This window comes from Bubalus bubalis, chromosome 2 (assembly GCF_019923935.1).
Source record: "Bubalus bubalis isolate 160015118507 breed Murrah chromosome 2, NDDB_SH_1, whole genome shotgun sequence".
Taxonomy (NCBI): domain Eukaryota; kingdom Metazoa; phylum Chordata; class Mammalia; order Artiodactyla; family Bovidae; genus Bubalus; species Bubalus bubalis.
The window spans coordinates 164,286,583-164,574,940 of record NC_059158.1 but is presented as its reverse complement, the minus strand read 5'-3'; the positions used below and the strand labels follow the sequence as shown (position 1 = coordinate 164,574,940).

The 288,358-nt window shown below is 43.1% G+C and overlaps 3 protein-coding genes and 2 pseudogenes across 3 annotated transcripts; 3 read left to right on the top strand and 2 right to left on the bottom strand.

Moving 5' to 3' along the window:
- Window positions 1–89,245: 89,245 nt before the first annotated feature.
- Window positions 89,246–89,834, top strand: LOC112578515 (annotated as a pseudogene).
- A 21,332-nt stretch (window positions 89,835–111,166) lies between these two features.
- On the top strand, window positions 111,167–181,459 carry SERPINE2 (serpin family E member 2). The gene is made up of 9 exons (XM_025278349.3): window positions 111,167–111,337; window positions 152,034–152,314; window positions 155,371–155,598; window positions 161,556–161,753; window positions 171,746–171,944; window positions 174,233–174,333; window positions 176,504–176,590; window positions 179,581–179,664; window positions 180,823–181,459. The coding sequence occupies exons 2-9, from the start codon at window positions 152,056–152,058 to the stop codon at window positions 180,858–180,860; spliced, it is 1,194 nt and encodes a 397-aa protein (XP_025134134.1). The 5' UTR covers window positions 111,167–111,337; window positions 152,034–152,055; the 3' UTR covers window positions 180,861–181,459.
- A 9,905-nt stretch (window positions 181,460–191,364) lies between these two features.
- Window positions 191,365–199,301, bottom strand: MRPL44 (mitochondrial ribosomal protein L44). The gene is made up of 4 exons (XM_006069692.4): window positions 199,084–199,301; window positions 196,823–197,291; window positions 192,754–192,932; window positions 191,365–191,915 (listed from the first exon to the last, which is right to left on the bottom strand). The coding sequence occupies exons 1-4, from the start codon at window positions 199,260–199,262 to the stop codon at window positions 191,744–191,746; spliced, it is 999 nt and encodes a 332-aa protein (XP_006069754.2). The 5' UTR covers window positions 199,263–199,301; the 3' UTR covers window positions 191,365–191,743.
- A 771-nt stretch (window positions 199,302–200,072) lies between these two features.
- On the bottom strand, window positions 200,073–200,171 carry LOC112583037 (annotated as a pseudogene).
- Window positions 200,172–204,986: 4,815 nt separating this feature from the next.
- Window positions 204,987–258,592, top strand: WDFY1 (WD repeat and FYVE domain containing 1). The gene is made up of 12 exons (XM_006069691.4): window positions 204,987–205,184; window positions 226,650–226,717; window positions 231,623–231,696; window positions 238,834–238,888; window positions 240,401–240,551; window positions 242,317–242,429; window positions 244,490–244,616; window positions 245,602–245,707; window positions 250,583–250,684; window positions 252,331–252,461; window positions 254,064–254,172; window positions 255,211–258,592. Exons 1-12 carry the CDS (start codon window positions 205,048–205,050, stop codon window positions 255,268–255,270), a joined length of 1,233 nt encoding a protein of 410 aa, XP_006069753.1. The 5' UTR covers window positions 204,987–205,047; the 3' UTR covers window positions 255,271–258,592.
- Window positions 258,593–288,358: the final 29,766 nt, after the last annotated feature.

Sequence of the window (288,358 nt, the reverse complement as noted above, 5' to 3'; positions counted from 1 at the left end):
CGAACAAAGCTAGTGGAGGTGATGGAACTCCAGTTGAGCTATTTCAAATCCTGGAAGATGATGCTGTGAAAGTGCTGCATTCAACATGTCAGCAAGTTTAGAAAACTCAGCAGTGGCCACAGGACTGGAAAAGGTCAGTTTTCATTCCAACCCCAAAGAAAGGCAGAATGCTTAAACTACCGCACAATTGCACGCATCTCACATGCTCGTAAAGAAATGCTCAAAATTCTTCAAGCCAGGCTTCAGCAACGTGAACCGTGAACTTCCAGATGTTCAAGCTGGTTTTAGAAAAGGCAGAGGAACCAGAGATCAAATTGCTAACATCTGCTGGATCATTGAAAAAGCAAGAGAGTTCCAGAAAATCATCTATTTCTGCTTTATCGACTATGCCAAAGCCTTTGATGTGTGGATCACAATAAACTGTGGAAAATGTGCAAAGATGGGAATACCAGACCACCTGACCTGCCTCTTGAGAAACCTGTATGCAGGTCAGGAAGCAACTGTTGGAACTGGACATGGAACAACAGACTGGTTCCAAATAGGAAAGGAAGTACGTCAAGGCTGTATATTGTCACCCTGGTTATTTAACTTATATGCAGAGTACATCATGAGAAACGCTGGGCTGGAGGAAGCACAAGCTGGAATCCAGATTGCCGGGAGAAATATCAATAACCTCAGATATGCAGATGACACCACCCTTATGGCAGAAAGTGAAGAGGAACTAAAAAGCCTCTTGATGAAGGTGAAAGAGGAGAGTGAAAAAGTTGGCTTAAAACTCAACATTCAGAAAACTAAGATCATGGCATCTGGTCCCATCACTTCATGGGAAATAGATGGGGAAACAGTGGAAACAGTGGTGTCAGACTTCATTTTTTTGGGCTCCAAAATCACTGCAGATGGTGACTGCAGCCATGAAATTGAAAGACGCTTACTCTTTGAAAGGAAAGTTATGACCAACCTAGATAGCATATTCAAAAGCAGAGACATTACTTTGCCAACAAAGTTTCGTCTAGTCAAGGCTATGGTTTTTCCAGTGGTCATGTATGGATGTGAGAGTTGGACTGTCAAGAAAGTTGAGCACAGAACAATTGATGCTTTTGAACTGTGGTGTTGGAGAAGACTCTTGAGAGTCCCTTGGACTGCAAGGAGATCCAACCAGTCCATTCTGAAGGAGATCAGCCCTGGGATTTCTTTGGAAGGACTGATGCTAAAGCTTAAACTCCAGTACTTTGGCCACCTCATGTGAAGAGTTGACTCATTGGAAAAGACTCTGATGCTGGGAGGGATTGGGGGCAGGAGGAGAAGGGGACGACAGAGGATGAGATGGCTGGATGGCATCACTGACTCGATGGACGTGAGTCTGGGTGAACTCCAGGAGTTGGTGATGGACAGGGAGGCCTGGCGTGCTGCAGTTCATGGGGTCGCAAAGAGTTGGACACGACTGAGCGACTGAACTGAACTGAACTGAACTAGGGTGGTCATAACTTTCCTTCCAAGGAGTAAGCATCTTTTCATTTCATGGCTGCAATCACCATCCGCAGTTACTTTGGAGCCCAAAAAAATAAAGTCAGTCGTTGTTCCCACTGTTTTCCCATCTATTTCCCATGAAGTGATGGGACCAGATGCCATGATCTTCGTTTTCTGAATGTTGAGCTTTAAGCCAACTTTTTCACTCTCCTCTTTCACTTTCATCAAGAGGCTCTTTAGCTCTTCTTCACTTTCTGCCATAAGGGTGGTGTCATCTGCATATCTGAGGTTATTGGTATTTCTCCCAGCAATCTGGATTCCAGCTTGTGCTTCCTCCAGCCCAGCGTTTCTCATGATGTACTCTGCATATAAGTTAAATAAGCAGAGTGACAATATACAGCCTTGATGTACTCCCTTTCCTATTTGGAACCAGTCTGTTGTTCCATGTCCAGTTCCAACAGTTGCTTCCTGACCTGCATACAGGTTTCTCAAGAGGCAGGTCAGGTGGTCTGGTATTCCCATCTTTCCACATTTTCCACAGTTTATTGTGATCCACACATCAAAGGCTTTGGCATAGTCAGTAAAGCAGAAATAGATGTTTTTCTGGATATATAAATGTTGCCTATTGCACCTCCATTCTGAAACCTCTCTGGTTTAAGGAAGACCCCTTTCAATTTCCCCTCATTCACCTGTTGGTGCCCTTTTCGCTCCACTCCAGCTCATTCTGACTGTGGTCAGTGCTTCTGTCTTCTACCCACTTCCATTGGCCTTCCAGAATTCCAACCGACAGTTCACTGAGACCTCGACATGCCCATTCTCCCTCACATCTCTGACACTAACCCACAGGCTCTAGGACAGCCTCTTAGAACTCTTTGAAGATCAAAATGAAAAAGCAGATTCTGATAAAGAGTAAATTAACATTCTGGCCAAACCAAGTTCTCATGGGCCTTGTGCTTTTGAAAACATCCTACCATGTTACCAAAGCAGGATGTGATTCATCCCCAAGCAGGGGACCTCTCAGTTACACACATCAGTAAAGCAAAGCTTGGGCCAAATACAACATGACTGCAGGCATCCTCACAGAGCATACTTTCCATGGAATGTGCCCTTTGCCTTCACTTGGCTTATGTCTGTGATGAAATCAGCTTCTACCTTTTGAATTCACATCAGATTGCAATGCTATGGGTGCTTAAGGGTAAGCTGGGTGGGGATGAAGATGTTGATCTGGGACATTTCTTTAAAAAAAAAAACTTTTTATCTTGTGTTGGGGTATAGCTGATGAACAGTGTTGTGAGAGTTTCAGTTGAACAGCAAAGGGACTCAGCCATACATACACATGTATCCTCTTTGGGACTTTACATTTCTTACAACATGTTAGTAACCTCTCCAAGGTGATGATTAAACAAGAAAACTGGTGATTAAAGGAGAAAATGGCCAGATTGCAAGAGGAGGGCTTTCCAAGAATTATCAACTTTGCCAAACACCCTATGCCAGTGCCTGGAACACAGCGGGTCTTAGGGAAAGTTCTCCGCCCCCTTGCAGGACGTTAGGGCAGGGGAAAGCATGGGGTGGGCTAGAAGGAACACTCAAACCTGTGCCTGGTACCTCTAGCCCTGTGTTTCCACTTGACCTTCTCAAGCCTGCCACACACTGAGCCCAGATCACCCCAGCCCCTAAATGTCTCCCCTCCTCCTAACCTGACCCTAACTCTGCCCTTCACCTAGAGTTTTTCATTTAAAATCTCCCTTCTGAAGGGCAAAATCTGCCTGCTATACACCTGTCCAAAGCTAACATAACTTGGGTGAGGGAGGGGCTATACCTATCTTTTCATATTAGGTTGCTATCTGGCATCATCTACCCCTTTCCCACTTTCTGTGTCACTTTACCTTATTCGTGTCCCTGTCAGTTTAGCAGAAATACAGCAGCCATTTATATATATATATATATAAAAGAACTGTGTTTCTTTAATATGGAAAAGAATGTAGTTTACAAATACAAAGGAAGTCTTATGGGTCTTGTGAAGCTAATGGTTAAAGACTTGGCATCTCAGGCCTGAAATGACTTCAGTGGGGGAAAAATCAGCTTTTAATGAAACTCACTGGAAAATTTGGGGCTTTCTTGGGCTTTGTACTATATTTTAGAGAAGAAATTAAATAAAAAGAGAAATCCAAGGGCTCATCTGGAGATTTATGTAACTTGTCTATTACACAATGACTTTTTAACAGCCACGTCATCATGTCTTGCAAGATCTTAAAGGCTCTGTTCTTATGTACAAGTTCTCATCTTCCCATGTGACACAAAGCTATTTTAGATGATGAGGGTTGTTTGAATGGGCCTGCTTGTCCTTCATCTCACTTTCCACTGACATTCTTCTGCCACCAAAACACACACACACCTAAGCACATCAATGCTTTAGATCAGGGCATTTTTATAGAAAATATCTGAGGGACTTCCCTGGCAGTTCAGTGGTTGCGAATTCACCTTCCAGTGCAAGGGGCGTGGGTTCAATTCCTGGTGGCAGAGCTAAGATTCCACATTCCTCATGGTCAGAAAACCAAAACATAAAACAGAAACAGTATTGTAACAAATTCAATAAAGACTTTAAAAAACAGTCTACATAAAAAAAAATTTTTTTAATTTTATTTATTTATTTTAATTGGAGGCTAATTACTTTACAATATTGTAGTGGTTTTTGCCAAACACTGACATGAATCAGCCACAGGTGTACATGTGTTTCCCATCCTGAACCCCACTCCTACTTCCCTGCCCATTCCATCCCCCTGGGTCATGTCAGTGCATCAGCCCTGAGCACCTTGTCTCATGCATTGAACCTGGACTGGCGATCTGTTTCACATATGATAATATACATGTTTCAATGCTATTCTCTCAAATCATCCCACCCTCGTTTCTCCCACAGAGTCCAAAAGACTGTTCTATACATCTGTGTCTCTTTTGCTGTCTCACATATAGGGTCATCGTTACCATCTTTCTGAATCCTATATATATATGTGTTGCTGCTGCTGCTGCTGCTAAGTCGCTTCAGTTGTGTCCGACTCTGTGCGACCCCATAGACGGAAGCCCACCAGGCTCCCCCGTCCCTGGGATTCTCCAGGAAAGAACATTGGAGTGGGTTGCCATTTCCTTCTCCAATGCATGAAAGTGAAAAGTGAAAGGGAAGTCTCTCAGTCATATCTGACTCTTAGCGACCCCATGGACTGCAGCCCACCAGGCTCCTCCGCCCATGGGATTTTCCAGGCAAGAGTACTGGTGTTTTTCTTTCTGACTTACTTCACTCTGTATAATAGGCTCCAGTTTCATCCACCTCATTAGAACTGATTCAAATGTATTCTTTTTAATGGCTGAGTAATATTCCATTGTGTATATGTACCACAGCTTTCTTATCCATTCATCTGCTGATGGACATCTAGGTTGCTTCCATTTCCTGGCTATTATAAACAGTGCTGTGATGAACATTGGGGTACACGTGTCTCTTTCAATTCTGGTTTCCTAGGTGTGTATGCCCAGCAGTGGGATTGCTGGGTCCTATGGCAGTTCTATTTTCAGATTTTTAAGGAATCTCCACACTGTTCTCCATAGTGGCTGTGCTAGTTTGCATTCCCACCAACAGTGTAAGAGGGTTCCCTTTTCTCCACACCCTCTCCAGCATTTATTGTTTGTAGATTTTTCGATAGCAGCCATTCTGACCGGCATGAGATGGTATTTCATTGTGGTTTTGATTTGCATTTCTCTGATAATGAGTGATGTTGAGCTTGTTTTCATGTGTTTGTTAAGCCATCTGCATGTCTTCTTTGGAGAAATGTCTGTTTAGTTCTTTGGCCCATTTTTTGATTGGGTCATTTATTCTTCTGGAATTGAGCTGCAGGAGATGCTTGTATATTTTTGAGATTAATTCTTTGTCAGTTGCTTTGTTTGGTATTATTTTCTCCCATTCTGAAGGCTGTCTTTTCACCTTGCTTATAGTTTCCTTCATTGTGCAAAAGCTTTTAAGTTTAATTAGGTCCCATTTGTTTATTTTTGCTTTTATTTCCCTTACTCTGGGAGGTGGGTCGTAGAGGATCCTGCTGTGATTTATGTCAGAGAGCGTGTTGCCTATGTTCTCCTCTAGGAGTTTTATAGTTTCTGGTCTTATGTTTAGATCTTTAATCCATTTTGAGTTTACTTTTGTGTGTGGTGTTAGAGAGTGTTCTAGTTTCAGTGGTTGGAACTTCATCTTCCAGTGCAAGGGCTGTGGGTTCAATTCCTGGTGGCAGAGCTAAGAGTCCACATTCCTCACGGTCAAAAAAACAAAACAGAAAACAGAAACAGTATTGTAACAAATTCAATAAAGACTTTAAAAAACAGTCCACATCAAAAAAAATCTTAAAAAAACTTTTTTTAATTAAAAATAAAAATATTTGGATTCAGCAGGGTTTTCTTCCTTTGATAACTCAGTTTTGAGAGTCTAGATACAGCCAAGCTCAAATCCACTCTCATTTGCATTTATGCCTTATTACATGATTTAGTAGGTCATGGATCGTCCACCATTGTAATCCCGGTGGGAATTGGTGACACTGTAGCATAAATAAATTGAGGGTAAAACACAACAGTCTCCAGAGAAGTTCTTTCAGTATCAAATTTGTAATTGAATTTATACTTGGGTTTTATAAATTTTTCTCTTTTATTTTTTTAAATTGATAATTATCAGAAAGATGCAGTATCCCAATAATTTTAACCATTCATTGTCAATGGACTCTTGTTGGCAAGTGATCTTTCAAAGGAAGATCTGTTCTATTTAAACTTATTCTGGTTACAAGAGCCTTAATGTAATACCTCAGTGCAAAGTATATGACTCTCAAGCATTGTTAACACCACTAGAGTCAAGAACAAGACCTGTTTTCTTTTTCTCAATCTATAGAATTGTACAGGCTCCTGATAATTTCTGATGTTTTCCACTTTTTTATTAGGAGGGTCTCCTGCAAAGCACGGAGAAGGCAATGGCACCCCACTCCAGTACTCTTGCCTGGAAAATCCCATGGACGGACGAGCCTGGAAGGCTGCAGTCCATGGGGTTGCTGAGGATTGGACATGACTGAGCAACTTCAGTTTCACTTTTCACTTCCATGCATTGGAGAAGGAAATGGCAACCCACTCCAGTGTTCTTGGCTGGAGAATCCCAGGGACGGGGGAGCCTGGTGGGCTGCCATCTATGGGGTCGCACAGAGTCGGACACGACTGAAGTGACTTGGTAGTATTAGTAGTAGCCTGAAAAGCAATTACTCAAAGCCTCATATGCTCCACCTGAATTTACTTCCATGGAGCAGCCCTCTTTCAAGGCAATAAGCAAAGCATTCAGTAATTCCTTGAACTTAACCCCTAAAATATGCATCACTGCGGCTCTTACAGTGGAGTTACTTTGCCTCTAACTACCTTCAGAATATTTTGTTAAGGTTTTAATGTTTTCCAATCAGAGCCATAAAATCTCTTTAAAAAATGTGGCAATATGTTCTAACATAAACCTTACTTAGCTGGGTATTCTTAATACTTTTCTTAAATGAAATGCACATGGTCTTCACTAAACTCCCCACCCCACCCAAGTGCTACCCTCCCGGTCTGGTCACGGGATAGGGTGTTAGCACTGCGGCTGCTGCTGCGTCGCTTCAGTCGTGTCCGACTCTGTGCCACCCCATAGACGGCAGCCCACCAGGCTCCCCCGTCCGGGGATTCTCCAGGCAAGAACACTGGAGTGGGTTGCCATTTCCTTCTCCAATGCATGAAAGTGAAAAGTGAAAGTGAAGTCGCTCAGTCATGTCCGACTCCTAGCGACCCCATGGACTGCAGCCCACCAGGCTCGTCCGTCCATGGGATTTTCCAGGCAAGAGTCCTGGAGTGGGTGCCATCGCCTTCTCCGGGGTTAGCACTAGCACACACCATTGTCTATCTGGAGTTCTCTTTAAATGTTGGGTAGTTCCAGAAATATCCATGTGAGATTATACCCAGAAGAATTGGAAATTACCTGTGGTGTGATTTCTAGGCTGTTGATTCCTAGTATGGCTTGAGGAACAGAAGCACAATGCTGTATTTCCAGGCAGTTTGGCTTCACTTATTACAAGTTTTTGGCTTTGGTTTTGGTTGTTCTTTAACATCCGTAATCTCCAAAATTAGTCTTAAAAGGAGCACGACAGGGGTCCTTGATGGGAGGCTACTACTAATATGATGCCCAATAAAGTACAAATATTTATGAAGCTATTCTGGGACTCATAATTCAATTTTCTTGATGTTTAGAAAGGAATGCATTTCATTCCCTCCTTCTACCACAGAAGAACAGGTTTACTTGTTTCTTTGAAGTGACTGTCATGATTATTATGTTTTCCCTTCATGTAGACATATAGCAGAGATGAGAGAGGAGAAAATAAAGTCAAGTTACAGTAACTTTTAATCTGATCCAGTGAAACAATTTTGTTTTAATTTTTATTTTAAAGCCTCATACATTTTTGATGGCTTTCACACATTTGTTATTCACCAGAGGTTATTTAGTCTTGAATTTTCTGTCACCAACTACTGGCCAGAAGAGGGCTCAAAAGTGTTGAGATTTCAATAGGCAACCCCTGTTATTTTCTTTTCCTCGAACTGACTTGTACATATTAAAAATTGCTTTTGTAAATTATCTCCCAGGATCTTGGGTCTCATTTTAGATAAAGTTTTTCTCTCTCTTATACACTTCCCAAGATAACAGTATTTAATTTGGTGCAGCACAGGTTTTTATGGTTCAGTAATATTTTTTCTAATTACAAATATCTTGTGTCTTTAATGCAGTGAGTCAATAACACATTTGGAGTAATTTGATTAATATGATGCATTTTAAAACAGTCAACAAAATTCCAATTATGTTCCATAGCTTCAATTCAACAGAAAAAATGTACATGCTTTAACTATCATGACAACCTTAATGTAACCCACATTTGAAGCATTTTAGTCCTTTGTCTCTACAGTTAATGCCTAGCTTTATTACTTCCTGGCCTTTGTTTACTTGTCATCCCTCCTCCACCCCACCCTCTATTACTTTCAGACTATTTATAAGAACAGTTTCTACGTCAAATTTAGTACATTGAGGTTCAAGGTTACATTACTCAAGATGACTCACATGAGGAAAAGTAGATCCAGAAATAAGCAGCCTTGTTGCCCTGAGCAAGTCACTTAATCTTTGTGAAACCCAGAAAAACAAAGCTGATGATCTCTGAGGTTGGTTTCAAAAAACAAGCTGTGTAATCCTCTAGCCAGAAATGCATATCCTCGAGGAAGGCATAGGGGTGACGCGCTCTTTTTTGAATACAATTTTCATAAGATCCTAGGTAAATACCTAGTCCCGGCTCTAAAGGGCTAGGGTTGGCAGAACTAGGGTTGCCAGATAACATACACGACTCAAGGAATCCATGAGATAAGTTTATACTAAAAATTATTTAATGCTTATCTGAAATTAACTGCTCTATATTTTTATTTGCTATCTAGCAGGACTTTTTGCTGCTGCTTACAAGTGCTTAGTCATGTCAGACTCTTTGCAACCCCATGGACTATAGTCCACCAGGCTCCTCTGTCCATGGGATTTTTCCAGATAAGAATACTGGAGTGGTTGCCATTTCCTTTTCCAGAGGATCTTTCCAACCCAGAGTTCAAAGCCAGGTTTCCTGTGTCTGCTGCATCAGCAGGGGGATTCTTTACCACTAGCACCACCTGGGAAGTCCACCTGGGCCTTTAACCAGAACTAATTCTTTGGTCATTAGATAATCTAGTACTATCACAATAGAAAGAAGTTTCATCATTAATGCCAAACGTTATGTATTCCACAATAGGCAGATTACAGTTACCTGAAACTTTGCAGGTTCTATAGTCTTAGAGCCCAGAACAAATTTACCCTAAGGTTATGTAAAATCCTTGAACAGGCACTGTTTTAATACAAGAGGCTTCTCTGAGCTATATTCACTCTGCAACCTCACTCACTCTGCAGTCTTAGCGGCTGGCATATTAGCCATGCTCAGTGGACTACCTGGCTAGGCAGGTAAGTTTCCTAGTCATTCAGCTCCACCTGAAAAGTAACAAGGAGACTTAGGGTGGTCTTTCCAATCAGCAGTGATTACAGTTCGTCGTGTAGTTTATGGTTTAAACAATGATATTTCTTTCTGTAGTCCCATTGCTTTTGAATGCCAAGAAATTGGTTCATCTTCAAAAGAAAATTTAGGTATAGAACCTCATCATTCTCATCTTACAACTCAGAGCTCCATTTTCTCTTTGTGCAGCAGGGAAGCCAACAACATGTAATATAACCAAGACATTACAAATTCTATTATCCCTTTACTCTCTAGACCATTGCTTTTCAAATTTTGATGTGCACACCTTGCAAATGGGGATCTTGTTAAGATGCAAACTATTGTTTAGTTTGGGGTGGGGGCCAGATGCTGTGTTTACAACAAGATTTGGGGAGATGCTGCTGTTACTGGACTGTGACCACTCAGAATAGCAAGGTAAACCACAGCACTCACCAAGCAACTCCTCACCTGTTCAGGGCATACAAGACCCCAGTCATTCCAGTAAGGAATGAGATAGTAAAGTCACTTAGGGCTATCCATGGAAGTCTCTGCTCCATATTATCTTTTTCAGTCATTCCAGATGAAATTGTTTGTTTAGTAACTCCAACATGTAGCTCAAAGTCCAATTTCAATTCTCCTAAATTAGCCCTGGAGTAGATTAAATCTTATAATCCCTGAGTAGCTAACACTACACTCATGGCACGTATTTACTATTTAAAAAATCATTATCAAAAAATCAGCGGTGGGTGGGGAGAAAGCACCAATAATTAAAATGACTTTACTTACTAAGGTTTTATAGTTTTCCTATTGATATTCTAATGTCCCCCCCTCACTACTAATTGCATAATCTCCTTAGTTTATCCAGAAGACAGTGAAGGTTATCATATGATGTTATTCTGAGTAGGGTCTATATGGCAAAATCACTGTAAGTCAACGATGAAGCAAAAGCAGAAAATGTTATTCTTTTCTTCAAACACAGGCAGACTTTGAATGTCTACAATGCATCAAGCTTTTTTTTTTTACATTTTATATACTTTATCTCTTTAAATTTTTTCAATAACCCTCTAGAGTGGTTATATTATAATCCTCACTTGAAAGACCAAGAACTACTTCAATCTAAAAAGCTTCGGCAGAGCAAAGGAAATCATCAAATAAACGAAAAAACAACCTATGAAATGGGAGAAAATGTGTGGAAACTACATATCTGATAATGTAGTGTGTATGTTAGTTGCTCAGTTGGGTGTGACCATGAGCTATAGCCCACCAGGGTCCTCTGTCCTTGGAATTCTCCAGAATATTGTAGTCAGATGGCTAACAAACACATGAAAAGATGCTCAACATCACTCATTATCAGAGAAATGCAAATCAAAACCACAATGAGGTACCATCTCATGCCAGTCAGAATGGCCGCTATCAAAGTCTACAGACAATAAATTCTGGAGAGGGTGTGGAGAAAAGGGAACCCTCTTAACGCTGTTGGTGGGAATGCAAACTAGCACAGCCACAATGGAGAACAGTGTGGAGATTCCTTAAATAAAATTAAAAAAAAAAAAAAAACTGGAAATAGAACTGCCATCAGTCAGTTCAGTCAGTTCATTTGCTCATTCATGTCTGACTCTTTGCAACCCCATAAATCGCAGCACGCCAGGCCTCCCTATCCATCACCAACTCCCGGAGTTCACTCAGACTCATGTCCGTTGAGTCGGTGATGCCATCCAGACATCTTATCCTCTGTTGTCCCCTTCTCCTCCTACCTCCAATCCCTCCCAGCAACAGAGTCTTTTCCAATGAGTCAACTCTTCGCATGAGGTGGCCAAAGTACTGGAGTTTCAGCTTTAGCATCATTCCTTCCAAAGAAATCCCAGGGCTGATCTCCTTCAGAATGGACTGGTTGGATCTCCTTGCAGTCCAAGGGACTCTCAAGAGTCTTTTCCAGCACCACAGTTCAAAAGCATCAACTCTTCGGTGCTCAGCTTTCTTGACAGTCCAACTCTCACATCCATACATGACCACTGGAAAAACCATAGCCTTGACTATACGAACCTTTGTTGGCAAAGTAATGTCTCTGCTTTTGAATATGCTATCTAGGTTGGTCATAACTTTCCTTCCAAGGAGTAAGGGTCTTTTAATTTCATGGCTGCAATCACCATCTGCAGTGATTTTGGAACTGCCATAGGACCCAACAATCCCACTGCTGGGCATACACACCGAGAAAACCAGAATTGAAAGAGATATGTGTACCCCAATGTTCATCGCAGCACTGTTTACAATAGCCAGGAAATGGAAGCAACCTAGATGTCCATCAGCAGACGAATGGATAAGAAAGCTGTGGTACATATACACAATGGAATATTATTCAGCTGTTAAAAAGAATGCATTTGAATCATTTCTAATGAGGTAGATGAAACTGGAGCCTATTATACAGAGTGAAGTAAGTCAGAAAGAAAAACACCAATACAGTATATTAATGCATACATATGGAATTTAGAAAGATGGTAATGATGACCCTATATGTGAGACAGCAAGAGACACAGATGTAAAGAACAGACTTTTGGACTCTCTGGGAGAAGACGAGGGTGGGATGATTTGAGAGAATAGCACTGAAACATGTATATTACCATATGTGAAATAAGATCACCAGTCCAAGTTCGATGCTTGAAACAGGGCACTCAAAGCTGCTGTACTGGGACAACCCTGAGGGATGGGATGGGGAGGGAGGTGGGAGGGGGGTTCAGTATGGGGGACACATGTACACCCATGGCTGATTCATGTCATTGTATGGCAAAAACCACTACAATATTATAAAGTAGTTAGCCTCCAATTAAATTAAATTAATTAAAAAAAAAAGAATACTGTAGTGGGTTGCCATTTCCTTCTCCAGGCGATCTTTCTGATCCACAGATTGAACCCAGGTCTCCTGCATTGCAGCAGAGTCTTTACCTCTGAGCCACCAGGGAAGACATATCTGAAAAGGAGTTAATATCTAAAGTGTGAAGAGAATTCATATAACTCAACTGCTCATATAACTATTAACTCTAATAACTAATAATTCATATAACTAAAAAAAAAAAAAAACCATGAATAACATAGTTAAAAGCTGGGCACAGAACCAGAACAGGCCACAGAAGACATACAAATAGCCAATAGGTACATGAGAAAAGTGCTTAACATCATTAATCATCAGGGAAATGCAAATCAAAACCACAATAAGTTACCACCTCACCTTCCCCAGGCCTTCAATTTCTGCCACCAAAACCCACACCCATTCTCAACTTTCATGACTTCTGTCCCCAGACCACTTCTGCACCAGTCTGGTGGCCTCACTCTCCTCCAGGAAGCCCCCCTCACTCCACCCTCACTTCTGGGACCTGGACTCCTTCCTGTCTTGAGCCTCCTTAAGGGAAGCATCTTCTTATTCCTATGCCAAAGCCTTTGTGTGGATCACAACTAACTGTGAAAAATTCTTGAAGAGATGGGAATACCAGATGACCTTACCTGCCTCCTAAGAAAGCTGTATGCAGGTCAAGAAGCAACAGTTAGAACCAGGCACAGAACAACAGACTGGTTCCAAATTGGGAAAGGAGTAAGACAAGGCTGTATATCATCCCCCTGCTTATTTAACTTAAATGCAGAGTACATCATGTGAAATGCCGGGCTGGAGGAAGCCCAAGCTGGAATCAAGATTGACGGGAGATATAACAATAACCTCAGATATGCAGATGACACCACCCTTATGGCAGAAAGTGAAGAAATAGTAAAGAACCTTTTGATGAAAGTGAAAGAGAAGAGTGAAAAAGCTGGCTTAAAACTCAACTTTCAGAAAACTAAGATCATGGCATCCGGTCCCATGACTTCGTAGCAAATAGATGGGGAAACAATGGAAACAGTGACAGACTTTATTTTCTTGGCCTCCAAAAATCACTGCAGATGGTTACTGCAGCCATGAAATTAAAGGACACTTGCTCCTTGGAAGAAAAGCTATGACCAACTTCGACAGCATATGAAAACAAAGGTCATCTAGTCAAAGCTATCGTTTTTCCAGTAGTCATGTATGAATGTGAGAGTTGGACCATAAAGAAAGCTGAGCGCCAAAGAATTGATGCTTTTGAACTGTGGTGTTGGAGAAGACTCTAGACAGTCCCTTGGACAGCAAGGAGATCAAGCCAGTCAATGCTCAAGGATATCAGTCCTGAATATTCACTGGAAGGACTGATGCTGAAGCTCCAATACTTTGGCCACCTGATGCAAAGCATTGACTCATTAGAAAATACCCTGATGCTGGGAAAGATTGAAGACAGGACAAAAAGGGGACGACAGAGGATGAGATGGTTGGATGGCATCACCGACTCAATGGACATGAGTTTGAGCAAGTTCCAGGAGCTGATGATGGACAGAGCAGCCTGATGTGCAGCAGTCCATGGGGTCCCAAAGAGTAAGACACGACTGAGTGAATGAACTGAGCTCACACTTGTTAGGATGTTTGTTATCAAAAAGACAAGAGATAACAAAATGCTGGTGAGAATGTGGAGAAAATGGAACTCTGGTACAGTGTAGGTGGGAATGTAAATGAGTGCAGCCACTATAGAAGGTAGTATGGAGGTTCCTCAAGAAGATAAAAACAGAACTACCATATGATCCAGCAATCTTCTGGGTATATATCCAAAGGAAACAAAATCACTATCATGCAAAGATAATCTGTACTCCCATGTTCATCGCCGCGTAATTCACAATAGCCAAGGTATGGAAACAAGCTCAATGTGTGTTGATGTATATGTGAATAAAGAAAATGTGAGATATATTTCAGCATTTAAAAAGACAGAAATTCTGCCATTTGCAACAACCAACATGTATGAACCTGGAGAGCATTACACTAAGTGACAGAAACAACTCAGGGAAAGGCAAATACTGCATGGTGTCACTTATTTGTGGGATCTAGAACAAAGGTCAAACTCAGTTCATTTTATTTAGCGCATACTATGTTCCACTCTCTCTGCTAGGTGCTTTTTAGCTACTACCTTATTCTGTCCTCAAATTTTAAGTGGATGTTATTCCAGAGAAAATACTAATTCAAAAAGATACATGTACCCCAATGTTCATAGCAGAGCTATTTACAATAGCTAAGACATGGAAGTAACCTAAAAGTGAACTGACAGATGAATGGATAAAAAAGAAGTGGTACGTATATGCAATAGAATATTCAGTTCAGTTCAGTCGCTCAGTCATGTCCGACTCTTTGCGACCCCATGAACTGCAGCACGCCAGGCCTCCCTGTCCATCATCAACTCCCGGATTTCATTCAAACTCACGTCCATCGAGTCGGTGATGCCATCCAGCCATCTCATCCTCTGTCGTCCCCTTCTCCTCCTGCCCCCAATCCCTCCCAGCATCAGAGTTACTCAACCATAAAAAAGAATGAAATCATGTTCTTTGCAACAACATGGATGGACCCAGAGATGATCATACTAAGTGAAATAAGCCAAACAAAGAAAAAGACCATAATATATCACTTATATATGGAATCTAAAATATGACATGCCTGTTAGTCACTCAGTCATGTCCCACTCTTTGTGATTCCATGGACTATATAGCCCGCAAGGCTCCTCTGTTTATGGAATTCTCTAGGCAAGAATACTGAAGTGCGTAGCCATTCCCTTCTCCAGAGGGTCTTCCCAACCCAGGGGTGGAAGCTGCTTCTCCTGCCCTGCAGGTGGACTCTACCATCTGAGCCACCTCTCTTTCATTATTTTCCCAGATTCCTTAACTTTTCACAATTTTATAAAATCTCTCTGTTTATCACTGAATCTTATGAAAACCGAGCTCAAGGGAAATGTCCACCATTTGTCCGAATGCCTTTTCCTGCAACTATTCTTTTCATTTCTCTTTTTTTCTTTTATATCCATCTTGCACTCCCATCCAGGAAAGTCAAAACAATGTTTTTCTTCTGTGATATCTGAACTTTGAGTTGACTATTGGCATCAATCTTCATCCATTTACAACAGTCCTTTTCCTAATCAGAATTATAGTTGATGAGAAACTTGACATCATTTTTAATACAATCAAGGTTACTTGGAAACACAGGAGAGACTATAGTTCAGAATGGGAAGTTAGGCTTTTATTCACACAATAGTAATCTGTACATTCTTCCACAATATCTCATTTTAAATAGCCTCCTGTGTTTAAAGCCAGAAGGTGGAGAGTGTATCGAGGGAGAAGATTGTGTGTCAAGAACATTCCTCAGTGGGAATCTGACTTGAGGTCCAACATGCCCACTTGCCTGGGAGTAGCCAGTCATTTTGGGTAGATCTGGACCAAGCTTCCACCTTGAATCAGGGCAGAAAGGTCCTTGTCTTCTTGAGTAATGACTCTGGTGAAGAGAATGAAAAATAAATGTGATTTTTCACAGCACCCAGGCCATTTATTGGCAAAACAGTTCTTACATGCAAAGAATTGAGTACTTGGCAATGCCCTGTCTTTCCAGATGCCTGACATGGGGCTACTTTCCACTGACCTGGACTGCCTGGACACCCTAAATTAGGGTCTCTCCTTTGGACCAGGGGAGAGTGCTATGCCTTTCACTTGTCACGACACTGACTGAAGTAAGGGGCCTGGATAGGATGGAAGATTTCCCTTCTATCCTTCCTTGTGGATTAACTAAAGAAGTATTTTCTATCATTGGAACACAGGCCCATGAGAGTCAGGACCCTGTCTGTTGTGTTCACCTTGAGTTCCCAGATCTTATCAAAGTGCCTGTTAAAAAGAAAGGATTTTCAAGGAACATTGTGGACTCGGTGAATATGGAACAAACTAATGAATGAGTGAGATTCTGCATTAAGCACCCAGTGTATATTGTCCATTGTATACCTTCTGTGACTGATGCTATGAATTGTAAGACAATATTCTATAAAGGGCACTGCTAGCCTATTTTTGCCCCCTCTGGGTGCCAGAACCTGACTGTCTGGTCCACCCTCACCAGATATCCCCTTGAGAGCATACCTGAGAGGTTCTTAAAAAAAAAAAAATTTTTTTAACTGAAGGATAATTGCTTTACAATATTGTGTTGGTTTCTGCCATACATCAACATGAATCAGCCGTAGGTACACATAAGTTCCCTCCCTCTTGAATCTCCCTCCTGGGGTGTGCTTAATGTAAGGTTTATGACAGAGATACAAGTCATTGAAAAAGATTGAGGATGATCAATCCCACACCCCTAATGAGAACAAGTTCCAGTGTCTTAAACACAGGCATACATGAGCAACCATTAAGGGAGGACAATGGGTTTTGTATTGATTTTTAGTTCCTCTTTACTAAAGGGCTGGTATCCAGTTTAACCAGGGTCACTAAGGCCTCTGTATGTATGGGTCTTCTCTGTTTCCTTTCCTGAGGGTTCCACGTTGCTTTTGTCTTCCAAGCTCCTTTTTCTTACTCAGGAGTCCTTAACATGATCACAGAGTCGTGAGACTTTCGCTAACCTGCATTCTTTGCCCTGAAATCCTGTCAGTACTTTCTGTGCCGCCCACAGCCTGATCCGGGAATGCCTGAATCATGGAAAATTTGCAAATCCCTTTGCCAGGAGGCAGAGGGAGTCATTACCTTCTCAGAGCCTATCAGAGGTTGTGCTCCTATTTGTCATCATCATGACATCCTCTGAGCATCAGCCCTGAACATCTTTCATATGAGAGCAGTGAGATGTTGCTATTTAAGCCTTTCAAGCCCGGAACCCTTGCTTACATGTCCACATATTACTTGTTTTTTTTATTGTCACATAAATTTTTATTTTTTAAAAAATCACACAAAATATACTATTTTAGCATATTTGACTGTACATTTCAGTGGCACTAAGTGCATTCACATTGTTTTGAAACTTTCACCATCATCCATCACCAGAATTTTTCACCTTCCTAAACTGAAATTCTGTTCCCATTAAATACCAACTCCCCAACTCCCTTCTCCACTTTCTACTACCTCCCCACCACCTCGCCCCTGGCATCTCAGTTCAGTCGCTCAGTCGTGTCTGACTCTTCGCAATTCCATGGACCACAGCATGCCAGGCCTTCCTACCCGTCACCAACTCCTGGAGTTTACTCAAACGCATCTCCATTGAGTCGGTGATGCCATCCAACCATCTCATCCTCTGTCGTCCCCTTCTCCTCCTGCCTTCAATCTTTCCCAGCATCTACTCATGTACTTTCTGACTCTGAATTTGACTATTTTGGGTACCTGGTATAAATGTATGTGGCTTCCCTGGTGGCTCAGCAGTAAAGAACCTGCATGAAATGCAGGAGACTCAAGTTCGATCCCTAGGTTGGGAAGGTCCCCTGGAGAAGGAATTGGTAGCCCACTCCAGTATTCTTGCCTGGGAAATCCCATGGACAGAGGAGCCTGGTGGGCTACAGTCCACGGGGTCACAAAGATTTGGACAGGACTTAGCAACTAAACAACAACAAAGTGTGTGTGTGAAGTAGACAGCTGATGAGGGGCTACTGTACATAGTAATTTTTTCAGTTCCTATGATCACTATCATTATCCCATTTTTCAAAATTTGCTAAAGGCAGACTTTCCCAAGGTGCATCCCATGAAACATTAGCTATCCAGATGCTCATTCTGAAAAAAAGTATTCCAAGTTTGAAAAAAGATGCATAAATCCCCTTCTTAAATATTCCCAGTGCACATGACTCTCACTATAAAAATAACTCATTTAGCTGCTTTTAACCCAGCGGTTCCCACACTTTGATCTCTCTGTTCCTATACAACACCTTTGGAAATTCAGGCCTAAACCACAGACCCAGTGAGAGGGAGTAAGAGAGAAGGCAGAGGTGTGAATCTGTGGTCTGATGACTCTTACCTAGCTAACTATACAGTACACTTTCTTTTACCAGTTCATTAATATGTGTGTTTTTCGTAATATATATGTGTTTGCCACAGTATACATAAGTATTGTTGTTGAGTCACTAATCCATGTCTGACTCTGCAACCCCATGGACTGCAGCATGCCAGGCTTCCCTGTCCTTCACTGTCTCTCAAGAGTTTGCTCAAACTCATGTCCATTGAGTCGATGATGCCACTCAGCCATCTCATCCTCTATCACTCCCTTCTCCTCCTGCCTTCAATCTTTCCCAGCATCACTTAGCATCTTTTCCAAAGAATCAGCTCTAGGATTGACTAGTTCTAAATGAAATCAAATACATAAGTATATGACACAGTATATCGCAGCTACCTTCTTTTTTTTTTTTTTTTTTTACTTGTTCATTGATACTCATAAATTAATCTGAATACTTATGTAGAATGCTGTAGGGAGAAAATGTGAACCTGAGGGAAAAATATATAGGACCTTTTTGGAAAAGGGACTGGAGACAAACACAGAGGACCAAGAGGGATTATGTCCAGGCTGAATAACTTACAATAAATAGAAGAAAGTTTAAGAAACAGCCCAGCAGTTTCCAGGCTTTGGGCATCACCAGTACCAATATCCTTCACATTTACATGGCACTCAACAGTTTGGAAAACCCCTGTAAATGTATCATAAAATCTGATTCTCATAGCTAACATGGCTGGTAGGTATGGGGATTCTGCTTCTGTGAATAAATGAAGCATCCAGAACTCACGCAATGTCCATACAGTTTGTACTCTTGTTGGGAGTTGAGCACAACACTTATTTTAATCCAGGGTCTTTCTAGGCTGAGGCTGTGTGGTTGATGAGAGATGAGGCTACAGTGGAAAGGAAATAAAACCTGGGACAAATTAAGAGAAAAAGCCAGAGACCACTGATTTCACAATTTACCCTGGAACTGGCCCCAGGAGGCCAGTCCATCTAGAGAGCCCCACACAAAGGGCAGGGCCCTTGTTCCAACCCTGGAGACACACTCTTCCACTCTGCCCCTGACAGGTGTTGCCTTGCCTGGTGAGATATTTGGGAATATTAAGGATTAAATAGGTTTGGAACGAAGATTTTCACAGGCTGATAGTCCCTCCCACCAAGTGGACAGAGGAACGAAGGAAAAATCAGAGAGGCTGGTGAGTCAGGACAGTGTTAGGTTTTCTGGGTTCAGAAGTTGGAGGATTTGAGGAAATCCTGAGTTAAAAGGAAAGAGGCAGTTTGGCAAGTGGTATAATTAAAAGTTGGTTTGTAAAAGGGTAAAAATTCTTCAAAAGAATGAAAACCAAGTGTTCAGACATCCCAGAAAGGAGAACTTCAAGGGAGTCCTAATTAAATCATGATCATTGAGTCATAAATGATTTCCAATGAGACAAAAATTTCCTTTTCTCGTGCATCATAATCTTAGAATTTCTTTGGTGGGCATTTTCCTAAAGTGCAAGCATTGTGGTAAGATAACAAAGTGGCTGGTCCCATTGACCATGACATGAAATGAAGCATAAACACTGACGTTTACCACAAATGAGGAAAGAGTAATGATGCCTAACTTCCTGAACTCCTGGCTGCTATGTACCATCCAAACCCCCAAAATGCTTTCTTTTTCCCCAGAAAATGAGGATGAGTTTCTAAAATCCTGGCTTTTGAAATAGGAACAAAATTTTCCTTTCATTAACATTAACCAGATTTCTTCCTTCACCTCAATGAAGCTCTAAAGCCACTGCTTCCCCCAACTTTTCTGGGACCCCCACTTCTCCTGGCAACTTGCTTTCAAGACCAACAGGCTTAGCAATTTCCTGACCATCCTCCAGTAGCCTGTGATGTACGGTGGGGTCTATGTACCCATCTGAGCAAACCTTGAGCATGTGTGTACATGCATCTATTCCATCTAAAATACTTCAATCTTTAATGAATGAAAGCTACCAGTATAATGGTACTATACCACTCTCCTTCCCCCATCTTTAGCATTTTTATTCCCGTTCCTTAGAATGTTCTCACTTTACTGCCTCTTCCTCCTCCTCCCTTTTTTAATGCACGTTTGTGTTTTAGGTGGAGAAGGCAATGGCAATCCACTCCAGTACTCTTGCCTGGAAAATCCCATGGACGGAGGAGCCTGGTAGACTGCAGTTCATGAGGTCGCTAAGAGTCAGACACGACTCAGCAACTTCACTTTCACTTTTCACTTTCATGCATTGGAGAAGGAAATGGCAACCCACTCCAGTGTTCTTGCCTGGAGAATCCCAAGGACGGTGGAGCCTGGTGGGCTGCCATCTATGGGGTCACACAGAGTCAGACACCACTGAAGTGACTTAGCAGCAGCAGCAGCGTGTTTTAGGTTGAGCCCCACCTCCTCCAAGAAGCCTTCCTTTGACCTCTTATCAGACCAGACTAGATTCTTCTCTGTATCTTGAATTTACCCTTAGTACTTGGTGACCGTAATTATTAGGTTGTATTTGCCAGTTAAATTAAAATCTTTAAAGGCAAAAAAAGAAAACACTTTGGTCCCCGCCTCATCACCTGCTGAATAAGGTCAGGACACTTTAGCATGGCGTGCAAGGTCTTCATCACATGTCCTTCATCTATGTGCCTAGTCTCAACTGGCATGTCTCCATTCTGCAACTTACCCCCTGAACCTCAGACTCTCTGAGACTTTTGCCTTTACACAAATGGGCCAGCTACATTCTGTCCCATATCCAAGGTTCAGCTCACAGAGTCACCCAACCTGAAAGTCTGTCACCACAAGTTCCCACCCCTTTGTTCTTAGGTGAGCCACATCCTCACACTCTAAGACTCAGTTCAAGTGTCATTTCCAGAAGTTTTTCCTTTATCCCATCCACCCAAAACCCCAAATGCATTAGAGGAACACCAAGGTTTATGCTGCCATCACACTAAAAGTAGTGTAATCATCTCTTGATCTATCTACGTTCATTACACAATCATTTATTCTATGTTTGCTATATATTGAATATTCTAGAGAGCAAAACAAACATTCAGCTTACAATCTAGTGGGGAAAACCAATGATCAATTGATCACATATAAAAATAAAAGCATCGACTGTGCTAAGTGCTATTAAGGAAGAAAACAAGGATTCTGTGAGTGCAGACAGTTATAGGTTGGGGATGGATTCTTTTAAGAGGTTTTAACTGGGTTGGAATCTAAAGAGTAAATAAGAATTAAATAATTGAAGAGAGGGGCTTCCCAGGTGGTGCTAGTGGTAAAGAACCAGTTTGCCAATGCAGGAGACATAAGAGACATTTAAGTTTGATCCCTGGGTGAGGAAGATCCCCTGGAGAAGGGCATAGCAACCCACTCCAATATCGCTGCCTGGAAAATGCCATGGACAGAGGAGCCTGGCACGCTACAGTCCTTGGGGTCACAAAGAGTTGGACACAACACACAAGTGAAGAGATTTGAACATGCAAGTGAAGCATTTCGAATAGGACAGGAAGTCCTGCCTTTATTTCCCTCTAAGCCCTAAGGCATAAGGTTATGAAACAGTATGTTGGGAGATTGAAGGCATGAACAAAGAAGGGATTTAATGAATGAATGATATCAGAGACCCTGGAGCCCTGAGGATAGCCTCCTGTCTCCATGTTATCAGCCAAAGAACTTAATCTAATAGTCACTGAAAGGCCTAAGACTCTGTGCTTCCACTGCAAAGAGCATGAGTTTCTTCCCTGATTGGGAAACTAAGATCCTGCATGCCACACAGCACAGCCAAAACTTTAAAAAAAGAGAAGAAAGTGACTGAAACTGCCCAATGAGTCTACTGTCACACCCCTTCTTCCCATTGCCTGAGGATAAGGAAAGTGGATTCAAGGGTCAACCCTCAAGGACCATCTGACACCAAAGGATGGTCAACAGTCAGGAAGTCAGGAAGAAAATGGCCTCTTAGAAGTGGAGGCCAAGAGTCTGGGCCAAAAAGATCTGAAAAATAAGGGCAATGTTGGGAAAGAGGAGGGGAAGTAAAGATAAAAGAAGAGAGTGAGACTCATGCAAAGACACTTCTGGCCACAGAAGAGGCAGCAGCTGAACTCTTTAGTTTGGTCAGAGGCCAGGCATAATGATTAAGAGCAAGATCCTGCTATAGAAATGGTGAGAGGAAATCTGAACCCTTGGGCTCTGCCTAAGTGAGAGTTTGTTTGTTTTCACTGACCAGACTGTGTGTTTACTCTCAGGCCTTAGAGTTGTTTGTCGCTGTTAGACCTCCCAGGGCTGTGGGAGGATTTCCATGGAGAATGGGTCTCAGTGCTGGAAGTCAAACTGGGACCAGTGTTACCTGAGGGGTCTCCTCAGAGGGAAACTTAGGGAGTGTTTGTTTATATTTTTTGTAATAAAAATGGTGTTACTGTTACCCTGATCTCATTAGGTCATTTTCTCTTTCATTCTTCTAACTCACGGTGCAGGGAGCTTTAGTAATTAATTTTTTCTCTTAAACCTCTAAAGTGATGCCAGGAACAGATATGTAACCGTTCCTATCAGGAGGGAGTGTTACTTTTCAATCTGGAAAAGCATTTAAGAGCTGCTCCTTATTGATTTTTTGGTCAAAGCCATTGTGACCACTGTATCATAGGTGGCTGCCCCATCCTGAAGGGAGCCATTTGTCCAAATACCTGCTCTTTCAAGCTACTCCAGACTCAGTACTAATCTGCAAATCTGCATTCAGTTTTCAAAACAGACACCACACCCTCCCACCCCACTCACACCCTCCAGAAACAAGGGTATACCAAACATTGGCATATGTTCTGAAATATCTCTGACTAGAACTCAGCTCCTTGAAACCTCAATTTTATAAGGAAGGTTTTTTTTTTGTTTTGTTTTGTTTTGTTTTTAAAAAAAGGAAGGAAGGAAGAAAGGAGAATCAAGATGTAAAAGTACCATGGGCAACCAGGAGCCGCAGGGAAAGTCTCATGAATGGAATTTTGAGCACATTGCTTATAGGAACACATTTCTAGATCTTCACAGAAGCAAAATGCTGGTAAGGAAAGAGTACTGACTGTGAAGCCAGGCAGACCCTTGTCAAGTCTCACCCCTTTCACTGATCAACTGTGTGAACCTGGATCCGTTTTGGTGAGAGGTCCCCATTTCCTCTATCCATAAATCAGCTGTATGAAATTTAGATTAAAAGGCTATTATGATTGGAGGTTAGAAAATAAGATCTCAAGGGTAATTCTTGTCTTCTTTCCAACATGAATACAGCGGGCTTCCTTCTCTGGTTTTATCCAAGTCCACCACTGAGTAGCCCAAGAATTTGAAGCAGTGAGACACTCCCCTGGATGGTGGTGAGAAAGACTCTCAGGTCATCTGATACCAAAGAAAAAGCTGGCACCAGAATTAAAATTGTCCATCTCCCTGCAGTCTTGTAGGGCCCAGAATAAGAGAAAATAGTTTTACTCTCCTATAAAAACTCGGCAAAGAATAGTTCAATATGACAACACCTACCTCCTGCCCCCAAAGTTTACATTCTATCCAGAATATTATAATTAAGAAGACAGGAAGTAAGAAAGATTTTGGAAGTATTTTCATCCACGATTTTTCAAGTTTCACTCAATTAACATCTTTCAAATTTTTACTGAGGTCCTGTCACATTTCAGGCACTGATCAATACTTTAGACTATATCAGTAAACAAAACAGACAGACATCTCTGTCCTTGGGCAGCTTAAATTTTTGCCAATCATTGGCATATGCCAATCACAGGCAATAAACAATGAATTATGCAAGGAAGCAAGCATACACTGTGTTCAAAGGTGCTAAGAGCGACGAAAGAAACACAGGGTTTAGGTGATACAAGTCAGGAGAGGGCGAAAGGAGAGGAGTGGGCTACAGTTCTCAGTAGACAGTCAGGGAGGCCTCAAAAGAAGTTTTGTACTTAAAGGAAAAACTCTCTGATGTTGGATAAAAAAAAAAAAAAAAAAAGAGTTCTGGGAAAGCTAATAATCACAACTCTTTTTCTGTTATTGAATTCATAAACTGGAATTCGACTTTATATCTCATTGCCCGAGTAGACTTCAAGTCTTTGAGAATGAGCTCAGGTGTGTATCTCACAGTGCCCAGGATATCAAGAGGCATTACATGTGTGAGCTATTTTGATGAATGAACAAATAAATGATGAATAAATGAAACTCTCTCCTCTGAGAAATCATGGCTTAATTTGTTCTAACAAACTGGGTGCCTACTATCTTCCAAGGATTTTGGTCATCTTGTCCCCTAGAACAAGCATACCTCTTTCTCCCTACTTCTCTCCCTGATGAATTTCCCATTCATTGCCCCCAAGAGAGAAGATGTACTTAAGTCAATATGGAAGCTTTCACTATGAAACTCGACTGTCAGTCAGAATCAGCCCAAGCTACCTCATTATTGAATTTCCTTACAGTTCCATTTGGTTATGAAGAAGACCTGAGAACCAGCGTATTGTGGTTAGGGCGACAAGGTCCTAGGGAGGGAGAAACTATAGACTGAACCTCCCAAGACACATTCTTCAGAAGGAGGATGCAAGAAAGGCAGTCACGTACTGTTTTGTCAACCAGCATGTGGGCAAGCTAAATCGCTTCAGTCATATCCAACTCTGAATGATTCTATGGACTGTAGCCCACCAGGCTCCTCTGTCCATGGAATTCTCTAGGCAAGAATACTGGAGTAGGTTGCCATTTCCTTCTCCATGAAGAACCAGCAGGTACATGTAGTTTCAAGAACAAATTAGAAAATGGGGAGAGTGAGGCTGAGATTATGAGATAATCTCCTGAGTTGCTGTAGGAAACCTCCCTGGTTTTCATCTTGATACCTTTTACTGCAAGCTGCAGACAGAACTTGAGTAGATTCACAAGGCTAGACAAAAGCTGGCCCTTAGCCAGGAAACAACCAAGATACTAAATTCTCAAATGTAGAATGCTTTTTATTATATACATTGAACAAACAACTGTGCTTCCCGTATTTAGACTTATTCCTACGTCAAATCACCCATCTGCAAAATCTCAAAAGTTAACTTCGTATCATAAGTAAGTCCTAGGACAAAGGCCGTATTTGAGAAAATTTATCCAAACCAAAACCCCAGGAACGGAGCCTTATGGAAGTGTTCGCTGAACCACATGGCTGGGCTTGAATCAGTTCTCAAATATCTGAACCACCTGTACCTTTCCATGCCTTTGTGTGGAGGTCCTTCATGTCTGAACAGGCATCACTTTCCTTTTTGTAGCCAACTCAGGGCCCCACACGAGGCCTTCAGCAGAGCAGAAAGCAGCCTGCTGGAAATGAGTTAAGATGTGCTCTAATTACCAAGGGGGTGGTTACTAGGATGGCCTGGTAAAAACCAACCCGGTTTAAAATGGAGATGAACACACGCTGCAGTCCTCCAGGTTTTCATTTTCCAAGTGTGGGGCAGGGTAGGGCTATATGTCTGATACCTGCCCTTTTCATTAGAATATTTCTAATTTTGTGATCTCACTTCTGGTTGATTACTCGGTTCAGTTCTGGCCTCAGAGCATTTTCTCACCCTATGTACATGTACATTGCACCTACAGGTCCATACTATAGTATAAATAATTAATTTCATATTTGTAAAACATCATATAAGCTATGTGTTATATGTCTATTAAGCAAGGATATACATGTGACTGGGCTTCCCAGGTGGTGCTATTTGTTAAAGAACCCATCTGCCAAGCAGGATATGCAGGGTTTGATCCCTGGATCGGGAAGATCCCCTGGAGAAGGAAATAGCAACCCACTCCAGTATTCTTGCCTGGAGAATTCCATGGACAAAAGAGCCTGGCAGGCTACAGTCCATAGGGTCACAGAGTCAGACATGACTGAAGCTCCTTAGTACACACACATATATATTTACATACACATACATACATATATGTGTGTGCTAAGTCACTCACTCGTGTCCAACTCTTTGGGACTCCATGGACTGTAGCCTGCCAGGGTCCTCTGTCCATGAAATTCTCCAGGCAATACAGCAGTGGGTTGCCATTTCCTATTTCAAGGAATCTTCCCAACCCAGGGATTGAAACCATGTCTCTTATTTCTCCTGCATTTGATAGGTGGATTCTTTACCACTACGCCACCTGGCAAACCATATATACTTATATGCGTGTGTGCATGCTCAGTCACTTCAGTCATGTCTAACTCTCTGCGACCCTATGGACTGTAGCCTGCCAGGTTTCTCTGGTTCATGGGATTCTCCAGACAAGAACACTGGAGTGGGTTGCCATGCCCTCCTCTAGAGGATCTTCCCAACCCAGGAATCGAACTCGCATGTCCTGTGGCTCCTGCATTGCAGGTGCATTCTTGATTCTTTTGCGCTGAGCCACCAGGGAAGCCCATATACATGTATATCAAATATATATTGATTGGTTCAAACTCCGAGAGTCCAAAAGGAGCAGAAAAACTAAGCTATAGACACGGGGGCAGCTGTTTGGTGGAAATGAGCCATGACTTGTTCCATGAGGCAGCGGCTGTGAAGGGCGTGGGGAAGGATGGATGTGGCCGTCAGGGAGACAAACTCCTAAACCTCACTGGCTCCTTGGCCAGGATTGTGCTCAGGCCCAAACCACACACTAAGTCAAGTTTCTCAGATTCCTCTCAGAACCTTCTTTCTCTGCTCCGCTCTCTGGCAATCATTTCAAGGCCAGTTCCTCCCAGACCATCTTCCATAGCCTCTGCTTCATCCAAACTTGGCTTTTCCCCCAAACAGCAGCTCCCTTGGGTCCACCGCCTCTTTCCTGCTTCCTCTGCAATATCTTTTTACTAACATTTCTTTTATTAACAAGGCCTGAGGACTGGAGCCCTTTATTTCTGGTGTTCTTTTTTAATAAAATAAACTACTTCCATGTTATTTGTTTTATTTCGTTTCTGAATAATCCCACTGTAGGAGTGACTTTTGTTGTTATTTTCAGAGAGGTTTTTGGTTGTTGTTTGTTTAAGGAGGCTTAGGCTGAAGACACTGTGATGTCCCCCTGGCCCTGCCTCCGGGCTCTGGAATTTTCCTTCAGCCCTGGCCAGCCACGCCCTCGGCTTCCTGTGGGCCCTGGCCTGGCCGGAGCCGCGCAGCTGGAGCGGGGCTGTCTGGCCTGAGTGCCTCCGTCTTCAGCCTCCCGCTCTGCAGAACTCTCTGGGAACCATGAATACCCAAATTCCCATGCTTCTCCCCAGACACTCTCAGGTCGCCAGACTCCTCAGAGAGTATTTCCTATCTTTATTTTCCAGCACTCCATAATTTAAATACGTTGTTTTTCAGGGGAGGTGCAATTGATATCATCCAAAATCAAAACCTTCTGGAGGAAGTCTATAAAGTAAGCAGCTCCTTGTAACACAGTACATCCCCCCCAAATTTATTTTTTAATTTAAGGACAAGGTACGGTTACCAGCACTGAGAACCCTTAAAGATGGGGAAATTCTTTGGATTTCAATACACTGGAGCTAAGAACCACAAAAGCAGGGAGCTCTGTTTTGTATACTGATGTATCCCAAGCCTTCACATTTAACAGACACTCAGGAAAAAGTTTCCCAGAGGGAAGAAAGAGCTCATTATTTAAGTCATTAATATATGAGAGACCCACTGATACAGCTCATTAAGTTTAAACATTGAAATGGTCTAATCTACACCAATGCCCTTGCCAAAAAATAAAATTTCCTCTTCAACCTGTTGTCACACTGTGAATTTTGATAATTTTAAGATCTGTTCCACTCTTTATTAGACTGAATTCCAACCAAGATGCCCCAACAAAGAAAAAGCTCACAGGAAAACAAATTTTAAGGGTGCTAATAATGAATCTGAACATTAAATTCTTTTTTTATATATACTCTTATAGTACAAACATTACCTGAATTTCCAAGATGAAGGCTTTTGACAATGTTTAGTTCAAGTAGATACATAATAAAATATGTTATTTGCTTAATGTCACTAATTCCAAGTCACTCCTGGAAAGTTTTCTGGCAATAAACTTCTTTCTGCTAATAAAACTGATGTTTACACAAAAAAGGCTGTATTTAATATCTTTATGTTTATAGAACCTGGTGCATAACAGATACCCAAAAAATGTTTGTGAAGGGAATGACTTTGGAAATACTACCGGGTGAGTAGTACCATATTTTGAAGGCTGAATTTGACCAAATGGCCAGCAACATTGGTATACAAACACTGTGGAGCTATAATCTCTCCCTGAAGCATCCCGTATTTTAAAAGGGAATGAAAAAGATGAGCCTGGTTTATCTTATTTTGCAGAAAATAGGCTATGAGAAATCTTTGCCTGCTTCCTTGTCTTAGAGAGGGAAGAGGTTGATGAGATGGTGTTTTGCAAGAGTTTTATTTTCGTTTAGGTTTGAAGGATTTGTTAACAAAAGAAACCACTCATTCACAAATAAACAACTTCAATTTTTAATAGAAGATTATTTAACTTGATTTTAATATACAGTCATTAGGGAAAAAAAAAGAAACAGAAACAATAGAAGTAACAGCATATACACCACCAAATTGAGCTGACCTACATCTAGACTTAAACAGCACAGGGAAGTCCCTCATTAGCAGCAATCTGGAGTCCTAATTGGGAAAGGGTCCCAGGCGGTGAGTCCACTCCAAGGGTGAAACTTCAAATTGTAGCTTTGCGGGCTCACACTTATAATCCCAGGCTGCAAACTGATATCATCAGTTTGCAAAATGTATGCAAAAATGCAGCTCTAGTTTTCCTTTAATTTTTACAATGCTGTTTGTTTCACCTTGTGATTCACAAGACTTCTTAGACTCCAGGGGTTGGCCAGACCTACAGGGGCTTAAAGAGATTCCAAAACTCACTCCCTTTCTTATCTAAAGTGCTGCCTGACTTGCTGTGCTTGCAGGCAGGCATGGAATCCGGTCAGTGTCCAGGCAGGTCAGAGGTAAGTCAGAGGTCAGCTCTCCCACTTCTGAAACCCCAACAAGACTTACTCCATTTTAATTTCCCTAATCAATAGAGTAGACTAGAAAGTTTCCCAGGTTTTCTGAGAGCACTGGATGGGAGTAGTATTAAACAGAATAAGCTCATTTGGTCTTAAGAGTGACAATGATATCTGGGGGAGGGCCTCGGAATCTGCGTTTTAAAACATATTCCCTGAGGTGGATTTTTAACTTTGCCCAGGTAGCTAACATTCTCCACTCTTCCCTGTATCCGTGCCACTTGCAGTCTTGCAATGTGGTATTGCAGCTCGTCCCATAAAGATGGGAAGTCTATTTTCCATCCTGAATTTGGGCCACTCTGTTGACTTACTTTGACAAACTGAGTGTGGCAGAAGGAACAATGGGCCAGTTCTGAGCCTAAACCTCCAGAAGCCTCGCTTGTTTCCATTCATTCTTGTGTTTGCTGCTACCACCATTATGATCTATGACCATCAGGTACATGATCCATGAGCATCACAAACCTTCTAAAAATATATTTCAGTTTCCCCATCCCTCAGCCAGAAATGAAGGGCAGAACTGATATAAAAGCAAGTTGTGTTAATCCTAGAGTAACAGTCTATGGTGCAATCATGATCTTCAAGTGAAGAATTTGAGGGCCTGGAAATGGGAACTGAATCCTTCATTTTTTAGCAATGGATGCATTCTGCACTCCTTCTAATCTCTGGCCTAATAGCAACACTGTGTATTAGTATAGTGATGAAAGTCTATTGTGTGTATGCAGCTTGATTACTTAATGACTCGACAGAGAATTCTGTGCATACCGATCGGCAAGTTGTCTTAGTGTTATTAATCATCAAAAAGTGAACTCCACTGAGTCACAGGGAAAGAATAAGAGCTTAGTTATATTCACTATTTTTTAAACCACTTAAAAAATAATTTTGTTTATTCATTTAAGGTCTCATTGCTGCATGGGCTTTTCTCTGGTTTCAGGGAACGGAGGCTACTCTCTAGTTGCAATCCATAGATTTCTCATTGTGGACGCGTCTCTTGCTGCAGAGCACAGGCTCTAGGCACACGGGCTTCAGTAGTTGCAGCTCAAGGGCTCTAGAGCCCAGGTTCAATATTTGCGGTGCATAGTTGCTACACAGCACGTGGGTTCTTTCTGAATCAAGGTTCAAACCTGTGCCTCTTTCATTAGTAGATGGATTCTTCATCACTGAGTCACAAGGGAAGCCCTATATTCGCCATTTTTCATTTGCCTTTAGGTCAGCTTGAATGCACAGGGCAAGGCAGTACAGGAAAGTTATGTCGAGTGAAGATACCAGGAGTCAAGTTGCTTGAGCCAGTCCACATTCCCTTGTGTTTTGGAGGCTGATAAATGAGCGGCAACATGACCCTAACGACCTGACAGCAACAATGAAATCAAACTACTTTTTCAATTAACACATGGATTAAAGATTTCACAAGTACTTTTATTCTCCTTTTATCTGCTAATAGGTTTTCTTATTGGAGAAAAAGAAAGCCTGGCATATTCTACCCTATTATAATATTTCATTAAAACCAGTGACATTTTGAAATAATAAAAGAAAATAGCACCATAAAAGGTGATCCAAAAAGTAATACCTTTTAAAACAAATTTGCCTGACCATTAAAAATTCATATTATGTTTTGTTTAGCATAAAATAGGTTTAGAAGAGAGTTTATATTCTTTGAGAAGCCTTCTTTTATGAGCCAGATTATGAGCTGAAATAACAATATTTCAAGTGGAAGAAGACTGAAGGAATAAAAGAAACCCTGGCTGTGTGTAGCTTTTGTGCCTTGAAGAGTCTTTTGGCATGCATAAGATAATTTCCTTCAATCTCATCTAAGAAGTAGATAGGGCATGTTTTGCTTCGCTCAATGTGCAAATGAAGAAATTGATATTAACTTGCTAAGTACACATTCTAGAGCCGATAATCAAGCACATTTAAAACAAGTAGGTTAAAATATACACACTACTATATATAAAATAGGGCTTTCCTGGTAGTTCAGTTGGTGAAGAATCCTCCTGCAATGCAGGAGACCTCGGTTCAATTCCTAAGTCTAGAAGATCCACTGGGGAAGGGATAGTCTACCCACTCCAGTATTCTTGGACTTCCCTTATGGCTCAGCTGGTAAAGAATCTGCCTGCAATGTGGGAGACCTGGGTTTGATCCCTGGGTTGGGAAGATCCCCTGGAGAAGGGAAAGGCTACCCACTCCAGTATTCTGGCCTGGAGAATCCCATGGACTGTATACTCCATGGGGTCGCAAAGAGTCAGACATGACTGAGCAACTTTCACTTACACTTTTGATATATAAAATATAAAATATATAACCAACACAGACCCACTGTATAGCACAGGGAACTCTACCCAATATCTTGTAATAACGTATAATGAAAAAGAACCTTAAAAAGAATACATCGGGACTTCCCTGAAGATCCAGTGGTTAAGACTCTGGCTTCTACTGCAGAGGGCATGGGTTCAATCCCTGGTCAGGAAACTAAGGTCCTGCATGCCACACGATGTGGCCTAAAAAATAAATAAAAATAATACATATGTATGTATATATACATATATATGTGTAATTGAATCACTTTGCTTTATACTTGAAACTAATACAACACTGTAAATCAACTATATACTTCAATAACAATTTAAAAATTAAAATTAGATTAAAAAATAAAACAGGTAGGTAACTTCCACTCCACGGTGGTGTATTAGACCAGTGCATCTGTTTGCTTTCCCATCTGTGCCCACACTAAATTTATTGCAATGGATTAATAATAGTCACAGCAACAACAGGTATAACAGCATAGTAATAGGTATTTGTGTTTCTTCTCACAACAAAGGAAAGAAAGGGGAGACCATCAATAGATTTAAGATTTCAATAAACTCCTAGAAAAATGGAAAGCAGACTCTGGAATTGTAGATGATTCAAGTGGAGAAACTTGTGGTCAATAACAAGTAGAGAGATGGGTGAGCATCTGAGAAGGGAAATGATTTGCCTGATTTCAAGAAGTACAGGAAAGCTTGAATTTGGGGATTTAAAGTTCAACAGAGGGTCAGGGTCATGACAGGGTCAGGGTCATGACAGGGGAACAACTGAAGTCTGTGGACTAACAGGTTAAGTCAACCTTCACCCCAGGAGCAGGTGCCCAGGAGAGGCATTACTTTACCCTTCCAATAAGGAGTTCTTTTCTTGATTGAATGGAAGATTCAAGAGAACTAAGACCTTTATGTGGAAGATGGTACCCTAGAGAAATATTCTCTACATTCTAACTTTAGGGTCTCCAAAGCAAAAGAGCTGGATCACCACTCTTTCACTCTGACTTAGTAAACAAGCTTCACCCTTCTGCATCGAGCTGCTTAGTAACCCTTTTGTGATCTCTGATTTTTTAACTACACAAGTTTATTTCTTTAATATTTTTGAAAGCTATCTTCATACATTTAGAAATTAAAACTAAAGTAACTTTCTTACTAAATTATCATCTTGGAGCTCATTTCTCATATATGTTTATAATTTCATATTAGCTACAAATCATAACACTTTTAGTATTTTCCTGGCTTTAAAAAAATACCCTAAAGTAACTTTTTAAGTCTGTGAGTTAGTTATCAGATGGATCTTCACACCATTAAATGTTAGAGCAAAAGAAAAAGTTTACAAAGAAGACAATATGGAAATGATTAAATAAATCACTTGCATAAAATGAAAATTTATGCAGCTAGTCAAATTTTTAGACTAAAATTTATTTTCATAAAATATGTATATATTGTTGAGTGAAAAGTAAGTTACAAAATACTGTATAAGCCATTATTATCATTTTATTTAAGTTAAACTTAAATATGTGTACATGCATTAAAAAATTATATTTAACAAAATGATAACAGTGATTGGCCCTGGATGGTGAGATTATAATAGTTTACATTTTTTTCTTTTTTAATATGTTTTCTGAATTTTCTATGTAAACATGGCATATTTAAGTAATTTAACAGTTCTTTTCTTGTTTTTCCATTTAACATCTTCAGTTCAGTTCAGTTCAGTCGCTCAGTCGTGTCCGACTCTTTGCGACCCCATGAATTGCAGCACGCCAGGCCTCCCTGTCCATCACCAGCTCCCGGAGTTCACTCAAACTCATGTCCATTGAGTCGGTGATGCCATCCAGCCATCTCATCCTCTGTCATCCCCTTTTCCTCCTGCCCCCAATCCCTCCCAGCATCAGAGTCTTTTCCAATGAGTCAATTCTTCGCATGAGGTGGCCAAAGTACTGGAATTTCAGCTTTAGCATTAGTCCTTCCAAAGAACACCCAGGGCTGACCTCCTTTAGAATGGACTGGTTGGATCTCCTTGCAGTCCAAGGGACTCTCAAGAGTCTTCTCCAACACCACAGTTCAAAAGCATCAATTCTTCAGTGCTCAGCTTTCTTCACAGTCCAACTCTCACATCCATACATGACCACTGGAAAAACCATAACCTTGACTAGACGAACCTTTGTTGGCAAAGTAATGTCTCTGCTTTTCAATAGGCTATCTAGGTTGGTCATAACTTTTCTTCCAAGGAGTGTCTTTTAATTTCATGGCTGCAGTCACCATCTGCAGTGATTTTGGAGCCCAAAAAAATAAAGTCTGACTCTGTTTCCACTGTTTCCCCATCTATTTCCCATGAAGCAATGGGACCAGATGCCATGATCTTCGTTTTCTGAATGTTGAGTTTTAAGCCAACTTTTTCGCTCTCCACTTTCACTTTCCTTAAGAGGCTCCTTAGTTCCTCTTCACTTTCTGCCATAAGGGTGGTGTCATCTGCATATCTGAGGTTATTGATATTTCTCCTGGCAATCTTGATTCCAGCTTGTGCTTCTTCCAGCCCAGAGTTTCTCATGATGTACTCTGCATAGAAGTTAAATAAGCAGGATGACAATATACAGCCTTGACGTACTCCTTTTCCTATTTGGAACCAGTCTGTTGTTCCATGTGTGGTTCTAACTGTTGCTTCCTGACCTGCTTATAGGTTTCTCAAGAGGCAGGTCAGGTGGTCTGGTATTCCCATCTCTTTAAGAATTTTCCACAGTTTATTGTGATCCACACAGTCAAAGCCTTTGGCATAGTCAATAAAGCAGAAATAAATGTTTTTCTGGAACTCTCTTGCTTTTTTGATGATCCAGTGAATGTTGCCAATTTGATCTGTGGTTCCTCTGCCTTTTCTAAAACCAACTTGAACATCTGGAAGTTCACGGTTCACATATTGCTGAAGCCTGGCTTGGAGAATTTTGAGCATTACTTTACTAGCGTGTGAGATGAGTGCAATTGTGCGGTAGTTTGAGCATTCTTTGGCATTGCCTTTCTTTGGGATTGGAATGAAAACTGACCTTTTCCAGTCCTGTGGCCACTGCTGAGTTTTCCAAATTTGTTGGCATATTGAGTGCAGCACTTTCACAGCATCATCTTTCAGGATTTGAAAGAGTTCAACTGGAATTCCATCACCTCCACTAGCTTTTTTTTTCAACATCTTAGTATAAGCAAATAAATACTTTTAGTAAAAAATGTTTTGCCTAATGTACTCAGACTCTTTTTTTTTAAAAAGTTGTATGTTACATACTACTATATTATCAACACTATATTATAATTTATTTCCCTGGAGAAGGAAATGGGAACTCACTCCAGTATTCTTCCCTGGAAAATTCTGTGGACAGAGGAGCCTAGCGGGCTATAGTCCATGGGGTCGCAAAGAGTTGGATATGGCTGAGCACACATGTAGTATCATGCTTTATTTAAACATTTCTCTATTATTTGATTTTTTGGAATTATAAGTAATGCTGAAAGAAAAACTCTTATTTAAAAATCTTTATCTCATCTCTCAATTTCCTGAGAATGCTTTCTTAGAAGTAGAATTACTAGATTTAGGAATTTGAATTTTACTAGGGCACATGGTATATGTCACCATATTAGACTTGCAAATCTTTCTCCAGCTCTTTTTTTTCATAATTTTACTTCTTAGATTTAACTCTTTAATATTTTTGTCATAGCTGTAAGGTAAGATTATAAATTTAATTTTACCCCCTGGCAGAGGGGAGGGTGTCAGTTGTTCAGTCGTGTCTAACTCTTTCGACCCTGTGGACTATAGCCTGCCAGGCTCCTCTGTCCATGAAACTTTCCAAGCAAGAATACTAGAGTGGGTTGCCATTTCCTACTCCATTATCTCCCAGATATCTAGTCAACTTTCCCAACAATGTTAAAAACCACTTTATTATGTTCGGTACCGTATCTGTGTACGTACATGCTCCTTTGGTTACAGAACTAGTTGCTGTTTTCTGGTGATCTTCATCACCTTTTGTTGCTACAAATGACATGGTTTTGATGATCAAACTTTTAAAGTGAATTTTAAAATCTCAAATAATAAAGCTTTTCTTAATACTCCTTTTTTTCAAAATTTTCCAAGCAGTTCTTACTGTATTAATTTTCTATGGCTGTACAACAAAGCTTAGCATCACTCTAAGCACAACACAAACTTAGTGGCTGAAAACAACACAACCTTACAGTTTTTGCAGGTCAGCGCTTCACAAACCTGAGTGGGTTTCAAGGTGTCAGAAGGGCTGTGATTCTTATCTGAGGATTGGAAACCTCTCCCTAGCTCTCTTACTGTTACAGAATTGAATTCCTTGTGGTTGTACAACTCTATTTAAGTTGTAAATTAAGCACTAATCATTTATGATATGATCTGGCAATAACGATCTGCAAAATATCACCATCCGAAAGTCCTAAGGACTTATTAGAAGCAAGGATAAGCATGACTCTGGAGAGTCAATCACACAGACATTTTTGTCTTTTCAAACATTTGAACATTTTCAAATACTTTCAGACATTTTGGGTGAGCTAATATATAATGAGGTTGGCTGGTTGCTCTGAATTTTGAAGGACAAAGTGAGGAAACAAAAGGATGATCTCAGTTATAGCACTAGCGAGGTGGCAATCCCTAGCCACCTAGCTCTCCAGATGGCTGTGTATGCTCTGAGCCAACATTCAATATATGGTGTGCTGTTTCTCCCATAACCAGGGTTTAAGAGTCCAGGAATCAAGAGGTCAGATGGGAGTGGCACCACTTACCATTACCCTTAGTGACACACTAGCAAAAATTTTGCTTCCTGTCTCTGTGACCTTATGTTCTGCTGGTCTAGAGGTCTTAGTTCCAAACAGAGCAATGCTTCCACCAGTAGACACAACAATGATTTCATTGAACTGGAAATCAAGACTGTCACCTGGTCACTTTGGGTTCCTCATGCTTCTGAATCATCAGGCAAAGAAAAGAGTTACTGTTGTCTGGGGAGATTGGTTCTGAGTGTCAAGGGGAAATTGGACTGTAGCTCCACAAAGTGGGTAAGGAAGAGTAGGTCTGAAATACAGAAGCTCTCTTATGGTATCTCTTAGTATTCCCACGCCTGGTGATTAACGTCAATGGAAAACTGCAACAAGCTCATCTAGACAGGACTACTACTGGCCCAGATCCTTCAGGAATGAAGGTGGGGCTGGGTCACCTCTCTTGGTAAAGAACAATGACTAGCTAAGACGTTTGCCAATAGCCAAAGGAATATAGAATGAATGGTGGAAGAAGCAGTACAAATACCAGCTACAATCACCATGATCAGTTACAGAAATGAGTACATAACTGTCAAGTGTATTTCCTCCTTACTTTGTTATGAATATGTTTGCATGTATGTACTAATATTTCTGGGCTACTTAGGTGGCTTAGTGGTAAAGAATCTGCCTACCAATGCAGGAGACATAGGTTTGATCCCTGTGTCAGAAAGATCCCCTGGAGAAGAAAATAGCAACCCACTCTGGTACTCTTGCCTGGAGAAATCCCATGGACAGAGAGACCCAGCAGGCTACAGTCCATGGGGTCACATTTTCTTTGTTTTCCCCCCTCTTACTCCTTTATCTTGCAACATAAGATGTACTGACTCTATATCATAATACTTAAGTCTACTTATCATTGGAATTTACTAATAGACACATTTTATCATTGTAATTTTCCAAATAAACTTCAGAGGGGTTCAGTTAAGTTCTAAAAGAAAATCTCATCGAAATGTTTCTTTACTTGCAGAAGACGAAACATCTTATTAATGTATAGCATTCACACAGAAAAGTATACAAATCACGGGCACATACTCAAATTTTCACAGAACTAATACTTGCTCAAGTGAAAGTGAAAGTCTCTCAGTCATGTCCAGCTCTTTGTGACCCCACAGACTATGCTGTCCATGGAATTCTCTAGGCCAGAATACTGGAGTGGGTAGCCTTTCCCTTCTCAAGGGGATCTTCCCAACCCAGGGATTGAACCCAGGTCTCCCGCATTGCAGGCGCATTCTTTACCAGCTGAGCCATACTTCCTCAGCCTGCCTGATCTATTTCCATTGTTGTTGCTGTTCAGTCGCTCAGTCGTGTCCAACTCTTTGCGACCCCATGGACAGTAGCACACCAGGCTTCCCTGTCTTTCACTAACTCCTGGAGTTGACTCAAACTCATGTCCATTGAATTGGTGATTCAATCCAACCATCTCATCCTCTGTCACCCACTTTTCCTCCTGCCCTCAATTTTTCTCAGCATCAGGGTCTTTTCCAATGAGTCAGCTCTTTGCATCAGGTGGCATTATGTTTGTAAAATTCATCCAAATTGTAATTTGTAGTTGCTGATTCTCATTGCTGTATAGTATTCCATTGTGGGAATCCACAAGTTATTTATACCTGCTGCTGGATCATTTCCAAATGTTCATTATAATGAGTTGTGCAGCTATAATCATTCTTGAACATATGCTTTGGTGAACATATAGCCATGGGGATTTTAATTAGAATTTCTATAAACTCCATACATAACTTTGACAAGAATTGAATACTTTCTTTCCTTGATCCAGTAACTTGATAGATCTATCCATTTATTTAAAATTCAAGTCTCTTTCAGTGGTGATTTTTCTATACTTACCCAATTTGATGCCCATTAGCCCTGGTCAAAGAGATAGAAAGAAGACAGGAGCAAGGAAATTCCTTTTTTTTTAGGGATTTATATTTATTTATTTTTAGGGATGTATATTTTAGGGATTTGTATCTAAATAAATTTTTAGAAATGTATATCTTATTTATTTTTATGGAGTATAGTTGCTTTATAATGTTGTGCTGATTTCTACTGCACAGCAAAACGTATTGGCTACATACGTATATCCCCTCTTTTTTGGATTTCCTTCCCATTTAGTTCACCACAGAGCACTGAGTAGAGTTCCCTTTGCTATATAGTACATTCTTATTAGTTATCTATTTTATCAGTTCAGTTTTATACACAGTATCAGTAGTATATGTATGTCAATCCCAATTCATCCCTGCCCCCTACAGGGCCAAGGAAATTCTGACATCTCTCTTACCTGCTAATGTTCACTATCTTGTCAAAACATTGCTCTGGGCCATTTCCCCCATATTCTGCTCTGAGAACAGATATTATGACTTTAGCTTCCTTCACTTTTCACAAGTGCTCCTTGAGCCCAGTCATTTGCTTTCACAACACATTTCTTGCTTTCCTTCTTGGTTATCTCTGGCTCATTCAGTTTTTTTGGTACAGACCTTTTAAAATGTGCACTCACTGGATAGCTCCCTGGGGGCCTATTTGGGGTGTTTTTAGAGACTTCCTTTTCTACATCATGCACTTTTAGAAATGCCCTTCCCTTTTGAATCATACTCTTGTTTAGAATCTTTTCTTCACATTTATAAAAATATCTGCTTTGGTAATATCTTGGACATGTGTCTTACTATGTCTAGAATTCTTTCCAAATAATGAAATGGTCATCAAGAAATGCCAGACATTGAGCAGATATTCTGCCCTAGGCAAACAAACCTTCTAGCTGATGGTGCAGTGCTAAAGCCTTCTGTCACTATCATATCTTACTTTTAACTGAGCTGGTTTGATAAATTTTCATTAGAAAAACATCTGCTAGACCAAATAGTCTGTAAATGATGGAATCTCATCATTGGCTCTGGGCATGTACTTTGGGACATGGAGCCCCTTCCAATGATCTCTAGGTGGGTATCACTTCCGTTGTCACCTGGTCAAGAGTGCAAATCTGTTCTTTGCTGCAACCTCTGTGCTCTTTGACCTGGAGCAAAAAGAACCCCGCGATCCTTTTCCAGGCTCTCTAAGAGCCATGGAAAATATTAGTTCTCCAGGTACACCAGACCACAGTCCAAACTCACTCCTTGCACCCCATCTGCTCCATTAAGCATCCTTTGTTGTTGTTCAGTTGCTCAGTCATGTCCAACTCTATGCAACCCCATGGACTGCAGCACACCAGGCTTCCCCATTCTTCACTATTTCCCAGAGTTTGCTCAAATTCATGTCTATCAAGTCGGTGAAGCCCTCCAACCATCTCATCCTCTGTTGCCCCCTTCTACTCCTGCCTTCAATCTTTCCCAGCATCAGGATCTTTTCCAATGAGTCAGCTCTTTGCATCAGATGGCCAAAGTACTGGAGCTTCAGCTTCAGCATCCTACCTTTGCATAATTCTAAGTGAGAAGCAGTCACACACTCTCCTTGTTTTCTGATAACCCCAGGCTCCCCAGAATCTTTATGAAACTTGTACAGTAACTCCCTCACTGCACTCAGACAGCTGCACCAGGGTCAACCTGCCCACCTGATAGCTCAGCCAATCTTCTCTCCATGAAGCAGATGTGGTCTTTCCAACTCCAACTCCAGAAACAAAACCTCTTGGAGATTCCAGGGTCACTTGGCTGGGCAGAGTCGTGGCAGAGGTGGAGGAAGTAACCTCTCATCTTTACTAAAAGCCAGTGGCCCTTTGCTTTCTCTCTCTCTTTCCCGCTCCCCCCCCCCCCCCCCGCTTTTTTTTTCTAGAAACTCTCCCTACCCTTTTGTTGGGGTTAACAGGGCCATTTTTTGCAGCTGTTTAGATAGACCCAAAGGAAGGGCCGGCCCTGATTTCTTATGCCAATTTTTAGAATTCAGGAGTATGTAACAAATGATTTGTCCTCAGTTTTGAACCTAAGTCAGCTATCTAAAAATAATATAAAAGGTCTCCATCAACAACAGGTTACAAAGGATACATATAACAATGCTTTTCCAAGTGCTATGAAGAAAATGAAATCGTGTAACATGATAAAAGGAGATAGGATTCATTTTAGATATGAAGATCAAGGACAGCCTCCTGGAGAAGGTGGTACCTGAGCATCCACCAAAATGATGGAAATCACTGAGCCCTTTGGAGATATGGGAAGAGATACTTTCAAGCAAATGGAGCAGCATGTGCAAAGACTCTGAGGTGGGAGTAAGCTTAGCTATTTTGAGAAGCATAGAGAAAGCCAGTGTTCCTTACAATATGAATTTTGCCTGGATTGGGCAAGACTACACCCCCATCCTCAGCCTCCCACCCAAATGGCACGCTTCTCTTATCTATGAGAGTGCATTGCAGCACGTCTCCTAATAATAAAGTCAAGGGATAGGTGATGCTCAGTGAAGTTGTTCTTAGAATGACCAAGAAGCACATTTGACATAAACACATCATTAAACCTTGGACCCTTAGATATCACTAATGTAAAAACTATTCTTGTCTACTTTTAGGTAATGTGTCTACTTCTGGAAAGGCTACCCTGGGGGTAATTATCCTCTGTTGATGTCTGGATATTCTTTAAAATAAAGAAACCAACTGAAATCTTCAAAAAGATTCCTGGTACCTAGAAAGCAGCAGTCTACAGTGCTGAGTAATATAATCAGAGTGACTTTTTAAACAGTCGAATGAAAAAGACAAAGAAATGTGTTTCTTGGGATGCAAATTATCAACAACAAAGCAAAATAAGTTTGTGGACATTTTATGGCAACTTCTAGGAAGGGAAATGATAAAAAATATTTCCCAGAAAGTGGTAAAATAGAAATTAATTTCAAAATTCCCATCCTTAGCTGGGATTTATAAAATGTCATTGATATTTCCTTAAAAATCAAATTTTTATTTAAAAGAAGATTTTTTTAAAAAAACCACTTAAACTTATCCCCTGAATGCAGAACTATGACCAGAATTCACAGTCAATCCACAGTGGTAGTGGGAAGTGTGAGCTGAATTGTTCTTTTTGTCTCTTCCACCGCTCGTGGACACCCACTGACAAAGACAAAACAAAACAAAACAAAAGCTCTCCTCTTTCCTCCTTCTGTCAAAAAACAAGTCTCTGTGCATGTCAGCTCGTAGTCAAGTAGCTTCATTGTCTGACCTTTCTACTCCATAGAAAACCAAGTCTTGCAAAACTCTAATACTTACAAAGATATGGTACTGACCATCACAATTATAAGAGAGTCCTCACAGTCCTCTCCCCCAAGCCCTGTGTACCTTTGTCTAGTTCCTGGGACTGTGAATATGATCAGTTTTACTCTCATGATTAGGTTACATTTATGCCATAACTGACCTTGAGGTAGGGAGATTATCTGGGTTCAGTTTAGTTCAGTTCAGTTGCTAAGTTGTGTCCGACTCTTTGCAACCCCATGGACTGCCACACGCCAGACCTCCCCGTTCTTTTACCATCTCCTGGAGCTTGCTCAAACTCATATCCACTGAGTTGGTGATGCCATCCAAGCATCTCATCCTTTGTCATCCCTGCCTGACCTAATCACCGGAGCTCTTTGAAGGCAGAGAGTTTCTGCAGCTCATCACAGAAGAGAAAGTGAAAGATTGGGAGTTGGAAAGGATTCCGTGCACACTTGCTGACTGGCAGATGGAGGTCATGAGGCAAGGAATGTGGAAACAGAGAGCTTGTAGAAACAGAGAGCAGCCTTTGGCCGAAAAGCCAGCAGGGAAATGGGGAGCTTAGTCCCACAACTGTAGGGAACTGAATTCTGCCAATAATCTGAATGAGCCTGGAAGTGGAGTCTTCCCTGGAGCCCACAGATAAGAGCTCAACCAGACTGATGCATTAATTTCAGCCTTTGAGACTCTTCAGAAATCCCAGACACACCATGCCTTCTGATCTGTAACACTGTGGGCTAATAAGTGAGTGTTGTTATATATCAATTATATCTCAGGATTTTTTTTATAAAAAGAAGAAGAGCATTACTTAATTGTTTACCTTTTTCCCAGATCTTTTTCCTTCCATTCTCTGACATGTAGGTAGGCATCTTTCTCATGGACTAATTACCTATTTCCCTTACTTATTAAATACTTCCTTAGACATAACAGCTTAGCCTGTATCCCTTCTATGTGGGTTGAATGTAGGAGGACAGAGTGAACAGAGATGATGTACAAGAAAGAAGAAGAAAGAAAGATAAGAGAGAAAAGAAGAAAAGAAAGTAGGGAAGAAGAAGAAAGAGGAGAGAAGGAAGGAAAAAGGAATGGAGGGATGGAGGGAAAAATGAGAGGGGGGGTGCTCTGGTTATCTCTAGCTGTATAACAAATCACTGCAAAATTTGTAGTTTTAAAAAACAGCTATTCCATTTTCTCATGATCCTGGCTCAGATCCATGGCTCTGATGAGTGACACTTCAGCTCCATATGATACTGGCTAGGGCTGCAGATATTAAGGGACTTGGCTGGGCTGGAATGTCCAAGATGGCACTGACCCATGACCATGCCAACTGCTGTCTGGGAGGGATCTCAGCTGGGGCTGTTAACCACAGCCTCATGGTTCTCCTCCATGTGGTGTCTCCATGTGCCTTGGGCTCCTCCTAGCATGGTTGCTGGGTTTCAAGAGGCTAGAAGCAGAAATGACCCATTTTGTTTAGATCTGGGGCAGCAGTCCAATAATGTCACATCCCCTGCATTCTTGTCAGAGCCAGGTAAGAGCTTAGATTCAAGAGGAGAGGAAGTAGGCTCTGCTTCTTGAAACGAGAAGAGATGTACGTGTACAGGTTGGGGAAGGATTCTTGTAAGACATCATTGGGGGGGTCACTACCACAGGAAGCAAGAGAGAAATACATAGAGAACCACCACCACCTGCCCAGGGATCTTCCTAAAACTTAAGTCAGATCACACCGCTCCACCACTCAGGGTCCTACCACTGTCTGCAAAGGAATACACAACCTGCTCCAACCCTTGAGCTCTTCTGAATCCAACTTCTTTTACTCTCTCCCTGGCTCATTGCACTCCAGACACACTGATCTCCTGGCTGTTTTTCAAGCACTTTCTTATCTTAGAGACATTGCCTTTGCTGTTTGTCTGTCTGGAAAGCGTTCTCCAGAAATCCACAAGTTTTCTTGCCTCACTTCTTTATCTCTCAGATCAAATGTCAGGGGAGCTTGTCCCAGCCATCCTACATAATATAGCAACTTGCATCATCTCACCACTGTGACTGAATTGTGTCCCCTCAACATTCACATGTTGAAGCTATAATCCCCAATGTGACTATATTTGGAAAAGGAAATAATATTAAGTGAGGTCATAAGAATGGAAACTGAATCTGATTTGCATTCTTATAAGCACTCCCTCTTTCTCTGTCATGCGAAGACACACCAAGAAGGTGGCCATCTGCCAGCTAGGAAGAGAATCCTCACCAGGAACTGAATCAGCCAGTGCCCTGACCTTGAACTTTTCAGGCACCAGAACTGTGAGAATCAATTTCTTTTGTGTAAGCCACTCAGCCTATGGTATTTGTTATGGCAGTTCAAATGGAGAAAGTGCTTATCAACACCCTCTAACCACCTATCCTTTATAGCCCTTTATCACCACCTGGACTTTGTATATATATTTGTTATTTGTGTGCTGTTTGGCTCTCCCCATCAGAATACATGCTCAATGGAGAAAAACTTTGTCTGTTATAAGTGCTGCTGCACCAAAAAACTATTGAGAAATACCTGTCAAAAATTTTGAGTGAAACAGTAAGAAGGGATTTTTAGCATCGATGAAGGTGGAAAGAGCATTGTTGCTTCACCAACTGAAAGCATCACACTTAACCTGCCTTTACCAGCAAAGAGAGCAAACGTTTTCAAAATGTAGCACAGATGAAATGCTGCCAGGACAACACCTTACTTAAACCTATGAGAGCAAAATGGAACAGGAAATGAAATAGTGTGATGGTGCTAGGTGATGCTGGACAGTGAACAGACTAGTCTTGAGTATGGGGGACATGTTTCTTACCTGTTCGTATTTTTGCAGTGTATTTGAGTGCCTCTCACCCACAGGAACCTGTTAGTGTAGCATAGGTTAGACAGACATGTCCCCTGGGAAAAAGTGCTTTAGCTCATTACAGACCAGTGATGTGTGTTTTGAATCTTCACTAAAGGTATATCTCAGAGCATCATCTAAGAGCTCTGGGCCTTTGTTTCCATGACAGGCTTACTGATGGTGCCCACTGAGAAATTGCATCATGAATCTGTGGTGGAATATGTTGATGCCAGAATATTAACCCTTTACAGGGGGATCATCACTAACTTGCAACACCAAAGGTTAAGGTTGCAACAGCTTCTGGGACAAAGGAACTTGGAAGCAGCAATGACACCAGTTCCTTGGGCTTAGTACTGCTCACTTTCTGGCCAGTGGTTGAGTAAAGCAGCTGATGGTGCAGTCCTGTTTTACCAACCAGGAAACTGATATGGAATAAATTGTTTAAGGCCAGGTCACAGAAAGAATTAAAGAGAAATCAAGATGAGGAGTTGAAGAATTCAAACTAATGATCTGTTTTTAGTGCCAGTTTAGAAAATTCTGCAGCAAGAAAATAAAATTGACCACTTAAGAGGTCATATTGTGTGTGTGTGTGTGCGTACTCAGTCATATCCAACTCTTCTCAACCCCATGGACTGTAGCCCCCAGGCTCCTCTGTCCATGGAATTTTCCAGGAAAGAATACCAGAATGGGTTGCCATTTCCTACTCCAGGGAATCTTCTTGACTCAGGGATTGAGCCTGCATCTCTTATATCCTCTGTATTGGCAGGAGGATTATTTACCACTATACCCTCTGGGAAACCCCAAGAGGTCACATTTTGGGACCCATTTCTAGCTTTCAAGCCAAAGCATTCAGCTCAATTTCTCCATCAAGAAGCCATTTCTCAGAAGATACACTTTGACCCTGGTGAGACACCAGAGTTCTATGGAACTCTGTGGAAGCAGATCCACAGAAAAAAATGTGACAGGTACTCTGTATCAGTTTCCTGGGGCTGTCACTACAAATTGCCATGAGCTTGGTGCTTAAAACAGAGAAATAATTTATGGTTTGGAAACCAGAAGTCTGAAATCAGTAAGATAGGTTCCTTCTGGAAGTTCTGACGTGGAATCCATTCTATACCTCTCTCCTAGATACTAGTGGCTCTGAAAATCCTTGGTATTTTTTGACTTGTGGACAGATTACTCCAATATCTGCCTTCATCTTCATATGGCTTTCTGCTCTGTATCTGTCTTCTTTTCTGGCTGTTACAGACACTCATCATTGGGTTTAATGATCTTAACTAGAGAACTCTAATTACATCTACAAAGACCCTTATTCCAAATAAGATCACATTCTGAGGTTCCAGGAGTTAAGACTTGAACATATTTTTTAGGACGACACTATTCAACCCATTGTCATCATGTCCAACTCTTTGACTGCGTGGACTGTAGCATACCAGGCTACTCTGTCCTCCACTATCTCCCAGAGTTGCTCAAATTCATGTTCATTGAGTCAGTGATTCTATCCAACCATCTCATCCTCTGCCACCCCCTTCTCCTTTTGCCTTCAATCTTTCTCAGCATCACGGCCTTTTCCAGTGAGTCGACTGTTTACATTAGGTGGCCAAAGTACTGGAACCTCAACTTCAGCTTCAGTCCTTCCAATGAATATTCAGGGTTGATTTCCTTTAGGATTGACTGGTTTGATCTCCTTGCAGTCCAAGGGATTGTCAAGAGTCTTCTCTACTGCTACAATTCGAAAGTGTCAGTTCTTCAACACTCAGCCTTCTTTATGGTCCAACTCTCCTTTAACGCACTGCTGCTAAGTCGCGTCAGTTGTGTCCGACTCTGTGCAACCCCATAGACGGCAGCCCAACAGGCTCCCCCGTCCCTGGGATTCTCCAGGCAAGAACACTGGAGTGGGTTGCCATTTCCTTCTCCACTGCGTGAAAGTGAAAAGTGAAAGTGAAGTCACTCAGTCGTGTCCAACTCATAGCGACCCCATGGACTGCAGCCTACCAGGCTCCTCTGTCCATGGGATTTTCCAGGCAAGAGTGCTGGAGTGGCTTGCCATTGCCTTCTCCATTTAACGCACTACATGCTCTTAACCCAAGTTCTCAGCAGGGTCCCAGTCACATGGCCACAGATATGTGCATCACTTGGTTTTAAAGCTCAGATAAGATGAATAGCATTGTGCCCTTGCAATTCTGCAGTGCTCCTCCTCTCTCTAAAGCCCTGTTTCATTCATCTTCAAATCTCTTCTTGATTCATATCTTCCCAAATCACAATAATTTCTATAGATTCCAGCAACTCCCTCCCAAAATCCTGCTTGTTCCTCAGGCACCTCTATTTCTGCAAATCCATATCTTATTACAGAGTATGTTGAAAAACATATAATTCTGCTTATTTATCTATTTTGTACACAGTATATATATATATATATATATATATTGATCCCAATCTCCCAACTTATTTCCCCCCACAACCCCTTGGTGTCCATACATTGGTTCTCTATGTTTGTATCTCTATTTCTACTTTGCAAATATTGATAGGTTCTAATGAGAACCTTGGAGAAGGAAATGGCAACCCACTCCAGTATTTTTGCCTAAAGAACCCCATGGACAGAGGATCCTGGCAGCCTACCATCAATGGGGTCTCAAGAGTCAGACACAACTTAGCGACTAAACCACCACCACCACCAATGAGAACCTGCTATAAAGCAAAGTAGAAGGTACAATCTATTTGTAGAACATATTTTAAGTTAACCTTAAAAACACATTCCAAAAGACTGTTCTATACATCAGTGTCTCTTTTGCTATCTTGTATACAGGGTTATTGTTACCATCTTTCTAAATTCCATATATATGCGTTAGTATACTGTATTGGTGTTTTTCTTTCTGGCTTACTTCACGCTGCATAATAGGCTCCAGTTTCATCCACCTCATTAGAACTGATTCAAATGTATTTTTTTAATGGCTGAGTAATACTCCATTGTATATATGTACCACAGCTTTCTTATCCATTCATCTGCTGATGGACATCTAGGTTGCTTCCATGTCCTGGCTATTATAAACAGTGCTGCGATCAACATTGGGGTTCACGTGTCTCTTTCAATTCTGGTTTCCTCAGTGTGTATGCCCAGCAGTGGGATTGCTGGATCATAAGGCAGTTCTATTTCCAGTTTTTTAAGGAATCTCCACACTGTTCTCCATAGTGGCTGTACTAGTTTGCATTCCCACCAACAGTGTAAGAGGGTTCCCTTTTCTCCACAACCTCTCCAGCATTTATTGCTTGTAGACTTTTGGATCGCAGCCATTCTGACTGGTGTGAAATGGTACCTCATAGTGGTTTTGATTTGCATTTCTCTGATAATGAGTGATGTTGAGCATCTTTTCATGTGTTTGTTAGCCATCTGTATGTCTTCTTTGGAGAAATGTCTACTTAGTTCTTTGGCCCATTTTTTGATTGGGTCATTTATTTTTCTGGAGTTGAGCTGTAGGAGTTGCTTGTATATTCTCGAGATTAGTTGTTTGTCTGTTGCTTCATTTGCTATTATTTTCTCCCATTCTGAAGGCTGTCTTTTCACCTTGCTTACAGTTTCCTTTGTTGTGCAGAAGCTTTTAAGGTTAATTAGGTCCCATTTGTTTATTTTTGCTTTTATTTCCAATATTCTGGGAGGTGGGTCATAGAGGATCCTGCTGTGATGTATGTCGGAGAGTGTTTTGCCTATGTTCTGCTCTAGGAGTTTTATAGTTTCAGGTCTTATGTTTAGATCTTTAATCCATTTTGAGTTGATTTTTGTGTATGGTGTTAGAAAGTGCTCTAGTTTCATTCTTTTACAAGTGGTTGACCAGTTTTCCCAGCACCACTTGTTAAAGAGATTGTCTTTAATCCATTGTATATTCTTGCCTCCTTTGTCAAAGATAAGGTGTCCACATGTGCGTGGATTTATCTCTGGGCTTTCTATTTTGTTCCATTGATCTATATTTCTGTCTTTGTGCCAGTACCATACTGTCTTGATGACTGTGGCTTTGTAGTAGAGCTTGAAGTCAGGCAGGTTGATTCCTCCAGTTCCATTCTTCTTTCTCAAGATAGCTTTGGCTATTCGAGGTTTTTTGTATTTCCATACAAATTGTGAAATTATTTGTTCTAGTTCTGTGAAGAATACTGTTGGTAGCTTGATAGGGATTGCATTGAATCTATAAATTGCTTTGGGTAGTATACTCATTTTCACTATATTGATTCTTCCAATCCAGGGCTTACCAATGGATGGTGAAATTATTTATACATTCTTTTGATTTCCTTTTTTATAATTTCTATGCTTTCAACATTTGTAATTTTTATAAACAGAAAAATATGTAAACAATAAAGAAACTTTATTCTATAGTAAAAAAAAAAACAAAACACCACATTCCAATACACATTATGGGCAGACAAATTCTGTTTTATTCCACTTATTCAAAATGCCTAGACTTGTTAAATTCATACAGTCAGAAAGTACATTGCTAGATACCAGGGGCTAGAGGGTAGAGAGGGTGGGGAGGGGGAATGGGGAGTTAGTGTTCAATGGAGACCAAGTTTTAGTTTAGGAAGATGAAGAATTCAGGAGATGGATGATGGTGAGAGTTTCATTGTACATTCATACAACTATGTGAATGTACTTAGTGCCACTGAACTGTTCAGTTAAATATGGTTAAAATAGTATGTTTTATATTATGTGACTTTTACTACAATTAAAAAAAAAAAAGCATATGATCCTGGCCCTGTCACTTTGTCATGTCACCATAGAGGAGGTATGAACCTCTCTGAGGCTCAGTCTCATTACCTAAGAAATAGGGGTCACTGTAAGAATTAATGATATTTTGTAGAGTCCATCTGGTGGCTCAGATGGTAAAGATTCTGCCTGCAATGCAGGAGACCTGGGTTCTATCTTAGGGTTGAGAAGATCCACTAGAGAAGGAAATGGCAACCCACTCCAGTATTCTTACCTGAGGAATCCCATGAACAGAGGAGTCTGGCGGGCTGCAGTCCATGGAGTCCCAAAGAATCAGACAGGAATGAGCAACTAAGAACATATACACACACACAAATACATGAAGCACCAGTTCAGTGCCTTTCCCTTATACAGCAAAGAGTCAGTCAGTGCTAGCCAGTATTACTGTTCTTCCAGTGAACACATTTTTTTTTTTTCTGGGTGACATTAAGTGCCGACACTTGGTATGGCACAGTAGTAACAGGCTTTATGGGAATGTTTCTGAGGCTGGAGAAGAAACATCATTGCTTCTAGAGAATTAACAAAGAGATTTTCCTGTGTTCTGAAATTCCTCAAGGAAGATTTGGTAATGCTCTTGAATGCAACCAGCACAGGTCATGGCTTTTTCTGCCTCTAGGAAGGCAAGTACTCTCACCATTACTGATGATAGAATTATTTATCTTAATTTAAAAACCTCTTCCAAAAAGAAATTACCTTTCCTCTCTTGAAAACCTGCTTTAGGTAGCAGCTTCTTGGCAACTCTTACAAACTAGATAAGCCCATGTCCTGCTAAGTTTTCATGTGATTACTGACTTTCCACCTTTCATTCACTTTTTAGCAATCTTCTCTTGTTCTAAATTGTGGCCAGCGGATTCTAAAGATCTAACCTAATCACAGCAAGTTCCTAAGAGCATTAAATCCCTCCTTGTGTCGCCCTCTGAATTTCCCTGATACAATGAGACTACTGCTCAAAGCATCACCAGGCACTTTTAGTGTCTTCTGAATCATTAATATTAGTCGTTAAGTCATGTCTGACTCTTTCACGACTCCGTGGACTATAATCCGCCAGGGTCCTCTGTCCGTGGGATTCTCCAGGCAAGAATACTGGAGTGGGTTGCAATAATGAATCATTAAGAGAATCAATAATAATCAGTCAAGTTGGGATGCTAAATACATTTTCCCCTCTGCCAATTTCATGGAAATGGCAAATCTGCATGTTGTTGGTAAGATAAAACTCATGGCTTGCAATCGTGAATCAGAAATCATAATGTTGATAAGCCATCTGCTCTGTTCCCTAGTCCTACCAGATAGCAGAACATTACTATTTTCTAGGATCATTCTGGCTTCTATTACTTAAATCTTGTCTCTCAGTTTCAGGGCCTCCCCAATGGCTCAGCAGTAAAGAATCTGCCTGCAATGCAGGAGACATGGGTTCCATCTCTGGTTCAGGAAGATCCCCTGAAGGAGGCAATGGAAACCCACTCCAGTATTCTTGCCTGGAGAATCCCATGGACAGAGGGGCCTGGGGGGCTACAGTCCATGGGGTCACAGAGTTGGACACGACTAAGCAAGTAAGCACACATGCACATCTCTCAGTTCAAGACAAGGGCTGTACACTGATAGCTCATGTAACAAATACTGTCCCCAGGTGAGTTTTCATTGGAAGACATAGGATAAAAACCTTTTTATTTTTTTTGCTTTTAAGTGATCAAGTACTCCCCAGTTCAGCATGGTTCCTACCACTTTCCTTTTCATTTTTATTCACTTATGCCATTGCCTGAGGCATCTGAAATGATTTCTAGAGAGATGTAGCAATTTCACTGGAAGATGTTCGGTAGTGTTGGCTAATAGACCTACATAGGATTATTAATGACTCCTAAGTCTGCTAGGCACACCCATGCAGAGCTGGTTTGTTCATCCTGACTCATGGATTCATATTTCAAGTTTACTCAGATAGTTAATTGTCAGATTGTTTGATTCCAAGAACCACAGGCTAACTTTCACTGGGTTATGGTACTTTGGTATTTCCTAAGATGTGCTATAAAAACACCAGAAACAATATGCTTGAATTTTTCCTTCAGTGCAATATTTAATTTTTAATTTAGAATTTTAAATAAAATCTAAACTGGCCCAATAAATCCCAGGACAAAACTGAAAAATGTACCTAGGAGACTGAGTTCTTGTGGCAGAAAAACACCAAACAGCTAATATCAGTTTTCCCACTTTTGATTTCAAGTTAGTGGATGTTCCACACAACAAGTGTTCCTTGGTCAAATATATTGGGCAAATTCTCTGATTGTTGTTGAGACTACTCAGTTGTGTCAGACTCTTTGTGACCCTATGGACTGCAGCTCATCATGCTTCCCTGTCCATCACCAACTCCCAGAGCTTGCTCAAACTCATGTCCATTGAGTCGGTGATGCCATCCAACCATCTCATCCTCTGTTATCCCCTTCTCCCTCCTGCCTTCAGTCTTTCCTAGCATCAGGGTCTTTTCTAATGAATCAGTTCTTTGAATCAGGTGGCCAAAGTATTGGAGCTTCAGCTTTAGCATCAGTCCTTCCAATGAATATTCAGGACTGATTTCCTTTAGGATGGATTGGTTGGATCTCCTTGTAGTTCAAGGGACTCTCAAGAGTCTTCTCCAACACCACAGTTCAAAAACATCAATTCTTCATCCATACCTGACTACTGGAAAAAAACATAGTTTTGACTAGACAGACCTTTGTTGGTAAAGTAATGTCTCTGCTTTTTAATATGCTGTCTAGGTTTGTCATTTAATATGCTGATCTTTGTTGCTGTTGTTATTTAGTTGCTAAGCTGTGTCTAACTCTTGTGATCCCATGGACTATAGGCCGCCAGGCTCCTCTGTCCATGGGATTTCCTAGGCAAGAATACTGGAATGTGTTGCTATTTCCTCCTCCAGGGGATCTTCCAGACCCAGAGATCAAAGCTGCATCTCCTGCATGGGCAGGTGGGTTCTTTACCACTGAGCCACATAGGTAAAGAAAGCCCAAATTCTCAGATAAATGTAGTCAAATGCAGTTTTTACTGTAGAATCTGTGTTGTCAGTATGTTCCAAGAAAAGATACAGTACATGCTACTTCCTAAATTCATCTGTCTAGCAAAATCGATGCCCAGAACCTCTGTTCACCAGTATTGTAAGGTACATACTTTGAAAAAAATGCCAGTGCAATCTGTTGGGCAGAATTTATGACAAATGCTTAATACTTTAGCATCACCCCTGGTGGCTGAGCCACCCTTAAAAATTATAAGACCTTTATGAGACCTTGAGCAAGTTTCAAAACTCCTGTGAGTCACTCTGTCTTCATCTGGAAAGTGAATAAGTTTTCTTCCAGCTCAAAGTTTCTGATTTGCCCCAGAGCATTATGATATGGCATTTGGTCTTTTTCACTAAGTAGCTAAAGAGGATGAAGAAAAGGAATGCTATCCTATAAAACAGAGTTCTAGGACTTCCCAGACCCACCTGACTTGGCAGAAATACAGTTAGGATTCCAAGGCCAAGTGGTTATTTTTCCCCAGAGACGCACCGATTTGCTCCTTAAGTGGCATTTCAAGCCTTTGTGTGTTAAGATCACTAAAAATGTCTGCTGATGGCTGCTTCATCAATTCAAGATTTTTCATGGAATTATCATGAGAACTCTTACTCATTTGAATAAGGAAACTGAGAGAGGCTAACAGACTTTATTATTCAATTTCTTAAACATGATAGAAGTGGGTCTGAAGTTAGGATCCCTTCAGTGTTTCCAGTTTATCCTCGGGTTAGATTTTCTTTCTTCATTACACTAAGCAAGGATGGAAAAGGAGGTCACAGACTCAACTCCTCTCCCTCTGAGTCTTCACTTCCTGGGGTTTAAATCTAATGACTCATCTTCAGGATTGGCTTAAATGACCAGACAACAAGCCCACTATTTTCAATATTCAGAAAGAAGTAGAAGCAGTTTGTGCAAGTCACAAATACAGGTCACCAACCTCTGCAACTTATGAGTTTTCTTTCTAATTCCAAGAAATAAAAATAAATATTTCTGCTTGTTTCCCAACCTAAGGAAAAAAATAGGTTTTTTGGTTATGTGTGAGAACAGAGCTTTGTCTGAAAGTTATTCTTCCAGGTAGATAAGAAGGTTGTTATAAAGTAAAATTCCCATTAAGCAACTTATTCTTATTACTGTTTTTTTTCTTATCACAGATGCAAACATATGCTTTGATTTTTTTTTTTCTGGATGGTAATCTGTACTTGAAGAATTAAAAGTCTTCTGTTACAAATTTGATTGAGTCCAGGAAAGCTACCTAACTGTCCTCTATGAGGAGCTGCCAATGTTTGGTGGTGGACGGAACCCATACATGAATTTATATCTAAGTTTTCCATCAAAATTTGGTGAAAATGAGGAAAAAAAATTGGAAGTTGTGTTGACTGAAAGAGATGGAAATACAACTCAAACTAGCATTTCAGCCAAAAAGACAATGTGTTGGCTGGGAAGTCTGATATGTGCATCTTGCTTCAAGGATAGTGAGATCTGGGGCTGTTTGTGACACTTGAACTCGCTCCCTCTTCATCTTTCCATTCACCACTGCTCGGTTTTAGTCTCAGGCACTTTCTCCATCTGACCTGAAGATTCCATTCATGGCCCCAAGCACCCCTTGTCTATCTTCTGATTCTGGAAGAAGAAAGAGACTATCTTCCAGTATTCCCAATAAAAAAATCTCATGGAAGGGCTCTGGTGGGACTTGCTTGAGTCACATGCTCATGGCTACTCCAATCAACATGACCAGAGTAAAGAGCTACTCTGATTGGCCAATCTTAGGTCATGTGCCCACCCTAGGTCAAGAAAAGCATGGCTGATATCCCACCATCATGGTGGAAGGGACAGTTTTCCAAAAGAAGAAAGTCTGACAGGCACACACAAGGGATGGCTAATACAAAAGACACTGGCTTCCTGACAAGCACTGGAGAGCTGAAGGGAACTTCAGCTTAGCTAGCCTCCTCTTCCTATGCAAGGCACTACTAAGGACTCCTAGCAGTTCTGATATCTTATACCACATGTGTAAAACCTCTTCCCCAACTATCCCCCTCTCTCTGAGATGCATGAGGATTAGAGACTTGAGACCCAGACACTCAAAAATGTGCCAACAATAAAAAGAGGGTTAGTGAGACAAAATGCCTAGAATTCAAAGAAAACATGTTAAAAATGTATTTATTGAAAAATTATGCTTCATTTGTGTGCTTGTGTGCTTGTGCTCAGTCATGTCTGACTCTTTGTGGCCCCAGGGACTGTAGCCTGCCAGGCTTGTCTGCCCATGGAATTTTCCAGGCAAGAAAATTCTGGAGTGTGTTGCCATTTCGTACTCCAGGGGGGATCTTCCCAACTCAGGGATCAAACCTGCGTCTTTTGAGTCTCCTGCATTAGCTAAAGAATCTAATCTGCATTAGATTCTTTACCACTAGCGTCAACTGGGGAACTCCTATGTTTCATTTAGACTTCAAGAATTCCCTCTCACCCCAATACCCCCACCTCTAGTATTCAGTTGCTTAAAATGAGGTTAAAAAAAATTTTTTTTAAATACTATCCTTCTATCTTACTCAAATATCCCCCAACCCAGAAGCTAGTCAACTGGTATGAGAACTATGAATCATCCTATGATTGAATACTCAAAGCCTAAAAACATTTGCTGAAGATTTTAGGTAGAGTCAGTGATTCATGGCTGAACATTCTTCTTAAAATTCCATCTTGCCCTCTGAGTCATGGTTTTCACACTTCCTATTTCCCTTCCTGGGACATCCATCTTTCTTTTCACATCTATATCCCTTCTCCCTTTCCTTTTCACCTTCACAGAGAAGCTCTCTTGCCTGATATATAATAAAGGCCACTTATCTGCTATTCTCTGTTATGGAGCTTCATTTGCTTCCCTCATGGGGCTAATCACCCTTGATTACAGGTTTATTTATTTCTTTGCCTGTTTCCTGTTAGTCCTAGATTGTAAGACCCATGAGCGCAGGGACATGCATTATTTGCTAACACACATCCAGCAACTAACACAATGCCTGGCACATTGTAGAAAATGAAAAATGACTCTTATCAAGGGGAAGAGTGGGGGAAGGGATTGTTAAGAAATTTGGGACGAACATGTACGCACTGCTATATTTAAGATGGATAACCAACAAGGTCCTACTGGGAACTCTGTAGCTTCCACAGGGAACTCTGCTCAATGTTATGTGGCAGCCGGGATGGGAGGAGAATGGATACATGAATATGTATGGCTGAGTTACTCTGCTTTGCACCTGAAGTTGTCACAACATTGTTAATCAGCTATACTCCAATATAAAATAAAAAGTTAAAACCAAAACAAAAAAGAAAAATGACTGAATAAAGTTAGCCAGAAGAAAGAAGTAACTTAGGGCTTCTTGGTTATTAGCCAGGCTAAGAAAAGTAGGGAGAATTTAACCTACTAGGCACTGACCATTTCTTTTTGGCAGAAACTGAGAAGGTGATGAGCTGGAGTGGCAGGAGGGGACCAGAACCTCCGCCTTAACCATCTTGTATGATTCCTCCCATCTCCCAGTTTCCATTTCACTATATGTTGTCCACTGTCTGCCCTGGCAAAACTTGCTGTTAAGAAGGGGCGAATAAACTCCTACACTCTGTTGTATGTGACTAAGAACAGCTTAACATAATAACTTTTTAATAGAACTGATGCTGAAGCTGAAGTTCCAATACTTTAGCCACCTGATGTGAAGAGCTGGCTCACTGGAAAAGACCCTGATGCTGGAAAAGACTGAAGGCTAGAGGAGAAGGTGGTGGCAGAGAAAGAGATGGTTAGATAGAATCACCGACTCAATGGACGTGAATTTGAGCAAACTCTGGGAGACAGTGGAAGGCAGAGCAGCCTGACGTGCTGCATTCCATGGGACCACAAAGAGTCAGACGTGACTTAGCAACTGAACAGCAACAACAAAGCCTCAAACTTCCATCTATAGATTTCAGCCTTGGAAGCTGGGGGACTTAGGCAATATATGGGGTGTCCATAGAGTCTGGGAAAAAAATAAATAAGTAAAATATTCTCTGTGAGACCCTCAATATATAAAGAAATAGCATGACATTATGTTTCTATACTTAATGGGCACCCTGTATTTCCTATCTATATTCATATTTCCTATAATGTGTTCATGAAAGGAAAGGAATCTTTAAAATTCACACTTTTAGAAGGTTCTGGGGCTGAGAGAAAATAGATTTTTCTTGATTAAAAGTAAACAAGAGAAAAGACAAATAGTCTAGCACTCTGGAGAAATTTTCATGAAAGGCTTGGGGATAAGGGAGAGAGCAAAGTGGGAAAACACAAGAAAAAGGAGAGTGACTTCCCTGGCTATCTAGTAGTTAAGATTCCATGCTTCCAGCTCAGGGAGTGCAAATTCAACCCCTGGTCTGGGGACTACGATCCACATGTCATTCGGTGTGCAAAACAAAAAGTAAAGATGAATGGGAAAAAGGAAAATGGGGCAAAGACTTCTTAATCTTGATGAGTTCTAAGAGGAAGGCTGGAGGGAACTACTTTCTCCTGGAGCAGATTAACCATGGTATTCCCTTCTCCAAGGGATCTTCCCGACCCAGGGATCAAAGCCGAGTCTCCCACATTACTGGCAGATTCTTTACTGTCTGAGCCATCAGGGAAGCCCTAACAGGGGTATAAAGTGTGTTTACTTGTAGGAACATTTTTTTTTCTTTGATCTTATGGAGACTTGAATCTGAAGTCTGAATAAATACACCCTTTACCACTGGCTCAAATAATTGTCTAGTCAATATCAATGGAATTTAGGTTTCTTAAAAAAAGTCTGCTTCTTCTGGGACACACGCTCTTGGTTTATAGGCTTTTACTAATCCCTCTTAAAACACAGAGATGCATTTAATCACTCTCCGAGTATGAATCCAAAGTAAAAACTCTATCATAGTGCCCTATTAATAAAGGCACTAGGTCATCCATGTTTCCATGGATGAAGTCTCTACGCAGTAGCCTGGCCACAGTAGCCTTGTTGTTGTTTAGTTGCTAAGTCGTGTCTGACTCTTTTCAACCCATGGACTGCAGCAGGCAGGCTTGCCTGTGCTTCAGCTATCTCTGGAGTTTGCTCAAATTCATGTCCATTGAGTCAGTGATGTTATCTAGGGCATCTCATTTCCAGACCAGCCATTCCCAGATGATATGGTCTTTTGAGTCCTTGCAGCTGAGCTCACCTCTACCCTGTTACCTATTTCTCCAACTCAGCACTTCAGTGCTCTAAGTAGTATTTATGCCACAAAGTCAACTAAGTGCAACTTACTCAGGAAAATGTAAATAATGCTACCAACTACTATAGATGCTGGGACTTGCTTTACATTACCCTCCCCACCCCCATGGAAGCTACCACTAGAGTTTTAAGGGTGATGAAATGAATAGCTAGGTCCTAGAAATCATCTCAACACCAGAAAAGACTTGCTGATATCACAGAAACCAAGAGAATCAGACCTGACTTCCTTCTACTTGCGGTGCTAATGAAAGTGACATTGACCCATACAAAAGAACCTGAAACCGAGGCTCAGCTGGCAACTCATGTGCGGGTCATGTGTTTCTGAACCCTGATGACCACTTTTCTGTGGTCAAAGAATAAATACAGTGGTAATAGTATGCCCTTGTCCCTACCAACAAATCTGCCAAGGGGATTTCTCAATACCTTTGTTCTTAACATGAAAGAATAATTTGTTGATACCTTAGTAAATAAGGCCATTGCTTCAAGCATGTGAAATATTTTGAATACACCACAAAAGTTTTGAGTTTCCTGTATGTTATTTGTAACCATTTTGAATGGTGGACCTTACTGCTTGATTGAATTTGTATTGGAAATTTCTACACTAACTGACCATATCCTCTCTGTAAAGTGGTTTGGGAAATCATGAATCCTGGAATTTAATTACATGGATGTATTTTTCCAATAAGGACTTGTTCAGTTTTGGCTGTAGATACACCTTGGGTCAGAACAAGCTGCTTTATGAAAAATAAGGTACATAAATCACTTAGAAAGAGAAACTCCTGAGGTGATGCTACAGCATAAACCAGCGCAATTGTAAAACTCCAAAATGTCTCCAGTCTGTGCCAGTTCTAGTCACATAACTGCAGTCAGGCTGAATCCCTTCTAACATTTCGTTTTACAGGTGAAGACCAGAGAGACTGAAAGCTGTGTCCAAAGTTAGGGAGCTGGTCACTAACAGACCAAGACCAACTCTATACCTTGACACTAAAATGAAGCCCTGCTTTTGCCTTCACATCCTTTTCAAGCCAAACCTGTTCGTTATTATTTATTCAATCAGCATGAGCTTATTGGCTGATCACAAGGTACCAGGCACTGGGATTTGACTGTGAAATAATGCAGAATTGGTCATTGCCCTCATGGAGCTTACATCAGGCTGGGTGAAATAGATGAACACATAAGTAAGATGATTACAATGCGTATGTTCAGTCATGTCCAATTCTTTGTGACCCCATGGGCTCACCAAGCTCCTTTGTCCATAGAATTTTCCAGGCGAAAATACTGCTGTGGGTTGCCATTTTCTCCTTCAGGGGCTCTTTCCGATCCAGTGATCAAACCTGTGTCTCTTGCATCTTCTGCACTGGCAGGTGGATTCTTTACCACTGCCCCACCTAGAAAGCTCCCAGATGATTACTAATTAGCCTATAAGCTCTTAAAAAAAATTTTTTTAACAGGATGAAGAGAAAAACAGGGAAGTATCTACTTTAGATACAGCAGCTGCCTATCAAATAATAGCTCCCAACTTTAGACACAAGAATTTAAGCTCAGATCTCTGAGGGAAGAAAAATAGATAGCCATGAGAAGAGTTTGGAGGGGCATAAGAAAAAGATTCTGAGCATACAAAGGTGCTTTCAATGTTGCTGAGCATGAAGGTCAATCCAGACTGTTCTCTGACATGCTTAAGATGTCCAAGGATGAACCATGCCTGACTCTTACATATACCTGGTTCAACTCTTCATTCAATTCGAGATAATAAAGCTGGCTTAAAACTCAACATTTAAAATAATTAAGATCATGGCATCCAGTCCCATCACTTCATGGCAAATAGAAAAATGGAAACAGTGACAGACTTTATTTTCTTGGGCTCCAAAATCATTGCAGTGACTGTAATCATGAAATAAAAGACGCTTGCTCCTTGGAAAGAAAGCCGTGACAACCCAGACAGTGAATTACAAAGCAGAGACATCACTTTGCCCACAAAATTTCCATATAGTCAAAGCTATAGCTTTTCCAGTAGTCGTGTATGGATGTGAGAGTTGGAACATAAAGAAGGCTGACAGCCCAAGAATTGATGCTTTCAACTTGTGGTTCTGGAGAAGATTCTTGAGAGTCCCTTGGGCAGCAAGGAGATCAAAGCAGTCAATTCTAAAGGAAATCAACCCTGAATTTTCACTGGAAGGACTGAAGCTGAAGCTTTGCTCAGTTTCATACTCGTAGCTCTGCTCAAACCAGCTTGACTTCTTCCTGATTAGACTGAGAGCTGGGCTTCCTGGCAAGAGGAAAAAAATCAAATATAGGACTTAGGAAATTATTCAGATGATTCATGAGCAGATGAGAATCCCACCTGTTCTCGTCAGGTATTATATGGTCAGGCCGCTCAAGATGGCTGTTCTCTTGCTCTCTGTACATTCGGGCTTTAACAGTCCCTGCTTCACCTACACGGTACTTCCATGAATGTGTTTTCTCCTTGTCCCTCAGACCAGAAGAGCTCCACCTGCTGGTTGGATAAAGGGAACCATTCACCCTTGTGAAGGTCATTAACCTGAGGGTCTGTGAAGGACATTCCCCCCCGCTGCTGGTTTCCCTGGTAGCTGATACACTACCCTGATGTCAATTCCCCTATAAGAGGTAACGCCCTCTCCCACAGGCAACGAATCCTTCTGCTCTGTCCTGCCCGCTGTCGACTGCACACTGTGGGAGCCTCGTTGCCCCAGGACCTTGCATCAGCGTGTAAGCCCCCATCTGTTAAATCACTGGTGTCTCTGTCACTGTCTCAGGCTCTTTCTTCTGTCTCGAGGCTGGGCAACTACAAGGCTGGCAGGCCTGAGGGATATAGGCCAACAGTTATATTTATCGCATAATGAGCTTGTTTTTCAATATTTTATACACTAAACAGATGTGTAGCAAAAATGATGCCCAGAAAGTACAATTACAGTGGACTTGCTCATTTGATAACATGGAAACTTCTGATTGCATCTGAATCTATTGGCCGCCTTCAAATTTGTTCTGTTAAAATATCCCAGAGTCACTTATGTTCATCTTTTTGAAAAATAAATCTATTCTCCCTTTTGGGCATAAATAGGATTGTTTCCTCAAAGTTTCAGCCAAACCCCACTAGACTCCCTAACATCAGACCTCACACGCTATGATATAAATGTTTTGTAGATAACGCGTATCTAAACCCACCCTGTCTGTCTGACTCAGTCAATAACTTGACCTCCCAGATAATCCTGGATTTAACTGCTGCAGCTTGCCTGAAGACTGGTTGCTCTCCAGCCAGCCAATTCAGCTGGAATGGAAGTAATGAAACTGGGACTACAGACTTGGTTCCCCTGAGGACTAATTAGTTTATCACAGAGAAAAAATTTGTCCAAACTTCCCCCACAACCCCAGCCATCTATTTTGGAAGTGCACTTACTGGGGAAGGAAGGTATTCTAACTCACTCTCCCCAAATCTACAGATTCTCTCTTCTTCTTGACATTTTCTTGCAAGGGATGTTTAGAGTCATTAGCTCAGTTTCCTTTTTTTCAGAGTTATTTCTTCTATGCCCAGATTCCTACCTCCTCCTAACACTCCACTGAAATAATTCCTTCTAAAAACCTCCAACAATCTGCTAACTGCTCTGAGAAAGGACCATTCAGAGCCAATCTATTCTCCTGGGAAGAAAAACAGTGGCAAACATAGTCTCGCTCATAGAAGATAAATGAGCCCTAGTAGAGGCTGTGCTGTCAGCTCCTTCCCCAGCTGCTGGGGTGGTTGGAAGTGAAGGCGTTCAGCTGGGTTGCTCTTTGGGAATCCGAGGCAGCTGAAAGCACCTGTCTGTCCCGAAGTCTTTACCTTTCTGGGGACCCCATGCAATGACTGGTTGGTGGAGAAGTGAGTATAAAGTGTCAGCCCTCTCTCCTTAAATTAAGACCACCCTAAAGGACCATCCTTTCCCCAAGCCCTCTGTGGGATGGACAGAAACCTTTGTTTCAAATGCCATGACACAACACCGTCTCTTGATGAGAACTACCTTGGACTCTCCACCGTAGAAGGGACAGCAGTTGACTCTGACAGACATATAAACACATTTTATGGGGTCTGGGTTGGCCTCTTCTTCCCACAGGACCTCACCCAGCAACACCGCGTGAGCATCTGATCCACTGACATGGGTCCTGCATAATGTCATATTGGACCAAAGAACCCACTATAGAGCACAGAGGTGTTGCAGGGGTCACATGATCATGGGCACTACTGGTCCCATGACTTACTATACCACTCCGAAACTGCTGGCCTGATAGAACAATAGAATGGACTTTATAAGATATAATTAAGGCACCATCTTGAAGGTGATACCCCTGAAAAGGAGCTACCTTCCCTCCCCTCCACCCCGCCAGGACTCAGCATGTACTCTAAATCAGTCACCACTGCACGATGTTGGCTCACAGAAGGTAGAACACAGGTATCTAGAATCAATGGGCAGAAGTAGGAGTGGTCCCATCGGCCATCGTGCCCAGTGAAATGCTCTTGGTCTTCAAAACTCTACTTCCTATGGATATAAAGGTCCTAGTTCCCAGAATGGAAACACATGCACCAAGGGGCAAAGCAAGGGTCCCACTAAACTTTAAGCTACTGGGCTGCACCCAGTCACTTCGCTCTCCATGTGCCAAGAAACAAGAAGGTAAAGCAAGTTGCCTCTACCCTGGCAGGAGTGGTTGATTCGGATACTCACACGAGATGAGGCTGCTGTTCCAGAAGGAAGATTACATTTCGTACCCAGGTGACCCACCTGAGCCTCTCTTGGTAATGTTATGCCCAGTTTCAATAGTGAATGGGTAATGGTAGCAGCTGCAGCCTGAGAAGGGCAGACTGACCAATGTTCAGACCTCTCAGGCTGGGGGTTCTGGGTCATCCCACCAAGGAACCCCCCTGAACCAGCAAAAGTGACAGCTGAGGGTGTGAGAAATCTGGAATAGGCAGATTAGTTGCATCTCTGAGATGAGCTAAAGTGATGGGACCCGTAGCTCATCCTACTAACAGTTTTCTTCTAAGTATCTCTAGAGAAATAGATCAATAGAATCCAAGGAGAGTTATCCCCAGAATGTATTATATGACAAAGGGTGGATCCAAGCAGTGTAGAGGGTAAACATCTGTGCACATGTTCGGGTACAACCCAGATCCTCCCTCTCAAGATTCTGATACCCTCGCCCGCTGTTGCTGCAAATAGACAGGAGAGGACTTTCAGATGAGTCGTTCTCCAGAAACTGTCCTCTGCCAAGTAGAGCCACTTCACACAAAACCATGCCTTCTTCTCACTGGCAGCCCATGTTCAGTGACTGGATAATCCTAGGAGAATATAAATAACCACCCCCTTTGCCTCAGGGCAGGATGCACCGAAGGACCATCTCAGTTTCTGAGCTCCCCATAAAACAGGGTGAGGTCTTTGTGACTGCTGCTGTTGCTGTTCTTCAGTCGCCAAGTCGTGTCTGATTCTTTGCAACTTCATGGACTGCGGCACGCCAAGCTTCCCTGTCCTTCACTATCTCCCGGAGTTTGCTCAAACTCATGTCCATTGAGTCGGTGATCCATCCAACCATCTCATCCTCTGTCATCCCCTTCTCCTCCCTTCCTCTATCTTTCCCAGGATTAAGGTCTTTTCCAATGAGTCGACTCTTTGCATCAGGTGGCCAAAGGATTGGAGCTTCAGCTTTAGCATCAGTCTTTCCAATAAATATTCAGGGTTGATTTCCTTTAGGATTGATTAGTTTGATCTCCTTGCTGTCCAAGGGACTCCCAAGAGTCTTCTCCAGCACCACAGTGCAACACTATCCATTCTTTAGCACTCAGTCTTGTTTATGGTGTGTTACACTCCAATTTGTTCCTCTGACCAACTCACAATCTCCCATGAGTACTAAGATTGCTGACACTCCCCAATGAACTTTTTACTGACCAACCTCCAACTCACAGTCTGTTCCCTGGGGAAGCTAAGACAGGAGCTTGAATATAAAAATCAGGTATCACAAAGGGTTTAAGGAGAGTGTGGATTCTGAAGATCCATAGAACTAGTTCCAATCCCAGCTTTCAATGTACTACTTACTACCTGTGAACTTGTAAGCAAGATGCTTACTTTCTGTTTCTGCATCTGTAAAATGATAATAAGAATGTGACATTCAATGGCATTGAAACATGTATAATATCATATAAGAAACGAATCACCAGTCCAGGTTCGATGCAGGATACAGGATGCTTGGGGTTGGTGCACTGGGATGACCCAGAGGGATGGTATGGGGAGGGAGGTGGGAGGGGGGCTCAGGATTGGGAACATGTGTACACCCGTGGCGGATTCATGTTGATGTATGGCAAAACCAATACAATATTGTAAAGTAATTAGCCTCCAATTAAAATAAATTAATTAAAAAAAAAGAATGTAGCATTCAAATGGCTGCTGCTGCTGAGTAAATTAGATATGATAAAGTTGTTAGCACAGTGTTTGGCATTATAAGCACTCAAATGAAAGTACATATGCTTAAATGTGCCTTCTGCTGGGTTCCTCCTGAAGCAGACCTTGAGTCTAGTTATTTCAATGTGGGTAGATTACTGGGGAGGTGATCCCAGGAAGCACTCACTGGGGAAAAAGTATGTGAGTTGGAGAGAATAAAGGAAGTCAACAAGATAGTTAATGATGTGGGCAATTAGGACTCAGTCCCACCAGGGAACTCTGAAAGGTTGGGTAGAACTTGCTTTCCTCAAGAAGGGTAAGGAAGGACTTCCCTGGTGGTTCAGTGGTTAAGAATCTGCCTGCCAATGCAAGAGACACCAGTTTGATCCCTGGTCCAGGAAGATCCCCCATGCTGCAGGGGCAACTAAGCCCTTGTGCCACAACTACTGAGCCCAGGCTCTAGAGCCCATGCATAGTGACATTTTGGCCCAAATGCCATAACTACTGAAGCCCAAGCATCGAGAGCCCATGCTTCACAACAAGAGAAACCCCCTGCTCACTGCAGCCAGAGAAAGGTTATGCAGCAACAGGGATGCAGCACAGCCAAAAATAAATAAATACATGATTTATTAAAAAAGAAAAGTAAGGAAGCTGGGACATTTGCCCCTAACTACTATCTGTCATCTGCCGAATCCTTTCCCTAGAGTGTTAATTCCTTGGTAATTTTCATTCTGCCTCACCTGCTCTGGAGCAAACACAGTCCAGCAAAGAGAGGGAATACTTAGGCAGAGTGTGAGAGGTGCCTGCAGTTAGAAGCCATAGGTGTGTGGGAATGGTGGATGCTGGGGTTTACGGGCAAGGCAATGACAAAACTTGCTGCTGTCTGCATTTGCACATGTTATACAATAACAGTAATCTTCTTACACATTTTCACTTTATTCATACAATTTCATTTTCTCTGATCCTCTCCCTGTTTTGTGTTTGGGAGAGTATAGTGGGTTGGATGTATGCATGCATGTGTGCTCAGTTGCTTCGGTTGTGTCCAACTCTTTATGACCCCATGGACTGTAGCCCATCAGGCTCCTCTGACCATGGGGAGTCTCCAAGCAAGAATACTGGAGTGAATTGCCATGCCCTCCTTCAGGGGATCTTCCAGACCTAGAGATTGAATCCGCATCTCCTGAGTCTCCTGCATTACAGGCAGATTCTCTATCCCTGAGCCACCAGAGAAGCCCCATAGTGGATTGGATGGTGTCCCCCCAAAAAAGATACGACTGCATCATAACCCCTGGGACCTGTAAATGTGAACTTACTGGAGAAAGGGTCTTTGCAGATGTAAGTCAGTTAAGGATATTGAGATATGGATCTGGGTGGGCCCTAAATCCAATGGTAAATGTCCTTAGAAGATAGAGAATCTTATGACTGAGGAGGAGGAGGCAATGTGACCATGGGGTCAGAGATGGGACTGATGCTGCCACAGTCAAGGAACACCTGGAGCCACCAGAAGATGGAAGATGCAGGAAAGGATTCTTCCCTAAAGACTGGAGGGCCACAGCCCTGCCGACACCTTAGATTTGGTCTTCTGGACTGCAGAACCATGCAAAGAATCAATTTCTGTCTAATGTTTTAAGCCTCTCAGTTTATGGCAATTTGTCATAGCAGGCCTAGGAAATGAAAATACGGAGTCTCCATACATTTGTTTCTGAATGTGTTTGGCATTCTTTAGAGAAGGGCAGTAGCCATTGCCCTCGTAGAGCCTTTTTGTTTTGTTTTTAAGGTTTATTTATTTTATTTTTTGGGTGTGCGTCTCCATTGCTACGTGTGGGCTTTCTCTAGTTGAGGTGAGTGGGGCATGCTCTTTGCTTCAGTGCTCGCGCTTCTCATTACTGTGGCCTCTCCTGTTGTAAGGCATAGGCTCTAGGTGCCTGGGCTTCCACAGTTGCAGTGTGTGGGCTCAGTAGTTGTGGCACACAGGCCTAGTTGCCTTGTGGCATGTGGGATCTGCTGGGATCAAGGATCGAACCAGTGTCCCTTGCATTGCAAGGTGGATTCTTAACCACAGGACCACCAGGGAAGCCTAAGACAGCTTTTTGCTGCTGTTGCTGCTGCTAAGTCACTTCAGTCGTGTCCGACTCTGTGCGACCCCATAGACGGCAGCCCACCAGGCTCCACCGTCCCTGGGATTCTCTAGGCAAGATCACTGCAGTGGGTTGCCATTTCCTTCTCCAATGCAGGAAAGTGAAAAATGAAAGTGAAGTCGCTCAGTCGTGTCCGGCCCTCAGCGACCCCATGGACTACAGCCCACCAGGCTCCTCCGTCCATGGGGTTTTCCAGGCAAGAGTACTGGAGTGGGGTGCCATCGCCTTCTCCGAAGACAGCTTTTTACTGAGGAATAAAGAAGCTTGCACACAGACCAGTCCTCCAGTCCTACCCAGGCTCTCCCTTGGAGGATCTACACTGGCTGCATTTCCCTGACTGGCAGAGGCACATCACACCTTGAGAACCAGGAGATCCTCAGCACTGGTCCCCTGGCTCCAGACCACAAGCGTTATCCTTTTCTGAGGTTCTCTGGCCATTTCAGAGAAGCCAAAGGAAATGGAATCTCTTCTGTACTCACTTAGGCAGTCTGGGGAGAAAAAAATGAGTTAAATTAGAGCTAATTGAAGAAGCTGATTACTCTGTTGGAAGCATTTCAAAATGCATTCTGCAAATTGATGAACAAGATGGATATTTATTCCACAATCATTTTTCAGCTTCTCTGGGGCACCAGGAATTTTCCTGGGTGCTAACAGAGATAGGACTCCATAGCGAAAAGTAATGATTTTTTTTTTTCTATAAAATGGTTTATTTAGGTGCATATTCTCACTCCAGACAAGGTTTGTGCATGTGGTATGTCAGTGTGGTGAAGATCCATTTTGACTGTGTTCAGAGTTCTAGTCCTCTGTCTGACCTGTTACTTGGGGATGGATGCTCCTCCTATGATTTGCTTGCTTCTGAATGTGCTGTTCTGTATGATGTAGCAGGGAGCCCTGTCTCTAGGGGATATTGGGTGCAGAAGCTAAAAGGCTCCCTGGAGCTCCTTTCACATTTTAGAGGACAACATCTACAGGCTTAAAACGGTGGGGAGGGAGGGAGCAGAATATGATCCTTTCCACCCATCCTTCCTGGGCCATTTGGTCCAACCTCCTCCAAAATGCTTCTCAGACTTTTCTGGCCCAAGTAACCCATCTGCCGACGGTGCTCTGGGCTGAGCCGCCTATGCTGACCCGAACATCTCTATTGTTATTTGCCTACTTTGTTAAGTGCAGGGACAGGATCCTGACATTGTCCTAGCTCAGGAAATCTAGTAGATGCTCAGTAATTTGTTTGAATGAGTATAGAATGGAATTCTTTAAGCATTTGGGGAAAAAAATGAATAAATCATGACATTTCTCTGCTCAAAGCCTCCTGCTATCCTATCACACTCAAAGGCCAAGGCCAAAGTTAGTACAGTAGCTTAAAGACTCCCTGCGACCCAGCCATCTGCCACCTATAGGACCTCATCTCCTGTCAGTCTTCTTCTTGCTCATATCTTGGACCTTCTTGTTGTTCTTTGAACACACCAAATATACTCTTTCCTCAAGACCTAACAAGCCTTTCCAGATTCAGCAAATAAAATATAGCATGCCCAACTCAAGTTGATTTTCAGATAATTTTTTTTTTTAGTATAAATATGTCCCATGCGATATTGGGGACATACTTATACTAAAAATAATTTGCTTTTTTATCGGAAGTTCAACTTGAACTGGACGTCCTATATTTTATCTGGCTACCCTATATGGTGATTCTTCCACACAGACCACCCTTTCCCTAGGCCCAGTCTACATGGCTCCATTCCTCACTTCCCTCAGATAGCATCCCATTAGAGAGGGCTGCCCTGGACACTCTGTCTAAAAGAGCAGGTCACCATCATCAACTCCATCCCTCTCCACCCCCATTCCCAAACTAATTCTTCTTCTTAACACTTAGGACCCCCTGACAGAGAGTATTTTTATAAGGCTCTTGTCCAGCTTCTCTACCTGCCTTGTCAACCCCATGTGAATAGGGATTTGTTTCATTTACTGACTTTTTTTTTTTCATTCCTAAGACAGAGTTGGCACAGGATAGATCCTTAGCAACTATTTGTTGAATAAATAAATATAAATGGCTTATTATTGTTGTTCAGTCTCTAAGTTGTGTCCAACTCTTTGCGACCCCATGGGACTGCAGCATATCAGGCTTCTCTGTCCTCAACTATAACACAGAGTTTGCTCAAGTTCATGTCCATTGAGTAGGTGACACTCTCCAACCATCTCATCTTCTGCTGCCTTCTTCTCCTAATCTTTCCCAGCATTAGGGTTTTTCCAATGAGTCAGCTCTTAGCATCAGGTGGCCAAAGTCCTGGAGCTTCAGCTTCAGCAATAGTTCTTCCAATGAATATTCAGAGTTGATTTCCTTTAGGATTCCCTGGTTTGATCTCATTGCTATCTGATGGACTCTCAAGAGTCTTCTCCAGCCCCACAGTTTGAAAGCATCAGTTCTTCAGTGCTCAGACTTTTATGGTCCATCTCTCACATCCATACATGAGCTTTGACTATATGCACCTTTGTCAGCAACATGATGTCTCTCCTTTTTAATATGCTGTCTAGGTTTGTCATAGCTTTTTCTTCCAAGGAGCAAGTGTCTTTTAATTTCATGGCTGAAGTCACCACCCACAGTGATTTTGGAGCCCAAGAAAAGAAAATCTGTCACTGCTGCTACTCTTTCCCCTTCTATTTGCCATGAAGTGATGGGACCAGATACCATGATCTTAGTTTTTCTAATGCTGAGTTTTAAGCCAGCTTTTTCACTCTTCACTTTCACGCTCATCAAGAAGCTCTTTAGTTCCTCTTCACTTTGTGCCATTAGAATGGTATCATCTGCATACCTGAGGTTGTTGGTATTTCTCCTAGCAATCTTGATTCCAGCTTGTGAGTCTTCCAGTATGGCATTTTGCATGATGTACTTTTCATATAAGTTAAATAAGCAGGGTGACAATATACAGCCATATCATACTTTTTTTGCAATTTTTAACTAGTCAGTTGTTCAATGCAATGTTCTAACTGTTGCTTTTTGACCCACATACAGGTTTCTCAGGAGACAGATAAGGTGGTCTGGTATTCCCATTTCTTTAAGAATTTTCCACAGTTTATTTTAAATTGTTGATTTCTATAGAGATTATTTGTGTGCTGTGCTTAGTTGCTCAGTTGTGTCCAACTTTTTATGACCCCATGGACTGCAGCCCACCAGGCTCCTCTGTCCATGGGGATTCTCCAGGCAAGAATACTGGAGTGGGTTGCCATGCCCTTCTCCAGGGGATCTTCCCAACCCAGAGATTGAACCCATGTCTCCCGCATTGTGGGTAGACTCTTTACCAGCTGCACTACCAGGGAAGTCCAGAGATGATTTGCAGGTAAATATTTAAGTGCTAGATTTTAATATTTGTATTCTATCAAGAAAATACTCTCTCTCACCTTCCACTTCTCACATCATGACAGACCCTATCCATAAGAAAACACCTCAAACAAGAAGGGAATAGTTTTCTCCAGTCGAATCTTTTACCTTCTTTCTTCCATGCTGAAATCCAGCTTGGAAACATGGAAGTGTTTTTTAAAATATAGTTGATATACAATATTATGCCAGTTTCAGGCATACTATGTCATGATTCAATATTTGCATACATTATAGAATGTTCACCATAATAAGTCTGGTAGCCAGATATCTGCCCCCATACAAAGTTATTACATTATTGACTATACTCCTAATGTGGTTTATTCCATCTCTGTGGCTTATTTATTTTATAACTGGAAGTTTGTACCTCTTCAGTTCAGTTCAGTTCAGTTCAGTCACTCAGTCATGTCTGACTCTTTGCAACTCCATGGACTGCAGCACACCAGATTTCTCTGTCCATTACCAGTTCTCGGAGTTTACTCAAACTCATGTCCGTTGAGTTGGTACCTCTTAATGCTCTTTAATATTTTTCCCCACCCCACCCCACTCCCCTCTGGTGACCACCCACTTGTTCTCTATATCTGTAAATCAGTTTTCATTATGTTTTGTTTGCTTTGTTTTCTAGATACTGCATATAAGTGAGATCATATCATACTTGTCCTTCTCTGTCTGACTTATTTCACTTAGCAAAATACCCTCTAGATCTGCCCATGTTGTCCCAAATGGCAAGATTTCATATTTTATTTCATTGTATATGTGTATATTTGTTCATGTGTACTATATATGTATATATACACAAAGCTTTTGCATAGAAAATGAAGCTATCACCAAAATGAAAAGGCAGCCTACTGAATGGAAGAACGTATTAGCAAAAGGTATATCCCCTAAGGAATTAATGTCCAAAATAGACAAAGAGCTCATACAACTCAACATCAAAAAAACAGACAACACTTAAAAAAAAAAAAAAAATGGGCAGGGGACCTGAATAGACATTTTTCCAAAGACATACAGAGGGCCAACAGACATGAAAATATGCTCAACATCACTCATCATCAGGGAAATGCAAATCAAAACCACAATGAGGTTATCACCCTAAATCTGTCAGAATGGCTATCATCAAAAAGTCTACAAATAACAAGTGTAAATAACAAGTGACAAGGATATGGTGAAAAGGGAACCATATGCACTATTGATGGGAATGTAAATTGGAGTAGCCACTGTGGAAAAAAGTATGGAGATTCCTCAACAAATTAAAAACAGAACTGCCATATGACTCAGCAATTTCACTTCTGGGTATTTGCCTGAAGAAAACATATGCAGGACTTCCCTGGTGGTCCAGTAGTTAATCTGCCTGCCATCGTAGGGGACATGGGTTCAATTCCTGGTCTGGGAAGATCCCACATGCTGAGGAGCAACTAAGCCCATGAACCGTAAGTATTGAGCCCATGCTCTAGAGCCTGGGAGCCGCAACTACTGAAGCCCACACACCCTAGAACCTGTGCTCCACAACAAGAGAAGCCACCATAATGGGAAGCCCGAGTACCACAATTAGAGAGTAGTCCCTGCTCACCACAACTAGAGAAAGACCATGTGCAGCAACAAAGACTCAGCACACCCAAGAAAGAAAGAAAGCATATGTACCCCAATGTTAACTGCAGTATTATTTGCCATAGCTAAGATATGGAAGTAATCTAAGTGTTTGTAGTTAGATGAATGGACAAAGTAGAAATCATTTGTTTAAAACATAAGTTCTCATCCTTTAGTTGTCAGAAAAGTATAGCATTAGAAGTCCAGCTGACTCTTGAATTAGAGGATTCATTTGACCTTCACTTTTCCCTGAAGTGGCCTGAGGACCAATTTATCTATAATTAACAATCTAGGGAAGGCAAAAATGAACGTTAGTCATTAAGGGAATGACCCATGTTATTTCATCCCATGTTCCACTTTTCTATTTGTCCCTTGCCCGGGGATGGGGAGAGAATTGCCTGTTTAATTAGAGTTCAGATAGAAAGAAAATTGTAGCTGTTGTAGGTGCTCAACTGCCAGGTGAGGCCCACTGTTGTGATTCCTATTTGTCTAGCTAGAATCACTTGAAGGACTAGGCATTGCTTGGAAACATGTAATAGGCAGGTCCCTTAGGAGCTGCAAAGTTGACAACAAGGAAAGGAATGCTGAGTTCATCCAGCCAGTATCCAACAGGACAGATTTTGCCTTCTGAATCTTTACCCAAAGCAGATATTGGAGCCAGGATCACACTGGTGGTCAGTTGACTAAGTGGGTCCAGGAGAACCCAAAACTCCAAAGCCCTCCAAAACTCCAGTAGCGAAGAGTCTCTGTGACTTCTCCCTGCCCCTACCACCACACATTAGGCAGGGTTCTGTCACTATGTGCCTGACTTCCTGCCAACCAACACTTGAGTCCAGGCTCTGCCTCAAGAATCTGGGGGTCCCTGCCATGAATTAATCTTCAAGGTGTCTTCCACTTATTCAGAAATTGTAGTGATAATATAGCCTTGCCCCAACAAGAGTCTTCAAAGGCATTCAAAACCTTCCATCATCTACTTTTCCCCACCAGATCAGCCTGCACCCACTCATATCTCCAATTTCTACCTGCCTTTCTGGTCTATATTACCTTCCAGGCGTTCTTTCAGATGCTCTCTTTGACATGTCTATACCCTAAAACTTACCTCATTTTCAAGATCCTCTTAAGCCTTTATCGATTTCTGCTCGAAGGCCGGAAAGCTCCAAGTTTAAGCATTTCATTAAATACTCACTGCATTTTAAAGTTTTCTATTGTTTTTTTTTAACCAAGTAAATTGTAAGTACCCTGAGATCTTGAATAATTATACAGAAAATAAAAACTATACCTGATGATCGATTTATTTGTGAATGGCCCCAGTGGCATAACATATAAAACCTAACACCAACACCTAAGTTCATAGCTACACCCTTGGTTTTCTCTTATAAGTAACTAGAAGAAAAGGGGTCTTTGTTGGTTCACAATACCGGTCTTAAGCTTATTTGACCAAATTTGGGAAATCCTATTATATTGACGTTGGTCCAATAAAGGCTGGTTTATAGACTCTTTCTAAGGAGTCAAAAATAAACATGTATGTGCTTAACATTGATTATATGTTATCTTTAATCCTTATTACAAATGTATGCAAAAGGATTGTTATCCTCATGTTAAGAGTTTAGAAAAGCTTAGTCAGGTAAGAAATGTGCCCAAGCTCACGTAGCTAGTCAGGATTTGAATTACAGGTTGGTCTAACTTTCAGGGCATTTCCCATTCATTCTGTAGGTATTCCAGATCTTAAGCACTAACACCATTATTATAGAAAATGGTGAAGAAAAGTGTGCGGGCTCACAGGAGCTGTCAAATGTTCAAATAAACTGGCAGCATCATGAGCCCAGAAATTAGTCAATACACGATTTCTTTACATTCCCACGGATATTTGAAAAATCTCAAATCACAAAGTCTTCAGAAAACACCACGTTCACTCAAAATTTTGACTTGCTAAACCTGAGAGTGCTCAGAAAATATTAAACATCAAGATATGATTGATTGTCCTCCTGGGGGATGGGGGTGGGGGAGGGTGCAGAGAGTCAATGTTTTAATTTTCCTCAAGTTTGGTAGAGCTTTTTAAAAATAAAGATCTTCCTTTAGAAGACTAAATGCTTAATCCAAATGAGTCCTGGGACTCCACAGTGCTTCGCCTTACACAGTTGCATTTTAAAAATGCATGGCTCAATAGCCAAAAAGATTACATAATAGAAATTTCATTCTTCACTTGCATCTCTTATAGAATATCAAGAGATCAAATTCTTAAATCATGGGAATGCGTATCCAAATCCTGTTTCCTCTTATACCTATTTCTCTTCTACACTGAGGCTGTTGGAAGCCTCTCATTTACCAAATCCCCAAAATTCTTTCTGACATTCAATCCACATGAACTCTCTTCTCTTCCACCCTCCTTTCTGGTCCACTATCCCTCTCCATCCATTCTTCTCATTTGACACCACACACAGAGACAGACAGACACACACACACATACAGACAACCAGACTAGCAGCATTGCAACATTCCTAAGTGTGAGAAATAAAAAATGGCCACAATTTTTCATGCTTCTCTATATCCATACCATTTGCAATATGATTTTGTATCTCCTCTTCTGGACATAGAAGGCTCTATGTGCCAATTCTGAGTTTAGAGTTGAAAAAATACCTTGCCTCTTCTCTCTTTCTAACTTCCTCCCTACCCCCTCCCACCCCCACCCCCAACCACCGCATTTCTCTCTGTCTCTCTCAGCCCGGACATGGCTATATGAACAAGTATAGGTAGCATGCTGGAAGATGAGTAGAGGAGAGCCTGGTTGTTCCATCTGAGAACATCTTAGATAAATATATAGTGAAAGTGTTAGTTGCTCAGTTGTATCTGACTCTCTGCAACCCCATGAACTGGAGCCAGCCAGCTTCCTCTGTCCATGGGATTCACCAGGCAAGAATACTAGAGTGGGTTGCCATTTCCTTCTCCAAAACATGTAAGAATATAGTCAATATCAGCAAAGCCAGCCAGCAGCCAGCCCATGAACCCATCACCTATGCATGAGCAAGTCCAGCTGAGACCAGAAGAACCACCGTGCCAACACACAAATTGATGAGCTAAGTAATGTTTGCTGTTTTAAGCCACTGCTTTTTGGAGTGGTTGTTACACAGTACTAGCTAACTGATAAAATTTGTGAAAGAGAGAAATCAAAACCAAAGCAGAAGAGAAAAAGAAAATTCTCATAAAAAATTTCAAATTCATATGACATTCATATATCATTATGTTATTCATATGCCATTCTGCATATATATGGAATCTAGAAGAAGAATTTACTTACAGGGTAGCAATGGAGAAACAGACATGGAGAACATACTTATAGACATGGGGAGAGGGGAAGAGAGGATGAGATATATGGAGAGAGTTACATGGAAACTTACACTACTATATGTAAAAAAGATAGCCAACGGGAATTTGCTGTATGGCTAAGAAACTCAAACAGGGGCTCTGTATCAACTTGGAGGGGTGGGATGGGGAGGGAGATGGGAGGGCGGTTCAAAAGGGAGGGGATATATATATATATATATATATACACACACACACTCCAAAATCACTGCAGATGGTGACTGCAACCATGAAATTAAAAGACGCTTACTCCTTGGAAGGAAAGTTATGACCAACCTAGATAGCATATTCAAAAGCAGAGATATTACTTTGCCAACAAAGGTCCATCTAGTCAAGGCTATGATTTTTCCAGTGGTCATGTATGGATGTGAGAGTTGGACTGTGAAGAAAGCTGAGTGCCGAAGAATTGATGCTTTGGAACTGTGGTGTTGGAGAAGACTCTTGAGAGTCCCTTGGACTGCAAGGAGAGCCAACCAGTCCATTCTGAAGGATATCAGCCCTGGGATTTCTTTGGAAGGAATGATGCTAAAGCTGAAACTCCAGTACTTTGGCCACCTCATGTGAAGAGTTGACTCATTGGAAAAGACTCTGATGCTGGGAGGGATTGGGGGCAGGAGGAGAAGGGGACGACAGAGGATGAGATGGCTGGATGGCATCACCGACTCGATGGACATGAGTTTGTGTGAACTCTGGGAGCTGGCGACGGACAGGGAGGCCTGGCATGCTGTGATTCATGGGGTTGCAAAGAGTCGGACACGACTGAGTGACTGAACTGAACTGAACTGATGGCTGATTCATGTTGAGGTTTGACAGAAAACAAAAAATTCTGTAAAGCAATTATCCTTTAGTAAAAAAAAAATTAAAAAAAAATTTTTTTGTTCCCTCCTGATAGAAGCTGATATTTACCAACGAGAGTTTCTCATAGTCAGCAGCACTGAGTTTAGTGTTACCATCACCTTCTTCTTTTGACCTGATCTACCAAAATAGCTCTGGTCAAAAAAAAAAAGTACCCATGGACTTCCTATGACAAATGTAAAACTTTTCTCTAGCCCCTACTTATCATATTGAACAACAATTTAATCTGCAATTTTCTATATAATCCAAAGCAAAGGTCTTTTCTATCACAGACGTGGCTTCTGGTCAGAGTCCACTGTGTGAGGGTTTTGCTGAGAGTAGTGCCTACATATCAAAGAAGCATTTATCATATTCTGTGAAAGGTTTATGTGTGAGCAACAGCAATGTATAAGTCATTGCTTCCTGACAGAACTGTAATAAAATCTACATATTGGCTTCATCCACTTAGGAAATATTCCCCTTCTGAGGATATTTGTTTGCTTTCAGACATAAATTTTTTGAAGTTAGAGTACATACTTCTGAGATACTGCCAAAGAGCTGCTTACATCACATCCAAATTCTATCCCCACAAGATATTCTGTAGCTTGTTTTCTTTAAAACAGAGCTATAACATAATAATGATGATAAGGCATTTCCTCAAGATTTAACAAACACACATTTCAAGATAAATTGGATTAGGAAATAATATGTAATGTCACCATCTGGTGACTTCCCCAAAATGTTACAACTATCTCCATGCCAATAATCAACATTTTTATTAGTGCCTTAAAGCAAGAAAAGATGTTTTTTAAAAGAACATATGGGAATTGTTTTGTAATATTTAATAATCTATTACAGAACAGTGTACTGGAGTGTCTTTGAGGGTTCTGTGCTTATAGCACAGAAGTCAATTGTAACTAAATTAAGCAAAAAGGAACTTGTTGAGAAGGATATGGGATGACTGTCATAATCAAAAGAAAAGCTAAAATGAACAAATAAAAAGCCCCCACAGACTACTGAAAAGACAAGGAACAGAGTAGCTCCAAGTATGAGGTGCCAGGATCTGTTTACTATGTCACCCCTTCAGATTGTCGTTGTCTTGATGAACAGCCTCCAGATATTGTCAGTCTTTTTGTGCCAATTTTCTTTATAATTCCACTTCCAGGAAGACACTTGGCCTAACTTGTGACACCTACTTACTCTTGCCCAGGGGAGGGCTAGGTTGCCTCAGATCCAAAAGGAGTGCATCCAGTGGTGTGTATAGAAGAAAAGGAAGTGGGTCCCCAAAGCAAAATCAGGGCTCCATAATCTGAATAACAAAAAGCAGGTGCTGAGAACTCAAACATCAAATGTCTACACAGACAACTAGGCCCAGAAGACTTTGGAAAGCTGAATAAAACCTAAAGAAATATCTCCCTCCCATTGCTCTATCATCTACAGCTCTATGTCAAGACTTACCTGTTGTGCTTACCACTCAGTTGTGTCCAACTCTTTGCAACCCCATGGACTGTAGCCCACCATTCACCTCTGTCAATGGGGATTCTCCAGGCAAGAATATTGGAGTGGGTTGCCATGACCTCCTCCAGGGGATCTTTCCAACCCAGGGATTGAACCCAGGTCTTCTGCATTGCAGGCATATTCTTTACCAGCTGAGCTACCAGGGAAGCCTATCAAGATTAAGATATCACTAAAAACAATTCATAGACTAGGCCTGGAGTGAAGATGGGAGATAAAATATGTTAAGGGCAATTTGAAAGGAGAGAAGGTATTAGCTTTCAGCTTAATTAGGCATAAAAAAGATCTTACTATAGTCACTAATTCAGATGACCACTATATCTACTAAGGTGGGCAAGAATCCCTTAGAAGAAATGAAATATCCCTCATGGTCAATGAAAGAGGCCGAACTGCAGTACTTGGGTGCAATCTCAAAAACGAAAGAATGATATTGATTCATTTCCAAGGTAAACCATTCAGTATCAGAGTAATCCAAGTCTATGCCCCAACCACTAATGCCCAAGAAGCGGAACAGTTCTATGAAGACCTACAAGACCTTCTAGAACTAACACAAAAAAAGATGTCCTTTTCATCATACGGACTATAATGCAAAAGTAGAGAGTCAACAGATATTTGGAGTGCAAGTTTGGCCTTGGCATACAAAATGAAGCAGGGCAAAGGCTAACAGTTTTGCCAAGAGAAAAACACACTCTTCCAACAACACAAGAGACAACTCTACAAATGTACATCACCAGCTTGTCAATACTGAAATCAGACTGATTATATTCTTTGCCGCCACAGATGGAGAACAGTTAGCGAAAACAAAACCTGGAGCTGACTGTGGCTCAGATCATGAACTCCTTATTGCAGAATTCAGACTTAAATTAAAGAAAGTAGGGAAAACCACCAGGCCATTCCCTGGTAAATCAAATTCCTTATGATTATACAGTGGAAGTGACAAATAGATTCAAGGAATTAGATCTGATAGAGTGCCTGAAAAACTATGGACAGAAGTTCATAATATTGTACAGGAAGCAGTTATCAAAACCATCCCCAAAGAAAAGAAATGCAAAGAGGCAAAATGGTTGTGTGAGGAGATCTTACAAATAGTAGAGAAGAGAAGCGAAAGGCAAAGGAGAAAAGTAAAGATATACACATTTGAATGCAGAGTTCCAAAGAATAGCAAGGAGAGATAAGAAAGCCTTCTAAGTTAACAATGCAAAGAAATAGAAGAAAACAATAGAATGGGAAGAACTAGAGATCTCTTCAAGAAAATTAGAGATATCAAGGGAATATTTTTTGCAAAGATGAGTACAATAAAGGACAGAAACAGTATGGACCTAACAGAAGCAGAAGAGATTAAGAAGAGGTGGCAAGAATATGAAGAAGAACTGTACAAAAAAGGTCTTAAGAACCCGGATAACCATGACAGTGTGATCACTCACCTAGAATCAGACATTCTGGAGTGTGAAGTCAAGTTGACCTTAGGAGGCATCACTATGAACAAGTTAGTAGAGTTGATGGAATTCCAGCTGAGCTATTTCAAATCCTGGACATGGAACAACAGACTGGTTCCAAATAGGAAAAGGAGTACGTCAAGGCTGTATATTGTCACCCTGCTTATTTAACTTATATGCAGAGAACATCATGAGAAACGCTGGACTTGAAGAAACACAAGCTGGAATCAAGATTGCTGGGAGAAATATCAATAACCTCAGATATGCAGATGACACCACCCTTATGGCAGAAAGTGAAGAGGAACTAAAAAGCCTCTTGATGAAAGTGAAAGTGGAGAGTGAAAAAGTTGGCTTAAAGCACAACATTCAGAAAACAAAGATCATGGCATCCAGTCCCATCGCTTCATGGCAAATAGATGGGGAAACAGTGGGAACAGTGTCAGACTTTATTTTTCTGGGCTCCAAAATCACTGCAGATGGTGACTGCAGCCATGAAATTAAAAGACGCTTACTCCTTGGAAGGAAAGTTGTGACCAACCTAGATAGCATATTCAAAAGCAGAGACATTACTTTGCCAACAAAGGTTCGTCTAGTCAAGGCTATGGTTTTTCCAGTGGTCATGTATGGATGTGAGAGATGGACTGTCAAGAAGGCTGAGCACAGAAGAATTGATGCTTTTGAACTGTGGTGTTGGAGAAGACTCTTGAGAGTCCCTTGGTCTGCAAGGAGATGCAACCAGTCCATTCTGAAGGATATCAGCCCTGGAATTTCTTTGGAAGGAATGATGCTAAAGCTGAAACTCCAGTCCTTTGCCACCTCATGTGAAGAGTTGACTCATTGGAAAAGACTCTGATGCTGGGAGGGATTGGGGGCAGGAGGAGAAAGGGACGACAGAGGATGAGATGGCTGGATGACATCACTGACTCGATGGACATGAGTCTGGGTGAACTCTGGGAGTTGGTGATGGACAGGGAGGCCTGGCGTGCTGTGATTCATGGGGTTGCAAAGAGTCAGACATGACTGAGTGACTGAACTGAACTGAACTGAACTGAAAAGATGGTGCTGTTAAAGTGCTACACTCAATATGCCAGCAAATTTGGAAAACTCAGCAGTAGCCACAGGACTAGAAAAGGTCAGTTTTCATTCCAATCCCAAAGAAAGGCAATGCCAAAGAATGTTCAAACTACTGCACAATTGTACTCATCTCACACGCTAGCAAAGTAATGCTCAAAATTCTCCAAGTAAGGCTTCAATTGTATGTGTACTGAGAACTCCCAGATGTTCAAGCTGGTTTTAGAAAAGGCAGAGGAACCAGAGATCAAACTGTCAACATCCATTGGATCATAGGAAAAACAAGAGAATTCTAGAGAAACATCTACTTTTTGCTTCACTGACTTTGATGAAGACTTTGACTGTGTATATCACAACAAACTGTGGAATATTCTTGAAGAAATGGGAATACCAGACCACCTTCCCTGTGTCAACTAAAAATAGATGTACAACTTGAGAGCTGTGTGTTAAGTTTTATTTGGGGCAAAATGAGGACTGCAGCCCAGGAGGCAGCATCTTAGATAGCTCTGAGAGACTGCCCCAAAGCTGCAGTGGGGGAAAGTCAATACATAAGGTTTTGGTGAAGAGGGAGTTCAATGCCATGAAGCACTCATTTTACAAAAGGTTCCCTGGTGGCTCAGATGGTAAAAGCGTCTGCCTGCAATGCGGAAGACCAGGGTTCGATCCCTGGGTCGGGAAGGTCCCCGGAGAAGAAAATGGCAACTCACTCCAGTATTCTTACCTTGAAAATCCCATGGGCGAAGGAGCCTGGTAGGCTACAGTCCATGGGGCCGCAAGGAGTCAGACATGACTGAGCAACTTCACTTTCACTTTCTTTTGTTAGTCATAAGGATCTGATGTCACCATCAAGGGATTTGGTGCTTCTCTAGATATGAGGAGTTGCAAGGATTGAGATCATAAAATCTGTTCCTAAAAACATCCAACTATTTAAAGACCTGTCCCACCAGATTCCTTGTAGCACAGAGTGCCTCTCTCTACCCTGAACTCCCTCAGGGGTTGTTGAAGGTCAACAGCCATAGCAGAATGGGGTTCAGTCTCCGTAGAGGCAGATGGCAAATGCCTTTGTTGTTCAGTCATTGGCAATGCTCTTGGTAAGTGCCAATTTGTAGTTGACATGGCCTGTTGTGGTCATAAATCCGACAATACTTTGGGGGGCATTTCGTAACCATCTTGTCCCACGTTGCTGGGAATGCTTGTTCCCAGTTCTGAAGAAGGTTTTGGTTGATAAGCCACTCAATGTGCTATTACTGGACTAGGTCTTAATAGTCAAAGATCTCTGGACACCTGTCTTCTAGTTATGGTCCAGGAAAGTATTCTCTCTCATTGCATCTTTTCATACCTAGAGTTATACTATTACAATCACTGATCATATATCGAGCCATACATTTGATCAACTGCTTCAAGTCTATCATCATTTTCGTTGGAGGCTCAGTCATACCCTTGGTAATATAAGAAATAATAATCTTGTGAAACAAGCAAAATGCAAATGTTAATAATATTAGTGGAATTAAAAGCAAATATTTTAACCATGAACCTCCCACACCAAACCAGTTTTTTTTTTTTAAGATCATCAAAACTAGGGAATGGGTCACTTAAAGCAGAAATCTGATTTTTCATGTGGTTCAAATGTGTTACATTAAAGGATTTATCAGGTATGAAAATGCAGCATTCAGTTTGAATTATAGCACAGATATCTCCCTGAGATGCTGTAAGGTGTCAAGGGCCTTGCAGTTGTGTAGCATTGCCTTTCTCATCATAGAGATCTCAGAATTCAATAGGCTAATAGCCCAATTACTATCATTTAAAGCTTTTGAAAGTTGTTAAGGCTATCCTCTAACCCCATCGAAGGCACATGCACACACACACACACACACACACACACACACACAGCTGCTAAATGGTCATACCAGTAGAATACAGATCCTTGACCCACTGTAATCATACCAATGGTAGATTGGTTGGGGTTACCTCTAATTTGTTAACATGTATGACCTTAAATTTATGGGAATCCCAGGCTACACCTTCGTATCCTTCTCTGTAGATGTGAAGGCTATAACTTAATGCTACAAATCCACTGAGTTCTATACCAACCACTCTCTCTAAGGGTAAAAATAGACATAGCTCATAAAGCACCCAGTCTTGTCTCATAATTACCAGGTTGATCATTTTTAGTGTGATTTAACCCTTCCCAACATAGAGGAGCTTTTAAACTTAAATGACCATAGCCTGGTGTTAACCATGTAGATCCACCCCATAATTGTGGGAATTTTCCTTTTAATAGATGAGAGGTTAATTTTTTTTATTGATACTTAGCTCATCACTCTGATTGAGTTTGAATGACCCTAAGGGAAAACTTAAATCTATGGCCAGCATCAGAGCAGGTATTATTAATTTGCCAGATGAAAGGATCCCGTCTAGTAATATCGTGAAAATAGAATAGGACTGAACACTCAACTAAAATAAATTTCCTAGGGGGTATCCAATCAGAGCCCTAGCGCACAGAAATCCACCAAGGTAACCCAGAAGTACTGCTGCTGCTAAGTCACTTCAGTCATGTCCGACTCTATGTGACCCCATAGACGACAGCCCACCAGGCTCCACCGTCCCTGGGATTCTCCAGGCAAGAACACCGGAGTGGGTTGCCATTTCCTTCTCCAATGCATGAAAGTGAAAAGTGAAAGGGAAGTCGCTTAGTCATGTCCAACTCTTCATGACCCCATGGACTGCAGCCCACCAGGCTCCTCCGTCCATGGGATTTTCCAGGCAAGAGTACTGGAGTGGGGTGCCATTGCCTTCTCCAAACCCAGAAGTACTAGACACAGGAAATTGGCCACAACCAAACAATTGGTTTGAGTTTTAAACTAGCACAGACTCGTGTCCATGATAGAAAACATTTGATTGATAGGCATAGGTCCAAGGATTCAGGGACATCATAAATGACCATAAGAGTCAGATCAGCATTTTGGGCAAGCTGTCTACTTCTGATGTCATCTTCTCCTCACCCTAGTGTAGTGTAGTTTCCTCTGTTTGAACATTGTTTTAAGGTGAGTCTGAGGTCAGCAAGCCTCTCTATGGACCAGTCCAGCTTAGAGGCCTTTGAAAGTGGGAGTTAACCCAAGAGTTAATTTCCCTTCAATTTCACTGGCCATGAGCTAGTTAAGAGTACCTGATAGAAAGGTCCTTCCATCCAGGTTGGAGACAATTTCTTGAATTATGTCTTCTTCCAGTCTTGGTTGCAGGTCATGTGTGAGGTGTCTGATCTTCATCCAAAGACAGATTACTGAGATAAGCTTCAGAAACAACCTTAGCGTATCCTTTAATAATTCAATTAAATTTTACATTAATATACCCTAACAGCAAAGAACTATCCAGGAAATGAGTCTTAGTAGATATAGACCTCCATTAACAAACTGGGATTTAACATTCATTGAAACATCTCTTTCTCCCTAAAATCACCATCATTTTTACCAAACATAACTAAGACCTGTTTGTAATATAGGTCTGGTCTCAATAATCTTGGCCTGATGATTTATATGACCATAATTGATCATAGACTCTTGCTTTTGCTGGGACTTTTACAGAGTCTCAGACTGAACTTTTAAAATAAGACTTTTCTGGGCTAGGAAGGTCATGCCAAAGGCTTATCACAGATTTTGTCTAACAGATCTAAGTAAATTTCTCCCGTCTCAAGGTCTCCATTCCTTGAGATTCTGTACCTGTTATTGGGATAACCTTCCTAACTTACCTGATAAAGTTACTGGAAACTAAGAGCTTCCAGTCTCTGGAGGGTTCGGATAGAGAGAAAAGATAAATGTTTCAATTTGTTTATAAAATATAATTTTACCAAATTACTGTCATAATTAGTTTCAGGGAAAGGTTTTTTTTCTTACACCTGGAAAACACAGATTCAAATCAGTAATTTTTCAGATAGAAACCATAAAAGTTATAAGCATATTCACCAGTTCATTCAGCCCTTTTGTTAACCTTTGTGAAGTCATCAGGTTTTCCATTAGAATCCTTACCCAGTTCAGAAACTGGTATTTATCCAAAAGTCCTTTTTATAAATCTTCTTGAAGAGGAAGCATTTTTGCAAAATTTGGTTAGTGCTATGACAATATTTTGAAACAGTAACTAGAATTATACCTGATAACATTTTACCCAAACATATCAGAATTTTGGAAATTCCATACAGTGTCTAGGATATCTATATTAGTAACATTTAACATCTGCCTCCAATGCGGGAGACACGGGTTCGATCCCTGGGTCAGGAAGATCCCCTGGAGAAGGAAATGGTAACCCTCTTCAGTATTCTTGCTTGGAAAATCCCATGGATGGAGAAGCCTGGTAGGCTACAGTCCATGGGGTCGCAAAGAGTCAGACACGACTGAGCGACTTCACTTTCACTTTCACCATACACTATAACCTGAGACTTATTACTCGCTTGACAATACTCCCCATGTAATTCTGTATACAAAATGAACCTAATTAGTGTAATATCTCTCTTTGGGATGTTTCAGGGGCCCTCTGAAGCATCCAAAGTTAGCTAGAAATCTTCTTCATAAGAATGATTCAGGAAGTCTTGTCAACAAATATCAAAATGATTTAAAACACTCAGTCAGATAGGTTTATAGGCCATTGTGAAACAATAGCTATTCATTTTGCCAAAGTAACAGTAAAGGATTTCAGAACAGATCATTTAAGAGATAAAGAAACTTAAATCTATTATCAAAGGCAGTTCAATATCTGAAGAAAAGATGTCCTCTTAACAGAGAGAAAAGCTAAATTCAAGCTTTTGCACCAGCTCATTTTACTTAAAAGGTAAATTTAATTAACTTTATTTTAAACTTAGACCTAACCATATACAAAACTCTTTCTTCATGGTTCACTTTTCACAAAACTTATCACTTTCTGTACCCATTACTGTCTTCTCCCATCCTGAAAAGCCACCTGTAAGTCAGGCTTACTTCCTTTTCCCTTCATAAAGTACAATTCCATTCCCCATACCTTCTTTACCAAAAACACACTTCCTATTTCCCTTAGGCAACCAAGAACTGATTTTCATATTAGCATTTTATAGATTGGTGAGCTTAAATACCAGTGATAATTTCTAAAACCTTATTTTCTTAGAGAGAACATTTTAGGATGGCACCAAACATCATTTATTTTTAATCCTAAAACTCTTTAGTTTCTCTGTAAGAGGAAATCAGTGTTTAGTAGCAAATGTTTCAAAATCTTATTTTATTTGGAAATGACGTAGCTATTCAATTGACTTCCAACACTTAGTTTAGCACAACCCTTAGAAGTTCAAGTTATCCCAATCCAGAGAGACTATTTTATAAACATATTCCTAAAGAGCATAATTACTTTTAATAGAGTCTATCTAAAGGCTTATATCTCATTTACATTGTTTTAGAAGTTTCTTCACTTGAGGTAATTTCCTTGCTGGCAAACTTGTAACAGATATAATGATATTTAACATATTAAACCTAGGTACAATGAAAATATTCTCCTTAATGTTAATTACTCTTAGACATGACTACATTATTTAGATCAACAAATAAACATTAATATCAGGTATTTAATACTGAATATTTTCCAGTTCACATGAACCTGAAATTCATTTAGGTTACTTTCTCTTGTATTTAGAATTGTTTGATTTGTAAGTGCTTATAAGGCCAATTAGATTAGAGCTCATTTACAAACTGATCTCAGCAATCAACAATATTATAAAAAAAAAAAACAAAGACACACACTGAGACATACATGTATTCAAATAGACACAAGAGATCCTATAGCTTTATTTTCCAAACTTTAGTTATGAATAAAAAATAGCTGGAATAAAATTTTAAAAGGCTTTGTTCCCCTTTTTTTCCTTTTGGTTTCAGGAATTAGAGATGGTCTAGATAAGTGATCCAGAGAGCTCTGGTCTAAAGGTATAGGAGAAATTATTTCCTCAGGGCAAGAATTCTTAATGAGATATTTTTCTTCAAGCTTCCTCTGGAGTCTAAAGAATATTGTGACCACATTGTCAAAAATCATATCTTTTTGTGACCATAGATTTATAGCCAAAATTTAGACCAGATAGTTGTCAACTTGGCTGATAACAAGGGCAGATCTGTCTCAGCAAGGATTATCCCTCTGGGGAAGTAGGGGTCTTAGTTTGATCAGTCCCTGGCTGTTGATTACAGGAGGAAGTCCTGGACATAAGGGAACTTCAGTCCATTTTCCTATCCTATGTCAATAAAGATCTAATATTTTTAGGCCATTTTTCTTGTCGTTGGATCACAGCTATAGATTGACCCATCAAATTTTTTTTTTCTTTTTTCCCAAGGGGTTCCCAGATGGAACCTTACAGTGAGCAATTCCCATATTAGCTCGAGCAGTTTGTTCCAGATGTCTGTGTACTCAAACCAAACCAACAAAAGCAAACCAAACCAGAACCTCACCAGCCAGGAGTCACACTCCAAATGAAACAAAAGGCAAAGAGATGCCCAGAAATCAAAAGCCAAGTGTCAAGAGTGCCCCCAAAAGATGGTAAAATGATGCCCAGAAATCAAAAGTCAAATGGCATAAATGCCAAACGTGACTTCCCAGTTTGACTAGACCTGTGACCTGGCAAAGTCAGTTCTAGCAGCCTTTTTTTAGTTTTGATATAGTTTCAAGATATTTTTTGTTGATTTTCTGTGAAGAATTGACTCTATCATTTCCTGTTTTAGAAGTTTCTAGATATCAGTCAAATCATGGCCGGCCTTTTCTAATTGTGTGTGCAAAAATATCAATTTAGAATATCAAAAGAACCCCAATTTGACCATTTTAGGTTGAGATCTCTTTTAGTATAATTTCTCCAATTAACTAGGTACTTGCAAGTATGAGCTCCGTACGTACTGTACACGAATCTGGCTAGAGTGTTAGTCAGAGGCTGGCTTTCTGACACCCCTTCTGTTTCCCATTTTAAGCTGAATTTGTCAGGTATAAAAATCACTCATGAACTTGTGTAGTGGGCCCGTGTGCTGCTTGTGAGCTTAACTCCTCCTGGAGCCTCCCCAGAGTAATTTCAGCTCCTCTTATGTGTCTCAGATTCTGCCTCCAGCAATCTAAGACCACCATGGCTGCTCAGGTCACTGAGTGGCCAGTTCTTATGGCGACCCCCAGACAAGCAAGTATTTTAATTAATGAGTGGGTTTCTCTATGGGACCACTGCACAGTATGAGAACTAGGCCTCCACCATGCCCGTAAATTTCTCAGGCACCTGAGAAAACCAAAACTGGCCAGGAGGAGTCTTTTCCCTTTCCTTCAGAGCAGAACTCTCAATGATTTTCCTCATTTTTATCCGGACAAATTCTACAATGGCAGTTAAATTGAGGAAAATTGTCAGATCAGCCTCTTACTTAACCAGTTAGCCAAGACCATTCAGTCTCCTACAACAGAGCGACCTCGGCATCTTTCAGCCAAGCCCCAGGTATTTCTTGATTCATGGATGCCATAACTGTCGACTAAAAAAAGATGTACAACTTGAGAGCTGTGAGTTAAGTTATGGCAACCGTGAAGGGACCCAGAGTGGACTTCCTTTCTTCCACTGGACTCTGCGAGGAACTGGAGCTTTGGTACCAGCAGTGGCCACTTGCACCCATCCACCTCTTTGGGGAGTGCAGATGAATTTGGGTAAGACTCTCCTGGTTCTCAAATCTCCCATACTGGTTGAGATTCTGAGTTTTATTTGGTGGTGGAGCAGGTTACCTGCCTCCTCCCGGTAGAAAAGATACTGGCAGGGGGATGCCCAGATGAAACATCTGGGGCACACCCACTCCTGGTCTGGACAATTAGTGGGGCTTGGTTGAAAGATACCAAGAAATTCTCACCCAGTCAAAAGATACTGGGTAGGGGGCTGGCTAACAGATGGCAGGAGAATTGCCCACCCAGTGGAAAGGTCCTGGGGAGAGGGGCTTGATTGAAAAAAAAATCAAGAAATTTCCTCATAAAAGTGAGGAAAATAGCTGAGAGCTCTGCTCTGAAGGAAAGGGACAAGACTCCTCCTGGCCAGTTTTGGTTTTCTCAGGTGCCTGAGAAATTTACGGGCATGGTGGAGGCCTAGTCCTCATACCATGCAGTGGTCCCATAGGGAAACCCACTCGCTAATTAAAATACTTGCTTGTCTGGGGGTCGCCATAAGAACTGACCATTCCTTCTCCAGAGGATCTTCCTGACCCAAGGATCGAACCCAGATGTCCCGCACTGTAGGCAGACGCTTTACCATCTGAGTCACCAGGGAAGTCCATGATGAACTTAGTGTATTAGAAAGCAGAGACATCATTTTGCCAACAAAGGTCCATGTAGTCAAAGCTATGATTTTTCCAGTAGTCATGTATAAATGTGAGAGTTGGACCATAAAGAAGACTGAGCGCCGAAAAATTGATGCTTTTTAACTGTGGTGCTGGAGAAGACTCGCAGAGTCCCTTGGTCAGCAAGGAGATCCAACCAGTCAATCCTAAAGGAAATCAGTCCTGAATATTCATTGAAATGACTGATGTTGAAGCTGAAGCTCCAATACTTTGGTCACATGATTCAAAGAGCCGACTCATTGGAAAAGACCCTGATGCTGGGAAAGATCATAGGCAGGAGGAGAAGCGGGTGACAGAGGATGAGATGGTTGGATGGCAACATTAACTGAATGGACACAAGTGAAGGAGACAGTGAAGGACAGGGAGGCCTGGCAAGCTGCAATCCATGGGATTGCAAAGAGCTGGACACAACTGAATGGCTGAACAACAACAACATAGTCACTAAGGCAAAATGAAAAAGGGAGTAGAGAATATGGGGAAGTAAAAAGACACATAAACAATGAAAAGTGAAGAAGATAACAAAAAAGAAGCCAACTCACAGACATAGAGAACAAACTGGTGGTTACCAGTGGGAGAAGCAAGGGAGGGACAATATAGGGGGAGAGCATTAAGAGATACAAGCTATAAGGTATAAAACAAGCTACAAGCAGGATTTCCCTGGTGGTCCAGTGGCTAAGACTCTGCATTCCCAACTCAGAGGTCCTGGGTTTGATCTTCGGTCAGGGAACTAAAGCCCACGTGCCACCAGCTAAGATTTTGCATGTTACAACTGAAGATCCCTGTGCTGTGCAACTAAGACTCACTCAGTGCAGCCAAATAAATAAATATTTAATCAATTATATGGATTAAATATTATCTGTCAGTCATACAGAGTGAAGAAAGTCAGAAAGAGAAGGATAAATATCATATATTAATGCATATATATGGGGATCTGGGGAAATGGTATTGCTGAAACTCTTTGCAGAGCAAGAATAGATATGCAGATATAGAGAACAGACTTGTGGACACAACGGGGGAAGGAGAGGGTGGGACAAATTGAGAGTAGCATTGACAGGTATCCACTACCACGTGTAGAATAGATAGCTAGTCAGAAGCACAGGGAGATCAGCTCAGTGCTCTGTGATGACCTAGAGGGGTAGGATGGGGGAGGTGGAAGGGAGCCTCAAGAGGGAGGGAATATATGTATACATATAGCTGATTCACACTGTTGTACAGCATAAACTAACACAACATGGTAAAGCAATTATCCTCCAATAAAATGTTAAATTTAATTTTTTTAAAGCTACAAAGATATATTGTGCAACATGGGGAAGATAGCCAATATTTTGCGATAATTATAAGTAGAGTATGGGGTTTCCCAGATGGATTAGTGGTAAAGAATCCACCTGCCAAGGCAGGAGATGCAAGAGATGTGGGTTGAGAACATCCCCTGAATAAGGAAATGACAACCCACTCCAGTACTTTTGCCTGGGAAATTCCATGGACAGAGGAGCCTGGATGGCTATAGCCTGTGGAGTTGCAAAGAGTTGGATGACTAGCAACTAAACCACCACCACCATAGATGGAGTATAACCTTTACAACTGTGAATCACTATATCACACACCTGTAACTTACATAATATTATACAGCAACTATACATCAATTAAAATATATGAAACTTTTCAGTTTTAAAAAGTGAAGGAGGCCTCAGTCAGACGGGTGTGGAGATGCTTCGCGATGGCTGCCCAAGGAGAACCCCAAGTTTTGTTCAAACTTGTATTGGTTGGTGATGGTGGTACTGGAAAAACTACATTCTTGAAATGTCATCTGACTGGCGAATTTGAGAAATATGTAGCTACCTTGGGTGTTGAGGTCCATCCTCTTTTGTTCCATACCAAGAAGACCGATTAAGTTCAATGTATGGGATACAGCTGGTCGGGAGATGTAACATCGAGAGTTACTTACAACAATGTGCCTAACTGGCATAGAGATCTGGTACGAGTGTGTGAGAACGTCCTGATCGTGTTGTGTGGCAACAAAGTGGATATTAAGGACAGAAAGGTTAAGGCAAAGTCCATTGTCTTCCGCTGAAAGAAGAATCTTCAGGACTATGACATTTCTGCCAAAACAAACTACAACTTTGGAAAGCCCTTCATCTGGCTTGCTAGAAAACTGATTGGAGATCCTTACTTGGAGACTGTCGCCATGCCTGCCTGCTCTTGTCCTGCCAGAGGTGTTCATGGACCCAGCCTTGGCCGCACAGTACAAGGACGATTTAGAGGTTGCTCAGACAAATGCTCTCCTGGATGAAGCTCGTGACCTGTGACAAAGTGAAGCTGGGGCCCAGCATCAGAAGTCTAGTTATATAGGCAACTGTCCTGTGATGTCAGTGGTGCGGTGTGTTTGCCACTTTATTATATATCTAAGCAGAACATGTGCTTAATCTTTGGATGCTGAAGGAGATGGATGGGCTTTGGAGTGAATGTGGCATTTAAAAAAAAAATACCTTCATTTTTTGGACCTTCATATTTAGGTGTTTCAGAACACAGTTGTTTCCTCCTTGAGTTTCAAATAGAAGACTGCTATAGTCATATTACAATATTGAGAGGTGGAATCTTGTTTGTTACTATCGTTCCCATTCCTTTTTGTTTAGAATCAAAGTAAAGTTATATTTCAAATATCCTAAAAAAAAAAAAAAAAAGATGAAGGAGAAGGAAATTTATCCATTAGGAGGAAAAATGCCATGATAATTACTACTTCCCTGTGAGACCATATAGACTAAACAGATCCACACTGAGTGCTTACCTATGGTAACATCGCTGCACTCTATATCTTAAATGTGACTTCAAGGACAATTCCAAGTTTTGTATTTTCTAAGCTTATTCTGCTAGAACTATCTCTGTCCTCTCTTCTTTGTACCTAAAGTGACTTTTGTTGCTCTTGTTGTTCAGCTGCAAAGTCTGAACTTGATGATCCCATAGACTGCAGCACATCAGGCTTCTTTGTTCTTCACTAACTCCCAGTTCAGTTCAGTTCAGTCGCTCAGTCGTTTCCAACTCTTTGCAACCCCATGAACCGCAGCACACAGGCCTCCCTGTCCATTACGAACCCCTGGAGCTTACACAAACTCATGTCCATCGAGTCGGTGATGCCATCCAGCCATCTCATCCTCTGTCGTCCCCTTCTCCTACTGCCCTCAATCTTTCCCAGCATCAGGGTCTTTCCCAGTGAGTCAGCTCTTTGTATCAGGTGGCCAAAGTATTGGAGCTTCAACTTCCACATCAGTCCTTCCAAAGAATATTCAGGGTTGGTTTTCTTTAGGATTGACTGGTTTGATCTCCTTGCTGTCCAAGAGACTCTCTGAGTCTTCTCTGGCACCACAGTTTGAAAGCATCAATTCTTCAGCGCTCAGCCTTCTTTATGGTCTAATTCTCATATTCATACACGACTACTGGAAAACCCATAGCTTTGACTATACAGACCTTTGTCAGTAAAGTGATGTCTCTGGTTTTTAATACGCTGTCTGGGTTTGCCATAGCTTTTCTTCCAAGGAGCAAGTGTCTTTTAAATTCATGGTTACAGTCACCATCCGCAGTGATTTTGGAGCCCAAGAAAATAAAATCTGCGACTGGTTCCATTTTCCCCCCATCTATTTGCCATGAAGTGATGGGACCAGATGCCTTGACTTTTGCCTCTTATAATTAACTTACTTTTATACTGTTATTATTAGTGATGGTGGAGAATAACATGTCATTGCCCTTCCTACAAATATTCCTTGTGTGCTTACCATTATTAAACCAATTCCAGTCCTGCTGTGAACCAAGCTGAAGGATCAAATGATCTTTTCTCATCAATCCTGTGTACTCAGCCCTTAACAAGTTTTCTGAAAGAAAAGGTGAAACCTTTACTATGTTTTCAGAAGGGGTAGAGGTCCCTCTGTTCTCCATTCAGGATGGAAATGATTTTTTAAAAAGGAAGAATCATACTGAACTGATGGAATTTGATCCCTATCCTTCCTTTACAATATATGCATGTGGGACTTTCCTAGTGCCCTAGTGGTAAAGAATCCTCCTGCCCATGCAGGCAACATGGGTTCAATCCCTGGTCTGGGAAGATCCCACATGGCTTGAGGCAACTGACCCCATGCTCCATAACTACTGAGCTTATGCAGCCTAGAGCCCCTGCCCCATAAGAAAAGCTGCTGCAATGAAAAGCCCTCACATGGCAACTAGAGAGTAGACCTTGCCTCCCACAAATAGAGAAAAGTCCATGCAGAAATGAAGACCCAGCACAGCCAAAAATAAATAAGTAACATTGTAAAAATACATGCATATATATTAATATACATGTGAATATCCTCTCACATGAATGCAATGGCAGAAGTTCCCTAAGGCACATTAAGGCACCTCGGCCTGAGAGTATCCCAGTATTCTAGATTGATGGAGAAAGGACAGAAGCCAAAATAAGGAGCCAGGGCAAGGGCAGCGGGAGTACCAGTTCTAAGACCAACCAGACCAACCAATCATGCGCCATAATAATAATATCACACAGTATTTACGTGTGCTGGGCTTTAGGTCAAGTGCTTCACATGCATGGCCTCATGAAATTCTTTTATCCACCCTTGCTCTAGGGTTATTTTTCTCATCTACAGGTAAAGAAACTAGGGCTCAGGGGGTGAAGACATCTACTCAAGATTTTACTTCATAGGAAGTGTCAGAGCCAGAACTCAGAACAGGAAATCTGGCTCCAAGACCCGGACTAGAAATGGCTGGGTGATACCAGGGTAATCCCCTGTGCTGGAGGTGGAGATGGAGTGCCCAGTCTGGTGGGAAGCTGCCTGAGGATTCTGGAGGAAGGTGGTGAATAGCCAGCAAACCAAGAGAACAATTTCTGGACCGGGCAGGCTAAGGGAAATCCTGCGGAGAGGAGAGTCTAATGAATGGAGGCGTGGGCAGTTCTATTGTTACACTTCAGCAAAAATCCATATGGCAGTGTCGAAGTCTGATTGTCTCAGGCAAGCCCAGGATGAAGACCAGAGACCCAGTAGGTGTTGTTCAAACTGTACTCATGAGCCAATGAGAGACAAGCCTGGCAACATATTCAGTTGCCAAACCACCAGGGCCACACTAGTGTCTGACCCGGAGCCAACAGTTACCTAAAAGATCAGAGCGGGAACCAGAACCTGCGTACTCCCTCCAGCCCTGCTCACAGCCAGCACTGTGTGTGGCCCCTCACTGGATCCAGCCAGATCCTGATCCATTCTCTGCTGGACTAGAACCCTAAAAACCTGCTCAGCCCCTTCCTGCCTCCTTGTTTCTCCAGTGAGCTGAACCCTGTTCCTCAACCCAACAGCCATTTGTCAGTAACGCTGCTTCATCCCGGATATATCCCCCCAGGATTCAAAATACCAACCATTGGTGTTGGTTACTATGGCTACTCAGAGATCTTATTACTGTATCCTTGGTCTTCAAACTGGACCAGCTGGCTGCTTATGCCAGGCCTGATTAAATCCAATCTTACCTGATAGTTAAGATGGCTAGCTACCTTCCTTGGGCAGGATCTCCTAAATGGTCATTCCCAATTGTTCCAGTCCCTGCAGCTCTAGCCCAGTCTGAGTCTCCCCCACAGGCCTGTGGAGGAGTCCCTACATCCTTGGGGATCAACTTGGAATACGTCATCATAACACAGGCTGCAAACAGAAGGCAGGTTTGATGGACCAGCCCTACATGATGAGGGGCAGGCACTGCGCTCCTTAGCATAGGCCATCAGGACAAGGGCCGCTGTGAGCTGCTTGGCTCCACACAAGCAGGGCTGGGAGTCACGGGACCTGGTATGACCTTGCTCCCTCTTGTACGCCCTCCCACTTCTCGGCATCTGTCCTGGATGTTCTGTTTTTGGGGGCCTGCCTCCTCTCACCTCTGCCTAGAATTCCCCTAGATATCCACTGGCTTTTCCCATTTTGAAAATGCATTTCTTCTTTACTCATTGCTTTTTTTGGGGGAAAAAAAAAGTTATGAAAGCCCTTCCTGTGCTGTCCTCTTGACCGGGCTCCTCGCAGGTGGCACCCTGATCTTACAGGTATTGGGCTATTAAAGCCAACGGCTTTACTCAGGTCAGGCAAACTGAACCACTCGGGGCACCCCTCACAAAGAATAACATCGGCCCCGCTGTTGCTCAGTTGCTGTCAGAAGTGGGGATGAAGGAAGTACTTTTTTTTCCAAAAGTCTGCAATTCTGCCCCTTGAGGCAGGACTGTTAAGCTCAGGAATGAGAGTGAGTTTCAGGAGTCCACAATAGGAGTCACTGTATTTATATAAAACGTTGTGAAGGTTCATTTTCCTGAAAATGGGATCCACGGCTTTGACGAGACACTACCCTCCGCTCACCCTTTCTCCATCCTATCACTACTCTTCCTGGACTGCATCTGCACCTGTGTTCTTCCTCCATCACCATGGTCTGAGCCATCAGAACTTCTGCAATTTCTTCCCAGGGGCCTCCTGACCTATGCTCGTGCCCACCCTTTACCAGCAGACTCAAACCAGGGCCAGAATGATCTTTTAAAATGCAGAGCTGATGGGGGCAGCCTGTTGACTTAGAGGGTTCCACCCTTCCACTCCCATTCATCCACTGAAATATGTTGCTTTTGCTTCTTTCATTTCTTCCCTTTTGCTCTGCTCTCCATGGGTGTTCTGCTTTTGTCAGCGCACTTCTCATGATTCTTGTGATCCTGATTCAAGATGAATATTTGGAGAGATGGTACATAGAGAGGTGGGAGGGAAAAGGTGAGGTTGGGGACTTCTCTGGCAGTCCAGTGGTTAAGACTCCACACTTCCAATCAGGGAATGCGGGTTCGATCCCTTATCAGGGAACTAAGATCCCACCCACAAGCTGTGTGGTGCAGCCAAAATTTTCTTAAAAGGAGAGGTCATGGGAAAGCCATGGCCCTGCAGGCTTGGGCAGGTTGTATGTTGCAGATTTATATGCCATAACAAAAAGCACTAGAGGGAAATGGCCTGTAACCCTTCACCTAGTCCTACCAAGGTATCATCTTGCACAACTGTGTGTGTGTGTGCGTGTGTTTAGTTGCTAAGTTATATCCAACTTTTTGCGACCCCCATGGACTGTAGCTTGCCAGGCTCTTCTGTCCATGGAATTTTCCAGGCAAGAACAATAGAGTGGTTTGCCATTTCTTTCTCTGAGGGATCTTCCTGACCCAGGGATTGAACCTTGGTTTCCTGCATTGCAGGCTCGGCATATTCTTTACCATCTGAGCTACTAGGGAAGCACAGCTTAGAGCACATAACTTTATTTCTTTTTTTCTCTTAGAAGAAAGAGAGAAATTGTTATGGTCTCCAGGACCCATCCTGTGTCATCTGGAGCCTGCAGACCTCTTCAGTCTGCGATGTACCACGCCCTCCCCCAACCTCTCAGCCTCATCCTATAGATCTTCAGTTTCCTCCAGGGCATCATGCTGCTGCTTTGCATACACTGTGCCCCATCCCTATACCTTCCTCCTTCTATACCTGCTTTCAGACCTCTGTTCACACACGTCCCTTGCTAAGTAAAGTCTTAACACCACTTCTTTTCAGTCTAAATTATACCCTTCCAGTTTTCCCTCACATAGTTTCTTATACTTTCCTTTCTTACTGATTATCTGATTATCACAGTTTTTCATTTTATGTGTATGTGATTATTGATCAATCCCTTTTTTGCTGCCACTTCTCAGTAAATATTTATTTAAAACAAATGAGTGAGCGAATGGGTGAATTCTAAAAAAGGCTTTGGATTCTCCCCAAAGTTAATTGCTTTAAAATATTCTAAAGTAGGATGTATTCATGATGATGCTTTTGGCTGCAAGTAAAAGAAATAATGATTCAAAATTCCCAAGACAATATGGGCTATTTATTACCTCATATAACTTGGTGTTCCTAGGTAGGGCATCTCCTGAGTTGGTTAATTCAGCAGCTCAGTGACATCATCAAAGACTCAGAGTCTTTCTTTAGTCTCTTCCATCCCCAGCATGTAACTTCATTCCTCCCGTAGTCACAAGGTGATTGCTGTAGTTCTGGGCAACAAATAGAAGTGATCCCCTCTTTCAGTACAAACCACTTTTTATCATCAAGACAACCTTTTTCAGAAGCTTCCTGCCAACTGACTTCCCTACAGATAATTTCTACCTCTAAACCAAGCACTGGCAAAGAGAATAAAATTATTGCTGACCAAGATTAAAGAGGATTTACTTCTAAGATAGGTATCAGAGACATAGATGGATAGATGCCTGAATGAAATTCTGATTCTGCTAGCAAGAAAGGGGGATGGCATTCACAGACAAACCACTGTTGCTACACATTGGTTGGCAACTTTACAGACTTATTGCCAGATTTTGATCTGAGTACAAAATGTATTATGTGAATATGTATTTTGATATGTTAATAGGTGACAGATAAAATTGCTATTGAGCTAGTTGTCTTGCTGTAGGGTAGTACAGCGTGTATTTTCCCATGAATAAGAGTCAGAAGCATTCAGTGTTACAAAGATATGTATTCTAGAACACATGAAGACCTTTTCTCATGAGTAAATCAGAGTAAATGTCCAGGGTATAGGTTTAAAGAGGCACTGAGTGGGTTATTTCACATCTATGTCTTAGGATGTACTCCACAGGCCTGCAAGCCCTTATTTGCTCAGCCTCAAGACTGAAAAAAGAGTCCAGAATCAGTTACAGAGACATCAATGGTTTAATGGATAGGGAGGAGCTTAGACTTTGGAAGCAAGGTCTTGAAGTGACAGTCCACTGTGTGTGGCAGACAATAGGCAGGACCAGGCAGCAGTCTTCATCGGCGGGGAGAGGAGAGGGGCTGGGAAGGGGGAGAGGGAGGTTACCATCTGTACAGAGAACTAATGTTAGGGAAACCAGCAGAAGGAGATGGCCCTTTGATAAACTATCCTAGTAGAGATGGTTCTGATCTAAAGTTTAGAACAATCACCAGCTGGGGCTGAGGGCAAGTATGTTAGCACTCAATGACTGCGCTCTACGACTAAGAGGAAAGGTCAGTTAGGTAAATAGAGTGTAGGTGAAGCTGGTCAAGCAGGAGATGTACAGTGAGCAAGAGATGGGACACTCTCAGAGCCATTGGGTATCATATATATGGATATAACTTATGCATTAAAACTTTAGCATAGCGACCCTGGCGATGCCCCATGCCTCAGCAGCAACAAACACGCATGGTGCCCAGATATTCATTTCTAAATGCTGCTCCCCAATAAAAGGACTCAGGGCTCCTTGAAGAAATGACTGATTCTAGGACTCTGTAGAGAATATAAGATGAGCCTATACCATCATATAAATGCCCTAACAACTTGATAATATATTGCTCACTGTTTAGTGTTTAAGACAAAAAAAGAGTTTATTAAAATGCAAATATTATTTGAAAGGAAGTGAATCTTCCCAGGTGGCGCTAGTGGTAAAGAACCTGCCTGCCAATGCAGGAGACATAAGAGATGCGGATTAGATCCCTGGGTCCAGAAGATCCCCTGGAGGAGGGCATGGCAACCCACTCCAGTATTCTTGCCTGGAGAATCCCATCAACAAAAAGAAGCCTGGCAGATTACATTCCATAGGGTTGCAAAGAGTCGGACACAACTGAAGCAACTTAACATTAGCATGAAGCAAGTGTTACATTTGCTTATCACCTTGCCTGGCCCATCCTCTGGAATGAAGCACAGAGAAGGTGACTTTTGATGTGTCAGGGTAAGATCCTAAGTTTATTGAGCTTTCCAAGAGATGGGAAGAGGAGGAGCCCCCTATAGGAAGGCTGTAGGGAGTCTGTGTGGGAATGCTGGGGGTCACAGGAGGGTGAAGAAAGGGAGAAGCCCCTGAAGGCAGTGGAAATGTGCAAACAAACACCTCACTCACCTGATCATTTCTCCAGGGGGTGGTTGTCTCTGCTGGACACGAAGGAAGGGCCAAGCTAGCAGGAGCTGGGAAGCAGGATCTGAGAAATCTTCAGCTGCATCATGTTGTGTTTACTTTCCTTTTGAGGGCCCCCACCCTTGTCCTCATTCTTTCAAACTCCAGAATGTAAATTAGATAGAATAGTCTCAAAAATACCAAATTTATCCAAAGCACTACTTTTCCCATTTCTTGCAAGCAACATGGGATGCCCAGGAGGCAGCACAGAATCAGGAAATCCAAGTTAGAGTAATGATCATCAGAGCTCTTTACTGAGAATTTTTCAGGTGTTCTTTACATGCTTTTCATCTTACCTTTTCAACAGGCCTATGAAACCTGATTAACAATGAATAATGGGAAGTTTAGTGCTATGTTCAGGGGCTTACCTAAGATTTTAGGCTAGAAAATAGGGGTGCCTGGATTTGAACAGGGGTCTACCTGACTGCAAGCATAGGTTCCTATCCAGTTACCCATATGATCCCATGCTTTACCCATGTGACCTTGGGCAAGTCAACTGGGTTCTTGGATCCCAGCTGCCTTGTATATAAGTGAGTTTGAGCAATCTTCTTAAATTTGAATGTTCATATGGCTCAAGTGGGGATCTTGTTCTGATTCACTAGGTCTGGGATAAGGTCTGAGATTCTGGATCTCGAACAAGCTACTCAGTGATACTGATACCACCAGTCTAAGGACTATGTCTTCAGAAGTAAGGGTTTGACCAAACAGAGAAAGAAAAATAACGTATGATATCGCTTATGTGTGGAATCTAAAAAACAGTGAAGCAAATGAAATTATTTACAAAACAGAAATAGACCCTGTTAAATTAAAATTGAGAAAATCTTATTCAGAATTCATAAGCAGGAGAGCTGGCCTCTGACCTGCTTCTGACCTGCCTGGACACTGCCAGGATTCTGTGACTGCCTGTAAGCACAGCAGATCAGGCAGCACTTTAGATAAGAAAGAGAGCGGGCCCTATAATTTCTTAAACCCCTGAGGGTCTGGCCAGGACCCTTTTCCCCTTAGGGCCTTAGCCCAGGGCCTAAGAAATTTTGTGACTTACAAGGTGAAACAAACAGCATTGCAAATGTAAAACCAGAGCTGCATTTTTGCATGCAAACTAATGATATCAGTTTGTGGCCTGAGATTATAAGGGGGAGCCCCCCAAACTGCAATTCAAATTCTCACCCATGGAGTGGATGCACCTCCCAGGACACTTTCTCACTTGGGATTCCAGATTGCTGTTAATGGGGGACTTCCCAGCACTGTTCAATTCTGGTGGTCGGCCCAATTAGGTGATGCATATGCTGTCCTATATGCAGGTCAGGAAGCAAAAGTTAGAACTGGACATGGAACAACAGACTGGTTCCAAATAGGAAAAGGAGTATGTCAAGGCCGTATATTGTCACCCTGCTTATTTAACTTCTATGCAGAGTACATCATGAGAAACGCTGGGCTGGAAGAAGCACAAGCTGGAATCAAGATTGCCGGGAGAAATATCAATCACCTCAGATATGCAGATGACACCACCCTTATGGCACAAAATGAAGAGGAACTAAAAAGCCTCTTGATGAAAGAGGAGAGTGAAAAAGTTGGCTTAAAGCTCAACATTCAGAAAACGAAGATCATGGCATCTGGTCCCATCACTTCATAGGAAATAGATGGGGAAACAGTGGAAACAGTGTCAGACTTTATTTTTGGGGGCTCCGAAATCACTGCAGATGGTCATTGCAGCCATGAAATTAAAAGACACTTACTTCTTGGAAGGGAAGTTATGACCAACCTAGATAGCATCTTAAAAAGCAGAGACATTACTTTGCCAACAAAGGTCCGTCTAGTCAACGCTATGGTTTTTCCAATAGTCATGTATGGATGTGAGAGTTGGACTGTGAAGAAAGCTGAGTGCCGAAGAATTGATGCTTTTGAACTGTGGTGTTGGAGAAGACTCTTGAGAGTCCCTTGGTCTGCAAGGAGATCCAACCAGTCCATTCTAAAGGAGATCAGTCCTGGGTGTTCTTTGGAAGGACTGATGCTAAAGCTGAAACTCCAATACTTTGGCCACCTCATGCGAAGAGTTGACTCATTGGAAAAGACTCTGATGCTGAGAGGGATTGGGGGCAGGAGAAGGGGACGACGAAGGATGAGATGGTTGGATGGCATCACCGACTCAATGGACATGAGTTTGAGTGATCTCTGGGAGTTGGTGATGAACAGGGAGGCCTGGCGTGCTGCAATTCACGGGGTCGCAAAGAGTTGGACACAACTGAGCGACTGGACTGACTGAACTGAGTGATGTTGTTACTTCTCTCTGTTGTTTCTATTTCTCTTTTAATGACTGTATATTGAGATTAAGTCAAATAATCTATAAAAAATTGAAATTGTTTATTTGTGAGTAAAGAGTAGTTTATTTTGTTAACAAATCCTTCAAACCTAAAACTAAAGTAAAACCTTTGGTAAAACAAACCCACAGACACAGAAAACAAACTTACGGTTACCAAAGGATAAAGGGGTGAGGGGAGTTAGAAGTTTGGAACTGACACAGACACACACACACATACAAACACACACACACATATATGTAAACAAGAATCTACTGTATGGCACAGGGAACTCTACTTAATATTTTGTAATAACCTATAAGGGAAAAGAATCTGAAAAAGAATAGATATAAACATGTATAACTGAATCATTGTACTGTACATCTGAAACTAACACAACATGGTAAATTAACTATACTTCAATTAAAATTTTTTTTAAAGAAGTAAAGGCTTGGACTACATCAGTGTTTAGATGTATGTGTATAAATGATGTATATGATAGGCTTGTTAAAAAAAATCATATTGAGATGGCTGCTGAATGAATAGATCTTGAGATGGATTCCCAGGTGCAACTTTAATAAGAATTTCAAAGATGATCTTGCAGCCATCTTTGGATTATACTTTTAAGAAATGCTGGCCTGTTGATCAGTAAGGTTCCTTCTTCACTCCAGAAGTCTTTGAAGAAATGTTCAATGCTAAGATGACACAGCATTAACACATCAACAGCATGTGTTAATAGATACAGTTAGTCAAAGATCACACTTAAAGGTTCAGTCATTGGTTCCTAGATCCTTCAGGGTCAGTTCAGTTCAGTTCAGTCGCTCAGTCGTGTCCGACTCTTTGCGACCCCATGAATTGCAGCACGCCAGGCCTCCCTGTCCATCACCAACTCCTGGAGTTCACTCAGACTCACGTCCATCGAGTCAGTGATGCCATCCAGCCATCTCATCCTCTGTCGTCCCCTTCTCCTCCTGCCCTCAATCCCTCCCAGCATCAGAGTCTTTTCCAATGAGTCAACTCTTCGCATGAGGTAGCCAAAGTACTGGAGTTTCAGCTTTAGCATCAGTCCTTCCAAAGAATGCCCAGGACTGATCTCCTTTAAGATCGACTGGTTGGATCTCCTTGCAGTCCAAGGGACTCTCAAGAGTCTTCTCCAACACCACAGTTCAAAAGCATCAATTCTTCGGCGCTCAGTTTTCTTCCCAGTACAACTCTCATATCCATACATGACCACTGGAAAAACCATAGACTTGACTAGACAGACCTTTGTTGGCAAAGTAATATCTCTGCTTCTTAAGATGCTATCTAGGTTGGTCATAACTTTCCTTCCAAGGAGTAAGTGTCTTTTAATTCCATGGCTGCAATCACCACCTGCAGTGATTTTGGTAGAAATGCACAAAGCATAGTTTGGAAAGACTACAGAGGCTTCTTTAGTGGTCCCTTATGGAATTATTACTTTAAAAATGACAATGGATCTCTATGTCTGGTATGATTTAATAACTGACTTTTTCTTTAATAAGAACCAGTCTTTTCTCAAGGTCTCATAAGGATGGGACATGATTATCCTCATTAAATCTAAAATGGTGTGTAAGGAGAGCTGATAAGGGGGAAGCTGAAGAGGGTAGAACACAGGGACCTTCTCCACAACAGAGATGCTGGAAGCTTGGGACAGCAGGAACTGCCCTACAGGGAGGCAAGAGGCAGTGCATTTCAGCTCCTGCCCTGTGACTGGCTACAGAGATTATTAAGCAAACTGTGATTTTTTTTTTTAACATTTCTTTTTCACTCAGAAGCCATTCTTGAGATTTTAAACCCTGGTTATTCTCTCTGCAATCTAAGTCACCTTTGATAATTCAGGGGTCTTCCTGAACACTTGAAGACAGCTTTCTAACCTGGTGAAGTTGGGAACCTAGAAAAAGACATTCCTTCTGTTTAGAACTGGAAATCTCAGAACACTTGCCTTCACCTTCCCCTTCCCAAACATCTGTCCATAGGGACTGGAAAAACAATAATAAATGCTATTATCTATTGATTTCTATGATGTGCCAGGCACTATGGAAGGCACACCAGAGGAGTTGGTATAGAGCAGAATCAACAAAGAACCAAGACAGTGAAGATCAAATGCGTGACTTCCTCAGTGGCCCAGTAGCCTTTGTTCTCCCAGAGCAAGGTGTCCAGGTTTGATCCCTGATCAGGGAACTAGATTTCACATGCTGCAATTAAAACCTGGAGCAGCCAAATAAATACATATTTTAAAAAACCAAAAACAATTAATTGTGTGTTTCAGAATTAACAATAATAATGTTGTGGGCTGAATGTTTGTGTTCTCCCAGAAAAAACAACAGTGCGTGCATGCTAAGTTGCTTCAGTCATGGCTGACTCTTTGCAACCCTTTGGACTATAGCCCACCAGGCTCCTCTGGTCATGGGATTTCCCAGGCAAGGATACTGGAGTGGGTTGCCATTTCCTCCTCCAGGGGATCTTCCTGACCCAGAGATCGAACTCACATCTCTCATGTCTCCTGCATTGGCAGGTGGGTTCTTTACTTCTAAGTGCCACCTGAGATGCCCCAAACAACAGTAATGTTATGAATGAATGCTTGTCCCCCCCAAATTTATCTGTTGTAGCCCTATTCTGCAGTGTGACAGAATTTAGAAACAGGGTCTTTATGGAAGAAACTAAGATTAAATGAGGTCATGAAGGTGGGGCCCTGATCCAATAGGCTTAGTTTCCTTATAAGAGGGACTTCAGAGTTCTCTTTTTCTCTCTCTCATTCATAGGCACGAAGAAGAGATCATGTGAGCACACATTGGAAAGAAGTCACCCAGAACCAAAGGGGGAGTGTCTCATCAGAAACTGACCATGCTGGCACCCTGATCTTGGAATTCCAGCCTCCAGAACTGAGAGAAAATAAATTTCTGTTCCTTAAGCCACTCAGTCTATGTATTTTGTTATGGCAGCCCAACCAGAGTAATACAAGTAATAATGTCTGTGAAGTTCTTTGGATTTCAAAAAATGCTTACTGCTAAATATCATATTCCCTCTCATGACAAACCTAAAGAGGCATTGCTATTCTTCCTTCAAACTGAGGCTTAGAGAAATCAAATTACTTGCTCACAAACACAATTAAGAGGAGGCAGAATGGGACAGTAACCTAGGCCTTCTGGTTCCCAGTGTCTGGTCTTCTAGTTCTACCCCCATGCAATGGTATAGGGAGCTAGAAGAGAACACAGAAATGAAAACTTAAAGATATGAAAAAAATTGTGATTTCCTTGAAGTTAGAGCCTAAACCAAAAGCTTATAACCAAGACAGGATGTGGTCATGAGACATAAACAACCCGTACTTAGAACTGCAAGAGTGCTGAGTGAGGAGATCTCAACACCAGCTAGGCTGAGAAGGGGAAATTGTGAAGCATGAAAATTATTAATTCAGTGGCAGAGAAAGATGGTGAATTAAGTCCAAAATTGATCCCTCCCATCCTGTGGGTCCTTTGCAAAGTGATTTTTCCACTTCTCTTGTTTTATGCTAAGTTGTATCTCTCCAAAATTCATATGTTGAAGCCCCAACCAGTGTGGGGCTAATTTGAAGATAAGCCTTTCAGGGAAGTAATTAGGATTGTTTTTCAGTTGCTAAGTCACATCTGACTCTTTGCAACCCTACTGCCTGCAGCATACCAGGCCTCCCTGTCCTTCACCGTCTCCTGGAGTTTTCTCAAATTCATGTCCATTGAGTCAGTGATACCATCCAACTATTTCATTCTATGTCATCCCTTTCTCTTCCTGCCCTCAATCTTTCCCAGCATCAGGGTTTTTTCCAATGAATTGGCTCTTTGCATCAGATGGCTAAAGTATTGGAACTTCAGCATCAGTCCTCCCAATGAATATTCAGGGTTGATTTCCTTTAGGATTAACTGGTTTGATCTCCTTGCTGTCCAAGGGACTCTCAGAGTCTTCTCCAGCACCACAGTTGGAAAGAATCAATTCTTCACTGCTCAGCATTCTTTATGGTCCAACTCTGACATCTGTACATTACTACTGGAAAAACCATAGCTTTGACTATGCAGACCTTTGTCAACAAAGTGATGTCTCTGCTTTTTAATACGCTATCTAGATTTATCATAGCTTTTCTTCCAAGGAGCAAGCATCTTTTAATTTCATGGCTGCAGTCACTACTGCAGTGATTTTGGAGCCCAATAAAAAGAAAATCTGCCACTGTTTTCATTTTTTTCCCATCTATTTGCCATGAAGTGATGGGACCGGTGAGTTTTAAGGCAGACTTTTCACTATCCTCTTTCACCTTCATCAAGAGGCTCTTTAGTGCCTCTTTGCTTTCTGCCATTAGAGTGCTATTTTCTGCATATCTGTGAGGAAACAAGTGTGAGGCTCTTCTCCAATATGACTGGTGTCCTTATAAAAGGAAACAACAACAAAGATCTCTCTCTCTCTTCACACACACAAAAAGACTACAGGAGGACACAGTGAGAAGGCTGCCATGTGCAAGACAGGAAGATAGGTCTCACCAGAAACCAACCCTAAGAGTACCTTGATCTTGGCATTTCTAAGATCTCTGTGTGAGAATAAATGTCTGTTGTTTAAGTCTGTGATATATTATTCTGGCAGCTCTCGGAGACTATTGTCTCTCTCATCAAGAAGCAGAGTCTACTACTCCTCCTTCTTTGAGATAGTTCTACTCTAAATGTCACAGAAGTGACTGAATGCAACAGAGGTGTATGTATGTGAAAGTCGCTCAGTCATGTCCAACTCTTTGCGACCCCATGGACTATACAGTCCATGGAATTCTCCAGGTCAGAATACTTGAGTGGGTAGCCTATCACTTCTCCAGAGGATCTTCCCAACCCAGGAATCGAACTGGGGTCTCCTGCATTGCAGGCAGATTCTTTATCAGCTGAGATACCAGGGAAGCCTTGCAACAGAAGTGACACTGTACTAAATCCAAGGCTGGTCCTTAAGAGGTCTTGCAAGTTCTGGTTTCACCCTCTCAGAGTCTTGTGCTATCATGTAAAGAAGTCTGCATATTGCTGGAAAATCAATGTAGAAAGAAGCCTCTTAGTTTGAAATATGAAAGGAGGCGAAACGCCCATAAAGATGAACAAAGTGGAGGAGAGAGAAGATGGAGTTCCAGCCAAGCCTGTTTAGGGTCCATATATGTGAGTGGCACCATCTTAAATCTTGCAGCTGCGCATGTCTGACAACACTGGGTGAGTCAGAGATGAACCATCCTAGCTGAAGTCTGCCCAGCCAACCCATAAAACTGTGAACTAACAAAATAGCTACTTTAAGCCATTAAGATTAGGATAGTACATAATACAAGGCTAGAAATTGATACAGGTGGAAAGAAAAGGTATTTGGGGTAGATAGAATGGTTCAAACAAGGGTACAATAGTAGAAAACTATAATATAAATTTAGATGAGCAATTCTCATTGGTAAGGACTTTATGAACATATTAGAGAAAATAAGAGGATAAGGTTAGCAAGGTAGGTTCGAGTTAGAGTGTGGTGAGGTTTCAATGTAATAATTTCTTACTGAGCACTTATTATCTACACTCAGCTAAACCCTTTTCATGGACCAGCTGGTTCTCACATAACTCTGGTGTAGGTTATACTATTACTTAAGGCTCAGAGGTTAAGTTACTTGAAAAAAAAAAAATGTTTTGATGAGACTGGTATTTGAACTCAGGCACTCTAACTCCAGAACCTATGACACCAACCTCTACAAAAGATGGCCTAAGGCAAAGAATTTGGACCTTAGTGATAAGCATGAAACCATTTTAAGCAATGAAGTGGCATAATTGAAGCAGTGCTTTAGAAAAATTAAGCAGGCAGAGGTGGATAGAATCTGGAAGCAGAAAGTTTAGGATACATTGGAGTGGTCCAGGTATGACATGAAAAGAGTCTGAACTAATTTGAAAAAAAAAAAAATGGGCAAGGGATAAATATGAGAGACATCTGCTGCTGCTGCTGCTGCTGCTAAGTCCCTTCAGTTGTGTGCGACTCTGTGTGACCCCATAGACGGCAGCCCACCAGGCTCCCCCGTCCCTGGATTCTCCAGGCAAGAACACCGGAGTGGGCTGCCATTTCCTTCTCCAATGCATGAAAGTGAAAAGTGAAAGGGAAATTGCTCAGTCATGTCCGACTCTTCATGACCCCATGGACTGCAGCCTACCAGGCTCCTCCATCCATGGGATTTTCCAGGCAAGAGTGCTGGAGTGATGAGAGACTCAGGAAAACGCTATTAATCCCATCCAGGAAATGGCTGGATATAGGATAAATAAAGGAAAGAGGTGTTGTCAGAATTCATTTCCATCTTCTCATTTCTATGACTGAGATGGTAGTCATCCCTTTAAAACTCTTGTGGCAGGGGTCCCCGACCTCTTAGATCCAATGCCTGATGATCTTAGGCAGAATTGACGTAATAATAATAGAAATAAAGTTCACAATAAATGTAATGTATTCGAATCATTCTGAAACCAGCCCTCTTATCCCCTATCCATGGGAAAAAAAATGGTATTCCATGAAACTGTTCCCTGTTGCCCAAAAGGTTGTAGACTACTACCTTATGGAGTTCAGGAGGAAGAGATGCTTTGGCAGGGAGATAATAAATTGGCTTTAGACATGTTAGGTGGGAGGCGATGGTGGGATATGAATTAGAAGTATCTTCCAGGTATTTGGAGATAATGGGAGTAGGAACTTGGACAGGGGTCAAGGCCATCTGTAGATACAAGCTTGGAAATCATCCAGAACTAAGCAAAGTTACACGCATCTAGAATGTCTCTGTTAAGAGTCCTTGGTTACAAGCAACAGAAACCAAATCTAACTAAAGAAGAGTCCAGTGAGGACTTCTAATCAGAAGAGTCAGGGACCAAGGTGGTTCTGGAGATCCAGATGGGAAGAACTCATAAACAATCTTAGAAAGCTAGGATGAGTCAGTTCCAACTACTTTCCCCACTCCTTTCAGTATTCAGGGTCCTGGGAAGGGATCCAGTGAGTTTGGTCATATGTCCATCCCTTGGCTAGAAGAAGTTAAAGACACCATGTCATCCATTGCCAACAAGGTGATGCATAAAGCAGGAGAGGTAATTCTCCAAAGGCAACCAGATTTGGCAATCAAAAGACAGGAAATAGATGGGGGTGGCCACAAACCAATCAATGGTCCTGCCACTGACAGAATATTTCAAGGAGAGGAGACAGCTGAGGGCAGATGAGTATATGGCACCCACATGTGGAAGGAGGAAGATTTAATGAGCCAAAGATAAAGGCTGGCTGAGGAACTGGAGGATAGAGAAAAGGCAAAGGAATTTCAAAAATGGACAAAACACCAGAGTTCAATGGTGCTAAGAGAACAAGGGTGATAATGAATGACGGAAAACCACTGGGGTTGGCATTGGAAGTTACTGGTTACTTTTGAGAGAGAAGGGTGGTGAGGGAGACACAGTAACGCAGATATGAAGAGAGGGCAGAGAGAGTATAAAAGAAGAGACGTGGCATCCCTGTTCAGTGATAAAAGGAAGAAGAGTTAGGCTCTTGTTTTAATGGGTGAGCATCACAATGACCCTCAGCACCAGGGCTTTCCATTTTCTTTGGTCAAATATAAGTAGCAAGTCATCCTCAACACAGCACCTAGCGATATCTTTTCTCTGAAGCTCTTGGGGAAAAAGTATTGATGACAATGGGAAAGCGTGAATTGTTTCAGAAGTTACAGCAAGAGGAAACTGGATTTATTTGAAAGCCAACTTGAAAGGGAAATAAAAAGACAATTGCCTATTATAAGCTAAAAAAAAAAGAAATCAGACCAATGCAACAGCCCCAGAAACTAATTGTCTAAGTGAACTATTGTAACCAATCTCCTTGCCTCTGGTTAAAACCATCTTATGAAACAGCATTTGCATCTGTGAAGTTGTGTAACAAGTCGAGTTGCGATGAAATATATTTTAAATAGTGGTTAGATAGGAGAGGAGCAACCATTATTATCTTATTATAGAAACATCAGTAGTTCTTCCAGACAAAACACCATCACCCATTGGGAGCTAAGGGTAGTTTTTATTTAAATACAAGGTCATACTGTTTGGGTGTTTGAGGGAACGGTGGGGGTGGGGCTGGGGGGTGGATTTTCATCTTCTTCCAAAGCACTCAAAGCTGGACCTCTTCCAAGAGAGGAAACGAGACTAAATAGATCATTTGTTTTATTCTGTTTGGGCATTTTCTTGCATTTCTCCCAACTGCAGCTTATGGACACAAAGCCAAACTCAGAGACTGGCTGGAGCTGGCTAAACTCCAGGTCACTTGAAAAAAAAATTTTTTTTTTAAGGAATAAACAATTTGAAGCTCTATCAGAGGATTAAGGCAAGCCACACAATTGAAGGACAAAATGAAATCCTGCTATGAATGTGAAGTCGTAAAAAAAGAAGTGGATAGGCGCGTTAAACGATTTGGATTTTTCAAACAAAACAGAGGTAGAGACAGGAGGGAAATGCTGATTGAAAATACACACCAGTGAAAAATCCATTTCAGTGAGGGTCAAACACCAGAGGAACTGCTGCTCATGGGCACCAAGTGAGGTAGGAACAACACAGCTTCTTTCGGGCAGCCCGTAATGATGGGTATCAATGTGCCTGGTCACTTGAGTGACATGGAAAGCTTGGGAGATTGCACCTATGTCCTCTTGCTGGCATTGGGGAGACCGGCCAGCAGCCTCCATGCACATTCTGTAGCAAGCATAGTTGATATTCCCAGCATATCGCACTAGCAGAATGGGTCTTTGTCTTGAATCACTTCCCTCTGGGAGGCACTCATTGGCAGTCTCATCCAATATCCAAGGAGAGAGAAAGGCCCATTAGTGGCTAGGCGTAGTTCAGCATATTAGTTAACACTGCATCCTGTCTGATTTCAGAATTGACAAGTCATGTACAGTATTGCTCAAAACATTCCTTCGACAGTCCTGGGTAGAGCGAGGAAGTGAATGGTCAGAGACAAGTTCCAAAGATTTCGGACTGTCTTTTATAGATGAAGAATCTGAACCCTCACTATGTTCTAATTGGGAAAATAAAACATTTTTCACCTTAAAAAAAAAAAGTTGATTCCATTAAAACAAGAGACTGACACCCTCTAAAATAATATTCTTTCAAAAATCAGAGTAATTTTACCAAAAAATTTGAAATTGAAAGTAATTACCAAAGTGTTTGAGACATGAATCAATCTAGCCATGCTAATATCCTGATTATGATATTATACAGTAGTTTCACAAAATGCTACCCAATTATCTCAATAAAAGTGTTCAGTTTAAAAAACGTGATGGAGTAAGCAGATAAGAATCCACCTGCCAATGCAGGGGACATGGGTTCGATCCCTGGTCCAGGAAGATTCCACATGCCACAGGAGCAACTAAGCCAGTGTGCCACAGATACTGAGCCCACATGCTGCAACTACTGAAGCTCGCGAGCCCTCGAGCCTGTGCTCTACAACAAGAGAAGCCACCGCAATGAGAAGCCAGTGCATTGAACCTAGAGAGTGGCCCCCACTCGCCACAAGTGGAGAAAGCCCACGCACAGCAACAAAGACCCAGTGCAGCCAAAAATAGATAAAATGTTTTCAAAAGTGATAGAGATAGAAATGGATGGGGGGGATCATGCAGGCTTTCATAAGCTGGCTTCACCTACATCTTGGTTCTCATTTGTTTCTCCTCTAGTCCCCTGGATGATTCCTATCTGGAAGACATTAATCCCAGTTTCTCAAACACATAAATCCCAGTTTCTCCATCTCTGGGCTTTCTCCTCTAGCCTCTTCCACCTCCATCTCATTGTTCCCAGCTCCAGCTCACCCTGCCAGATGAGACCAAGCGATAACCCTGTCCCTGGAGCAATACCTAACCTTGCTAATAGTCACTTGGCACTTGTCCACCCATTAGTCAACAAATCTTGATTGAGCAACTACTTTGATGGAGTACTGGCTTCAGGCACTAAGAACTAGGTGAGTTAGAAATCATATTCAACTGGTTTCTCTTCCCTGCTTTCTGGGAGTATATATTCTAATGAAGAAGGATGGGGAAAAAACTAGCCAAGAAACAGGTGGAAAAAAAAATCATGATGAGAGTTATGAAGAATGTAATGGGTTGGAGAAAGGAAGAAGTGGCTTTAGCTCAAGTGACCAGGAAAGGTTTTCTAGAGATGGTGACATTTGAGTTGTGACCCGAGGTAAAAGGAAGTAGTCATGAGGAAGATCGTAGGGAGAAAAAAAAAGCATTTCTGGCAGAGGGAACAACAAGGAAAAAGGATCTGTATCATGCATATAACTGAATATAAATACTAGACATGAAAGCAAAGCAGTGAAAGGCATTTTCTCTTTGTGGACTGTTTCCTTTTTGTTTTAGGACCAAACCTCCCATAGATAGTTTCCCTATATGAGAGGCTGTGAAAACCCTTCTAAGAGTCCAAGATGCTCTCATCAGTACGTGCAAACTTAGTTCAAGGATGTGTTTCAGATTTACATTTTTTTTTTTTTTTCACAGTTGGGGCCGTAGGCCTGGTGATGAGGATTCCGCACTGTTTAAGGGTGACATAAATTATATGTCATTAAAGTTGGGTACCCACGAACCTAAGTTGACGCAAAGGAGGGCTGAATACGGGAGATCTGGGTAACACAGATGGAAGCGGGACAGTGATTTGTCGCCAGCCTCTGGGGTCTGTGCCTCTCTGCAGCGCACAAGGTCCCATCGGCGGCAGTAACCGGTTGGGAAGGGCCAAATGCCCCAGGCTTTGCGGGTACCTTACGCTGTCACCACAAGCAGGAATTCAGTTTTCTGGATTCCCTCGTCTGCCTATTGCCTAGGGCGACCAGCGGCCGCTCCTCTGTCCCCGAGGCCGGGAGAAGTCGGCTCTGGGGCACCCGGCGATCTGTCCGTCCCCAGCCGCGACCTGGCACCGTTCACCCCATCACCCGGAACGGTAGGCAGTCTCCCGGGCGTCCCAACCCGTCTCTCCTGGGGCGGGCTGGGGGATGGGGGGTAGGGGAACAAGCCCAGACGACTCGGCCGGCGTCCCAGGGACGCACCGCGAGTCCTCGGGTCCCTCCCCACCTCCCACACACCCCGCCGAGCCCGGCGACCCACGTGCAGCACGGCCCGGGCTGGCGCCGCACCTCGGGGTCGGCGTGTCTCCCGGCGCTTTCCGGGCGCAGCCCCGGGACGGGGACCCGCGGGGGGGGGGGGGCCTCGGCGGGGCGGCGGCGGGAGCGGGGGCGCCCCGGAGTGCGGGCGCGGGGACGCGGCAGCCGCCGGCACACAAAGAAGGCGGCGGGAAGGCGGGGCGGGGCGGGCCGGGGGCGGGGGCGGCAGGAAGGGGCGGGGGCCGCGCGGGCCGCCGATAAAGCCCCCGCCGCCGTGGCCGGCGCTTCGCGCTGTAAGGCTGCCGGGTTGCGCGGCTTGTGCAGGCGCCGCCGCCTCTCTCCTCGCCGCTCTTCCTCCTCAGACTTCCCCCGCCCCGCCAATACCCGGCTCCGGCTCGGGCCGCGCCGCGCCCCGCGGCAGCCACCTGGGGATCCCGATCGAGGGGCGGTGAGTACGGGGCTGCGCGCCCGCGGCCGATCCCGGGCGCCCGAGGGGCGGGAGGGGAGCGGCCGGGGCTGCCCGCCACGCCGGGGACGGTCCCGGGGCTCAGCGCGCCGCAGGCTCCGCGCTGCGACCTTGCGCCCGGCCGGGAGGCTGCGGGGCGAGCGGGGCCCGAGGGCGCCGGCGTCGGGCGGAGGAACTTTCTCAGTCTCGCCCGACCGGGCTGCCTCGGCCACGGCGGCGTGCGGGCCCGGCCCCGCGGGGAGCCGGGGTGGGACCAGGGCTGGTAGCCGAGGGGCCGCGCGTGCGGTGGCGTCCAGGTGTGCCCGCGACCGGGAGTTCTGGAGCCGCCGTGGCTGCTGCCGGTCCGTCCTAGCGGGCGCCCCTGACCCTGAACTTGGGGTACCCAGGTACTCGCGGGCGTCCCCTACCCCGTACTTTACTGGTGCACCTTCTGTTAGGGAGGACTCCTACGGACTCCTACTTGTTACCGCTGCCTGAGCAGGGTAGGGGTAACCGGTGGTTTGGGGGAGAACCTTTAAATTGGTTTCCTGCCTCCGATTTAACCCTGTGGAGCAGATCTTTCTTTCTTTCTTTCTTTTTTTTTTTTTAATTGCCTGTCGCAATGGGACTTGCAATACTGATTAGTGCCTACAGGTAAGGTGAAAGTACTCAGAAATTCTGGCGGAACTGGGTGTTTAATTTGCCTACAAACTGAGTGCGGAGGGAAGGCTTCTATTACATAAGCCAGCACTCCACCTTCAGGTGTCATGGAAGATGCTCTCAAAGGTTTTACTGTTTTAATGAACGAAAAATAATCTTCGCCTGTGTCTCTCTTGAGAAATCTCTAATGCTGCTGTGGCTTGCTTTGACTACTTCTCAGGGAGCGTTTTTATATTTATATTCTTATATTTAGCATCAACATAAAAAGGTGTTTGAAGATTTGACTTCCTCTTTCAAGCCAGGAAGCAGTTTACTCCTCTGAACTATTCAGGAGCAATCTACGTGATAATTTTATACTTTGGAGATTTTATATCAAAAGTTGAACACTGATAACTGGGAAAAATGTAAGCGTTGCTAATTTGTATATCTAAAGTACACTTCAGAAATTGAAGATACCTTCCATGCTGTCTGCATATCTAAATCAGTAATTATGTGCTGTTTGCAGTATTTCAGTGAAAATTTTCTTCAGGCATGCAAATGAAGGTTTTAGCTGAAATCATGTAAGGTTTCTTTCAACTCTGAGTTTTGATTCTTTCTTGAAATGAGGTTCAAAAATATTGTACAGTGTAGGGCAATTACTGAAGGTCAGCAAGGTGTCATCTTTTTTTTAATTCTTTAAAAAATGAATCTATGCAGAAAATTTCATCCCCCATGAACTTTACTTATTAGTGTAATTTTAAAAGGACAGAAATGAGTCAGTCTGTAAAGGACAGTAATTTTCAGTTCCACACGTCAGTAACTAGATACTAGTCAGAGATTGTTTGAGGTGGCAGAGTTGGAAATGAGGTGGGGACCTAGTCAGGTCCTAGCTACCCGTCTCTGTGGCTGTCCTCTGCCAACCTCTCCCACAGCATGGACAGTTGACCCGTGGGCTTTCTCTCCTCCGCTAGTCCCACAGTTCATGTGGAAGATGCTCCCATGCCTGCTTCTTTGACCATCTCAATTCCAGGGACCTCCACCCACTCTCACTACTGGGTCCTGTACATCCGGGTCTTGCCCTCACCCAGAGTTGCTCAGCTTCTGAAATCAGCATCTCAGTGTCTCTGCACTGCAAGCTCCTTCCTTCCGGGTTGCAGACTGGTCCTCCCATCACAACTCTTCTTGACCATAGGAGATCTCTTCCCTACCCACCTTCCACTTTGGCAGGTGACTCATGACCCATTCAAATCCTGAAAGAGGATGCTGTGAAAGTGCTGCACTCAATATGCCAGCAAATTTGGAAAACTCAGCAGTGGCCACAGGACTGGAAAAGGTCAGTTTTCATTCCAATCCTAAAGAAAGGCAATGCCAAAGAATGCTCAAACTACCACACAATTGCACTCATCTCACATACTAGTAAAGTCATGCTCAAAATTCTCCAAGCCAGGCATCAGCAGTACGTGAACCATGAACTTCCAGATGTTCAAGCTGGTTTTAGAAAAGGCAGAGGAACCAGAGATCAAATTGCCAACATCCACTGGATCATGGAAAAAGCAAGAGAGTTCCAGAAAAACATCATTTCTGCTTTATTGACTATGCCAAAGCCTTTGACTGTGTGGAAAATTCTTCAGGAGATGGAAATACTGGACTACCTGACCTGCCTCTTGAGAAATCTATATGCAGATCAGGAAGCAACAGTTAGAACTGGACATGGAACAACAGGCTGGTTCCAAATAGGAAAAGGAGTACGTCAAGGCTGTATATTGTCACCCTGCTTATTTAACTTCTATGCAGATTACATCATGAGAAACACTGGGCTGGAGGAAGCACAAGCTGGAATCAAGATTGCCGGGAGAAATATCAATAACCTCAGATATGCAGATGACTTATGGCCGAAAGAAGAGGAACTAAAAAGGCTCTTGATGAACTGAAAGAGGAGAGTGAAAAAGTTGGCTTAAAGCTCAACATTCAGAAAACGAAGATCATGGCATCTGGTCCCATCACTTCATGGGAAATAGATGAGGAAACAGTGGAAACAGTGTCAGACTTTATTTTTTGGGGCTCCAAAATCACTGCAGATGGTGATTGCAGCCATGAAATTAAAAGACGCTTACTCCTTAGAAGGAAAGTTATGACCAACATAGATAGCATATTAAGAAGCAGAGATATTACTTTGCCAACAAAGGTCTGTCTAGTCAAGTCTATGGTTTTTCCAGTGGTCATGTATGGATGTGAGAGTTGGACTGTGAAGAAAGCTGAGTGCCAAAGAATTGATGCTTTGGAACTGTGGTGTTAGAGAAAACTCTTGAGAGTCCCTTGGACTGCAAGGAGATCCAACCAGTCCATCCTAAAGAAGATCGGTCCTGGGTGTTCATTGGAAGGACTGATGCTGAAGCTGAAACTCCAATACTTTGGCCACCTCATGCGAAGAGTTGACTCATTGGAAAAGACTCTGATGCTGGGAGGGATTGGGGGCAGGAGGAGAAGGGGACGACAGAGGATGAGATGGCTGGATGGCATCACTAACTCGATGGACGTGAGTTTGAGTGAACTCCGGGAGTTGGTGATGGACAGGGAGGCCTGGCATACTGCGATTCATGGGGTTGCAAAGAGTCAGACGCGACTGAGTGACTGAACTGAATGACCCCTTCTGCCAGGAAAACAGGAATCACTGTATTGATATCTCTCCATGTCCTACCCCATTTCCTTCCCGCAGAGTTTTCCACAGTTACCCACATCCAGGAAATCTTAAGCAGCTGTTGTGTCCAGGCACTTTGTTAGGCCCTGATATATGGTAAACAGCAGGTCCCTACTCTCCTGGAACAGTCTTTCTTGTGGAAGCAGGCAGACACAAAGCAAACATAACTATGCTCTGATAGAGTTGCAATAAGGCAGAATAATAGAAGAAAAATCGGGGGATGGTCAGGGACTTAGAGAAGATCAGAGAGACAGACACACATATGACAATGCTCCATGTCTCCCCATGAACTCTTTTTTTAAAAAATATATTTATTTATTTTAATTGGAGGGTAATTACTTTACAATGTAGTGGTGGTTTTTGCCATACATTGACATGAATCAGCCACGGGTGTACATGTTATCAGTATTTTTAAAACACCATAACCTCCTTGTCCCTGCATCCCCAACTCAGCTACAGTGACCACCTGTGTATCCAAGTCTTCTTAAGTGAGTTAACCCTTCCTCAGGCTCCCCTTTCTTCTCAACTCTCTGCAACCTGGCCAGTCTCCCCACAGTAGGAGTTGTTGTTCAGTCGCTCAGTTGTGTCCGACTCTTTGCGACCCCATGGACTGCAGCACGCCAGGTTTCCCTGTCCTTCACCATCTCCCAGAGTTTGCTCAAACTCATGTCCATTGAGTTGAGGATGCCATCCAACCATCTCATCCTTTGTCACCCTCTTCTCCTCCTGCCCTCAATCTTTCCCAGCATCAGGGCTTTTCCACTGAGTCAGCTCTTCCACATCAAGTGGCCAAAGTATTGGAAGTTAAACTTCAGCATCAGTCCTTTCAGTGAATATTCAGGGTTGATTTCCTTTAGGATTGATTGGTTTGATCTCCTTGATGTGCAAGGGACTCTTAAGAGTCTTCTCCAACACCACAGCTCAAACTCATCAATTCTTTGGCACTCAGCCTACTTTATGGTCCAACCATACATGAGTACTGGAAAAATCATAGCTTAGACTATATGGACCCTTGTTGGCAAAGTGATGTCTCTGCTTTTCAATATGCTGTCTTGGTTTGTCATAGCTTTTCTTCCAAGGAGCAAACGTCTTTTAATTTCATGGCTGCAGTCACCATCTGCAGTGATTTTTGGAGCCCAAGCAAATAAAGTCTGTCACTATTTCCATTTTTTCCCTATCTAGACACCACAATCCCTGAAGGATCTCAGGATGTCCTGTAGACCTTTCTGCAGGACTGGGTATGGATCTTTCCTCTTTTTCTCATGGATACTTTTCTTCTTCCCTAGTTGCCATCTCCTCCTGGTTTGCCTTCTGCCTCCCTGGCAACTCCACTACCTCCTGGTGTTTCCTGGGGCTCAGTTCTCATCCATATTGAGCTCTACGAGGAGTGTTAGAGTTACCATTTTCCCATGGCTTCCACTTTCACTAGTTCAAAGTCCCAGATTGTATCTCCAGCTAGTTCCCTACAGTCTAGTGGGCTGAGCCATGCTCTTGAGGTAGAAAACCCACAATAAGTCCAAAAGCAATTTTAGTTTTTAATCATCCACCCCACACCTGTTTCATCCTTAGTGAAAACCTGTCCTGTTTTACATGATGGCGCCACCATTCACCAGGGTGCTAAAGCAGGGACCTCCCAGGGTCACCAGACTCCTCCAGCAACCACCAGCCCCCAACATCCAGTCACCAAGTCCTGTCCTAGTGCTGGTGCTGTGAAATCCATTAAACTTCTGCTCCAGTCACCGTGGCCCTGTTCCGCTTTGCAGTCCAGAAGTGGCACAGTGACGGCCAGTGTGCCACTTCTAGCTGGCAGACGTGTCATTGGCCTGAACACAAGTCTACAGAAATTGACTTAATCTTTAGAAAGGTTAAGTTATCACTTGGATTTACAGCTACTCTTAAAAACCAGGGGCCCTGGAACAGGAGGCCTTCATTGCCATGTAGCAGCACGTGGCTGGCATGGAGCTCCCAGGGCCCGGGTAGGCTGGAGACTGCTTGCTTTCCACTCCCCCTGGACCCCCTGGTCCCCCCTTACAGCAGCTTCCCAGTGCCCATGGTCTTCTGAGCTGGCAACGACAGGCTGGGGAATGACCACAGGCAGTCCTGAGTGACTGACTGCACCATCTCCTGCCTGGTCTTTCACGCTAGTTTTGTACCCCTTTCAAACCATCGTCCACATTGCTGCTGGGCCTACTTACTGTGGGCCCCTCAAATCAGAATCCGTTTGTGTCCCTCCCGAGAAAACTCAGTGCCTCCCTCTTGGGGACAAAGCCCTATTCTGAAAGAGTAGCTGTGTTGTGTCACAAGGTAGGTATCTCAGATTGAAGAGGTGATCTTTCTGTTCACGTTTAAAGGTGCTGTATCAGAGTTTCTCAAAATACTTTTGAGCCTCTTCAAGGAGGGTTGCTGATACATAATTCTGGTGTTGTCTCACCTGTGCTGAGATGCAGTCTCTGCTGTTTATAAACCATGTCCATAGACCTCACCACACTCCTCCTGCCCCATTACCACTGGAGGAGACAGGGCAGGCTGAATTCCACGTCCCAAAGCCATTAGACCTCAGCCCTTGGAACACGGCAGAGCTCATTTCACGTGGTGCCCAGAGTCATGCACTGTGTTCCCAAGATCGCTTAGCTCCCTTTGGGCAGTCCTATCCCAGAAGTCCTCAGCACTCAGCCAGGGAACTTTCCACAGTGCCCTTCTCTCCAGTACCTCCCCAGGCTGCTGGCCATTAGTAATGACCTTACAAAGGCCAAGCTTCCCACCTCCCTGCTTTGTTGTTGTTCAGTCGCTAAGTTGTGTCCAACTCTTTGTGACCCTGTGGACTACAGCACACCAGGCTTTCCTGACCTTCACTATCTCCCAGAGCTTCCTCAAACTCGTGTCCATTGAGTTGGTGATGCCATTCAACCATCTCATCCTTTGTCACTCCCTTCTCCTCCTGCCTTCAATCCTTTCCAGCATCCAGGTCTTTTCTAGAGAGTCGGCTCTTGGCATCAGGTGGCCAAAGTATTGGAGCTTCAGCTTCAGTATCAGTCCTTGCAATGAATATTCAGAGTTGATGTCCTTCAGGATTGACTGGTTTGATCTCCTTGCTCTCCAAGGGACTCTCAAGAGTCTTCTCTAACACCACAACTTTATTTTCTTGCAAAACTGAATTCCCTGCAGACTTCTCACACCATGATGGTGTCCTTGCCTCCTTACTTTGGCTCCTACTGAACCTCTGCCTGGAATTCTCTTTCTCCATCTTCTGCATTCGTTGTCTGGCCAACTTCCACTTTTTCAGGACTCATGGCTAGTGTCCCCTGTTCCAAAAAATCTTTCCTGAAGACTGGTAGTATCCGCCAGTCCTCCCTGATGCACATGTGGTGTGTTTACACACACATATACACTACCCAGTGGATACCTTTCTGATGGTGGTTCCTGTGTCATAGCAACATGCTCTATCCGCCAGATTCCCAAGTGGTATGAAGTTGTGCCTGAGTTCTGGTTACATTTATACCAGCAATGGTGCATGACCCAAAGGCATTTAATGGATGTTGAACTAAACCATTTTCATATCTTTCATAAGTTTGCTGCATATTTTATGAAATAGTGCTTGGCTTAAAGGGGAGCTTTGCCTCTAGACCTCTACCCCTGGTGCTGGTACTTCTGCACTTAATCAATCTGTATCCTAACATAAAAAGAATATTTGATCAACCATGTCTTCTAAGACAGAACATTACTGAGAAAAAAGTGGAAGTCTAACACAGAAGGGCTTCTGTGGCTGTGTTCACTTCAGTTATCCCCATTTGAACCCTTTTTGGCTTCGTTCTGTCTTCCTTGAAGTCCACTGGCTATTCTTCATATTTCACAATTTGTAGAAGGTAGAATTGTTGTTCAGTTTGTGAGTCGTGTCTGACTCTTTGCGATCCCATGGACCATAGCCCACCAGGCTCTTCTGTCCATGGTTTTCTCCAGGCAAGAATATTAGAGTGAGTTGCCATTTGCTTCTCCAGGGGTCTTCCCAGACCAGGGATTGAACCCATGTCTTCTGCATTAGCAGGTGGATTTTTGACCACTGAGCCAGCAGAGAAGCCCACAAGGTAGAATGTGTTCTAGCTTATTCCACTAACCTTTTCAATGATGGTTATAGCATGCCTTCTTTGTGACCCATTTTTTTGTTGTTGTTATGTTTTTTTTTTTTTTTTTCTTCAGTTTTTGCCAGGGCAGTTTTTGGGCTAATGTCTTAAGCTAAGTTTAGTGGAAGGAGGCCTGGGTTGGGAGAGGGTCTGCCCTGTGCCATAAAGGATTTATATAGTTGATCATTTGGATCTTAATTTCCTTACCTATACAATAGGTATGTTGAAATAGTGATCTCAAACATGTCTTATTTAAAAAAAAAAACAAAACAGTTTAACTTCTTGGCTTATTTTCCTTTCTGATCCAGCTTTCTCATAAATATCAGGCCTAGATGAAATTTTTTCTTAAATGCAGTTTTATGTTTATCTACATGAAATTAATTCTTCTCTTTCATTTTTTCTTTTGAACCAAATAAATCATTCAGTTTGGCTCTTTAGGGCTCAGGAATAGCACTGGGGCCCAACAGGAAGATGTATTTGGTTTGTATTCCTACTTGGAGGCATTTATAAAAATGTGTGATACATTGAGTCCCGTATATTGGGATCTTCTTTGTAAACCTCTGTCTCCATTCATAAATGTGTCTGCCTTCTCTTTGCAGAACCATCTTTCCTCATGAGTAGATTGCATGTCTAATCTAAAAATCAATACTGTGTTTAAAAAAATACCCTTAGGTATGGAATGGAGTCAAATGCAATAAACTACATCTTTAGGTTATTTCTTATCTCTAAGTTCACAATTTATCTAAGAACACTGAAAGACTAGGACAATTTTATTTCTCTTTTGAGAAATGCTACCTTTCACCCAACAGGCCAAGTCAATTTACACAGTAAATGATTCTCCCTTTATTCTGCTGTTAGATTTCCAGGTCTGGATGTCAGCCCAGTCCAGAGAAGTTGGCGTTCCTTCTGGGCCTCTTTTTTGTGCATGGGGATGGCCACTGAGCCTCAGCAGTCTTCTATTGTAATTCCATTCATGCATTTTGACAAACATTTCATCCCCATTTCCTCCCTGAATTCCTTCAAAGGTTGGGGTGGATGCCCTAATTCAAGATGAGACCAGGAACACCCCATGCTCCTGCCTCAGTCTGACCTCTGACTTTGCCCTTTGCCTCAGAAGATAATTGGAAAATTGGAGCCCACTGTGCCTTTTTATTTTTATCAGTTCATTCTTGGGAGAATGATAATATGCAGACATTTTAATATAAAACAATTAAATCCTATGAAAAAGCAGAAAGGATTTCTTACAGTGATTGTAAACCTTGGTGAATATACTTTGTTTTGTTTTTGTAATGCCCTCCCCCACCTTACAGCAGTGAGAAGTCCAGTAACCTAGGGAATTTCAGTGAGCAAGATAAAAATAGCATCAGTCCTTCCTCCCCGCCCAGTGCCCACCCCCCGCATACCCTCTGCATTTAGTGTCAACTGGGAAATAGATGGGGAAACAGTGGAAACAGTGTCAGACTTTATTTTTTGGGGCTCCAAAATCACTGCACATGGTGACTGCAGCCATGAAATTAAAAGACGCTTACTCCTTGGAAGAAAAGTTATGACCAACCTAGATAGCATATTGAAAAGCAAAGACATTACTTTGCCAACAAAGATCTGTCTAGTCAAGGCTATGGTTTTTCCAGTGGTCATGTATGGATATGAGAGTTGGACTGTGAAGAAAGCTGAGCGCCGAAGAATTGATGCTTTTGAACTGTGGTGTTGGAGAAGACTCTTGAGAGTCCCTTGGACTGCAAGGCGATCCAACCAGTCCATTCTGAAGGAGATCAGCCCTGGGATTTCTTTGGAAGTAATGATGCTAAAGCTGAAACTCCAGTACTTTGGCCACCTCATGCGAAGAGTTGACTCATTGGAAAAGACTCTGATGCTGGGAGGGATTGGGGGCAGGAGGAGAAAGGGACGACAGAGGATGAGATGGCTGGATGGCATCACTGACTCGATGGACGTGAGTCTGAGTGAACTCCGGGAGTTGGTGGACAGGGAGGCCCGGCGTGCTGCGATTCATGGGATCGCAAAGAGTCGGACACGACTGAGTGACTGAACTGAACTGAACTGAATACAGCTATTGAAAAAAAATAACTGTTTTTGGCCCCAGTTTTTATGGGCCAAATCTTGAAAGTGAATGTGGGCAGGTGAGAAAGTTGAACGCCGAATACGAACCCCACTGAAAATGAACAAGGTGACTGAAAATGAAAATAGATGTTTCTTTCTTTTGAGAAAACGAGTATAAATAATGGCAGTGTTTGCCTTTTATAACCAATAAATCCACTTAGGAGAAAATTATTTTTATTGAGGATTTGGTCACTGATTAGATTATATGCGCTTTACTGTCTGATCTTTGGGTTACAAGTGCAGAAGTATAATCAAGTGTAATCAAAATAACTGACTCAAAAAGACAGAGAGCCTGGGAGGAGCTACTGGTTTACGTTGCTGACCCCAAGCCAGGGCAAGGGTGCTTTGGCCCTGGAGGTGACCGGAACTAGAGACTCACGTCCTTGAGCCTCTTTTCTCTCCCACCCTGTCTTGTCTCTGAACATGAATGACTGCAGGCACCTTCAGGCTGACCTCCCTATAGCCTCAAGATCAAAGAGGAAAGATGAGCTTCCTGGCTGTTCAGGTCAGAAAAAAAAATCCCAGGGAGGCACTCTGATTGGCTCAGGTTGGGTCATGTGCCTTTCCCTGGATCAATGGCTGTGGTCAGGGGAATAAGTGACTGTGATTGGCCAGGTTCTGAGTCACATGTTCAAAGCTTGCAGTCAGAGGCTGCTAAGTCACTTCTGCTGCTGCTGCTGCTGCTGCGTCACTTCAGTCGTGTCCAACTCTGTGTGACCCCACAGACGGCAGCCCACCAGGCTCCTCCGTCCCTGGGATTCTCCAGGCAAGAACGCTGGAGTGGGTTGCCATTTCCTTCTCCAATGCAGGAAAGTGAAAAGTGAAAGTGAAGTCGCTCAGTCGTGTCTGACTCTTCACCACCCCATGGACTGCAGCCTACCAGGCTCCTCCATCCATGGGAGTTTCCAGGCAAGAGCACTGGAGTGGGTTGCCATTGCCTTCTCCACAGTCAGAGGAGGAAGGAGTATTGAGAGAGGGGTGCTGGTTAGTATTTGTATGCCGTTGACAGAGGCTTAGCGTCATCTCCTCCAGCCTCATAGCTCCTTGTAGGACAGATACGAACATCATTGCCATTCAGACAGTTGTGCAGAAGAGTGTAGAGCAGCCCAGGTATCCGTGGTTACTCATACAGCCTGTATGTGTCAATGCCAGAGGCTGAACCCAGGTCTGTAAACGTGTGAGCTCTGAGCTCATACTATGAACCGCCAAAGATTTATGACTCATTAATATTTATAACCACTCAAAAAGAAACCCATGTCAAACTGCGGGCCTCCTTTCAAGAGACTATCTTCTTTCCTTGCTGTATGATGTCCTTTAATAAGACAACCAAAACAGAGACGGAAAGAGGCTAATACTTTTGTGTTACTTTTGAAGTTATGTTTTCACACCTTTGGGCCCCTGGGCCCAGTTGTTTCTTATATACTTGTTTTATTTCCTGGGACTCACACTCTAAAATTAATACTGACCTTTGGATTGAAAAGGTAGAGTGCATATACCCAGAGTCCAAGGGAATAACATATGTTTAAGCTGGATAAAACTAAACTAAAGAACAAAGGTGACATTTTTAAAGGAGGTCTACTCCACAACTGTTTAGAGACTTAGGTTAAAACATTGAGATTTAACTTGTTTTATGGTTTTCTTTCTATTTAACTTTATTTCAGAGTTTGTCATATCTTGTGGTATACATTCTCCCCATCCTCCTCCTCCTCCTCCTTTGTATAGTGTAGTAATTAAGAGTATGGAGGATGTAGAGATGAATGGGCTTTCATCTGTATCTAGATTATATCGGATACTAGCTGGAGGTCAGGAGGCTGTAGCCAAGCCTCAGTTTCTTCATCTGTGAACTGGGCGTGAAGGTAATCACATCTTAAGTGTTGTGAGGATGCAGTGGAGAGTATGCTTTAGGTACTGAGCACAGTCTCTAATGGAGTTGACTTTCATGACACGAGATGGAGGTGGGGTTCTCTTTGTCACAGTAGCCCATGTGAACATTTCACTCCTCTGGGACCTGCGTTTTCATTGTGCCTTTGACCTCATGAATGAGTGACTTGCTGTCTATGTTTGCATGCTTAGTTTCCAGACCCCTTTTCTGTAAAACTCTCCTGAGCAGTGTTCCCAGTGATCAGCTGGTCATCTGTCTTTTCCACAGGCTTCCAGCTCCTCCGGTATTGGCCACAGAGCAAAGGATAGCTGGTGCATGAAATCAACTCCCTTTTAGTCCACCTTTGAGGAAATGTAAGCAGCAGTGTTACCATTAGGTCTTTCTAGGGGTGCATTGCAGGCTGGCCTTGTCAGACTGGGTGCTATTTTTTTTCTTATTGTAGTTATGAAGAATGAATAAATTACACAATAAGAAAAGTAATCTTAGGTAAAAGTAAGCTTTAATATTTAGGTTTCTGCAGATGCAGCATCCAAAGTCTTCTCCTTTTGTTCTTGTTTGTCCGACTGTGAAAAGGTCATTCTTTTGTATCCAGTGATGTCCATATATCCAGAAATAGCCATTTTAAGCACGTGTTGAACATATTTAAAACCCATGGTCATCTAATTATGATTTGATTCCTTCAGTATACAAAAGAGTTCTGTGAATGTTGGATTAACCATTGCCAACATTCCTAGATAGGAAATGTATTTTCTACTGCCATTAGTATGATTTAAGAATTTTACTGGCAAATATCCACGTGGGACTTTTTATAGCACCCAGTGTATGCCCGAACCTGAATTGTTGCTCGGACAATGAGTTGGGAAATGCTAAGGAGATTCTGGGTGATGACTTAATTATAGAGTTTTCTTTCTAAAAGTGTGAATTTTCTCTTTGAAGTTACTTTAGTGATAGACTCATATCATGTCTTGCCAAACCTGTGTTTGTTTCTTAAAGACGTGTTAATTAAAATAGCAACTCAGAAGATTGGCCAGAGATGCTGAACTGTTCATAGTGAACCTCTTCTTGTGCAGCTAGGTCATTAATCATGACCAGTGCTAGTCATACTAATGTGAATTAATTCAGCAGTTACTGAAAACAGAGTTGTTTCATGCACGTATATCACTTATTAGTCTAAAATTTCTTTAAGAAAGATAAGTATATTTTTTATATATACATTGGTAAAAGTGTGCTTTTCTCATACCCTCTGTCATGTGTTCTAGTTATTTGAGTGTGTCTTCTCTGCCCCACTAGGAAATCTTCAGGATTTTGTAGTCTCTTTTATTTCTCTGGTCTCCTTCCACAGTACTTGACACAGAGGAGCCCAGAAGATGCTTGAAATGGGGAATGAAGTGAAAGATCACTGGGTCATCAGGGTGTCAAGTGCTGTGAGACACCTTTTATACATGATCTTGTTGAATCTAAACAGACGGAAATTAAGTAAGGTGGAAATTAGTCGTACTTCATAGGTGAGAACACTGAGATTCAAGTGTGTGAAGCACCCTTCTGAGACTCCTGCCCATGGGATGTTCACTCCAGGTCTGGGTGTCTCAGTAGAGATTTTTGATTCTGAAACAGTGTTTTCAGGGAACAACTAAGGCTAAACAATGGTGGTCGAACCCACAGACCATGGCTGGATGGAGGGTGACTTGGGAAGTCCAATGAACCTGGACTTAGGTGTCTTGTTCTAAGCTTAGTAGTTTTATGTCTGCAAAATACTCTCCGCGTCCTCCACCCTTGCACCCACCATTAGTCCTGAGCACCATTTCCAAAGCTAAAGAATGGAGATGATAAAGGATGCAGCTTCATTGCAGAGAGAGATTGAACTGTTCCTGTTTTACAGACAGGGAAATAGGAAGTATTACGAATTAGGTCACTTGACCAGCCCTAGGATGTTCTGTTGGAGAAGGCAATGGCACCCCACTCCAGTACTCTTGCCTGGAAAATCCCATGGACAGAGGAGCCTGGAAGGCTGCAGTCCATGGGGTCGCTGAGGGTCGGACACGACTGAGCAACTTCAATTTCACTTTTCACTTTCATGCATTGGAGAAGGAAATGGCAACCCACTCCAGTGTTCTTGCCTGGAGAATCCCAGGGATGGGGGAGCCTGGTGGGCTGCCGTCTCTGGGGTTGCACAGAGTTGGACACGACTGAAGTGACTTAGCAGCAGGATGTTCTGTGAATGAGGAACTCGGAGGCTTCCTGAGGGTCAGGAAGCTGGGCAAGAAATGGACTGTGTCCAGGTCTCAGTTTCCTCCCACTTGAATTGAGCACTGTTATACCCACTTTCCAGGAGCCTGGAAGGCTCAGCCATGCTGATGCTAAAGCCCTTTACTCAGAGGAGTTTCCTAAATGTCAGTCGCTACAACTCACGTGTGTTCATATGCGTGTGCCTGTATGTGTTGAGGTAAGAGTGTGCACAGTGTGAAGCGTTGGCTTGTGGCTGACAAGCACAAACGTGAAGACGGCCCTCTCGGGTAATGTGGCCCTTTCTTTTTCTTTTAGGTTACTCTCCACAAAATCCATTTTGCCCTAAATTGTGTAGAATCGCTATTTACTGATTTGTATCCATAATAAAAGTTGGCCATTTAGTCTCTCATGGGCTCCTGGCAGAGAGATCAGATCTCATAAAAAATATGGCAGTTTTAATGTATGACTTTGAAAAGTGTAAAACATTACTTACATGTTACTTTCAGTTTCAGTAAATACTCTAGACTTCAAGACACTGAAGTGTCCCAAATTGCAGCAAGGCCTGCTCTTTTCTGGGTCAGGTATGCCAAACTGGTACCTTGGAGATGCCTTAATGAGTCACTAAAAAGCATTGCAGGCATGCTAAGTCAGTCACTTCAGTTGTATCCGACTCTTCGCAACCCTATGGACTGTGGCCCTCCAGGCTCCTCTGTCCATGGGATTCTCCAGGCAAGAATACGGTAGTGGGTTGCCTTGCCGTCTTTCAGGGGATCGTCTCAATCCAGGGATCGAACCCACATCTCTTACATCTCCTACATTGACAGCCGGGTTCTCTACCACCAGCATCATCTGGGAAGCCCCCAAAGGCACTAAAATGGGGGAATTTTGTCTGTGAAAAAGAGAATGTCCTAGTTCAAAACCTGTGTGAATATGAAGTAAAAATTTTTCTGAAATTGTCCCTCAGCCAAAGAGATGTTTGCTGTATATTGGGGTCCTTACAGAATCTTCCATTTTGCAAAGATCTTGATATGTTTATCGGTCATAGCTTACCAAAAGCACCGGATGGGTGAGACTCAATGAGAACACAGACAGAAAACACATAAGCCTGAAATCACCTTTATCAATACTTAGTATGAGTGCTTAGAGAGATTGCATGATGAAAAGGCATTTTTTTAAAAAGGCAGAGAAATTGAATACAGGCTTAATCATTATTCCTGAGGTCATGGTTTCACAGTCACCAAATGTTGAATGTGTTGTGTTAGTTATGGTCATGCTAGTGGCTGTAAAAAGTAAACCCAAACATGTGCCGTGGTGCAGATGTGACGGAACGTTATTCTCCGCTTGCATAAAGCCCCAGATTGGTGCGTTCTTTTCCAACCTGGTGATTCAGTGACACAGCCTCTTTCCATCACATGGTTCCACTTCGTTTAACAGGTAGATTCCTAGGGCATGATGCTGGTCGGCATCAAGCTGGTAGAACCAGAAAGGTCATAACAGGTTGCATATGGCAAGTCTGGATGGGCCAAGCCGGCGGGCAGCATTTCTACTCCCATTTTGTTCACTGCATTTCAGTCTTATGGTCACTCCCACCTACAGCACAAGCTATTGCCCCGTCTTCAGAGGAAGAGGAAACGGGTTTGTTGAGAAGGTTAGCTACTCCATCAGGTCAAATTTAAGCCACAAAGGGTCACTTTAAAATGTAACACAGCCAGTAATATGCTGTGGGGATCGCAGATATAGTTTTGTCTGGGAGGGCCACTGTTCTGATGATCTGTGGGGGGGCTTCTTATGGCTTGCTGCTGCTGCTGCTAAGTCGCTTCAGTCGTGTCCGACTCTGTGCGACCCCATAGACGGCGGCAGCCCGCTAGGCTGCCCCATCCCTGGGATTCTCCAGGCAAGAACACTGGAGTGGGTTGCCATTTCCTTCTCCAATGCATGAAAGTGAAAAGTGAAAGTGAAGTCGCTCAGTCGTGTCCGACTCTTAGCGACCCCATGAACTGCAGCAGATTTGAAAAGTACAGTATCACAGGGAGCTCGGAAGGAAAGTAGATAATGTGCTGAAGGAAATGGTTAGACTCAAAAAGTGATGACAGGCATGGAGAAGATGTCTGGGGAAAACTCTGAATAAAATTGCTTCATGGAAGGTGGAAATGGAAAGGTTCTATTTCTAGATCATCATATATGTGATTTCACATACTAAGTCATAAAGTTTATTTAGTCATGTGACCAGAACTTGCGGGTTGGGCGCGCTGGGATGGAGGTGTTGGGATTCTCTTGCTGGACAAGGGAACTGTCCTGTTTGGGAGACACTATGTATTCAAGCACAGATGATACTTAGAACATAAAAAAACAGACTTTCATGCTGAAAGAAGGGGCGCCTGGCATGGCGGAGGCTTGGCAGATGTGCTCAGAACACACTGTTCAGCATCCAGGAGCAGAAGGTGAGGCGAAGCTGGGGGAAGGGATCAGCACCAGCCCTGAGCTCTGACTTGGGGGGTTAAAGAGGATCCAGAGGGAGTGGACGAGGGGAGGCAAGTGACAGGACCACCTCTGCACTCTATCCGGGAGAAGCCTCTGGCAATGTCTGTCACGTGGTGGTGGGCATGTCCATGTCGTCTAAGGCCTCTTTCTTGCTGTGTGATGTGAGACAGATGACTAAGCCTCTCTGCATCCCTGTTACTTCAGCTCAAACTCAAAGGGCTCATGAGAGATTCAGTAAGACCATGCATTCACAGGGCTGTGCACACAGGAAGAGCTTAATAAATTAGCCCTCCCCTCTCCTGTGTGCAGTGACTCACTAGCTCCCCAGTTATGGTGAACATAACTGGTCCTGAGAAACTGGAGAGACATTCTCCCCTACAGACTGTATTGTTGTTGTTTTTCAGTCACTCAGTCACATCTTACTCTGAGACCCCATGGACTGCAGCACCCCAGGCTTCCCTGTCCTTCACCATCTCCCTGAGTTTGCTCAAACTCATGTCCATTGAGTCAGTGATGCCATCCAACCATCTCATCCTCTGTCGTCCCCTTCTCCTCCCACCTTCAATCTTTCCCAACATCAGGGTCTTTTCTAAAGAGTAGTTCTTCACGTCGGGTGGTCAAAGTAATGGAGCTTCAGCTTCAGCATCAGTCCTTCCAATTAATATTCAGGGTTGATTTCCTTTAGGATTGATTAGTTTGATCGCCTTGCTGTCCAAGGGACTCTCAGGAGTCTTCTCCAGCACCACAGTTTGAAAACATGAATTCTTTGGCACTCAGTCCTCTTTATGGTCCAACTATCACATCTATACATGGCTGCTGGAAAAACTGTAGCTTTGACTATGTGGACCTATATGGCAAAGTTATGTCTCTGTTTTTTAATGTACTGTCTAGTTTTGCCATAGCTTTTCTTCCAAGGAGCAAGCATCTTTTAATATCATGGCTGCAGTCACCATCCACAGTGAGTTTGGAGCCCCCCCAAAACTGTGACTTCCTGACAAAAAGAAGCCCAGCCTCCTCCATCCCTAGTGATCTCTCACTGCAGTATCTTATAGCAGAGGTTAGAGATGGGTAAGGAGAACTTCCATTAAGTCACTGATTTTTTTTTTTTTTGGTGTATCTGGTACTGATTCTTTTTTTTATTTTATTGGAATATAATTGATTTACAGTGCTGTACACCTAAAACTGAAAACCAACATAGTGTTGTAAGTCATTGATTTTTAATTCCAGAAATCCCTGTTCTCCCTCAGCTTTGTGTAAAGGCCTGTCCCATGAGGAAGAGTTCTGTGGGACCAAAGAGTTGTCAGGTCACCTCTCAGAATGGTGTCTCGTGTGTGGATTCTGCTGGATGGGGGTGGGGGCAGGTATCACTGATTTGATGGGAGAGCGGAGTCACAGAGCAGGGATGGGATTTATCCCACACAGGCAGGCCTAGGGCTCAATAGTCTTATTCCATCACCATGTCCAAGTAGACACGAGTTAGAACACCTCCCCTCCCCTGCTCCCCCTCTCCTTGCCAGATTCCTTCAGAAAGCACCAGCAGGGACCTCAGCGAGGAAAACTGAGTCAGACTAAAGGAAGAACCTTGGTATTGGGTGATTGAAGCCAAATTTGAAATTATACTTCCCATCACTTCAGATGGTTTCTAAGTTTTGCATAACTTTGCTGGTTGGATGGTTCTTGCCAGGGTGTGGCAACAGACAACATATACATATAGAGTGGTGTGTTAGTTGCTCAGTTGCGTCTGACTCTTTGTGACCCCGTGGACTGAAGCCCACCAGGATCCTCTGTCCATGGGATTCTCTAGGCAAGAATACTGGAGTAGGTTGCCATCCCCTTCTCCAGGGGGTCTCCCTGAACCAGGGATTGAACTTAGATCTCCTGCATTGTAGGCGGTTTCTTTACCAATTGAGCCACCAGGGAAGATGGGATAAATATAGAGTGGTCATCTTCTTAAATATTCCCTTGGATTTTGTTTAAATACTTGTTGCTACTTCCTGGGGGATTTTCTCTGGGCCTCATGTGTGCTAAGTCACTTCATTCATGTCTGACTGTTTGTGACCCTATGGGCTGTAGCCTGGCATGCTCTGTCCATGGGATTCTGCAGGCAGAAATACTGGAGTGGGTTGCCATGCCCTCTTGCAGGGGATCTTCCCAACCCAGGGATCAAACCAGCATCTCTTGTGTCTCCTGCATTGGCAAGTGGGTACTTTACCACTAATACCACCTGGGAAGCCCTCTCTGGGCCGCAGAGGTCTGAATCCATCAAGTCCAGGAATGTTTGTATTCTTGGAAAACACAGCCCTTTTAAAGCCATTGTTAAAAAAGTCACTTGGAGCATTAAAAACCTCAGGTCATCAATTCCTGGTGTGAAAATTTAGGAGTGTTGGGGCTTCAGGCAAGCAGTATTGACTCAAATGTGCAGAACACTTTAAGACAGCATTTGATTGTACATTTAAAACAGGGAACGCAAATTGAAATTCCTCCTGGGGGCTTTCGCTCATGCATTCTACGTGCAGTATTTTCAATTAGCTGCAGAAAAAAGTACATTCAGTGTGGGTCTATTTTTACAGCTGGGAATTGCTCTGAGAACACAATTGGCTATTTCATACATGTGAGACTTATTTAAATGACTCGTGGGAGTATTTGCAGTTTAACCAATAATTGAAAATATTATTGCAGTGTGGCAGGTAAAAGTAGGAAGTCATTTTGAATTCTTCCAAGCTCAATAGCCTTATGTTAGTCTAAGGGGCAGGTGGTCGACAGGGTGAGAGTAGTGTTGAGATTCCATCCTTCCCATTTCATTCCTGGGCTCTGCCACAGCATGGAAAGAAAGAGAACTTGTGGCTGCCTGCGTGAGGGCACTCAGCAAGGACCCGAAGCATTAAGGTGTCCTCTTGGCGCTCTCTCCTGTTTTCACGCACCAGGCACAGATAGAAGGTTAGATCAAAGGTAAGAAGCCTCATCCTTCCCCCACTTCTTCTTGGACTACCTGCTCCATTCCCCCACCCCCGCCATACTTTTCTTCCTGTTTCACTTCAGCTTGTCACCTAGCGCACTGGTGCAGAAAGCTAGCTTGAGTCTCAGGATGGACCCACCAGCCCCTCTGCGATTGTTCATACATGTTACGAGAGGCTTGAAATGCATATTCCCACAGAACTGAAAAGGTGTAAATGCCGGTTAGGTATCATTGTATTAAAATGCATTCTTGAACTTCACTGACAGACCAGTTGTTAGGACTCTGAGCTTCTGCTACAGGGATGTGTGGGTTTGATCCCTGGTCAGGGAACTAAGATCCCCTATGCCACATGGCAAGCCCCCTCAAAAATGCATCCCTTGGATACATGTTTACGTATAGCTGAATCCCTTCACTGTTCACCTGAAACTATCACAACACTGTTCAGTTCAGTTCAGTCCAGTCACTCAGTCATGACCGACTCTTTGCGACCCCATGAATTGCAGCACGCCAGGCCTCCCTGTCCATCACCAGCTCCCGGAGTTCACTCAAACTCACATCCATCAAGTCGGTGATGCCATCCAGCCATCTCATCCTCTGTCGTCCCCTTCTCCTCCTGCCCCCAATACCTCCCAGCATCAGAGTCTTTTCCAGTGAGTCAACTCTTCACATGAGGTGGCCAAAGTACTGGAGTTTCAGCTTTAACATCATTCCTTCCAAAGAAATCCCAGGGCTGATCTCCTTCAGAATGGACTGGTTGCATCTCCTTGCAGTCCAAGGGACTCTCAAGAGTCTTCTCCAACACCACAGTTCAAAAGCATCAGTTCTTCAGCGCTCAGCTTTCTGCACAGTCCAACTCTCACATCCATACATGACCACTGGAAAAACCATAGCCTTGACTAGACGGACCTTTGTTGGCAAAGTAATGTCTTTGCTTTTCAATATGCTATCTAGGTTGGTCATAACTTTCCTTCCAAGAAGTAAGCATCTTTTAATTTCATGGTTGCAGTCACCATCTGCAGTGATTTTGGAGCCCCAAAAAATAAAGTCTGACACTGTTTCCACTGTTTCCCCATCTATTTCCCATGAAGTGATGGGACCAGATGCCATGATCTTCGTTTTCTGAATGTTGAGCTTTAAGTCAACTTTTTCACTCTCCATGAAAGTGAAAAATTAAAGTAGTTCAGTCATGTCTGACTCTTTGTGACCCCATGGGCTATACAGTCTATGGAATTCTCCTGGCCAAAACACTGGAGTGGGTAGCCTTACCCTTCTCTAGGGGATCTTCCCAACCCAGGGATCAAACCCAGGTCTCCCATGTTGCAGGCAGATTCTTTAGTAGCTGAGCCACAAGGGAACTCTAAGAATACTGGAGTGGGTAGTCTATCCCTTCTCCAGCAGATCTTCCTGACCCAGGAACCAAACTGGGGTCTCCTGTATTGCAGGTGGATTCTTTACCAACTGAGCTTTCAGGGATATACCCCAATACAAAATTAAAAGTTTTTAAAAAAATAAAATTTAGATATTAGAAAAAATGCATTCTTGCTCCTGTGATTCAATCAAAGCATGGGTTAATTAGGCATTCTGTGGGCAGAATTGAAGTCTTAACCACTAGTATTTAACTTTTCTCAGGATCAACAGTTCTTAGCCGGGGTGAGCCCCCTTTCTCCCAGGAACGTTTGTCAGTGTCTGCAGACATTTGGTTGTCACAGCCACATGAGTGGTGCTACAGGCATCTGATAGGAGAGGCCAGGGAGACAACTAAACACCCTATAATACACAGAGCATGCCTTGCAACACAGAGCTATCCAACACGGAAAGTCAGTAGTGCCAAAGTTGTGAAGCCCTGGTCTAGAAAGTTTTTTGTTTTTGTTTTTGTTTTTAGAAAAAATGACTCCCCAAATAGTGGGTTGGTCAAAAGATTCGTTTGGATTTTTCCATAACATCTAATGGAAAAATCTGAATGAACCTTTCAATGCTTGCAAGATGGTGGCTTCTGTAATCGATGTTAGCTGTGGTTTAGTTACTAAATTGTATCTAACTCCTCCAAGGGATCTTCCCCATCCAGGGATCTAACCCATGTCTCCTGCATCACAGGGTGGATTCTTTAGCCACCAGGGAAGCCCCAAATCAGTATTATTACATAAGGTGAATTCAGGTGATTACCAAAGGCCTGGCTTCTTCATTGATGGCCTGGTTACCAAGAGAGCGCTGTGGTGTCCCATGTGCAGCACTGGATGCTGGGGAAGTGTGAACAGGACAGAAAAAGTACACTTTCCCCCCACCCCCACCCCCCCGACACAAAGATAAGAGGAGGCAACAAGTGTGGTAGTCAGAGCAGGATTATAGAAGCCTGAAGCTGGAAAGAGCCTGGCAGGTTTTGCATACTGCCAGGGGGAGAGTGTAGCTGTAGAGGAAGCCAGATCAGACCAGACTGGCTGGGTTGGTAAGACCTCAGGGAAGACCTGTTTGATGCAGGTCTTTTTGGTGCCGAGGGTCAAGGTCAGCCTTCCCTATCAGCAAGGTCACTGGACAGTGCAGACTCTGGGTTAGATGTGGGAGACTGATGTCCTCTTCCAGGAATGTCGGTGGCTTGCTGAGTACAAAGGAGGTGGAGAACATAGACCATTCAGGAAGCATCTTAGAGGTAGAAGGATAGAGCTTGCTGATGGTTAAATAGTGTCAGGGAGGAGATGCAGGGTGACTCCCAGACTTTCTGCTTAGACTCTTCGATGGATGGGGAGCTGCCCTTATTGGGATGTAGGTAGTACAGGAAGGAACAGCAAGTTTAGAGGAGGGTTCTTTTTTCTTTCCATCCTAGAATTTCTGTGAAAACAGGTAAGGGGACTTCTCTGTATCTTTCTACCCCATGTTTCTTTTGAAAAGAAACATTGGGTTTGAGAGTCTGCTCTGTGAGCTAAAATCTAACATATTTCTCCCGGGTTGCTTCTTCTCTCCAGTTACCATCATAATAGGCTTTGCAGTGCAGCTCAGAGTGATTTCTAAATGGCTTCCTTGGGCAATCGTCAAGCATTTTCTGTATTAGACTTCCCCTCCACCTAAGTAAATAAAACAGTAATGAGACTCTGCTTACCATTCATGCTTCTTAGACAGGGCTCATCTGGCTTTGCCACGCTGAAACTCTTTTCTGAATTATATCGGTCTGGTCCTGCCCTATTTCATTTTCAGCTGGTAGGAAACATGTCTCCTTATGCCTGAGCCTGGCAGTCTCAGAAGGAGCACCAGGAAGTCACTGGAGCCTAATATCCATATCCTAGGTCACCCAGTGACATCAGATACATTTTTCTAAAAAAAAAAAAAAAAAAAAAAATTTCTAGAGCAGCCCTGACACCATCACCAGGGCTGTTCAAGGAGGCTTCACGGGGCCCAGCTGCTGCCCTAGGAGGGCAGGGCTGCTCTCAGGTCCCTTCCCTGAGGACCTGTGGCCACACGTGAAACTATGATAAAGTCAGACGGTAGATCCTTGAAGCCCAAAGAAATGAAGGAAATGGCCCACAGTTGCAAAGAGACCATGAATAAAACAGAAAAGGCAGCTTTAAAAATTCCCTTTGATTTTCAGAGATTGGAATTTGGGGAAATTTTGCAGTTGAGGAAGAACTGTTAGGATGGGCTGAAGAGTCTATGTTCGGAGACTGAGGACAGAGACCCAAGGACTCCTTGGTGTTCAGGAACTGTCCAAAGAACCTGAGCTGTGTCGTCCTTTTTCATTCCTCACATCAGTGCATCAGCAGGGACTACTGTTACATGCCCTGTGCAGTAGGCAGGTGAAGTATAGTGCTTGTCAGAAATCAGGCAGTGAATTGGTGGGGGACCTGGTTAGAATTTGAGTGGTTTGTCTCCGGAGCTTACAGCGGCCAAGACAGCTAAGAATTGGTGCTCTCTCAAAGAATTATGAAAAGGCAGAATTATTCAGACACATAGTTTTGACATTTTTTTTTTTTTTTTAAATATTGACATTTTTAGTGTGCTTGCAGTATTGGGAAAAGAAAGTAAATGATGAAAAGGTCTGTCTTAAGGTGCATTTGCTGACTAAAATTTTAAAATAATGCTTTTTATTTTTAATTTTTCATTTTAAGATAGTTGCAGATTGATATGCCATAACAAAAAACAGTAGAGGGAAATCACCTGTAACCCTTTACCTAATTCCTACAAAGGTATCATCTTGCACAACTGTGTGTGTGTGTGTGTGTGTTTAGTCACTCAGTTATATCCAACTTCTTGCGACCCCATGGACTCTAGCTTGCCAGGCTCCTCTGTCCATGGAATTTTCCAGGCAAGAATACTGAAGTGTGTTGTCATTTCCCACGCCAGGGGATCTTCCCGACCCAGGGATCAAACCTACGTCTCTTGGGTCTCCTGCATTAGCAGGCAGATTCTTCACCACTGTACCACCTGGAAAGCCCTTGCGCAACTCTAGTACCCAGCAATACATACTATAACTACAGTACTGCAACTAAGATATTAACATTGAATTGTATAACCCTCCACCTTGCTCAGATTTCATCCAGTTGTACATGTACTTGGGTGTGTGTGTACTGACTCCTATGCAGTTTTATCGTATTGTAGATTCGTGTTACTACCATAGTCAAGACACAGAACAGTTTCATCATCAGGACCCCTCATGTCAGCCTCTTGTAGTCACATCCACCCACCTCCCTCTCAGACTGCTGATTCCTGGTTACTACTAGTATGTTCTCCATCTCTATAATTTTGTTATTTTAGAACTATTTTATCAAGGAAATCATACAGCATACATGATTTTGGGGCTTGGGTTTGTTGTTGTTGTTTTGGCTGTGCCGTGTGATTTGTAGGGGATCTTAGTTTCCCAACCAGGCATTGAACCTGGGCCCCATCAGTGAAACCATTGAGTCCTAACCACCGGGCTGCCAGAGAATTCCCCAGTGGGTAACCCTTTGGAATTGACTTTTTCACTCAGCGTAATTCCCTTGAGACCCATCCCGGTTGCAGTGTGTATCCATGGCTTGTCCCTTCTTTGTGCTGTGTTCCATGTAGGATGTGCCACAGTTTATTTAACCAGTCACTTGTTGAAGGACATCTTGGTTGTTTCCAGTTTGAAGCTATTACAGATAAAGCTGCTACAACACTGATGCAGGTTTTTGTGTGATGATGAGTTTCTATTTCTCTTAAATAAAGTCTAAGATAGCTGGATCGTATGCTTCAACACGTACAAGAAACTGCCAAACTGTTGTCTCGAATGGCTGTACCCCTTTACATTCCCACTAGCAATGTGTAAGCAATCCAGATTCTCTGCATCTTCTCCAGCATTTGGTATTATCACTAGTTTTTATTTTAGCCGTTCTGATAGGAGCGTAGTACCAGCCTGTGGTGGTGTTTTAATTTGTGTTTCCCTAAGAGAGTTCCAGAAAAACATCTATTTCTGCTTTATTGACTATGCCAAAGCCTTTGACTGTGTGGATCACAATAAACTGTGGAAAACTCTGAATGAGATGGAAATACCAGACCACCTGACCTGCCTCTTGAGAAACCTGTATGCAGGTCAGAAAGCAACAATTAGAACTGGACATGGAACAACAGACTGGTTCCAAATAGGAAAAGGAGTACATCAAGGCTGTATATTGTCACCCTGCTTATTTAACTTCTATGCAGAGTACATCATGAGAAACTCTGGGCTGGAAGAAGCACAAGCTGGAATCAAGATTGCCGGGAGAAATATCAATAATCTCAGATATGCAGACGACAGCACCCTTATGGCAGAAGGTGAAGAGGAGCTAAAGAGCCTCTTGATGAAAGTGAAAGCAGAGAGTGAAAAAGTTGGCTTAAAGCTCAACATTCAGAAAACTAAGATCGTGGCATCTGATCCCATCACTTCATGGGAAGTAGATTTTTGGGCTCCAGAATCACTGCAGATGGTGATTGCAGCCATGAAATTAAAAGACGCTTACTTCTTGGAAGGAAAGTTATGACCAACCTAGATAGCATATTGAAAAGCAGAGACATTACTTTGCCAGCAAAGGTCCATCTAGTCAAGGCTATGGTTTTTCCAGTGGTCATGTATGGATGTGAGAGTTGGACTGTCAAGAAAGCTGAGCACCGAAGAATTGATGCTTTTGAACTGTGGTGCTGGAGAACACTCTTGAGAGTCCCTTGGACTGCAAGGAGATCCAGCCAGTTCATTCTAAAGGAGATTGGTCCTGGGTGTTCATTGGAAGGACTGATGCTGAAGCTGAAACTCCAATACTTTGGCCACCTCGTGCAAAGAGTTGACTCATTGGAAGAGACCCTGATGCTGGAAGGGATTGGGGGCAGGAGGAGAAGGGGACAACAGAGGATGCGATGGCTGGATGGCATCACCGACTCAATGGACATGAGTTTGAGTGAACTCCGGGAGTTGGTGATGGACAGGGAGGCCTGGTGTGCTGCGATTCATGGGGTCGCAAAGAGTCGGACACGACTGAACGACTGAACTGAACTGAAGGGCTCATGACGTTGAATATCTTTTCATGGGCCTATTTGCCTTTTGCATGTTCTCTTCAAGGAAATGTCAGTCTGTTTCTTTGGCCCATTTTCAGATTGAATTGTTTGGTGTTTTTTTTTTTTTGCTTCTTTGTTATGAGAGTTGTTTGTGTGTTCTAGATACCGTATTAGACTTTTGTTAGATCGGATGTTTGCAAATATTTTCTCCTAATCTGTAGTTTGTCTTTTCATCATCCTTGTAGAGTCCTTGGTAGAGCAAATATTTTTTTAGCTTTTTATTTTGTATTGGGGCATAGCCAATTAACAATGCTGTGACAGTTTCAGGTGAATACCAAAGGGAGTCAGCCATACATATCCATGTATCCATTCTCCTCCAAACTCCCCTCCCATCCAGGCTGTCACATACAATTGAGCTGAGTACTCTGCTGTACAGTAGGTCCTTGTTGGTTATCCATTTTAAATATAGCAGTGTGTATATGTCCATTCCCAGCTCCCCAACTATCCCTTCCCCCATCCTTCCCCCTGGCAACCATAAGTTTGTTTAGAGCAAATGTTTTTATTTTTTATGAAAATAAAAAGTGAAAGTGTTAGTCGCTCAGTAGTGTCCTACTCTCCGCTAGGCTCCTCTGTCCCTGGAATTCTCCAGGCAAGAATACTGGGGTGGGTAGCCATTCCCTTCTCCAGGGGATCTTCCTGATCCAGGGATCAAACCTGGCAAATGGGCAGGCAAATTCTTTACCAGTGAGCCACCAGGTCCAGTTCATAAGTTTTCCATTTTGGGGGTCATACTTTTAATTTCAAAGCTAAGACAAAATAGATTCCTGCCTCCTTTAACGTGTGGTGTCTGATTGTGCATCCTGAAGGCGGGGGTGAGGGGACAGGATGGATATTGGATTGTGAAGCGTTGTTCTTCCAGCCTCTGTCTAGTTTAGACTCAGGAGGTGTGTGTCATGATGAGTTGTTCCTTAAGGTTATGGCCCCAGGGTAGACCTGGTCCTACAAGGACTATAGGATGATGATGGTGTTAAAAAAAAAAAAAAAAAAATCAAAATCTCTGTTTCCAGAACCATCCACAGTACCTCCTAACACAAAACTTTTTTGCACATGAGATCCTCTGTTGGAGCACTCTCCCCTGCCCCCAGCTTCCTCCCCATTGTCCTTTTGAGCTCATCCTGCAAGGCTGGCCCTTCCTCAGAGCAGCTCTCCAACCCCTGCCTGTCCCTCCTTCTCCTCAGGTGTGTCTCGGCTCCTCTGTTGTCCATTGTACTTGTTGTCAGAGCACTTGCAAAGCAGATATGTCAGTGTGAATGTAAACATCCACCCAGGATTCATAATGGTCTCATTGAAGTCTGTTTCCCTCTAGTCCAAGGTTTCTCAACCTCGACCCTCTTGATGTTTTGGAGTGGACAGGTCCTTGTGCAGGGCTGTCCTGAGCCTTGGAGGGTGTTGAGCACCACCCTGGCCTCTACCCACTAGATACCCATAGCACCCTACCCTCTACGCCCAGTTGTCATGACCAAAGACCTCCAGCTGTTTCCAGATGTTCCCTGGGGCACAGACCACCCCAGTGGAGAACCGCATCACTAGACTGTTCTAGAGGGTAGGCGCCGAGCCCGTTCTGTCCAGGTTCTCCCCCTAGTCCTCCTCCTGGCACACCAGTGCCTCGTTAATATTTGTGAAATTGACAAATGGATGAACGGTACCTCCTCATTAAACAGTTCTTTATGTGGCATCCTCAGAAAGACCACCTGATTTCAAAAGAACCAAGCGGGTTTTGTTGTGAATTTGAGCCTTCGAAATCTAGAGTTCCTCTTCTTAGCCGAAATCTAGAGTTCCTCTTCTTAGCTGAGTATGGTTTCCTTACCCCCTTCCCCTGCTGCCTGGAGTAAGGATGCAGGAGTCCTCAACTTCCTGCCTGATTAAAGCCCACATCCTTTGTTAACACTGCCAGGGCAGGGGCCCTCAGAGCCTAGAAAAAGCACCTCCATCATTCCCAGAGCTGGGAGGCCTCCCGCTACCTCTGAATGCTCCTTCTGAGGAGCATCTCTACGGGCAGAACCGGAACCTCCTGCAGGTGGCATTTTGCGGGTAATTTGGCGCAGGGCTCACCTGGAGACGCAATTCAGCATTCATCAGCTGAGTCACCTCCCCTCTCTTGCTGGCCTCTGCTCCCTTTTCATGAGGAAAGGGAGGAAAATAGAGGTTTGGGCTCAGTTTTGCTTAGCTAAGCATGTAACTGAATATAATTAGTTCAGAAACATGCCAAGGAGTAAGCGCAGTCAGCCGTAAGTATAAATGTAGGGTATGTGTGAGCGGTTTGGTCTTTTCTCTGTACCTGGCAGTTTTGGTGCCGTGAGCCTGAATGATAGAGCGGGCTTTGCTTTGCATGCGTGCTCAGTCACATCCAACCCTTTGTGATCCCATGGACTGTAGCCTGCCAGGCTCCTCCGTCTATGAAATTTTCCAAGCAAGAATACTGGAGTGGGTTGCCATTTCCTTCTCCAGGGATCAAACCCGCGTCTCTTGCATCTCCTGCATTGGCAGATGGATTCTTTACCATTGAGCCATTGAGGTGGGCGGTGGGGTGGAGAAAGAAAGGACTGCTGGATGTGGAGGAGTAGGCAGTGGGGAGGGGGCAGGCTGATGGGGGTAATGACTGGTTACTCCTGCTTTATGGGAGGAACATCAGGGGTGACCCACAGCAGAGGGAGGCTCGGGCTGGTCCTCTCGTGGTGCAGGAACAACTGGCCCTGCTGTTAACACCTTCTGTGCTGCTTCTTGCAGGGGGCTCGGGGTGACATGGGCACCACCCCCCGCTCCAGCCGCAGAACTTCACAGGCTTTTATTATTATTTTTTTTAATTTTATTTTATTTTTAAACTTTACATAATTGTATTAGTTTTGCCAAATATCACAATGAATCTGCCACAGGTATACATGTGTTCCCCATCCTGAACCCTCCTCCCTCCTCCCTCGCCATTAAGAGCCCGATTTGATAAGGCGGCTGACAGACCACAGCTTTATCTAATGGTAACACAAAGCTTCCCATCTGGGATTCCCAAAAGGGACGGGCAGGATGCCTTCCTCCCCTAGGTAGAGAAGCCTCGGGTCCAAAGTTCCAGGGAGAGTCACTGTGACATTTGTGGCTTTGACAAGAAACAAGTCTGTGATCGGACTGAGGCGTCGATTCTAAGTTAAGGAAAGTCAGTCATGACACACGAGGGAAGAGTGCACATGTGTGCTTTTTTTGTACTGGAACAGCCTTCTTATCCTCGGCACAACTAACATTTGGGGCTGGATGACTCTTTGCAGCAGGGAGCCGTCTCAGGCAGCGTCCCTGGCCTCAACCCGTGAAAAGCCAGCAGCACCCCCTCCCACATACGGCAAACCCAAACATCTCCGGACCTTGCCAAATGTCCCCTGGGGCAGGGGAGGGGGGCAGTGTCACTCCCCCTCCCAGTTGGAACCACGGCCCTAGAGGAACAAGCATACTGTTCAGTTCCTGTGCTCTGTAGAGCTGTGGTCACTTGTTTACTCTGAGTATTTGATGATTTAAGCACAGGACACAGAGGTAGAAAGAAGGCAGTGTTTCTTTACTTTTCCCTCAGCTGACCCTTTAAACTGCATCCCAAGAGTCAGCATGATAGACTGGCTAAATGTGTCAGTTTTCAGACATCTCTTCAGCTTGTATGATCTGTATGAGCTGGGAGGTTTATTTAATTTTTCTGGGCAGAATGGTGTATGTAACCTCCCAGGCACTTACAGCCCACTAAGATTGTGGGCTCCAACTCGCAGTGGCAAGCCTCTGAAAATAACGGGTACATAGAGTTAGCATCAAAGCACACAGAAGCTGGAGGAAAAGGGCCCAGAGCTGCTAAGAGGTCACCCACAGTGTCCCTCCCTTGGAAATTTAGGTTGCAGTGACCATTGCTGCTGCAAGTATCTATTGCAAAGAATATTGTGGTGATTTTGCTACGAGAAACAACTCCACAGTGAACCTTTTTAGGCTCATATCTTTTATAATTATTATTGTTACATTAAGATTGAAGAGCTCTTACTGTTCCAGTAGGTATACACACTTTTAAGAATTTTCATACCAAGAATTGTTTTTCAGAAAGAATTTTATCAATTTACACTTTCAGCACTTACTGTTCACTCTTTTTTTTTGTAAGCAAGAAGTCTAGAGAGCATTGATTTCTCACCTATGAATTGAAGACCTGTAGATGACAACAGAGTTATTCTCAAGGGTCAAAAAAGTCATGTTCCTGGTCTAACTTTCAGTATAGACTGAATAAATAATATCTCAAAACATGATTGTCTTAAAATGTATCAAGATGCTACTATATATAGATAGAAATAATTTGCATTTTAATGGTGTTTATGGATTCATGGTAGTATTTTATTGTGTCTTTTCACCAATACTAAAATATAATTAGTCATGAAGCATCTGTAATACTTTTCTTAGGTCTCAAAAATGTGCTGCCTTGTTCTAAAGATTGAGAACCACCAGTCTGTATCACTCTAATATTTTAGGCTATTGATTAGAAAGTCATCCATATAAACTGTTGTGTCTTAAAGATTTGTCAATAAGGAAGTCTATAGGACTTGACATCACATGTAAAACATTTAATGGCCCAAGTCAGCAGCCTAAAAAAACATATCACACAACCATTAAAGGTTTTTTGGAACATACTTACCTGCTTCCCATGCTCAGTTGCTCAGTCTTGTGAAAGTCTTTGTGGCCCTGTGGATGTAGCCTGCCAGGTTCCCCTGTCCATGGGATTTCCCAGGCAAGAATACTGGAATGCGTTGCCATTTCCTCTTGCAGGAGATCTTTCTGACACACGGATCAAACCCACGTCTCCTGCATCAGCAGGTGGATTCTTTACCACTGCACCACTTGGGAAGCCCTACCTATCTCCACTCCCACCATATAAAACCCCTTCTTTCTCTTAGAAAGATTTGGGAACACACCAGCACTGTATTGCTCTGTGTAAATAGTCTGGTGGTGGTTTAGTCACTCAGTCGTGTCTGTCTCCTACGACCCCATGAACTGTAGCCCGCCAGGCTCCTCTGTCCATGGGATTCTCCAGGCAAGAATACTGGAGTGGGTTGCTGTCTCCTTTTCCGTAAATAGTCTAAAGAAGTTGTAAAGATACAGACAGGGCTCTATTAAGGTGGAAGTATTGTTTGACCTGTTTTCTTAGCTCAATCCTTGAGACTTTCTTAATAGCTATTGAAATGAAAATCAGAGACTGTTTGAGCGTCGAGGGAGATGAGACAACATTTACTGAGCCCCCTCCTCTGAGCCAGGCACTGTACTCGGTCCTGTCTGCCTTTCTGTTGTGCAGATGGCATTCCCACGACCACCCTTGAAATTCAATTTCTAATACAATAAACGAGAAAGCTTAAGTTGATAAAGATTGGACTTGCCTTGGATCTCTTTGTTAGTGGATGGTAAAACTGGGATTTGAGCCTTAGATAAATTTCCCCTGACACTTAGAGGAAAAGAAAATAAATGTCCCATTATCTTGTATTTTAAAAGTTGGACAATTCTCAATTTTTAAAAAAAGAACCATAAAAAAAGAGATGGACAACTAACAAAACCCCAATTACCTTCTTTCTCCTAGCCTTTCCCTTTCACCCCAAAAGAGATTTCAGAATGAATGGTGTGTGGATGAAAGGCACTTGGATGTCGGTTAGAGCGTATGTACAATACGTGTCTCTTGGTTGAAGGAACCTTTTAGACGCTGATGCCATACATTTCCGTGGCTGAACATTTCTTTCCTGGGTATTTTTAGGTTCCTTTTTGGCAAAGGGAATTAGTGTCACAGATCAAGCATCTGCTTTGAAGTCTTAAAAAATTTAAGAAAAAATCCAAAGAGGTCTCTCTAAGCCTCTCTCCAGTAACCTGAAAGGAGACATTTTAAAACCACCAAGCTGCTGTCACTTTGATCAGTTGGCATTTCCTGTTTGTTCTCTTAAGTCTTAAGAATGCTAACTCATTCAGATAACACTCCATACCTTCCCAAGAAGGATATCAAGATGCCCTTTCGTTTTGCTTGTTTATCTAATTTTCTATCTTAAGAGAATGTGGTAGATATTTGGAAATGAGGACAGATTCTGGTGGCCATATATCAGTAATGTTTGTAGAGGTTTGAGGGACTGGAGTCCCCCTCTCTCCATCATAGGACCAGACTTAACCACAGCTACTTGTGCATAAACAGCTACAGTCACTTTGCAGACATGGACTTCACCTCCGTAGAGCAACTCCTGAAGTTCTCCAGGCTGCCTCTTGCCAAGTACCCTTACCAGTTGGGCCATTGCCTGTTGGCAAAGCATTGGTGAGAAACATTGGTCTGATGGCTAGGCAGCACAGTCCTACTTCAGGCCTCTTAGAGGTCTCAGTCTGGCAGCCCAACACCTTTCCTTCACATTTACTTCTTTGGGAAGCTCTATCAAGAAATCTGTTGGGAGATGTCATGATTCTAATATAATCTGATGTGCTGTTCTTTTTCTCTACTTCCTGTAGCCCCCTGCTAGAAGAATTGGCTAATCCAGAGGCAAATTAATGAAGGGTCTTAGTTTCCAAGAACCAAGATCCTAGAAGCACTGAAATCAGAAGGATATTAACCATTTCCAGTTTCCTAATACTTGAGAATATGTCAGCGTTTATCAAGGGGAGGGAGCTGATTGTCATGCCTCCCCTCTCCCCCTCATAAACTGGGGGACTCTCCTTGTCATGCTGTGGGCCAGTTGTTCATTCTAGGAGCTTGCATTGTTAGGGTCTCACTCAGGATGGGGTTGATCCAGGAGACTTACCACCTCCACATGAGAGTGATCCATTTTAATTATCCTAGCTCAACTTCTAATGCCCAGCTCATACCCTCATCTTCTCAGCATCCAGGACTATAAGGGCTGTATAGCCCTGGGAAGCAAACCAGTTCACATGTAAGCAATCTGTCTTCCATAATTTGAATTTTAATATTTGGCTGTAGTCCAGAGAGGGATGTAAATGGATTTTGTATTTTTCCATATTGTTGTTGCCCAGTATCCCCATGGTTAATTTAGGGTTTATTTGATCAGGTTACTAAGATTGTGGTCTCTAAATACTGTCTCCCACTAAAAGGAACCAGAGTTCCCTAGAGAAGTATCTGGTTCCAACTGGGACAGGAAGTATGTCAAACAAGCCTAGAACATCTTGCCAAACCAGAAACAAGGGAGCTATTGAGACTGCAGGGTCATATAAAAGGTTCAGGGGCCAGCCTGAAGAGGCTTGTTCTGAGCACCAATAAAAGTAATAGCATCTCAGTCAATCAAAAGCCTTAAAATATGTTGGAAAACATGCGTTCATAATTATACTAAGCAAACAAACAAGGAAACCCCCCTGGTTAACATTAAGAATTCGGGGTAACCAAGACATTATTTGGAGAATGATATAAGGAATGGATTATTGCCTTTGCTATACAAACTGAACCTCAAGACAACCAAATAGTTGGTTATGGGAAATTTCTTTTTATAGAAATATTCCAACTAATAAAGAAAGAAAGAATTACAACAGCACCATTTGGCAAGCCGTAATAAAACAATGCACTTCGGCAATGATCATGAGTAAGTGCTAACATCACAAAAAAGACACAGACAGCCTCTGTCTCCTGATTCCAGCCCCTTGTACAAAACCTCTGTGAAATACTCTTTCAAAAAAAGAGATTTAAATCTGATCAGCCTCTGGAGCAGAAGTTGGCAAACTTCCTGTGAAGGGCCAGGTAGTAAATGTTTCTTGGCTTTGCGGTCCAGCTGGGCAGCTGTCTGTTCAACTTGCTGTAGGAGCTTAAATGCAACCGGAGACAAAGCAACAAAGTGTGGCTAGATCTGACCCAGGAGTTTGCAGACCAATGTTCTAGGTCTAAGTATGGGTTTACAGAAAGTAAGGAAGACAGAGGAGCTTGTTAAACAGCATCACATGAATGCAGTTAGCAAAATCTTGACTGGGAAATGATGGAACAAACAAATTGGTCTCTTCAAAGACAGACTTCCCCAGGAAAAAGTTAAAAATAAAGTAACTAGGGAAAGATTTTTAAAAAGACAAGAGACATGTCAACCAGTTGCCAGGTATGGAGCTTATTGAGATCCTGATTTAATTATTTAGATCCTGACTTAAATAAACTGCAAAAATGGAAGACAATCAGGGAAATTTGAACACTGATTAGATATTTAACATAATAAATAGTTATTAATTTTTGAGGGGGATAATATGTATATGTATTCCTTGGGTTTAGAGTATATATTGAAAATACTTTGAATTATATACTGTCAAGCATTTGCTTCCAAAATAATCTTTGATTTTAAAAGAAAAAAAGCCATGAGTTAACAGTTATTTTATCTGGATGTTAGGTATTGAGGATTTATTTTTGCATATACTTGAAATCTTTTATGACAGAAAGATTTTTAAAATATATATTTTACCAAATACATCACTTTAAACATATTTTGGAGAATAAGAAGGGATGGAGCATTTTTTATTAGACACTCCTGTGTCCTCTTAAAACAGATGGGAATCATCTGGCTAAGAGTTGGCACCAAAAGAGTCTTTCCAGTGTTTTTCCCCCAAAACTGTTTATAGACATCTTATTTGTTATTTTAAATAGACTCGACAGATATCACATTATTTATCATTTGAGCTGACAAGTATATTACTTATCATTTGCTCACATGTTATATGTAAAAGATGTTTTGTTAAAAAAAAAAAAAAAGGAGAGAGAGAAAGAATTTATAAGACTGAAAATAAGCTTCATCTTTTGTGACCAGCTCCACTGGTCCCCCGTTGTTTAACTGATGAGCAATTGCAGGAATCTGGCCACAAGGCCTTTCCACAAGGGAGGTAATGTGAGTGACGGCAACTGGCGGGGATGAGGCGGTGGGGTGCAGCGGGAGCCAGGGATGTGGGAAAGCAGGCGTCAGCTTCAGGGGTGGTTGCTGTGCAGGATGTCTGCCGTGGGAATGAGGGCCCTGTGTTACCAGATGCCCATCAATTTTCCTTTTTCCTGAGAAGAACTCTACATCTAGATTGTATGTGACATCTTCTAACTTTATTGGCCTTTGGCCTGTTAGGAACCAGGCTGCACAGCAGGAGGTGAGCAAAATGTCTGTATTTACAGCCACCCCCCATCGCTCGCATTACATCCCAAGCTCCGCCTCCTGTCAGAGCAGCCGTGCAATAGATTCTCATGGGAGTACTAACCCTACTGTGAGCTGTACATGCGAGACAGCTAGGTTGTGTGTTCCTTATGCAGGTCACCCTAAAACCATCCCCCCACTCCCATCTTCGGTCCATGGAAAAACTGTCTTCCATGAAACTGGTCCCTGGTGCCAGAAAGGTTGGGGACTGCTGGCCTGAAATATTTCTAGAGCACCTTGTATTCCAGACCAGACCCTCACATAGCTGGATTAGACCTCAGATTTAGCTTTCCTCCCCAGTGGCAGGGCCCTAAATGAGAGCCTGAGGGCATGGGGGTTCTAAAGTGCTCTGGCCCTGCTTTCTGTGAACTTCCAGTCTAGTTGGGAGGGGAAAAAAAACTTGAAAAACAAAATGAGAGGTGCAGATAGAAAATGCTGTGGGAATTCAGAGAAGGGGGTGGCTAGTCCCATCGGAGACAATAAGGGAGTACTTCCCACAGACTGTGGAAGGAGTTGGGGGAAGCCCTGGTGTGCTAGGTGGAGGGCCAGGGAGAGAAGCAATGCCACAGACACGGGCAAGAGCAAGACCCAGCCACGGGAAACCAACCCTTTAAGAGAAGAGTTGGGGAACTTTCCTGGTGGTCCAGTGGCTAAGGTTCCACGCTCCCAATGCAGGGGGCCCGGGTTCGATGCCAGGTCAGGCACCTAGATCCCATGTGCCACAACTAAGAGTTTGCATGCTGCAACTAAAAAGGATCCCACAACGAAGACCAAAGATCACATGTGCCACAACTAAGACCCAGCGCGGCCAAATAAATGTAAGAGATTTCAGGCCAGTGGCCCTCCACGACCCACCAGGGAAGGGTTTTCAGGCCGAGATAGTGTTCTGCACAATCAGATGAATAGTCAGCAAACAGTGGGAAGCATGGCACTGAAATTTGGCTGAGCATGTGAGCTGCATATTGGAGCCATCGTCTTCCTAGAAGTGATGGTTGAGTCACAGGCCCTGTAAAGAGTGTGTTTCTCTAACGCTGCCCTTGATAGGTGGTACATTTCTATAGGTGGTCAGGGTGCTCTCTGGGCCTGGCACTTGGAACACTGCTGGTGGTTTAGTTGCTAAGTTGTGTTCAACTCTTGCGACCCCATAGACTGTGGCCTGCTGGGCTCCTCTGTCCGTGGGATTCTCCAGGCAGGAATACTGGAGTAGGTTACCATCTCCTTCTCCAGGGGATCTTCCCGACCTAGGGATCAAACCTGCTTCTCCTGGATTGCAGGCAGATTCTTTCCTGACTGAGCCACCAGGGAAGCCCTGTTTGCAAAACTGCCAGCCCATTATTCAGAACACTGTGTGTGTGCACGCGTGCTGAGCCGCTTTAGTCGTGTCCAACTCTTTGCAACCCTACAGACTAGCCCACCAGGCTCCTCTGTCCATGGGATTCTCCAGGCAAGAATACTGGAGTGTGTTGCCATTTCCTCCTCCAGGGGATCTTCACGACCTAGGGATCAAACCCACGTCTCTCGTGTTTCCTGCATCGGCAGGCAGGTTCTTTACCACTAGTGCCATTTGGGAAGCCAAATTTACAACACCAAATCTCACTTAAAGCTCAAAAACATTCCTCACTCTGGAAAGGAAAGATTTGAAGTCAGAAACAAGAAGTTCATGGGGAAACAGAAGCCCACATTTGGAAGGATATACCTATAATAATGGGCTTCCCTTGTGGCTCAGCTGGTAAAAAATCTGCCTGCAATGTGGGAGTCCTGGGTTCAATCCCTGGGTTCGGAAGATCCCTTGGAGAAGGGAAAGGCTACCCACCCCAGTATTCTGGCCTGGAGAACTCCATGGACTATTGCAAAGAGTTGGACATGCCTGAGCAACTTTCATTTTCACCTGAAATAATGACTTTATTTATAGGTTTGTGATCTCCCTACAAGAATGGCTTAAAGTAGAGACTTTTCACTACTATGAAAAGATTATTCAAGAAATGGGAGCCTGGTGGGCTGCCGTCTATGGGGTCGCACAGAGTCGGACACAACTGATGTGACTTAGCAGCAGCAGCAGCAGCAGGATCGTCCATATTGATGCTATGTAATACATTTGGGCAACATCTTTATTCCTTCTTTTACCTGAACATTTAAAGTGTGATTTCTTTCAAAAAAATAAAATAGGATGTTATTATGTTCCTCCCATAATGAGAATCTCTTCCTTCTAGAGAGTAAGCATTTCAAAGCCTGATAACTCTAACAGTTATTTCATGTAAAAGACTGTTTGAAGATGAATATGTATTCATATCAGGAATGTTATCAGCCGATAGTAATGTTTGGATTAATACTCACTGTCCTGGCTACAGAACTTTGGGAAGAAGTAAAAGCTTAATCTTAGACACGCGCACAAACCAGGTAAGTTTAGACAGCCTGAGCATTTAGCCTATGAAACTGAGGCCAAGAAGAAGTTCTGCCCAGAACATCAATCACAAACAGCTCTGATTCCAAGTTCGGCACAGCCCCTGACCCTGTCGCAGTGTGCTGTTATGAAACTACACACAGGCATCTCTCAAAACTTCCCAATCCAAGGAACCAAGAAAAACACCCCTGGCAGACTTCCCCCACTTTATAATGAAACTGTTCTTTTAGCTAAAACTCACAACCAAGCAAAATTCTGCTAAATAAGGTGGCTATTTATTTGGGAGACAGTCTTTGCTGATTCCAAGACCTTGGAATGTAGCTTTTTCTGGTTACTGATCCTTTCTACCCGTTTTACAATCTTCTACATAAATCCATAGTGTTTGGGTAAATCAACTTTAAGCTAGCAGAGGCTAAACCAATTTGGTGTCCTTTCTGAGTATGCAGATTCAAATATTTGCTAATCCGGGAGAATTTTGTTGGGAGGTGTGGGGAGTGTGGATTATGGCACGCTGAAGGCAGCTGCCTGAGTCCACCAAAACGCAAGAGTCAACAGTTCAGACTGATTAAGTTGGTGCCAGTCACCGGATTTGGCCCGTTTGTAGCAAAGATGGTACTGACTATTTTATATTTATGCTGGCTTTGTAGTATCTCAAAGGTTAAAGCAGACATTTATTTCCAGAAAAAAAAAAAAAAAAAAAAAAGAAGGGAGGGAGAGGGGATGGACACTGTGTCTAATGTCTAATTTTTAGATGCATTGAGTAAAGCTTCCATAGTCAGGTATGGGAAGCTCTGCATTGTCAACCAGGCCAAAAGAAACTCAGAGGATTGTTGAGGTATTAGAGCCGGTCCAAGGTGCCAAAGTCAGACTAGGCCACTCTGGCCATAGGAAAGCCCTGAGTGGGAGTGTATGTAGGTCACTTACATGTTTTGAATTTAGACAGGCTGTATTTACACTCATTCTACAGTTAAGCTCTGAATGTTCTGAATTTTTTGTAATGTGCTTGTTTGCCAATATAAAGAATATTCCACCATCACCTTTGAACGATGGCCTTAGTGGTTCACCTTGGGGCCCTGCATGTTCGGTGGGGAGCAGGTGGGGAAGTAGTGGGTGCCTCTTCCCACTCCAGTGCATTTTACTCTGTTGGAAAATGTTTGAAGCTAAAAGTGAGTGAGGCTCAGGACTAAACAGAATCATTTTCTTAGGACTTCCCTGGTGGTCCAGTGGTTAAGAATCCACCTGCCAATGCAGTGGACAGGGGTTCAATCCCTGGTCCAGGAAGATTCCATGCTGTGGGGCAACTAAACCGTGTGCATAACAGCTGCTCAAGCCTGTGAACTTAGAGCCCATGCTCCACAACCAGAGAAAGCCTGTGTGCAGCCAGAAAAACATAAATAAGATACATTTTTTAAAAGGAATCATTTTCTAGTCATGCTCAATAACATTATTTTGATGCAATGAAAAATAACAAAAATAGAACGTATATAAGGCATCAAGTTTAATCCCACATGCATTTATTGAACACCTACTGGAGGGGGGAGCAGGAAAAGTAAATAGAGAGGAAGGCAAGAGAACACGGAGCTTCCCAGGTGGCTCAGTGGTAAAGACTCCATCCGCCAATGCAGGAGATGTGGATTCAATCCCTGGGTCGGGAAGGTCCCCTGGAGAAGGAAATGGCAACCCACTCCAGTATTCTTGCCTGAAAAATCCCATGGACGGAGCAGCCTGGTGGTTGCAGAGAGTCAGACATGACTTAGTGACTAACCAAGAACTAAGGGAACACACATTCCCGTGTTGCCTGATGCTGTCCTGGTTCCGTTTCCTTCCCTGGAACACATGGACACTATTTTCCCCTCCAGGTTACCTCTGCTAAAAGGCTCCCCTCTGTCTTATTCTCTGAAGACACACCCTCTACCTTCCCCATGCAAATACACATAGTGTCCATGGGATTCTCCAGGCAAGAATACTGGAGTGGGTGCCATTTCCTTCTCCAGGGGATCTTCCTTCCCGACCCAGGGATCAAACCCTGGTCTCCTGCATTGCAAGCAGATTCTTTACCATCTGAGCCACCAGGGAAGCATGTAACATGAGGACCAGTTGTTTCCTGGAGAAACTTGTGCCCATCAGGAGCTCAGATCTAGGGAGGAGCCAAGTTAGCCACACCTTGAGTTCTGTGCTGGTTTTACCAGTTGCCTCTTCCAAGTTCTTATTTAACGAGAGTATTTGCTTTTCCATAAACACAAGTAAATTTCCTACCTCTTACTTGTCACAGCCAAAGAAAGCTCAGCAGTAATCAAGGAAGAAAGCGTATTTCAAAGGAATCAACACAACTGGCAATATCTGTAAACAGTGCCGTCTTCACAGTTGCTGAATTTGCCGATTGCTCTGCCCTCTTGCAGGTTTACATTTATTTTCACTTAAATTTAGTTTCATTAAGCATTCTTTAGTTAAGAAAATCATATGCTTATGGTAAAAATCGTGTACGTGTATTTAATAAAATAATCTCAGCAACCTGAGAGATTCACTCCCTGTTTCAAACCCTCATTCTCACGACCCATAGAATGAAATGCAAGAGCTGGATGGGGCTTGACAAGCCCTTCAGAATCTGGCCACTTTTTGTTCTTCACCTCCTCCCCGACCCCTCCTCCCTATGTCCCTTATATTGCAGCCACATCGACCTCTGATAACCCATCCTCTGCCCCTCCGCCTGGCGCATCCTTTCCCCTGATCTGCACTTCCTCTGGTTACTCTGGCCTTGGCACGTGTGTCCCTCTGCAGAAGTGACTTCCCTCCCCATCCAGGTTCATGCTGCCCCACCCCTACTGCTTCCTTCACTTACATCACCATTCCTACTGTCGTGACCCTGCTCCCTCTCTGTAATGACTCTATTGCCTCCTGGTTTTCTGTCTCCCCTCTGGAATGTAAGCTCCAGGAGGGCAGGGCTCATGGCCATTTTCTTTACAGTCTGTGCTCAGCACTTAGACAAGGGCCTGGCACACTGCAGGTGCTCAGTAAATATTGGTATGATGGGATGAAGGGTGGTTACGAAAAAGAAATAATGATTAGAGTCGTGTTTGCCGCAGTCTTGGGACCAGCAAGTAGAAGTTTCCTTCCTCTAGCTCCCCATCCCCCTCACAAAATAGAAAGGAAAACAGTTTCATCTATGCTGTTCTATCTTGACTATATTAAAGATCTGCAGTTACACTGGATTTAGTAAATCATAGCCACCTGGGTACAGAGCTGTTTTGTTGTTGTTAAGTCGCTGAGTCATGTCCAACTCTTTTTGTGACCCCTTGACTGTAGCCTGCCAGCTCCTCTGTTCATGGGGTTTTCCAGGCAAGAATATTGGAAAGGGTTGCCATTTCCTTCTCCAGGGGATCTTGCCCACCCAGGGATCGAACTTGTGTCTCCTGCATTGGCAGGCGGATTCTTTACCACGGAGCCACCAGGGAAGCCCGAGTACAAAGTAATTCCTCCAAAAATGTTTGTTCAGTGTAGAACGTAAATATTTTCTCCGCCTCCTCTTTCAGGTTGTCCTTGCTGGAAGGAACCATGAATTGGCATTTCCCCTTCTTCCTGGTGGCCTCCGTGACGTTGCCCTCTGTGTGCTCCCAGTTCAACCCTCTGTCTCTGGAGGAACTCGGCTCCGACACGGGCATCCAGGTTTTCAATCAGATCGTCAAGTCCCAGCCTCATGACAACATCATCATTTCTCCGCATGGGATCGCGTCTGTCCTGGGGATGCTACAGCTGGGAGCCGACGGCAGGACCAAGAAGCAGCTCACCACGGTGATGAGATACGGCGTGAACGGTGCGTGTGTCCGGGCCTGGCTGTACAGGCATCCAGGGCAGGAGGGCCCCTTGCTCAGCAAGGAGGGGTCTCGCTAGTGCCCTCTGGGCCTGAGGACCAGCCTCCTCTAAGGGCCAGTGGCAGTGCTGGGGCTCGGGAGAGCTGGGCTCTGGGCTTTGCTCTGCAGCTGTGGGTCTACAGGCAGGCACTTGATCTCTGGATGCTCCTGTTTTTTCATCTCAAACGAAACTTCCCGTCTGCCCCACCCCCATAGTATACAGGGCTCAGAAGGCATTATGGCTGTGAATATGCTTTTAAATCCATAAGCCTGGGGAGGTGGGTGGCTGTGACCATGGAGGGCAGCAGCGGGGAGCGTTGTGCTAGGGAATCCATCTGCGTCTTCACTGGTGGTGGACACATGAGTATCCGTGGGGGATGAAATTGCAAAGAGCTGCACACGCACACGCACACACACGCATGCGTGTAAAACAAGTGCATGGGAGCCTGGGCCAGTGGCAGTTTTCTGGGTGTGGGTCTGTATCCTACCATCATGCAAGATACTATCATTGGGAAATTCAGGTGAAAGGTAGAAATATACAGGTAAAAATATATGGTGTTGCAACTTCCTGTGACTCTATCACTATTGCAAAATAAAAAGCTTGATTTCTTTTTCAAGTGAGGCCCGATAGGAATGGTTTTGTTTTCTTGAAAGAAAACCTTGTTTGAATTACCTGCCTAAACTTAGGAGCTTACATCTCCAAGCGTTGTCACTCAGCCTTAGCTCAGGTTTTCTTACCCGAGTCCCCATCCACCACCTCCTCCAGGGCATGGGGTATGGGGGGCAGCGCTGGTCTTTGGCACCAGCGGGCACCGTGACCTTTAACAATTCCTTTCTCACGTCTGGTTCTTGGTTGCTTTATTGGGAAGTGAAGGTGCTTTCCCACCCCCATTCTTCCACTCCCACTTGCCATCATATTCTAGGAGTCTTGACCCTGTTGACACTTGGAGCAGAGGAGAGAGGTGGGGGTTTGGGAGCTTGAGTGCCTCCCTCTGCACCCCAGCTTGACTCTTCTCTAAGCAGCCTCATCTGGGGCCACCAGCCCCAGAGGCCTACCCGCCCCCGCCCTCCCACGCTGGCTCTCACTCTTGTTTACACAGCATGAAACCTCCTCTTGAGTTTGCAGTTCGTTCACCTGTTGGAAGCACAGGAGGACTAAATGCTTGGAACACACTGTGCTGCCCTCGTTGGAAGCCCACAGAACTCTTGGTGATTTATAACTTCAGAGCAAACCACCCATAGGGTTCCTGGCCTCTCCCAGGGCCGGCCAGGCCCTGCCGGCCAACACCATTTTAAAAGAGCAACTAGATTCTTGTTTGTTTTCCCGCCAAGCCACATCCATGTCAGGTAGTATTTCTAAAATGTTAACAATATCGGCCGGTGGGCAGCCTCCCCCGACCTAAAGTTGCTCACCGTCAGTTCACACGACAGACTCTTCCAGGGGAGCCCGGGTGGGCTGTCAGGCCCTGGTTTGGGCTCAGCCTCTGGGAACTCAGGATGGCGGTACGTGTATTGTGGAGGGAGGTGAGGCAATCCAGGGCAGGGGAGGAGGACCTGCCCTGACCTTTTCTGAGGAGGGGGCCGGGGCTGGGGCCGGTGGAGGAGGCTGTGCAGCTGAAAGGAACGAGTGCCAGGATTGGGCCCTGATGGCGGCTGGTCCCTTCATCATACAGGGGGCCTGCCCGCTCCTGCTGGGCCCGCCTCTCAGAACCCACGAGGGGTGGGGTCCCCAGAGGCCTCACAAAGGGCCGGACCGTGGGGCTGTCACCTGCCCTTTTCCAGAGTGACCGTCAAGGTGACCCTGCTGGTTGTTTTAGAACAGTGTCATTTTGAAAGGACCCCCAAGTGAGTTAGACGGATCTGTAAGTCGAGCTCTCTTGTAGGCACACATTTCATCCTCTATGACTTCTTTCCCTCTTTTCCATGCCCTGAAACCAGATGGAGCGCATACAAGTCACTCGTGTAAAATAAAGCTTAGTGAAAAGTGAAGTTGCTCAGTTGTGTCCGACTCTTTGTGACCCCCATGGACTGTAGCCTATTAGGCTGCTCCGTCCATGGGATTTTCCAGGCAAGAGTACTGGAATGGGTTGCCATTTCCTTCTCCAGGAGATCTTCCGGGCCCAGGGATTGAACCCGGGTCTCCTGGATTGTAGGCAGACGCTTTACTGTCTGAGCCACCAGGGAAGTCAAAAATAAAGCTTATGTCGCCATAGAATGAATCCCCTTTGTGAGCTTGGTATCAAGTAAAAATCACATTGTTCTTGGATGGTGGTGCATGGCAGTTTTTCGTATTCTTTCTGATGTTTCTTGATACCTTTTTTTTTTTTTTTTTCAAAATAGAGACAAGAAATTGAACTATTAAATCTTTGTCAGGAAAGGAAATAGCGCTTCAGAAGAAAGAGAGAGAGATTAGGGAGAGTCCTTGGGCTGATTCCCCCATGGGTACATAACTGATGAGGGGTCCAGTCTCCCTGTTGGCCTGGTGCCAGGACCTCTTCCAGGAGAGCGAGGCCTACACAGGGAAGGTGTGGAGAAGCCCAGGGAGAGGCCTGTTTTCAGGCAAGACATAAGTTGATCTCGTTTGTCTGTGTGCTCAGTCATGTCTGATACTCTGCGATCCATGGACTGACTGTAGCCCGCCAGACTTCTCTGTCCATGGGATTTCCCAGGCAAGAACACTGGAGCGGCTTGCCATTTCCTTCTCCAGGAGATCTTCCCAACTCAGGGATCGAACTTGCATCTCCTGCATTGGCAGGAGGATTCTTTACCACTGAGCCATCTGGGAAGCCTGCAGTTGATCTTGAGGGGTTGTGAATGGTTACGTATCATTTTCCACCCTCCCCTCTTTTCTTAACAGGAGGCCGCTGAAAAATCAGATGATTTAATCTCTTGCTCCTCATACTCATCTTTTTTATTATACTGTTCTTATTTTCCATACTACAGATGATATTTTTTTTTTTAAAAAGAAAGCCTTGAATTCTTATGGAAATATCTCTGCATTTTCTCCTTTCTGCTTCAGGAGTCGGTAAGATGTTAAAGAAGATCAACAAGGCCATCGTCTCCAAGAAGAATAAAGACATTGTGACGGTGGCCAACGCCGTGTTTGTGAAGAATGACTCTAAGATGGAAGTGCCCTTCGTCACGAGGAACAAGGATGTGTTCCAGTGTGAAGTCCGGAATGCGAACTTCGAGGACCCGGCCTCCGCCTGTGCGTCCATCAACGCGTGGGTCAGGAACGAGACGCAGGGTGAGTGGCCACGGGTCCCGGGGCGAGTGGGGGTGGTTTTCTGCTTTGTGTAAAAAGGCGTGAGTTAGGCTCTGAGACCCTATCTGGGGTCAGTGAGTGCAGCGGCCTGTCCGTGGTGAAAGCCCTGGACCCTACTGACTGCACCATCCTCTCCCTCTTAGCAGCCCCACGGCTCAGTCTTCTTCCTTCCCTTTTCCTGCTGTGGGCACAGCTCGTCCCCACCCCCACCCCCAGGGACTTGTCTCCCTGTGGCTCAGGGACCAGGGCAGAATACAGCTCCAAGGATTCTTTTTCTTCCTCGATGCATCTCATCTCCAGGTCCCTGCCCCCAGGCTCTTGTCTGTTCTGCAGATTTTTTTTGCTCATTTCTTCCTGCTTCTATACTTGCATCCCCCTTGCCCAGAATGTGCTTCTCAGCCTGTAAGGTTCAGGACTGAGCCCTCCCCACACCTTCCTGCTTCTCTTTATTGAAGTATAGTTGATGTACAGTATTATATAAGGTACGGTGTACAGTGTAGCGATTCACGGGTTTTAGAGGTTGCGCTCCATGTACGGTTATTACAGAATATTAGCTATATGCCCCGTGCTGTACAATACATCCTTGTAGCGTATTTTCCACATATTCGTTTGGACCTCTTGGCCCCCTGTCCCTGTGTTGCCTCTCTCCTCCCCTTCCTCCCCTCTCGCCTCTGTCATCGCAGGAAGTAGGTGTGTTGGTGGGTTGTGGTTGGCATGTGCTTACACGACCGTGCCCTTCATTGATAGAGCACGTCCACCATGATGGTCATTTGTGCATGTGCGTCCCTTCCCCTGTGAAACTGAAGAAATGTCTGACGTCAGTGTTTTTAGCCTGTTCACATGGGAAGTGCAGTTTCAGGTGGAAACATTCAGGAGGTGGGATAGGCACAGAACAACAGGGAAAAGTTAAGGCTAGAAACAGAGATTTGGAAACCATCTTTCACAAAGAGGGGAGTTAAGGTCATGAGAGTGGAAGCAAAAGAGACTCAAGAAGGAGAATAAGCCCAAAGAGGAAGCTTGGAGAAACTCTCTCTCTTCCGGTCACATCTCTCAAAGCATGGTTCCAGCCTCAGAATGGCCCGGGGCATGTGCTTAGAATTCTGATCCCTGGACCCCCAGTCTGCTGAGGCAGAAGCTCTGAGGCCGGGGCCTAGCCTTCTGCCCTAAAGCAAGTTCTCCCCTAGTCTCCCTCCAAACTTGTCAAGGCAAATGTTTGCAAACCACATGAGGGGCTAGAAAAGATGCTCCAGAGGGTGGAGGAGAGCCAGGGTGGTGTTGGTAAACCCGTGCCATCCCTTCTCAACAGGACCCTGCACGGTGCAACCTAGGCTCCCTTCCTGAAACCACGAAATGATCAGGAGACCAGCGAGTGGGAAGGGATTAGTGTGACTTATGAGCCTGTAGGACTGAGAACAGAGGCAGGAAGCTGATGGCACTTAGATGCGGAGTGGCTGTGTGATGTGACATGTCAGATCCCACCTAGTCTTCTCCTCTGCTGTGTCCTGGGAGCAGTAAGTCCCTTAGGATGCCGCCCGACAGTTTCAGGCCACTTTGAACACACACTGACTCAATGCATTGCTCATAGCATCTGGGGAAAGGAAAGCAGTAAGGCTAAACAAGCGCTCTTCAACCCTGCAGACCTAACACCAGCTGTCAAAAGAAGATTTTCATACTCTCTTGAAGTGAAATGCATAGCTCCTGTAACCTATGCACACATACATAAATTTTAAAAAATTAATATAATGCCAAGCTGTAATACTAGGAAAAACAAAAGTAGTTTATGGATGTAGTTCAATAGGTAAACCCTTGGGTACAGCCACCCCTGAATATGCAACAGAATCTTAGAATAAGAATCGACATGGGAATTGACATTCACACTGACTGTGAATTGACAGCCACAAAAGCAGAGTCAGGCCCGCTCTACTCGTGACATAAAAACCACAGGCTGTGTTGCCATCACTGATGCAGTTTTTTTCTAAAACACTGCAAAACTCGTTGTAAATTTCTGACCAAAACAAGTACAGGCTCCTCGGTTTGTGTGGTCATCACTTTCCTGGCAAACTCAGTGTCCATCAACAGTACGCAAAATATATGGCAGAAACCAACACAATACTGTCAAGCGGTTATCCTCCAATTAAAAATAAAATATTTTTTAAAAAGATACTTCATGTTTACAAGCAAGAAAAGTGAGGTTCTGGGCTCAGATGACCTTGAGCAGGTTTCTCAGCAACATGACTCTGCAGCGGAGTGTTGGAAAGTTATGCCGGAAGCAGGACCGTTCACTGCGTGGGGCTGTTTTGAACATTACAAGACAGGTAGCATCTCTGGTCACTGTCCACTCAGCCAGAAACACTCCTACAGATTTTCAGACGGCCCCACTCAGAGGCACTTGGCTACGTGCGAGGTCTCAGAGAGACATTGGAGGTGAATCAGTCCACATGTGGAAGACCACCACGTGGAGATGACAGATCCTGCCCTGCAGAGGGTGGGGGAGACTTTCCAGTGTGCCAAGGTTATGGTGACGGCTTGCCTGGGACACCCTCTCTATGGCCTTGGACCCAGCCATGCGGGCCCCCTCCCAGTCTCTCGGCCATCCTGTCTCCAATCACAGACACCCCCGTGCATCCTGCTTCCTGGAATGCTTTCTCTCCCCAATAGCCCCTGACCTGTTCATTTTACACTATCTCATGAACGGCATAGCCCTTACAAGCCTAAGTGCCTAGTTTGAATATCAGTTCTGACACCTACTGGCCGTGTAACATCAGGCCGGTTACTTAACCTCCCTGTGCCTCAGCATCCTCCTCTGTAAAATGGGGAGGTGATATAATAGTGGTACCGGACTTCCCCGACGTCCAGTGATTGGGACTCAGTGCTTTCACTGCTGAGGGCATGGGTTCGATCCCCGGTGGGGGAACTAAGATCCTGCCAGCCTCATGGTGCAGCCAAAAAAAGAAAGACTGAAGGAAAAATAAATGACAGTGGAGCCTACTAGAATTCTTGTAATAACATTAAGGCTGTTATGGGAATATGAATAATACTCATAAGGCATTTAAACTTGACACTTTAGAAATAATGTTCAGCAAATGTGAGCTATTTTTACAGCTGTGGGTTCACGTAATACTTCCTCAAGGAGCTCACCCATCTCTGATCTCACTGACCAGATCGCATCCCCCTCTTACTTGCCTTCATATCCTTAAGTATCCGTACTTTTACTGCAGGATATTTATTACAATTGTATTTCCAAGTCACTTATGTCAGCCTCCACCTCCCTCTAATCTATAGCTTTTTGAGGGACAGGGTTTATTTTTGTTTTGTTTTCTTACCTAAAAGAATTCCTGGCGCACGGTAGGCAGGCATCAAAGAATGAATGCATGGATAGATGGATGGGTGGATAGATGATGGATGCATGTTCATGACAGTTATTGATGGCAGGTCCCTCCTTGCCTCTAAACCATGCATTTTTTTCTTCTTATTTCTTTGTGCTCCCTTATTATATCTTAGTTCTACCAATAGCAGTTGTCTTGTTTAATTGCTAGGTTGTATTTGACCCTTTTGTGACCCCCACGGACTGTAGCCCACTAGGCTCCTCTGTCCCTGGGATTTGCTAGGCAAGAATACTGGAGTGGGTTGCCATTTCCTTCTCCAAGGGAATTTCCTGACCCAGGGATTGAACCTGTGTCTCCTGCATTGGCAGGCAGATTCTTTACCGCTGAGCCAGCCTAAACCTAGTGGCAGTAAGAGGCTTTATCTGTCTCAGGAAAAAGGGCAGAAGAGGTTGCTTCAGACTCTTGGTATGCACCAACAGAGTGAACGTAGCGTCTTAGGTGTGATTTTTCAATAATTGATGACGGGGTGCTTGCTCTTGCGCAGCTCACAGTTTAGTTGAAGGAGATAGATGTTACATTTGGCTAGAATAAAATGCTGCCGTGTAACAATAGTGCTGAGCATTGGGTTTTATGGAAACTCCTGGGAGATGGGAGGAGGGTCAGAGAAGAGTTGTAAGAGGGGACCATTGAGCTGTATCTCAAAGGTATGTAGGAGTTGGACTGGATGGATAATGGTCCCAGCGAAGGCAAGACACCGCTATTGGGAAACTGACTCGCTGGAGCACAGAATTCTCACTTCCTTTCCACAGGATCCAATGTTCACAGAGGCCGCTTGCATAGAAAGATGGCTATTTATAGCGCTTGTGTTCTTGCAGATCCTGCTATAAGGGGGCGTTGGCGCCCCCTGGTGTAAGTAAAGAGCAGTGATGACACTGACTTACTGAGAACCCTGCGGGTCAGGGTATCCATCCTGGTGTGCTTCTTAACGATGACTCACATAAACATCTATTTATTGTCCGTCTGAGTCTTCTTGAGCTTCATCTAAAAGGACTTAAAGCTCTCTCTGCTGAATTAGATAGTCTTGCTTCTTCAGAAGCTGTTGGTTTTATTCCCACCGTTTAAGGTATTGTAACAGGCATTTATATTAGGTACTTTTTGGATTAAAAGCTACAGTGAACTCATTTTTAATAGTTTTGGTATTAGTGATCTCTCTTAAACCTGTACACACTCAGAGAGACAGATACACACACATACACAGGTGCACACACACACTAACACACAGTTGAATCTTTAAACGCCAAGCAAAAGGAACCTAAATGAAAATCCAAAGCTTCAGGCAGAGATAGCACTTGAGGGGGATCTCCATGCATTCACAAGAGCATCCTGAAACCACAACAGCTATGTTTGCTCCTTAATCCTGCACAAACAAGCTGGACCATCCCAATGCCTTGTGAAGAGCTCTTCCTTAACAAATAGTTTTTCCATACAGACAGACCCTGGTTCTTTTTAATCTCTGTAATATGAGCCTAGACGGATCCCTGACCCATCAATATAGACACCGATTTTAGTCCTACCTCTTCTTTAAGTAGCTTTGTAATAACCAGGGATTCCAAACTAATGCTCCACATTCCTAAAATCTTAAGAGAAATTAAGCATTTAGCTTTGATAACATTGCATAGGCTGAAATGTTCCTTTATTTTTAACTGGGATTAAATCAACCCAAGAGTTAAAACAAATCAACATGACACCAGTTTATCTTGTACCAACCAAAGCCCTCAATGGCAGTCACATGTGTCAGTTATTATCAAACACAGAAATGAATTAATGAGTATAGCTTATGAGGATAAGTAAAATGTTCTTACGGAGAAGGCAATGACACCCCACTCTAGTACTTTTGCCTGGAGAATCCCATGGATGGAGGAGCCTGGTAGGCAACAGTCCATGGGGTCGCTAAGAGTCGGACACGACTGAGCGACTTCACTTTCACTTTACACTTTCATGCACTGGAGAAGGAAATGGCAACCCACTCCAGTGTTCTTGCCTGGAGAATCCCTGGGACGGGGGATCCTGGTGGGCTGCCGTCTATGGGGTCTCACAGAGTCAGACACGACTGAAGTGATGCAGCAGCAGCAAAATGTTCTTAAAACAGGGGGCTTGTAGGGAATGAGTTATAAAATCATTTTTTTCAGTGTTCTTGTCTTGTGCTTTTATTAGATATATTCCTTTGATTATTTTTGATGCTATTATAAGTGGATTTGTTCTCATTTTATTTTTTAATTGGTCATTCTGAGTGTACAGAAACAGAGATTTTTAGTATGTTGCTCTTATATCCTACAACTTTAAAAGAATTTCTTGATGAAAAGTTTGGTGACTCTAAATAGAGGGTCTCTGAAGTCTTTTCTAGTTCACTGATTTTTAATTTTTTTTCAGCTTTTAATTTTTAGTGAGGAAAACAATTAGAAGGACAAGAGGATATTGTGAAAGGTCTTTTAGAAATCTTTGAATCTTAAAACTTGTTAGATTTTTTCATTCCCCCTGACCCCTCAGCTGCCTTTGCCTGCTAATGGATGTCCGGTCCCAAGTGTCCTCCATGTCTGTTCTCTGCCTGCACAGGTATGATCGACAATCTGCTGTCCCCAGATCTTCTCAACGGCGTCCTCACCAGACTGGTCCTGGTCAACGCAGTGTATTTTAAGGGTTTGTGGAGATCACGGTTTCTGCCTGAGAACACCAAGAAGCGCACATTTGTGGCAGCTGACGGGAAATCCTACCAAGTGCCCATGCTGGCCCAGCTCTCTGTGTTCCGCTGCGGTAAGTTCACGCTGGGTGAGGCTGTGTTCTAGAATGTGCCAGCCGTGGAAAGGCCCTCAACTGTTGTCACTAAGTTCAGGGGCAGTCTTCCCTTTTAGTTTGTAAAAAGCACGGGGGAGGGGAGGGCAGGATTTTTTAAAAGCTCATGGTAAGTCTTGGCATTATTTACAAAGGTTATGTATTACTGTGGGCTTTCCTGGTGGCTCAGTGGTAAAGAATCTGCCTGCCACTGCAGGAGACGTGGGTTTGATCCCTGGGTTGGGAAGATCCCCTGGAGAAGGAAATGGCAACCCCCTCCAGTATTCTTGCCTGGAAATCCCATGGACAGAGGAGCCTGGTGGGCTACAGTCCGTGGGGTCATGAAAGTGTGGGACACCACTTAGCGACTAAACAGCAACATGTATTAATATGTAACACATGCATCCCTTTTAGGTTGAAATTTAAAGATAAAAGGACAATTTAGGACGCAAGAAGTATAAATGGACAGTAAACGTATGAATGCATTGTCAACTCATCATTAGCAATCTTACATTACCAAATTAAAAATGAAAATAAAAATTAGATTTATTTTCCACTGATCAGATTAGCAAAAATTGCAAAGATTGACAAGGCCAGCCCAGTCATGACTCTGGTGTGGGGGCACATGGGCGCCCTTGAGTGCTGTGGGGCTGGGGGGGCTGTGGTCTGACTGACTTTCTAGAAGCTGAGCCCCAAGAGTTTCACACCAAGGAATTTATAATCTGAAGATAATCACACACTGGCAAACAACTAGAAGCTATACACGTACATGTAGTGGAACACACATGACAATTAGATTTATGTAAGTAGAAAGTTATATAATATGTGGTTGATTTCAGAAAACAAGTTACAGAACAGCAGATGCTGTTTCATCTCATTTATGTAAAATACTTTCTATATATTCATACAGTCATGTCTTGGAGGATGTTCAATAAGATGTTAAGTGGTAGTATTTCAAATGATTATTTTTCTTTGAGTTTGAAAAATTTTTAAATGAGCATATGTCAGTTTTATAGTTGTGGGGGGGCAGGGAATGACCCATTTCTGCCCTCATTACCACAGAGAACTAAGGCTGGTGATTATTTTATAAACCTGCTTTCATTGAAATACTTGTGGTCCAGTTAAACTACCTTTTCATTTATAAGTTAACCTTCATGTCTCCAGTCTGTATGTGGACGTGTGGGTCCCAAGCACTCCATTTGCATATACAGTGTGTATTAGATCAGGCACTTCTCTTCATGTCTCTAGCTGCCTAATTCTTTAGATTAAGGAATGACTCACGGGAGGGACGCAATAAACAGTCACTTTTCTTCCTCTTGTCATTTATTAAGCTTCCAGGTGGTATTTTGTCGCCCACTCAGTACATTTTTTTAAAGATAATACGTATTTAAAAGTCCTACAGAAAGGTGTCATGCAAAGAAACTGAGGAGAATAAAAATCTCTCGGGAATTCCCTGGCAGTCCAGTGGTTAGGTCTCCACACTCTCATGGGTTCAATCCCTGGTCAGAGAACTAAGATCCCACAAACCACATAGCAAGGCCAAAAAAAAATGCAAATAAATAAAATTTTAAAAATAGAAGGCTCATTTTGTCTATAAATCACTTGCAGGTTACGTTTCCTAGGAAAACATCTTTGGAACACTAGCATTGCCTCTAGCTCCTATCTGAAGAAAAGCTATTTTGTTTTAGATCAGTATTTATACATTCTAATAAACCAAATTGGAGAGGGCCTCACTGTATATTTCTATTGCTGAAAAATAATGAATAAGTCAGGAAAGATTCAAATGCAAGGCTTCTGTAGACATTCCCATGAAGATGAAAATGTTTGTATTCGTAGGAATTTCTTGAACGTGTAGGATGTTTCCTGGGAGGGAGTTATATCTCCAGGTGGCTTCTCGATTAAGAACTAATTTATCTAAGAATATGTGTGCGCTTTACAGAAAGTGAGACAAATACATTCTTACAGTCCACGGTGTGGGGAATCTCTTCCCCGCCTTCTCTGATTCATGTTCTCCCTCCTCCCCTCCCTTCTGAGCCCCCAGGAGGCCGCATCAGTGGGTTTCCTTGCCCCGGGCTTCCTGTTGGTTGGCTGATGGGGTGAACCAGCAGGTGGCGGAGTAAAGGGGGAGAGCAGGGTCAGGCATTGGCACCCCAGCGCTCTCCCTGCATCACCGGGGCCGCCTCATTCCCCAAGCAAGGTCTCCGGCTGTCAGGACCTGCCCAAGGGTCCTTTGTCTCTGGGCCACCACCCCCTCCCCTCAGCCCTCCCCGCCTAGGGCTGGTAATGGTGCTCAGGTTTGTGGCCCAGGGTACCATCCTATGACTCCTCTGTGTCCTCCCCTTGCTTAATAAATGGTCCCTCCATGAATTTAATTGCCCCCGTTTGGTGTCCTGCCTGTTAGCCGTTGGACCCGACTCACCTGTGCTGAATTCAGAGCGGACCATGAAAGTCCTGTCGGTCCTGTTCCCTCCCAAGTCAACACTGCAAGTGGCCTGGGGCCGTCCTCCCTGCCCCACTTTCTTTACCTGGGATTGGAACCCAGGGCCTTCCATGGCATTGTCTGTTCCCAGGTTTCCCCCTTTGGCCGGCAAGGCAGCTTTTCATGGAAAGAGGGGGCCAGTTTGTCTTGTGAAGAAAGCCCAGTAGTCCATGGTGGCCGCAGGCAGGCATTTGTTTTCATGACAGTAGACCGCCCAGCGGGTCACCCATTTTCTGCCTGTCTCGTCACTGTCTGACCACATGACCAGCCAGGGCTGGAGGCAGGCGGTCCTGGCAGTTGGTCACTCACATGGCCTCTGGTGCCTGCTGCCCAGCTTCTCGTGGGCCTCAGCCAAGCTGAGCCATCCTTGGTCACTTTGCTGGAACATTGCTGTTCCATTTACCCATTTATCAGCCTTCCTGACTTTTCACCCGAGATGTCAAGGTCTCTGAGAGGATTCACTTAGTAAAACAGTAAGGGAGAGGATGGAAATAAGAGGGGAAAACCCTTCTGACTTAAGTTCCATAAACTGTAAGTACTTTGAAGGCAGAAATTTTTCCATTAAAAAAAAGCCTTAAAATTAGTGGAAATATATTTCACACTCATTACAAAATCTTCAAACATAACAGTATGTAAGGTAGAAAAAAAATATTCCCCTATTATCCCCTTTCCAGTATAAAAACTCCTATTAAGTGCTTGGTGGATCATTTGAGACCTTTTCTGTGGGTATATAAAATGTCTGTGCAACTTTTTGCATACATGGGATTACACTATAATTTCTATTTGGTAACCTGTTTTATTAGACAATCTCCCTTGGAAAACTTTATGTCACTTCTTTGGATCTGCTTGATCCTTTTATCAGCTACATAGCATTCCACATATCATAGTATCCTCTGGATGGCCATTTACTTTTTTTCTGTAACAGCACTAGAAGGAGCATTCTTGTACATGAATCTTTAGATGTTTGTGTTGGAACTGCTAGAGATAATTTCCTTGGGAATTCCCTGGTGGTTCAGTGGTTAGGATGCTGCGCTTCCACTGCCAGGGCCCTGGGTTTGATTCCTGATCAAGGAACTAAGATCCCACAAACCATGCAGCATGGCCAAATGAATAAATTAATAAATCAATAAAGGCAATTTCCTTGGATAGGAATTGCTGAGTCAAAGTTGTTAACAACCTTTTTATTTTTATTGCTATGAATTTAGACTTAAGAGACTCACTTATTTTGAAAAAGACCACAGAAGAATCCAGACATACATTATATGAATATGTGCACGTGTGTTCTGTGAATACACAGTATGTTTCCAGCTTCCACTCTCCTCTGAGCTTATGGCTTGTACCTGTGTGTCCATATTACATCTCCGCTTAGTTGTCTACCAAGTTCTAGTCCCGCAGGTAGACACACTATTGCCCTCACCATCTGCTTCTCCCCGCAGTGTTCCTTTGCCCAACAAATGGCACCAGTACTCAACCCAGTTGCTCAAACCACATCTCCTTCTCCATCAACTCTCCCCAGACTCCCTTTCCATTGCAGCCTGATTGTAGACTACCATGTATGGTGGATCAACGTGTGCTTCTTTTTCTCAAATATATATTTCAATTTCTATTTAAGAATAGCCTGAACAGTTCCTTAAGAACTCTGAAATCCATAAAGCTGCTTGTAGTAGAAGTAATTAGAGGGACTTTCATCTACAAGGATTTCTTGATACTGAATATTTAAAATATTCTCTCTCATTTTTTACAGGCTGAGAAGGGTTCTTAACACTTAAGAACCGTGGTTATCTCCTCCATTATAGGACTTAAAGTAGGAATCAGAGTACTTTACAGGGCTTTCCAGAAAAACCAGACCATCTGCAAAGCACCACCTACAGAAAGTTCTAAATCTTCTCTGTATTTTCAATGTTTGATTCTTTGCCTGTTCATTAAAAGATTTTGTGGATCACCATTCATCTAAGAGGGCTTCTCTAGTGGCTCAGCAGTAAAGAATCCGCCTGCAATGTAGGGAATACGGGAGATGCGGGTTTGATCCCTGGATTGGAAAGATGCCCTAGAGAAGGAACTGGCAACCTGCTCCAGTATTCTTGCCTGGAGAATCTCATGGACAGAGGAGCCTGGTGGGCTACAGTCCATGGGGGTCACAAAGAGTCAGACACAACCAAGCAACTAACATTTTCACTTTCATTCATCTAAGAGAAAAAACTGATTTTTCCCTCTTTCACCCTTTCCCTTCTCTTTAGAATGAATGGGGCTGCTCCATTCACATCTCTATATACTCCAGGAATTCTCCTCACTGGAGAACACTCAGTCTACTTCCCAGATGTTAAAGGATGGAGGGCCTGGGGCAGAAAGAGGTCTGAGATGGCAACAGGCTCCCTGCTTTGATACAAAATCCCTAGATGCCGCTTCCTCGCCTGGTTCATTCCACCCAGGAGCTGTGCCCCCCTGAAGCAGGTGTGGTTTCTCCTGATGGATCAGTTCTGGCACTCAGGAAGTAAAGTATCTTACAAAGCTGCTCATACCATAGATGAAGGCTTTTTGCTGTGTGCAGCCACTGGGCTGAGCTCCAGGCATGAGTTATCTCATTTAATTTTCACAACAGCTGTGTAAGGTGGGTACTATCATCCCATTTTACAGATAGAGAAACTGAGACCTGGAGTTCAGGAACTTGCCCAAGTCCCAGAGCTAGTGTGTTGGAGCCAGGGTTTGAATCCAGGTCCTCTGACTCCAGATAATTGTGTCTTTAACCTTTGCCCTCTGTAAAACCATGCTGTGAAAGCAGTACTTCCATGATTGGGTGGACAGAGAGGAAAAGTGTTTTTTTACCCTGGTGGCTCAGACGATAAAGAATCTGCCTGCAGCGCAGGAGACCTGGGTTTGATACCTGGGTCAGGAAGATCCCTTGAATGGCTACCCACTCCAGGATTATTTCCTAGAGAATTCTGTGGACAAAGGAGCCTGGTAGGCTACAGTCCCTGGGGTCGCAGAGTCGGACATGACTGAGCAACTAACACTTTCACTTTCACTTTGCACAAGCAAAGATAAGCGTGGAAGGGGGCTGTCTATGGAGTCTTCCTAGCTGACATTTGTCATCTGCTCCTGTGATAAGAAGTGGGGCCGGGGAGAAATGGAACATCAGGCAGCTTTGAGCGACTAGATGCAAATTGATTAGCTGTTATTCACCTTACTGATCAGTTAACGATATGTCCCCTTGAGGCTGGATTCCCTGGTAGAAGTAGCAGCTCTCACCCCACCTGGAACACACTCCAGCTCATAACTTCATTTTTCATGACCCTGATTCTCACCAGAACAGAAAATACTTCTAAAAGTGGTTAATGAACACCTCCGGGTCCTTATTTCATGCCCTGGAGCAGTCCTTTATTAGCAACTTCCCAGATTTCACAGTTTCCAAAAATGAGCTCTACCAGCATAGAAACCTAATGTTTTCTTTGAGAATTAAAAGGTTTATTAGCAAGTGGTTTGTTGTTGTTTTTTTTCTCTTTCTCATCATTTTCAGTTTCTGCTGAGACCATTTTATGATGCAGGGGAAAGACACAGAATCTCATCTTGGATTCTCAGGCAGCCCTGAGACAGAACCTGGGTGAGAGTGAGGTCCACGTGTGTCCTGAGCTGAGACCAGCACCCCAGGTGCCTGGGCAGTTCCACAGGCAGAGGCATATGATGGGAACAGGAGACACCAAGTGACAACCCACGAATTGCTCACATAGTTCTTGCTCAAGGAGAGCCTGTCGTGTCCTCCTGTAGTGTCACGTATTCTAAGAGCTTCACCATTTTGTCATATTACTGTGGCTCATACGGTAAGGAATCTGCCCGCAATGCGGGAGACCCAGGTTCGATCCCTGCATTGGGAAGATCTCCTGGAGAAAGGAATGACTACCCACTCATTCTTCCCTGGAGAATTCCATGGACAGAAGATCCTGGCAAACTACAGTCTATAGAGTCACAAAGAGTCAGATAGGACTGAGCGACTCACACACACACAGCTAAAAGCGTTTCTTACATACCCTGATAGCTCAGTTGGTAAAGAATCTGCCTGCAAGGGCAGGAGACCCTGGTTTGATTCCTGGGTCAGGAAGATCCACTGGAGAAGGGATAGGCTACCCACTCCAGTATTCTTGGGCTTCCCTTGTGGCTCATCTGGTAAAGCATTCCCCTGCAATGCGGGAGACCTGGGTTCAATCCCTGGGTTGGGAAGATCGCCTGGAGAAGGGAAAAGCTACCCACTCCAGTGTTCTGGCCTGGAGAATTCCGTGGACTATATAGTTCATGGGGTCGCAAAGAGTCGGACACGACTGAGCGACTTTCACTTCACTTCACTATGTATCAAAGTTCGCAGTCTCTCCCTTCATCAGGACCTCCCTCCCAACCCCTCTCTGGAGAAAGGGCTTACTGAAGTTCCTTGTCTCAGATGCAGTGATTAGCAACGGTCATCCCCCCAAAAAAGTCAAGTGAAGATCATGAGAGAAACTCACTTTCTCTTTTTTCTCATCCTAAATGTTTTGTCCTTCTTGGTCATTCAGAGGAGGAGGAAGAGGGGCCCAGCATTCACTGGGCACCCACCATGGCCGGGCCCTGCTGGGAACCTTGTTGTTTAATCACTAAGTTGTGTCCAATTCTGCTACCCCATGGACTGTATAGCCCGCCAGGCTCTTCTGTCCATGGGATTTTTCCCAGGCAAGAATACTGGAGTGAGTTGCCATTTCCTCCTCCAGGGGATCTTCCCAAGCCAGAGATCAAACCCACGTCTCCTGCATTGGCAGATGAGTTCTTTACCACTAAGCCACCAGGGAAACCCCGCTGAGTACCTTGTATATGGCTTCTGAATTCATCCTCACAGTGATCTTGTGGGCTACACACTTTTTAACTTTTTATTTTATATTAGAGTATAGCTGATTAACAATGTTGGGATAGTTTCAGGTGGACAGCAAAGGGACTCAACCATACATGTACACGTATCCTCTCTCCCTCAAGTCCCCCTCCAGGCTGCCACTTAACATCGAGCAGAGTTCCCTGTGCTATTACAGTAGGGCCTGGTTAGTTACATTTTTTTCACGCTTTTTATTTTCCTGATCTCTCTGTTCTCCAAACCAGGAGGCACACAGAGGTTAAGGAACCTCACCAGGATCACCGAGGTCTTCTTCTAAAGTTGGAAGTGTTCAAGAAAACATTTCAGAATTCCACTTAATCTAGAAATGCTGGTTTTCCATTCACGTAGTTAATTCTTACAGCTCTCCCATTGCATGGCTAATGTAAAGGTTTCTTGGGATGCTCAGGCATGCTCTGTGGAAGGCTCTTTTCCTGGGATGCTCATGGCCCCTCTGGGCCCCACACCTGCGCCCTGGGCTTCTCCCCAACACCCGCCATGACTGCACTTGTGCTCCCTCTGGTGGGCGATCCTCAGTTGTCCTGCTTAGTTTTGTTTTGAATGTTTCACATGGGATTGTTGTTGTTATGTAGTCACTAAGTCATGTCCAGCTCTTTGTGATCCCATGGACTGTAGCCCACCAGGCTCCTCTGTCCATGGGATTCTCCAGGCAAGGATACTGGAGTGGGCAGCCATTTCATTCTCCAGAGTCTTCCAGACCCAGGAATTGAACCCAGGAATTGTCTCCCGCATTGGCAGGCAGAATCTTTACCACCAAGCTGCTAGGGAAGCCCCTTCACGTGGGATAAAAGGATTCTAAGATCAAATAAATTTAGGAAACCTGGGAATAACTAGAGTTAAACAGTTTTCTTCGGGACCTCTCAGAGCCTTTCTTGGACTGTTGTGTATTATAAATGTGCAAGAAGCATCAAGTGTCCGGAGCTTCCTGGGATGTGGAATTTGTTTTGTCTGCCAGGTGTCTTGCAGGCTGTGTGTTCTCTAGATGACTTTGTGAGAAGTGCTGGTTTAAATCACTCTTGGGTCTTTATTAGTAAGCATGGGTACCGTAAACTATCAGAAAGCCCTCATGGTAATTACCGGAATGGATGAAGAATGAGTAGGGAGTCTGGGAGTGAAGGAGGAGCACCTTTGGGTTTAGACGTACTGAGTCATTATGGAGCTCTGCTCCACTTCTCAGCCACGTGTCCCTTCTTGACAAGTTAGTGTCTCTAATTGTAGCCTCCCCAGCTATAAAATTCTTCCCTGGTGGCTCAGACAGTAAAGAATCCACCTGCGATGCAGGAGACCCACGTTCGATCCCTTAGTCAGGAAGATCTCCTGGAGAAGGGAATGGCAGCCCACTCCAGTATTCTTACGGGGAGAATCCCATGGGCAGAGGAACCTGGCTGGCTACAGTCCATGGGGTTGCAAAGTCGGACATGACTGGGTGACTAACACTTTCACTTTCACAGCTGTAAAATAAGACTGCTTAAATCTACTTTGTAGGGTGCTGTAGATTCTAAATGTGTTGGCATAATTGGTGTGGGCCTGGCAAAGAGTGGACCCTAAACAGGGGAAGCTGTTTACTACACGCCCCTGCCACAACTCCTCTTCACACACACAGAGACTCCACCAAAAGAATCATGCTTAGGCAGCTCACATTCACCCCTTCATCCATCTGATAAAGGTCAACTTCTTACAAAGCACTGTATTCTACATGCCTTGTGATCTGGTTTAATTCTACTTAGATTTAGTGTGGCCAAAGGCATTCTAGACATGTCTAGACTAAAGAATTCTTTACCAGGGAAGGAAAAAATAATTGCCCTTGTCTTTTATTTTCTAAGAAAGCTGTTTTTGGAAGCTTTCATAAAAACAGAAAATGAAGGGGAAAAGCAGTGAGTGCTGTGTAGACTAACGTGGCTGGGCATTTATTTGTCTTCTAGAGATCTTATAATACAAAAAATGAAATAAAAGGCGAAGCAGTTAGGAGCCAACCACCTGACATACTCGCCTGAATGTTATCATGATTTTGAAAATGAGCTGTTTCTCATCTTTTAAAAATATGCACATGGGGCCTGAATATCAGTCGTCTTCTCACTATTAAAAGGAGAATGGATGCATGAATGGCCATCCTTTGAAAATGAAATGTTTGTTGATGCCTACTTTGTGGCATGTGGTGGGGGCTTCCCTGGTGGCTCAGACAGTAAAGAACTCGCCTGCCAATGCAGGAGACGTAAGAGACGCAGATTTGATCCCTGGATGGGTGAGGAAGATCCCCTGGAGATGGAAATGGCAACCCAGACCAGTATTCTTGCCCAGGATAATCCCATGGACAGAGGAGCCTGGTGGGCTCCAGTCCATGGCATCACAGAGTTGGATGCGACTGGGCGACTCACACACACACCATGTGGTAGGCCCCGAAGATTTGAAAGATTCAAAAGGTGAATGAACATGTTTGGGAAATGAGCATATAAAAAATGGAAAACGATAAAAGTATGTGCCCCAAAGTCAACACAATGAAATAAATAAAAAACTACCCTGGCCATCAACAACCGCTCATGCCCCTTCTGGAAGTCACCAAGGGTGCCCTGAACCTGCCTCTGATTTCTTTAGGGTCTACAAGCACCCCCAGTGGCCTATGGTACAACTTCATCGAGCTGCCCTACCATGGCGAAAGCATCAGCATGCTGATCGCGCTGCCAACAGAGAGCTCCGTCCCACTCTCGGCCATTGTCCCTCACATCAGCACTAAGACCATCGACAGCTGGGTGAGCACCATGGTGCCCAAGCGGGTGCAGGTCATCCTGCCCAAGTAAGTAGCCCCTGTCACTAAAAGAGAAAACAGTGGGAGCCCTCGAGCCCTGGGAGTAACTGTGTCACATACCGGACAACCGAAGGGTGACGCATCATGAAACCCCACTTTATTTTGCAGAAATTGCATGGTGGGAATACAAAGCTATGCTTTTGTAGAAGTTGGTTTTCAACCCGTGTGCCTCTTCTGTGGCAGGATAATGACGATGGGGAAGCAGAGGAAACAGCCTGGTCACTAAGCCCTCTACCAGACCACAGGCTGCTGTGCTACTACAAGGGTTTATAGTATATCTCACTGTTCAAAGGGGGCTTCTCTGGTGGCTCAGTGCTCAAGAATTCACCTGCCAGTGCAGGAGATGAGGGTTTGATCTCTGGGTCGGGAAAATCCCCTGGCATAGGAAATGCCAACCCACTCCAGTATTCTTGCCTGAGAAATCCCATGGACAGAGGAACCTGGCGGGCTACATCCATGGGGTCGCCCGTTGGATACGATCGAACACACACCACGCGTACCTTCCAGTTCTGATAGCTTTTAATTCTCTAGTCGCTGAGATAAGCAATCAGAGGCATGTATTCATAATAAGTATTATAGCAATCCTCCCAAGAGTTTTTTGTTGTAAAATAAGTCTTCACATAAGGCAATGCTTGCCATAAATGAATAGGTTGGTAATGTACATAGATTATAATTGTAAGTAAATTACCATTACAGCCCATCTGCTCACTTGCCCTTGCTGCTCTCCCACAGGATGTGATAAAATCTGGTAAACACATCTTCTTTTGACAGATTTAATAACTGACATTTACATATGTACAGCTATAATCCCCGGAGAAGGCAATGGCACCCCACTCCAGTACTCTTGCCTGGAAAATCCCATGGACGGAGGAGCCTGGTAGGCTGCAGTCCATGGGGTCGCTAAGAGTTGGACACGACTGAGCGACTTCACTTTTACTCCTCATTTTCATGCATTGGAGAAGGAAATGGCAACCCACTCCAGTGTTCTTATCTTGAGAATCCCAGGGACGGGGGAGCCTGATGGGCTGCCGTCTATGGGGTCGCACAGAGTTGGACATGACTGAAGCGACTTAGCAGCAGCAGCAGCAGCAGCTATAATGCCAGATAGTCCAAGTATCCCACAAATCCGTATCATATGCAAAGGAATATCATTCCTAATGTTTACCCCTGTTTTAATGGTAAAATGCTTCCAGAATGCAAACACTTAACTAGCAGGAATGTGTCTCCTCCCTTTGACCATCCACAATCCCAATAACCATGGTGGTTCTGTGGTTGGATACGGGGGAAGACTGTAGAATACTGAACACTTGTCAATACCCTGTTACTGAGTCTACTGCTCATCAAGAACAGACCAATAAAGAGATGAGTTGCTGGGGCTTCCCTAGTGGTCCAATAGCTAAGACTTCCTCCTCCCAATGCAAGGGGCCTAAGTTCAATCCCTGGTCAGAGAACTAGGTCCCACATTCCACAACTAAAGATCCCACATGCCTCAACGAAGATCAAAGATCCCAAGTGCTGCGGCTAAGACCTGGAGCAGCCAAATAAATAAATATTCTAAAAGAAAGGGAAGAGAGAGAGAGATGAGTTGCTGGAGCAAGGAATAGCGACTTTATTCAGATAGCCAGCAGACTGTGAAGATGGTGGACCAGTGTCCTAAAGAACCATCTTGCTTGAGTTAGAATTCAGGCTTCTTTTATACTAAAAGGGGAGGGAGTAAAGTTGAAAATTTCCTGGTTTCCATCAGTCTCCAGAGGGGATGTGTCAATTTCTTCCTCCCTGCAATCATTCACAGGTGGGCCTGGCCTATTTCCTATGAGCTAAACAAAAGTATGTTAGCTTAATGTAGATTACCTGGGAGGCAGGGTTCCCAGAGATGGGTGAGTAGGTATAATTTAAGCTTAAAGGCAACATCCCTTTAGCAATTAACTTGTAAGAGAATACAGAGGTTCTTTCCTATTGCAACCCTGCATCTCCCCATTCAGCATAAGAGAAAGTACTTCCATAGCTCTTCCTCGGGCTAGAATGGGGAGCTGTTGCCCACGAGGGTGAGGATCCCCCTACTTGCTGTTACTGTTCCATTTTGCCATATATATGTTTGAGAGATAGATTGTTCTCTACTTACCTGGCACGTAAATCTTGGGGTTAAAATTTAAGATATGACTGTTCAGAGTATACATTTAAAAACATGTTTGTAAACATTTGTCCCCACTGGCATTGATTATATCATTTTGTATCATTTATAATGATGTTCTCCCTGTTTTCTGCTTTTGTGCTAGGTTCACAGCCGTAGCACAAACAGATTTGAAGGAGCCGCTGAAAGTCCTTGGCATCACCGATATGTTTGATCCATCAAAGGCGAATTTTGCAAAAATAACAAGTATGTTCAATTTAAAACTTGCTCTTAAACTTAACAGTATGTTATAAACCGAGTTTCTGACTTGTTCAGGAAGAAAAGGTCAACATTAGGAATGTGTTGCTGTGAAACTCTTCAGGGTTTCATTGGATGCCTCACCGAATGATGCTACCGAGCCCTCATCACTTATATCAGCATCAGTCATCCATCCCTTACACTTCCCATGTACATTTCATGGGAAACCTACGTGACTGCATGCATTTAAAGAAACATTTCATGTATTGTTTCCATTACCTAAAAATTTGGCTCTTAATTAGATATTAGTCTCTTCTTTTTCCAAATGCACAATTTTCCCCTGTATTTTCAAATTTTCAAGATCAAGAATGTTTGAGCTCTCAAATGGCTTAACTTCCACCAAACAACTGCAGGTGCCAGTATGTGCAAATAGGATTTTGGCATCTCAATCCCATTAATCTGAAATATAAATTCAAAGGAGGCTGATTAATTGCCTTTGCCAAACCATCTAGGACACAGCTGGTATGATATCCCTTCATTTGCCAGTTACATGTAATTTTTTTCCCTAGAGTCATATCTCAATGGTTGATCTTTGTCTTTTAATTGATAGCACAGCCAGCTCCTTCCACAGACAAGACTTAAACATTATTTGTGCTCCATTTTGTACTTTTCCCCCTGAGTGATAAGAGAATAGTTCAGTACCAACCTCAGTTGCCTGTTAGTGAACACCTGGTTACCTGTCGTGGGGATTAACTCGACTCCCCTGGTAAAACTGCAGCTCCATGGATGTTCTGAGCTCTCATCCCGTGTTAACCAAACTCTCTTCCCTCATCCAGCTGCATTAGCATCACCTTGTCTGAAATTCACGATCGTGGGTCTGACTCAGACCTACTGAGTCAGCGTCTTTGCTTGAACAAGGCTCCTCATCCCAGTGAAGCCTGGGAAGTGCTGTTTTACCCTGCACTTTCCCCTTCAGGATTACGCATTGTAGCTTAAATACTAGATACCTGGGACAGGGTGTTCACAGGGGTTCCGAGGGAGGAGCAGGTGCCAGAAATTCTCCTGAGACATTCTGTTGAACCGTGCAGGTGACGAGGGCCCTGGAAACGCGTCTCTCATTCATGATCAGTCACATTAGAGCTGAGTACCAGTGCAGACGATTTAAAAGCAGACAACACAAAAAGCACTTTTATCCCTTTGCACCAGACCTGTGTCCCATCAGGGTCAACATTAACTTCTGTTTGCATTCTCCTCAAACGCTGACCCCAGTGGGTGTTGCTGGAATGGTGAGATTTGCTGAGAAGGGAAGGGTGTTCAGTAGAAGGTCCCAGGGGCCTAGCTGCACTTCTGAGCCTGGCTCCTCCTCCTCTGTCACTGCTCTGCCCTTAAGTGAGGGACTTTTGTTAGGAAAAGAGGGCTCTTCCTCTGCCACTAATGAGCCATGTGACTGGGGGACAGTTTCTTAACACTCTGGGCCATGGGTTCCCTGTGTGTAAGTGCTATATTTTTTCTGGATGTGAGATTCTGTAATTGAAAAGTAATATTGTTGGTTTGCTTCTTCCAGAAAACTAGATTACCTTTTTAAACCTCTGCTCTTTTTATTTTTTTAATAAAATTCTTAAGTGATGGGAGTTGAACCGACAGAGGCACTAACACACTTGGGGTCCCGGACTCCCTGCTGTGAAGTGAGGTCACAGTTCACTGAGCAGAGACTGAAATTCACCCCAGTGACAGTCACCCTACACCCTTCCATCATGGGGACTGTCAGAAGTCACTTCCTCTGACACTTCTTTGTTTTGATTTTTGGATTTTTTTAAAATTTATTTTTAATTGAAGGATAATTGCTTTACAATATTGTCTTGGTTTCTGCCATCCATCAACATGCATCAGCCATAGGTATACATATGTCCCTCCCTCTGGAACCCCCTCCAACCCCATGCCATCCCTCTAGGTTATCATGGTTTGAGCTCCCCACGTGTCATACAGCAAATTCCCACTGGCTATCTATTTTACATACGGTAATGTATATGTGTCCATGCTACTGTCTCAATTCATCCCACCCTCTCCTAACACCTTTTAAGGACTGAAACTTGCCATGGCTTCAAAATTACTTCTCTCACCCAACCCAGTGGCCTGCATATCAAGCAAATGCTGTTTCTGTTTTATTTTCTGGAAACAGGGTCAGAAAACCTTCATGTTTCTCACATCTTGCAAAAAGCAAAAATCGAAGTTAGTGAAGATGGAACCAAAGCTTCAGCAGCAACAAGTAAGTAAGCCCTGGGTCTCGGGGCCGGGAGCAAGTACACCCGGTTCCTTCATCAGCTCAGCTACTGTGTCCTGAGCCGCATTTCTAGCCAGGCGTTGCGGGCTGACCTCGGGAGACAGTGGCGTCCGTGAAGCTCAGGGTCTGTTACATTACGGAAAGTACTTCAGTAGAAATTCCTCCAGGACAGGGGTCAGCAGACCTTTTCCATCAAGAGCTGGATGGGACCTAGTTTATGATTTTGTGGATTGTACCGGCTCCCTCTCCACTTCTCAGCTCCGCCTTTGCAGTGTGAAAGCAGCATAGACTGACTATACAAGCAAATAGGCACGGCTGTGTTCTAATACATTGTTCTTCATAAAAACAGGATGGTGGTTAGCTGACACCCCCCGCCCCCACTCTCGGATGGATCAAGAATATTGTGGCTTCTTATCGGCAGTAAAGCCCCATCTTCATATTGACACACAAAATACTAGCAACTACTAATAGGAAAATAGCCAATCGAGTCTATCCAGGACCAAGTGAAGAATTAGCAAGCAACTGTTGAGTTCTGGCAGGATTGCTCCGCAGCCTTCGTTGATAATTAGAACTTCCACATTTGCTTTCTCCTCAATGGCTCATATAATGAAGGAGAAAACAGAACAGTCTTAGGCTGGTTTTTGTACCCCCTAATTATCCATATGAAATTGGATGAATAGATCTGGCCAAACTCTGTGAACTCATAAACTGTCTTAGCTTTACTTGTAACTGGGTCAAATATTTCTGGTCATTACAATGTACCACTTGTACCCAAAATAGACCCTTTATTGCCTTTCTAGAATAAACATTTAATTTTTATTTCCTTAAAATAACATTTAAAACAAAAAGCTAGAAAGTGACATCTAAATTTTGCCAAAGTTATTGAGAAGTGTTGCCAATTAGTACTGCAGGACCACCTACGTAAGTTGCAGGGCCCCATGCTAAATGAAAACATGGAGCCTTTTGTTCAAAACTTACTAAGAATTTCAAGGACTTCCCTGGTGGTCCAGTAGCTAAGACTGTGCTCCCAATGCAGGGGGCCTGGGTTCAATCCCTCATCAGGGAACTAGACCCCACACTCCACAACTAAAGATCCTGCATGCCACAGCTATGACCCAGTACAGTCAAATAAGTAAATAATATTAAAAAAAAAAATTTCAAGTCAGCATCCACAAAGCACTAGACCAAGTATAGGGCCACTGTGAGTGTGGGGTCTTGTGACGGCCCAGGTCACATGCTCTTGAAGCCAGCCCTGCTGTGTTAGTCTGCTAGGACTGCCATGGCAAGCTACCACAGAGTAGGCGGCTTAAGCAAAAGAAATTTACCTCTCATTTCTGGAGGCAGAAGTCCAGTATCAAGGTGTTGTCAGGGTTGGTGTCTCCTGAGGCCTCGCTCCTTGGCTTGCAGACGGCCACCTGCTCGCTGTATCCCCCCCCATGGCCTTTTCTATCTGTTTACATCCCTGGCCTCTCACTCTCTTCCTGTAAGGGCACCAGTCCTGTTAGATTAGAGCCCTACCTTCATGGCCTCATTTAAACTTAAAGCCTTCCTAGGGCTTCCCTGTGGCTCAGTGGTAAAGAATCCGCCTGCCGGTGCAGGAGACACAGGTTTGATCCCTGATCCGGGAAGATCCCACATGCCATGGAGCAACTAAGCCCGTGTGCCACAACTACTGAGCCTGTGCCCTGGAGCCTAGGGAGCCAAACCCACTGAAGCCCTTGTGCCCTGGAGCCTGTGCTGTCCAAAATAGAAGCCACCACAATGAGAAGCCTGCGTACCACAACTAGAGAAAAACCCACGCAGCAACGAAGACCCAGCACAGCCAAAATCAAATTTTAAAAATTTGAAAATAAACTTAAAGACTTCCCTAAAGACCCTGTATGCAAATACAGTCACACTTGGGGCTAGGAATTCAGCAGACAGATTTTGAGGGATACAGTTCAGTCCCTATCTCTTGCTGACTCTTGATTTGATTGTAATAACCCTTGGTTGAGTTTGTCCAAGCATAGCTACAGCTGTTTCCCTTACAACATCAAGCCCAAGTCATTAAGGCTTCCCAGGGGGTTGAGGAAGAACACTGGGCCATTGCAGCAAGCATGGGGCAGTTATGCCAGGTGTCCACCCTTCTGCAAGGCCTTATCACTGGCTTATTAGATCAAAACTACGATTGGGAAACAGGGCAGAGGAAACGTGTCTAAGACCATAAGCGTAGATACGTTTGCTTCCAGTGTCCGCACCAGATGAGCTGAACAGCAGCGTCAGGCAGTAGGCCCCAGATGAGCAGTCTACACGGCCAATGCGAAGAAAGTCTAGATGATGAGCCCAAGGGAGAAGGCACAGACAAAATGGATGAGAAGTGAGCTGGTCCTTAGTACCGAGAAAGGATCTGGATAGGCCAGAAGGACCAGGGGCCAGGCCTCAGCTAGGTAGATGGTATGAATGAAGCACAGTTCATAGTAACAGTGAATGTGTGTTGGGTGCTTATTAAGTGGCAAACACTGTTAAAGGGCCCACCTGCCTATGCAGGAGGTGCAAGAGACACAGGTTTGATCTCTGGGTCTGGAAGATCCCCTGGAGGAGGAAATGGCAACCCACTCCAGTATTCTTGCCTGGGAAAGCCCATGGACAGAGGAGCCTGGTGGGCTACAGTCCATGGGTCGCCAAGAGTCAGACACAACTGAGTGACTGAGCACATACACATACGTTGTTCTAAGAGCTGTCATATGTTTCAGTTCATCCTCATAACAGTGCTACCTGGAGTAAGCATGGTTTTTAAAGGAGATGGGCTTGTGTGAACTAAATGAGGCAGATTGGAAAGGGCCTGGCCCGTGGTGGCTGTGCCGTCAGTGGTGACCACAGGGCCTGTTGTTGCATGGCCAGCCTCTGGGACAGGAATGATGTCCTGCCTTGAATTACGTGCTGCCTTTGCTGGCCTCATGCTGGGTGTACAATGGGTTTTCCTTTTCTTCCTGCAGCTGCGATTCTGATTGCAAGGTCATCGCCTCCCTGGTTTATAGTAGACAGACCTTTTCTGTTTTTCATCCGACATAATCCTACAGGTGAGTGACTGCCTTCTCCCATTGTTCACTAGCTGTGAGTTAGCTCCAGCAGTGCGGCTTTGAATCCCTCTCCCATGTGTCAACAAGTGCCAACGCTTTGAGTCATGTAACTGCCGCCTTTGCAGAGAAAGGAGAATCAGACTGTTTTTACACAGTGTGATGGCATCTCTCAAACACAGGATTTTAGGTTTTGTCTCTTTTTTTTTTTTTTTTTTTTAACATCTGAAGAGCTCTGTAGTCCTTTGGGGCTTTTTGACATCTGCTGACTTTTTTTTTTTAAATAAATGCAATTAGGTAAATTTTTCAGGAAGCTGCATGTCCTCAACCTTTATAAGGGCACCCTGCTGTTATGACCTGAGAATTGTTAGTTCAGTCAATCTTAGCTCCGTGAGTCATGGGTTCAAAGTTGGCGCTGTCTTTTAGCTTCATCTTTAAAGTTAGAATAACAGTAATTCCTACCTCTTAGTACAGTTATGAAGAATAATTAAGATTGTCTTTGTGAAGAGGTTGTCTTCATGTTGGTGCAGAGTAGAAACAAACATATTCTAGCTTTTACTTTGCTTTTGATCGATAACCTAAGCTGCCTCCTATCCTTTTATCTCATCGCACCTTAATCATTATAATTAGTATGTGCCTGAGCCAAACAGTCCAAATGGGAGCCTCTAGCCACACGTGAGACTTAGCTTTTTAACTTTAATTAAAATGAAGGGCTTCCCAGGTGGCTCAGTGGTAAAGAATCTACCTGCCAATGCAGGAGACTTGGGTTCAAGCCCTGGGTTAGGGAGATCCCCTGGAGAAGGAAGTGGCAACCCACTCCAGTATTCTTGCCTAGGAAATCCCATGGACAGAGGAGCCTGGCAGGCTACAGTCCATGGGGTTGCAAAGAGTTGGACGTGACTTAGTGACTAAACAACAATTGAAATGTAATTTAAAATTCAGTTTCTTAAACCACATTTCAAAGGCTTAATAGCCACACGTGACCAGTGCTACCGTATTGGACAATGAAAATGCAGACCACTCCCATCACTGCAAAAAGTTCCATTGGATAGCATTGCTTAAGAGCAGTGGGGTTAAAGACAGCCCAGAAACCTCCCCTTAGATATCTTCCATCTTATCTGAAGGACTAGAGTTATGCGTTGTTTCCTTTTAATTCTCTAGGTGCTGTCTTATTCATGGGGCAGATAAACAAACCCTGAAGAGTATACGGAAGGAACCATGCCAAGCAAAGACTACTTTGCTATGAAGAAAAGACTCCTTTCCTACATCTTTCCTAGTTCTGTTAAATATTTTTGTACATGACTTTCTTTTTCAAAACTAGTTCTTAGGTTCAGAGACTCAATGATGCAGCGTTTCTGTTCTGGGAAGTCTTAAGGGGGGTAAGGGGCAGGATGATGGAACACTGTACTGAGAAATGAATAGAAAGGTTTCAAAATGTCTAAAAGATTCTTTAAACTACTGAGCAGTTACCTAGGTTAACTACCCTCTTGAGTATTTACTGTCCAGTTCAGGATTTTTGTTTTGTTTTTTTTTGTTTATATGTGTGGCTTTTCAGAAAAATTTAATCAGTGTGATGGGGGAGGGGGAAAAAAGGACATTTTATGGTAGCTTTTACTTTTATATGAAAAAAATATTATTGGCCTTTTAAAATTTTTTTTGGGTCTCATCCAAAGTCTTGAAAGTAATCTTGCATTACTTTGGGGGTAGAAATAGTGAAATCTTTAGCCTCTTTGTGTGTTTTTGTTGTTGTTATTTTATATAATGCATGTATCCACTAAAATAAAGTTTAAAAAACTAATGTCTTGCTAGACAAGGTTTGCTGTTGTGCAGTGTGCCTGTCAACTATTGGTCTGTACTCTTTGGATTTGCATTTTTGTATTTTGTACAAAGTAAAAATAAAGTGTTATGAGTAGTAAAAAAAAGAAGAAGAAGAAAAAGCCATTTCTCTGCTATTTAAAAATACAACAAAAGAAACAGCCTTTTAAAAATACCTCAGTCTCTTCTAATAAACCTTTGCACTTAGGCAAACAGCAAAAAAAACCCTGGCCTTCCCGTCCCTCACCTAAATCTGGCAGTCACTGTTCCTGTCCCAGCACCTCCCAAAATCTCCCTTCCAGTGCAGGAGAAACAAGAGACCTGGGTTCAATCCCTGGGTCGAAAAGATCCCCTGGAGGAGGGCATAGCAACCCACTCCAGTATTCTTGACTGAAGAATTCTGTGGATAGAAGAGCCTGGCAGGCTACAGTCCATGGGGTTGCAAAGAGTCGGATGCAACTGAGTGACTTAGCACAGCGCACACAGTTCAGTCGCTCAGTCGTGTCTGACTCTTTTTGACCCCATGGACTGCAGCACAGCAGGCCTCCCTGTCCATCAACAACTCCCAGAGTTCACCCAAACTCATGTCCATTGAGTCAGTGATGCCATCCAACCATCTCATACTCTGTTGTTCCCTTCTCCTGCCTTCCATCTTTCCCAGCATCAGGGTCTTTTCTAAGGAGTCAGTTCTTCGCATCAGGTGGCCAAAGTATTGGAACTTTAGCTTCAGCATCAGTCCTTCCAATGAATATTCAGGACTGATTTCCTTTAGGATGGACTGGTTGGATCTTTCAATTCAAGGGACTCTCAAGAGTTTTCTCCAACATCACAGTTCAAAAGCATCAATTCAGGGGAACCACTATCACAGAGAAATCCTGTCTCTAATTTCAGATAGGGTTCTTCAGGCCAGGACTGAGGCTTCCCAGCAAAGGTACGGAGGGGTTTGGTAGCAAGAGCAGAAGGAAATTACCCAGTGAACAGTGGCTGTTTCATTTTTGATGATAGGCTAGAACGCTTGTTTTTCAAAGCAAGTTTTTGTGGATTTTTTCTTTGTCTTTTGTGTTTTTGGAGAACTCATCACAATTCTAAGTTTACCTTTTTGTTTGTTTGTTTTATTAATTTTCTAGAGATTTGGGTACCCTTATCTAAATAAGAATAGTTTGTATTCTAAATAAGAATAGTTTGTAAGAACAGTAGTTATCAAAAACTACTTTTTTTTTAACCTATTAACTCTATTCCTCTCCTTGTACATTAAAACCTCACATTCAACTCTTCACCAGTTTGTCGTTTACAATTATTTGTCAGATGGACTGAGTCTTGCTGTTTGCAACTATTTAAATGTGGATACCTTGATTGTTAGGGCTTCCAGGTGGTTCAGAGGTAAAGAATCCACCTGCCAAGCAGGAGCCTCGGGTTTGATCCCTTGGTTTGGGTAGATCCCCTGGAGAAGGAAATGGCAACCTTCCCTAGTATTCTCTAGCTATGGTCTATGGGGTCGTAAAGAATCGGATGTGACTCAGCAAGTGAACAATAACAACCTTGATTATTAACCAAGAGAGAAGGGAGCAAGGGGACAATTGTTTTCCCTATTTAAGTGTAAATGCCAAAGAATTATTTTGAATGGTTACCTAAGACCACTTGTATTCTAGCAAACATGCTAGTATAGTTCAGTTCAGTTCAGTTGCTCAGTCGTGTCCGACTCTTTGCGACCCCATGAATCGCAGCACGCCAGGCCTCCCTGTCCATCACCAACTCCCGGAGTTCACTCAGACTCACGTCCATCGAGTCAGTGATGCCATCCAGCCATCTTATCCTCTGTCGTCCCCTTCTCCTCCTGCCCCCAATCCCTCCCAGCATCAGGTTCTTTTCCAATGAGTCAACTCTTCACATGAGGTGGCCAAAGTATTGGAGTTTCAGCTTCAGCATCAGTCCTTCCAGTGAACACCCAGGACTGATCTCCTTTAAGATGGACTGGTTGGATCTCCTTGCAGTCCAAGGGACTCTCAAGAATCTTCTCCAACACCACAGTTCAAAAGCATTAATTCTTCAGCGCTTAGCTTTCTTCACAGCCCAACTCCCATATCCATATATGACCACTGGAAAAACCATAGCCTTAACTAGACGGACCTTTGTTGGCAAGGTAATATCTCTGCTTTTGAATATGCTATCTAGGTTGGTCATAACTTTCCTTCCAAGGAGTAAGTGTCTTTTAATTTCATGACTGCAATCACCATCTTCAGTGATTTTGGAGCCCAGAAAAATAAAGTCTGACACTGTTTCCACTATTTCCACATCTATTTCCCATGAAGTGATGGGACCAGATGCCATGATCTTAGTTTTCTGAATGTTGAGCTTTAATATATTTGTATATCCTCTCTTTTTCATTTGATCCTCTCAACTTACTCGTCTTTAGCCCTTCCTCCTGTTGACCTAAAACACGTAGAATGCCAGGCATTTCTTCAGCAAAGATGGGTTTATTCAGGATAGGCAGAGAATTACAATTTGGGATATGCAACTATGGTGAGAGGAGTACTATCTACCCCCGTGGCAAGAGAAGGAAATGCTTTTATAGAGGAGAACAGGAAGTTGAGGAGCTGTGATAAAAAGGGTTCATGGCTTCCCACTGGCTGAGTCCTTGCCAGAAAAGACAAGTATTTTTCCTTGTTGGGCTCATCTGTCTTCACAGGTGTGAGAGCTCCCCCTTCTGGTCTCCAGTTTCTATTGCAGTTTCTATTAACTTTTTTTTTTTTTAGGTTTTTATCCTTTTTTTTTTTAACTTTACAATATTGTATTGGTTTTGCCATACATCAACATGAATCCGCCACAGGTGTACACGTGTTCCCCATCCTGAACCGCCCTCCGACTTCCCTCCCCATCCCATTCCTCTTGGTCATCCCAGTGCATCAGCCCCGAGCATCCTGTATCATGCATCAAACCTGGACTGGCGATTCGTTTCACATGTGATAATATACATGTTTCAATGCCATTCTCCCAAATCTTCCCACCCTCACCCTCTCCCACAGAGTTCAAAAGACTGTTCTATACATCTGTGTCTCTTTTGCTGTCTTGCATACAGGGTTATCGTTACCATCTTTCTAAATTCCATATATATGCGTTAGTATCCTGTATTGGTGTTTTTCTTTCTGGCTTACTTCACTCTGTACAATAGGCTCCAGTTTAACTTTTTTTATACTCCAGTCAATACCCAGTTTCGATCCTGGCTGACTCCTGTGCTTGTGCTTAGTTGCTCAGTCATGTCTGACTCTTGTGACCCCATGGACTATAGACCCTGCAGGCACCTCTGTCCATGGACATTCTCTAGGCAAGAATACTGCAGTGGGTTGCCAAGCCCTTCTCCAGGGGATCTTCCCAGCCCAGGGAGCTGATTTGTAAACCTTGTTTATAATTCCTGGATTTAGGGGGAAAGTTCATCGAATTATTTTTCTAAAGTTCAACTTTTATCTTTTGATACACTTAGTAGGTCTGAAGGCCTTGCCTTCAAATGATAACATTTATGAAAACTTTGAAGGAAATGAATAAATTTAAAATACAGAGATTGCCACAAATATGGCAGACCTGGGGTAAAAGATTATATTTCCTGTGCTGTTTTGATTTATAATAAACATATATATATACAGTATTTGTTCCTCATCCCAGCTTCTGGCACAGAACTCCCAAAACCCTTGGAATGTCTTAAGTAAGAAGCACAATAAAGGTGCCTTTTGTTATGTTAATATGTTAAAGTAACTTGCAGCTCCCAGGGATGGGGACTGGTCATGAGGAATACCAGCCATCTGATTCGGGGGCCCCACACCCCAACCTCGGGCTGGGGGGCTGGCTAGAGGTTCTATCAGTCACTGATGGCCAATGATTTCACCAATCATGCTTATGAAACCAGGTGGCTCAGTGGTAAAGAATCTGTCTGCCAGTGCAGGAGATGTGAGTTCAATCCCTGGGTCAGGAAGATGCCCTGGAGAAGGAAATGGCAGCCCACTCCAGCATTCTTGCCTGGGAAATCCCCTGGACAGAGGAGCCTGATGGCCTACAGTCCTTGGGGTTGCCAAGAGTCAGACCCAACTCGGCAACTAAACAGCAGCAACAGCAGCAGGTTATGACATGAAGTCTCTGTGAAAACCCAAGATGACGGCTTGCAGAGCTCCTGGATTGGTGAACTCAACAGTTGAGATACAGGGAGGGCACCATGCTCCTTGAAAACTCCTTGCCCTTGCCCTTCCCTCAGCCCTTGCCCTATTGGTCTCTTCCATCTGGCTGTCCTTGAGTTATGTCCTCTTTTAAGAAACCAGTAATCTAGTAATGAAATATTCCTCTGCATTCTGGGAGCTGCTCTGGCAAATTTATTGAACCCAAGGAGAGGTCATGGAAACCTCTCATTTATAGCCAGTGGGTCAATGGCACAGATAACAACCTGGGCTTGCAATTGGCATGTCAAGTGGAGCAGTCTTATAAGCCCTTAATCTGTGGAATCTGATGCTCTCTTCAGGTGGGTAGTATTGGAATTGAGTTGAATTGTAGGACCCTCAGCTGATGTGGGGAAAACCCCCGCACAAGCTGGAAATGGGTATCAGAATCTTTATTTGCTATGTAGATATTTGAGCAAACAATTCTTATTTCACATTGAAGTTGGACAGAAGATTGGATGCGATTTCCCTAAGGTCACAAAATGGTAAACTTAAGGAAAAGTGGAGATCAACAACTAGGAAATTCACTCCTTGGACACTTAATGAGATGGGGATTTCAATTCACCTGAGACACAATGGAAAAAGAGTGGGCACTGACCCAAATAAGTTGAAAGCGCTGTCTTGTCAGCCTTTGAGTCTTTGTCCTGAAAAGGAAATGATGACAGATGACCTGAAAAAAAATGCCAATCATTTTTACAAAAAGACACAAAGGAGTGGCTTTTGTCCCTGTAGCTCTTTGTTTTTCTGAAAATTAAAAACTGAAGGACACCTGAGCTCCACACTCAAGGACCTAAAAACTGAAGGAGGAAGGGTGGAGTTTGCTGGGAACAGGCCGAGTAGATGTGATTGGTGGTGACTCCCTGGGAGAGGTGAGGTTTTTTTCTAAGCTGATGGCCGACTGCTATGTCCTTGACGTCCTGTGATGCAGAAAGACACTGTGTCCTACCAAGAGTCCACTTTGGCCGGCCAAAGAGTGGACACCACCACTGGCTAAGCTCCATTTCTTTCAAGATTCCCCAAACCGTACCCCTGACACTCACTGAAATCTTGAAGAAAATAGGAGGCAGTTGTGATTTAAAGGAGGAATTTGCTAAATGAGAAACCACTACTCTACACAATACCAGGTACATCGTTGCTTGCAGATTAAATTACTGTATATGAAGTAGCAAAATGTAAATAAGTTTTTTAACTTCTTAATGCTGTACCTCTTTCATCTAAAGTTTGTAATCCTGGGTCTTTCCTGGTGGTCCAGTGGTTAAGACTTTGCCTTCTAATGCAGGGGGTGCATTCCCTGATTGAGGAACTAAGACCCCATATGCCTTGTGGCCAAAAAACCAAAACATAATTATTGTAACGAGTTCAATAAAGACTTTAAAATGGTCCACATTAGAAACAAAGTTTAATAAAAAATAACAAAAAACTTTAAAGTTTATAATCCCAGCTGCAGAAGGTAAAGAGAAGACTGGAGGCCTTCATGCTTGTCCCTCTCAGACAAAAAGCAATCCCAGGATCAAAACCTGAGCGGCAGGTTGTCAGGAGCCTGACCTAATGGTGATCGTTGTTGCTAGTCTGAGGGTTGTGCTGTTTTGACTGCATTTGCCTCATTAACTGTATTGTCTGCTGATAAATATCTCTTACTGACATGTTGTCTTGCTGTAGAGACGCTGATACCAATAGTTTATGTAAAGGAAGTGTCATCAGAAAGTCAGGTAGACCTTCCTCGTCTAACTAGAAATGTCCTTCTCCAGCTGACAATGTCCTCATTTCTCTTCTCTTCTGCAAAACTCATTAAAATAAAGTCACAGGTTCACTGCAATTTTATTGCACAACAGATAGGTTAAAAAAGTGTTCTATGAATACTCAAATAATGGGTTCCTCCTCAATTGAAGGGGAATAAACTAACGTATTCCATTTTCTCCATCTCAGAAAATTTTCTTAAAACCCTTACTCTTTGGTCGTTAGTGAGACCTAACAGGCAGCCAGGTTATTGAACAAGAGCCCATGAACACTGAGTGGGAAGCACAGATACTACTAATATCAAGAAAGCTTGCTTCTTTCAGGAGCCTGTGTGCTTGTGGTTATGATTTTTGACTGCATGCATTTTTTTCTTGGAAAAATTGTCCTCAGTTTGCAAGATTCAATTCAGTCTAGCAATCAGCCTTGGTATCCCAGAAAGAACTGTGGCTTTCGAATGCTCTGAGAAGCAACAGAAGTTGTGAACCATGGCTCTAGGGTCTAGCAACCATGCCGGAGGGCTTCATCAATGGAGACAACTCAGGGATCTGCTGAAGGGAAGAAAAAAGGTGGGCTTAAAGATGCAGAGGTGTGCAGCATGCTGCCTGCTGGGCATCCTCAAGGGGCTGCCTGCAGCTGGGGAAAGCTGTGAGCTGGACCCCACCCTTCCCCTACCCCCACGAGAAGGATGGCAACATCTGGTGTCAAGATGGACAGTGTCCCTTGCCTCTGCAGTGCATTTTCTTCCATCATAAAAATGAGGAGGAAAGAATAACAAGAAGGGGCCAAAAAAAGAAGAAAAAAAAAGGTCTTTTCAACATATTATCTATGACAACCCTTAAATTTTCACTCTTTTCTAGTAAAAAGAGCTCCAAACATTGGTGCTTTCATCAGAAGTGAATTGCTCATAGAAAAGGTGAGCTCGCAGAAGAGAGCTGTAAGAGGTCTAGAGAAGTCATATTTCACTATAATTCTATGTAATCAGTCTTTCCTGTTTGGGGAGAAAACAGTGTTCCCCCTAATGTTACTTTGCTTGCTACTAATACTTCACTGAGAAGTAGGGTTAGAACACCATCTTGTGGCCAAAATCCCTAAAATGCTGAGCACTAAAAAAATAGTCTTGTTTGTTTCATTCCTAACCAGGATAAAAGTTTGTGGGGAGTTTTTTTGCCTTTTTTAAAAATTAAAGTGTAGTTGATTTACAATGTTGTGTTAATTTCTGTTGTATAGCTAAGTGACTCAGTTATACATATACATACATTCCTTTAATATTCTTTTCCATTTTGGTTTATCCCAGAATATTGAGTACAGTTCCCAACAGTAGGACCTTGTTTATCGATTCGATATGTAATATAGAAGTTCCAGTTTATCCTCTCCCATCCCCACTGGCAACCACAAGTTTGTTCTCTTTATCTGTGAGTTTGTTTCTGTTTCATAATTACATTCATTTGTGCCATATTTTGGATTCCACATATAAGTGATACCATATGGTATTTTTTTCTGACTTACTTCACTTACTATAATGTATAGTTGCAGAGATAGTTTTTACTAATATTTCACTTCCTTAAAACCACATAAGATACTTTTGAGAATAATATGCCCTATTTTATATGTGCATATAATAACATAATATGAACTATAGTAAAAAAGAATAAGGCTTAGATAACTGAGTCTATAGACATCAATATTACACTTTTGGATAAGGAACTTTTTTGGGGCTGTGGAAACTGGAGGATGGAGTGTCAGAATTTCAAAGTAAATGACTTCAACATCTTACTTCTCTGGTACCAAGGTTGAGTCAGTGCTTACATATGCCACCAACTTCCCACGGTTATGATGACTGTCTTCTCAACATGGACTAAACATCAGTCAAAAAGGGGTCCTGGAATGGTCACTGAATGCTCTTGGGTACAGTTCTTTAGCAACACCCTCATACCCACATGGTCCTCTTGCCCACACATCAAATTTCTGTAATACTTACTCTCATATAGCAAATTAAGTAGTCGCTCAAGTTGGTCCCAAGTTTCAAGCTATGTCACATTCAAATGCGAGAGTGTATAAATTGTCTTCTATGTTCTAGTTCATAGTATTTTAATTGGTGCTTTTTAAAGGTACCAGCTTCTCTGGTGTTTCAGATGGTAAAGAATCTGCCTGCAATGAAAGAGACCCAGGTTCAATCCCTGGGTCGGAAGATCCCCTGAAGAAGCGATTGGCTACCCACTCCCAGTATTCTTGCCTGGAGAATTCCGTGCACAGAGGGGCCTGGCAGGCTACAGTCCACGGGGTCGCAGTTGGACACAACTGAACAACTAACGCTACACTACAAACTAGTTTTAATGAACTAGAGAGTTAGACTTGTTCCACGTGTAACGCTAAAAGCATTCAAGGATTAGAAGCTTGAAAAACCTAAGGGTGAAGATAATTCCCCTCCAAACTTGTAGATTACGGTCCTGCAAACTGCCCTGAGCAGGAGAAATATATCCATAGAATTTACAGAGGAGGAAAGGATTACTCAGTTTGCAACTGAGTTCTCCAAAGACTTTTGGAAAAAAATATTCAACCAAAATAAAATTAGAACACTGCTCTAGCACATGCCGGATGAGAAGTGGTTGGAGGACACATACCATCTTTTGCTTCCCAGAAACTTTTTATATCGTATCTCTTTCCTCCTATGTTGTCAATGAGATGCTTGATGTGTTTACTTGTGGATGAATGTTTAAGGGTAGCATTTCATTATTGGGTTTGGTCCTCTATCCCTGTGCTGAATTATTAGAGGAGTTGGAGTTACTCTCAAAAGAAAGGTGAAGAGTTTACACTTTGTCATAGCTATAAGTCTTCTTTTTTCACCTTGTTTAGTCAAGTCGCATCCAACCCTCTGCGACCCTTAAAAGTCCACTGGGCTCCTCCAGCCATGGCATTTCCCAGGCAAGAATACTGCAGTGGGTTGCCATTTCCTTCTCCAGTAAGTCCTCCTGCTAAGTTGCTTCAGTTGTGTCCAACTCTGTGCGACCCCATAGATGGCAGCCCATGAAGCTCCCCCGTCCCTGGGATTCTCCAGGCAAGAACACTGGAGTGGGTTGCCATTTCCTTCTCCAATGCATGAAAGTGAAAAGTGAAAGTGAAGATGCTCAGTCGTATTCGACTCGTAGCGACCCCATGGACTGCAGCCTACCAGGCTCCTCCGTCCATGGGATTTTCCAGGCAAGAGTACTGGAGTGGGGTGCCATTAAGTCCACTTTGAAACTGCTTGCCTGAGACTGGTTAGGAGTTTCAAATATTCTTCATCTTCCTTTACAAAAAGATTTCATGGCAAAAAGTGTTACCAATTTAAACATTTTACCTCTTTTCTATTCTCAACTCCCATTTTTCTTGTTAACTTCTGGGGACTGACTGCTGGCAGACTGAAACTGAAAATTATTACTGTTGCCAAAAAGTTGAAAAGAAATAAAGGGAATTTGTAGGAGGAGGATTACTAAATTGAACACAAAGGATTAAAGAATCAGAAAGACACACTCTTAAGATGTGTCTTCTACTGAATTAACTGTGTTACAATATTTAAGAGCTGTGCTTGGGACATGGTCACCATGGTTATGGAATACTAAATTGATAAATATACTTTATTTTTCCATTAGTGTCAACGTTTTAATCTGCTTTTGATTTTCATGTTTTATTTTAAAAGCATAAAATGTACATCCCTGCCATTCATTTTATAGAAATTAAATAGCTATGAAATTAACTTGCATACAGAATTTTAAACCAAGGCTTCTCTCACCATGGACCACAGGCTCTAAGAACACAGGCTCAGTAGTCGCCACCTAAGTTATCGTAAATGCCTAACTGTTATAATCAGCACCTTATATTTCTAAAGGTTAAGAGTTATAACTATTTTAGCTAAAACTGTACTAGAGAGGCAGGGTTCACTAATCCGGGTAAATCAAATTAAGCTACAATGAAATACATGAAGAATAACTTTTTTTAATTGGCTTTACAGCAAACATCATGTAAAACATACATTCAAATTATGATACCTCAAAGTCAGAAGGGAATAAAATACGCCTAACTGTACAATTTAAATACAATAATAAGATCAAGAGTTTGAGTTAAAATTTATCAGGAAAATACCAAAAGATCAAAAGATTTTTGACAGAACAAAAATGACTAAAAAGAAAATAAAAGAAGTGGCCTGCTAAACATTTGTTGAATTTTAGGAACTCAGTATGAGGAATAAGACATATTTCTTTACAATTTAAAAAATGTCCAGGTTGGATCATCTTTTGACGTTCGTTAGTCTCGCTGTTTTGCTCACAAGTTTCAGGCTGCACGTCTCTGGCTGGCTAGCTGGCGGCAATGGTCTTTTCTGCTCTCACAGGCTCTTTGGGCCTAGAGTAGTCCCAGGGCTGGCGATTCTCAGTGAACCCGTAGAGTTTCCTAAGTGCCACTCGAGCAGCTTCTTCTTCTGCGACTAGTACTGTCTCCCCAGGGCCTTCTGCAATCAGCTTTTTATCACTAGGAAAAAACCCAACAATAGCCTGAAATTACACGGTGCATCATAAAACAAAGCACACAGATCAGTTTTCCCTGGCCTAATTTTCGCAGCAATATTCACCAAAACTATCAGAAATATTGTGCCTTTTCTTGTCTTTCTACCAGCAGTGTATGAACTGCTGATGAAGGATGTGTTTAAAGCCTGCCCATCTGATAAGCAAGAGCATCTCATTTTGCTTTGCACTTCAATTAAAATTAAAGATGCAACATCTTACAACACCATCAAGTTTCTCCTTTGCAATGTCTTCCACTGCCTTTATACCTACGAAGTCCTACATCATATAAAATCAGAAAAATATTTACCTAAATTTTAAAAAAGTCATTGTAAATATTTTCACAGTTTACACTTAACACTTCTATCCACCTGAAATCAACCTGAGGCAGGTCGACTGTTACTAAGAAACCTAAAAGTTCTCAGCATGGGCTGACTTATTTTGATGGACAACGTTCAATTTCTTTTTCAGTTCTAGGCTCAATTGAAGCTGTTACAAGTGTGGACTGGGGTTAAATCTCTATTACAAGTCAATTTCTTTTTTAAAGAAATGTTTAGATTAGCAGGATACTCTATGAGATTTCCATTGTAAATGGTTGGTTAACAAAAGCTACTATTAGCAAACCACAGATTACCTACCTTCCCCTAAGGATGACAAGCAGGAAAGGAAGTAGTTAGTGACTAGATCACCAAGGGAATGAGGTTTTCAAAAAATCCTTTAATGCAATTCGAGGTTTATTAAAGAATTGTGAAAAGTCAGTTTTTAAGACTTCTGATCAATATTATAAAGATTAAAATTTTACTAACCAGTATAAGCCAACAAAATACACAGGCAAAGCTGTGGTGCTTCCAGACTGCCTAGTGAGTCTAGATTCAGGAGCTGAAATATTCCTTTTCTTCAGTTCTTGTACCAGTAGCCCCATGGGATTTATTATCTTCCAAATCTCAAAGAGTTCTTTTCCTGTCATTTGAGTAATTAAGAAGTCCTGCATATAAAAATATAATTTATACATTTAAATTAGTATAAGGAAAATAAGGACCAAAATTTAAAGTTCATTTCTAACAGAAACTTTAAAATTTAATGTGATTAAAAGGTATGAGCTAGTATGTATTGGGTTGACCAAAAAAGTCCATTTGGGTTTTTCCATAAGATGTGACAGAATAACCTAAAGAAACTTTTTGGGCAACTCAATATAAAATAAATAAAGTATAAGCATATGTTGTACAGCAAAGGGAATATGCTCCTCAAGGTTTCTTCCTGGAATGACCTTCTTGGGGCAAATGTCACTTCTCTAAAACTTCCCTAACCCTGCTGGAATTAGTAGTCGCCTCCCCTGAGTTCCCTCTACACCTTATAATACCTGAGGGCACTGTCCACATTCTACTCTCTCTGCCTATGAGCTGTGAGCAAAGACTGAATCCAATTAAACTCTGGTTCCAGTGCTTGGCACAGTGCCTGGCACACAGGAAACAATAAATATTAGGTGAGCAAATGAATGACATAAGACCATTCAAACCAGTCAGTTCCACTATGGAGAGTGGCTGTGCTCACACTATACCACCAACACAGTAAGTTCTACTATGGGAGATGTCACAGCTCTTGACTGAGAAGTAAGATATTTGAATTATCTATCTCTTTGAGGATCTATCGACTTCCCTGGTGGCTCAGATGGTAAAGCATCTGTCTACAATGCGGGAGACCTGAGGATCTATAATTGGAACTGTCAACAGAGGCACTAAAATATGGTAAACAAGTATTTCCAAAATGGTCTCATGACTACCTTATGAAAATTTCAAAATAGTGACCAAAAATTGTTTAGATAGTTCTAAGACTCTATATAAGCTATAGTGATTGGGAGAGAATGGAAATCAAGGGAGGATCTTGTTAGAATTTCTTTATAAAAAAATGTTTAATTGCAGGAGAAAGGGGGGGGCAGGCGAGGCTTTCCTTTTCACCTCAGGCCTGCTGCTGCTGTTAAATTGCTTCAGTCGTGTCCAACTCTGTGCGACCCCATAGACGGCAGCCCACCAGGCTCCCCCGTCCCTGGCATTCTCCAGGCAGGAACACTGGAGTGGGTTGCCATTTCCTTCTCCAATGCAGCAAAGTGAAAAGTGAAAGTGAAGTCGCTCAGTCGTGTCCGACTTTTAGTGACCCCGTGGACTGTAGCCTACCAGGCTCCTCCATCCGTGGGATTTTCCAGGCAAGAGTACTGGAGTGGGGTGCCATTGCCTTCTCCTAGAGGGCTTCAAAGGGTCCCCTGGCCTCTGAATGAGGCAATGGATGTTCAGTCAACTGGCAGTCAGCAAACACTCCCACTTAAGGTGACAGTCTGGCAGAAGTTACCTGCAGTAATGGGGCCGAAGTCCACACCTGATGTCAGGGGTATAAAAATCCTTAAGACCTGAGGTGGGATTCATAGCAGGGATGTCACTTTGAAAGGAACCCTATCCAGAAAACTAGAAGCTGACAGCCAATCCCACATGAAGGTACATGGTTGTAAGGTTCCAGCTAGGAACAAAATGCTCACTAGTGTCTGTTTAAACAGTGAGCAGACTCAGAAAGCACTAAACCAGCTTTTAGCCATCAAGTCAAGTAAACACCTTCTGCTTTCCTTTCCTTCTATTTCCCTCAGCTCCATCTCCAGAGGCGTCAGTTAAAAACCTGCTTCCATAAGACAGACAGATAAGTCCTGGCTGGGAAGTTGGAAGGGAGACCTTAACTCTGAATGAAGTCTGAGTGTTGGTTAATGCGAGTATCCTTCTCGATCAAAATGATCAGATCAACTTAGTGTCAAAGCTAAATACATAGATTCCAACAGTAAGGGAAACTGGTTTAAAACAACTAATTTCAAAGGCCTGAATCAAGACTCTTTTTGTGACTTGAAGTGATTGCCTGGACTATCCATTATGTAAGAAAGACCAAAACTCATGTTTTCATCCAAAAGCAAAGAATAAAACTTCTCCCAATTGACAACTTCTAAAAGGACAGTGGAGTTAAATCATACCAATTACTTAAGTATTTTAATTAGGCAAGCTACTGGCTAACAAGGAATTTGGTGTACATAATGAAAAATGAAAGTGTTACTCACTCAGTTGTGTCTGACTCTTTGCAACCCCATGGACTGTAGCCCGCCAGGCTCCTCTGTCCATGGGATTTTCCAGCCAAGAATACTGGAGTGGGTAGCCATGCTGATCCAGGGATTGAACCTGGGTATCCTGCATTGCAGGGGGATTCATTACCACCTGAGCCACCAGCAAAGCCCATAATAGGGACTCAGAAATCCAAGACTGTATCACTCAGAAAAGCAGAATAGCAGCTGGTACTTAAGCAAGGAGCTGCCAAGCTACACTAGGCCCTCCAGCGGTGTCCTTTGGACTCATTCACTCACTAAACACCTGAGCCTCTACTGTGCAGGCACTACCCTTGTCCCTTAGGATGTAAAACTAAAAACATGGCTTGCAGTCCTGCCATGAGGTAAACACTAAATTTAATATTTAATTCACCTCTAATTATTCTAGAATAATTAAGATACTATCATAAAAATAATTAAGATACTATCATAAAAAACTTTTTTTAGAAAAGGCAGAGGAACCAGAGATCAAATTGCCAACATCTGTTGGACCACTGAAAAAGCAAGAGTGTTCCAGAAAAACATCTGCTTCTGCTTTATTGACTATGCCAAAGCCTTTGATTGTGTGGATCACAACAAACTCTGGAAAATTCTTAAGGAGATGGGAATACTAGACCACCTGACCTGCCTCCTGAGAAATCTGTATGCAGGTCAGGAAGCAACAATTAGAACTAGACATAGAACAACAGACTGGTTCCAAATAGGAAAAGGAGTATGTCAAGACTGTATATTGTCTCCCTGCTTATTTAATTTACATGCAGAGTACATCATATGAAATGCCAGGCTGGATGAAGCACAAGCTAGAATCAAGATTGCAGGGAGAAATATCAATAACCTCAGATATGCAGGTTTCACCACCCTAATGCCAGAAAGCAAAGAGGAACTAAAGAGCCTCTTGATGAAAGTGAAAGAGGAGAGTGAAAAAGTTGGCCTGAGGCTCAACATTCAGAAAACTAGGATTATGGCATCTGGTCCCATCACTTCATGGGAAATAGATGGGGAGACAGTGGAAACAGTGACAGACTATTTTGGGGGGCTCCAAAATCACTGCAGATGGTGACTGTAGCCATGAAATTAAAAGATGTTTGTTCCTTGGAAGAAAAGTTATGACCAACCTAGACAGCATATTCAAAAGCAGAGACATTACTTTGCCAACAAAGGTCCATCTAGTCAAGGCTATGGTTTTTCCAATAGTCATGTATGGATGTTAAAGTTGGACTAAAGAAAGCTGAGCACCGAAGAATTCATGCTTTTGAACTGTGGTGTTGGAGAAGACTCTTGAGGCTCCCTTGGACTGCAAGGAGATCCAACCAGTCCATCCTAAAGGAAATCAATCTTGAATATTCATTGGAAGGACTGAATGCTGAAACCTGATGCTAAGAACTGACTTCTTGGAAAAGACCCTGATGCTGGGAAAGATTGAAGGCAGGAGGAGAAGGGGATGACAGAGGATGAGATGGCTGGATGGCATCACCATCTCAATGGACATGAGTCTGAGTAAACTCCAAGAGTTGGTGATGGATAGGGAGGCCTGGCGTGCTGCAGTCCATGGAATCGCAAAGAGTCGGACACAACTGAGTGACTGAGCTGAACTGATAAAAAGCTTTAGGTCTTTCTCAGTTTGGATTAGGAGAATAATTCACATGTAACCTGCCAAGGTCATAGCACAAAGAAGTGAAGCACAAAAAGAAATTTTTCTTTCTACCTCAAGCATGTTCCAGCATGTGCAACTAACAATCACCTACCCTGATGAAGAGTGCAGTCCTCTTGGGTCCGCTGCTCTGTAGCAGGGCTCCAATCACTGCAAAGAAAGTCTGCCGTAACACAGCTGGGGGGACAGGGAAGTCGGCACTCAACGTCAACTGCTCCACTGCCAAGTTCCTAGCTACGTGACACACAACTTCCTCACCGGTGAGATAGTCAACCAGACTTTTAACTCCTTCAGTGGGCAAGTCTGGGAACGCGTCCTCAAAAAATTGCGTGAGGCATGTCTGTGAAAAAGATGTCCCTTGTTCAGATAGTTCTTGATTATCTTTGAGGTTCAGAAGAACAGCTTCCTTCTCTATTCCAAGTTTTTGGCGTTTGGCCTCCTCACTCTTAATATAGCAGCTATTAACAAATGCAGTTTTGAGAAGATCTAATGAAAAAGTTTCCTGTAACCGAGGGCCAAATGCTTGTATTTCAGCATGGTAATCCCAGTTGGGCTTCTCCGAACTGAAAACGTAAAACAGAAGACAGTAAGAGATAATAAAGAGAATAAGATGTTGCTGTGATGCAAACATTTCTCGTTGTGATGCAATTTTATTTAATTATATAAAGAAAATTTTAAAAGATTGAGCTTCATTTTAACTCCAGAATCTGATTTTCTAAAAATTAAAACTTACATCAGCTGATTACTTGTGGTCCTTTGCTGGATTAATTGTCCCTGAGTCAACTGCCACATCAAAGCAGTTCATCAACAGAGACTAAGACCTTAACCTCACTTTTAGGTTCTACTGTTATAACCACGGTACTATGCTTTATACTTACACATGAAACACAAATTATAATTTCATATGTTCAAGTCATAAACACTAAGTATATTATATTTATCTTGTATTTCATTATTTTAAGATTTGGAAGCATTCATTGAAAATTAGCAATAAAATCTAGTTATCAATATTGTAAGTAGGTTAAAACTTCACAATCATTCTCAAGAACGACTAAAAGGTCTTTTAAAAACTAAAGACAATAAACCAAAAATAAAACTCTCAAGTAAAAAGGAGCTGCAAAAAGATCTGGGTTGTAAGTCATTAAGACATATATATAATCTATATAATATATAAAGTTTCTAACAACTATTAAAGCCTGAAATGACTAACCTCACTATAACCAAATGTAGATTAAGAAGGAACACTATTTTACTATTGTTTTTAGGAAAAAACTTAATATTCTGTGTTGAAAAAATATAGAACTATGAACATATATATTCCTACCAGGTGTATAAACTAGATCGGCTTTTTGCGGGGGAGGGCAATATTAAAATAGCTATCAATTTTCATACTAAATTTCCAAAGGAGCAATAACTTCAAAGCTATTCGGTGTTACATCGGTTGTAACAGCAACAGTAACTCAAACACCCATCAAACGGAGCCATCAAAGAGTGAGGTGCATCTATTAGTACGACTACGACACACGTTAAAGAAACATTATTTTAAAAAATGCAAAACTTTATGTATAAGGGGATCTTTTCTGGAGTTATATAAAGATCTGAGGGTCTTCCTACCAGACTTTCCACTAGCAGAACAAGATTAATTATGGCAAAAACCTAAAGCCAAACTATTTTCCCTTTCCTCTGGATAGTGGACTTGTGATTGTGTACTTTTTTTCTTGCCCTATATCGCAATACTGTTTTATGCTTTCCTCCCTCTTGTCCGTACCCAAGGAATTCTGAGGCAGCAAAACAAAGCAGGGGCTAAAACACCCAAGCCCGGGTATAGGTTACCCTCCAGCTGGCCTTATTTCTCACAAGTCTCAGTCTGCTAAGTCACTTCAGTCGTGTCCGACTCTGTGCGACCCCATTGACTTCGGAAGCCCACCAGGCTCCCCCGTCCCTGGCATTCTCCAGGCAAGAACACTGGAGTGGGTTGCCATTTCCTTCTCCAATTCGTCAAAGTGAAAAGTGAAAGTGAAGTCGCTCAGTCGTGTGCGACTCAGCGACCCCATGGACTGCAGCCTACCAGGCTCCTCCGTCCATGGGATTTTCCAGGCAAGAGTACTGGAGTGGGGCGCCACTGAGTTCCAAGAGCGTCGGAGGCAGCCATGCGCCCAACTCCTCAGCAGAAATGCATTGCCTTTGCCTCCGCCACGCGTCCACGACCCGTGGGTGTCTCTATCGCACAACTAGGGTCAGGCCAGGAGCAAACGTGCGATGAGCATCCCTAGCCACCACCCGGCGGAAGCCGCGGGGGAGCGCGCCCCGGCTCTAGGACCGCCACCCCTAATCTCTTCCCCCGGTGGCTCCTACCGGCGCACAGGCGGCGGCGGGCACCGGAGCAGGCGCCACCGCTCTAACTCCTTCTGGAACCGGAAAGCGGCGCGGAATCCCTTCTTCACTCCCCGAACCGGCGGGGCGAGAGTGGGGCCGGCCGTTGCCAGGAGGCAACGGGGACCTCGCAGCAGCAGCCTCGTCAGGCCAGATGCCATTGCACCGGAGAAAGCAATGGAGGACGGAAAAAGGAGAGCCGGAGCAGTGTCACGGTAACACAGTTCCCCCGGAAACCAGGAGACGCGGGAGAGGCGGGGGCTGAGCCAGCGCCCGGTGGATGGGGGGGCCAGTGGGGGTGTTTTAGTGGGCATGCGCAAACGTTGGATTTTTGTTGTTTGTTTGCTTGCTTGCTTGTTTTGTTGTTGTTTTCCCTCAGTTCAGTCCATTCGTGTCTGGCTCTTTGCCAACGAACCATCTCATCCTTTGTCGTCCCCTTCTCCTGCCTTCAATCTTTCCCAGCATCAGGGTCTTTTCCAATGAGTCAGTTATTTGCATCAGGTGGCCAAAGTATTGAAGCTTCAGTTAAAGCATCAGTCGTTCCAGTGAATATTCAGGGTTGGTTTTTTTGTAGGATTGACTGGTTGAATCTCCTTGCAGTCCAAGGGACTCTGAGGACTCTTGGTTCCAACACCACAGTTCAAAAGCATCAATTCTTCAACATCCAGTCTTCTTTCTGGTCCAACTCTCACATCCGTACATGACTACTGGAAAAACTATAGCTTTGACTAGACGGACCTTTGTCGGCAAATTAACGTCTCTGCTTTTTAATATGCTGTCTAGTTGGTCATAGCTTTTCTTCCAAGGAGCAAGTGTCTTTTCATTTAATGGCTTTAGTCACTATCCACAGTGATTTTGGAGCCCAAGAAAAAGAAGATCTGCCACTGTTTTCATTTTTTCCCCATCTGTTTGCCATGAAGTGATGGGACAGGATGCCATGATCTGCTTTTTGAATGTTGAGTTGTTTTTTTTAAAATATGGAATGCTTCACGAATTTGCATATCATCCTTGCGCAGGGGCCATGCTAACCTCTGTATCGTTCCAGTTTTAGCATATGTGCTGACGTGAACTGGAATGTTGTGTTTTAAGCGGTTTTTTTGCTCTCCTCTTTCACTTTCATCAAGAGGCTCTTTAGTTCCTCTTCACTTTCTGGCATTAGGGTGGTGTCATCTGCATATCTGAGGTTATTGATATTTCTCCCTGCAATCTTGATTCTAGCTTGTGCTTCATCCAGCCTGGCATTTCAAATGATGTACTCTGCATGTAAGTTAAATAAGCAAGGTGACAAGATACAGTCTTGACGTACTTCTTTCCCAATTTGGAACCAGACTGTTGTTCCATGTCCAGTTCTAACTGTTGCTTCTTGACGTGCATACAGATTTCTCAGGAGGCAGGTCAGGTGGTCTGGTATTCCCATCTCTTTAAGAATTTTCCAAAGTTTGTTGTGATCCAAACAGTCAAAGTCTTTAGTGTTGTCAGTGAAGCAGATGTTTTTCTGGAATTCTCTTGCTTTTTCGATGATCCAACGGATGTTGACAATTTGATCTCTGATAATTTGACCTTTTTATTTCCTACCTGGATATTAATTACTCTTGAGTGTACAGAGCTTCATGGGCTTTGGGGTCCAGAAATTTCTGGAAGAAGTTTCTTCATCTTGTCAGTTGCTCTTGTTCCTTCTGTCCTAATTAAAGTAAAACAAGCTGTTTCATGTTTAAAGAAAACTCTTAAATTCTCAAAAAGAAAATACTTCTTATCAAGGCGTAGTCTTAAAGAGTTCAAGACCATGAATATAGCAGCTGTTTATGGACAAATATTTACCTGGCATGTCTCCAGAAGCCTTCCTTTTAGGAGCCCTAGACTAAGAGATTATTGAATCCAAAATAAACATTTTTATTTAAAAACAATCTAAGTACAAACTGTTTTACAGCAAAAGGGGGAGGAGGATGGGAGAAATGGGTCAAAATGGGAACAGTGGATTTATGTCATTTTTTTTCTTTATCTTTCACTCTTTAGCAATATCATTATATCACTTTCTTTGTTGTTCAGTCACTCAATCAGATCCAACTCTTTGCCTCCTCATGGACTGCAGCACATCAGGCTTCCCAGTCCTTCATCGTCTCCTGGAGTTTGCTTAAAATCATGTCCATCGAGTAGGAAATGCCATCCAACCATCTCATCTTCTGTCATCCCCTTCCCCTCCTGCCTTCAATCTTTCCCAGCATCAGGGTCTTTTCCAATGAGTCGGTTCTTCACATAAGGTGGCCAAAGTATTGAAGCTTCAGTTTCAGCATCAGTCCTTCCAACGAATATTGCTTTCTTACCAAACTGTTAATTTATTTTTTTAACTTAATATTAAGTCACAAAAGAAGACGAAATCCTCAAGTTTTGAACTGCCCACAAAATATGTGGATATTGAAAGAGTACCTCTTTCTGTGATCTCTCTACTTGTTAATGGCATCCCCCATAGTCACCCAGGTTGGACTGCTATGTCTTCAGTTGTTCCCATTTCCACAAATACCCTCTTTTGTCCAGGTGGCAAGTCTTCTTTCAGTTTATTTCCATAGGAGCTACCTGATGGCTAGCCTATCCCTCTCCCAGGTTATTGTAGTTAGCCTCCACTGTAATCAATCTTCTTCCTTCCTTTCTTCCTGGACACATCTCACCTACATTCACCTCCCTGAAAACTGGTTCATAACAATGTATAGGAGGTAGTGACCAAAACCATCCCAAAGCATGCTACAACTTAGCTCAAGAATCTCCAGTGTTAGGATCTGGCAAAGATTCTCCTTGACCAAACTTCAGTCTAGCTTCTCTAAGCCCTCTTCTCAACAAGGCTTCCACCTCAGGCTCCAGTCTGCCCCATTGACAGGCCTGCGTCACAGTTTCAGCAATAAAGTTAAGTCAGTTTAGAGAGGCTTCCCCCACCCAATGTCTGACAATCCTTGATATCTTATCAAATTCATAAACCTTACTATCCTCCAGTTACGTCTGATCACCCTGGCCTGCCTTTTGTAAGAATTCTGTCAACTTAGGTTAGACAGAATCCCTTAGTACCCCTGATGTTTCCTCCTAGTGCTTTTCTAGCCACTGACCTCTACCCTACTCCTTGGCTTTAAATCCCCACTTCAGTTCAGTTCAGTCTCTCAGTTATATCCAACTCTTTGCGACCCCATGGACTACAGCAGGCCAGGTTTCCCTGTCCATCACCAACTCCTGGAGCTTGCTCAAAGTCATGTCCATCCAGTCGGTGATGCCATCCAACCATCTCAGCCTCTGTCGTCCTCTTTTCTTCCTGCCTTCAACCTTTCCCAGCATCAGGGTCTTTTCTAATAAGTCAGTTCTTCGCATCAGGTGGCCAAATTATTGGAGCTTCAGCAGCAGTCCTTCCAATGTATATTCAGGATTGATTTCCTTTAGGATTGACTAGTTTGATCTCCTTGCAGTCCAAGGGACCCTCAAGAGTCTTCTCCAACACCACAGTTTAAAAATCGCCACTTGTCCATGCTGTATTGGAAACTGAGCCCAGTTCTATGCTGGTGTCTCTTTTCCTCTATTTTTAGAGGAATAGTTCCTAAATAGAATGTATTAACTACTGTCCAGCTCTCATTTTTCTTTGACAGGTCATACAACTCAGTTCAGATCTCTTAGCTTAACCTATCAAGAAGAAGAATCTGAATGGTTCATTCCAGTTTGTAAAAGGGTTCCCTATGGGGAGGGAGAGAAGAAAAGAGGGATATGACACATATGGTAAAACAAGCTGATGTATTTCTGGGTGAAGCAAGTTCTCTCAGAAGAGGTGAGAGGGGATTGTGATTGGGCTTTGTGTTACACTGCATGTGAAATATTGAAAATTCATGGAATATCATTCAAATAAATTGAAGAAAGCACAGGGAACTGTTATTTTAGCAGTATTTTATTAATTGAGAGAAATACTCTAATAAATGACTACTAATATAGTTGGAGAGAGAAGTATTAAAGAAAACGGGGGACCACAGTTTTTTGTTTACAGAAAAAGGCTCAAGTCACTGACCTTTCCTGAGTTCCAAAGAGTAGTTACTAATTAGGAGAGTGAGGGAACACAGAAACAAAGGAAAAGCAGTCATCAAGAAAAGTAATAATAGCTTAAACAATAGTTCAGTGATAACAGTCCTTGTTCCTCCTCAAGGGAGAGTCTAGCAATCTGATGCATATCTTTGAGTTGTTTTGCAGAAACTAAGACCCGCTCCACTCAGGTGGAGAATGGTGACTACAGGCTGACCAAAAGTACCAGTACCCTAGACAAGTGGAAACCAGAAGGTTGATGATTCAGATTTCTAATCATAGCCAATCACCACCAAGCAACCAGAAGAAAGTCATGAGTCGCAACCCTTACCCCATATGTTGCCTTTAAAACTTTCACTGAAAGCCATTCTGGGAATTGCCTCTTTTGAGCATGAGCTGCCTGTTCTCCTTGCTTCTCTTCCATAGCTGCTTAGTCATGTTTTTTGTTTTGGTGTTTTCTTTTGTGACCCCACATACTGTGTAGCCTACCAGGCTCCTCTGTCCATGGAATTCTCCAGGCAAGAATCCTGGAGTGGGTAGCCATTCCCTTTTCCAGGGGAATCTTCCCTACCCAGAGATCAAACCTGGGTCTCCTGTGTTGCAGGTAGATTCTTCAGTGTTTGAGCCATCAGGGAAGCCACCCTGCAAATTAACTCTGACTTTCCTTCACTGCAGTGTGGTGGCAGTAGCTTTGCTGTGCTTGGGGCTAACAAATCCAAATTTGGTTCAGCAACATTTATGCTCCACAGATACTAACTGTGAGCACCCAGCCAGCTCCTAGCAACACCCAAGTCTGGCTGACAGTACCAGGCCAACTCCTAGAAATGAAAGGCTGCTTTTCTCTTTCTCATAGCTTTGTGACCTTAAACAAGTGATTCAACTTCTCTATGGTTCAGTTTTGTAATTTCCAAAGTGAGACTGCGAGAGCACTTACCTCTTCACCTCTTAAATTGTTATCCTGATGAAGATAACCCATGTAAAAAAGCTATGGTTTTTCCAGTAGTCATGTATGGATGTGAGAGTTGGACTATAAAGAAAGCTGAGGACAAAGAATTAATGCTTTTAAACTGTGGTGTTGGAGGAGACTCTTGAGAGTCCCTTGAACTGCAAGATCAAACCAGTCAATCCTAAAGGAAATCCATCATGAATATTCATTGGAAAGACTGATGCTGAAGCTCCAATACTTTGGACACCTGATGCAAAAAAGCTGCCTCATTGGAAAAGACCCTGATGTTGGGAAAGATTGAAGGCAGGAGAAGGGGACGACAGAGGATGAGGTGGTTGGATGGCATCACTGACTTGATACATGAGTTTGAGCAATCTCCGGGAGTTGGTGATGGACAGAGAAGGCTGGCGTGCTGCAGTCCATGGGGTTGCAAAGAGTCATACACGACTGAGCGACTGAACTGACTGAACCCAATAAAGATTTTAGGATCGTGCTTGGTATACAGTTACCGCTCAATGAGTGCCTTTCAAAGATCCTAAATTGCATTCTTATTTTTCGCACTTTAACATGTCTGGAATGGAGGTGTGGTCCAAACAAAGGCTTCTTAGAATGGATACAGTATAGTATTGTTATTTTCGATAGGTTCTAGTTTGAGGGACAATTCCTTTTCACCGCCAACTGCTCAATCCATTCCTGGGTCCATGAGTTTCCTTTTCGAACTTTGTAACCTCCCCCACTTCTCAGGCGAGCCCTTTACAGGCCTTTCCTGGCCACGTAATTTTTTTGGCTGCGCGGCTTCCTCAGCCAATATGGTAGGCGGCGGACGCACTCGGGAGCTTACGGCGGCGCGGCACCCACGCGGCCGGGGGAGCCGGAGCGAAACCCAACTGGTCCCCGCCCGCCCGCCCGCAGTCAGCTGATGGGCCGCCCGTCGCGGAGACCGCCGCCGCCGCTCGAACATGGCGGCCGAGATCCACTCCAGGCCGCAGAGCAGCCGCCCGGTGCTGCTGAGCAAGATCGAGGGGCACCAGGACGCCGTCACGGCCGCGCTGCTTATCCCCAAGGAGGACGGAGTGATCACGGCCAGCGAGGACAGGTAGGGCCGGCGGCTGGTGCGCGGCGGGGCCGAGGCGCGACGAGGGCGGCCCGGATTCCACCGGCTCCCGAGTGTGGGGGCCGTGGGAGTCGCCAGCCTTGGCCCTCTCCGCGTGGGGGCGTCCACGGTCACCGGGTCCCACGGCCCGTCGCCCCCCGCCAGCCCTTCTTGGTCGCCGGGACCCCCTCCCTCGAGTTCCCGCCTGTGGGGTCCTCTAGTCTTGACCCGCCGCCGCGCTTCTCTGGTCCCAGACCCCAGTCTGTGCTTCGCACTTCCCGGTCAGGGACACCTGTCCCAACCCCCGGCCATTGCGTTCCCCCAGCCAGAGACCCGCATCTCCGCCGCGCCCCTCCGGTCCGAGACCCCCCATGGTATACCCTTCGAGCCCGGGACCCCCGCACACCCTCCCCCCCTACGCCCCACCTCTCCTTTGCCTAGAGCTGGAAGCGTCCCCTCCGCGGTCCGTTCCAAGTCGCCTTCTCTGGTAGCCAGGACTGGCCTCCGGTTCCCGCGGGACCGGGTGCCAGGGATCCTTTTCTTGAAACAAACCTCCCGGCGCTTCAGCACTCTTCTGCTCTACGCTGGGGTTTACACCTCTCTTTGGCGCTCACCAGGTCTCTAGATCAGTGACTTTTCCACAGCTGTTAGAACCACTTGAATTGTTACTTACAAACAAGGTCTCCCCCCCCCCGACCCCCCCGAAGTGACTCACTTAAGACTCTAAGAATAATAAAAATGCTTTTATTTTTAAAGAAATTTGATATTTCCACTGTTAATGGAAAACCAGTTATCCCTTTCCATAAAAAATGGATGGCTAAAACGTTAATCTCTGTGCACCTAAAGTCAGCTCTTGTCTTGTTAACAGGGCGTCTTGCCTATCATATCTTGTTAACAGGGCGTCTTGCCTATCATACTTTGGGAAACACTGATCCTATGCGATTTTCTCATCCTCCCCAAGAGGAAACAGGTTCGTAGAAAGGCAGAGATTCTGGTGACGCCAGAAATGCACCCCAAGATTCCCCACTCCAGCTCTCTGGTCTTTCTAGGGTTTTGTGATTGGATGGGAGAGAGATTATTTGTGTTGTAACTTGAGCGTTTTGTAAACCCTTAAAACTTTCAAAGGTTAGTGGCTTTACTGTGGGAATTTGGAGGAAATGACTGATGTTTTTGAGAGAAACTGTTTCCTTGCTGCAGTGAGTGTTCTTAAACGGTGATATTGCAAAAGTGGAAAGTCTTTCTGGAAGAAGGAAGGTTGTGCTGTTTTGTTAAAGTGGGAGGCACGGTACAGCCTTTTGTCGTCTAGTTTTTGAAGTCGGTAGTTTTGAGGGCCTGCTCCCACTGATAAGAGGAAACCTGAAGCCCCCAGCGCCTGTTTGACCTTTGTATTTTGCCTTTGAGTGAGTTTGTTGTGAGCAGGCAATTTACCAGTCACTGACCGCCAACGAGGTGGAGAGTGATTGGTTAAACCTGGATGTGGGTGTGTCACCAGGAAGGAGTGGGAGACAGCGGGGGTGCCTGAGCCGCAGGGAGAGATTGTTCTTGTTCAGTTGCTAAGTCTCCTGTCCTTCTCGGGGAGAAGAGGGAACTGTTTAAAAAAAAAGACAAAGGACACAATAATGATATTTGCATGATATGAACATAGATGGAGACATCACTTTATACAAGTTAGCTGTCTTTGTTCAGTAAAATATTTTAGTCATGACTCATGTGTGTTGGGTAAATTGCTGAGTATTTGCGATTACTGGCCAGGAGCAGTGTTGATCAGTGTTTTATGGAAAGTGATTACTTAGCTGCTCTGGGACTGAAGTGTTCCAGGAAACACTTTCATGGGGGTACAGCAGGGTCCTGGCAGAGGACTGGACCAGGTGGGATTGGGGCCTTGGGTTTTTAATTTGTGTTTCAGGCCCATGGAACTTCCTGGGAGGCAGGACACTGGTTGAAACAGGTTCTGCACTTTCTGAGATTTATGAAAGCACATGGCTATGAGGTTTTTTTGTTGTTGGATATGGTGGTTTGTTTTCACATTGTCATAAGTCTGTGTCATATTCTTCAATCGTTTGTTTATTCACTCATTTATAGATTTAGAAATAATCTCCTTATTGAGTGCCAGGCCCTGGACAGAACAAGGAGCAAAAGTCACAGCACTTGCCCTTATATAACTTCTGATTCATGATTTTATAGCCCCGGACCTTTTAGAACCAGCCAGGAAACAGAACACTGACCACCATTTATCATCAAACAAGCATTTATTGGGCACTTACTGTGTGGCAGGCCCATCTTAGATCTGTGGGTAGAAAACACGCTGAAATTGATATTCCCAAAAGGCTGGATGGTGTGGTGAAGAGATGGCCCTGTGCTCTCCACTCCCTGGGGTGCTGGGGAGACACAGGGGAAGGAGGGTCCTTGGGTGAGCGCTGGGTTTCAAGAAAAGCCTGGAAGAGATATCACTGGTGAAAGGAGTGGTCTCTGTGACCCTGGTCCAGGCAGAGGGAAAGGACAGGAGGGAATCACAGGCGGTACAGAACCATGGTTATTTCTAGATGCCCAGAGCGGAAAGTGTACTGAGACCTGGAAGGCCCAGTGTCCAGTTATAGAAGGATCTGCCTTGTGTGCCACTGTTAAGATTTGGACTTCGGTTTGTGAGCAGTGGGAGACCATCAAAGAGTTTAAAGCAAGCAAATGATACCGTCAGAATGTATACTTGAAATCTTTCTTTTTTTCAAAATATTTATTCATTTACTTGGCACCGGAGGTCTTAGTTGCATCATGTGTGTGCTTGGTCACTCTGTCATGTCCGACTCTTTGTGACCCCATGGACTGTAGCCCGCCTGGCCCCTTTGTCCCTGGGATTGTCCAGGTAAGAAAATTGGAGTGGGTTGCCATTTCCTCCTCCAAGGAATCTTCTTGACCTAGGGATCTAACCTGCATCTCTTTCTTCTCCTGCATTGGCAGGTGGATTCTTAACCACTGCACCACCTGGAAAGCCCCTGTAGCATGAGTTCTTTTTAATTGCGGCATGTGGGATGTAGCTCCTGACCGGGGATCCAACCCAGGCCCGCTGTACTGGGAGTATGGCGTCTTGGCCACTGGACCACCAGGGAAGTCCCCCAGAATTTGTACTTTAAAAATAGCAATAGTTAACCTTTAAAAGTCCCCTCCCTCTTTCAGTAGAGAATTGGACCAATGTATGTGACTGCATCCAGTCCTCACATCTCCCGGTGAGATGGTTTCAATCACTTTCTCTTATCAACAGTTCCAAAATTCAAGGTATTGTAAAAGTCAGAGGTGTTTTTGTTTGTTTGTTTTTGTGAGTTAGGCCTGAAAACTCATTGGTGCTAAAACTTGACCTCCATAGATGAGAGTATTTGTAATCTGTATTTATCCCATGTGGCATGAATATTCATTTGTTTTACTGCAGAGATATCAGTGCATTTTATTGCGGGTCCTACTGGGAGTTTTATGGAACATGTAGTGTAGGTGTCTTATTGTAATGAACATTTGGCCATTTAGAAAACTGGGGTGCAAGGGGCACTGAAGTAACTATTAATACCCGAGGTCACGTTGCCAGTAAATGATGGGAATGAGATTTGAACCCAGGTCTGACTCTGAGGCCCAGGTTCTTTCTGCCGTGCACCTAGTTCCTACACGTTTGGAGAACCTGAGTTGAGGCAGTGTCAGTGGTTGATGACTCCAGCAACAAGTGTGAAATGCTAGGATTCTGCCTTTTGCCCTCCCCCCCGCTTCCTGGGGGAGGGACATTTGGCAATATCTGGAGATATTTTGGTTGTCATAACTGGGGGAGGGTACTCCTGGAATCTAGTGGGTAGAGGATGTAACATCCTGTAACACACAGGACAGTCCCTCAATGAAAAGGATTGGCCAGCTCCAAATGTCATTAATGCCGAGTTGGAGAAACCCTCGTCTGGGCTTAACGTACTTGTTTGTCCGATTTGCCTAGATGGTGGTTCTCAGAGCTTGCATGTGCATCAGGGTCACATGGAGAGGGATCTTGTTAAAGCACAAAGATCCTGGTTCAGTAAGTCTGGGGCTGGGCCCCAGTGTTTGCCTTTCTGTCAGGTTCCCAGTGATGTCCATGCTGATGCTGCTGGTCACACTTGGAGGGCCATTGCTTTATGCAAAAGAGAATTATTCATCGTGCTTGTCTGTGGAGAGGCACTGGGAAAGAATACTGTTTATACCTTGTCGTCTTTTTTTTTTTTCATCAGTTTATGGGATATATTTGCCTGGAGCCATTTACATATACCCATCTATTTCCTAGTAAAACCGAACTATATCTGGTAGTGCTAAATACAGAGAATTCCCCCAAGGAGTAATAAACTAATATGGAGGATTCAGCTTAATTCCATGGGACCTGGAGTCACTGCTAATGGTTTGGGCAGCAAGTTTAGGGGTCTAATCAGAAACCTTCAGGGATTACTGTGCCCTGAAGGGTTAACAGAGAATGGTGCTGCTCTTTCACACGGATTCATCTGTATTTTGTTGGGGCTTCCCAGGTGGCTCAGTGATAAAAGAATCTGCCTGCCAACGCAGGAGATGTGGGTTCAATCCCTGGGTCAGGAAGATCCCCTGAGGAGGAAATCGCAACCCACTCCTGTATTATTGCCTGGGAAATCCCATGGACAGAGGAGCTTGGTGAGCTACAGTCCATGGGGTCGCAAAGAGCGACACATCTGAATGACTAAGCACACCCACACAAATTCCTTTGTTTAAGCTTCGTTTTTCATGAAACCTTAGTATTTTTAAATTTTAGTTTTCAGTCACACGTTGGAACTAGAATATCTGAGCATGCAGCGTAGAAAAACGATACATTGGTAAAGTAAAAAAAGATATTCTTGAGTCAGTGGAGTATGACTGTCTTTCTAGTCAGGAAACTGTAAAAATAAAAGTAATAACCTCAGTATTACGTTTCACAATTTAACTGCAGCAGTCATTTTCCTGGTCGGAGAAACAGAAAATGAGACTGTACTTTCAGGACAGAACTGAAATGTTGTGAGGCAATCGGAAATGATCCCCCAGACACGTTTGCTTTCTGAACTTCTTGGAGTTGCACCAAAAATTTAGACAGTTGGTTGAAAAGGATAGATAGCATTTTTTTAAAGGTAAAAATCTTACTAAAAGTCTTACCAGTAAGTTAAGGCTGTGGGCTAGCTATCTTCAATTTTGAAAAATAGAGTTTGGAGAGATGCCTGCTGATACTACTATTTCAGGGGCCTAAAGGTCAAGGTTGATTTCTGCAAGAAATTGTTTTGTCTGGCCTAAGTCAAACAAAGAGAGATTGCGTATATTTTAAGATATTTTAGGATGTTGCACTTAGGCTGGTAAGCAATAGAGATCACAGAAGACCAACTTTTAAAATATTTTTGGTAGCATCTTCCTTCCCCCCCTCAATAAACATTTCCCCCTAATAAACATTAGCTGTTTATTTTTTTGTTTCCTTTTAGACATTTCTAGGCATATTAAGATGGTTTGAAGGAAAACTGTATATTTAGTAGCTGTTCTCATAGAAACAGTGCTAAATAAACAAACAACTTGATTTTTAAGTGTTATCCTTGGGAGGAATCCTGGTGTAGCTGGAAGTTTTCAGTTTATACAGAAAACCAGAATGTTAACTGCTCTATTTTTGTTGTCTTGCAGTGCCTAAAAATAGACTTTCATTTGTGTTACAAGATAAAGTGAAGAAGTGAGAAGTTGGAAGCCTGGGCAGGAAAGCATCTATTGCTGTGTTGTTAGGAGTGGGTTTTCATTGTTAAGATCATTTTCTTTTATAGCATAGTTTAGAACAGATTCTGAATCTTGAATGCCTGAGTTTGAATCCTAGCCATGTGACCTTGGGCAGGTTACTTTTTTCTCCCAGTGTTGTAGTTCTGTCATCTGTAAAATGGAGATAATAAAGGCTCCAGCCTCCTAATTGTGGGAATTAGATGAATTCACGTGTAAAACACTTTGAACTGTTCCTGGCACAGAGAAGATACTTCATGTGTGTTGGCTATTATTATTTTAATTCCCATTTATTTTGCACTTAATTGCTTTAATCTCATCAGAAGCTAAACATGTCTTTGCTTACGGTGACTTTTGACTATGCGTGTGCATGCGTGCTCAGTTTGTCTGACTCTCTGCGACCCTATGAACTTTAGCCTGCCAGGCTCCTCTGTCCATGGGATTCTCTAGGCAAGAATGCTCCAGTGGGTTGCCACCTCGTCCTCCGAGGATCTTCCTGACCCAGGGATCAAAGCCGCTCTGGCGTCTCCTGCATTGCAGGTGTATTCTTTACCACTGAGCCACATAGGAAGCCCCTGGTATATATGTGTGTGTGTAAATAATGTGAAATTTTTCCTGCCTGAATAGAACAGTTTCAGAGCAATAGATGCTTTCCTGCCCAGGCTTCTGACTTCTCACTTCTTCACTTAATTTTGTAACGCAAATGAAATAGTATTTTTAGGCACTGCGAGACAACAAAAATACAGCAGTTAACATTCTGGTTTTGTGTATAAACTGAGAACTTCCACTTTGGGGGTCCCTTACAGACCTTAATGACTGTCTTTGAGCCGTGCCTTTTCAGCATTTCCATATTTGATCGCTTGCAAGTCATGTCAGTCACATGTTTTCACTTATAAAAGTCCTTGCCCTGCTTGCTGTGTAAGGGAGCCCCCAGACCACTGCCAGGTTCTTTGATTCACGAGGAGGACTGCCATTGAGTGGTCATCCTCACGGCTGCACTGTATTTCAGTGGGAGGACAGGGAACAAAATCGATGAAGGGAAAGGTATGGGGTGAAGTCCAGAGGAAACCAAGCCTGAGCTTCCAGGAGTCCTGGCCCTGTAGAGACTCTCAGAAGTTCCATTCCCCCAGCCCGGAGTCATCCCACATGTTTGAAATACTCACACTGGCTACCTCCAAGCTGGTTAGAGGCTCAAGATACCCAGGCTCTCACTGGGGGATGTTCCTGAAGGCAGCCTCTGCCTCACACGTGCCGAAATCCCAGACTCCCAGAAGGAAAGCAGGAGGTCAGTGGTCTCTCAAATGGTAGTTTGGTTTTGGTTTTGTTTTATTTTTTTCCCATATTTAATTATTTGGCTGTGCTGGGTCTTAGTGGCAGCATGCAAACTCTTGGTTGAGGTGTGTGGCATCTAGTTCCCTGACCAGAGATCAGACCCAGGCCCTCTGCATCGGGAGCTCAGAATCTTAACCTCTGGACCCCCAGGGAAGTCGCTCAAATGTTAATTTGAGAAAATCCTCAGTAAATAAATCTGGAAGAAGCATGGACCAGAATTGCAAAACAGCCTCACTATCTCCAACTGTTTTTCTTTTAAGTTTGTTTGCCCTTGTGTTTCAAGACTTCAAGGCTATGAAGAGTTTGGAACGTTTTTGTTTTTTTTTTTTTTTAATTTGGAAGTTAATGTTGCATGGACCCTACCTGGACTGACTCCATCCTCTCCTCCTGCTCCTCAGAGGTTGTAATAGTTTTTACCCTCACACTGGCTCACAGGGTAAAATAGCTTTTACCCTCCTGGGTGGCACAGAGGTCACAAAAGATAATTTTGAGGCTGACAGTGGAAACATAGCAACAGGAATGGTTCCTCAAGTCACAAAGAAAACATCTTCTCAGGTGGAAGACCCAGCCACCCGGCTTGTGGAGCCATTATTCTAATTTAGGGGCTGGCAAAGGTGCACATGCCCTTTGCCCCTGGGTAAAAGTCCGCTGGTGACAGAATCAGCAGTCTGAGGGTCACCATCGTCATGGACAGGATTCCTTCCCTAGACTGTAGAAGGGGATGGAAATTTAAATTTTCTAAGCCAATCTGATTTTCCTTTATTCAAAAGAGGCAAGTTGCCTTCCTTTCAGTTTAGTTAATTAAGTAAAAATCTAGTGTTTTCCCCCATTGTTATTCAAAGAGGAAGGCTGCTTTCTGCTATAGTAATGAATAGGGCAGAGTTCAAGAGACTTGGCTGGAAGGAAACTGCTGTTTATTTGATAAAAGCAGATAGTACCATTAGGACTTCCCTGGTGGCTCATTGTTAAGGAACCCAGCTGACAATACTGGAGACCTGAGTTGGATTGCTGGGTAGGGAAGATCCCTTGGAGGAGGAAATGGCAGCCCATTCCAGTATTCTTGCCTGGGAAATCCCATGGATAGAGAAGCCTAGTGGACTACAGTCCATAGGGTCACAAAAGAGTCAGACACAACTGAAGCCACTGAAACAACATTGTACCATATCCTTTCCTTCTCTCCCTTTTAGGCCAGCATTTTAGTGTTACATCAGTAGAAATTACTCGGGCTATCAGAATTATGCATTTTTATCTGTAACCCTGGAGATACTGTCAGACTAGGAAAACACATCCTTTGACATAGGTAACACAAATGTTTGGTCATTTACCAAGGTATAAAATAGCATCAGCAATCCTAAGAGCGACTGGAAAATCAGATTTCCCCAAACTTACTATTTTTTCCAAGTTTAAAAAAAGTCAGGCTTGGGGCTTAATTTGTAACACATGCTATATTCTGTATTCTTTTAAGCCAATTCAATGAATAAGCCCTGCATATCAGTTTACAATTTAAAGATGATTAAATTGCTTTGAGTTAGCTATTTGGGGATGATTAGGGTGTTTTTTGGAGAGCTTTTTGAAAGAGCCGGTTTTAGAAATGCTGATGTATCAGGCAAGGTAGAATTTGGCTTTGGGATGTTATAGAAACACCTGTGTGCTATTTGAATCTCTTTATCAAAGTGTGGGCATGATTTTCAAAGTAACCATACCAGAAAATAATATGTACTGAACCCAAATGTATGTTCTCATTGGGCGATAGGTTTGAAGAGGGTATTAATCGTGACTTGCACAAGGTGCCTCTGGTTTGAGAGCCAGTGCTTTTCAGGAGGAAAATTATGCTTTAATCTGTCTTTTCTCTGGGTTGTAGCATACGTAAATGAGATTTTATAAACTTGGTGATTTCCTAAAGTATCTTTTTAACTCGCTTTTGACCAGTTCTTTGACAGAGTGAAACCAAGGGGCTAGAAAAGATCAAAGGAACCTTTGTTCCTCATCAGGAGTATCTGTGAGCAGGTCACAGATTCATCTCCCTGGAATAGGTGCTTCTTTCTTAAACCTGTTGGTTTTAGTCTGCTTTTTATGTATCTACTCTAGTAAGGTAAAGGAACATAAAGAATTCTTATTCTTGATAGGATGAAAAATATTGAGTAATATTTAATTAAGAGTAATATCATTTGTGCTTTTGCATAACTTCAATTTCTTGGAAATCAAATTAGCATCTGAGCAGAGTGAGGAGAAGGCAATGGCACCCCACTCCAGTACTTTTGCCTAGAAAATCCCATGGACAGAGGAGCCTGGTAGGCTGCAGTCCATTGGGTCGCTAGAGTCGGACACGACTGAGCGACTTCACTTTCACTTTTCACTTTAATACATCGGAGAAGGAAATGGCAACCCACTCCAGTGTTCTTGCCTGGAGAATCCCAGGGATGGGAAGCCTGGTGGGCTGCTGTCTATGGCGTCACACAGAGTCGGACACGACTAAAGCGATGCAGCAGCAGCAGCAGAGTGAGGATCCTAGAGCTCAGTTAAAATTAAAAGTGGACTTAATGTGTTTACTAAGTACTCTGAAATTTTTGGCACTTGGTCAATGCCAAATGCTGTTTTTATTTCCAATTTTGAGGTCAAAGTCCTAATTATTCTTAAAGATGTACTACTTGGAACAGGCAGCATTGTATCGGTTAGCTCTTGCTGTGTTGCAGGCCGTCGTGAAATTCAGAGGCTTAAAACAAGAAGTGTCATCATTGCTTGTGAGCCTGTGAATCCCCTAGACAGTCCACCTGCTCACAGCCAGGCTTGCTTATACACGTGTTGGCCCTGCTCATTTCAGCCATTCTCTTTCATGGGGCTTGCTGGCCACGGACTGGTAGAGGATGGCATCACCTGACACTTGGAGCTCTCTTCCTTGCGGTCCATCCTCTAGCGGGCTAACCCCTCTTCTTCATGTAGACGTAGCCTTTACTCAGGCCCAGTACAGAGCCGGTACTGCATTGCTGAAGCCACGTTCTTTGGGCCAAAGCAAGTCACAGGACAGCCCATCTCCAAGGTTGGAGAAATAGTTTCCACCTCTTGTTGGGAAGAGCTGCAAAGGCACATTGTAAAGCTCACACAAGCAGGGATGGGAAAGAATTGGGCTTGTTCTTGCAATTTACCACCTCAAGCACTTAAATATCATATTGGATACTGTAGTTGATCTTAAGGTACTGAGAAATTTTGTTAGAATCACTGTTCCTGTTTAGCGCAGAAGTTGGGTTTTTATTATTATTTTTTTTAACCAAGTGAGAGTTTTGGGGTTGAACCTAGACTTTTCTACATTCCGCATTTATTTGGAGAAAAAAGGAATCAGCTTTGAAGGATAAAATGTAGAGTTTTTTGAATGCCCTTTAGAAAATTGTTCTGTGTATTAATTGCCGTATGAAGCGTCTTTACTTTGAATTATTTACATTGGTGTTGTCTTGAAATGTGAATTTTCATCACCTTCTGGCAGAATAAGTAGACAAGAGTCAGAAAATCTGATCCAGTGCTGCTGTTGGCTTGTTTGATTTGTAGGGCTTTCTCCCTCCTGGCTTCTGCTTCCCTAAGTATAAAAAGAAGTCTTGGCTGGCATCTTTGTCAAGAGGATGTGGCCAGCATGTACTCAACAGACCACAACTTTTCTAGACTCCCCATGCAGTAGAAGGCAGAAGGTGTTGCCTGTGCCACTGGAGTTCTTCACTGTGAACTTTAAGATTAAGCACGTTTCTGCGGTTGTTCTTGTTGTTCAGTCGTCCAGTGGTGTCCAACTCTGTGTGACCCATGGACTGCAGCATGCCAGGCTTCCCTGTCCTTCACCATATCCCAGAGTTTGCTCAAACTCATGTCCATTGAGTTGGTGATGCCATCCAATCATCTCATCCTCTGTGGTCCCCTTCTCCTCCTCCTTTTCAATCTTTCCCAGCATCAGAATCTTTTCCAATGAGTTTGCTCTTCGCATCAGGTGACCAAAGTATTGGAGCTTCACCTTGAGTATCAGTCCTTCCAATGAATATTCAGAACTGATTTCCTTTAGGATGGACTGGTTGGATCTCCTTGCAGTCCAAGGGACTCTAAAGAGTCTTCTCCAATATCACAGTTCAAAAGCATCAATTCTTCAGTGCTTAGCTTTCCTTATAGTCCAACTCTCACATTCATATGTGACTACTGGAAAAACCATAGCTTTGACTAGATGGACCTTTGTTGGCAAAGTCATATCTCTGCTTTTTAATGTACTGTCTAGATTGGTCATAGCTTTTCTTCCAAGGAGCAAGCATCTTTTAATTTCATGGCTGCAATCACCATCTGCAGTGATTTTGGAGCCCAAGAAAATAAAGTCTGTCACTGTTTCCACTGTGTCCCCATCTATTTGCCATGAAGTGATGGGACCAGATGCCATGATCTTTTAGTTTTTTGAATGTTGAGTTTTAAGCCAGCTTTTTCACTCTCCTCTTTCTCTTTCATCAAGAGGCTCTTGAGTTCTTCACTTTCTGCCATAAGAGTGGTATCATACTGCATACCTGAAGATATTAATATTTCTCCTGGCAATCTTGATTCTAGCTTGTGCTTCATCCAGCCCAGCATTTCGCATGATGTATTCTCCATATAAGTTAAACAAGCAGGGTGGCAATATACAGCCTTGACATACTCCTTTCCCAATTTGGAACCAGTCCATTGTTCCATGTCTGGTTCTAACTGTGGCTTCTTGACCTGGATACAGATTTCTCAGGAGGCGGTTAAGGTGGTCTGGTATTCCCACCTCTTTGAGAATTTTCCAGAGTTTGTTGTGATCCACACAATCAAAAGCTTTAGCATTGTCAGTGAAGCAGAAGTAGATGTTTTTCTGGAATTCTCTTGCTTTTGCTATGATCCAGCAGAAGTTGGAAATTTGATCTCTGCTTTCTCTGCCTTTTCTAAATCCAGCTTGAACATCTGGAGGTTCTTGGTTCACGTACTATTGAAGCCTAGCTTGGAGAATTTTGAGCATTACTTTGCTGGCATGTGAGATGAGTGCAATTGTGCGGTAGTTTGAACATTCTTTGGCATTGTTTTTCTTTGGGATTGGAATGAAAACTGACCTTTTCCAGTCCTGTGGCCACTGCTGAGTTTTCTAAATTTGCTGGCATATTGAGCACAACACTTTCACAGCATCATCTTTTAGGACTTGAAATAGCTCAGCTGGAATTCCATCACCTTCACTAGCTTTGTTCGTAGTGATGCTTCATAAGATCCACTTGACTTCAGATTCCAAGATGTCTGGTTCTAGGTGAGTGATCACACCATCATGGCTATCTGGCTCATTAAGATCTTTTTTGTATAGTTCTTCTGTGTATTCATGTCACCTTTTCTTAATATCTTTTACTTCTGTTAGGCCCATACTATTTCTATCCTTTATTGTGCCCATCTTTGCATGAAATGTTCCCATGTTATGTATAATTTTCTTGAAGAGATAGATCTCTAGTCTTTCCCATTGTATTGTTTTCCTCTGTTTCTTTGCATTGATCACAGAGGAAGGCTTTCTTATCTCTCTTTGCTATTCTTTGGAACTCTGCATTCAGATAGGTGTATCTTTCCTTTTCTCCTTTGCCTTTAGCTTCTCTTCTTTTCTCATTTATTTGTAAGGCCTCCTCAGACAACCATTTACCTTTTTCCATTTCTTTTTCTTGGGGATGGTCTTGATCACTGCCTCATGTACAATGTCATGAACCTCCATCCATAGTTCTTTAGGCACTCTATGGGATCTCAACCCTTGAATCTGTTTGTCACTTCTACTGTATAATCCTAAGGAATTTGATTTAGTAATTCCTGAATGGTCTAGTGGTTTTCCCTACTTCAATTTAAGTCTGAATTTGGTAATAAGTTCATGATATGAGCCACAGTCAGCTCCTGGTCTTGTTTTTGCTGACTGTATAGAGCTTCTCCATCTTTGACTGCAAAGAATATAATCAATCTGATTTTGGTATTGACCATCTGGTGATGTCCATGTGTAAAGTTGTCTCTTGTGTTGTTGGAGGAGGGTGTTTGCTATGACCAGTGCGTTCTCTTGGCAAAACTGGATTAGCCTTTGCCCTGCTTAATTTTGTACTCCAAGGCCAAACTTGCCTGTTACTCTAGGTAACTCTTGACTTCTTACTTTTGCATTCCAGTCCCCTATGATGGAAGGGATGTTTTATTTTGGTGTTAGTTCTAGAAGTTCTTGTAGGTCATTGTAGAATAGTTCCACTTCAGCTTCTTTGGCATTAGTGGTTGGGGCATAGACTTGGGTTACTGTGATATTGAATGCCCAGAAGCACAGTTTATTGCCTTGAATTTTTCAGGCCAGTGAGTCCCTGCCTTTTGGTGCCTTCTCTTTCCTGCCTTTCTGCCCCAGACTTCTTTGCTCCGCTCTGCCCCTGTTCACAGATCCCAGGGAGTAACTGTTGCTCTCAAGGCCCCATCCACCCAACACCTCTCGCCCTTGTGTCCAAGCCCTCCTCACCCCTCTGTGCTGACCTCCATGGATACATCAGCTGGACTCCGAGGGGCCACAGAGCCTCTTAGAGTCTGCCACACTGAAAATAAGTGGTTGTGTCCTGTTTGAAACTGCCTCTGATTCCCAGGTGGCTCAGTGGTAATCCTCCTGCCAGTGTAGGAGCTGCAGAAGATGCAGGTTTGGTCCCTGGATTGGGAAGATCCCCTGGAGGAAGAAATAGTAGCCCACTCCAGTATTCTTGCCTGGAGAATCCCATGGACAGAGCCTGGCGGGCTACAGTCCCTGGGTTCACAGACAGTGACCACAGACACAACTGAGCGAGTGAGCACGCGAGCACTGATTCTAGTGCCTGCAGCTGCCCAGAGCTTCAGGCTGACCCTGTTTCACTCCTCACCCTCTCTTGCTCTCAGTGGTAACAATTTGTTAAGCACACTTCCAGAGAGTGGACAGTTTTTACATTTAGAATTTGAGATAGCCACACTTGAAAAATCAGACAAAATAAGTCCTATGTACCTCAAGGCTTATGAAAGTGTTAGTCATTCAGCTGTTTCTGACTCTGTGCAACCCCATGGACTATAGCCCACCAGGCTCCTCTGTCCACTGGATTCTCCAGGCAAAAATACTGGAGTGGGTTGCCACTTCTTCCTCCAGGGGATCTTCCTGACCCAGGGATCGAACCCAGGCATCCTCCGTTGCAGGTAGATTCTTTACCGTCTGAGCCACCAGGGAGGCCCCAAGGCTTATGACGAAGTGTTTAATAGGTGGTGGCCCTGCTGTCCTCCTGCTTCTCAGCTGCTCCACATCTTTTCTCTGGGGACCACCCCCCATCCTGCCCTCCTCAGAAGCCAAAATCCTAGTCTACCTTAAAGGCGTGTTCACTTCTCTCTTTCTGCCCCTAATCAGCCTTATTGCCGTCTCTGCCCAGCCTGACTCAGCGTGGCTGTGGAATTTAGTTCCATCATCTTTTATTATGCTTAAAAAAATCATAAACATTTATTCATGCTTCCATGGTCATCATAACTCATTTTAGTGACTATATAGGCTATTGAATTAATATGTCATTAACCCATTTGATTATATGGCATTTTCCTTTAATTTTTACTCTTTTGAATAAGGCTCATACGAACTTTTAAAAATACATAGTTCTTTTCTCTTCATCTATTAAAAAATTTCTGCAGATCAGTTGCCAAGCTTGGAATTCCTAAATCAGTTTATTGTTTTTATCATCATCATTACTGTTATTATTATTAGGTAGGTAATGTGTTTCTCACTAAATGGAACAGGATTCTTGCCACAGAAGTAGTTCTAATGTGCAGTGCTGACAAAGCATCACGAGAACCCTGGAAATGGCATGTTACTGTTGTTCTCAGTTGTTCCTTGCTTAGCCCTGCTCAGCAGTTTCAGTCTGAAATATTTAAAATAAAGAAATATAATCCAGCTTTGGCATTTTCATTTTCCCAGAAATTAAATGAATGATAATCCACTGGGGTGAACAGCAAGACAAATAAGATCATGATTTGATCTCTTATGAAGAGACCTCTCTTTGTTTCCTCTCCATGAAAAACTCTGCAGCCCTACGTGAGTTCGTGCTTCTCGGACTAGGAGGGCAAAGGAGACTGATGGTAGAGCCCTCCACACGATCAGCAGGAGTGTAAGGAAGTTTAAAAAGCACTTTAAAAGCACATTTCTTCTCTGGAAGAAATGACACATTTCCTTTCTAAGTACCTTTTGGAAAAGTTTCAGGCTATTGTTTTAAAATAACCTAAACATAGAGCTTGGCAAAATGAACATGTTTCTAAAGTTTTTTTTTTCTACATTGACACAGTCTTAGACTATCAAAGAAAATCCCTCTACTAGAAAAATGGGTAGAATAAGCAGCAAGCAAAACATACAATGAGTTTAGGTGAGTGGGTGTAAGTTGTCAAAACAGTGAAGGAAAAGGAAGCTATTTTATCTTAGTGCAGACCATGGCTTCCCTAGTGGCTCAGATGATTAAGAATCTGCCCGCAATGCAGGAGGCCCAGGTTTGATTCCTGGAAAAGGAAATGGCAACCCACTCCAGTAGTCTTGCCTGGAAAATCCCATGGACAGTGGAGCCTGGCGGGCTACAGCCTGTGGGGTTGCGAAGAGTTGGACACGACTGATCGAGTAAACACAGAGAGTATGGCTTAGACATTCATGAAGGTAGTTTTTGTAAAAATGAAGCCATCTGGTCTTGATACTTTGATACAGTTTATTAATATCATTCAGGAATTTTAAATAGTTTGTGCCTATAAAAATTGTTGCTAAATTGTATTGTTGTGAATAGTAGATTTTGTTTCCAGTTTGGTTAATAGTAAATTTTTTTAGTCTGGAATTTGTTGATTTTTAAAAGTAAAACAGCCCAACTTAAGCCTGTTTTAATAACCATTTTTTAAACCAATGAGACATATCCTTAATACAAAACAAATTTCTGTATTACTTAATAGAAGTTATACAACTTTGTTTAATACATAGTTTCTTGAGAGCGCTGGAGTATTAGGAGTTGAACTTAATGTTGTTTTGATTTTATCTCAGAAGTGGGAGATTTTAATTTGTCACCCAAGGAAGTAAAGGAGTATGCCTGGAAAAAGAGCAAGAAGGAATTCTAGATAGAACGTGTGAATATGGAAGTAGAGCCAGCTATCAAGGTCAGCTGCCTGGTTTGAAACCTGATTCGCAAGCAAGGATGGTCTTCTCTCAGCCTGAATGTGATAAAAATTTTTTCAGGTGAAACACCCCCAACAAATAGTATAAGTCTTGCCAATTTTCTAGTGTGTCTGCTTGAGCTGGGTGCAGACCGCATGGTAGTCTGATGTTTGTCCTCCAAAGGAAATACTACTGTGTTTCAGAGTTCCTGGGGTCTAGGTAGGTCGCATTTTGACCTTGGACCAGTTTATCATTCTGAAGCTTCATGAAGTTAAAGTGTGATTTTTTCAGGTTAGTTGATTGAATGGAAGAGGTGACTTTAAGGTTTTCTACTCACAGCAGCTTCTCTGCTGTCTGAAATCATTCTTCTTTCAAGAAGACACAGGGAAGAGCACGTCCCATGAGGCCTCCATTGAACTACTGATGCATTTGTACTACAACTTTTGGGGTTGATTTTGGGGGGTTTAGAATATGTCCGCATTCTGATCTTTAGACCCTTAAAACCACACAGATAGGTAGCTTGTTAATCGCTTTGAGTGAAGGAAGGTGCTGCCCGACACCCTCATCTCCAAGTGCCTTGGCCTTTACTGTCCTGTTTGCAAGTGGAGTAGAATCCTTGAACAGGCTTTAATGTAAGTTTTAGAAATATTTATTTATTTATTTGGCTGCACTGGATCTTAGTTGCGGCCTGTGAACTCTTAGTTGAGGCGTGTGCTCACGGCACACAGGATCTAGTTCCCCAACCAGAGATCGAACCCTAGGCCCCTTGCATTGGGAGCATGGAGTCATAGCCACCAGACCACCAGGGAAGTCCCTCCTTGAGCAGATTTAATGCTTAGAGGAGAGTTGGCCTTTACCTTCTTATAATTCCTTCTGTTTCATCCCCTGTGTTGAACATATATAATGGTATGTATCCATAAGCATTCTATACTAAGTAACAAAATACTGTCAACAAAATGTGATATTGTGTTAGTAGTTCAGGCCTACTACTACTACTAAGTCACTTCAGTCGTGTCCGACTCTGTGCGACCCCATAGACTACAGCCTACCAGGCTTCTCTGTCCATGGGATTCTCCAGGCAAGAACACTGGAGTGGGTTGCCATTTCCTTCTCCAATGCATGAAAGTGGAAAGTGAAAGTGAAGTCGCTCAGTCGTGTCCGACTCTTAGCGACCCCATGGACTGCAATCTACCAGGCTCCTCCATCCATGGGATTTTCCGGGCAACAGTACTGGAGTGGGGTGCCATTGCCTTCTCCCAGTTCAGGCCTAAGGATCATCATTATAAGCGTCTATTGATGATTTTAGATAAGGGAAAGTGAAAGTCACTCAGTTGTGTCTGACTCTTTGTGACTCCATGCACTATATAGTCCATGGAATTCTCCAGGCAAGAATACTGGAGTGGGTAGCCTTTCCCTTCTCCAGGGGATCTTCCCAACCCAGTTATCCAACCCAGGTATCCCGCATTGCACGCCGATTCTTTACCAGCTGAGCCACCAGGGAAGCCCTTAGGTATGGAAGGCCATGCCAAATGCTACTCATCCTGCGGTGTGCTGCCCAGGGGGACTACTGCCTGGCGAGAAAAGTCCTTGGTAGGGAGGTGAGGGACTAGGGCTTCGGATACAACCTGAGCTCGGTATTTTGGGCACCTGGAGGATGACAGCTTGCTAGGATGCAGGGTCTGGGTGTGGGAATCACAAGCATGTCAGTTGAACCCCTGATTTGAGACCACCATTGGTGGTCTCTGAGCCCAGGGGCAATGGGATGCATGGTTCCGTGGGAGTTGTCGCCAGTAGTTGACATACCCGAGGTGGTCTGGAGGGAGGAGCCTACCAGGTAACATGGGAGGAGGGTGCACTGGGGCATGAGTGGTGAGGGTTGGATGTTGGTGGATGTGCCAAGAACAGAGGCAAGGTCCAGTGTCTTAGGTTGGAATTACTTCTTAAAAAACAAGTAGAAACCTGCAACATTGTTATCACATCTAAAGAACAGTGTCTTTTAATATCAGATATCTAGTCAGTGTTCCTATTATCAGCTGTTTCATGATAATATTGGAGAAGGCAATGGCACCCCACTCCAGTACTCTTGCCTGGAAAATCCCATGGACAGAGGAGCCTGGTAGGCTGCAGTCCATGGGGTCGCTAAGTCAGACACGACTGAGCGACTTCACTTTCACTTTTCACTTTCATGCCTTGGAGAAGGAAATGGTAACCCACTCCAGTGTTCTTGCCTGGAGAATCCTAGGGACAGGGGAGCCTGGTGGGCTGCTGTCTGTGGGGTCGCACAGAGTCAGACATGACTGAAGCGACTTAGCAGCAGCAGCAGCATAATATAGGCATGCATATGTAACAGTTTGAGCGAATCAGGATCTAATAAGTCTCCACATGGTGATTACTTGATGTGTCTGTTAAACCTCTGTAGTGGTAGGCTGGTCCTCCATCTCTGTGTTTCCCCCCATGCAAATTATGTGTTGAAGAAACTAGGTCATTTGTCTACAGAGTTTCCTGCAGTCTTGCTTTTTTGCAGAATAAACCCCAGTGGTGGTGGTCATTGTGTTCCTCTGCATTTCCTATAGACTGATAGTTGGATCTAGAGGTTTGACCAGATGTATTGTAAAATAAAGTTGGTATCATACTGCACTTATCAATTTTATATAGGGCCTTTTACTTAACATTATATCATGAACATTTTCCCATGCCATTAAGTATTTTTTCTGTTTCATAACTTCATTTAAATGGTTTCCAACTAGAAAGATCTGTTCCATCAGTTCAGTTCAGTTGCTCAGTCCTGACTCTTTGCAACCTCACGGACTGCAGCACGCCAAGCTTCCCTGTCCATCACCAACTCCCAGAGCTTGCTCAAACTCATGTCCATCCATCGAGTCAGTGATGCCATCCACCCATCTCATCCTCTGTCGTCCCCTTCTCTTCCTGTTCTGTTCCTTCTGTACATGGAAATGTCTTAACCTCTGAGATTTGTGGAAGAAGAAAACTAAATAATCGTGAACAGTAACCAAGAACCCACAAATAGTAACACAGCAGTTTAAACATTACCTCAGAGTGTCAAATTTTGATTTAAGATGTTGAACTACAAACAGTAAACAGTATAGATCTGTTTACATATGCTTTCGTCTGATCTGTGTCTCGCTTTCCCTTTTAATTTTGGATGTGAACTTGAACTTCTTGGAACTTCCTATCACAGTACAGGTACTCATGGAGGAGTCTGCCTGATTCTTGCTTTGTGAACCGTGTGACATAGGAGCTCGTTCTCTCTTGAACAAAGAGACTGCGTGTCACCATGTCTTCATGGTGTCCATGCAGATGTGGTATATTAGTACCTGCTCGATTGCAAACGACGAAAGTCACTCGGATTCGCTGAGGCTGCTTAGGGTGATTGTGGTGAGGATGCTGGGGCGTCTGCCTCACAGAACCCTCAGAACACAGGAGGGGCCTCAAGAGCAGCTGGCGTGAGGCCCCTCCACCTGAACTGTCTCCAGCTTCTCTTCGTAGGTCAGCTTCATTCTTCCCCATTTATTAACATACAGAATTCTCCAGTCCAAACTGCAAAACGTGTGGCCAGAAACAGTCATTTCAGCTCCTGGAGAGGTAGGGTCTGTTTCTCTCTCCTGGTTTCTGATTTCCCAAGGAAGGAACTGACTAATCTCTTCTCTGGTCTGACCAGTGGTGATCAGAGGTGGGATAATGTAGAGGAAAATCCTGGATTCAACTTGGCAAAGATTCTGTTGTGACCAGTCCTCCGTGGCTGGAAAATGGGATGTGTTGTGCAAATGGCAGTTCATACACCAAGGCCTGTTTCCAGGTCACATATAAAATAGCATGATGCCCACTGTGCTGCTCAGTCATCTTATTTATTTGGATAAATGAGGGTCAACATCTAGTCTTTCTTTATTATGGTCTAATCATTTACAATGATCTTAAATAAGCTGGGCAGATTCTGACACATGCATACACCCACATCACCACCTTTCCACAGCCTGACACGGCCCCAGAAAGTTCCCTCGTATCCCTTTGCTGTGTTCTGTCCTTTCTCAACCCCGGAAGCGGCCACTGTTCCAGTTTTTATCCTCAGAGACCAGTCTTCCTTGTCTCGAACTTCAAACAGAATGGAAACAGAGAGTGTCAGCACTTAGCCTTAATGTATTCTAGCTCAAGGTTGTAAACATTAATTCAGTGCTGGCTGTGAGCCAGAATCTCGTTGCTGTTGGAAATACAAGAGTGGCTGTGACAGAGCTGACAGTAAGGGAAAGAGAGAGCTGGGACTCAAGGCGAAGGCAGAGCACGGCTGTGCTGGGCAAGGCGGCCGGCGTCCTGCTCCGAAGGGGAAGAGCCCCAGAGCTTCCAGGAGGCTAGGTGGAGTGCAGGAGAGGCATTCCTTATTGTTCTTCTGAGGGAATGAGCCAAAATATTAAACCTGGGCTGTTTTGGTCGTGTGTCCTTTGCCCACCTGTGGGCAGGACTTCCTCATCTCCCACGTGTGCTCTGGTTAAAGGAGAGGCCCAGGGACTGGTGTGGAAGGGTTTCCTCCCAGGGCTGAGATGGCTGGGAACTCTCGGTGAATGAATAGTGATAATGTGCTCCACTCTGTATGCAGATCTCTCCCAGTTCTCCAGAAACGTTTTCTTTCTGTTTACCTCAGCTACTTTTCTCATTTGGGTGGGATGGCCAAGACACCAAGTTTGCAGTTGGTTGCCAAGAAATCAGTAGTCCTCAGCGTTGTTTGTATATCGCTATAAAATGAGCACTTTCCATGTTACTGATATTATTTAGAATCCTGACTCCTCGTTCTTTCATAACTTACCATGTATAGACATAACTGTAGGTAGCTATTGAGTTGGCCAAAAAGTTCATTTGTTTGTAAGTAAAAATAAAAGACATATTTTTCATTTTCACCAAGAACTTTTTTGAGCAGTGTAGTCACTTAACCAAGTGAACTTTCTGGCCAGCCTGCAGGGAAGCCTGGGTTTGCTCTAGTCCATGGGGTTGCAGAGTCAGACATGACTGAGCGACTGAATAGCAACAATAAATATATAGAGTGTGTGTGTATGTGTATACATGTATATACTGGTACAATACACCATGTACTCTTTGTGTGTGTATGTGTGTATTTGTCTAATTTGTCCAATTGATTAATGTTATAGGGTCAATGGGAAATAGTGTTGAAAATTAGAAGTTTACTTGGGTGGCAAAGAGGATAAATTTATTAAAGACTACTTATTCTTTTCTTTTCTCTACAGGACTATCCGAGTATGGCTGAAAAGAGACAGTGGTCAGTACTGGCCCAGCATTTACCACACAATGGCCTGTGAGTAGCCACACTGTTCCACCCAAGAAAAATGTCTTTGATGATTTAAATTTCAAAATGAGCTTGTTGGTTACCTAATACCTACAGCATTCTGTGTTAAAATGCAGGAAAACTCCCCTTCTCTTGCAAAAAGGAAGCTGAGTCAACTGGTTTAACTGAATCAACTTGAACAAAACTTGGGGAAAAAAAATAGGAAGAGGAAAGCCGCCCACCTCCCCCATTTTCCTTTGTCTTCATTTTGCCAACTTATATTAGTAGTAATTTTCTACTTAGTAATAGCCGACACTGACACTAAATCAGGATTCTGAACACTCCTTTGCCTCATGCCTGGCCTTTGTGCCGCTTTTTCTTAAACTCTGGGTACTGTTGAGAAGTTTGGTCCAAGGCACGACACATTCTAAATGGAGATTTTTTTTTTCCCAGTAGTCAAACATGTTCTAAAAATAAACCCAAAATATAAAGCTTTTGTATTGAGATTTTAGAAGAGCCCTGAGATGTAGTGACAAAATTGCAATTAAATCCTGCCCTTCCTGCCAATCTAAGCTTTGCCTCCTTCTCTCCTACTTCTCCATCCCTTTCTTGAAAAAAAGATGTGGTACCACCCAGGTCCAAGCTGGACTCGAGTCCTACCGCCCCAGTGGCCACATGGAAGGCATCATAGCTGCTTATTTCCGCGTGGTTTTGGTCCTTAATGAGGAGATTTTCCTCAGTTAAGGTTTCAATGTTCAGTAGCTACCCCTGGGAAAAGACACACGGTTCTGGGGCAGGCTTGCTGGTCTGTTACTGAAGACCATTACGAAGTTCTCCAAAGAGCGCTTGCCAGGGCCAAACTCTGTGGACACTGCAGCTCCATGAAGAGTTACTGCAGGGGCTGTGGGGTGTGTTACAAACGCAGAGTAGCCAGTTATTCAGCAGATTCTATTCCATCAGCTTGAGTCACCCTTCCAAGCACCGCCTGTCTTGCTAGCACTTTCTCATTTATTGCAGGGTACCTGCAGGATTTCAATCCTATAAATATTTCCACAAAGGATTAGTAGTTTATCAGGATTTTCCTTTGTCCTACCTTCCACTAACAGCTTGGGCAGGCCGGTTACCTTCTCTGTCTTGATAACCATTCAATGAGAACGAAGTAGACTTTTTGGAAGACTGGTATAAAGCTAACTATTATAAAAGGACCCTTTTATATAATTATAAAATAGTTATAAAAAACTATTATAAAAAGTAAAACTTCATTGTGTGTATGTAGCGTGTTAAGACTACCTGAAACCCTAATCGTGGTCTCTTGTGCAGGCAGTCTTCTGTCCTGCATCTGCCTTTATTTGTGGATGGGTCACCTTGGTTACTTAGTGTGGAACATGAAGTGGCCATTGTCTCAGTAAATGTCCTTACAGGCCCATTTAATAAATTTACTTTGGGATTTTGGGGAAGTGGGGCAAAGGTAGATGGAGCACCCTCATCCTCTGAGCCTACATTTTACTCAACTGGAAAAAAAAAAAAAAAGGGCTTCTCTTAGATGAGTAACTCCTTACTTCCAATGGTCCAATGATGGGTCCGTAGCTGGAAATAGCCACAGCAACCCGGGGACCTCTGACAGTGCTGGGAGATGGTTTGTCATCCTTGTGGATGGTCTTATTAATGCTGTTGACTGTGATTCTTCCCTCCTCCCCCTTCCCTTACACTTCAGATTTTGGCCACAGCTCAGTCTCCTTGAGACCTCAGCTGTGTAGTTTATGCCTTTAGAACAAGGAGAGTCTAAGGTGGATTTTTCTTGCATTTCCCCCAAATTCTTAGTTCACTTTGTAACTGATTTCTCTCGTGGGACACCAGAACCTAGCAGCAGCAGCACACACTCTTCCTTGGCTTTTGAGTCTTAGGCACATGGCTTTACTTTCTCCATTGCCATCCCTTGCTATCTTGGCTTAACTGTATCCTCCGGAAGTAGCTCCCAGAACTCTGTGGCTGGAAGGATCAGGAAAAAAACAGGACAGAACAGGCACAGCATCTCTGCCGTGGGTGACTGACACCTTCGTGTTTGTATACATGCATTGCAGCCTTTTGCTTCCAGATAGTGGTTATTACCTCCGGCTAGAGCAGTATCTGTGGATGAAACTGCAGGAACACTGCCAGAAGAAAACAGAATGAATGAATGTTGAGAAATTTGCTTGTCTGTTTTAGGGTGACTTTTAAAATTAAATTCAAAACACAAGAAGAAAAGCGCCATGTTGCTTTTAAAAACTACTGCAGATTCACCAGTTGACATTTTAGTGGTCATCCGTGAATTTAAACTGTCCCCGTGATGAAACAGAAGTGATCAGTAAGTGAAACCTTAGAATATCGCTGTACATGGACCAATTACGAATCATAACAATACCTCACGTAACAAAAATAACTTTGAGAATCTGCTTTAGCTGAAGAGAAGTGTAACCGTCAGTTTCTGTTTCTACTGTGTGCTGCTCGGATGCTCAGTCATGTCCAAGTCTTTGCAACCCTGCGGACCATGGACTGTAGCCTGCCTGGCTCCTCTGTCCATGGGCTTCTCCAGGCAAGAATACTGCAGTGGGTTGCTGTTTCCTCCTCCAGGAGGTCTTCCCGACCCAGGGATCAAGCCTGTGTCTCTTATGTCTCCTACTTTGGCAGGTGGGTTCTTTACCACTAGCACCACCTGGAAAGCCCATCTACTCTGTGTCTCATGCATTTTTCTTGGTACTATTTTACCAAATCATCACAACAGCTATTATAAGAAAGATGATATTTTCATCATTTAGTGGACAAGGAAACTGAGGCCAGAGGTTGGAATTCCAGTCCATGTGCATCCAACTCCAGAACTGGGCTGCTCACCACAGTGTGGGGTGGGTCCACAGACTTCTCCTACAAAGGACCAGACATAAATATTAGACTTTGTGGGCCAGACAGTCTCTGTGGCAGCTTCTCAACTCTGCCATTGCAGAATCAAAAGCAGTCATAAAGAATACATAGATGAATGAGCCTGGCTGTATTCCAGAAAACCCTTTGTTTATAAAACTAGAGTTTAAAGCAAACGATTTTGTACTGTATTGACCTTTTTAAAAGGTCTCTGATTTGAAAGATGATTTGTGTTTTTCTTGTTTATAAAACTATGTTAACATTCACATTAAAAAAAAAGATTATCTTTTTAAAAAAAGTTTATCTCACTAGAAGCTTCCCTTCTAGGAAAAAAGTCAGAGCATTTTTATATACCAAACAAATAAACCAGGAAGGCTTGCTTTTTTTTTTTAATGTGAGATGTCTCTAACCTTATAAAATTACTCAGCACATTGTAATTTTTACGCAAAGGAGAGGTTTTACATATTCATGTGCAGTTTGTTATAGGATTGAGCATAAAAGAATTGAAAAGAAGCTTAAAACTAAAACATTAAGATTTAGTAACAACTGAAAAGCAAGCAAAAATGATGACAGTGAATCTTTAAAATCATCAAAGGGATTTGATTTGTTGAAGATAATTTTGTGTGTGATTATTAAAGAGCATTTTGTGTGACAATAGCATCTGTCGTTGGGCTTCCCCAGTGGCTCAGTGGTAAAGAACCTGCCTGCCAATGCAGGAGATGCGGGTTTGATCCCTGGGTCAGGAGAAGGAAACGGCAGCTCATTCCAGTATTCTGGGCTGGGAAATCCCATGGACAAAGGAGCCTGGTGGGCTGTAGTCCAGGGGGGTTGCAAGAATTGGACACGACTTAGTGACTAAAACAAACAAACATGTATCTTTATGGTTATAATCCTTAAACATGATCATTCTTTGTAGTTTCAAACATCAATATGGTGGATAAGGGTTACAAACTTGTAGTCTATTCTAATTGTTAGGTGTGTAGACAATTTTAGTATCTACATTTCAATGACATAGTTCTTGGAATGCAACTGAAATAGTCTTTTTCTATAGTCTGATCATGCAGCTAACTATGTTTCTGCCTTTGAGTACAATCCAGCTTTTCTTCCAGTTTTCTTCCTTTGGTGGAGAATATCCGCCGTGGTAGTTAGAGAACTTTAAACTGTTTTCAAGTGGTAACTTCATTTATAGGATTTTTCTCTTTTACTTTTTTATAAAACGTTTTATTTCAAAGTAAGCTCAAGTTTGTTTGTTTGTTTCCTGGCATTCATTTCTTTCCGTGGTCAATTAAAATTCTTAAGGCTGAAGTGAACCCAAATATTTCTTTTTCCAAGTGTTCCATTTTCTAAATCACTTTAATTTTGATTTTTAGCAGAAGGAAGGGACTTAGAGTTTCTCCTTTCTGAAACTCATTCTCTGGCACATGTTTTCTGGAAGAAGTTTAGGTGGAACCTGGAAGGGTCATGTCTAAGGGAAGAGTCAGGCTGTCTCAGTCACATGATGCTGCTTTAGACAAAGAAACAAGCTGGGATTGTATGAGTCACTGCAAAACGGAACCTTTTTTGACCATTGGGGAGAAAAGACAACAACAAATAATCCCAAAGTAGCCTCCCCAGTTTGCTCACATGCCTTGGAATGGCAATTGTGGTACTGGACACCTCTCTTTCCACAGATGCCCGCCACTGTTTTGCCTGTGATGGGGAAGGGAGGAGGGGCAGGATGACCCACAGAGTTTGGGTGGCAGATCACCTGCTCTAAACACTGGTCCCCACACCTTTCCAGAACCAGGTAGGAATTTCAATCAGATGAAACTTCATGCTGACTCGCTTCACCCAAAGTCATAAAAGTAACTTGGAAGGTTATTAAAGTTAAAATTTGAAACTAAAACAGCAGAAAGAAATTTAATAACATTTTTTAAAATAAAACATCTTTGCCCTCTTTTTTTTTTTTAACCTAAGTCGTATAGCTCTTTTTAATAACGTACCTTGAACAATGACTTAACCTGCTTAACTCTGCTCATAACATGATCTTTGTCTTTCTGGCAGCTCCCTGCTCTGCTATGGCTTACCATCATGATAGTAGACGGATATTTGTGGGCCAGGATAATGGAGCTGTGATGGTAGGTAGCTTCCAGAATGTATTCATTGTATTGACCTCCCCATGTTCACCGTTGGACAGTTTAAATAAAGTTAACAAAGAATGCCCGGTTGTTTCGCATTAGGAAATGTTTCATTCAGTACAGATGGTAGACCCAAAAATGGATTAATTCTAGAATTAACTAGCATTAATTAATAAATTAATAAACTCCAGATTTTCCTTGACTTATGACGAGGCTTTGTCCTGATAAACCCATTGTAAGTTTAAAAATATCATAAGTTGAAAATACACTTAATACACCTAATCTACTGAATAGCATAGCTTAGCCTCACCCACCGTAAACATGCCAGAACACTTACATTAGCCTGCTGTTGGATGAAGTCATCTAACACAAAGCCTATTTTATACTAAAGTGTTGAATATCTCATGTAATTTATTGAATACTGTACTGAAAGTGAAAAAGAGAATGATTGTATGAGTCCAGCATGGTTGTAAGTGTGTTGGTTGTTCACCCTCAGGACGCTGATTAGGGGCTGTGGCTGCCCTTGTCCAGCATTACGAGAGAGGATCATACGGCTTATCACCCGTCTGGGAAAAGATCAACATTCAAAAGTCAAAGAATAGTTTCTACTGAATGTGTACCGCTTTTACACCATTGTAAAACTGAAAAATCATAAGTTGAGCCATCCTAAGTTAGGGACCAGCTGTAGCTCCACGGAGCTCTGATGATTGATGGCTGATTCTCAGGCTAACCCACAATGCACAGCCTTTGTACAGGAAACATGAGTCGCGTGGCAGCCCCATCCCTGAGCCCATGAAGGAGGAGACTGGGGCAAGGAGGACGTGGAGGAGATCATGCGCATGCGTGTGTGTGTGTGTGTGTGTGTGTGTATGTATGACAGAGGAGGGAGAAGAAAAACAAGATCAGGGACCAGTCATTTGGCCAACAACTCATGTAACTCTTTGAGGCAGTGCTTCTCAAACCATCTTTGGTGAAGGACCAGATATTTAAATTTTCAATTTATTAGAGATTGGTGTTTTTGTAAGTCTAATTGTATGTGTGTGTATGTATATATTTCATTAAGATGTAATTCATATACCATAAAATTCACCAAGTGTGCAATTCAGTGGTTTTATAGTATAGTTACAAGATTGAAAGTGTAGTCACTCTGTTGTGTCTGACTTTGCGACCCCATGGACTGTAGCCTGCCGGGCTCCTCTGTTTACGGGATAACCCAGGCAAGAATACTGGAGTGGACTGCCATTCCCTCCTCCAGGGGATCTTCCCGACCCGGGGATTGAACTTGGATCTCCCTCATTGCAGTCAGATTCTTTACTGTCAGAGCCACAAGGTGTGTATGCATATATTTCATTGAGATATACTTCATATACCATAAAATTCACCAGCTTAACGTGTGCGGTTCAGTGGTTTTATAGTATAGTTTCAAGATTATACAACCGTTAATAGTCTAGATTACTTTTATCAGTGCCTCCCATCCCCAAAAATGAATCCCATATCCTTTAGCAATCACTCTGTATTGTCCCTTTCTTCAGTTCCTAGCAGTCAGTAATAATACTTTCTGAGTTCATTCTAAACATTTTATGTAAATAGAATCATAAAATGTATAACTTTTTATATTAGGCTTCTTTCACTTAGCATCATATTTTCAAGGTTCATCTGTGTTGTAGCTTGAATTAATACTTCAGTCCTTTTTGTGGTGGAATAATAATCTGTTGTATGCCACACTTTGTTTATCCATTCATTAGTTGATAGATAGTTGGATTATATCTACCTTTTGGCTACTGTGAATAATGTTGCTATGAACAGTCACATAAACGTTTGTGAACCTGAGTTTTTCATTTTATTGGGTATACACATCTATGAATGGAATTGTGGGTCATATGGTAACTGTATTTAATTTTTTACAGAACTGCCAAACTGTTTTCCAAAGTTACTGTACCATTTTACATTCCCACCAGCAATGTATGAAGGTTCTAAATTTTTACATATTTACCAACACTTATTATTTTCTGATTTTGTTTATTTCCTAGTCAGTGTGAAGTGGTATCTAGCTTATCTAATTTGTTGGCATATCATTGTTGATAGCAGCCTTTTTTAGTCCTGTTTATTTCTGTAAGATTTAATAGTCCCCTTTTCATTCCTGAGTTTAGTAGTTTGAGTCATTTCTCTCTCTTTTTTTTTTTTTTTCCACCACTCTAGCTACATGTTTGTCAATTTTGTTAGTTTTTTTCAAAGAACCAGTTTTCATTGATTCTCTGTTGATTTGTTTTCTCTGTTATTTTTCTAGTCTCTGATAATGTGTTTCAGATTTTTCCTTTGATTTGCTTTGAGTTTAGTTTGCTTGATTGATTTTTTGGATATTACATTATTGAGTGAGAAAATTTGGAAGGATCCCTGGTGGCTCAGATGGTAATCTGCCTGCAATGCAGGAGACCCAGGTTTGATCCCTGGGTTGAGAAGATCTCCTGGAGAAGGGAATGGCAACCCTCCTCAGTATTTTTGCCTGGAGAATTCTGTGGACAGAGGCTACAGTCCATGGGGTCGCAAAGAGTCTAGCATGACTGGATGACTTTCACTTTTAACTTTGTCCGCTTGAATGTCATCATGATATTAAATTGCTGGAAAGTTTTCTGAACACTTATTCCCTAGTTTTCTGCTTTAAAGAAGCAGACCTCATTTTGAGTAGCACTGCTTTACAGAACTGGGAATGGTAACAATAAGTAAGATTTAGCTAATGGGGTTCCATAACATGTAAAGTGAAGAATGTGCACAGAGCAGTGAGAGCACAGGCCAGCGCCTGCACTCCCCTGGCCGGAGAGAGTGGCATGGCCAGCCTGTAACTGTGCTAAGCCCTAGCGGGTGGTGAGGAGTTAACCAGGAGAGAAGGAGGAGGACTTGCAGACACAGAGGACTGTACGAGCAAAGACAGAGAGGTTTTCAAGGTCAGAGTGTGTGCAGAGAGAAAGAATGAAGCAGCTCGGCAGCATGAAACACGTAAGACTGAAGAGGTGGCTGGAGCAGGTCAGAGAGAGCCGTGCGTTCAGATTTTACTCAGCACTGGGTGTCCTGCAGAATGCTGATTAAGAAGGAAGTAGACATGGTCCCTGCTCCCAGGGGTCTTTTGGACTAGTAAGGAGGACAGGTAATACAAAAGTAAGCATCGCATTGCAGGTTGTGTTGAGCACTGTGGAAAAATGAACAGGAGTGGGAAGGAGAGGGTCCAGAGAGGTGTGTGGCCCCATGCCCAGCAGACAGGATCTGCAGGAAGGAGGGCCGCTCCAAGGCTGTGACGTCCAGCCAAGGCCTGAAGGGCAAGCAGGAGACAGCCAGGCAGAGCGGGTTTTCCAGGAGCGAAGGTATGTGTGGAGGCGCAAGGCAGGACGTCTCTGTGTGTCTGAGCACTTAGAGGACATCCTCTTGGCTGGTTGGTGCTGAGTGACAGGGCAGCTCTGGGGCTGATGTGACCAGGTGAGCTGAGGGCAGGTCATTCAAGGCCTTGTGGGTTGGGGTGAGGTTTTCAGTTTTGTAAACCCATGGGAAGCTCTTCCAGGATTTTCAGCAGAAGAATGGTGTCATTTAATTTACAAAGATCCCCCTGGCTGCTCAGTGGAGCACGGATTGGAGGGCAACAAGAGTGGAGGTGGGAGGGTATTCCCTGGTGGTCCAGTGGTTAGTATTCGGCCTTTTCATTGCTGAGGGCCCAGGTTCTTCCTTCTCTGGTCAGGGTGTTAAGATCCTGCAAAGCCATGCAGTGCAGCCAAAAAAAAAACACACACGCTCTAACACCATCTATAAAAATAAACTCAAAATGGACCAAAGACCTAAATGCAAATATAAGGACAGACACTATAAAACTCTTAGAGGAAAACACAGGCAGAACATTCTTTGACACAAATTGCATTCGATATCTTTTGTGATCCACCTCCTAAAGAAAATAAAAACAAAAATAAACACATGGAACCTAATTAAACTTAAAAGATTCTGAAGGCAAAGGAAACCATAAAACAAAAAGACAGCCCACAGAATGGGAGAAAATATTTGCAAATGAAGCTACTGACAAGGGATTAATCTCCAAAATATACAAACACCTCATGCAACTCTATGTTAAAAAAAACCCAAAAACCCAATCAGAAAATGGCAAGAAGATCTAAATAGATATTACTGCAAAGAAGACATACAGATGGCCAAGAGGCACATGAAAAGATGATCAACATCAAGAGAAATACGCATCAAAACTACAATGAGATATCACCTCACAGTGGCCATCATCAAGAAATCTATAAACAATAAATGCTGAAAAGGGTGTGGAGAAAAGGGAACCCTTCTACAGTGATAATGGGAATATAAACTGGTACAACCATTATGGAAAACAGTATGGCAGTTCATTAAAAAACTAAAAATAGAACTACCATGTGATCTAGCAATCCCACTCTGGGCATATATCCAGAGAAAACTCTAATTCGAAAAGATACGTACACCCCAGGGTTCATTTCAGCACTGTTTACAATAGAAGCAACCTAACTGTCCATTGAAAGATGAATGGATAAAGAAGATGGACTATTATTCAGCCATAAAAAGAATGAAATAATGCCTTTTGCAGCAACATGGATGGACCTAGAGATTATCATACAAAGTAAAGTAAACCAGATGGAGAAAGACAAATATATGATGTTGCTTACATGTGCATGGTAAAACATGGTACAAATGAATCTTTACAAGACAGAAATAGAGTCACAGATGTAGAAAACAGATTTGTTGTTAGCAGAGGGGGAAGTAGAGGGGAGAAGTAAATGGAGACATTGGGATTGATAATATACACACTTTTATATATAAAATAGGTAAATAGTAATATAGCGTATAGCACAGGAAACTCTACTCAATACTCTGTAATGACCTATAATGGAAAGGAGTCTAAAAAGAGTGGCTATGTATGTGTGCCTGTTCGGCTCTGTTGTACAGCGCAGGCTAACACACATCGTAAATCAATTATACTGCCACAAAAATTTTAAAAATGGAGGCGGAAATATCAATTGTTGTCGCCGTCTGGGTGAGAAGGCTGTGGCAGTGATGATGGACAGAAGCAGGTGTCTTGAGCTGCAGCTATGGCAGGTTGGGTGCAGGGGTGGGGAGAGGAGCAAGTCAGATGACAGCTGGGTTTTTGGCTTGAGTGTCAGGTGGATGGTGCATCATTGAGAAGAAATGGCTTAAGGGTGTGTGGGGAGAGGGCATTTAGAGCAAAAGGACAGGGAGGAATCAGTGGTGCAGTTAAGATACTGGGGAGACACCATTCATGGGTGATGCAAAATGGGCCAAGGGGTGGGAGGACCAGCCAGGACAGTGGTCGTGGTAGCTGGAGGGGCAGTAGGTTTCAGGTGGGGCAGAGAGAGGATGAGATCAAGACAGGAACATGACCTTGGGGATGGCAGTTAGCAGCTGGTGGTTGCAGGGAGAGCCGTTTCCATGCAGTGGGGTGGTGCCCTGGGGTGCAGTGGATTGAAGGGTGGCTGGGGTGAGGAGCTAGAAAGCCTTAGTGTTGAGTGTGGGCTGATCTATAGAGAAGGTTTTGGCTGGGATGGGGTTGGGGGGGGGGGCAAAGAAAGTTTTAGCATTGTTAAGAGGGTTTTTTGTTCACTTGTTTTGCTTTTTAAATTAGAAGAAGTCTTGAGTATGTTTAAGAGCCAGGAAGGAAAGAGCTAGGCTCTCTTGCTAGGCTGTCTGCATAAGAAGTTCACTGGACAATAGACAGGCGGTGAGAACGGAGGGCGGGGTAGGGGATCTGCATGGTTGGGGGTTGATGCCCACCAGTTTTTTGCTGCTGTAAATCTGTTGTGTGATAATAAATGCCAGTGGTCTCATTTTTCTCCTTCTGAAGATTTTTATCGGAATATGGTGATGTGCCTACACATAATAAGAGGCCAGGAGTGCAGCCAGTGGCCATGGATTTTTTTTCTCTAGGGACCCTTCTTATGGCTCCTAGTTCAAGGGTACTCTCTACTGCCATCATAGAATGGCATATAAAACTCTTACAGCTCTTCGGTTGAAAGAGGCATTGTAAGTCCAATTTAGCATTAGTTAGTATTGAACTGTTTATTTCCCATCAGAGATTGTGGTGGTGGTTTAGCCGCTAAGTCATGTCTGACTCTTGTGACCCCTTGGACTGTAGCCTGCCAGTCTCCTCTGTCCATGGGATTCTCCAGGCAAGAATACTGGAGTGGGTTGCCATTTCTTTCTCCAGAGGATCTTCGCAACCCACGAATTGAACCTGAATCTCTTACATTGTGGGCGGATTCTTTACCGACTGAACTATGAGTCCCAGCAGAGATTAGTATGTATAAAATGCCGATACATTTTTGTACTTTATAGAACCAAGATGAAGGACAAGAAATCAGTATTCCTTTGTGGATTTTTTTTCATCCTGACCAATCAGCAATTCATAATGTCCATGTTATCTAGACAGTTAAGAGCTTACCAATTTAGCACTGATCAATAGAATTTTTAAGTAGTGCATTTTCCGTAGAGTTTTATCTTAGTCTTATGCCTGAGGCTCATTTTTTTTCATTAAGAAGCACATACTTTTAATTTTTTCCTAGTTATAAAGTATTACACAGTCCATAAAAACTTTGGAAGATAAAAAAGGAAAATCACCACAATCTTTAAATTTCTTTTTTCTGTGTGTGTTTGTGTGTTAAATATATGTAATATGCCCCTTCTGTTGCTTCAGATACCCAATGCCTTATTTTCACTGGTACTGAGGACTCTGTTAGTAATGGGTCTTTGTATATCACTTTGCTTTGGATATATCATCTTGAGAAACTTTTAGTGATACCAAGAGAGCAAAATTAACAGGATGCCTCCTTTGCAATTAGAGGGAAAGGAAGTGTAGAGCACTCATTTGTAGAGGAAGAATTAGACAAAAATTCTGTGGTGATCAGCAGCACTTTCTTTATTTGTCTGGTTCCAAAATAAATAGTGTTGCAAGGACAGGACCAAGAAGCAATTCTCTGCTGTTCCTGTGGAACCAGTCTTGAGTCATAAGGCTGGTGATGGCCAGTTTTAGATTTTACATCCTTTTGGAAGATAAGTTCCTATTGTTTTTAAAACTATAACTGTTCTCTTATTGCATGTTTTTACTTTTAGGAATTCCACGTTTCTGAAGATTTTAATAAAATGAACTTTATCAAGACCTACCCAGGTAATTATAATACACACACTCATTTCCACACATATACACGTAGATACACACAAAAATAAACTAGAACACCATGTCTTATGATCAAGATTAGGTTTTCACATTAACTTTTTAAAAGGTTGGTCACCCCAGTTACATGAGAAGCTGTTATCTCTTCAGAGTTATTTACACATCCTTTTCCTGCTTATTAACATTTGAAATTTTGTATACTGTTCCACTGGGTGCGTGTGTCAGATTTAGTTTAACCATTCCTCTATTTTTGAAAATGTGTACTGCTCCCATTTTTTGATAACACATACTAAGACATACGATGATATGTACATAGGTATGTGTGTTTACATATATCTGTGTGTATTTTTATATATATATATGTATAAAAGTAATTTCATATATATGTGTGTGTGTGTCCTTGATGGTTACTGACTCAGATCCTGTAACTCTTATTACTTTAAGATAGATTACTAAAAGTAGAATAACTGGGTCAAACATTAAAACTTTTTTTTAATACTCTAGATTTATTTTGTAAAACTCTTTCCAGCAATAGTGTAAATATTTTAGTAAGTAGTGATCGAAAGTGCCTGTTCATTAAGTCTTCATTGCTCTTTTTAAATGCTTATTGCCAGTTTGATAGTTAAAATAGTTCTGTTTTAAAATTATTTAAACTTTATTTGATATTGGCCATTTGTTATGTTTTTATGAATGTCTACATGACTACGCCTTCATTTCCAGTGGGTTGTAGTGTTTTCTGGTTAATTTATAAGAAACAGTCCCTCTGTTTTTCTGAAGCAGCCTGTACAGCTGAGAGTAAGGCCAGATGTGTCTCTGTCTAGCTTCTGACTTCATTCATCAGACTGGGCATTTATTAAACACCAGCTGTATACAAGACCCTGCTCCACGTAAAGTAGACAGGTCACTGCCCTGGTATGGCTTAAAATTGACCTGGAGATAGAAATATTCCAGAAGTTAGGTAATAGAATACTTCCTCATTCTCAGCTATTACTTTGGAATGTGGAACTTTACAAATGCTTCATCTTAGAAATAATAAAAAGTTTATTTCAGAAAATTTCAGTTGCCCTTTTCACAATGCCAGTGTTTTCTAAAGAGTCAAAGCACTAAAGGTACAGACAATAAAAACAAACAAACTTGTTCTGTTAAGAAAAGACTACTGCTTTCCATATGAAACTCATTGATAGTTGTTTGAGGTTTTTTTTTTTTTAATCTGTCCTCTGATATACTATTTGAATCTCTCTTGAGCATTATTCTTTTAAGGATTTGTAGCTTCTGATGGTCCTCTCCCTTGCAGGGAGGCAGAGGGCAGGGCCTCAGAGAGCCTGCCCATTAGATCATGGGTTGGGGGTCGGGCAGATTCTCTGCCGCCTGTTCAGAGTGCAGGCTTTCCAGGGTGGGCCTGTCCAGCCTGTGAGTCTGCAGGCTGACTGGGTGGAGAAGGGGAGCTCCAGTTCCCACCCACTGAGACTGGATTGCCCAGGTCGTGTTTCTTCTCTGCTCCCTCAGCTCATCAGAACCGGGTGACGGCGATCATCTTCAGCCTGGCCACCGAGTGGGTGATCAGCACTGGCCACGACAAGTGTGTCAGTTGGATGTGCACCCGCAGCGGGAACATGATCGGGAGGCACTTCTTCTCTTCCTGGGCCTCATGTCTGCAGTATCCTTCCCAGTCTCAGGAGTTAGCTCTGCATCTGATCCTCAACTGCTAATTGAGATCTAAAGGCTGAATGATTCCTACATATTTCACATAAAATCGAAGAATTTCTGTCTCTCCTTTCTTGGGTATAAAATTGGTTTATTAGGACTTGGTGGTTAAGACTTGGCCTTCCAATGCAGAGGGTGTGGGTTCGATCCCTGGTCGGGGAACTAAAATCCCTCACGCCTCTTGGCCAAAACCCCAAAACAGAAAACAGAAAAACTATGGTAACACGTTCAGTAAGGACTTTAAAAGTGGTCCACATTAAAACAAACATGAAATACTTTTAAAAATGGTTTATTAGAAGTAATAAATGAATTGCTGTTCTCTGCTGAGGTGTGCCATAGATGTTTTAATACAGAAATCTCAGAAAATCTAAACCTCATTAATACAGACCCCTCCTTCACTCCTTTGCTTTTTGAAGTGAAAGAAAAGACTTTTTGTTGTGTAAAGAGGAAAAAAAGGGAATGAATCTTCTAGTAGTGGGTTATTTGCAGACCTGGCAAGAGAATACAAGAATTTGTGACCCTGGAATTCATAAAAGGGCTACAAGGAGTTTTTTAGTTTTCTTGTGTGTGTTTGAAGAGGGTTCATAATCCTTATATGACTCTCGAAGGTGCCTCTGGATCCCTCAAATGTTAAGAAATTGCCACTCTGAAATTCTGCTGCTCTATTCATTCGTTTCATGTAGAGTGCGCTCTTGCATCAGGCTGCCTGTGGTAGCTGTGCATCTTAGTGCTGGCAAGGTCAAGGCTGTCAGCCGCAGGCAAATGCCCCATGGTATTTTCTCTTTCCGTGTTGGATATCTGGTGTAGTGAAGTTCTTTCTTCCATTGAGAGCCTTTATAAAAATGTTTGCTACAAATGAACGTACATCATGAGATACTTAAAATAGTACCATACACTTGAGAATCAAACAAGGGAAGACTACTCAGATATATCATGTGCTATATAGGCTTTTCTGTTATGTGTTTCATATGGATTGATAGAAAATAGCACAGAATTACATCATTGTGGTCCAGCCTGTGGTCTTCCTTTTGATCCATGTTTTGGAATTAAAACAGTAATTATCTTATTGTGTGTAGACACCTGATTTACCACAAACTGCTATGGCCATAGAGTAACTGAGTGTTAATGGCAAGTTGTTACCAATAGTTAATATATTTTTAAATTTTAAATTTACTACTGCCCCAAATGACTGCCTTTTGGATGGCTAAACTAAACAGCAATTTAAAGTAAACCATCTTCTTCACTTAAATCTAAATCATCTAGGCCTCCCAAAAGATGAGTTCACATCATTTGCTCTCAGTTTTACATTATTTCCAGAGATAATTTCATAAAAAGCATTTTTTCTTCCAGTTCTTTTTGACTGTTTTCATTATTGAGTATTTTACATTTTAAAACTTTACTATAATATGATTACTTATTTTTATGTCTCTCTCTATATATATCAGCTCTTTTATCTTTTTTTTTGCCAATTCCTAGGATATCAGTTGAAATAATAACAGGTACTCAGTGAATGCTTATTGAATGAATGAATATTAATTTTCCTGATAATTCTAGCTTAAAGCATGTTTTTCTTTGGTGTTCCCATGCTGTATGAGTTTCAGTAGAGTGTTTCTTTTCTCATAGTTTTAGGTTTGTGCTTACCCTTTATAGAATGTACATTTTCTGCTTTGTAACTTTGAGATGGATTGTGTTATACATCCTTGACTGCTTCTCCACAGATATGACTTCGATACTCAGTATGCATTTGTTGGTGATTACTCTGGACAGATCACCCTGCTGAAACTTGAACAGAGCACCTGTTCAGTTATTACCACCCTTAAAGGACATGAAGGTAGGCTGTGTGATCACCGCTGTTTTTTCACCCGATGTGTGTGCATGTGTGCCTGCTCAGTCGCTTCATTCTTCTCTGACTCTTTGCAACCCTATGGACTGTAGCCCTCCAGGCTCCTCTGTCCATGGGGATTCTCCAGGCAAGAATACTGGAGTGGGTTGCCATGCTCTCCTCCAGGGGATCTTCTTGATTCAGGGATCGAACCCGAGTCTCTTACATCTCCTGCATTGGCAGGTGGTTTCTTTACCACCAGCATCACCTGGGAAGCCCTTTTCACCCAATATGGGCATCCAAATCTAGTTCTTGGCTCTGTGGTTTCATGAATGATTAGCTCCCTAAGATCTTGTCAGGTTTCAGTTTGACTGGTCAGATATGGGACTTGAGTCCCAGAAGATCTTATGAAAACTAAGTGAAGGCAAGGTATGGGGTTAGGTTTCATGATCCCTTCTAGATTTGTAATACTTGTGTGACATTACTTTCTGTTCTGTTCCCCTTCTTTAATTAAATTTTAAATTAAATTTAATTTAATTTTGTTCCCCTTTTTAAAATTTTGTATAAATGGTAAGACCTTTGGAAAAAGATTGTTATTTTAAATGTGTCACTTTCTAGGACACCAAGACACAGTAGGTCTGTCAGTACAATTGGAAGTGTATGAGCTGGTTCTGTCTTTATTTGGGAAACATCCACTGGGGAGGGACCGAGGGAAAAGAATGACTGGGTGGAATTCTGTTATTACTGTAGCAGAGTGATTTGGCAGGGCTTCGTGGAAAGGTTTTAAAGCTCAATTGACTGTATTTCATAACATTAGAAGCTTTGAGACCATCTGGTTCAGATTGAAGAATTAGGAGTTTGTTGAAGGAATTAATGATGGATTGATTTATGAAAATAGTGTTTTTAAGTATAGCCAGTTTAAATGTCCTCTGTAGGTAATTTATTTAGATAAATCTGAGTCTGTGACCTTGTAGAGGAAAAGGGGGAGGGAAGGACAGTAAGTTTGAGTAGATAAATCTAAAGGCAGGAAAACACAGGCCCTCAGAAACCACTTTCTGTTTATGACTCATGGTCTCATGATCCCAGGCTCTTAAGTGTTCTCTGGGTTGCTCAGGACAGAATGAGTTCTGATAACTGCTCAGCAGGGTTCATGTAGAAAGAGCTGGCTTGTCTGCTGTTAGGCTCTAGCTGAAAAACATAGGTCATAGGATCAAACAGGGCTAGGGTTTCTACAGAATTGATCCCTGAAGCCAGTTTTGCACAGTACTTCTTTTTTCACTTTGGTTAAGCTTCTGTGAGAAACAAGTCTCTTGTGGTTTGCTTTTGAATATGGCTTTACCAGTTTTCTATACACCCACCAAAAATACTCTTAGCTTGTGTGACTGGTTTAATAAGTTTATTACTTTTTCTAGGCAAGCAGCAATTAATGGAACAATGAAGAGATCTGTTGAAAGAGAAATCTGTAGAAAGAAAGAGTTTTCCCAAGGGTATCAAATTTAGTAAGTGTAGTCAATACAGAATATGAAACGTAGGATTTGGATTTTTACCTACATTCTTTGGCATAATTGTGTGGTACGAATTCACTTTTTTTTTCCTTCCTCTAAGACACTTAATTTCCTTAAACAGAGGCATCCTGGAGTAGGACACCCGCAAGGTCCCAGAGACCTGGAATAATCCAGACTTTTATCTTAGAAAACTCCTGAAACCTTCACTGCCTTTGCTCTTTAGATACTGGTAGCTATTTTTTTTTTCCCCCCTTCAAAAGCTTTTTCTGAACTAACCCTCACGTACAGCTATAAAATAGTTTTTTGGTATAGAGGAGGAAAATCTTATTTTAAACACCTTTGTGTTCAGAGTAGTCTGATATACAACTCCTGAAAATCCTCGTCTTGTAGCTTGGATAGGGGTTGTGCTGTGTCTCCTTTGTGACTCATGATAAAGTGTTAGGCGCCCTTTTATACCAAGAAGATCCATTTTTACATCCAGACTCAGCTGGTCCTGGTTCAGTCTTCTGTTGTCAGTTGCGTGCCAGTGGAGCGTTCCAGCTAACCTCCCTCTCTCACCCCTAGGGAGCATCGCCTGCCTCTGGTGGGACCCTATTCAGCGGTTACTCTTCTCAGGAGCGTCCGACAACAGCGTCATCATGTGGGACATCGGGGGAAGGAAGGGCCGCACACTCCTGCTCCAGGGCCACCAGTGCGTGACTGGGGGCGGGGGTGGGGGTGGAATCCAAGCTGGGGCGAGGCGGGGGGAGGCATGAGTACTCTGAGACCACTGTCTCCAAATCGCATCCTTTCAGCTGTCCAGGTGATAGGGCTTTCTCCCACTTTCTCTGCCAAGGAGTCACCCCAGTGAAATGTCTGCTTCAGGCAAATGTGAGTTAGGGACCATGGATGGGGACTTTGACCTTGGAAGATGGCCTGCGGTACGACACTTAAGCCAGTCTCATTAGTGAATTTCATTAAGGAATAATGTCTGGATTTGACCCAGTCCTGCTTCGCCTAAGCTATGGCATTTTAATGCTCAGGTTTTTGCCATCTAGTCTTGAAGAGGAACCCTTTCCTCCTCATTGGGTAGGCTTGTCTGTTGCTTGGCTACGAGCAGAGTCAAGTTGAAAAGCAGCCAAGGAGAGGAAAGCTTCTCCCCACAAATCTACAAGTCAGGAGGTTGTTTCCTAGGGCATCCAGAGGAGGAGGCAGACAAGCATACAGGAGCAGGGCAGACTCCCTTACCCTGTCAGAGTGTGTGTGCGCGCATGTGCGCACCAGTAATCTCCATCGTGTTCAATTGCTTATTCTTACGGATTATGTAAGTAAGGGAGTTACACCTCCTTTAAGAGATGAACACCTCTTAAGTTCTGAACACCTGCTTGTTCAGAAACAATCTTGTGCACCTGGAAAGAAATTATAGTGGTTGGTCCAGAAACTATGGTCACCATCTCCTTTCTGACCTGCAGTTCTTAATGACGGATTTGAAAGTAGTAGCATTTATTTCATAGTAACTGTTATTCTGTATAGTACATTATAGAATGCCTGGTAACGTATATACAGGGATCCAGGTGACTATACCAAATAGTTAGTGATAAAATGCCAGTTGCTGATTCCAGCGAGGGGAGACACTGGAGCCTGCATGAAGACTGTGTGTGTCCCAGCTTGAGGCAGTGACTGCTGTGTGTTTGCAGTGACAGAGTGCAGGCGCTGTGTTACCTGCAGCTCACGAGGCAGCTGGTCTCCTGTTCCTCGGATGGTGGAATTGCAGTGTGGAACATGGACGTCAGCAGAGAGGAGGTAAGAGGGAGCAAGGCAGGGCTGACCCGGGGAGGTCCCCCAGCCCGCCTCTTGGTTTTCCGCCGTCTGGCTGGAGATGCAGGCAGTCCCAGCTCCTCCCCGCTGTGCTTCCTGGTCGCGTCTAACGCGGTCCTGTGTGTCACAGTCGCTGTGTCCTCCACACACTGGAGAGTTTCCATGGGGACAAGCAGCACACACACACGGGGCATTTAGGCTGATTTTCACAGAGAAGTGCATGGAGAGGACGCTGGAGACAGTCCAGCCCGTCCAGGGAATGGACTGCAGGCCGGTGCTCCAAGGTGGTGCTCCACACCTGTCATGGGGTCCCCAAGACACTCACCAGGGACATAGCTCATCTGGGAACATATTTCCCCATTCTCTGCTTTTATTTCCCACGAGCTCTGTCCCACTGAGTCCGTGTCACTCTAGTGTTCTTTTCAGGAGACCTGAGTTTAAGTGCCTTAATTTCCTCGTCTCCGTTCCTTCTTCCATCAAGTGAAGTAATTGAATGAGACGACTTCTAAGCTCTCTTCCAGTTATTTAGACAGACACTATAAACAGTCTCTCCTTTTTTTCTATTTTAAATAATGCTGCAGTGAACATTTTTGACCTTGTCATTGTGTGATTGTTCAGTTATTTATTTCAGACAAAATTCTGAAAATAGACCCTTCGGGTCAAGGGTATATACAGTCTTAAGGCTTTTTATAGATGTTGTCAGATGATTTCCAGGCAGGATTTCCATTCTCATCTTTACCAGCATAGGTATTATTTGTCTTTCCAAGTGACGTCTACCACCTGTGGTGTAGAGAGTGGCATTGATTCCAAAGATTTTTTTGTGAGGGGGTTAGGGTCTTATGGTTTAACTTCAGACATATTTACTGATTAGCTAAACGGTAGCCCTAAAGTCTGGAAACTTAGCCACATATACCTCGTAAATGATATTGTATTGTGGTACATATTAGGTGGCTCAGTGGTAAAGAATCTGCCCGCCAATGCAGGAGACACAGGTTTGATCCCTGGGTCAGGAAGATCCCTTGGAGAAGGAAGTGGCAACCCACTCCAGTATTCTTGCCTGGAAAATCCCATGGACAGAGGAGCTTGGAGGGCTACAGTCTATGAGGTTGCACAATTGAGCAGCTAATCAAAAACAACTCATGCTCTGATGTCACGGGATGTGTTCCAAGTGCTGTCCTTTGTACAGCGTGTAGGTCAGCTTGCTGCCCACTGCAGTGGATTCCGGGCGTGAATGCAGCATTCCCCACAAGCCCTGCACATGCTGCTTTGTGTCGCCTCTGATTACTTGCGAGTCTGATTCTCCCTGAATACAGTTGCATCTTTAGCATACCCTCGGGAACATAATCAGAGGGGTTCCGTCTATTAAAAAAAAACAAAACAGCGACATTACTTTACAGGACATTACACTTGCAGACTTTATAATTACTGTGCTCTATACGTAAGATCGGAGAAGGCAACGGCACCCCACTCCAGTACTCTTGCCTGGAAAATCCCATGGATGGAGGGGCCTGGTGGGCTGCAGCCCATGGGGTTGCTAGGAGTCGCACACGACTGAGTGACTTCACTTTCCCTTTTCACTTTCATGCATTGGAGAAGGAAATGGCAACCCACTCCAGTGTCCTTGCCTGGAGAATCCCAGGGACGGGGGAGCCTAGTGGGCTGCCGTCTATGGGGTCGCACAGAGTTGAACATGACTGAAGCGACTTAGCAACAGCAGCAGCAGCATACATAAAGAATCTTGCCTGCCAAAAACTTGCAATCTAATGAAGGAAGTAGATTCCCATATAAATAATAAAATTTCATTCGTAATCTGGAGAAGTACTGACTGCTAGTTTTTTAGTGACCTTGTAAGACAAGTCAGATAGAGGACATATTGATGGCATATCTGCTGGTTAATTTCTCTATTTGAATTTTCTAAAAAGCTTTTTGGTAAGGCTTAGAATAACTTGTTATTAAACATATGTAAAATTGACTCAGTATTACAGAATGTGTAATACTGCCTTTGCAAATGTTTATCTGAACTGGGTTATGTATTTGTCATCTACTAGTTTCACGCAACATCAGCAGCTAGTGTACTGCACTGTTTCCTCAGTTCAGTTCAGTCACTCATTTGTGTCCGACTCTTTGCAGCCCCATGCCCTGCAGTGCGCCAGGCCGTTTCCTAGACTTGTTGCTCTTCAGTCTAATTCTGAGAGAGCAGGAACTCGGGGAGGATGGGGAGAGGATGTGTTCCCTGAATCAGGAGGGAGGAGACCATCGGGGCCTGGTACTACTGGTGGCTCTTGTCAGGGTTTAGGTACTTGGGTTTCAGTCCACTGCTCTCATCCTTGCTAAGTCCTTTCAGAAGTGGAAAGTAGAAGCAGGGTTCTTACGTCCAAGGTTATGCGAGTGTGAGGTTATTTGTACCTCTAGGGAAAGAAGAGAGTCCCATCTTCTCTTTGGGGGCCACTCATTCAAGGTGCTTCCTATGTGTGTAGGGGGGAACTCTTTTCTTCTGAATCACTTATAGGCAATTATCCCAAATCATGCGCACACTGGCCGGTAACACTGTCTCAGTGGTTGGCAGTGTTGGTGGGAAAGAAAATTATGTCAAAATGATGCAATATTTTTAGTAGGACTTTTTGGTTTGGTTGTTGTTTTGTTTTTACCAACTCAGTATATAAGTGCAAAAGTAAGCACCCTCTGGTATATGAGATTCTGACCTTGCATTAGGGTTTTCTACAATTTGTAGGACTTCCTTAGGCACCAGCTGAGAGGATTAACCCCAGATTCTCTAGCCCCACAGCCCTTGCTGGGAGTTTCTTTCTGAGACACCTGGAAACACTGACTGGGGCATCTCCAACCCACAGTGGCTGTCGGCCACCACATAGGCAGGTTGGAAGCAGACGATCCCTGCCCGATTGTAATCAAAGGGACTCCTTTTTGGAAGGAGGCAAGAGACGTAAATGAGCAAGTAGCCATAATAAATCCACATGAAGAAATTGTATTTGGAGCTAGCTGATTACAGAATGGGAGGTATTTTGTACATTAGTGCAAAACAGATTATCAGTGCCCTGGGGTTCTTGTTACATCGTGTTTGTCCAGATTAAGCAGGTGGAACAAGATTTAGAAAAGAGAGTGCAACAGTCAGAATACTTGAATAATGTTCTCTTTTGCTCTTCTCAGCACAAAAGAAGACTTTTTCTCCTTAGACAATGAGCATTCAGTAGGATGGTTCATGAGAGCCTATACCATAACACTTAATCCTGTTAAAAGAAACAAAGTTATGGTTATTTCTTATATTAAAATATGTTCCAAAAAGTCTATTTATTTCTGAGTTTGTTTTTTTGTCCATTATCTGATTATTTTAAACATATTTTTTCTTTCCTTGTGTCCCTGTCCCTTACAGCTCAGCAAAATGATATTCTTCCCTAACCTTTAGACAGAATTATGCTCCCTGAGGGCAGGAATTCAGTCCCATTGGTTGTCATATTCCAGAAACATGTTTGGAGACCCTGTTGAAATGAAGAGGACCATGTCCAGAGGCTATGTAGAGTGCAGTGGACAAGCACAAAGATGTGGGCTGGAGTCCTGCATCTCTTGGGAGCTCCACCCACTGACCAACCATGGACAGGCCACCTCAGTCTCTGAGCCACAGTGTCTTTGCCTGTAAAACTGAGAGAATGTTGTTCTGCATCTCCTAGGGTTGTGTTGAGAATGAAGCACACTGGTGGACTTATATGGCACTTCCTGTATACCAGGCACTGTGCAAAGCACTGCATTTAATGCTCACAGCCTTACCCATTGTGTACTCATACTGAATATCGCTGCCATGAAGACATTTTTGTGCTGATTGTTCCGTGTGACTGCTCCGCATATGGGTGGTGTTGCAGGAGTTACACTGGCCTGTCACAAACTAAGACTAGACAGTGGCCCTGCTTTCCTTCCACTGCAGTTAAACATTCCCATGGTGTTGGCAGCAGGCCCACTGTGTCCGGGTTTTCCTTGAGGGACGTTGTTCACAGGCAGGGTTCTCAACCCCCTCCTCTCTTCCCTGATCACAGAAACGAGCAGTTCTACATCGGGTAGTAATCTTGTCATGTGGGTATGCATTTCCTCTTCACTCTTTCTGTCCTCCCCACTTCGCGCATTGCCCCAGTCATTTACAGAAGGCTCTTTTGTCTTAGCCTGCTTCATTCTGTTTGTGGGTCCCTTCTCCACCCCCACTCCAGGAAGAAAGACTTTTGTAATGGCTGTCTTATGTAGAAATACTTGTAATGCCATATCTAAAATAAGAAAATAGGAAAGCCAAAGGTTTTGATGCAATAGGAAACAAAGAATTAGGGGCACTCACTCTTTAAACCACCTTGTCGAATCTGTAAAGCTGACCATCTTCACTGAAGATTTTTTAAGGGTCAGTGTAGTTTGATTTTTCTGGTTCTCCCGTATTGTCTCTTCTTATCAGATAAACTTTTCTTGAGTGTTAACTTTCAGAATCAAGAAAAGATTATTCCTTACTTCATGATCTTTGGTATAATCTTAGAGTATTTTCTGTTTTTATTGCATATATATGATGCCAAGTGATTGAGGTCAAATATGCAAGGACAACTCTTAAAGAGTTCATAATGCAAATTGAATTCCTCCCTCCTGTCTATAGATTGAACAATCTAAAATTAAACAATCTTGAAAACATTGCAAAAATGGCAAAGATTACTCAAAACACAAACATAATATTGAATGAATATGGAAACAGCTATAATACATAGAGAAATTAAAAAAAAAAAAGAATCCCAGTGAGGTCTAAAACTGTTGTATTAATTTCTGAAAACTTGGTAAATAAGCAGATGCTCTGATGTTGGGTCTGACTTCCTCCTCCCCCAGGCTCCTCAGTGGTTGGAAAGTGATTCTTGTCAGAAATGTGAACAGCCCTTTTTCTGGAATATTAAGCAGATGTGGGACACGAAGACACTGGGGTTGAGACAGGTGAGTAGCTGGCATCCAGTTGTCACTGTGTTAATCTCATGTTTTGTTACTTATATGATTAGTCTAACATTGTATTTGGAATCACACTTTTCCCTGTGAATGCTGTTAATTCCTACGTTTGTGATGTCACCATCATTGTGTGACAAACATGAGCAGATCTTTCCTGGGGTAATAGTGAGACTTAACTTTCCCAAAGTATGCCATCGTTCTTCCTGCTCTGGAAAAGCAGGGATGTCCAGAAAACCCCCAGAGCCTATTTGTAAAGGGATGAAAGAGCTCTGAGTTTAGGGCTATTCCTTGTTAAAGTTAGTATTTGTACCAGCCCAGCACAAAGTCAGAATGAACTCGGCCTCTAAGCCTTAAACTTTCACGAACAGACAAAAAGTAACAGATTAGCCCTCACTGAAATATTCTGACAGTAAGAATTTTAGCTTGTTCCATGTGCATGTACCCGCAGCATTTCTGTTAAGCATGTTTCAAGTATGTACTGTTTTTTAATTTTGTAAATTAATTGAAAAAACATGTTCCAGATAGCCTATAGATTTCAAGGAAGCTGTTACCATTAGGTATTCATGTAATACTAAAGTTCTACAAAAAGCATAGTTCTATAGCAAGCTTGAAGGTAGCCACTCACTCAGACTGAATGTGAATTTGTGCAGGTAAGTAAAAATGGAATGCCAATTTTAATAGCTTTTCTTATGGGTTGTACCGTCTCTAAGGAATTGGTGCAAAGTTTGTGTGTGTCAATAGTTTTACTTATGAAGCTACTCTATAGCAAGGTCAGATATAAGACTGCCAGTGTAGGAATTATTTTATCACTCATAACATTCTAATGCTCAGAAATTGCAGCAATATTCTGTCTTTAGCCTCGTTCTCACAACACATGGCTGGTAGTAACTCATGGGTGAAGTAGGCCCTACTTCAAAGGAAACCTGGAGAATTCATTTTAATCTTATGAGTTAACAGCTAATAGAAGAGCATGGAAAGGTATGGGTCACAAAATTTCAGTGGTTTAAAAATATATATATGTCAAAAGTAGTGATAATAGCTAGCTATTTTGGAATGTTCTTGAAGCTCATTTTCAGAATCATCATTTGAAAAAGTAAAAGAACAAAACATGATTATGGATGTTTGTTTCTTAATGAGGGCAAATTACATTTAAAACTTTACTTCCATTTAAAACTTTTCTTTGTTATAGGATTGTTTTTCCTTCCCAAAGTCTCTAGCCATTTGGGTTCCTAAGTGAGCTTGAACTTGGTTTTAAACGTCGTTTGTTGTCATCTAGGCCGAAAATACGAAAGAATAAAAATCAGTATTTCACCAATAACAAAGTAAGGATATTTGGAAATCCTTAAAAGTGTTGAAATCATCAGCCCTTGGTGTGTTAATTGATACATTGAGTTAGGGGTAATTATAATTCATGGAGAAGGGAATGGCAAGCCACTCTAGTATCTTGCCTGGAGAATCCTATGGACAGAGGAGCCTGGCGGCCTACAGTCCATGGGGTCACAAAGAGACACAACTGAAGTGACTTTGCAGTATCATTCAAGGCACACCATCCCCAATCCCATTCCCCTGCTCTCAAGAGAAACCACATACCTTAAAACAAGAGGTTAACTCCCCCTTTCCCTCCTTCCTTCTGGAAGCATCACTGCCGGAAGTGTGGGCAGGCTGTTTGTGGCAAGTGCAGCAGCAAGCGCTCCAGCTACCCCGTCATGGGCTTCGAGTTCCAGGTCCGAGTCTGTGATTCCTGCTACGACTCCATCAAGGACGAGGAGTGAGTGTTTGCCTGTCTCTGTCTTACTGTGTGTTCATCTGCAGCGGGAGAGCCTGGGAAATGACATGGATACACAGTCGACCCTTGCACAACGGTTAGGGTCCTGTCCTCCATGCAGTGGAAAATCTGGGTACAACTTAAAGAGTTGGGTGTAGCATATACCTTAGACCCTCTGGGTCTGACTGGGTATCAAAATCTGGATATAATTTAGACCCTCCTATCCATGGGTCTGCAGATCATTTAGCGCTGTGATATTTACTAGTAAAAAAAAATCCGGATATAAATGGACCAGTATAGTTTGAATCTGTGTTGTTCAAGGATCCACTGTATTGATCTTTTGTCTCTTGTAAACAGTTTCCAAGGAGAGAATTCTGCCCTGGCTTTGTGACTTAAGACAAGTTTCTCCCAAACACTTGGAAGAATGATTCTGCTCAGACCAGTCAGGCCATGAGTGGCCGGCCCTGAGACTCCGAGCCACTCAGAGTGCTGTGAGGGTCAAGGCTGTGTGCACACTGGTGGGTGGCTGAGCAGGCGCTCTACAGAGGCACCCCAGCTTCAACCTGTGCTCACACTCATGGACAATTTATTAGTGGGAAAACCCTGGAGACCCACATTCTCTCCCACATAAAGTCTGACCTAGTGATCTATGCTTAAATAACTGTGTATAAGACACGTCTGTCCCTCATTCAGTTCTGATTCAGATAGATCCATGAAGGCAGGACCAGCATTTTCTTTTGCTCCTTTTTTTAAAAAATGTATTTTATTGAAATGCAGTTGAGTTATTTTGGTGTGTTAATTTCAGCTATGCCTGCTAAGTCGCGAAGTCTTGTCTGGCTCTTTGCGACCCCATGGATCATAGCCCTCCAGTCTCCTCTGTCCATGGGATTTTCTAGGCAAGAATATTGGAGTGGGGTGCCATTTCCTTCCCTACTTCTGCTCCTTTTTGAATCGTCTTTGAAAGCAGTAGCTGGGCACACCGTGGTGGGTGCCCAGGTAGGAAGGCTGGTGTGACACCACCACTGCTCTTGGTCAGTGAGCTGGTGATGTGGCCAGGGTGTGGGCTTCGGAGTAGAGTGAGGGTCAGCACCCCGGGGCAGCACTGCCTCTCCAGCCCGGGTTAGAGGGGAGCCTGCAGCCTGTGATCTCGTGCAGTGTAGTTCCTCTTCTCTGTTAAACGTTCTCGTTCTGATGTCTGGGAATGTACAAGCCTGTCCACTAAAAGAAAATCAAATATTTTGGGAATTTTGGAAAATCCTTTATAAAACTGCTTATGGGAATCCCCAGAGGTCCAGTGGTTATACCTCTGCTCTTACCACCGAGGGTGCAAGTTCAGTCCCTGGTTGAGTAACCAAGATCCTTGAGGTCATACAGCACAACCAAAACAAACAGAAAGACCAAAAAAAAAAAATCCAGAAAACCAGTCCTGCAACTTAGGCTTTGTCGTCCTTTAATTAAAATTGGTTTTCAAAACCATAGCCATATTTTGGGGAGCAAATTTTGACACTGTTACCGTAAATATTTCCTTTATGTTGCTAAGACGACTCATCCCTCAGCTCTAGAAACCGTTGGGTGAGTTTAAATGGCCTCTCTTCTCTCTGTTAGTCGGACATCTCTAGCAACCTTCCACGAAGGAAAACATAACATCTCCCACATGTCCATGGATGTTGCTAGGGGCCTGATGGTGACCTGTGGGACCGACCGCGTGGTGAAGGTAAGCTGCCTAAAAATTGTCCCCATTAGCACCTCCGTGCAGACTGCCCCACTGACATGCTGTGAGTATATAAGGCAGTTCTCATGGACAAGCTCGCCTTCCCTTTGGATGAACTCCCCATGGCCAGGTGAAAGCCCTGGCTAACAAATTGCATGTTTGTGAGTTTCCATGTCCTTCCCCGAGGCTCAGTCCAATGGGGTCTCTCTCCACTGTCTCAGTCTCTCCAAGTAAGCTGGTGAGGTCTGCCACCTCTCTGTCACTATCTGCCCTGAGCTGGCCCCAGGGTCCTCCCTCCCACTGCTTGGCCTTAGCTGACGTCTTTCTGTGGTCGCTCCTTCCCTGGCTAATGGTCCTTTATCCTGGATAGAATACTCCCCATTTATAAGAAATAACCATACTTTCCTTTGTTAAATCCCTGAGTGACTAGCACAGAAACTGAGTGTGAGCGCTTTATCCTTAGTGCCGTTCTTGAGTTATAAAACTGCCATGCCTGCACATGTGCTCAGCCGCTCAGTTGTCTCTAACGGTTTGCGACCCTGTGGACTGTAGCCCGCCAGGCTCCTCTGTCTGTGGAATTATCCCAGCAGGAATACTGGAGTGGGGTGCCGTTTTCTCCTCCAAGGGATCTTCCCAAGCCAGGAATTGAGCCCATGTCTCCTGTGGCTCCTGCTTTGGCAGGTTGATTCTTTTACCACTGAGCCACCTGAGAAGCCCCGTAAAACTGTCATAATTTGTTTCATAATTTAAAAAATGGGCTTTTTCCCAGTGGGCTTTTTATTCAAAATAAAAGTAAATAGTAGTGAAACATTATTATGATGTAATTCGCAGGTGTTGAGAGAAATACTGCTTGTAAGCTTTTTTTGTGTTTTAGCCAACCACATTGTCTTGTCACTGTGTAAATCTCCAGAAGCTTTATAGGGAAAGAAGAGGATGAGTTGTGGGTCTTGACCTGCTGGTCAGTGTACCAGCTGTCTGTCCTCCTGTGGGACCATGTGGCCGGTGCCACCTCTCCAGGTCCTCCCCCTCCTTCTCTTGCAGATTTGGGACATGACACCCGTGGTGGGCTGCAGTCTGGCAACCGGCTTCTCTCCACACTGATGCAGGGGCCAGCGGGGTCTGAGTCTTCACGGCGGCCACCTTCCCCTACACACAACGCTTCCCTCTAGCTCCACAGTCCCTGTCAGGTGGATGGACAGCCAGCCACTAAAATCAAATCAGCATTTTTATAAAGAACAAAACGTGAACGTGTGTTTTTGGGCATTTGTGGAACTATCCGTGGGGACTGACATAGCGGGTCCCTGAGGAGTGGAGTTACTCCAGTGAGACATCCCGTGAACAGTGAGCTGATGTGTGCCGAGACGGTAATTTAGCACACGAGAGTTTCAGAAGAAAAACACTGAACAAAAGACTTAAAGCCTAGAAGTTTCTTCAAGCAATTCCAAGTGCAAACACACTCCCCTCCTCCCAGACTTGCTGGGCCCTCGGGGGTTCCCACGCATCTCTGCAGTCAGAGCAGGGGTCCAGGGAGGAGGACTTGCGTTCTCTCTTGGGGGGGTGCAGGGGTCTTAGGAACCCAGAGACCCTCCTCGTCCACTGGCGTCTGTGAACATTCTCTACCCCTAGTCACTGACAAACCTCTTGATGGTACCTGTCCTCTCCAGGTAGTGCCATGTCTGCACTTCGTGTGTGGTCCACTTCAGTTGTTTCTCGTCCCAGCCAGCGTGCCGTGGGCGGACCCTTACGGTTGTCACCAAGTGAGCTGTACAGTGTCTATACTAACCAAGGGAGTCCACATCCTTCCCTGTCCCCCAGGTGTGCTCTGAGGACAAGACGTCTCTATGGTGCTGTTAACACAGGACTCGCACAAGCCGCCTGACTTTTTCTCATTGCAATTAGGGATGACTAATGGAAAACCCAGCTACCAGCGTGACTGGGATGGGAAACGAGCAGTCCGCTCCGTGGAACAGCCCAGTCCTCCTGAAAGACACAGTCTATTTGCAGCCCAAGATGAGCCCCTGTAAATACCGTGACACTTCAGTAGACACCTCAGAAGAGAACTCCAAAGCTTTTTAAACTAGGTTGACTTTTAGTTACAACTTATTTCGTAGAAGGAAATTGGTAACCCAGAGCAGTGACTATTAACAAGGTCCTGCACAGGTATTCCTAACTTGTAAGTTACTCCCAGAACAGTTAGCAAAATCTCTTGTTATCAAATGGCATTTTAATTTAAAAGTTTTTGGCTACTTAGTACCAGGATTGGGGAAGAGGTAGGAAATGGGGAGCCTGTCTTTTAATATTCAGATATTTATTTGTTTTTAACTGGCAGTACATGTGTCTTGTTACTTTAGGGCTATTTTAAGGATAGATTTTAAAATAGATAGCAGCAGTATTTTTGTTAGTCTTACTAATGGATATAGAAAAATACTATTGCATTGCTTTTAGGGGATCAAACCAAGATATCATTCTGTGTGACATAACTAAGGGGCTTGATAGTTTTAAATAACAGTTGTTAATGAAAATGTGTTTTTAATAACAGTTTAAGACAGGCAATTAAACTAAGATGTCTTAATGGCCAGTGGCACAAATTAGGAAAGGAGATCAGGTCATCATGTTCTAGAATGATCTGCAGTAGATGTCGACTTGCCTTCAGAAATAAGACTGAAGGGTTTTATTGTTCCTTGTAATTTTTGTGTTATATCACCTGAAAAAGATGTTTTTTTTTCAAAACGTGCCCTAGGCCCTTTGCAGAATGTGTGTTGCTGACATAATCCAGGAGAAAAATCGAGTGGTGGTAACTTGAATGGTAGTGTTGAATGTCAGCTTAATTTATTTCATGGTTTGGCTCATACTTACAAAGGTGCTGTGTTGGGGATTCTCTGAAGTCCTGAAAGGAAAAGAGAATATGAACTATTCCTTGCCATGCTGAAGAATGCTACACGATGCTTCAGCCTCTGAAAATGTGATTTTATGATGCTGTGGTAGACTGAGCAGTTTCGCAGCTGTCAAGGATATGCCATAGCTTTTTGACTTTTTTTTATTTTAAAAGATTCCTAATGAAAAACCTAATGTTTCACAGCGAGTGTAAGGCTGATACAGTGCCTCCTTAGGGCTTAAGCTAACATAAGTCAAGAGGGAGAGGTCTGTGTCAGGAAGAATTGGAGCCAGGTATCTGGAAAAGGAAAGGAGAAAGTTTCAATATATTTTCTTTCCACCAGAGCTTACTACCATTTTTTGTTTTAAACACACATGTGGTAGGCTTGCCTTGTCTCTGTCACACACAAGGTAGTAAATGGGGTAATATTTTTTATAGAGGTGGGTAAAAATCTTAGTGATTGGGCACGTATAGTTAGACTTCTGGTTATTGCCTTATTTTGACTGCGTTACTTTTAAACGGGTCACTTACAATATATAGTTCTTCAAATAATGGTTTACCAGTTTTTCCATTCCTGAATGCTCCTGCAGAGTCCCACTTGGGGATCACGAAGAACAGAATGTTAAGAGATCTTTCTGTTTAGATCTAGTATGCGTGGGGTCGCAGAGTTGGCCACGACTTAGCGACTGAACAACAGCAACACTTAGCGAATGAACAACAACAACAAAAGGTTCGTGATCAAGACTTGCCAGTTCTTCCTTCTAAACATGTTTTAAAATTGCTCTTTATTAGTAGAAGCGATAGGAATAAACTCTTGTAGCATTAGATGGAAGCAGACTCTTCATTACTTGTAAATCTCTGTTTACTGTGTCTTAGTTCTGTCCTGCTGCCTAGAGGCCATAAACGAAACACACTGCTTTATACTTTAGAAGGTGGTGTCACTTTCTTCTCCCCCTACAGCATTCAGTTAGGTAGTACCTACAGATTTAAACTGTTGAAACTGGCCTAAGTATGGAATAAAACCACAGTGGCTCAGATTCAAGGAGTTATTTTCTAAAAGCAGTTTTCATTAATTACTTCCTGCTTCATTCCTGGATCTGGTATCTCTTAAAATGTAAGAAACCGGTTACTATTAATGATAAACCATCTGCTCATTATAAATGTGAAGTTTAACAAATAAGTAATACATACTGTATTTGTGTGTCTATTGCTTAATTGTTAATTGTGAGCAGATTATTGAATGCCTACTCTATTTTCTGCAGTTTACTACACAATAACTCTTTGAGTAAGTTGATGTTTAATTGTGCAACAAATTTATATTAGAATACAATTTAAAGTGTTTTTCTCTCTAGACTTTTTTGACTAGGGAGGCAAAGGGCAATGTTGATTAGTACATTTTGTCTTGTACTACTAGCTACGTTTCTATAAGATAGGGTGCCCTGTGTGTCCCAGAGAGCTAGAAACCTTTGTTCTTTGCTCCTGTTTGTGGGTTCTGTTTTTGTGGGTTTTTTGAGAACACGCATACAATAAAATGTTCCTTGCTTGTTACCCGGTTGTTTAATTTAGCTTTTGTTCTGTTTGACCTGGACATAGTACAGCAGGAGTAACTACCATGAGTTGAGTGCTGCCTGTGTGCTGGGTGCCCTGCTGACCTCATACTGTTTAATCCTGGCAACACTTCTGCAAGGCACTGTTTTCTCCATTTTACAAATGAGAAAACGAAGTGAATCTTGTCTGTCTGTCTGACTCAAAAGCACATGCCTTCTTTATATCGCCTGCCTTAATGTGCTAGCGTGTAATGAGGGTTTGGTATAAAGGAAGTAGGTATGATCTGTCTTGAAGTTTATGAGGCCCTGGAGTGAGATTGCTCAGGATACCCAGGTCCCCTGAGAGCACTGAGCCTCGTGGAGACAGCATGAGCTCTGCCCTGGGTCCCCTCACAAACAGCTCAGTTTTATGAAGAAACAGGATGATTCAGATCCGGGAGAACGGAGTCGTTGGCTTAACTGATGAGGGGATCAGTTGATTTAGAGATCAGAACAGCAGTTTATTGAGAGTTTTTTTTTAAGAACCAAAGCTTTATGTTCTCTCATCATCAGAATGTTTATTGGCACTTCCCTGGTGGTCCAGTGGTTTGGAACCAGTGCTGTCCCTGTCAGGGGCCCTGGTTCCCTCCCTGGTCGGGGAGCTACTATCCCACAGTGTGCAGCGTGGCCAAAGAAAAAAATATAATAATATGTTTATTGCAATAAAAAAAGGAAAATAAAAAGATAATACCAAAAAAGTATTTAAAATATTTATTTTTAAAAAGTCCTGTAGTGCAACCATGCAGAGACACCACTGTTAAATGTATGCCATATATCTTCCCAGTATTTTTGCTTTTTTTTTTTAATGCATATGTACATATAGGACACATACTTACAGACCTGTTGTTAATGGGTACCTACCTTTAGTGTGGAGAGTTTGCCCCATGCCCAAAAGTTGTGCCCCCTATTAGCCTCATCAGCTGCTGTAGAGTTGAAGTGGATGCTAGCTCTGTGCCCATGCACTGGGACTGTCAGCCTCCTACTCTGTGAAGGTAGGTAAGGCCATGTGACTTGCTTCAGCCCATGACATGCAGTCAGGAGAATTTAATTGCAGGTAAGAGGCTTAACCACCAGTTTCTTCGGGATGCCAAGCCATCCCATGAAACCCAACGTGCTCTGGATCTACAGTGGGTGTTACTAAATCTTCTGTTGTTTTAGTCTGCTGAGATAAGGGTTTTCAGTTCATTTGCTCAGTCGTGTCTGACTCTTTGTGGCCCCATGGACTGCAGCACACCAGGCTTCCCTGTGCATCACCAACTCCCAGAGCTTGTTCAAACTCATGTCATCAAGTCAGTGATACCATCCAACCATCTCATCCTCTGTCGTCCCCTTCTTCTACCTTCAGTCTTACCCAGCATCAGAGTCTTTCCCAGTGAGTCAGTTCTTCCCATCAGGTGACCAAAAGTATTGGGTTTTCAGCTTCAGCATCAGTCCTTCCAATGAACATTCAGGACTGATTGTCTTTAGAATTGACTGGTTTGATCTCCTTGCAGTCCAAGGAACTCCCAAGAGTCTTCTCCAACACCACAGATTTTTAGCTGCGGTATAATCTAGCCTGGACAACTGTATTCCATTATTCCATTATGTGACTAAACCATCCTTTATTTCACTGATCCCATTAGTTGAAGTTAGGTTATACATTTTTAGAATATTTAAATTTTCAAATAAAACTAAACATTTAAAAATACTAAACTCAGCATGCTTGTATATTCATATTTGCACATTTTCCCAATTATTTTCTTAGGATTTATTCTTAGAAGTAGGAATTGCTAGGTCAAAGAATATCTGTTCTAAGTTTTTAACTCTTATTGCAAATATCCTCATACCATTGCCAATACTTGAATTGGTTCCTTTGCACAGGCAATAAACAGGCATAACTTAGTGTCCTAGTCTATGAAATTCCAGTTTATTAATGTTTGAGTTTCTGTGGGACAGTCTAGATAGAACCCCAGTCACCCCAGGAAGGCCGCTTAGTGGACAGGATGCAGAGGAAGAAAGGTTGGTGGGTGACCTTGCTGCTGTCACGACGGCCTGATAGGCGTGTCTCCAAGGTTGCTGGAGGGTGAGCTGGTCTCTACTTGGAAAGTGGAAGCAAGACACAAGACAAGTTCTTGTGTCCTGCCTTCCCTTTTAGGTGTTACCTGGCTTCCTTGTAAAAACATTCTCAGGAGGAGAATGTAGGTACTTGAGATATGCTTCCTTTCCCATCTGCCAGTCTTTAGTCCCTAAGTTTCCTTGACAACAGTATAATTAGATCTCTTTCTATATCCTTTCACCGCACATACAGACCATCCCTTAGGAGGCTTGTCCCATACTGATATATATGGTTTCCCATAAAAGTTGAGACCATGAGTCCTATCATTTGTAGCATAGAGATGGAGCCTGAGAGAAAGTTTCCCAGGTCAAACCCAAGTGGAAGACTGAAGAGTCAAGCTGCGGTCCATCTGACCTCAAAACCCATGTTCCTCTTTCTAGTGCCCCATCTAGCTCTTTCTTTGAAAAAAACCTTTCTTTGAAGAGCATTTAAATCCTGAACTTGACATTCTGAAGAATGACAAAGTAATAGAAGTTTATTTATACTGTTAACAAGGGTCGTGTGGCGTGTTTCCCCACAGCCTAGTGTTTGAGATCGAGAGGGCCATTAGAACTCTATTTACCCCTCAGTCATGAATCAGCGGTGGCCCTAATAAGTGGCTTCTTTGGTGACATAATGCCAAAATTTCTTACAAGCCAATCATTTCCCATATATTCTAAAGAATAGGGATCCTTAATCTATGCTTTATGATACTTAACGATTCTGTTATTTTTACATAATTTCACCGTGGTTAAATTCCTTCTAGAAAGTAAAATTTATTTTTATCTGAAATAGATTAATGCACAATAAAGAATGTAGGCATGCCCCCAAATCAAAAATTTGAAAGAACTTGGGAATCACTCTTCTAAAGTATGGCTGTTAAAGCGTATGACACTTGTAACATTTTTATGTAGATCTGCCCTCATAATGAGGATTATCATCTATTCCTGCAACATTTAAGAATGGCCAGTAGCCTGTAGACTCTAGAAACAATCAAACTCACCTAATGGAGTCTCATGTCATATTTACATGTTTCATGATTTTACTGTTTCAGAATTCAGAGTGTCATTCCCTTATTAAATATGATAATTCTTTTGACAATATAATGGTAACCAAGTATTTCCGTAGATGTTCCCAGTTAATGCGGTGATATTAAAACTTGCATGATTGCACAATTTGTTGAATTCAAGATAACTTAAGTCATAGAAAGGCAAATTATTTTCCAACACTTGCAGGTTTATTTAAACTCTTCTGTACCCACCACATACTTTAAATCATGGCAGGAAAGTTGCCACGTGCATGGTGATGGTCTGCTAACGTGCACTGGTTCCTGCCAGAGAGCCTCTGGAAGGCAGGGACTAGCCTTTCTGTGTCATCATTGCCCATCATACCCGAGTTTCTTCCCATCCATTGAAAATGCCACGTTAGGCTGAATGGGTTGGTTTTGTGTGCTCTTCCTTGAGCTGTTACCTAGAGTTAGAGGAACTAATTAGAGAGCAGCTTCTAAAATGAAGTAGAAATATCTGGTGGACTTAACCCAGTGTGGTGTCAAAAGGGAACTTCCCAGTTGGCTTAGTGGTACAGAATCCATCTGCCAATGCAGGAGATGTAGGTTTGATCCCTGGGTCGGGAAGATCCCCAGGAGGAGGAAATGGCAACCCACTCCAGAGGAAAAAGCATACGGTCAAACAAATTTGTTTATTTCTGGATTTACTTGCATAAAAATAATTTTTTGCTCAAGTGACTTGGGACTTTATTTCTACATTATTAACGTACTTTCCTGTTGTTTGTATTTTATTGACATTGAATTGTCTTTTGCTGCAGGAGTCTATCAACTGTATCTATCTAATGAGTCCCACATTGCAAACGTGTGTTGAAATAACAGACAAGCTTGCAGACCCAAGCCTCAGTACAAGTCTGGTGGCTCTGCCCTCAAAGTGCATCCTCCCAGTACGGCCATTTTTCACCATCCAGCTCCTATTACCACGGTTCAGTTCCCTGTCATCTGGATTGTGCCAGTGGCCTCCTAACCTGTCCCCCAGCTCCTGCCCCTACCAGCCTTTTCTCAACGTGCCTGTTAACACACAACTCTGATCATGCCATCGGTGGACACAAAACCCTCAAAACTCCACCCCACCCACAGTAGACACCCTAGTTGTAAACAGTCCAGTCATCACCTCCCTGACCTCTGCTCTCCTCGCTCATTCTGGTCTAGCCTCGAAGCTGTTGTGTTCATCTCTCTAACTGCTATGGCACAGGAATTTGTGCAAACAGCATAGACCTCGGTAGGCAATCAATAATGAATGATGTGGGACTTCCCTGGTGGTCCAGTGCTTGCTTAAGACTCTGTGCTTCCACGTCAGGAAGCATGGGTTCCATCCCTGAGAACAAAGATTCATTGTGCAAGCTGTGCCACCACAGCCCCCCCAAAAAAATTTAAACTAGCAATACTTCAATAGTATGTACACATACTTTTGTATGTGTACAGTTTGGATGCCGTGTGCATAAATGACAAGGAACTTAGGTGAATTTTCTTAGGGAGTGAGTCGGTAGTGTGAAATTCCTGTTCCTCCACTGCCATCATTCCTGCCCACCCTGTCCTACCTTCCAAGCTACTCAAACAGTTTCCAGTGGCCAGAAGGAGCAGAAAGAAAAGTGGGGAGATTTTATAGGGGCTAAGTACACAGGGGACATGAGACATTTCTAAAACATCAAACACTAATTCCGGGTTTCTGATCATCATAAGACCTAATCAGATGTAACTTCAGTCTGCAGCTTCATGCTTGAAGCGATGTGTGATTTTAAAATACTTCTGCAAATGCTTAGACCTTCCTTCTGTTGAGTGGTGGGTCTTATGTACCCTCCCCTTGAGTCTGGGCCAACCTTAGTGACTCACCAGTAGAATGTGGCAGAATTGACTCTGCAATATCTGAGGCTAGATTAGAACATGCCCTGCAGCTTCCACCTGGTTCTCTGCGGGACACCAGGCACCTGAGACCAACAGGTGTTCTGGTCAGCCGCCAAGCTTGAGCTCTCGCCGATGGCCAGCATTAACTGCCAGCCGAGTGCGTGTGCCTTCTTGGACGTCCAGCCCAGCTGAGCTTTCAGATGTCTGCAGATCAAGCTGCCAACTGCCATAGCAGGAGAGACACCCAGCTGAGGACTGCCAAGATGAGCCCTTCCCAAATTCCAGATCCACAAACTGTCAACAAAATAAAATACTTGTTTGAAGCTGCTAAGTTGTGGAGTGATTTGTAGCAATAGAGTAACCTGAACAAGGAGCCATTAATTCCCCATCTGGGAACCAGAGGGCAGAGCGCTACCCCTCCCCTCCCCCTCCAACCCTAGCAAGAAAAGTGGACCCAAGTCACCATAGTATTGATGAGCTGATTCAGAAACAAGGAGTTTTTTTGCATGAGTATTCTACAGGCCTATAGCTAATGGGTCATGAGCCTTGTTATTTTTTTCTTCAGATTTCCTCCCTTTTCCTACCCAGCTAGCCTCATCCTTCTATTTCACTCCAAATTTTTCTTTGAGGTTTTCATTTTGGCCACATTGAATTTGGTTTTGAATTAACCCTGTCTGTACTAAGCACATTCAGATTTTATATGGGCCATATTTAAGGGTGCTCAATTTTCTCAGTGTTTTTACCCATTATGGAAATGTAAGTTATGTACCATGATTAGGGCATAGGGAGTTCTGAATTATGGAATTTCCAGTTTTCCAAGCACTGAAACATGACTATGAGATGCATATCATATATATTGTGTTTCTATTGACATAACACCATTCTTTGAAAAATGAATCTACCATGTATAGGTACTATTCTAGATCCTTGAAGAAAAAAAAAAAGAACTAAACAAAGATCCTGCTCTTGTGGAGTCTACATTCTTGCAGTGGGAGACAATAAATGTAAAAGACAGATGAATTATACAGCATACTTCGAAGGTGGGTTTCCCAGGTGTCTCACTGGTAAAGAATCAGCCTGTCAATGCAGGAGAGGTGGGTTGGAGCTCTGAATTGGGAAGATCCCCTGAAGAAGGAAATGGCATGGACAGAGGAGCCTGGCAGGCAACAGTCCACAGGGTCTCGAAGAGTCAGACACAACTGAGCACACACTCATACTCAAATGTAATGGTGCTACAGAGAAAGGACAGAGCAGGTTGCTGCAAATGGAGTGTGTAGGTGAGGGGCAATTTGTCAGAATTCCCAGGGAGGGAACACTGCTGGATCAGAGGTTCCTAGACAGGAGTGAGGTTGATGTGTCAGGAAACAGCAAAGAGAACAGAGTGGCTGCAGTGGTCTGAATGAAGGAGAGTTAGCAGAGACGGTGAGGGCTTCGTGGGGGCTGGATCATGGAGGCCACTGCAAGGATGTTGGCTTTTACTGAATGAGGTAGGAGCCATCTGAAGGTTTTGAGTATAGGAGCAATGTGATCTGACTCTTATATTAGGGTCACCAGCCACTCTGCTGTTCTTTGCCTGTCGTGGCAAGAATGGGGAGTAATCGAGGCAAAAAGTGGCTCAGTCAGAAAACGCTCCAAGGTTTGCCCTGAGCATTGGAAGGGCAAAGCTCACATATAGCTCAGAATGATGATCAGTTGTTGAGCTGAAGAGTACATGCTGGGAACCTTGATCTGAACCTCATACCACAAAAAAGAACCCAGCGTATTCGGACCAGATGCTGAACTAATACTCCTTGTGCATTTTTGCTTGATTTCACACAACATTCATGAATGAGGATGAATCCTCATTTTACAGAGAAGGAAACTAAAGATCGGAAAGGTTCAGAGACATTAAAGTTCAGTGACCTTGCCCAACCTACTAAGAGGAGGAGCCAGAATTCAATTCCATTTCGACTCTACTGCCTGTTGATTCTGCTGCACCCTGGTTGAGGGGAGGGGGAGCAGGGAGCTTTCCTCCACTAGGACCTTGTTATTGCTGGTCAATTGCTCAGTCATGTCCAACTCTTTGGGACCCCATGGATTGCAGTACACCAGGTTTCCCTGTCCTTCCTTCACCATCTCCTGGAACTTACTCAAACTCATTACTGAGTTGGTGATGCCATCCAACCATCTAGTCCTCTGTCGTCCCCTTCTCCTGTCTTCAGTCTTTCCCAGCATCAGGGTCAGCATCAAGGTCTTTTTCTAAGACCTTAGCAGCTGGCATTTTCACTATTACTTTATCATAATATATTGCTTAACTATGCAGTTGTGTAGGACAAAAATATTGACTAAAAAGTATCACAGGGCTTCCCAGGTGACGCAGTGGTAAAGAAACTGCCTGCCAATGCAGGAGACGTGGGTTGGATCTCTGGGTTGGGAAGATCCCCTAGGACAAAATGGCAACCCACAGCAGAATTCTTGCATGGAAAAAATCATGGACCTAGGAGCCTGTAGCCTGTAGGAACTGTAGCACCTATAGTCTGGCAGACTACAGCCCACAGGGTCACAAAAGAGACACAAATTAGTGACAACAACAAAAAGTGTCACTGCCTTCTAAATCATTCTCCAGTATCCTTATACTTACAAATCGACTTGATTTAATCCATTCAACTTGAATGGCTTCTGTTCTTACTGTTTTATTATCTTGTATAGCTCGAACACATTGCTGCCAAAGATTGTTGAAGTCAAGTTTCTTTGAGTCCTACCTATAGTTATCCAGTAATAAATACCTAGTGTTTCCAAGCATAGGTATATAAGTTACCTATAGTTTCTGGATCTTTGCTGTGCTGATTTTGGCACCATTTTATTTTTGACATCTGAATTCTCTATGATGCCAGATGATCTGTTAATTAGGAATGCCTGATAAACTACATTTTTTTCTTACATCTTCATAGACTTCTATTCTATGCAATAGGAGGATATTGAAAAACAGTGGCAGGGCTGGCTGAGGAGTTACTGCTGCATAAATGCCCGTGTCTGCTGGACTCTTGGGTTTCCCTGGTTGCTCAGACAGTAAAGAATCTGCCTGCAATGCAGGAGACCTGGGGTCAATCCTTGAGTTTGGAAGATCCCCTAGAGGAGGGCATGACAACCTACTTCAGTATTCTTGCCTGGAGAATCACCATGGACAAAGGAGACTGGCAAGCTGTAGTCCATGGGGTTGCAAAGAGCTGGGCATGACTGAGCAACTAAGAACAGCACGGCATGTATAGATACCTTCCTAGACTCTTAATAGGATCACATCCCCCAAAACCCACTATTTTGGTGGGAGAATCTTTGTTCCCCAACCAGTGATTTTGGTTCTCTTTTACAGTTTGGCACATTTTGTATTAAATTTATTCCCAAATGTTTTTTTCTTTTCATTTTGTTGATTTGAAAGCTTCTCATTATATCCTCTAATTGGTAATTGTATATATGAAGGTTATTGATTTTTTTTCTCTTTTGAAATTATACCTAGCTTCTTGACTGATTTTTTTTATTGAGTGCTGACTGTTTTAAACAATTTTGTGTTTCTGCCTCTGCTCCCAAAAAACCTGTTAGTCTTCATAAAACCTGGACATCACTGATATACAATGATTTACTTGAAGAATTTTTCCTGCTACATTTCAACCCAACTTGTAAAAGTAGATCAATGAAAATTAAGAAATGTACATTTCAATATAGTGTTCTCTCAAATCTTCATATTTAATTAGGTAAAAGTCAAATTTTAACCATTGTTTACAAATATTAAACAGATTATACTTACACGAATTTGAACCACTCAAAACTTACAAAAAATGTTTAATTGTACAATGTTGTTTTAGTTTTTACTTTACAACAATGTTAATCAGCCTTATGTATACATATATACATGTATCTCCTCTCTCTTGAGCTTCCCTCCCACCTCCCCCATCCCACCCATCTAAGTGAGCTCCCTGTGCTATACAGAAGGTTCCACTAGCTATCTGTTTTACACACCGTAGTGTATATATGTCAATGCTACTCTCTCAGTTTGTCCCATCCTCTCCTTCCCACCCTATATGCAGTCCATTCTCTATGTCTGCATCTCTATTCCTGCCCTGCAAAATAGGTTCATCTGTACTATTTTTCTAGATTCCATATGTCAACTACAAATTGGCACTTACCAAGCAAGGGCATTTGCTAACAACAGACTGGTTCCAAATAGGAAAAGGAATATGTCAAGGCTGTATATTGTCACCTTGTTTATTTAATTTATATGCAGAGTACATCATGAGAAACACTGGGCTGGAAGAAGCACAAGCTGGAATCAAGATTGCCGGGAGAAATATCAGTCACCTCAGATATGCAGATGACACCACCCTTATGGCAGAAAGTGAAGAGGAACTAAAAAGCCTCTTGATGAAATAGAAAGAGGAGAATTAAAAAGTTGGCTTAAAGCTCAACATTCAGAAAATGAAGATCATGGCATCTGGTCCCATCACTTCATGGGAAATAGATGGGGAAACAGTGGAAACAGTGTCAGACTTTATTTTTCTGGGCTCCAAAATCACTGCAGATGGTGACTGCAGCCATGAAATTAAAAGACGCTTACTCCTTGGAAGGAAAGTTAGGACCAACCTAGATAGCATATTCAAAAGCAGAGACATTACTTTGCCAACAAAGGTTCGTCTTGTCAAGGTTATGGTTTTTCCAGTGGTCATGTATGGATGTGAGAGTTGGACTGTCAAGAAAGCTGAGCGCTGAAGAATTGATGCTTTTGAACTGTGGTGTTGGAGAAGACTCTTGAGAGTCCCTTGGTCTGCAAGGAGATCCAGCCAGTCCATTCTAAAGGAGATCAGTCCTGGGTGTTCTTTGGAAGGAATGATGCTAAAGCTGAAACTCCAGTACTTTGGCCACCTCATGCGAAGAGTTGACTCATTGGAAAAGACTGATGCTGGGAGGAATTGGGGGCAGGAGGAGAAGGGGACGACAGAGGATGAGATGGCTGGATGGCATCACTGACTTGATGGACGTGAGTCTGAGTGAACTCCAGGAGTTGGTGATGGACAGGGAGGCCTGGCGTGCTGCAATTCATGGGGTCGCAAAGAGTCAGACACGACTGAGTGACTGAACTGAACTGAACTGAAGGAAGGGCATTTGCCATCTGCCTCTGAAGGGATGGAATCCTGTGCTGCTGTAGCTGCTGACCTTCAACACACCCAAAGGGTGTTCAGGATGGGGAATGAGGTACTTTGTACTCCAGGAAAACTGGTGAAACAGGTCTTTAGATAGACATTTTCAGGAACTAATTTCATGATCCTAATCTTTGCATTTCCTCATATCTAGAAAAACACTGAATCCCTTCGTGGTGACATCAGCTTCCTGTGACTAGTAGAATAAGATAAGTGCTTGATTTCATGAACTCTCCCTTAACCGAAATCACATATATTGATCTTCCCCCACTATCTCTTTAAAGCAGTCTCTCAGAGCCACCTGAGGTGCTTTCTCCCAGGCTGCGTTCTCATTTTGCCCCAAATAAGACTTAACGTGCAATTCTCATGTTGTGCATCTTTTTTAGTCGACATGTATGCCACAGGAAGGTGGACCCCTTCCAGGGCCTGAAAGTGGGCTCTTGTCTAACACTCAGAAATGAATTGTCTGAGGAGACATGTGATGACAAAGCAAGAGATTTTATTGGGAAAGGGTACCAGGGCGGAGGGCAGTAGGGTAAGGGAACCCAGGAGAACTGCTCTGTCACGTGGCTCAAAGTCTCGGGTTTTATGGTGACGGGATTAGTTTCCCAGTTGTCTTTAGCCAATCATTCTGACTCAGAGTCCTTCCTGGTGGTGCATGCCTTGTTCAGCCAAGGTGGCTGCCAGAGAGAAGGATTCTGGGAGGCGGTTGGACACGTGGTGTCATTTTTTGACCTTTCTTGAACTCTGCCGGTTGGTGGTGGCTTATTAGTTCCTTATTCCTTATCTGGACCTCCTGTCGTAAAACAACTCATGCAAATGGTTACTACGGTGCCTGGCCAGGGTGGGCTGTTCAGTCAGTGTGCTTCCCTAACACATTTATGTGTTAATATATGATATTTGTTTTTCTCTTTCTGACTTACTTCACTCTGTATGACATACTCTAGGTTCACCATTCAAAACTTGAGCAACCTATTGGGTAAAGGGTAAAGAGAAAACTCCATATATTTTTCAGATTGCCAAAAGGCAGTAGACAAAGACAGTTGTTCCCCTCCCCCCAATCTAAGGGTTTATGTGTTAAAGTGTATTAATTAAGGATTGTACACAATTAAGCACCTAATTGTGTTGAAAATGCAATTACACATTTAGGAGAATTCTCACTAGTTACAAAGTTGTTTCTGTACTCCTATAATCATTTTAATTGTTCCTTAATCTCCCGATGTAAACTATTTATCTGCATCCTAATGAATTCAGTGAAAGCTTCTAATTAAATCCAGTGTTGAATATTTCCACCTACTGCCTAAGCCTCAAAACTAAGTCATGGCAGGATTCACAGGGGCATTTACATCTCAGAAAATAAGATACCATTAGAGAATTTATCTCAGTGTTTGTGCTCAGTGTCTAGAAATCAAATATCCAAAATTCCATAAAAGGAAGTGTGTGTACTTCTTAAAGCTTTGTTCCCTTTTTAAATGTTTCCCAGCATCACAGAGTTCAGAGTTAATTCAATGGAAAAAAAAGTCCAATATATTCTTCTATATACCTTTGGTGAAATGAAAGAATATTGGGTTATTACTTAGAGCTGACTGGTGCTTTCAACAAAGTCAAATTAAAAAGTAGAGCATTGAAGAACCCGTTTTTCAAAGAGGGTAAATATTGATTCATGTGTTTATTTATTTATTCACTTTTTCAAATATCTTCTTCACATATTTAGTTTCTGGCACCGTTTTAAGAAAAACACTAGGAATATAGCAATGGATTTTATATCACATGATGACAGAATGAGAGAAATCATTCGATGAAATTTTGGTTGTCCAGGGACTATAGATAATCTATCTGAATCTTAATTAAAATTACAGGGTCTTTGCGTGATACACAGAGTTTAACAAGAAGGAAAAGTCCATCTTCCAGGGAAGCTTCCATTAATTGGAGATGACTCCTTAGTTGGTATTGATACAGGAACACTGAGTAGGATATGAAGATGGTTAGCAAAGGACTAGTTAGATTGGTTAGTAAAAGAGCCCTACAGGATAAAGATATAGATCTATATCTAGATATACAACTTTAATAAAGTCATTCTCTGGAAAAAAAGATAAAACTAAGTAGGAAGTTATGCAGCAGCTACTGCATACTAAGGATTTTTAAAACATGGATCAGTTCAGTTCAGTTCAGTCACTCAGTCATGTCCAACAGTTTGGGACTCCATGGACTTTCAGCACGTTGGGTTTCCCTGTCCATCACCAACTCCTGGAGCTTGCTCAAACTCATGTCCATCAAATAGGTGATGCCATCCAATCATCTCATCCTCTGCGGTTCCCTTCTCCTCCTGTCTTCAATCTTGCACAGCATCAGGGTCTTTTCCAATGAGTCAGCTCTTTGCATCAGGTGGCCAAAGTATTGAAGTTTCAGCTTTAGCATCACTCCTTCCAGTAAATATTCAGGATTGATTTCCTTTAGGATGGACTGGTTGGATCTCCTTGCTGTCCAAGAGAATCTTAAGAGTCTTCCCCCACACCACAATTCAAAAGCATCCATTCTTCAGTGCTCAGTTTTCTTTATAGTCCAACTCTTACATCCATACATGACTACTGGAAAAACCATAGCTTTGACTCTGTCTCTGCTTTTTAATATGCTGTCTACGTTGGTCATAGGTTTTCTTCCAAGGAGTAAGCGTCTTTTAATTTCATGGCTGCAATCACCATCTGCAGTGATTTTGGAGCCCAAGAAAATAAAGTCTCTCACTGTTTCCATTGTTTCCCCATCAATGTGCCATGAAGTGATGGAACCAGCAGATGGTGATTGCAGCCATGAAATTAAAAGACACATTCCTTGGAAGGAAATTTCTCAGTTCATGTACTGCTGAAGCATAGCTTGGAGAATTTTGAGCATTGTTTGCTAGCATGTGAGATGAGTGCAATTTTGTGGTGGTTTGAACATTCTTTGGCATTGCCTTTCTTTGGGATTGGAATGAAAACTGACCTTTTCCAGTCCTGTGGCCATTGCTGAGTTTTCCAAATTTGCTGGCATATTAAGTGCAGCACTTTCACAGCATCATCTTTCAGGATTTGAAATAGCTCAACTGGAATTCTATCACCTCCTCTAGGTTTGTTTGTAATGATGCTTCCTAAGGCCCACTTGACTTTGCACTCCAGGATGTCTGTTTCTAGGTGAGTGATAATACCATCATGGATATCTGGGTCATTAAGATCTTTTTTGTATAGTTATGTGTATTCTTGCCACTTCTTAATATCTTCTGCTTCTGTTAGGACCATACTGTTTCTATCCTTTATTGTGCCCATCTTTGCATGAAATGTTCCCTTGGTATCTCTAATTTCCTTGAAAAGATCTCTGGTCTTTCCCCTTTTATTGTTTTCCTCTATTTCTTTTCATTGTTCACTTAGGAAGGTTTTCTTATTTCTCCTTGCTATTCTTTGGAATGCTGCGTTTAGACAGATATATCTTTCCTTTTCTCCTTTGCCTTTTGCTTCTCTTCTTTTTTCGGCTATTTGTAAGCCCTTCTCAGACAACCATTTAGCCTTTTTGCATTTCTTTTTCTTGGAGATGGTTTTGATCACCACCTCCTATACAATGTTATGAACCATGAGGAGGTCCATGCCATTTCACCTTTTCATCTTTAATTTACAGCTTTTCCTACATTGGCTCCCTCTAACTGTAATCTTAAAACACTTTAATAAGCTTGTTTGTTACCATTTGCCATATTTTTATAAAAATAAACTTGAAAATGTTCGCCTTCAAAGAATAGCTTCTTGCATGCTGGAAAAATACCAACAACCTCACATATGCAGATAATACTACTCTAATGGTAGAAAGCAAAGAGGAACTAGAGAGCCTTTTGATGAGAGTGAAAGAGAGAGTGAAAAAGTTCACTTAAAACTTCAACATTAAAAAAATTAAGATACCTGGTCCTATCACTTCATGGCAAATACATAGGGAAAATGTGGAAACAGTGTCAGATTTCACTTTCTTGGCCTCCAAAATCAATGCAGATGGTGACTGCAGCCACAAAATTAAAAGATGGTTGTTTCTTGGAAGAATAATTATGACAAACCTAGACAGCATATTAAAAAGCAGAGACATTACTTTGCCCACAAAGATCCACATAGTCAAAGCTATGATTTTTTCCAGTAGTCATGTATTGATGTGAGAGTTGAACCATAAAGAAGGCTGAGCTCCAAAGAATTGATGCTTTTGAACTGTGGTGTTGAAGAAGACTCTTGAGAGTCCCTTGGACAGCAAGGAGACCAAACTAGTCAATCCTAAAGGAAATCAGTCCTGAATATTCTTTGGAAGAACTGATGCTGAAGCTGAAGTTCCAATACTTTGGCCACCTAATGTGAAAAGCTGACTCACTGGAAAAGACCCTGCTGCTGGGAAAGACTGTCAGCAAGAGGAGAAGGGGACAACAGAGGACAAGATGTTTGAATGGCATCACTGGCTCAGTGGATACGAGTTTGAGCAAGCTCCAGGAAATAGTGAAGGACAGGGAAGCCTGTAGTCCTGCAGTCCATGGGGTCTCAAAGAGTCTGTCACAACTTAATGACTGAGCAGCCAGCTATGCTAAAATTTTAAAAAAATGGTAAAAGTAGGCATAGAATTGAATTGCATTTTGTTTTTGAATTCATTGCTTGTGTTTTAGTATGGATGTGTGTGGGTGTGTGTGCTCAGTCGTGTCCAACTCTTTGCAACCTAGTGAACTGTAACCCACTAGTTCCTCTGTCCATGGAATCTTCCAGGCAAGAGTACTGTAGTGGGTTGCCATTCCAGGGGATCTTCCCAGCCCAGGGATCACACCCACATCTCTTGTGACTCATGCATTGGCAAGGAGATTCTTTACCACTGCACCACCTTGGAAGACCTTTCAGTATGGGAACATCAGTCACTCAGTGGTGTCTGATTCTTTGCAACCTCATGGACTGTAGCCCACTAGGCAGTGGGGCTGGCCCAATTCTGACAACACATAGCATCTCAGAACTCTGTGTTTTGTTATTTGTTGCTTTCTCTTTGCATGTGTGATTTTCTCTGTTGAATTTCCGGCAGTTCTTTAAAAATTTTTAGTTTTCCTGGTGGTCCGGAGATAAGGACTCAGTATTTTCCTAGCAATGGCCCTGGGTTCGCTCCCTGGTCAAGGAACTAAGATCACAAAATCTGAGTGGTGTGGCCAAAAAAAAATTTCGAATCAGAACTTAACTAATTTCTCTACTGAAAACATATTTGCTAGCATATGATTACTTATTTTATTTCTTTAGTTGTGCTGAGTCTTCGTTGAGGTTCAGGGGCTTAGTTGTCCAGCAGCATGAGGGATCTTAGTTCCCAGAAAGATAGAAAGTGAAGTCGCTCAGTCGTGTCCGACTCTTTGTGACCCAATGGACTATAGCTTACCAGTCTCCTCAGTCCATGGACTTTTCCAGGCAAGAGTACTGGAGTGGGTCACCATTTCCTTCTCCAGGGGATTTTCCCAACCCAGGGATCGAACCCGGGTCTCCCGCACTACAGGCAGACGCTTTACCGTCTGAGACCAGGGATCAAACCCATGTCCCCTGCATTGGAAGGCAGGTTCTCAACCACTGCGCAACCAGGAAAGTCCCAGCACATGATTTTAAATTGTATTCATTTGAAACCAAGCCTGTCTGGATATAAAGTTACATGTTTACACCACCTACATTTTTTTTTCTTTTCTTTTACCACCACACTGCTCCTTCATCTTCCAAATGGCCTGGTGTTACTGCTTCTCTTGTGTGAGGTCCAGTTTTTGTTCACCTGTTGTCCAGAGGAGATAGAGGAGGAAAATAATGGAAGAGGAAGGGTAGTGGTGCTTATTCTTTTTTAATCTTGGTGCTAAATTCTTTATTTGGGTTTTTTCATTTAACCCTTTTTAAGAACCCTTTCTGGTAGGAACTATTTTAATTCCTATTTTGCAGATGAAGAAATGGTCCTTAAATACTGTTTTGTTTTGTTTTTCCTACCCAAACATTGATTCTGGCATCCTAGAGGAAGCCCAGGGGAAGTGCTAATAAGCACCTTCAAAGACAGCATGGGGTAGAAAGAGCATGTATTTTGTTCCCAGACTTATCTGGGTTTGAATTCCAGCACTGCTGTTCACTGGCTAGGTTAACACTGGAGAGTTATGCAAACATCCTGGCCATTCATTGCTTTAATTACCTGTAGAATCAGTACAATAATATTGTATATGTGAAAGTATAAAGTTTTTGAAGTAGCTAGCCTAGCATTCGTACTAGATATTAGTTTCTCTCTCCTCTTTCCCTTCACTAGAAGTGATGGAGTTAAAGTGGAGATTGAACCTGCTTTGGGGAGGCTGATGGGGGATAGAGGGGTGTGTGAGACACGTTCCCTGAGGCAAGGCTCACTTTAGGGTGGAGAGTTAAGGTGTGTGGCCTGATGGCATCCTGAATTCCTGGTTCACAGCCTAAAAAGAACACCGGGTGCTTTAACAAAATGCCTATACTGGGCAGGGCACGCAGGTGTTCCTTAGCCCAGGCCCAGGGGTACTTGTTATCAGTTAAAGAAAAATAAACATAAATCTGAGTGAGCAGGACTGGGGATTATGGGTGAGGCCGCCTCTCCAAAGGTAGCTAGGAGTGCTCTGTAGTCATGAAGGGCAAACACCTTCCATGGGCCAGGAATTGACCTGCTGGCCAAGAAGCGCATACGGGCCAGAAAGGAAGGGAAGGGGCTGGGAGAATCTGGAACCTAGGAACACTGCTCAGTGGGATCTTGAATCTTGAAGTGAGTTGCATTTTGATTCATTCAAGCATTCACTCAACATTGATTCACTCAACATGTATTCATTAAGCAGCCACTCTGCAGAGCTGTGGGGGTTCAGAGTATTGGGGGTGACCAAGACCATGGGCTGTGGAGCCAACTGCCTGGACTTGAGGTTCCTTTAGGAGCTATGTGGTCTCAAACTAGTTATTTAACCTCTGGGTTAAGAGTTCTTTACCCATGTGGTGGGGACAGTAATTGCCTGCGGAGGGTCTTGTAGTGAAGGTGAAATGAGTTAATATATGCAAAATGTTCTGAACATTGCCTGCCACATTCAATGCCCAATAAATTTGCACTTTTTTGATGCAGCAGCCTGGGCCAGAAGATTAGAAATTCAAGGAATAATAATGTATCTCAGAGGCCTCCAAAACACTCAGAGGCCCCTCGTGCCCAGCAGGTGGAGTCTGGGAGTCCTTATCCAGGGAGAGATAGTGTCAAGCAGCTCCTCCACCCAGTTCCCAGCCCTGCTTGATGAGAGGGTGTTTGAAGAGTCCAATTTGCTTCCCATGGCTTCATGTCTGAGTCTGTCTTTCCTGGCTCCTGACTGGCCTTTTGTACTCAGGTCTTCTTTTTTGGGAACAGAGACCACAGTGTTCCCAAACACTGACAGCCAAGCTTGGGGAGTGCCATATATTTGGACAAGTTGCAGTGGGGACTCTTTCAGGCCTGGGAATTTGGGTGGAAGTTTTGAAAGTTACGAGTTGAACGCAGCAGAGAAGAGCCTACAAGAGCACCGAATCCAATCCCCTAGTTCCTTCTTGACCCTGAGACCGGGTGAAGCTCAGTGACTTAACCACCCAAGGCAAAGGCAAGACTAGAACCCAGATCTCCAGTTGTCATCACAGGCTCCTGAAAGTTGAGAGTTGAAATAGCCACTGGATAGTACATGGACCAAATGTACTATGGTCACCGATGGTAACACCATGTCTCATCAAGGCTGAAAGACAGCTCATTACTGACCCAATTTCTTTTTTTTTTTCCTGCAGATCCATTTATTTTATTAATGTTTTTTATTGTAAAAGTCACATAATATAATACATACTATTTTAACCATATTTACCTGTACATTTCAGTGGCATGAAGTACATTCACATTGTTGTGCAACTCTTGCCATCATCTATCTCCTGAACTTTTCACTTTTTGAACTGAAACACTGTTCCCATTAAACACTGACTCCTCGCTCCCCACCCCATTCCCAGCCCTTGGCATCTACCAGTGTTCTTTCTGACTCTATGAATTTGACTATTCTAGGTACCGTCTATGGGCTTCCCAGGTGGCTCTGGTAGTAAAGAATCTGCCTGCTAATACAGGTTGTAAGAGGTGCAGCTTCAATCCCTGGGTTGGGAAAATCCCCTGGAGGAGAGCGTGGCAATCCACTCCAGTAATTCTTGCCCGGAGAATCCCACAGATAGAGGAGCCTGACGGGCCACAGTCCAGAGGGTCACAAAGAGTTGGACATGACTGAAACAACTTAGAATGTATGCCAATGCAGGAGACGTAAGAGACACAGGTTTGACCCCTGGGTTGGGAAGGTCCCCTGGAAGAGGGCATGTCAGTCCATCCAGTATTCTTGCCTAGAGAATCCCACAGACAGAGGAGCCTGGCGGGCTACAGTCCATAGGGTAGCAAAGTGTCAGATACAACTGAAGCAACTTGGCAGGCATGCATGCAGGTAACTTATGTAAGTGGACTCAAACTGTACTTGTCTGCACCTAATGTATATTGGAATGCATTTGTAAGGCTAACTTCCTATTTCTTAGTGCCACTGAATCTGAGCTGACTTTCTTAAGTTGTATTTGGAAATGTGGCAACTAATTACAGAGAAAAAAAATAAACTTCTTAAGAATGGCTCTGATGCATAAAGAACATTTTTACACTTAACTCCTATAATTTTCTTTTTTTTTTAATGTGAAATGTCACTTGTTTTTATTAATAAATAAACAGACTCTTTTCTCATATAGGTTATCACAGAATATTAGGTAGAGTTGCCTGGACTAGACAGTAGGTCCCCATCAGTCATCTGTCATATATAGTAGTGAATTGTGTTCATTCCAAGCTCCTGATTTATTCTTTCTGTTTCTAATCAGGGGAAAACCAGGTTCATGCCAGTAGCTATTACTCAGAATGAACACACGGGGTCTCTCCTGCCATGTTTTGGCTGAAATCAGCTCCCTCTTTTGGTCTTCTTTGAAAGCTATGCTACCACCTAACTCTCCTAAGACTGTTTGAATCTAGTCTTTAAATTCAGCAGAGACAGAAAAGATTATTTATTTCTCTGAGAGCTTCATTTTACCAGAAATCAGTTCAGTTCAGTTCAGTCGCTCAGTCATGTCCGACTCTTTGCGACCCGGTGAATCGCAGCACACTAGGCCTCCCTGTCCATCACCAACTCCCGGAGTTCACTCAAACTCATGTCCATCGAGTCGGTGATGCCATCCAGCCATCTCATCCTCTGTCGTCCCCTTCTCCTCCTGCCCCGAATCCCTCCCAGCATCAGAGTCTTTTCCAATGAGTCAACTCTTCGCATGAGGTGGCCAAAGTATTGGCGTTTCAGCTTTAGCATCAGTCCTTCCAAGGAACACCCAGGACTGATCTCCTTTAGGATGGACTGGTTGGATCTCCTTGCAGTCCAAGGGACTCTCAAGAATCTTCTCCAACACCACAGTTCAAAAGCATCAATTCTTTGGTGCTCAGCTTTCTTCCCAGTCCAACTTTCACATCCATACATGATCACTGGAAAAACCATAGACTTGACTAGACGGACCTTTGTTGGCAAAGTAATGTCTGTGCTTTTGAATATGCTATCTAGGTTGGTCATAACTTTCCTTGCAAGGAGTAAACAAGCTCTGAGCTAATATGTATACTCCTCTTTTTGCCTGGAAGTGTTGTTTAATGCAAGAGAACTATGTGGGCAAATATTCAGTGATAACATATGGGAGCAGTGGTTAATGTGGAAAACTCCCTATTCCAAGAAAAATGATTTCCTATGTTGCTTATGGGGGGCTCAGATAAGCAAATAACTCCACTGCCAAGGGCTGAGACGGGTGACACCATTTATAAAAGGATTCAGAGAAGGGAGACAGGAATAGGGGACAAACATTCTATTCATGAATTTGTTAGTCATTGGAACTAATGAAATTTGGGTGCCATTTTGTCTTAAGTTTTTAAAAATTTTTGGCTGCCCTCTGTGGTAAGTAGGGTCTTAATTCACCGACCAGAAATCGAACCCTGTCCCCTGCATTGGAAGCACAGAGTCTTAATCATTGGACTGCTGAGAGAAGTCTCTCCATTTGTCTCTTGTTGTTGTTCAGTCACTAAGCCATGTCTGATTCTTTTCGACCCTATGGACTGCAGCATGCCTGGCCTTCCTGTGCCCCACCATCTCCTGGAGTTTGCCCAAGTTCATGTCCATTGCACTGATGATGCCATCCAACCATCTCATCCTCTGTTGCCCTCTTCTCCTTCTGCCTTCAATATTTCCCAGCATCAGGGTCTTTTCCAATAAGTTGGCTCTTCACATCAGGTGGCCAAAGTATTGGAGCTTCAGTTTCAGCATCAGTCCTTCCAATGAGTATGCAGGGTCGATTTCTGTTAAGATTGACTGTTTTCATCTCCTTGCTGTCTGGGGGACTCTCAAGAGTCTTCTCCAGCACCACAGTTCTAAAGTATCAATTCTTTGGCATTCTGCCTTCTTTATAGTCCAGCTGTCTCAACCACATGTGACTGGAAAGACCATAACCTAGACTATACGCACCTTTGTCAGCAAAGTGATCTCTTTGCTTTTTAACACATTGTCTGGGTTTGTCATAGCTTTCATGCCAAGAAGCAATCTTCTAATTTCCTGGCTGCAAGCACCATTTTAAGTGATTTTAGAGCCCAAGAAGAGGAAAACTGTCACTGCTTCCACATTTTCCCTTTCAATAGAAAGCCATGAAGTGATGGGATTGAATGCCCATGATCTTAGCTTTTTTAACATTTAGTTTTAAGCCGGCTTTTTTCACTCGCCTCCTTCAACTTTATCAATAGTTTCTTTAATTCCTATTTGCTTTCTGCCATTAGAGTATCATCTGCATAACTGAGGTTGTTGATATTTCTCCTGGTAATCTTGATTCCAGCTTGTAATTCATCCAGCCCAGCATTTCTCATGATGTGCTCTGCATATAAATTAAATAAACAGGGTGTCAGTAAACAGCCTTGTTGTATTCCTTTCTCAGTTCTGAACCAGTCAGTTGTTCCATACAAGATTCTAACTATTGTTTCTTGACCCGCATACAGGTTACTCAGGAGACAGGTAACATAGTCTGTTATCCCCATCTCTTTAAGAGTTTTCCACAGTTTGTTATGATCCACACAGTCCAGCTCCAGGGTCAACTCGGGGGCCCAGGCACCCCTGACCAGGTCCCAGACCAACTGTTGCTTGCCCAAGGGCACCATGAACAATGTGTACATGACCATACCCATGAACATCATGCTCAACTGCCAGCAAGCCAAATCGTGCCCCATCAGGGGCAGTACCTGCCTTCCCACTTCGCAGGGTACACCATGCAGCCAGACTCGGTGCCCATCACCCCAGTGCCCCTGTTCCTGGACGGGCTGCAGACGGGCTACCAGCAGATCCAGGCTCCTTTCCCTCACACTAACAGCAAACAGAAGATGTACCCAGTGGTGACCATTTAACACAGAGTGTGGCCAGGGTCCTGGACCAGAAAGAGGCAATCGGGAACTATAGGCTTGGGAAGGATTCCAGCCTGGAAGTCTGTACTTGTTGGTGTTGTTTATGGCACGGTTCTGTCAGATGGCTTCATTTTCACCCAAACTGTATGAAAATGTCTTTCTCCAAATGAGTGTTTCTAGATATGTTTAGGGCTTCTCTGGTAACTCAGCTGGTAAAGAATCTGCCTGCAATGCAGGAGATACCGGTCTGATTCCTGGGTTGGGAAGATCCCCTGGAGAAGGGATAGGCTACCCACTCCAGTATTCTTGGGCTTTCTGGTGGCTCAGATGATAAAGAATCTGCCTGCAATGTGGAAGACCTGGTATATTTGATGCAAGGGGTTGGGAAGATCCCCTGGAGGAAGGCAAGACAACCCACTCTAATATTCTTGCCTGGGGAATCACCATGGACAGAGGATCCCAGTGGGCTACAGTCCATGGGGTCACAAAGAGTTGGACATGACTGAGTGACTAAGCACAGCACAACACACAGTCAAAGGCTGTAGCATAGTCAATGAAATAGAGGTACATGTTTTTCTGGAATTCCCTTGTTTTCTCTATGTTCCAGCAATTTGATCTCCGGTTCCTCTGTTTTTTCCAAACCCAGATTGGATGTCTGGAAGTTCTTGGTTCACATAGTGCTGTAGCCTAGAATGCAGAATTTTGAGCATGACCTTAGGAGCATGGGAGATGAATGCGATTGTCCGGTGGTTTGAACATTCTTTAAATACTGCCCTTCTTGCGAATTGGGGTGAGGACTGACTCTTTCCAGTCCTGTGGCCACTGCTGGGTTTTCCAAATTTGCTCACCTATTGAGTGTAACACTTTGATAGGGTCATCTTTTAGGATTTTATATAGCTCTGCTGGAATTCCATTGCCTCCACTAGCTTTATTGATAGCAGTGCTTCCTAAGGCCCATTTTGTTTAGAAAGGTAAAAGAAGTAAGGTTTTTTAAAAATAAAATTCTAGCTCTACCAGAGTCCTCAAGGCCTGCCTCACTTGGGACCAAGGTATTCTCCAACTGATTTTGGACACACACAGCAGCAAATGTCATTGAGCAGTAGCAGGGGGCAAGAGTTTAGTTCCCAGACCAGGAATCCTAAACCATTAGACCACAGAGGCCAGCAGCTAGGGTCTGGATCCCTAGTCCATGCCTGCCTTGTCAAGAAAGAATTCAGTTGAGGAAGCAGAAGGTAAGGAGAAAAGGAAGGAGTATATTGGTAAAGAAAAGTACATGCAGAAAGACCCACAGGCAGACTCAGAGAGAGAGTCACGCCTTTGGGAAGTTTAAATCTTTTATATTGTTGTTCTGTCGCTAAATAGTGTCCGACTCTGTGCAACCTCAAGGATTGCAACTCGCCAGGCTCCTCTGTCCTCCATTATCTCCCGGAGTTTGCTCAAATGCATGTCCACTGAGTTGGTGAGGCTATCTAACCATCTCATCCTTTGCAACCCCTTCTCTTTTTGCCTTCAGTCTTTCTCAGTATCAGGATATTTTCCAATGAGTCAGCTCTTTGCATCAGGTGCTCAAAGTATTCAGTGCAATTCAGTTCAGTTCAGTCGCTCAGTCGTGTCCGATTCTTTGCGACCCCATGAATCACAGCACACGAGTCACTCAGACTCACATCCATTGAGTCAGTGATGCCATCCAGCCATCTCATCCTCTGTCGTCCCCTTCTCCTCCTGCCCCCAATCCCTCCCAGCATCAGAGTCTTTTCCAATGAGTCAACTCTTCGCATGAGGTGGCCAAAGTACTGGAGTTTCAGCTTTAGCATCATTCCTTCCAAAGAAATCCCAGGGCTGATCTCCTTCAGAATGGACTGGTTGGATCTCCTTGCAGTCCAAGGGACTCTCAAGAGTCTTCTCCAACACCACAGTTCAAAAGCATCAATTCTTTGGTGCTCAGCCTTCTTCACAGTCCAACTCTCACATCCATACATGACCACAGGAAAAACCATAGACTTGACTAGACGGACCTTTGTTGGCAAAATAATGTCTCTGCTTTTGAATATGCTATCCAGGTTGGTCATAATTTTCCTTCCAAGGAGTAAGCGTATTTTAATTTCATGGCTGCAGTCACCATCTGCAATGATTTTGGAGCCAAGAAAAATAAAGTCTGACACTGTTTCCACTGTTTCCCCATCTATTTCCCATGAAGTGATGGGACCGGATGTCATGATCTTCGTTTTCTGAATGTTGAGCTTTAAGCCAACTTTTTCACTCTCCACTTTCACTTTCATCAAGAGGCTTTTTAGTTCTTCTTCACTTTCTGCCATAAGGGTGGTGTCATCTGCATATCTGAGGTTATTGATATTTCTCCTGGCAATCTTGATTCCAGCTTGTGTTTCTTCCAGTCCAGCGTTTCTCATGATGTACTCTGCATATAAGTTAAATAAGCAGGGTGACAATATACAGCCTTGACATACTCCTTTTCCTATTTGGAACCAGTCTGTTGTTCCATGTCCAGTTCTAACTGTTCCTTCCTGACCTGCATACATATTTCTCAAGAGGCAGGTCAGGTGGTCTGGTATTCCCATCTCTTTCAGAATTTTCCACAGTTGATTGTGATCCACACAGTCAAAGGCTTTGGCATAGTCAATAAAGCAGAAATAGATGTTTTTCTGGAACTCTCTTGCTTTTTCCATAATCCAGCAGATGTTGGCAATTTGATCTCTGGTTCCTCTGCCTTTTCTAAAACCAGCTTGAACATCAGAAAGTATTGCTGAAGCCTGGCTTGCAGAATTTTTTTTTTTTCCTTTTTTTTTTTTTTAATTTATTTTTTTTAAATTTTATTTTATTTTTAAACTTTACATAACTGTATTAGTTTTGCCAAATATCAAAATGAATCCGCCACAGGTATACCTGTGGCTTGCAGAATTTTGAGCATTACTTTACTAGCATGGGAGATGAATGCAATTGTGCAATAGTTTGAGCATTATTTGGCATTGCCTTTCTTTGGGATTGGAATGAAAACTGACCTTTTCTAGTCCTGTGGCCACTGCTGAGTTTTCCAAATGTGCTGGCATATTGAGTGCAGCACTTTCACAGCATCATCTTTCAGGATTTGAAATAGCTCAACTGGAATTCCATCACCTCCACTAGCTTTGTTTGTAGTGATGCTTTCTAAGGCCCACTTGGCTTCACATTCCAGGATGTCTGGCTCTAGATGAGTGATTACATCATCGTGATTATCTGGGTCATGAAGAACTTTTTTGTACAGTTCTTCTGTGTATTCTTGCACCTCTTCTTAATATCTTCTGCTTCTGTTAGCTCCATACCATTTCTGTCCTTTATCGAGCCCATCTTTGCATGAAATGTTCCCTTGGTATCTCTAATTTTCTTGAAGAGATCTCTAGTCTTTCCCATTCTGTTGTTTTCCTCTATTTCTTTGCATTGATCACTGAGGAAGGCTTTCTTATCTCTTCTTGCTAGTCTTTGGAACTCTGCATTCAGATGCTTATATCTTTCCTTTTCTCCTTTGCTTTTCACTTCTCTTCTTTTCACAGCTATTTGTAAGGCCTCCCCAGAGAGCCATTTTGCTTTTTTGCATTTCTTTTTCTTGGGAATGGTCTTGATCCCTGTCTCCTGTACAATGTCACGAACCTCATTCCATAGTTCATCAGGGACTCTATCTATCAGATCTAGGCCCTTAAATCTATTTCTCACTTCCACTGTATAATCAGAAGGGATTTGATTTAGGTCGTACCTGAATGGTCTAGTGGTTTTCCCTACTTTCTTCAATTTAAGTCTGAATTTGGCAATAAGGAGTTCCTGATCTGAGCCACAGTCAGCTCCTGGTCTTGTTTTTGTTGACTATATAGAGCTTCTCCATCTTTGGCTGCAAAGAATATAATCAATCTGATTTTGGTGTTGACCATCTGGTGATGTCCATGTGTAGAGTCTTCTCTTGTGTTGTTGGAAGAGGGTGTTTGCTATGACCAGTGCATTTTCTTGGCAGAACTCTATTAGTCTTTGCCCTGCTTCATTCCATATTCCAAGCCCAAATTTGCCTGTTACTCCAGGTGTTTCTTGACTTCCTACTTTTGCATTCCAGTCCCCTATAATGAAAAGGACATCTTTTTTTGGGTGTTAGTTCTAAAAGGTCTTGTAGGTCTTCATAGAACCATTCACCTTCAGCTTCTTCAGTGTTACTGGTTAGGGCATAGACTTAGATTACTGTGATATTGAATGGTTTGCCTTGGAAACGAACAGATCATTCTGTCATTTTTGAGATTGCATCCAAGTACTGCATTTTGGACTCTTTTATTGACCATGATGGCTAATCCATTTCTTCTGAGGGATTCCTGCCCGCAGTAGTAGATATAATGGTCATCTGAGTTAAATTCACCCATTCCAGTCCATTTTAGTTTGCTGATTCCTAGAATGTCGATGTTCACTCTTGCCATCTCTTGTTTGACCACTTCCAATTTGCCTTGATTCATGGACCTGACATTCCAGGTTCCTATGTAATATTGCTCTTTACAGCATCATACCTTGCTTCTATCACCAGTCACATCCACAGCTGGGTATTGTTTTTGCTTTGGCTCCATCCCTTCATTCTTTCTGGAGTTATTTCTCCACTGATCTCCAGTAGCATATTGGGCACCTACTACCAGCGGAGTTCCTCTTTCAGTATCCTATAATTTTGCCTTTTCATACTGTTCATGGGGTTTTCAAGGCAAGAATACTGAAGTGGTTTGCCGTTCTGTTCTTCAGTGGACCACATTCTGTCAGATCTCTCCACCATGACCCGCCCGTCTTGGGTTGCCCCATGGGCATGGCTTAGTTTCATTGAGTTAGACAAGGCTGTGGTCCTAGTGTGATTAGATTGACTAGTTTTCTGTGAGTATGGTTTCAGTGTGTCTACCCTCTGATGCCCTCTTGCAACACCTACCGTCTTACTTGGGTTTCTCTTACCTTGGGCGTTAGGTATCTCTTCACGGCTGCTCCAGCAAAGCGCGGCCAGTGCTCCTTACCTTGGATGAGGGGTATCTCCTCACCGCCGCCCTTCCTGACCTTCAACATGGGATAGTTCCTCTAGGCCCTCCTGCGCCCACGCAGCCATGGCTCCTTGGACGTGGGGTAGCTCCTCCCGCCCGCCGCCCCTGGCCTGGGGCATTGGGGCGTGGGGTAGCTCCTCCCGTGGGCAACAGTCCCTCCAATGAATACTCAGAGTTGATTTCTTTTAGGATTGACTGGTTTGATCTCTTTGCAATCCAAGGGACTCTCAAGAATCTTCTCCAACACCACAGTTCAAAAGCATCAATCCTTTGGCACTCAGCCTTCCTTATTGTCCAACTCTCACAACCATACATGATTACTGGAAAACCATAGCTTTGACTACATGGACCTTTGTTGACAAATTTCTGCTTTAATATGCTACCTAGGTTTGTCATAGCTTTCCTTCCAAGAAGCAAGCATCTTTTAATTTCATGGCTGCAGTATATGGGGACAATTTCTTGGGTCTTTGTCTTCCTTTAAGCCAATCATCTTGTTCTGTCCCCCTCTGGCTAATTTGTTTTAAGATATCCTCCTGAGCAGAGCACTCACTCCTCAGCCAAGATGGATCTTGATGGGAAGGTTTCTGGGAGAAGCAAGCCTGGCATTATTCTGACTTTTGACCCCAAAGAGACTTTCTAGCATGTGTAGTGTCTCCCTTGCCCCAAGAAGTGGGGGGAGGGAGAGTGGTGATCCCTTAATCGTTTACTCAAACAGGGTTTTTTCCCTCTTTGTTCTTGCCTTGACTGTTACCTTAAGGTGTTTACTAGAGACAAAGACTGTCTACCCTGTTTCTGTTGTTATTTCTATTTTGAAATGCAAACAGGAGGCTGATGGTAAATGCCTTACCTGGAGCCCTCCTATCTCCCCTCTCAGAAAAAGCAAACAGGAGGCTAGTTGTAAAAATTCAGCCTGAAGCTCAGGTCTTAGTGTCCCATGAGATGCAAACAGGAGGCCAGTTGTAAAAGTGGAACCTGGAGGATCTCCTGCTTCACAACTACTCTGCTCCCTGGTGTGCTCCAGCTCCACCTGCCTCCCTTCTGTCCCTCCAAGCACTCACCTTTTCTCTCCCTTCCCCTTTACCTTCCCCTTCCTCCCGTTGCCTTTCAGCCCTCAGGTTAAATGTCTCTTCATCAGAGAGTCTCTCCCTTTATTCCTCTTCTAGGTAGATTCCCCATTACACTCTGGTTTCTGATTTTATCCATCATAGAACTTCTCACAATTTCCAGTGATAGTGTTTTTGCTGGTATACTGGTTACTTTCCATTTTCCACTAGATTATGATCCACTGGGATGCTGTCTCTTTCATCCAATGGGGCTTATGCACCTAACTCAGTGCCCAGCACATAGTGAAGTTGCTCTGTCGTGTCTGACTCTTGGCGACTCCATGGACTGCAGCCTACCAGGCTCCTTCGTCCATGGAATTTTCCAGGCAAGAATACTGGAGTGGGGTGCCATTGCCTTCTCCAACTAGTAGGGACAAAGTACAGAATAGTGAAATTGGGCTTAGCAAAGAAAGGAATGGTGGCATATTGATGTGGTGTTTGTGAATAAGGAAGTGACTCTGGGGTCTTCACAAGCTGTGAGGTCTCTAATCATTTATGTTAGAAAGTGAGGGGTAGTTTCTGCCTTGCCTTTGGAGTGCTCTTGAGAAGAGCCTCCTATTAGGGAGCATTCCAGACAGAAGTGAACTGAAAAATAACTGCCTTTGTGTGTGGATGCCAGGACAGAGGGCAAACTCAGAACTCCAAATTTTCTACTGGTCTTGGGGGACAGAAAGTCTGAGTGAGATCTTTGTTTTTGCCTAAGAAAAAAATCACGAACTTTTAGTATCAACAAGAACTGTTTTGTTTTGTTTTTTTTTTTTTAAATTTATTGGCTGCACTGCACAGCCTGTGGGATCTTAGCTTCTTGACCAAGGATCAAACCTGCTCTGCCTGCATTGGCAGCACAAAGTATTAGCCATTGGATGCTCAGTCATGTCTGACTCTTTGTGACCCCATGAACTTGTAGCCTGCTGGGCTCCTCTGTCCATGAGGATTCTCCAGGCAGGAATACTGTAGTGGATTGACATGCCCTCCTCCAGGGCATTTTCCCAACCCAGGGATGGAACTCTGGTCTCTCGCATTGCAGGAGGATTCTTTACCATCTGAGCCACCAGGGAAGCCCAGGGAAGTCCCCCAAGCAGTTAATTTTTTTGAAGCACCCTGATGCTGGGAAAGATTGAGGGCAGGAGGAGAAGGGGACAACAGAGGATGAGATGGTTGGATGGCATCACCGACTCAATGGACATGGGTTTGGGTAGACTCCAGCAGTTGGTGATGGACAGGAAGGCCTGGTGTGTTGTGGTTCATGGGGTCGCAAAGAGTCAGACACGACTGAGCGACTGAACTAAACTGAACTGAATTATGTACCAGGGGCTTCCTAGGTGGCTCAGAGGTAAAGAATTACCTGCCAATGCAGAAGATATAGGAGACTTGGGTTCAGTCCCTGGGACAGGAAGATCCCCTGGAGGAGGAAATGGCAATCCCATTCCAGTATTCTCTACCATCTGAACCACCAGGGAAGCAGTCGATCCTAAAGGAAATCAACCCTCAATATTCATTGGAAGGACTGCTGCTAAAGCTGAAGCACCAATACTTTGGCCACCTGATGTGATGAGCCAACTCTCTGGAAAAGACCCTGATTCTGGGAAAAATTGAGGGCAGGAGGAGAAGGGGGAGTCAGAGGATGAGATGGTTAGATAACATCACTGACTGAATGGACATGAATTTGAGCAATTTCTGGGAGAGAGTGAAGGACAGGGAAGCCTGGTGTGCTGTAGTGTGTTGGGTCGCAAGGAGTCACAATTTAGTGACTGAACAACTGGTATTCTTGCCTGGAAAATTCCATGGACAGGTGAACCTGGTGTGCCAAAGTTCATGGGGTCCCTGAGAATTGGACATGACTTAGTGATTGAAACAGAAACAACTATGTACCAGGCACCACACTAGATAGTTTTTCAGGTACGATTATTGTGGTTCATGGTCACAACAAAACTGAATTGTATGTTGATGTTATATTTCCA

Coding starts and splice junctions, on each gene's coding strand:
- SERPINE2 (XM_025278349.3), top strand. CDS start 152,056: ATGAATTGGCATTTCCCCTTCTTCCTGGTGGCCTCCGTGACGTTGCCC. Junction 152,315..155,370: donor GATGAGATACGGCGTGAACG/GTGCGTGTGTCC, acceptor TTTCTGCTTCAG/GAGTCGGTAAGATGTTAAAG. Junction 155,599..161,555: donor GGTCAGGAACGAGACGCAGG/GTGAGTGGCCAC, acceptor CTGCCTGCACAG/GTATGATCGACAATCTGCTG.
- MRPL44 (XM_006069692.4), bottom strand. CDS start 199,262: ATGGCATCTGGCCTGACGAGGCTGCTGCTGCGAGGTCCCCGTTGCCTC. Junction 192,933..196,822: donor GGACTGCACTCTTCATCAGG/GTAGGTGATTGT, acceptor TTTTATATGCAG/GACTTCTTAATTACTCAAAT. Junction 191,916..192,753: donor TATTTTGTTGGCTTATACTG/GTTAGTAAAATT, acceptor GTTTTTTCCTAG/TGATAAAAAGCTGATTGCAG.
- WDFY1 (XM_006069691.4), top strand. CDS start 205,048: ATGGCGGCCGAGATCCACTCCAGGCCGCAGAGCAGCCGCCCGGTGCTG. Junction 205,185..226,649: donor ATCACGGCCAGCGAGGACAG/GTAGGGCCGGCG, acceptor TTTTCTCTACAG/GACTATCCGAGTATGGCTGA. Junction 254,173..255,210: donor GGACCGACCGCGTGGTGAAG/GTAAGCTGCCTA, acceptor CTTCTCTTGCAG/ATTTGGGACATGACACCCGT.